This window comes from Amblyomma maculatum, chromosome 9, assembly GCF_055883805.1.
Source record: "Amblyomma maculatum isolate TAMU_Amacu chromosome 9, ASM5588380v1, whole genome shotgun sequence".
Lineage (NCBI taxonomy): Eukaryota > Metazoa > Arthropoda > Arachnida > Ixodida > Ixodidae > Amblyomma > Amblyomma maculatum.
In genome coordinates this window covers 83053105-83341462 of record NC_139352.1, presented here as the reverse complement: position 1 = coordinate 83341462, position 288358 = coordinate 83053105, and the positions used below count along the sequence as shown (strand labels likewise).

Below are 288358 nucleotides of genomic sequence, written 5' to 3'. Positions count from 1 at the left end.
TGTCTTTCCACGGCGAAGCTATTTATCAAGTTGACGCATATGAGGGCGGTTTGACAGTTGCCGCTGCTTATCTCTTCTCACTTCGCATAGGAGCTCATTGTGAACCGCGTTAAGTGCCCCGTACGCTTAAATGGTTCAGCGCTGGGGTTTATCATCTCAGCAGCGTGTTGTACTTGGTATAAGACATGCCTTCTGCGCTCATTTCTCATGACGCATTCATTTTGAAACACACCGTCATCCACTGGAAGCCCAGTTATATATACGAACAAAGGCGGTGTCATAGCTCATATTTTGTATGCGAAGGTCCTTATGATGAGTGACGGCGAGATGCGTCATAAAATTCATAATGGCAGTGCCGTAGAAAATGAGCGTCGTCCTTACATCCATTACTGCATTGTCCCCCCTCCCCCTTTCCTATAGAAGTAAATGAATCTCAATTGTAAAGGAACAAACGGTCGCTTCTTGCTAGCCCTCTCATGTAAATTGCTCGGCTTTTAGACGACTGCGCGGGGACGCTTCCTTCGATGTTCTTGTAGCCGAGATGAAACTTCTTGACTGAATATTTCAGCACGCGCTTTAGAATATTGCTTTGGTATTGCATGTACTCAGCACCCACTAGTCAGCGTATTTGCTTTTAACTAAATGAAGCGCCCGTTGTTTGAGGTTGTCAACTCGCATACTTTTCTTTGGACCCAATGAAGTACAATATTTCTTAGGTGCCTATATATAGTAGAATCTAAAACAGCAAAAAAGCTCCGCGAGTGTCCTGTGAAGAATGCGCTTCAACAAGTCACCGCAGGAGTGCGTAGTCTAGTTCCTAGCAGGGCTAGGAAGAAAGTCGAACGAGAGCGAGTGGGATGGATAGTGCTTCATTTTAGTCAGTGCCCTTAGTTCAGCAAAGATAAGTTTGGTAGTTACTTAGAATATGCTCAGTAAATTGTTGTGTAAAATCTACAAATGCGCTTGAACAAGGTGGTCTTGATGAGCGTAAAACCCGTATTCAAAGCTAATGCTCTGCAGCTTCGGAACCCCCCCCCCCCCCCCCCCTTTTTCTTTAACAATGCCTGTTGAACATAAGCAAACAGCAGGTACACTCTTAATTTTGGTTCCACATAAACGTCGCCGGTTCCACATAAGTTCCACATAAATACCTTTATCCAGATAATCTATCTGGAACCAGACGCTATCAGGTTGCTCTATGTGGAACGCTAAATTATGTAGCGTCTCTGGCCCTATTTTTAACTGGAACGAGCGCATTTTAACTGGAACGTACTCTATTTAAACGGAACAGTCGTTTTTCCAACTTCAGCGCGTTTCACTTAACTGCAACCTGTTCGAAAGAAACACTGTGGCGTTCCAGATAAACCCGGCAATGTCGAAAAAGAAACAGTTGATTCCACTGGAGAATTTTAACTTGTGTTTTTCCCTTAGAGCAGTTAGCACCATTTGGAATATGGACCATGCGCACTGATGCAACAAAGGGAGCAAACACAATTGGGAGTTTTTCATTTGAAACCAGATGTCGTTTTTTGACTGGGTGGTTACAGTACAGCACAAAATGTGTTCAGCATTGCACAGCGCACTGCATGCATTTGATTACAAGTTTGAGATTTTTTATTGATGGCTTGGCATTTAGCGCAAATACATTTGCGTAATATTTGGCATTGACGAGGGCTATAGCAAGGAAGATGAAAATATTAGGCTTAATTTGGATTCTTTCTTTTTATCTTGATTATTGGTACAATTCTAATTCCGTACACTGATTTATGTGTCTCGTATATTCTTGGGCTGCAGATTTATATTACATAAATTTTCTTTTTATTTTTTGCCGGCTGTTCGTAACCGGAAAAGGAACTCTGCTTTTGGAGAAGCCGCTTCGAGTGTTGAATTTAAAAAACAAAATCGTCTTCCAATATTACTGCCAGACGACCCGCAATGCTGTGATGATTCAATGTCGAAGAAGGCCAGGTAAATATTCATAATCCAAAGAGAATTGAGGGACAAAATATTTGTGCTCATAATTTCATGCACTGGAGAAATGGTGTTTGGCGGCTGGCCACCCACATTTGAAGGTCACCATTGAATGGCCAATATTAAATGTAGGTTGAACACTACTTTTGGTTAAATTCGGACGATGTCATATTTCAGGTGTTCATGCGGCCGAATTTTAGGGATGCGGACAAACTCTCCGATGACACGTTCTGCGGAAAGGTTCTGCATATAAGGTCTGTTATACTAACGAGTTAAAATAATGAAGGCCCTCAGCATTGCATAGGCGCCGCTCATTTCATCGCCTGGGTTCAGTATATATGCGCGCAGACACTGTAGAGCCATGTCATCTGCGGTCAGCTGCCGGAGCTAACCGCGGAGACAACGGCACAGCACATCGGCGACCTTTACGTTTCGCCTCTATATACAAACGCGGCTGGCACGATTGTGTTCGAACATCAATTGGCACTTCGGTTAAGGCACTCTGAGAGCTGTGTACGACGCCCTCAATATCACATTCGCCGCAGCGGCGATCTTTCTCAACATCGATGGAGGCTAAAGCAAGCCGCCGCGTGCGGGCGTGGAAATGAAACCCTCCATTTTACAGGCCAAGTTGCTTTATTGCTAACACTCATAAGCAAAACCAAATAAAATTATTTGGCGCGAAACGCCGGCGAGAAGATGGAATTTCTCTATTCCACAAGTTCCTGCTCAGCACGCTGCGCGAACGAACGCTTGGTAACAAGTTTTTGCAACCGTGTGATTCACGCAAGAAGCACGTGCGTGCCAGTCACCTTACCTATCGTACGCGAATGAGCCTCAGCTTCGAAAAAGCTCGTCACGACGCTTGCCACATAAAGTTCAATCTCCCTAAGCACACTAAACATTCAGCGTACCTGCCACTATCAGGTAAATATGACCGTGCGCTTTGTTCCGTGACGCCGAGCTCGAGCTTCGCCGAAGATTGCAAGATAGTGAACGAAACTCAACAATTCACACGCAGTATACGCATCAGCAGGAGGGCGACCCGCGTGTGACAACGAAAGCGGCGCGAAGCGCTTCATCACGATAAGCCATGGGCACGTTCCCGATGGCCAGCCACGAATCGGCCGTCTTATCAACCACGCGACTTGGTTTTGTTGCGCTCGTCAGTGCCCTTTCTTGTCGCACCTAAATCAGACGAAAGCTCACTGATTTCGAAGCTCCGTTAAAATGGACTATGGCGAACGCGACACCTAGCTTTTAGGGTTCAGAAGGCCGTGGATAATTGATGTCAGAAGTAAGTCAAGACCACGCAAGGATTGTCCCTCCATGACACCCTGCAGCCTGCCTAGTGCATAGGTAAGTGCTGACTGCTTGAAAACGTTGCGCTTTGTTTGAAATCGCGATGGTTCGTCACAAACTGATACTATCGTTTCCCTAACTCGCGCAAACCAAGACTTCCCGCACACATTCATGATATGCTGTGAGATGCAAGTCGGCCTTTGATTTTTGCTCGTTGTTACAAACTTTTCGCAAAAGCAGTCTTACAGAAAGGGCAGTCTTTGCTGTAAGCAATGAACTAAAGGCTGCTGGATGCAAGTACGCCGCTTCTATCCTGGTCGCGGCGGCCGCTTTTCGATGGAGGCAAAAATCGTGTCTCCCATGTACTGCGCGAGGTCAGTTAAAGAACCATAGTTTTTGCAGCGCGTAGCCGGACAAGGACAAGGACGGAGGAACATGTAAGACGCACAGGCGCTCATGGTACAAATTTACCGAGATGCCCACAAAGGCATCCCTCATAGCCTGGGTCGCGCTGCTGTGTTAATCCATATAAGACAAAAAGGAACACCGAATTGTGCAGACATATTACCTAGGCTGTTGGGCTCATTTTACTCTGATTAATTTACTATAGGGTCTTTAGGATTAAAGTTGTACCCCGTTGGGATCTTAGTCTATTTTCGAATTGATCATTTATATACTAAAGTATAGAAGATCAAATCAGTCGATATTGTCGACCATAAACCCTGACTGCTCATTGGAGGGTCAAATTCTAATGTTAAAGCTCAGCTACTTTGGTCATCTGATGAGAAGAGAGGAGTCGCTGGAGAAAGATTTGATGTTGGGAAAGGTGGGGGGTTGCCGGAGAAGGGGTAGGCAGCGAACGCGATGGTTAGATGGCATCCTCGAGGCGCTGCAGATGAAGTTATGTGATGTGAGGAAGATAGTGAGAGACCGGAAAGCGTGGCGTGAAATGGTCCATAGGGTCACGAAGAGTCGGACACGACTGAACGACTGAACTGAACTGAACTGAATATTACTTGCGTGCATGTGGTTGTGGTTATGTACATTTTCACAGCTGTTTTATATCTCGTTACAGTCCGTCATTCTAACACCATTCTTCAAAGAATGTATTAGCCAAGTTTGGCAGGAGATATAAGTGGGCAGCGAAGAGGCGGCTGCACTGAATGACACACATGCGTGTGGCTTCAAATGCACAGTGGAACTGATGACCGATGCAACATTGTCCTTAGGCTAGTGTGTTTTATGAAGACACTCGCCTGTGGCGCATGGAACTTTAACAGGCGAGGGAAGTAATTTTTGAGCGACAGCTTATACAACTTGTTCGGCCGAAAAGCCATCGGCGTTGTAGTTGTCGGGCTGCGTTGAAAAAGATATATATAGTAGTAATTTATCGTTGTGTTGAGTAATGGTTGATTGTTGTGTGACATGCAATGGCGATTTAATGAAATAGCTATAATGGAATAATTAAGGAAACTAAAAAGTTATCAAATGGAAAGGGGTTGTTCAATTTCTTTAATCAATCAATCATTTATTTCAATAAATATACAAATTGCAAAAAATGTTGGGCCAATAGCCGTAGCTACTTTAGGTCCGTACATACATATACACAGCAGTGGAGACACGCTAAATGACATGTAACAAATGTTTTCAGGCTTATACACACGCAAACGTAACAGTCAATGAGCACACAAAGTAAAGTAAAAAAAAAAAACAAAAACATAACAGCAAAGAAATGAAAAACAGGCATCGACACACACAAATTATTTTAGGCAACTTGCACAATTGAGAGATCACGGAATACAGTTCCCTATCTGAAGAAAATGAATACAATCAAGACATACAAATTTGGTAGCGTAAGAAATGTAAGCATTTCTTATCTATTTTATTTAGTGTTATAATAATATAATTCTGTCAAAATAAAATCTTTTGATGAAAATAAAAAGTTATTTGCCATTTAATTTCAAGTGGAATATTATTCCATATTTTTACACCGACATACTGTATTAGGCGCTGGCCGTAAAAGTTTCTTGTGATAGGAAGGTTAAAGTTTATCTTGCTTGCATTTCTGGTGTTTCTATTGGGTGTAACAAATAATGTAATTGGAAAAGGGTGAGCATTCAGGAGAATGGCATTTACTACACGGCAAACTTTCATTTCCGACGCAATATTAAAAGGGAGTATATTAAGCTCTGAGAACAATAAAGGTGTAGATGAGTGCCAGTGCGAGAAGGTCATTATGCGTACGGCTCTTTTTTGAAGACGAATGATGGGATCTAAGTATGTTTTAAATGTGAATGCCCAAGACTCGCTGCAATAGATAAAGCGAGAATGAAATATGGCAAAGTAAACCATTTTTAATATACGGGTACAGAAATATATTCGTGTTCGAAAAAGAATATAACAAGCTGAAGCAAGTTTCGAACACACATTTGTAATGTATTCTTTAAAGTTGAACTGGTTAGGAATTGTAATACCTAAATATTTTATTGATTCTGTCTCCTCCAAGGCTTCTCCATCAATTAAAATATTGAGGCTAGAAGAGTTAACTTATTTCTTGGACGAAATAAAACAAATTTTGTTTTTGATTTATTTACCGTGAGTTTATTGCGGTTAAACCATTCATTTATTCGACAAGCTTCGGAATTAATTACTGCTTGCAATTCTAAAAGTAACTTGCCTGAAAATATTACTGCTGTGTCATCAGCGTATAGAACAGCCTTAGATGAAGATAAAATCTGTGGGAAATAATATATAAAAAGAACAAAATGTGTCGAAATGCCCAAAAGGAAAAGGCGATGATTGATGATGCTAATCATGAATACTTGTACTGTGTGATTGATTAATAAAATAATTGAAAAAGAGGTATTCAAAGCTTTCAAGTTGTCAAAATGTTCATAATGAGAAGCCAATACTTAATGATGCTAAACGAAAAACTTTAGTGTGTTTATTTGATCAATAATTGTTATAGCTGAAGAAATGAAACCTTTAAAGAAGAGGGATCAAAGTTGTTCTATATGCTTACAATGAAAAGACAATGCTTCATTATGCTAATCAAGAACATTTAGTGTGTAATCGATGAATTAACCATTTTAATTATTCAAATTCGAAACATTGCTCATAATGTCAAATTGCACAGAATGAAAAGCTAATGGAATTCCTAATGCTAAGTATCGATTTACAGAATTTAATAATAAATAACAAGAAACAAAATTTACGAAGTACAAAAAAGAAAGGTACAAAATTATCAAATTTTGTTTGGTAAATGGAGACATGTTCTAAACATTGCCAATAGGTGAAACGGAACGGTATGAAACGGAACGGTATGAAACGGAACCCGTCACGCTGCCCACTGGAAGGCCCTTGCCGAGGTTAGAGACATATCTGTACTAAAAATGGGTTTAATTCTGACGGGATTTAGTCCGTAGGTACTGAATGCTAGACTGTAATCGCGGGGAAAGGTAAGATGTTAGAACTACTTGGGCTTTTCCGGGATATGGCTGGATTGACGACTGTGCAAAACTGCCGGGTATGACGGCGAAACATTCTCCCGCTGACTTGCCCTACACACCTGCCACAAAGGGCATGTGCTTTGGCAATCTTGGCTACATTGGATATTCCTCTGAGGTCTACATTCAGGTTTGACCCGTACCTACCTAATTAGAATCCTGATTTACTTGAAACACAGGATTTATACTGCTTACAAGTGTGTCATATCCTCCGCACTATGTCATTACAGCGTCACTTACATAGTACGACCATTCGACCTTTGACCCGGCGGCAACTTCACTCGGCGGTGACCCGAGGTGTGGCCTTTGTGTGAACTAGTTAGTTGTGGAGGCGAAACTACGCGCCTGCAGTTAAGCGAAAACCCGGAAACCACACGACATTGCCGCGTTGCGCGCGCTCAATCCCAGCCACATTAACGAGCGTGTTCTAAGCGCATAGGGCCAGTACTGCATACGCGTGACCACACGACGGAATTCGGACACACGACTCGTTCGTCGCACGAAATCATCCGTCCGTTTCGGTGGCTCAGAAGAAACGCACTGAGCCGGTGCCTCCTTACCCTCAGCAATGCAGCGCGATCAGGAAGCCCATTACCTTCCTTATTTACTTGTCTATGTGTGCGGGCAGTGACAGATGCACACGCGTACAGACACCCACCCACGGATACGCGCACACGCACGTACGCACATCCAAACTTGCGAACAACCATGGGATGACATCTGCCCTTTCCCACTTATAACTTCAATAATGGCCCTGCTTAAGGACCTGTCAGTGCTTGTTTTGATGCTGTTCGCTCCTAATTGCGAAAACATTGCCAGCAATGGGGAAAGCCGTCTCATGAGGTATGCTCGAAAAAAAAAAAAAAAAGGTTTGTAAGTTGGCACTAGCAGTTACTCTTCAAACGCGAGCACTACTGACGTCACTCCGCAAAACGTGAAACGTGGTGCGCAATAATTGCGGAAAAAAAGATGGTTTGCCTCTGACGAAATAATATAAATAAAGGAATTGGAAATGTGTAATCCGACGCAGAAAGTGAAGTGGAACTCAAGAGACTTCTGATGCGCGTACAAGAAGAGAGTGAGAAGTTTGGGCTTAAACTGAACATTAAAAAGACAAAGATCATGGCATCTTGCCCTATCAAGTCCTGGAGCATCAAGGGACAAGAAGTGGGAGCTGTGACAGATTTCCTCTTCTTAGGCTCCAAGGTTACTCCGGAAGGAGACTGCAGCCATGAATTTAGGAGAAGCCTGCTTCTGGGAAAGACAGCCATGGCTAGCCTTGACCGCCTAGTAAAGAGCAGAGACATTAGTCTGCCCACCAACATCCGTATAACTCGTGCTATGGTCTTTCCAGTTGTGATGTATGGATGCGAGAGTTGGACTGTGAAGGAGACTGACCGCTGAGGAATTGACGCGTTTGAATTGTGGTGCTGGCGGAGACTCTTGAGAGTTCCTTAGACGGCCAGAGTATCAAATCAGTCGATATTGTCGACCATAAAGCCTGAATGCTCATTGGAGGGTCAAATTCTAAAGTTAAAGCTCAGCTACTTTGGTCACCTGATGAGAAGAGAGGAGTCGCTGGAGAAAGATTTGATGTTGGGAAAGATTGAAGGTCACTGGAGACGGGGTAGGCAGCGAACTTGATGGTTAGATGGCATCCTCGAAGCGCTGCAGATTAAGTTATGTGATGTTAGGAAGATAGTGAGAGACCGGAAAGCGTGGCGTGATATGGTCCATAAGGTCACGAAGAGTCGGACACGACTGAACGACTGAACTGAACTGAATCCGACGGGCAGGCAAAAGGGGTTGCGTCAGAATAGCGGAGCGTCCACGCAAACCGTGGTTTCTCGTGAGAGGGCAGCTGGGTGTTTATGCATCAGCACTGAGCTCCACAGCGTGCCAACGGCAGTCGAGGAGAACAAATCGTATTCCATGCGTTAGTGTCCCTGCGCCGATTAACTGCACGATAGCAGCGATATCATTGCGTGTTATGTTTCTTTTCTCCCAATTGGTCCGCGTCGGCGGATTACATAATTAAGGAGTGATTGCGCTGGCTACCCACGCGCCTTCCGGAGATTAGTTCGAAGGTCAAGCGATTACTCACTTGCCCCAGGAAAAACGGGGCGACGTGTACGAAAAAACAGTCGACACAAAATTATGCGCGGATTCCGAGTTGACTGGCTACTAAGGTGCGAACAGAAATATAACGGTTCGAGAAAAATTAGCTGGGGCTTAGCTTTAGTTAAGCCCGGTAGGATGCGAAAGCAATAATAGCATGACTACGATATAGTTCAGCTCGGAGTGTAGCCAATTGTGGTGTACCATGTTGACCGTACGATTAACACAAGACACACATCCCTAGCCTGTTATGTTATGGTTGACGTAACGGGGTTTTATTGACATTCAGAGATGAATGCCCATGGTGCGGGAGGACCCCTACTCTGTACCACATAACGTGCGAATGCAGTGCACATCAACTGCAAACCGTTCCAAACCCAAATGAAAGGCAGTGGGAGACTTTGCTGGCCAGCTGTGACCCAGAGGTTCAGCTCTACCTGGTCACAAGAGCTCGCAAGGTGGTGAAAGCCAGTGGTGCCCTGGACTGGGGGCGCCAGCCGCTCGTCAGCCTCGGCTGAATAGGCGAAGCAAAAAATCCCCAAGCATTTAATAAAGTTTACTCACTCACACTGAAGGAAAAGGTCCTTCCAACTACGTGGTCGTGCTCGGTGGTGGTGCGTGACGCCGAGTTTCAGTTTCAAGTGACCTTGACAGATACTGCGCGTTTCCTTTCTTATAAACTAATTTACATCTGAAAGCTAAACGTTCATTGCTTTAGGTGGAGCCGCTATTCACGTGGCACTAAATTTGACATTCAAGACACCTTGAACTAATGAAGTGTGGGTTGGTTGGTTGCGACTGTAGGAAGAATTAAAAGAAAATGCACGGGCCTGCGGTAGGGTTCGATCTCGGGGCGTCCAGTAGAAAAAGCAGGGCATTCCCAAAGTAAATGAGATATGCCGCCGCAGGTTAGAGTCGTACAGTGGGGGCACGTAATCATTTTCTCTTTATACTGACGCCAGCGGGCCATAATACGTGGCGTGTAAGCCGCATGGGCGATGAGCTTATTCAAAAAGACTTCTTGACTTCGGGTGAGGTGGGTTCTTCTCGTAAAAGGTGGGTCTGGTGTGGCCACCTGCATGCGATGCTGACTGAGGCTACGAAGACTGGTCCGAGTATAGTGCATAAGGGCAAGAGAAGGGGTGAGTTGCCCGCCCAAGGTCGAATAAGGATGAAGCAAGGGGGGTGGGGAAGTAAATGTGGACATCCCACCTGCCAAGGCAGTTCCCTTCTAGAAACTGATGCAAACACACAGATGATATTTGCCAAGTATGGCTCGCTTAGTGGCCTGGTTAGAGCAATGTGATTCGAGTGACGACCTAAATAAACAATGAAGATTATGTCTACTCCCCTTTATCCCCATCCATGGCCATGAGCCTTCCCATTCAATAAAGGACATTCAATCAATCACGGGCCTGCTACTGGACTCTGTTGCTGTTGTTGTTGTTGTTGTGGCTGTAGGAAGAAGGAAAAGAAAATGCATGGGCCTGCTACTGGCCCTGTAGCTGAACCACCTCCGCTGCCTCGTGCAGACAGAAGAGATTGAGATTGATTTATAGGAAGGCAAAGGCGCGATAACTGTCTCACTTGTTTTCTGTGGACACCTCAACCGCGCCGTAAGAGAAGGGAGGAAGGGGGGATTGAAAGTGGAGAGGGAGAAAGAGGAGCCGTAGTGGAGGGCTACGGAGTAATTTCGACCACCTGGGGATCTTTAACGTGCGCTGACATCGCACAGCACACGGACGCCTCTTCATTTCGCCTCTATCGAAACGCAGCCGCCGAGGTTGGGTTCGAACCCGGGTAATCCGGAACAGTAGTCGGGCGTCTTACCACTGCACCACCCCGGCGGGGCCAGACAGAAGAGAAAATAGAGAACAAAGGAAAGGAAGAGGAGGGAAAATTGATTGATTGATTTATAGGAAGGGAAAGGCGCGGTAACTGTCTCACTTGTTTTCTGTGGACACCTCAACCGCGCCGTAAGGGAAGGTATGAAGGTGGGGGTGAAAGTGCATATAGTGAAAGAGGAGCCATAGTGGAGGGCTTCGGAGTAATTTCGACCACCTGGGGATCTTTACCGTACGCTGACATCACACAAAAAGGCGTGTACAATAGAGATTTATAGGCGTCTATATCTTGCCCAGCCTTGATGCTGCAATAACATTCAGATGATAATTCTTTTTATGCGAGCTAGAAATGCACTAACATTGAACTCTATACTTTGTGATAGCGTACTAGTTGCGTTAAGAAGGACCACTATTTAAATGCGTAGCAAATAAGGATTGTGTTCGGGCGCAGATTGAGATTATACGCGCGAAAAGGAAATATTCCACAGCGCTAACAAATACGAACTCACACATAAACGCAGACAAGACATCTCCTGCCCTGTCTTTGTCTATTTATGAGTTTGTATTCGTTAGCGCTGGAAAATCTTTCCTTTTCAGTGAAATTCACCAGCTATATTAGCTCAGCAAATGGTTATCCGCACGAAAATTAAAAAGCGCCGAGGTAGGGGGGCTCCACAACCCCGTTGCTTCCGAACTCTTGTAAGCCAACAACTCAGGTATGGAAGCCGTCGCGCCGCGCTTCAATTTTCTGCTGCAAAGGCTCCCAACGTTGTCCGCGAAGTCGGTGCCTGTGAGAAGGGAGGCTCGCCAAACTAGTCCCCCATTGTGGGCATGGCCATTGTCTGGGAGCATACGTATGCGCAACCTGCCACAAAAGCGTGTGCCAAAAGAAAGGTAAACTAGTGAAAAAAAGACGGACGACATTTCAACATTGCGCTAAGGTACACGCACGCTGATCTTGTTTGCGCCACGTGCTCGTTACTGCCGGACAATGAAGCTCACCTGGAAGAAAAAGAAACGTAGCATCATGGCAGTATCGCCTTGAGTACGCTTCGACAATTTTTAACTGTAGACATGATTAACTTTACTATAGAAGAAGCTCATTTTTGCTGACGGAAACTATTTTCGCAATGATAGATGCTTGAAGGACTTGCTACGGGTAAGCGTAAACAGGCCGTGTACGGTAAAGCAGTGGTAGTGTAACTAGCGGAGGTGGAGGCCATTTATCTTGGATACCCCCCCCCCCCCCCGACACACACACAGCTCTTTCTATTTCACTCATTTAGGAGACAGATAAGATTTGGTTTGGTTTGGTTTGTGGGATTTACGTCCCAAAGCAACTCAGGCTATGAGAGACGCCGTAGTGGAGGACTCCGGAAATTTCGACCACCTGGGGTTCTTTACCGTCCACTGCGGAGGCGGGCTTACCGTGGGTAATGGGTCATGAAGATGCACCTAGACTTACATAAGGATACAATGCACCTTGACAGTACCCTCAGGCCTCTTTTTCATTTCGCTCCCTTAATTTTACTTCGTGGCGTGGTTCTAGTGTCCACCCAATGTGCCATAACTGTCCTTGATGGCCATAAGTAAGAACGCCCGTGTACGCGTGAGTCAATACTTGCGCAAGTGGACACGAGCCATCAGAAAGAAGCGGCACACCGCGTGACATCTGGGAGCTCTCTTGGGCTAAGTGATCATGGAGAGAGAGAGAGCAGAACTTTTTATTGATTCCAGCGGATGAAGAGGCTCCGGCCCTCCGTCGCTTGGGATGGATGGCGGGTGCCCCGCCTCAGACGCAGGCCGGCAGACGTTGTTGGCCGGCGGCGTCCCAGGCCAGCTGGATGGCGGCTAGCTGGAGCTCAGGGTCCGAGCAGCGCAGCATGGTCTCCCAGAGTTGCGGCGTCAGATTTAGACCCCTCCCGGGAGAAAAGGGGCAGTCCCAGAGGATGTGTTCGAGGGTCCCTCTCGAGTCACAGTTTGCACACAATTCAGATCTTTCTCCTGGGAGCATATGGCTCACCAGGAGCGGGTGCGGAAATGTCCCAGTCTGAAGGCGACGCCAAGCGACGGCCTGCCTGAAATTTAGGGTAGGGGCTGGCGCAGCAGCCACCCGTCTACTGAGTCTATAATGCTGCAGAATTTCTGTGTAAGATTTGGCACACTCTATGGTCCCCGCTCCAAGTCCGCCCTCTCTGCCACCGGCTCGGTGGTAGAGCCCTCGAGCCATGGCATGGGCGGATTCGTTGCCGGGAACGCCAGTGTGCGATGGAGTCCAAATCAGCTGTATAGTTCTCGAGATTGGTGATTGCTGTAATATTCGAATTGCCTGGGGAGCAATAAACCCACGACTGTAATTTCGTATGGCAGTTTTGCTGTCGCAGATCACGAAACGCGCCTTTGTCTGGGCGCAGGCTAGAGCTACAGCCACTTCCTCAGCTGCCTCAGGAGATCTAGTTTTCAGGGTGACCGCGGTGATCGGTCTACCCGACCCATTCGATACCGCTGCAACCATAAAGGAGCTTGCCCCTCCGGCAGCATCTACAAAGACTACTTCCTCCGGCGGCAAGCGGCTAAATTTCCTACTGAGCATTTGAGCTCTTTTTTCCCGACGCTCCGTATGGTGTTCGGGATGCATATTTTTTGGCAGCGGAGGTATCCATAGCCTGTCCCGTACAGCCACGTCTATTTCAGATTTTATCTGAGCGCCTCCCCAAGTGTCGATGCCCAGTTTTTCTAGAATGGATCTGCCTGCGGCGGTTAGGCGGAGCCGTTCTACCTGTGAAGTGCGTACCGCTTCCGCGATTTCATCCCATGTGTTATGGATGCCCAGTTGCAGGAGGCTAGCGGTGGAAGTACAGCGCGGGAGTCCAAGGGCTCTTTTAATACTTGTGCGGATGAGGCTCTCTAATTTCTTTCGTTCTGCTGCCTTAAGGGGTAAGTATGGCGTAGAATAGCTGATTCGACTAATGATAAATGCCTGGATTACGCGCAGAAGATTTTTTTCCTTTAGTCCTCTGCCTTTACTCGAAACTCGGCGGATGAGGCTAACTGTTTGAGATACATGCCGCTCAAGCTTTTTAATAGTTTCTCCGTTGTAGCCGTTATCTTAAAGGAGACCTAATATACGGATCTGCGATACCTGGGGAACTTGATGTCCTTGTACCGAAATCTGTATATCCACTTTACGCTCTTTCCGCAGGCACCGTGGATTGTAAATTAAGAATTCTGATTTTTCCGGCGAGCATGCAAGTCCACGTTCTGCTAAAAACCGCACGATCGTGTCCACCGCCTCTTGTAGCGTGTGTTCAATTACGGCATCGCTACCCCGGCTGATCCATAGTGTAATGTCGTCAGCATAAATACTAAAATTTAAATGAGGGTAACGTCGTAGTTGTTCTGGTAATTTTGCCATTGCTATGTTGAAGAGAAGAGGCGAGAGTACCGAACCCTGAGGAGTACCCCTACTGCCCAGAGGGAAAAGTGACGATGTGCTATCGCGAAATTTAAAGCGGGCACTACGCCCACTCAAAAAGTTTTTGATGAGTTATACGTTTTTGTCCCTACATTCAATGCTGATAGGCCGTCCATGACTCCCTGGTGTGAGATATTATCAAATGCCTTCTTTAGATCGAGGCCAAGGATGGCCTTAGTATCTTTACTCTTGGACCGGATAATGTCATGTTCCAACTGGACCATGAGGTCCTGAGTCGAGAGATGAGAGCGGAAGCCTATCATTTCCCGCGGGAAAAGGTCGTGTCTATCAATATATTTGGTGAGCCTGGTTAGGATAACATGCTCTAGTAGCTTTCCCAAGCATGATGTTAGCGATATTGGCCGTAGATTGTCTATCCGAAGTGGCTTACCAGGCTTGGGTATGAGAATAATGTCAGCCGTTTTCCACTGCTGAGGTATTTCCCCTTTCTCTCAGCACTCCTGCATAAGCTGAGTTAGTGCGGCTACCGATTGGTCCCAGTATCCCACACAGTATCCCGACGCAGGGTGTCTTGCATTGAAATCACCCATAATCACTAACTGATGTTCCCCGCTGACTTGCTCTGCTTTCCGGAGCAAAGTCCTGAATCTGGCCTTGCGCTGCCTCGGTGAGCTGTAAATATTGAGGAGGAAGATACTGGCCCTAGGACTGGTTCCCAGGATAATCTCCACAAAAACACTTTCTATCTCTGGCGATGCGAGGTCGTGTTGTACTGCTGCCATATTTCTTTTAACTAAAGTTGTCACTGCCGCCCGCTCCCCCTTATCGCTGTGGAATGCTTGGTATCCCGAAAGTTTAGCCGGGCCCCCGGTTTCCTGAAGTGCTAATGCGAGAGGTGCATGTTCTATCGTTGCGAGGAACTGCTGCAGCACCGGCCGTTTCCTTCGGAATCCGCGATAGTTCCATTGCCATATCTCATACTTAGCCTTGCGAGCCATGTTTACTCGCAAGGGTCTGTTCGATGTTCAGCTGCCAGGCGTTGATGCCTAGCAGCTCGTTCCGGAGTACTTGAGACTCCTCAGCTTGTTTTTGCACTGCCCCCACAAGCGTCTGGAGTTGGGAGGTGATTTGATTTAGGGAGGCGGCCATCGAATCTAGCGCCCCCTCAATTCGGGTCGCCCTTTCTTCTACTGATTTTTCTTCGGAGGGATCCTCGCGTACCTTCCGTTTTACAGGTGGAGGGCTTGCCATGTCAGTGATCATGCTATCCTCTTTAGCGTTCTGCGTATTGGGCCTGATATTGAGATTAGCGGCTGTGCCAGATCTGGACTGCCCCTGCTGTTGCAGATTTTGAATTTGACCTCGAAGGGAATCTACTACCCCATTAAGATTTTGTAGCATGCTTCTAAGCTGTCTATTTTCATCTCTTAGTTTTGCCAATTCCTTCTGGGAGACCATATCTGCGAAACTCACCCCCTGCTGCTCCTGGCTGCCGCTCCGCCGCCAGGCGTCATGATCATGGAAGCCATTATCCGGTGGAGGTTATATCGGTAAGCTTATGCAGTGCAGTTTTTGTCCCGGCTCAACACCAGGGGAATGCATCACATTTTAGAACTTCCGGTGACGCGGGAATGTATAACTGGCAACTGGCGTGAATGCAAACTGGGCGCGAAGAAAATCAAGAAGAGATGGAACGAATTTTTGTTAACCTTTCAGTGATTCATTTAAGAAGTCACCTTACTCGATGTTAACTCACTAGGCTGCAGTTTAACAAATCGGCTTGGTCGGAGTGGCATTGCACGGACTGGCTGAAGGGGTCCTCTGGCTACCATGGTCAGGCTCTGGACTCTTTTGGTGCTTCGCTGCCCTGGATCCTGATGCAGCCCCAGTCTTCCGTGATAATGGTAGGTAGCATTGGAGGACAAAGACGAAAGATAAATGATGGGAGGACTGCTGTTCTTTCGTGCTTAGCCTATAGGCTCGGACAATGCCGTACACTAGCTAGAAACGCTTCCATATACGTTTCGTTTCGCGTGTCGCTCTCTTTTTAAAATCTGCACCTCTATGTCCTCCCCATCGCCCAATGATTGTAACTTTAGCTGCAGCTCGTTCGTCGCATTACTATACGCGCCTTCTCCCTACTTACCCATCTTTCTACCAGAAAATAACGTTGTGGAGACGGCACAGATCAGTTAAGACATCAAGTGCCTCCCCCAGTCTTATCTGACTGGCAAATGACTGGAATGTAAGTTAAGTTGCGTGCTCAATTGTCGCAAATGAAAAATTGACTTTTGCGATGATGCCTGCCGTCCTTACACGGGGGAGTAGCTAGGCGGCACCATTACGCACCTGACCAATCAACGAACAGAAATCTGGAGAGGAAGAGGCTGCCTTTCACCTCCCTGTCCCCGATCGCGCACAGGGGTGATGTATAGCACTCCTTCTCACCATGAAAGGCCAATGCAGGGTCGACGTCGGTGCGCGCACTGCAATCAGCGGCAATAAAGAAAACAGCCATTAACGGTACATTTAAACTGCTTTCGCCCACGACCGCTGAGCACTCCCGAAGCGGACGTAGAGAACCTCCTCCTCGCAATTAAAACGGCACGCGTACCTGTTGACCCATAACTCCACCGAATGGCGGTGCGGTATGAAATTACCGCCACCCCGATACGAGGGGTGCAACTCGGATATAATGGTCGGCGTGTCCACCCCTTACGTTTAGATCGGTTCGATGCACACCGTACCAAAGAAAGCGGATGACGTGCGAGCCTGTCGAACGAAAATGAAGACGTTGCCCCACTGAGGCCTTCCAGAGGTTTGTACAAGGTGTGCCGTGCTTCGGGGAGGGCGGGTCAGAGAGGAGCGCCTCCACTCGGAGTGCAGCGCACCGCTAAGTGCATTCGTACGCAAATGAGCCGCACGCGCTGGCCCTGTGTTTTCCGGCTAGTATGTGTGCGCGTCGGTGTTAACGAGTATGTGCTCCTGCCGGCGTGTGTTTTGCGCCTGAATGCCGGTAACGATGCTCTCAGTGAGTGTGCAAGACAATATTTCGTCGCTGAGCTACCGCCGCATCCACAGTTCAAGTGAAACAATACGAGAAACATGATGAATAATTTTGTTATCTGTTTATCTTTGCGAGTTATGAGAAGGGCTTGTCAGATGCTGCCAAGCAGCAGTGCATTTATGCGTACACGAGACTGGCGTTGAGTTTGCGGTGCTCACCTGACCTGACAACGTTCGCTGTGTCATTCTTTTGTCTCGGTTACGCTGTTCACCAAAAACGTAACGTAACAACAATCCCAGTCTGCTGTTCTGACCACCTATTAGGCTCGTCTCCATTCAGCGAAGTGACGGCTTAGTGGTTTGTACATCCTCGCCGTATACAGGTGGCGCAGGATTCGATCCTAAGGATTCCCATTACGCATTGACTTTCTAGTTGATACAAGGTTTTCCTTATAGAATAACTCGGTTTACCGAAGGCGAAACACTCGGAAAAGGGGTTTTCGACCAAATTTCGAGCTGGCGAAATATGAAAGCTATGCTACGTTTTGGCCAAGCTGAGCATTGTGCGACAATGCAATTGTGTCATTATCATCATTGGTCTCAGACTCCGGCTTATTTACACAGGTCATGAACCGCGTTCGGCTAATTACGCGTGACGGCCGAAGAGTTGGCACAATAAAGTTTGTCTTCCCGTGTATTGTCGGCGGCATCTTTGACGAAATGTCGAGTAAATGAAAGATGCTTATCGATTTCGCTCAGTCGGTTTACTAGAGTAGACATCACATCTTCCTTCTAAGAGCCTTTTGGTGATTTTTCAAGCAGACAGCATTTTACAATGTGGCAAACGGATGAGGACACGTCTTCCATCCAGTGCTCTGTATTGAGTCTGCGCTTCTCACGATTTGTTAGTTACTTACGGAACGACAGCTTCAAGCGCGAGGCGGAGAGTTTAGGACCTGCGTGTTTTTAATGCGTAAGCATTGTATGACTATGTTTGCGGTTTCGTGTCATCACCTTGTCCGCGCGATTACGTTGGAACGAATAATTTTATAATAAAAAGAATGGTTGCATCATATAGAGCATTAAAGATATCGCATGGACAATCAAAAGGTGCATCAGACTTAATTAATTCATTAATTACAGCCTATTCAGTCAATAAGACGTCAAAATAGCTAGCAGGGGTAATGCCGACGTCCAAAGGGGGTCACGTGGTACTCGACTTCTGGTGACATAGTGGCGAGACTGATGGTTTCCGAGGGCGGGACATTTGAAATGCTTGAGCATGAACAAGCGGAAAAGGGCTCGCACTGATGTGTGGGAATGGTTAAAAAGTGTCTAAAGAGAGGTAATCAACCAACTGCAGTCTGTAAAATTTTGAGAGCACCGCGGGATCTGCGGCGCAGGAATGCAGAAGCCTGGGCGCTGCTGCTACATACGCCATACATCGCGCGTCCCTCGTCGAACACAATAAGCGTTCTACTATAACTGGTTTAAAGGAAAGTAAAGGCGCCGTATCGGTCAAACCCGGAGTCCTGGGTCCGTATTCCGAGTTTGCGTCGTTATCGAAGTGTCGCTATCTCACGTGACCTCGAGGCATCTGATTGGTTGAAACGCTGGAACTGGGTGTTGCCACTAAGGAACAGGAAAAGGTGGCAACATCATGTTTCGGCGTTTCCACCAAACAGATGACTCGAGGTCACGTGAGACAGCGACACTTCGATAACGACACAAACTCCGAATACGGGCCCTGCTGACACATCTCGCAGACAACACAGCAACGCTTAGGCTTACGCGTTTCTCCAGGCAGGGATCTCGGGAAATTTTTGTCGTTTGGGCGTAAAAGGACCTCTGGCTTGTGGAAGGAGTTACCACGCGGTCGTTGAGCCGGCTCTGCTGTAAACAAGCTGTGAACCAAGGCACAGAGGTGCAGCTTTGTCCTGGTAAACATAGAGTGGAGTTGTGTGGGAGCGCCGCTTGGTTGTGCGAAGGGGAGTAGGCGAGTACAGCGGCAGGCATTGTTGGAAATGCAGTAAGCTCCTTGTTTGTACAGCTTCCGTGCAACGATTAGTTCTCCCAGTACAAAAATAGCTTTGGGATTTCGTCCAGGTGCAAGACCAGTCACAGCAGAAACCTGCTTGAAACTAGTAATTTGCAAAGTATGATATAAAATGCAGTCTATCTATAAAAATTCAAAGGCCACTTTGGCTCACTTAAGTGCTTCAAGGCGGAAGCCTTTCCTGGCACACTGTTATGCATTTCTGGCAACCCAAAACCCCAGTTCTGTAAGCGTAAACTTTCACTAATTACCTATAACCAATTGCCTAATTAGTACAATCACACTAATTAGCTAGTTAGTGTATTATACTTCAGTCAATTACCTGTACAAGGCACACTTATCCGTAAACCTTAGTTCTTGTTCAGCAAGCGCAAACGTGCACTAATTTCTTAATTAGCTCTACTATGGTAATTAAGTTAGTGTAATTGACTATCGCTTTGCTCAGTTGTAAGTACACGTTTGCTTCACTACGTCTATATTTAGGAAACTAATTAATGATTAATTAGTCCAAATAGCTAATTAACTAAACTCAGTCCCACTTACTTGGAGCATCACTATACCATCCCTTTAATTGGTTGCATGGTTACTAGCCGAAGTACAATTGGCCCCGTTTGAAATCCGCGCACTGTGACGTCACGACTATTTCGACCAATTGAAAAGCGTGACATTTCTCATTTTTGCCGGCAACAACTGCTTACAAAGATGGTGCATTAAATGCTTCCGCCTTAATAGCATGGTATGGCATAGTACGATTAGGTGTGATAAAGTGTACATTGTGTACTTCGCTCTAAAGTTGCACACGAATCAAGTAATGCATGGCTTCAGATTTAGTTTCCTACATCCGGGGTCCAATAACTTGCACAACGTGCTCTTCAGTATAAACACATTGAAGAGTGACAAAGAAGGGTGCGTATTAGTTGTGAAATAAAACGCGAGAGAATTGAGCACTTTGATGACCAATATGCCCAAGCTTTCAGCTTGTTTGATGTTATGTACAGCTGCACCAAATACGGAACACTACGTTGTCTACACATGATCGTTACCTTTTGTTCGTTTCCGGGTCCTGCACAGGCAGTACAGAAATGCGAGATTCCCGGTATTTTCCCACAACACGATTCACTGCTCCAAACAAACGTTCAGCGCGAACGACGGGAGCTTGTTTTCAGCTTCATTGCAGGATATCATGTGAGCTTTTGTGCTCCCACGTTGGTAAACCTGCCCCACGACAATATTGGAAAACAAAGCTGTGACTAAATTACAAGGTAAATGTTTAAACGCCTCCCTCAGAGTTCTCAAGCGCGGACACTCGGCCCTTTTTTCCTCTCTTTGAAATCAAATTCATCCTTGAGTGCGTCCATTACTAACCCTGCACGCTCCTCGTTCTCCCAGTGAGGATCGATAAAGCCCCGGCGGCTTTCTTGTCGTTCCTCAGAGGCGAATCAAGGCGAACATACCACCGGGACGACTCTGCGACTGCCTTTGAATAGGCCTTCTCGGTACCCTTTTGTTCGAGGAGCTTTTCGCCGTAGTCCCTGTGGCGGCCATGTCCGTGCGATCAGTGCGCCCTCTCACAGGGCACCTGCTCGTTCGTGCCCTGTCGTCACGCCGAAGAGTACTCCATCTGCGCTTACAGTCGTGTCGTGGAGCTCGGTGCCCTACTTTATTGGGCAGAAAACCGAAGCGCCTCTTTTCTTTGTGTTCGAAGATTCTCTACCATTGCTGAGGAGTATGCACGCACTCTATCTCCCGTCCTTCGCCTCCGAATGCCCTTTTGTGATCAGAATATGCGATGAGTGGCCCTCAGAATATGTTGCCGTGTGCAGCCGATTCCGAAGGACGAGCGGATGGCTTCTCGGTGGTCAGCGTCGCACAGCGGGGAATAACTGAGCCCAGTTTTTCAGTCAGGACGTTTCCACTTGGCTGCAGGAAATTATGTCTGTTGAACAACCTCATATCATCTGTTATTCCGGTACAGATGCGCGGAAGCCGTGTTCCTTACTGGCGATCACTCTTCGTCTAGACACAAGAGACTCCGATGCGAGAAATAACGAGTGTCTCTAGTGGAATCAATAAAAGAACGGAAAGAAACTAGAATAAATTTGAAGACTGCAGAAACATTGTCGCTCTTTTATAATGCCACGAGGGTATCATAAAGTCGATGGGACATGCTCAGTTATACCACAAGCAGCCGTATTCTGATATCACCAATGTATTTCATAATCCAGAAACGTCCAATCCGCTCAGCAACGTCCACCCTTCAGAGGCCTCTACCATGAAATGCCGACGGCGAAATGGGAGTCAAAAACGCAATTGTGTGTGTGTGTGGGGGTGGGGGGGGTCATTATGGAAAGCAATCTGGACAACCAATGCCGCTCACGCAGGTTACTTCATTACGTCTACGACTACCTGTGCATAAAAATATCAGCTGACGTTACGAGGTTGACCATGCGCACAAGATGAAAAATGACCCAGCGACAACGCATGGATGAAACGAAATTTCTCAAGTAGTATTCCAGTGTAAAGCCGTATTTCAACTCAAGGAGAGCGTACGGCCTGCGCAAGATGGGATGTCTGACTCAGAATCGAGGGGAATTTCGCCCTCCTGGAGATGTAACCTGGGGGACAATGGTGAAAACTATGATGACGGACAAAACAAAGAAGCAGAGATAATGACGGTTAGAAAAGAATGCGTTGACAAGAAAACAGCACGACACAGCCTGCAGCGCTATAGACGCTGTTTTGTTCTACTGCGACTGATCAAATGAAGTCCTTTCTTGCCTTGCCGCAAAAAAAAAAAAAAAGGCGCTTTTACACTGCCGCTGGCCCACCAAAGTGATTATAAAAGCAGCATTGGCCGTAGCATGTGTAACTGGAATCTGTCTTCTTCACGGGTTAAGTCGGCACTAATTAATGGTACTAATTCACCTTTAACGCTACTAGACATCGGATTCCTCAAAGTTGAATTCCTGGTACATTATTATTCCTCATTTATGTCAATGATTTATCAGCACATGCCTCTTCTTCAGTTTGTTTATTTACAGATGATCTCGTCATTCTCGTAAACCAGCTAACGACTCCGACACTGCATTCCTTCAAGCTGACCTAAATTGCACATCTAATAGGTGTAGTACATGGGCCATGCAACTGAACATAAATAAATGCAAGACTATGCGAATTTTGCACACACGAACACAGATTGTCCTAACTACTATCGCACTAACAGTGCTTTGAGATCCGTCACATCATAACGTGGGCTTGCTGTCATCACAACAAGAAATATGCCCTGGGAAGGGAAAGAAAAGTTTGAAAGTTTAGCGGCCTAAGCTGATACCGCACTGGGATATCTCAGGAGAGACGTCTCTTCCGCATCATCGTCATTAAAGCTGGTATATACAGCCTATTCTCGTTCACAGTTGGAATACGCATCATCAATTTGGGATCCATACCATACCATACCATACCGTACCGTACCATACCGCCCCATACCATACCATACCATAGCAAACCATATCACAGCATGCAATACCATGCAATACCATACCATAGCAAACCATACCATACCATACCATACCATACCATACCATACCATACCATATCGTACCGTACCATACCATACCGCCCCATACCATACCATAGCAAACCATACCAGACCATACCATACCAGACCATACCATACCATACCATACCATACCATACCGTACCATACCATACCATACCATACCATAACATGCCATGCCATGCCATGTCATGCCATGCCATGCCATGCCACACCACACTAATCTATTAGCTCGAAGCCATGAAAAATCTTAGTTTTCTTTGAATGCGACAAAAATTAAAACTCTTTTAGTATTATCGTTACTATAAATGTGAAGGTAGATATTTATTTGTGTTTATTTCATTAAATCTGTTTTCATAACCCAGCTGTTTACGCTATCTGAATTCAACCAGCTATGCATATTTCTCTTGTGATCACAATCATGAAGTTACCATACCACATCGACAAACATCAGCCCGATTGTACAGCTTTCCTATTCAGAGAAGTAAAGATTGGAATAACCTACTTGCAACCTGCGCAACCATAATAGACCACCGTGCATTGCTGTTGTATCCAAACTACATTGTTTTGAGTTTAAGTTGCTTCAACTTTCTCTCTCTTGTTATATTTTGTTTTATTGTATCATAAATATGTCGTTGCTTGCTGTTCTCATTGTTTGCTCTTATAGTTGACTTTTTCTCTTCCTCCCTTCTGAAATATGAATATATATGTACCCTGAAGATAAAATAAACAAAGTAATATATAAATAAACAAACAAACGGCAAAAGTATACATACGTAGCGATGCGGCCAGACCATTCACTCACGACCCGGAAGCGTTTGGGGTTGCCTTAATGCGGTTTTTCTGCCAGGACATAAAACTAGAGGCATAAAAAAATATATAAAAATGGCGGTCTTTTTTTTTTTTCTCAAAGCGACCGCCTACGTTCGCACACACCCAAAATGAACGACGTTGCAGCTGTCGGCGAGACGAGCTAAGTCGTGTCAGCGCGCAGTTCTCAAAGGGCCGAGAAGAAAGAATGGTTGCGTAGGTAGGCTGAGCAGGGGAAGGAAGAGCACGTTGAAATACAGAGGGCAGTGAATGGTAGGGCGAACCCATCCATCAAACGTTGATAAAAGGAGCCGCGGATGAGAGACCGCAGAAAAGTGCTACCTTCCTGGAGAACGCACATGTCTGCTCTGCCCACGTGTTGCTCAGTTAAAACAGGCGCGTTGACGTCACGACTTCATTTAGCAATTCAAATGACGCTCAATTCTTATCAAGAAAGAATAAAAAAGTCAGCCAAGATCTGTTGTTCGGAGACAGCGTTTCCGCAACTGCTATTATCTCAGGGAGCAAGACTTACTCCTTTAGTGCCTAATTTGAAAGTGACGGAAGCTGCAGCCTCACGAGCACTAATCATTCTTCACGACTGCTAACTGGTGCATTTAATCTCATTTTATCCAGTTTTGGTTTGGAGCGTTGCAGTTCGGTGCGCTCGTACTCAGTGCTGCTTTGCTCAATAGGAGGCCTCCAATCATAAGCCGATGACGTTTAATCCTTTATACTCTGCTGAGGCCATGAAAAGTAAAAACAAAAAAACAGTGGGTGCTTGATGCAACCTTTAGCATAACAGTTATGCGCTTTAATATTGGAGTTTATTGGACCTCGTCAATTATCCCGCTACATTAATTAGCCCAGAAATTTCTGACATGGCTAACGCTCTCACATTATAGCATATATGAGTTCCTGGCTCCTCTGCCGAAGAAACAAAGTTATATACACTTATCCAGTAACCAGAATTTAGCAATATAACTTATTGGCGATTGGGTTCAAAACAAATCTAGATCAACATAACATGATATGCTGGCAGGAAATCTTCATAGAATGTAAAAATTGTTCTGTAGCCTTTCAGCGCATTAGGGCCCCGGCTATAATTTTATTTTTCCTTTGATTTGTTGTCTTTCTAGCATATTTATTTCTTTTATCTTTTGTGTTCGCGCTGGATACTACGTCACAGCTATACTCAGCAAGTGTCGATACCAGCTTCTTTACTAGAACGAAAATAAACTTTAGAATAGGTTGTGAAGGTATATTAAATCTGTAGTGAGATTTAGTACTCCCTCTTGGAACTTAGCTGAGCAAGCAGCTGTGGTCGATCCACGAGAGACAGAAGAGCAAAGGGGAAAGCAATGCATAAAAGCACAGTACAAAAAAAAAAAAAGAGTTCGTTCATTATTTGGTGTTTTTGTGTTGGTCTCCATTTAAGGTCTGCGTCTGCTATAGATCCATCCTAAAGCTGCAAAAAACAGCTCTGACTGGTCGAACCAGTCCGAGGTAATTTGTATTGCGGACGACAGGGAATTGGCGGTGCGAACGGCCCTTGAACGACAGTGGGAGTGGCCCTACCGTCATCAGAGCACCGATCTCGCTCGTCCGCCCGGTAACGTTAGTGCGCGCTGCCCATCGAATGCGACTGCATCGCTGGATGTAGAGCCACTGAAGACCCTTGCAGTTAAACCGTCTGCCCTTTTCCATCCATTATGGCGATGACCCACTGAGGCCGCGACGACTGGGCGTCCACCAGGACAACGAAGTACCTTTCTTGTATGTGGCTCAGCCCGCTCAACCACTCCATATGCACGATGTGCTCTTGGCGGCGCACCTCAATGTCTAAGACTGCAAATGTCTCCGTGGCTGTTTTAGCAGAGTGTGAAAAGACGGACAGATCTGTGCATATATCTGTGTCATGGAAGGAGAGGATACATCTGTGACACTGACTGTCGTGAATTTAGTGCAAAAACTAAAAATAAAATTCAGTGCGTTAGGTATTGTGAGCCTGCCAAGTAGTAGTCAAGGACCCCAAAAGACTCGCTAAATGCCACTGAGGCGTTTCAGTGAATATTCTTGACCTTTAATGACACTTGAATAAAATATGCTAGGATAAACTGGTAGATGGGCGGTTAGACCTTCATTAGATCTGTGTAGAAGAAGAATGTTTAGGTAAACTACGTTGCAATGGGGAAAGGGTGTTTCCCAATGGTTTCGATTTAACGTTTTCGTCGAATAAATTAAGGCCGTTTCACATGATGCGATTATCGCCGCAGCAGAGTGCGATTTCAGCCGCACAGCGACAGAAGGGCACGCCGCTCCCGTCGCAGAGCGGCTGCGACAGGCTTCCAATGAATTGGTCGCACGCCGCACTGTCACAGCGATCGCTGCAAACGAGACGGCCGCCAGCCAATGGAATTCAGCCTGATGTGATTGTTGTACGCAGTTGCGCACAAAACGAAAAAGCTAAAAACGTCTATTTTGCATAAAGTGCTTTATATTCTGATAAAAGGGCATACATTAGATGCAACATTTAATCTTACGCGTGTTCTACCTTTATTGTCGGTAAAATATGATGTTGCCGCCGCTCGTGCCGCACCGACAGAAATCGCTGGCACCGCAAGCATGTGAAAGGGCTGTTGTGATTGGTGCCGCAACGACACTGCTACTGGACCAAAATTTTTCGTGCGCGTCGCATCATATGAAACAGCTTTTATTATTTCGGTGTCCTGCTGTATTCACCTTTTTGAAATTTTAATTTACAAATTATTGCGTGTTTAGAGTGCAGAGCGGCTCGAGGACGTTGATGCTCATATCGACTTGGGGTACATGAGAACCTCCCCCCCCCCCCCCCCCCGTCTTTTTTTTTCCTTGACAGGGCCCCCGTAAGTTTGTCTTTTGTTTAGTAGTTAAACATACGATGCTTTGGTGTTCTCATATACACTCGCTAAACATATATCACGTGCTGTCGATGTCATACTCAGAAGTCCTGGGCGCGCAATTAAAATCGTAATGGTGTTCTTTAGGGCCACCTTGCATGTCATAGATGGAATCAATAATCATACGGTTGAGTGTCTTTTGAGTTAGGATTTTGCAGTTTATGAACTATGGGCAAGTTCTTCCCCTTGTCTAGAATATCTGGAGCATGAGGCTAATATCATATGCGCTTTCCAGATAGCTTCGAAACCTTTACTATTCTGCTGATAATTTCTTTCTCATAGTTAAGAGCTATGGTCGTTACTTGTATTGCTTGCAAGTTACCGTATCTCAGTACCTGAAGCGTTGGTTGCTTCTGCCGTCGTGGTAAGTATTACTGTAGTCTCCTTCATAGCAATTTCTAAACCTATCATTGTACTTTCATTGGTGTGATGTTGAAACGTGCGCTGTAGTTCATCCCTGCGAGACATTAGTATCAGCTTATGCCAGAAGCTATTTAGCTGTTCGCCGTTAACGCTTGAGAGAATGCGTCTTCCGGCCTCACAAACTTTCATACGTATATTTTATCTCCCACGTGGGCCCTGATTTATCAAAAGGGTTGGCAACATTTTTCACGCCACGGACAAGCTGAATCGCTGTTTAGATAAGACCTACAAGAAGCGTTACCAGAGTTCTCGTGCTTCTGCTCGTCAGTTGAATAAATCCACTTTCCCGTAGATAAAATATCATCGAACAACTTTGTTCGAGATGAAATAGAGGCCATTGAATAGAAACCGGTGGCGCGTTTCACTGGCACTCAGCTTGGCAATACGCTGGGGATTAAGAATACATTTGAATGTGTACTATTAGAGTGATGACGTCAACCTTTATCTGCTATTGGCTGTTACACACACAGACATGCAACACTGGAAATTTGAATCTCGTCGGCTCCTCTAGTAAAAAGTTTGCACGACCGGCCACCCAGCACATTGCATAGCCACACACCACTCTGAAATCTGCAGGTGGTTGCACCAACGCGTCTCCTCTTAGTGTACGGTGATTGAATGTCGTGAAGGAGTATGTCGGGCGCGTTGGACGGACGACGGGCGGTGTTACGCCAAGGCGCTCACGCCGTGTACAATGAGGGGGTCAACGGCATACAAACTTGAGTGGCCTCCTGCACGACCGATGAAACGAGGGAGCGCCGACGTTACCCACACAGGGGACGGCGGTGCTCCAAGGCGAGGCAACCGGCTCCAACATCAGGTCGAAGTGGGGTGAGACCATTGTGGAGGCATGGTAAAGGAAGTCACCGAACGCACTTAACCAGGTGCGGTTTGTTAATGTAATCAGTGGTCGAACTGAAGGGCTAACCAACCAATGGAGAGAAAGGAGTGATTGATGAGATAATATATTCACGCACCTGTCAGGTTTTGTAACCGGTGCCACCAACAAAGTCTTAGCTATAGGTGGGTCCGCAGGTGAGCGAGTGAATGAGCCAGTGAGTGAGTGAATGAGTTAGCCAGTGAGTGGAAGTTCGTTAGTGAAGGGGCAGAGTGATGAACTGAAGAAATTTTGGTTTGGTTTGTGTGGCTTAACGTTCCAAAGTGACTCAGGCTATGAGAGACGCCGTAGTGGAGGACTCAGTAAATTTCGACCGCCTGGGGTTCTTTAACGTGTACTGACATCGCATAGCACATGGGCGCCTTGTTTTTCGCCTCCATCGAAAAGCGGTTGCCGAGGTCGGGATTCGATCCCGCATCCTTGGGAGCAGTAGTCGAGCGCCGTAACCACTGCGCCACACCGGAGGGGTGAACTGAAGAAAGTGAGTTGTATTGAGTTGCAGTGAGCACTAAAGCGAGTGATTAGCGTGACTGTGTGAGATGCGAGCATGGGTTTGGGAGAAAGTTTCACTTCTTGAGCGAGTAGGCAAAAGGCTGTCTATGCATTGCAGGGATTCTCAACTGTAGGTGATATGGTTTGCCTCTGATTAATTTAAAAGAGCTTAAAGCGGGCTAGCACAGTAAGATTTCTCGACTAGCACGTGGAGACATGGCATACTACTGCAGATCAGTCGCATTGCTGAAAATTCCTGCATCAATGCTCGCTTACACAAGAAAGTTGATTTGAGGGCGGAATGTCGACCAGAATGTCTGCTTTTGACGCTCAGCTATTGTTTCCCATGTTTTCAGACGGTCCTTATGGTCCTCTTGTTACTTAATAGTAAACTAGCAGGATGTCTTCCAGCGTCTTCTAAACTCTCATGCGAAGGAAAGCGATGCTATATAGTGATGAGCATTTTTCACTGAAGTCGGTCACTCGGTGTCACTCTATGTTCTTCGACTATTATTTCTGGGCGGTTTCCGAATGTAACATGTATTTAGCAGGTATCATGAGCACACATGTAACACAATTACACATCACTTCGCATTATTCACATCATCTTTAAAGAAACAGCGTACAAGAAGGGCAAAATAAAATCAAGAATGAAATGGAAGAAACCACCATTTTGTTCGCTTTTTCATTATCTATGATTTCCATGTGACCCAATGATCTGTCCTACTGAGTTATTCATGACATATTTTGTAATTTGAGAAATGTTGGGTGTATAACCTTGTTTACTTTCTTTTTTTTTTTCGCTTAAATGAAACATTAAGGTCTTGAGGAAGATAAGCTTTTAGTATTATGGCCCTAAAAAAACTAGCGCTTAGGCTTTTGCAGGCATGTGCAAAATTTCATATCAAGGTTCATAATGAAGAAGGCAGCATCAAAATGCCTCGAGTTATTATGCAAACGTCCGACGGATCCTAACAGTAATTGGTATTTCGGAGCTGAACATTACGCTCGAGGTTGCAAAAAAAAAAAAAGAAAAAAAAAGTGCTACTTATGGCAAAACATGATTGCACGAATATGGCGGAGGACGTGATCCCATTCACTGTTTCGCAAAATATTACTTACAGCGCCAGCTGTATGACATAATGAACCATCTTATTTGAGACAAGATAAGAAATTAAGCCCCGGAGTAAACAATAAGTTCACTGCCAAGCGCAATCCGATCCCGAGAAACAAAAACAAAACACTGAGAGTTAGTAGCCTTGTACACAGGTGTGGACGTATATTGTGTCACTAGGATAAATAACCTATATACAGCACCGAACTGTAAAAAGAAATCGATTGCGAGAAATAAAATCGTCTAGTCCAATTTTCGGACGTCAGTTTTTATAATCAGGATTTTTAAAGATACTGCTATGAAATTGCTGCAAATTGCTGCTTCAAAACGCAGCAAAATCTTGCTAATACATTTCGTCCATCGCTCGTGCAGAGTAGTTAAGACTGCGATAGAAAACCGTAGAAAATAAGTAGGCGAGGATGACTAGCGTTTCAAAAGGTGGTGTGCTGATATATTGATTGTTATAGTAGAACATTATGATATTAGAAAAAAAAACTGCCTTAATAAAGGAATTCCTGTTAAAACTTGTGTGTTTACACAATTTCTAAGACAAGCGCATCAGTGCGAAAAGACCAGCGCCAAAATCTCTCATAGAAGAGCCGACAGACAAAATGCAAGCGTTAGTTGCCGATTTCAAACAAGGCGTATGTTAAGTCACGGAGGCGAAGCAAACCGGAACAATTTATTTCTATAAGCTCCACAAGCCCGACTCTTGTACTCACCACAAGTGGCCTTTTCGAATGTCTATCGCTTCGTCGGCGGGAAACCTTCAGCGGCATTTTCATTACACCCACGTGAAGTGCGCGTGCAATAATAAGCACACTGATAGTGAGAGTCCACAAAAATCATCTAGATTTTCTGGTGATATGCAAACAGTGCAACCGCTCTAGTCTCGGACTACGCAAGCGCCGACCACGCAACCTAACCGAAAGCCGCATTGACCCACACCGAAGGCGCTTACGCATCTGTGCGTCCCAGATCGACGCACAGAAGCATAATCGAAGTGAGGCGACTCGGAGGAGCACAATGCCTAACCACTGCTCTCCGTTAATGACACGGCTCGGTGATCCGTAAGAGAAGACCATAACGATAACGGTGCCGAGAATGCGCGCTCGAAGAAGGGCGCCTGGTCCTAGAAGGGAAGGTGAAAGTAGCTCACGAGAAGGGACTGCCCCTCGGAGAGTATGGCGGAAGTGTCGGGAGACGAGAGAACGGGCAGACGAATAAGAAGAAGGCCTTCAGCTGTCGGTGTTTGCTGTTCGCAAACTCACTTAACACGCGACCCTCGGAGCTCACCGCTCACACTTTTACTTCCTTGCTTCCGGGTGCGCGTTACGGCCTCGTAAACGCGCTTGACTAGTACGTTTGCGCGAGACGTGAAAGGGGCGGTGGTGGCGCTTAAAGGCGGGGGATTTGTAAAAGGCCATTCGCTTCAGCCGGCGTCCTGTCCGAGGCGCCAGTGTGATTGTTTAAGAGTGGTCGCCATTCTTGCTGGACGGTTGTAAAAGGAGTGTCTGGATGTTCTAACCGGGGCTTCTGTGTCATACTAAATCTTCACTTTCTTAAAACGTCTCTTGATGATAATTCTTCTGATTATATTCTAGTTGCGCTTAGTTTTAAACTGCCACGTCATGACTAGGCTCTTCGAACACTGCAAGACGGGGTCAAAGAGTCTGACTTGCAAGAATTTCGAACTAGTGGGAAGCGGACACTAAGCAGGAGAAAGCCATAGTGCCCGTTAGAAAACCGGTGAGCACCCGGCGACGCTGGATATGGAATCCTGACCCTTCCACATGCTGTCTTAAATATGAGTGCTACGAAAGAAGGTGCAGAGAGGAAACGCAGAATGTGACAATGAAATGTGCTGAGGGGGCCAGGTCGGGTGTGTGGTGGGTAAGCTATGTATGTATGTACACAGTCTATCCGTTAGTGTGACTTAGAGTCAATCTGTGGCTATGCTGTGTCTCCCAAGGTTAAAAATTGCAGATAATGCTTAGACCTTTCTTGGAATGGGAAGGCGGAAGCATATTTGGATGTTTCGTTAACCGTCTTATAATATTTAGCTTATCGTGACTTCTTACTCTTTTATTTTTATCTTTTGGAGGCAAACATTTGGCAGAACTTGACCGGCGCGACTTTCACTTCGAATTGCCTTTCCCCTTTACTAGCACTCACTGTGCAATGGTGCGTATATGTCTGATGAAATAGTTCTTATTTGCAGAAACCAAATGTCCACATTTCGATGACTAGTGAGGAAAGCAGTCTATGCTACCTCATCTGAAGTCTCAAGCTTTTTGTAAAGTGCGAATAAACGCTGCATGAGGTCTCCGGGTAAATTTTGATTAAGCAGTGCGTAAATTTAAACCATAAACCAATATTTTTTTCCAAGGCTAGTACAAAATATTGGTTCCCCTTCGCATATATAAAGCTCCGAAGACATATTAAACAACGAACAGTGCTACTTTGAGAATGTGTCTCAGGCAGCTGTTCATATCTAATTGAAAATCTAAAGCAAAATTAGGCTTAACAACCAGTAGGTTCTTATATTCCACTGATTTGGTGTAGACGCAGCCTAACTACAAAATCTTAAAGAAATTTATATGTTACAAAGGCATAACTAGCAGACAACCTTTTTTAGGGCCGTGCCAGTCACCATAACGTCCGTGACATAGAGGCTTTGAAAGTTAGCGCGAAGCGTAGTGTATGCCGTAGTTCCTTCAACAACACTGTCGACACTATAACGAATAGGGTGGCTTTGATGCCGACTCGCTTCCGCGTACCTTTTTGAAAGACCTGGAAGTAGTAACGTGTTCTGCCAACCCTGTAAATGAGTGCATAAGAGGAAGTAAAAGCTCAGACCGGAAGGTGAAAAACAGAGGTCAAATGATGAAACAAAAGATGGCTTATACGGAAGGAAGTTCGCTAGCGTGTTGAACGGAAGGTCACGGCCTGCACTTCATTGAGAGGCATTGTTTGAAAAGAGACGGAAAGCGCGACGTCTAAAAAAAAACAAAAGAAGAAGAAACGAATAAAGAACGGCAAGCCGAAACCCACAGAGGCCGACAGCCGTGGGGCATTTTGAATGTTTTGGCACGGCGTGTCACTCCGCGTGCCTGTCTAATGACAGGCGTTCGTCACCAGTGTTTCTTCACTTTTCTTTTTCCTGGATGGCAGGACTGAGTAGTGTTTGTTCAAGCTCTGTTTATACCACATTTTTATATGGATGCCTCTGTCCCCATCAGCTGTCACGAATTGTCGCCTCGCTCAGAGTACTGTTTCTTTTCTATAATCTATTCCTCGAAGTCACCAGCCAGTGCTAAGGTACATTGGTTGCGATTTACGCGTACCTTTGCATCGTAGATTGGGCACGCTATATAGCTACGTTGTGCAACATCTGAACTGCAGAGTAGCCGTCCCTCTCTTGTCCCATGCCCTTTAGGCAACCTGCAATGGAGTTTGCTAAGACATGTGGCGCCACCTGGCGGCCGACGGGAGCTAATACTGAGGCGGCGCAGAAGCTGACGCCGTATATGTTGCGGCCGCTGTGTTCCTTCTGCGTTCGCGTTTTGTTATCCCAGTGAGTGTGATTTACTCATTTAGTGACTTCAGTGGTCTCGTGCGATGCTTCGACTACTACGGATGTGAACAAGAATAGAAATAAGCGCAAGGGCGGCGAGAAAGACTGCCACAATCACGAAGGAAACCTAAGCGTACCGCTTGCTGGGAGAACCTGGGGAGAATGATGAGAGAAGGAGATATTGGCTGCGAGAGAGTAATGTAACTGAAATTCGTTTTGTTATGGGGCCATTGGCGTACAGGCGCCAAGAAGCTAAAATAAGACGATTGCCCGTGAGCGGAGGAAACGGTATAAACTTCTGACTCGGGGAGTCGCACGCTGGTTGGGGCACTACGGTCTGTAAAATTTGGCGTGTACTGGTATATGCTGTGCGTGAAAGATCGAGTGGTATACGTCCAGAAAATCAACAAAGCCGCGCAGCCGCAGCATCGTATTCCAGCCGCATTTCAACGGAGGCGAAATAAAAAAAAAAATGGTCGTGGATCTGTGAACCGGATTTCTAATGCGATGTCTATTCGGAACCACAAAGCCAAAATATCTTCAAAACTTCCAATTACAGATTTCAATAAGCATATTTATCTGTAAATCAGTGCTTAAGGGGCTGAAAAAGTCGAAGTGGCGGAATGTAGAGGCCCGTGATACTGTGTACGCTGAGAAGGGAACTTCGTTCTATCGTTCCGCGCCTAATATTTCTTTCACCGACTGCTCAAGCTACTCAAAAGTCTCGTCTCCCAGACGCGATAGACTATTTCATCATTAGTAGCAACAGTAAAAAATTCTAACTCTTAACGACCTCCTTTACGAGAGCTGTGCCGTTGAGTGCCAGCATTACCCGCCGGCTTTCCCCAAGATTGAGGTACGGAGGTACAAATTCCATTCCAGTTGTTGTTGTTAAGAGCTTTATTTTTCCAACGGTGTAGGAGGCCCCCTACTTCCCGCCCCCGGCACGCACAGTTTTCGTTGATGACGCACGCTACAACCGCACAGTGCTTGCAATCGCCACGATATCCGTAGCGAGTACAGCACCATGCCTCCTGTAACTTCCGCGGCACTGTCCAAAGGTGCACCACGAACAAAGGTGTTCGTCATGGTATTAAACTTTAAAGCAAAACCGCGAGGAAATTATTATGCTGCTGTAATCAAACAGCAAGAAAAAAAAAGAAGAAACGGCGATTAATCTCTTCTCAGGTTCTCTCTGCACTTTCAATGTTTGGGTATGAGGTGAACGCAATAGGTAAATGAAAAGCTACGTTTACAACATTTTTCGATCATTTAATTATTTCTTAATTCATAATCACATATCCGACTAATGCCCTGAGAGAATAAATTTCGTTAAAAAAAAAATTCCGTCTACTCACACGAAATTCAAAGCTGTGTGCGCGGGTGTTCCGTCGCGAGCGGCGCGCGCTTCGCCGTGACTTAGACACCGTCCACGTTTTAAACATGAGCATTCTCGCACAGGCGGTGTCCTTTCGTCAGTATTGGTTTTCGGAAGTAGCTCTGAGCACATTCGATTGCCTTAAAACCACAGAAAATGAGAGGCGAGATGCTTCCAGCCGTACAACGCGAACGCAACCCGACCGCGCCGGCCTACTCAGATTACTCGGCGCCGCCGTTGGCGGCGCTGAACGCTGCGCTCCACTAGCGCCGCCTGGCCACTGCAGGTTGCCTTTAGCGCGGTTTCATTCTTTTCTTCAACTTCTGGACTAATAATTTCGTTTTTGAGAAGGAAGAGTTGACTTAATTTCTGCTTCAGCCATTTCTTCCAGACTGCGCTCGAGCACATAATCTATTGGATTCCTTGCTTCTACGATGCTGCTTATCCCTTTCATCAGTTGCCCTAGTGTCATACCATATCACGACAGAAAAATTCTTAACCACTCCGGGATTAATTCACAAAAGTGCGAACATTGGAAGCGGAGCAGCCCAGGAATTCTGACCAAACGCGCCTAGTTCTTCGCGTACCTATGACTATGGTGTCGCAACAAGTGCCATGGAATATGAACAGATATTTGCGCCGCGTGAAGCATGTCCACTAACTTGTCGTTCCTGCGGCGACACGTAGCCCTCTGCGTAAAACAAGATTATGATGGGCCGAGGAAACCTACAAAGCATCGCAGTCATCGATGAACAATTTTCATCCACAGCAATTTCGTGTAGCGGTAAATATTATTTCCAGGAACGTTTTCTGACAATTCTAAAAGGAAAGCTAAGGAGAGTTTTTCACAGGGCATATTTTGTGACATTAATAAAATGCGTTTCCAGGCTTCTTTAAGGTAAGTATAATTCGTATTGTTAAATGTATACCAGGGTAAAGAAGGATAAAGAAGGTCATGGTTCGTCTCATAGTATGAAGAGAGAGAAAACTCGCAATTGTTTTTCCAGAGCTTGATATGAAACTATTTTGAGGGGAGCTATTTTTTCAAACGAGAATTCTGTCATCGGATTAGGTGTAGCCTGTAGCCCTGTATTCCACACTGGAACCTACCGATCCAGTCATATAGCTCCTTAGTTGCTTGGTGATATCAATTATCGCCTGACTTCAGTCAAGTAAATTAAATAGAATTGAGTTGAAATTGCAGTGAATTAAAAGTAATTAACCTGCCAAGGTGAAAAAGAGGAGAGAGGGTGATATTCTTCATTTTAAAGAACAGCAGGGAGATGTCGTGAAGGTTGTCTTTCTACCGTAGACTAAGGAGGTGCTGACGCGGCCTGAGGAGGGTGATTGACATCCGGAGTGATGACATCCCGAGGGTGGCTGACATCCGGGTACAACCTGGTGGGCGGCTGCCGGGGAAGAGTGGCGTACTTTACGATTGTAGCGGGGAGGTACAGTAAAGATCGAATAAGCGCTCTATGTGACGCGATGCACTTTCACGATCGCAAAGCTATCGCATCGTCTAGTCTATAACGTAAAGGTGAAAGTCTATGAAAAACGTTGGTTGGTTGTTTCGTGATATTCAACCTCCCAAAACTACTCAGGCTGTGACAGACGCCGCATTGGAGCCTTGTGGAGTAATTTCAACCACCTGGGGTTCTTTAACGTGCACTGACATCGCAAGACACATGGAAGCTGCTAACTGGCAAAGCCGAACCTACATTGGTTTGCGCTGATCAGTGTGTGAGGCCAGCCACCTTAGCTCCACAAGTCTTTAGACGCATGACAGTACTTTATTCTTCACAGCTTGCAGTCTCGTGTTATTTTGTTATAGCTTCGTTCCAATTCTTTGCATTTATTCTTTCCGCGGATTATTTTGGTGCTATACTGATGACATCTGCTGGCCCTTTTAAAATTCCTGAGGCTGATGAAAAACATCCCCATTTTGGTAAATGCGCATTCCCAGTAGCGGCTTCTCCTTTTTTCTACCTTCACTTTTTCTCCCTCGCTTCCTCTATAAGCAGTCCGTTGGTGCTGCATTGAATATGAGATGTTATTTTTCTGGTCCTGCCTGAAAACTCTAGAAGACCTTCAATTTCTTCTGTTTTCCGCGATCTGTGCGCCTATCGTCGGAGGATTGAGCAAGTTATTTTCTGTACAGCTGTCAGCGAAAGTCCTTTCAGGAAAACCGCTGCTGGAATCGCTTCTTACATTTATGTAGGAAGTCTAAATCACACTCATCTAGCAATATAACGATTTTATCTATATGTTCCTCTCTTATGACAGAGAAGAAACATAACTCATGTGCACTGCTAACGCAGAACAAGTTATCTGCAAGAATTTGGCAACTTTTCTCAGTCGACCCGTTAGAAAGTCGGTGTAGAAACTACCTGGGGCATGGATTTTTCAACAAGCTCTTTGGACGGAAAAATAAGTTTTTGTTTGAAATCAATATTCATGTTCATAACAGGGTTTCACACAAGGCGAGCTGCCTCACTGCCTTGGATGTTACGTATCAACGATACTGATAGTGCAGGTGTATACTACATCTGGAAACGTAAGGTAGTTGGAGGTGTCGAAATGCACACGGGTCTTAGCGCAGAGGTAAAAACAAGAAATTCAGGGGGAAATTAAGCTCCGCCCTAAGGCTATGACGCGGTAGGTTTAATGGGTTCCTTCAACTCCCAGGTCTCCTCTGAATGTCACTCAGCAGACTTCGACGCTGTAATCTGTCTTTTATTTACCAAAAGAAGCACGAAGCCTCCCTTTAACCAACTTGAAAGAACGTGTGTCTATGGATGTAGGGTAGCATGCCTGACTCGACACCCAAGGATCCCGGATTCGATTCCCCTTAAACCCAATTTTATCGTCACCACAATATAGTTTGGAATTCTTACGGGTCATGTTATCGTTTGACGCATGTTGCGACCTTAAAAAGCAATTTATTTTGTGTTTTAAAGAAATTGTATTTCGTTTGACGTCACCACTCCCTGGACAAATCCTTGAATTTCTTGACATTTTGCCAACTATCAATGGTTGCCCGCTGAAGGAGAATTTAACGTTGTCGCGTGAAGGTCAGCTGGTTACACTGAGCCGAACGTAATAAATTCAGAGCGCGGGCAAAAAGCATAAAGCCCGCACCGTGGGCAAACAGGACAAATTCGCAAATGATTTATGGCGTGACAATGCATCGGCGAACATAGCCGGAAGCTATGATATGCGTCCACAGTTCTCAATAATGAATTGATTGATTGATTGATTGATTGATTGATTGATTGATTGATTGATTGATTTGACGAACATTTTGCTTTGCCGAGTAGCTTATCATCGTCGAAGCATTTCGAATCTGCTTGTTTGCACAAACGAAGATGCGCTAAAACGGAACACGTGTGTTGAGGTGTGAATCATCTCTGCCCAAGCGGTGAAGGAGAAAGTACGAGAACAAAGAGTTATACTCCTTCTTCTTACTTTCTGAGGCATTGAGAGCATCCCGCTACATTATTTCCACCTTCAGGATCCGACATTTCCTCGCGCCCGGGCGAGCCGAGTATTCCGCAAGCGCCACTTATACGCGAACCGATAAAGAAAGCACTCTGATGATCGATTAGTGCTGACTCTCGCACTCTAAACGACAAGGAAGTCACTCACTTATCCTCGCACCCGAAGCCGCACTGCAGCATCGTTGCAAGGGCAGTGCGCCGACGAGAACACTGCCTGCCACACGCGAACGCAGTGCAGTCGCTCTCGATTAAGTTGTGAAGCTTCCCTGTCGAACGGCCCCTCCGCGGCCGCGCCGGCGAGAAGTGGGCGTATCAACAGCGAGCGGCGAGCCGTTGTTTGTTCCCAGCGGGCCGGTTTATTATCGGCGGAGGAAGGCATGCAAGGCGACGCCGGGCAGCGCCAAGCGCACACCTCAAGCAGCAGGCACCTGCGACCCACATCTGGGACGCTGTGTGTTCGTTTTTGTTAGTCGCTGGTGAAGCGGGACGTTTCTATCTTTGCTCCTGCTGCTGCTCCTCCCTGCCGCAGTGTAACCCGGAGCAGCTCAACCCTGTCGCGAGAAGACACTTTCTGCGTGCGGGCGCTCTGCTCCCCTGCGTTGTCTTTTGTAGCGAAAAAGAGCGCAGCGGGTGGAGCGTCTGGATCACTGACTTTCGTCTAGAGTTCTTTTGCCCCTCTTAGAGCGAGTGCTGTGTGCGCCACAACTTCAGTCACAGAACATGTCAGGGAGGATGCTATACATTACTAGTACCAGAAGCGTACCCCCAGAAGAAATAATACCGTGAAAAGTCCGTATTCTTTGACGCAAGGTTTATATTTTGGTCAACTGCGATTGCTCAAACCTCACGCTCAAGGACGTACGAAAATTAAGGGAGAAATGATATGTGACTATTTTGCTGTAAGGCCGAAAATAAAATCTAGAATAAGCGCTTTGCTCACATTTTCTTTTAGATGGAGTCGACTCACGCGCGTTTATTTCTTGTGACAGAAAACTTGGCGCCTGAAGTGCCGCTCTCGAAGCGCTTTCGGGTAGCTTCTGTAGTCACTTGTTTTACAGAAGCCACGGCCATCAACCTGCGTCCACGAGGTAGGGACACGTACTCCTAATAAGCATATGACAGCATGAAGAAGTGTTTAAATGATCAAAGCAAAGCAAAGCGAAGAAAAGTAATGAAATATTTGATTTAATTAAGTACTATATTTTCTATAACTGGCTAAAACTTTATTAATCACCGTTTATCGACGTATATACCGAACACCGTCTACGTGGGTAATTCTTCAGCGCTAGATTCAAATCAGACAAGCTGCACACAAACATATCTGGCGTTCAGGTTAGGACAATGTAGCAATTGTTGGTTTGGTTGGCTTGTGGGGTTTAACGTCCCAAAGCGACTCCGGGTATGAAAGACGCCGTAGTGGAGGACTCCGGAAATTTCGACCACCTGGGGTTCTTTAACGTGCGCTGACATCGCACAGCACACGGGCGCCTTGTTTTTCGCCTCCACCGAAAAGCGGCCGCCGAGGCCGGGATTCGATCCCGCGCCCTTGGGAACAGTGGTCGAGCGCCGTAACCACTGCGCCACCCCGGCGGGTAATGTATACTGTGCCTCTCCGCCCTCCGTAGCAGTCTTAATAGCTGCTATTTTATGAACAATTGTAAGGGCGGACCATTATTAGTTAAAGATGAAAATGTGATAGAATTGAATGAATATAATTATTATGTTTGCTGAGCAGCATATGATGTTATCTAATGTCCCTGAATTACAAGCACTGAGGGCGTTGTCTGCGGCTAAGGAGCTATCGGAGTTCTTTCGTGCTTACAACCGGCCACCGCACTAGGCACCAGCTCGAGAAACCTCATAACTAGGCGCGAATACGTCTCATCATTCCCAGTACGTCCACGAACACATTACCATTGCAAAACGCTTCCAAAGTATAGCACTAATGTTCTCTGAGGACTGAATCTGTAAGTCAGCACCTTCACGCTGGTCTTCCCAAGCCCGAAGGTCTTGTGCTTCACGCACCATTTTCAGTTTTCCAGCAGCGGAGCACGACTGCTGTCTGATACATCTCGTGCCCTCATGTCTGACCTATGTCTTGTGCCACCGTCTTGGCCTCCTTTCGCCACATGGGATCCTTTCCGGAGCAAACCACAATGAAGGGGAAAACAACAGGTGCGGCTTGTAGTCGACGTCGCGGATCGGTGCTTTGTCTCGACTGCGGTGGTGGGGTGGCTGCTGCCTAATTGGACGCGTCTTCGCGGGCTATCTGGCCTAGGCTCGCGACCGCCGCTGCGGTTCGCGCACAAAAGCATGCCTGGAACAAGCGGCTGCACTTCACTCAGCACTGCAGAGAGAGGCATCGGCGGTGCGCTTGTCCGCGGACGTCTTCCTGCTTTTGTTCCGGGCACGCTGGCTTCTGCAGCGCTGCCGTGGCCCTGCTGCAACTCTCAATTCCGGTTCTTGCAGAAGCACCGCTTTCCGAACCAATGACGACCTGTCCCGTTTTATTTACTTCATACACCTTCCTCTTCAGTGCGATGCATTTCGAGGCCAAGAGCAACGTATTGGAAGGTGAAGTGAAGCGTGTATTGCTGATATGGCTAGGGTGATGGTTTGTCTCAGTTGAGTAGCTCTCATGTTTGTGGAACTTTTCAGGGTGACTTGGCAGTATACGTGATTACTTATGTGCACAAGGGTTAGTGAAGAGGTACCTTATGCATCCGAAAATGAATGTATGAAGCAGGTTTCCTGCACTTCCGCATAGCCATCTCGGCCCAATTAATTAACAAACTATTTTACTTGAGCTCATTGGTTAGCACGTTTCGAGGTGTCCTTTCTTTGTTATTGCAAATTGCATCCTGAAAGGACACTCTTGACTACTGGCTGTACCAGATTCTTATAAGGAAAAGGGTCACAGAGTTTGGCTGGCAGAATAAATCCAGGTCATTAGAGAATCTAAATGTATGCGAAGTTGTAGAACACGAACGTTCATTTGGGCTAGGTGGTGCGTACTGTTTGAGGGATAAAGTAATAGCGGCAAACTAAAACAAACACAAGTAAGACCGACGCAGGACACGAAGCTGATAATGATTGATTGATTTATAGGAAGGCAAAGGCGCGGTAACCGTTTCACTTGTTTTCTGTGGACACCTCAACCACGCCTTAAGGGAAGGGAGGAAAGTGGGAGTGAAAGTGGAAAGAGAGAAAGAGGAGCCGTAGTGGAGGGCTACGGAGTAATTTCGACCACCTGGGGATCTTTAACGTGCGCTGACATCGCACAGCACACGGACGCTTCTTCGTTTCGCCTCCACCGAAACGCAGCCGCCGATGTCGGGTTCGAACCCGGGTACTCCGACACAGCTAGTAATCGAGGGTCTTACCACTGCACCACCCCGGCGGGGTAAAGTTTATAATGCTGATAGCGGTTCTTGCGGGCACTGCACGGCTGGCTTATCGAGATGGAAAAATTGTGCTGCCTTGCGCATGCTAATTATTCAGAGGTAGCGGAAGGGTCGGCGCTGTACTATGCAGCTCGACTACGGTGGACGTTTCGGTTTCCTTGCCTCAGTTTGTGTAATGCATGCGCGCACAAAGCGAAGAAGGTATGGGTAGAGGACTAATATAAAGAGTACATTAACGCTGGGTCTCTCTGCTTTCAATTTGAACATCCGTGACACGTGAACGGGCGCTCCTCATTACCGCATGTAAACAAGTTCAGTTGCGCGCAGTTTCGTGAGTGCGGCTTCTAACAGGAAAAGAGAGCGCCTCCGCCATATTTCTATGCATCTAGCACTCTCCGAGTCATTAATTTCACATAGTAGGCCCTTATTTGCATTCACTGCATCCTCATGCTCTCGAACTGAGATAAACACTAAGGCACAGTGAATGTCGGTAGTGTTTATTTAAATTGTAAGGAATGTGTGCCAGTTAACGTTGGACACTAATGCTTTAAATAGGTAAAGGCGTTGGAGACTAACACTTCAACTTATAAGAAAAGTGTACCACGCGTTGCAGATTAATGCTTCAAATAAAACAAAAATGTGCGCCAAGCGTTGAGGGTTAAAGCGCTAACTTGTAACACAAATGTACCAAGTTTTCAGTAAAGAAAAAAAAAAAGATATTTTTTGGCTCGCATGGCAGTGAACGCATATGTTTTTCCTATCTTCAAATTGGACAACGTATGCCCTTATGAATGCTTGTTCTAGTTCGCAGAAAATGTTTGCAACACGTCAAGCAAACAAGGAAGAAACCCTTCGTTTTTTAAGTGTCCGCCCTGCGTCCGTTAAGCTTAGTGAGCTACACGTAAAAATCTCATTCAATTAGAGATCTTTCTTTCCTTTTTCTTTCTTTGCTCTCTACCCACGTGTAGGGTAATCTACTGGCCACCGCCTAGTTAACCTCCCCGCCTTACTATCCTGTTCTTCTCTCTCGTCTTCACTATAAAAAATAACGAAATACAGGCAGTTAATCAGGAGGCTACGGTATGAGCTGCCTCGCACTGGGCAAAGGAGAGAACCGGTGAACTTGTATAAGCAATCTTAGATATCATACTTTGAAAATTCACCGATTCCGCTTCCAGCCAATCCCTCAAAGGAGGGTTTGGGTTATAGGGTCTAAGGAGAAATAACGATCGTGTTACGTTGACACGAATGCCTTCTCTGTACGCTTTCAGATCTTTAAAACAAGACAATTAACTGGTTCACATTATCTTGCGCAACGCTGGCCCCATCACATCCTTCGGTGTATTTTATATTTGCCTCTTCAAAAGTGCTAATGACAGTCCTGTCCTCTCAAGAAAAAAGAACTTAGCCCAAAGATATGCCACGTGGTTTTTGCTAAAATACTGGACAGAATGAATTTCCTCGTATATCACAGGGACCGCTGGTTTACTGATGTTGCGTGGCGGTTCTTACCGTTTTCTTTGACACCGCCGTTTAACAGCACGCTCATTCAAAATCCGCTTAGCATGATAAACCAAGGCGAAAACTTTAATTCGAGCTCGTTATTCTTCGAAAGTTGTACGGACGGCTCAGGCACTTAAGGACATTAAAACAGTTTTTAACTATTACTAGCTTTTTGTACGCCCGTGATCGATATCAGAGCTGTGGGTAACAGTAGGGGGCTCAAGCTGAGCTCATTGCTAGTCGTCCACTTATAATTATTTTTTATTTCAACCATGCTAACACAAACGCGCCATTGTGCATGCACGAACCATATCTCGGGGGCGGAATGCATTTCCATAGTGTTGTATAGGAGCTCGTGTTCAGTGCACGCCTGCTTTGTCTCCTTTTTTCAATCAACGCACCCTGTTGTGGACCTCCGCTGTGTTCTCTTTGTGTTCTCACGGTGGAACCATTTATCAAAATGGCAGCTGAAAGTGCGGCTTCACAGTTGCCGTCTCTTATCGCTTTGCACGTTGCATGGCAGTTCATTATAAACCACGCGCAGTGTGCCTTGCATGCTTATGTGGTATAAAGGTATGAGGAGTTAATCATTTAGACGCCAGGCTTGTCCGTGGTGCAGATTTGGCGCAGTAGTTTGCATACAGGAACCAGCCTACACGAATTAAATCGGATAGAACCCTCGCCGGTGAATCTTGCTGAGCCTCTAATCAAGATAAGGCACGAACAAAGCACCTATTAAGGAAACGTCTGAGGAAAACTGATACAAAGTATCAGTCTACCTACCACCATTAGAGTCCAGCTATGTCTAAAGCTGACTCCAAGAAAGCTATCGCCAGGCCTCGTAAGCTAAAAGGAAACACTTCACAAACGTTCCAACTTTCCTTTCTATTTCCCCCTAGAACCATACGTTAGTCCGTTCATCCACCTCTCAGTCCCTAACTACGCCTGTCACTAAAATATAGGAAACATTGAGTCTGTAAACACTCGAATGAATCATTTTGTCTCTTATTTCAACTATATTCACGTAGATTGTAATGATGGAGGCTTTTCGGTAAATTTGAAATGGAAAGCGGTCCTGAAAGCATAACCTGTCATTATCAGTATCATAAGCCTATCGATATCCCCTACACGACAAAGACTTCTACCATACCTCTCAAATAAATCCTTTCCTGTCCCACCTGGGGCCCCATCTTCCTCGCAAACTCCCTAATTCCATCCGTTCATTTTACATTCGGCGATAGGCTTGATTCTGCAGAAGTTCATTGCGTTATATTAAGTGACCATTGGTTTTCATATTATGCATTTTCTGGTCATGGCCACTTCTTTCCTGGTTTCAACTAGAATATCATGACTAGCATTTGTTACTTGACCATTTCTGCCATATTCATCTCTCTAAATAACCCGCTGGGGTGTCGCAGTGGTTAGAGCACTCGACTACTGTTCCCAAGGGTGCGGGATCGGAATCCCGGCCACGGCGGCCGCTTTTCTTTGAAGGCAAAAAGCAAGGTGCCCGTGTGCTGTACGATGTCAGTGCACGTTAAAGAACCCTAGGTGGTCGAAATTTCCGGAGTCTTCCACTACAGCCTCCCCCATAGCCTGAGTCACTTTGGGACGTTAAACCCCACAAACCTAACCAATCCATCATCTCTCTAAATATTGCACCTATAATTTTCCTTTCCAAAGCTCACTGCGCTGAACTTAGTTTAAGGTCAACCATCTTCGCTCGCCTCTAAGTTTCCACCTCAAAGGTGAATGCTGGTACAGTGTGATCATGAGGATCCCGGTAAGGGACCATGCGTGATGGTACAGTACCTGCCAAGTGCAGCGTACCCTATTCTTATTTTCCTAAACATTGTGATCTCATGGTGCCTGTCTGCAGTTACTATTTGCCTTCAGCTGACGCATTTCCTGACAACTTTCAGTGCTTCCATGCCTGCCGTAATATACTCTTTCCTTCCGAGAGATTTCTTCGTTATTTTAAGAGATCTGCCTTTTTTCTTTGCCTTTCTGCGAGTCTTCTGTCATGTTTAGGAATTTACTTCCTGATTTACTTAATCAAGAATTTTGGTCAGGCATTAAAGTTGGCATTAAATACAGAAGAAGCTGCATTGTGCGTTTCTTGCCGCACTGTCGGCAAACCCCGTACACAGCGCGTATTCCGAACCACTTGGTATGTGGCGCACGCAGAAGCAGACCGCAAGGAGAACCACACTGTCTCCACCACCTTGTAACCTAGAAGCTCGGTACCGTAATGCGCTCAGTGATGCCTGTTTGTTTGGGCAAACGATTCCACGGCACACAAAGAAAAGTCGTGTGGGAGCTGCCAACGTTCTCCAAGATCTGTAAGGTATGCGTGCGCGTGCTCCTCAGATAGACCCAGGTACGTTCCTCAAATGTGATTGATCGCTTATGATTACATAATGCATCAGTGTTACAAGTAGCTGCCCGGAGAACATCAAATTAAACTGCTCTGCGTCATGTCGCGTCATAACCTGGTTAAATTGTGCCGTGCATAACAGATGGAACTTAACATTGAAATTTAAACCGGTGCTCATTTCTCGCTCTAACAATGCTTTTCATACGTAATGTGCCCACTAAGCAATCTTCGTTTAGGATCGGTAACCCCCCTAGTGTTCATATAAAGAAGAAAAGGGATGATCTTCATCTTGAAAAGGCCACAAGCACGGAGTGGCCACAGGTGAGGCTCTCAACTTACACGAAAAGACGAAAAACTGGAAGGGACTGCAACGTCGCGTCCTCACTGCGGAGGCGCAAGTGTACCGTAAAGAAGGAGGGCAATTACCAAGGCCGCCTCTGACTATCTTTAAAGGTCAACTCCGCTGGTTTTTCCATAATTTTTTGTTTTTCATTGAATAACATTCCTCGGCACGTCCTGACTCCAACACAAAAAACCGTTTTTCGAAATTCCAATTAGAAGTATTTAAAAAAAAAAAGAAAAAGAGCAAATCGAAACCGAAACTGCTTTCACGGCCAGAAAAGACGTCCCAGGTGACGAAATGGTGACGTCACACTCAGTATTAGAAAAACACTCGTACGTGCATTGGATGGTGAAAATAACGTATGGAAATCATGAAGCATTGCATAAAATGATTCAGGTAGTTCAATATAAGCCTCACAATTTCATAATCATGCGGGAAGTGGACAGTACTCCGGTATACTGTTTGTGACGTCAGAAACTCAGTGTTGCTGGCAGAAATAGTCTCAACTTAAGCCATGAAAACAGCATATTTTAAAGTCGTGTTGCGCGCGAGCGGATTGTCGTACGGCGCCCAAATTTTGTAGAATGCGTCAGGACGGAGAGGAGAATATACAGTAAAAGTTTTATTAGAATATTCGAATGTCAAAACACCTCCGGAGTTGCCCTTTAATCCCCGGCTCTTCACACTATCCTCCATGAGCCGACATGGTGCTCAGTCTCTCTCGTGTGCAGGCGTCGCTTCAAAAACCTCGTCTTCGTTCTTCTCGTCGTACTATTTGCAGATTCTTGCCTGAATCTGCAACATACCGGTCTGGCGGGGCGCAGTTCAAGAGTCCAGCAAAGGACAAATTTAATACAACAAACTAAGCTGGACAGAGTCCACTGTCGAAGAGCGCACAATCACGGCGCCCATGTCCACGCGGAGCGGCCACGGGATCGTGACGGCAGCGGAGGGAACACAGGACGGCGAAGTTGCATTCCACGGGCGGCCCTCTGTCAGCCACGAGGTTATCCCCCCCCCCCCTCCTTCTAAAGAGCAGCCAGGACAAACAGCGCGCCGGTCACTTCCGGCATGTCGTCGTCGTCGTCTCGCCACCGCCGCTCATTGTGCTGCCATGCGGCCATTCGGTGGAGACCGCATGTACTAAGTACAGTGCAAGAAGACGCAGCCAGCAAAGCACTTGAATGCAGAGCGACTCTCAAACCCGAACGCATAATACGCAGCGAATAACCCACTTTTTCATACTTGAAAATACTCTACAAGCTCCTTCGGCAACGGATACTGACGTCGTTGGACTGAGTGCGTTTCTCAATGCCTGGAAGGCGTTCACAATGGACGTCCCATCCGTGCTGTTTTGCAGTGTCTGCTTGATAAGAGCAGTCGCGATCGGCTTAGCATGGATGTCTTACTCCGAGACTTCTCAGTTCAGGATGTCGTCCTTGAGAAGGCATACTTATGGCCTGATGCGCAGTTTAATAAATGGCCATAATCTGCACATTTCTCGAGGCATCTTCCAGCGTGAGGCCCAAAAAGTGTCACGGCGGCCTGCCGTAAAGCGTGTTGAGCGCGTCTTTTGCAGATAAATTCTCCGAGCTTTGCCCAGAGCAGAGCGAAAATCTTACTGTCGTGGATGGATCCGTTTGGAGATTGCGAACTTTGAGATAAACTTTGCCCTCATCAACATTAGGATTGAACCTCTCATAGACTTTGAGACAAAAAGGGGTGTTTGGTAAAGCGGTGCTTCTCTGTTCTGTACCAGAAGAACGGAAAGTTTGCGACCTTCCTGAAGAGGAACAAAATGAATTCTTGAACGAAATTCTAAAGCGTAGACAAAGGCAGACAGAATCGCAAACTTACAACGCCTCTTCATTTTTCGTCGCATTGCTGTGTAGAAACTAAATTTGGAGTGGAATTCAGTTTTACGAGGAAACAGCAGATCTAGAAATGCCACAGGTGGGAGAGGATGAACTCTATTGATAGTCCTTCCCTCAAAGCATGGGGATTAAGTAAGGCGCTTATAGTTTCATACGGGGTTGCCTGATTCATGATTCATGCTTAGGAATGCTTCATTCTTCTCGAACCACAGGGTTTGCACTAATAGGCTAATAGGCAGAGGAAAACAGGGTCAGTTCTCCAAACGCTATTTCATTCAACGTCTTTAAACAAGGAACTGGGTCGACAGACTTCACGGAAGCACAGTCGATGATGCTAACGAAGACTAGGAGATCCAGCCTAATTTCCTTCGGTTGCTTTCTGTAACAGAAAAGGCGTTCGAACGAATACAATTAAAATCAGGAAACCAAATATAAGCAACAAGTACATATCGCATGTTTTGAAGCGCGTGAGTAGCGGCTACGACGTCAGCAGTGGCGTCACGAATGGCCGCAGCAATCAGGTTGCGCGGATCGACACAAGGCTGTCGCATCTGGTGAGTTCGGGGATGACGCTTGCTCCGCTATTATGCTCACGTGTCCGCCGACGACTCCGTGACAGCTGGAATGCCCATCGAGTCGTGCTGTCATCTGCACACTTCGTGAGAGAGGGGGTATATTCCCTTGTTCCCGTCGACATCGCTGGAGGATGAAAACTGGGTTTGTCGTGCTCTCGTCCAGAGCTGACCTGATAGGCTGGAGCGACCTTGAATGCTCCAGAAGAAAAGAACTATGGAAAAGTTGAGTCATCATCCCGCTTGTTTTATAAGGTATATAGGCCACTGCCTACGCTCGAGTCCAGGTTAGGCGGTCATTCGTTCGTGCGCGCGCGCTCTGCGGCGCAGTCCCCTCTTAGACATCATGCGTCACGTAACGGATCGTAAGAATCGAACAGAATACGGAGGAAAAGATCAGTGTGTTCTCTTGTTAAAAGAAAATGTGATTTTAATGGGACTGAGTTTCCTCTGAGGACTAGTAGTGTTCAACGCAGCGTTGCGTTCATATATGGATGCCGTTATGAATGTATCCTGGAAGTTTGCAGAACGGTTACATAAAACTTTATTATGGATCTATACCAGCAGCCTGGATGGCATTGCCACATTGGGGCATTCGTAGGCTACTACCTAACAAGATATTCACGGCGAATGCCCCGGAAGGGTTCCTCACATAGCTTGAGGACGTTAAGCCCCACATATCAAGGCGTACCTTACCATGCTATACCGTACATTGCCCGTGTCACTTCATTAAAAATCATACATTATCACATGATAACACCCAGCCGTATCGTGCCATACCACAGATATCATAGTACACCATTCTATACCATATCAGTACATTACCCAACTATACTATATTATACCCCCTCCGTACAATACATATACCACACCATGCTATTCATTTCGTGCCGATTACTTCCTGCTTTCCTATAAGGATATTATTTTATGCTCCTTTGGCGGTATATGTATGCTGCAGAGAGGCGGTGAGGTTGGTGGCTACCACATCTGCTACATATGAAGTCCTTGTACTCTTTTAGATGTCTTCCACTGGAAGAATCCATGACTGTGGCTAAAATGGACAGATGAGAATTTGACGCGTACGGAGTGGTGCGCAACTTCAGGGTGGTTACCATGGGAAAAAAGCTCGACAGGCGGATTTAGTAGAAGGAATGTTGTAGAAGGACTCGGAGGAATATTGGCTGGGAACAGGAGCGGAGATACCGGAGGGGGGTGTGCCCACCGTATGATGCTCTTCCGATAAGTTATTGTATGTGAGCTTCCCTTTTAAGGTTTAACGGCGCTGTGTTATGTTTGTGACTGGTCTTGTAGATGTATAGAACATTAAAACAGCGCCGTTCATAACGCCACGTCCCGTGACTAGCCCGACAAGCTGAACTGCACTGCATTCAAAGAGCGCGTCAGCGGCAGTCTTAAAATGCATCCTCTGGGGAGAAGAATGATGCAGGTGTAAAGCAGTGCAATGAAGACGGTGTGCTCAATAAAGATGGAAATAGAGAAATATGTGTGATGTTTCGCTCCTGTAAAGAGGAATGAGAGTCTAATTCTACACATTTCCGTTGGGCAGGTCAACTTATTGCCTGTCTTTATCAATTATTTCCTTTGTTAGTCTCTTTCTGTCTGCGACCCTTGCTTGCGACCCTTCAGTTCATTGCACTCCGCCGCCATTACGGCGCCCCTGACAGCGCCGCCACCGTCCAACCCCTTTCAAGGCAAGCTGCCCCTTCAGCGGTGACCTTAGAGTCAACTGGCCGGCTCTCATGTAAGAGCAATTCTCCGCCTATTACGTCTATGGCACTACCCAGCCTGTCTTTAGCTCGGGCCAGCTGGACACGCAAAGGATAACCGAGAACCCGGAAAGCATCTGACCTTACAGCACTCCGAGTGTCTTGTATACAATCTACGCCCAGTCATAATAGAGGACTGCACGGAAACGTGTTAAGCGTTTCGGGCCCATAGTGCACAAGTGCACAAGTGCGCCAGCCGAGTAAATTCTGAAGCTGGTCGGAGTGTACGATAAGGCGCTGATTCGTCACACGCAACGCCGTGACCCCGGCTCATTTTGGTCGGTCAGACGAAACGCACACACGGAACGACGGTTTTTCAGGTGTAGGAAATGGCGCGCACTTTGAGCAGAACTTGTGTTCTTTCGCTTGTTTTCGTAACCTCCCGCATCGTAGACATAAGACATACGCGACACGCGGCTCGTTACGTTCGCAGTAGTGTGAAAGCAAAAATTGGCTACGCCGAGCTACATGTCCCTTCTGTTTCTTTTCCTCGGCTTCGTGTTTCTACCCTTTTCATCAGAAACACGAACCAGAGAAAAAAAAGAAAGAAAGAGGGACATAGCTCAGCCCAGCCAATTTCTGCTTTCAGTCACACGTACTGTGAACGTGGCTAAATGCTGCAGAAGATATTTCAAGGAAAACAGCACGTGGTCTGTACCGGCGCCGCCGAGTACGAGGACAGACATGTTATGGTTGCGGTAGTAGCAGATAATCAAGAAAATCTAAGACTAAGCAGCTCGGTCAGGACTACCCCAGCAGACGCGGCTGAAGATGGAGCTATTGTCCTTGCGATAGCAGGGCCAATGGCTACTTCAGTTATAAGTTATTGAATGACAGCAATACGCTATTTTCTCAGCGGAAGGGTTCCTCCACAAACAAAGAGGATACTGTAGACATGTCAAGATGACAGAATAATCCGGCCAATATGGGCACCATCTCACTCCCAGCTTCAGGGAAATGAGGGAACTCATAAGCTTGGCCGCGGTCTCATCTCCCGAGTAGGCTCTGACCCTCAGTACACTGTGAGCAGGAACTGGCTAGTAATATATATATATATATAAAATACTGGGCACTGTGAGCTAAACAGAGTAAGATACACAGCGGCCAAGAGCCAAGAAAGTGTCTAGGGGCACTTAAAAATAACTTTTCCGAATACGTCTAACTTTTCCCAGCGGTATCTGGAACAATTATCAGATAGATGTAAACTATGTCGGGGCAGGGCGGATGTGGTACATATGGTATGAACGTGTCCAGAAATCGAAAATATAGATCAAGATACAATAAGATAAGAATTTTGGGAGGCTCTATGCTAAGCTCAAATCCTGAGATTTGGCTAGGTTTTATCCGACTGTCCGAATACGCCGCCCGGGGACAAGCACTCCACGTCGCCGTCTAAGGTACACTGTTAACCTGGTTCCACATAGGTTCCAGTTTTAAGTGAAACCTTTAAAACCTGCTTTTCGATGGAGGCGAAAAGCAAGGCGCCCGTGTGCTGTGCGATGTCAGTGCACGTTAAAGAACCCCAGGTGGTCGAAATTTCCGGAGTCCTCCACTACGGCGTCTCTCATAGCCTGAGTTGCTTTGGGACGTTAAACCCCACAAACCAAACCAAAAAAGTTCCGCTTATAAGTGGAACATTTTTCAAAGTTCCACTTATAACCGGAACATATGTGGAACCAGATTGAGAGTTTAGATACCCTGGATTCTGTTGGATAATTACGTTCTAGCACCATCACTCTGCTTCATGCATTTATTATTTTATTTACTTATTTATTTTATTTTCTTTCTTTCTTTCTTTCCTTCTTTCTTCCTTTCTTTCTTTCTTTCTTTCTTTCTTTCTTTCTTTCTTTCTTTCTTTCTTTCTTTCGAGTCTTCTCTACGTCCTTCCTTTCTTCGTCCTTTCATTTTTCTACCTCAGTTCTCTTTCTCATCTTTCACTTTCCGCCTTAACACTCATAATCAGCTCCCAGATAACGTCCAGTTACAAAAGCTTTTTTTTTAAAGAGTTCAGCTTTAACACTGTAATTTGTCTGTAACCACAATAAAAGTGTAGGCCTTGATGCTTTCGTTATTTTCATTTCCTTTTCGTCTTTCCACTCGCGTCGCACGAAGCTGGGCATCAATGCAAACGCATTCACGCGTGATGCATCTTTATCGCGCATGTTTAGCGGCGTAATGACGACAAAGCTGACGGGTGATTTGCACAACCCACGCGCCGCAATGCATAGCCGCGTTGCGCGGTAGTATACATCGGCATGGTGGCGCGAGAACAAAGATCGCCACACACTTCACGCGCGCAATAAAGAAACGTGGAAGAAAGGAGTGGATTGCGTCGGACAGAGGCACGTTCTCCGCATATTCTCTAGAGAAGGATAAGAAACAAAAAAGGAACATACTTGGCGTATAAAAGCTAAGCGAACGTTCCATCGTTTTATGGGCATTTCACGAAAAAGCAGTCATATGCTCCGAGGCGGGAGAGTAACCGTTTCCCTGGTTGCAAAATAGCGCGTGCGCTGCGGTCTCTTCGACCTCATTGAGCGAAAATATAAAAAAAAAATGATTAAGTCTCAGAGCTGATTAAGAGAATGATGGGTACGCTGTGTCCGCGTCATTTGCGCTTTGCATTATTTTTTATTCTTGCTTTCATTAAGCCTGTACGCAGTCTTGTGTAATTCGAACAGGTTTATGTTGGCCGAGCTAAGCGCCGGCGATTTGTTTGGAGGTTAACCGATTCCGATGTGGTCAAGGGAGTCATGGTCTCGTAGGCAACGAGTCTTCGGACGCGGGTTGTTCTGCGTAGACCGGTTAGCTTAGAGCAGATGCAGCGGAGAGCTGGTTTGTGCAGATAGTGAAGGCCGGGCGAAAACGTGATATGTAGGCATTGTCGTTAATCAAGACGTCCATCAATCGCCGCGTGTCGTGTGAGCCTGGCTGACATCTTGGAGAATAACCTTCTTGTTCTTTCTGCGCCTTGAGAGGAATAAAATAAATCTAAAAGCAAAAAAAGGTTCGTATTTGGCTCTTTAATTTTAGTGGAATTATGTTCGACGTGGTCATAAGATGAGCATTCAATTAAGCTTCAGTTTCAAAGGAAGTGAAATGCTTCCACTGAGACATCGCAAGTATAAACTGCAAGGCTGTGAAGATGAGCACTGTTGGTTCTTGGTCGACGCGATTTTCTCACGTGGCCACCTCACATTGGCATGTTAATCTTATCTCAGAGCCATGTTTTCAGCCAAGAAAATGCCTGGGTACATTAGTTTTTCAAATCACTATCATTCTTCGATTGCAAATCAGAAAGCAGGCCAAGAGGTACGGTGCCGCACTTCTTGATCTCTAAGAACTCTAGCCGCTTCAGACAGTTTCTAGGAACTCTAGGAGCTCTAGGCGCTTCGACAGTAAGACGGAATAGCTATCAACATTTTTCTAGTAGCAGTAGCAGTAGTAGTAGTAGTAGTAGTAGTAGCAGTAGTAGCAGTAGTAGTAGTAGTAGTAGTAGTAGTAGTAGTAGTAGCGGCGGCGGCAGCAGCAAGCAGCAGCAGCGGTAATGGTAGTGGTAGTGGTAGTAGTAGTAGTAGTAGTAGTAGTAGTAGTAGTAGTAGTAGTAGTAGTAGCGGCAGCAGCAAGCAGCAGCAGCGGTAGTGGTAGTGGTAGTAGTAGTAATGGTAGCAGTAGTAGTGGTAGTAGTAGTACTGGTAGAAGTAGTAGTAGTAGTAGTACTGGTGGTAGTGGTAGTGGTAGTAATGGCAGTGGCAGTAGTGGTAGTGGTAGTAATTGTAGTGGTTAGTGGTAGTGGTAGTAGCGGTAGTAGTAGTTGTAGTAGTAGTAGTAGTAGTAGTGGTAGTAGTGGCAGTAGTAGTAGTAGTAGTAGTGGTAGTAGTGGCAGTAGTAGTAGTAGTAGTAGTAGTAGTAGTAGTAGTAGTAGTAGTAGTAGTAGTAGTAGTAGTAGTAGTAGTAGTAGTAGTAGTAGTATAAGCATTTATTTAAGGAAAATGGTTTAGGAGTTAGGGGCGAGGTTAGTGGGGTCTTTAGTCCTGGACTCCTTTAGGTGAAGCCGTTGCTCGAGTTCTTGCAATCAAGAACCTCTGTGCCGCGAGGTCGGAGCTGGACAGGCCCGCCTCCCATTCCGCCCGTTTTGGGTTTTCTTTATAGAGTATGGCTTTATAGAGTATAAATATTATAGAGTATGGCATGGTTCTCTTGGGAATTAGCTCCACACCATATGGCAAAGGCGTGCATTCAGACCAAAAAAATGTCTACTCAGCTGTAAAAGAATCTACATTGAAGCAGTATAGAATGCTGTCCAAGATGGTAGTTGTTCATTGTGGGCGCAACAAAGCGGACTAGACGAGAGACCAAAGCAGGAAGATGACAGAGGCAAGCGCTAGTTGTGCTAACTGCATGCAGCTTAGCTGTGCTGTTAAAGACAGTGTTTGCAAACGCCTGAGGTAACACTCCTCTGATTTATCCAGTCCTTCCACTACTTACAACGGGCTTTGAAAATAGTTAAGAACCGAACTTGTTACATGTTCTTTCTAGAAGATTTGCTTCTTTAGAAAATCAAGAAGTGAGAAAACGTCGTCCGGGCCAGTTTAGGCCTCGTTTCTTTGATGGGCAACTCACGGAACTCGACGATGGTCTTCCCTCCCGCCACATCAATGTCACGATGTCTCCGCACTCTTGCCTCGACGGCCGCCGTGCATGCATTGAATGCCTCTAGAGGTGGCGTCACGAAACGTTACGCTAAAGAGACTTTACGTTACGCTAATGGCCTGGCTTTCTTCGTCCGTCGGGCAGCGGCGGCAAATGTCACCGCGTGATGTTGCGTTAACGTCTTCGGTAGTAAAGTGACGTAACGCTTGCACAAATGTCCTCTCCTTTCTGCACTACACGTAACGAATAGCGAATGACAAAGAGGGGTAGATAGCAACCGCAGTGCTCGGGCTAGTGTATGTGTGCAACGAAGTGCAACGGGCTGCAGCCTGCTTCTTAGCTGCCCGTCGCCATATTTTTGAGCATTGTTTCAAACGAATTGCGAAAACAGCGCCCTTGGGCTTCCCGGTATGCTCACGGAGTATGCTACATTCACCGCCTTTCGCGGTACGGTCGGATAGCGTCGAGGTCGGCGCATCGTTTAATGGAGTCATTGTTGAAAACGTAACACATGATGCACTGAATGTACAACAAAGAATATGGAGAGGGGCCAACCCGACAGTGGTCAGCATGTGGCTCGCTTCCTCTCGCTGGTCATCTGAGCCGTGATGAGGGATGCATACAAGAGAGAAGAAATACACGCTCAATGCTTCTTTCCTGACTATTACCACCGAAATGGAACCTAAATTGCATCCAATGAGTGCAGGCCTGATGGATTGCTATAAGGTTTTGTCGTCGTTCAGGCCTCTAGGAATATATCTCTGGCATTGCATAATAAACTAGCATTCACACAGAGCTCCGCTCTGATAAAACAAAAGGAGACAAGGTGGCCGGCACCTTCTGGCCTTGCTTTTGCCGAGTTTTGTCCATGCTATAGTGAGGCTCCATCCGTTGACGTAACTGAGTTCTCCAATCAAACTCATGTTGGTGGTGCTTGTGCTCAAACATATTTTCATAACATTGCCTGCCTAGTACTACTGCATGCAGTTCCATTCCTCGTGATGCCGTTTGCGCACTGACAGTGCCCAAAAAATAGCCATGTTCGTGTTCAAGCTCAAAGGAGCGTGATTTGAAGGCGCAGGCTCCATTTCCAAGCCGTCCCCATGGAAACACTAGAAAGAAAAAGCTTGTGCCCATGAAAAAACCGGTTGGTAACCGCTTGGAACAGGAAGTCGAACTCATTATCTCATTCCAGCCTAGTTTTGTGAGAGTACTATTTTTCGTTTTTCGTTTTTGTTCTCCAACATTAATAAGTTACTAAAGATTAACAAGTCGACCTTTGAAATAATCGCTTCTGGAAACCTCGTCAATTTTCAGGTTTTTTTTTTGTGTCAAGGCGGGCATATTCTCTCAGGGAATATTAGGCTTTAGCGATGTATTACAGATGGCTATGCAGCGTGACTATATTGTAAAAACTTATATCACTTTTTTTTTTCGTTGTTTTTCGCTTTTATTTGTGTACCTCCATGCTCCCCTGCTTGTACCTATAAAGGGCCTTCAGTGCGTATAATGATTTATTAATTACATTATTTATTTATTCATTTATTTATTTATTTATTTATTTGCTGTCCTTAGAGAAAGCTATCTTGTGATTAGCTACAGTCGCCATTCTCTTGCCAAATGCGCGCGCACGGCCTCCCACGGAGAAAGCGCTCCAGAGAAAAGTGGACTTTGCTCTGTGATACGTGTGTTTGGGCGCCCTCGCTGTGTCGCTATCTCTGGGAATCATTTTCATTTTGCTAGTTCTCTAAATATCTGTAAAGCAACAGATTTACGTACGCAGTACTATGTTGAAAACATTTCAGGGAACTCTTTATCTAGAAGGGCTACAACTTGTGAATTGACATATTACTGCTGAAAACCATAAACAAATAGCTAGCCAATTGGCTTGCACCAATTATTTAACTTCGGAGAAAGAAACAATATTGCATATTACTGCACGGGGATTTTAGCAGCTCTGAGTTGGTTTCGTTGGGGCTAGTGTACCCTCGTTTTTTATTTGAAAGTTTGGTTACCTTAACCTGCGAAACATAACCGGTATATGCCTGCATGCAATAGGAATACCTAACAATTTGATGAGTTCCCTTATTTCCTGCGGTTTTGATTTTTGCGCCTTGTTGTCGCGATTCCCAAGATTGCATTCGCGGTATAGTACATGATTGCTGTCGGCAACGTGTGAAAGATGACAGCCGTTCATTTGAGTTGCTTAGGAAATAGCTTAAATAGATGAACTGTAAGACCCGCAACAAGCGGTTTTATTTATCAATCATATTGCTACTTCCGCGCAGACAATATTGGCCTTCTGAGTCTTCTTTGAAGGCTTCGTACTTACCTAAAAGGATTCGATAAACGTTTTGGTGGCATATAGTTTTCAGCAGCCAGACACCGGGATATTAGAAGCAGGCATGTGCGATCAACCACAGACTGTTCCCTTTTGCTCCGTTAGCTCAACTCAGCCCAAATTTTGCTCCTCCTACCAACAAGCACACCGAATGTAGGTCATGGTGCCTCATCTTCGCCCCAGCCGGGGACCGAGCAAGCTGCTTCACGTACGACAGCTGACATGCGCACACACGCACACGCGCACGCACACACGCACGCACACACACACACACACACACACACACACACACACACACACACACACACACACACACACACACACACACACACACACACACACACACACACACACACACACGCGCACACACACGCACACACACACACACACGCACACGCACACGCACACGCACACGCACACACACACACACACACAAAACAGTAAAGGCAGCTGAAGACGCCTCGGTAAATAACATAAGTGAAAAACGCCCCCCCCCCCCCCCCTCGCACAGTGTATATATACGGTTTAAAATGCGCGCCATGCCTGGGACATGAGGTGGGGGGAGTTAATGAGTTCGTCCTTGAACGCTGGGCCGCTCGGTTATGTGCCTTTGCTGCGATAATGGGCGAGCACATTGCATGCCGTTGGTCGCAGCGGTTCGCATACCTCTCTGGCGGCTCCACTTTCGCTGGGGCTGCCTGGAGTGGGTACACAATAGCGATAATAGTCGCCCGTAGAGGTTCCACGGTCGCGTAGGCGGCTTGTGTTAAGGAGAGGACGAAAGAACTACGATGCGGGGGAAGGGGGGGGGGGGGATGATAGGGTACCACAGTTAGCTGGAACCGCTTTTAATAAAGACAACAACAACCATTGTGCTATGAATGATCGCCACATGCATTAGGTTGATTCTTGTGCAAATAGCGACGATTTCATTGTTTCACAAAGCAACTAAGTGAAACATTGCACCTGGGCAGACGGCAAACATGGAATGATATATATATATATATATATATATATATATATATATATATATATATATATATAAACAGATAGGCCAGCTGTGTGCTTTCGATGGAGTGCGACCCCTTATAAGCGCATGGGTTATGAAAATATGCGTGCATATCTGGGCGATTTATCCCAGGCCTGATTGTTGCTTCATAACACACACGTGCAAAGCTAAAACAAAAGAAATATATGTGACGAAAGAGCTTGCGCGGCGTTTCCAGTTTCGATCCCCACGGTTTCGCCCATTTAGATGAACAACACATGCGTGGTTTATTTCATTCTTGTGAGCAGAAGGCGTGTCGTGAAGCTGCAGATATTTTCCCGGAATGCTGCAAGAAGACTTGTTTAGTGTATTTTCTTTCCTGCTCACAACCGTGATCGATAATTAGAACCTGTTACAGATGCCAACGAACATCGATTGCGGTTGCCATGCATGAGAGAAGAGTATATATGAATTAACTAATAAAGTACAGTCGAAGAGAAGATGCTGCTCGAGTAAGAATACGGGAAGACTGTTAGGATTTCTAACGGATACCTGAGCCCTTGACTTGATTCCGCGCTTCAAGCGTTTTTTTTTTCCGCGTTGACTGCGAAGTATCCGGTCTGTAAGAGGAACCGGAGAGCAAACATTTAGTTGGTAAATGAACTTCAACATTCCGCGTCGTTGTACACGAAGTTGTGTCAATGTTTCCAAAGCACAGTGGAAAAACGCAAGACCATACAATAAACGTAAGCGGTTGCGCTAGGTAAAATTGTCAGATCTTAATGAAGGGAGCAGTGTTGTCAACAAGTCATGTCAAAATATGTGAGATGTTTGCAGCCTAAGGATAAAATGTTGGCCAAAGCTCGCTTGCAGTCTAGCTGAATAACTGGACAATTTTGATCAATATAATATGTACGTACCTCATATTGGCAGCACGATCTTAATGAGCGAACAGTATTTACCGGCATACATAAACGTATATCAGATGTTGGCAGTCATACCTAAATAAGCGAACAATATTTGCAAACGTGCACGAACGTATATCAAATATTCGCATTCCAATCTAAACGAGCAACCAATATTTGCTCACGCGCACGGGCGTGTATGAAATATTGGGAGACCGATCGATCTGATGGACGATGTTGCCGAGCTCACACCAGCATATGTGAAATATCGGCAAGACACATTTATAGCAGGACAATGTTTACCATTGGTTTCCAGACATATAGTGCCAATGTCAGCAAGCAATGACATACCTGGCCTGTTATAACCAGTATATAGAACGGCATGACCAATATCATAAACATACTGGCAACAATACGCTGCCCTTGGACCGTGGTTTGCCAGCACATTTCCAATATCGGACCGGCTAGCTGTGCTACCTGGGCATGTTTCAATCATAATTGCATCAGTGTTTGTGGACTATGATGACATGAATTAGAAATATGTCACAACAGCCTTAGCGTGCCGCTTTTTAACGCCACACCAGAAAGTTAGGTCGGCGCTGCTAGGGTTATGACAGACCACCATAGTGTACGCGTATATGCAATGCTATTATGATTTGAACATCACAGGATTACATCCGTACCTTGTTCGTTTACCTCCGTGGATCAGTGGAAGTTAACCTGTTCAGATCAAGCAAAACTATGGAGTGTCAAGGTAAACCATGCAAAACTCGAGCTAATCGTGCTATCTCACGATAATTCGTGATTAGCCACAAAGATCCATGACCCCGGGAAGTCATAGGGTTCAGGCAACATCTTAGTACGCAAGCTGCTATGCTCAGGATACACCATGATATAGTAAAATCAAGATTAAAAGATGGTAAAGTTATTTTATGATTGGACCTGAAGAAGGCATTTGACAGTGTAAAACACGATGCTATTCTACAGGGACTCGCGGAACTAAACGATGGGCAAATGATGCATGAATATGTAAGAACAAAACGTTGCGGGCTAGTTGGTTCATTGCTTTCTAACAGACATAAAAGCAAAAATAAGATACCACGGGATAAAATCTCAAATATTCAAACTGGGGAGCAGGGGCACACCACAAGGAGCGGTGCTATCGCCCACACTTTTCAACATAGCCATGTGTGGACTTTCAGAAAAGCTAAGGAAAATAGAAGACATAAAATTTAGCCTATATGCAAATGGCATAAACATTTGAACAAACACAGGCAGCGATGCTGAAACCGAGCACAAATGGGAAGAGGCGGCAAACAACACTGTATACATTATGCAAAAGAGAGCGGCATGAAATGTTATTCTGAAAAATCGGAGTGATTAGCCACAAGATAAATTGCCCATTCAATTTTTTTGCATAGTATGAAAGGAGATTTGTTTCGGAATGAAAAACATAAATAAAAAACTGAGCATTACGCTCCACGTGCAGGCTTCCTCGCCTCCGCAAGCGCACACAAACACGCGTCGTCCCGCTTTATTGGGGTCACGTTTCTCTTTGCTGCCGGAAAAGAAATGCAAGAATAACGCGCACGAGACGAGAGGAGATTCACGCACGAATATATAAGCGGCAACGCGCTCATGATCTCGGCTCTTCGGGTCGTGCGGCCTTGAGGTCAAGGGAGCGACTCCCTTCGGAGTCTTAGTTCACCGCCGGCACCGGCTGTCTTGCGGCCGGCCGAAGGTCACCGCCACACCGGGCATGCCGCCCGTATAGCCACGTTGTAAGCAGCGGATAACGAACACGGGGCCGGATCTGGTATACTTTATACGCGCATTTAATCGGGCAGAGATGCAAGATTACGTGTGGTCTCGTAAGCAGACGGCGAAGCCATACAAGATCTGTGAAGTATCGACACACACTAGTGCATCGGTATGCACGCAACATATCATTCACACAATATTGCATTGTACAATCAACGTCACATTGGATCTTCGCTTGTCTTGGTAGGTATTGAGTACGAATTTAGTCGTTGGCAAGCTTCTTTACGTGCATAGCGTGCACGGGATGGTATGCGAAGAAGGAAGATGACCTCAGTTTCTAAACGTGAAACTGAAACACTAGGTAGTTAGCAGAACAGGCAGGTTAGCGTGTAAGTCAGGAATCAGTCCACCATAGTGCTGCCTTTAAATTAATGTCAAGATGGTTTAAATTTTATATTTGGTTTGGTTTGGTTTCTAGAAATTAACGTCCAAAACCAAATCAGGCTTTGAAGGACGCCGTAGTGGTGTGCTCCGGAAAGTTCGACCATCTGGGGTTCTTTAACGAGCACTGACATCGCACAGCACACGGGCGCCTTGCTTTTTGCCTCCATCGAAAATCAGCCGCTGTGACCGGGATTCGATCCCGCATGGATACAGCAGTCGAGCCCCTGAGTTACCTTTTTTTTTTTCATTTATTTCCCCTTCCCCTCCCACACTCTGTCACCCTCATCCCTCAACCCTCATCAGGAGTAGCATGCTAGGCTTACCACCAGGCAGACATCTCTTGTTGCCATTAAAATATATATATCTCTCTCTCCCCTGAGTTACCGCAGAGGAGAACATTGAACGTTAGGAGTGATCATAACTTGCAATGAGAAAACGTTTAAGCGGCAAACTGTATAGCACCATTCCTGCCGCACTATTTCCATGCGTTCTCAGCTGGTTGAGCAAACATTAGTCGCCTTTGGTTAGTTTAGGTGCTTGATTCTGCTCAGAAGGAGAACGAAATTTTCCCGCCACGCAGAAAACAAGTTACGATATTTCATCTATATTTTCAAACAATTGATGAAGAGTTGTACTAGCACGATAAACATCACGTATGCAGAGGCTTACTTGAGCCTGCCCGTATACCCCCCTACCCTTTCTCTCTCTCTTGTCCGGTAAGCCTGTGAAGCCCGCGTGAGGGGAGTACTTGGCAGGTAAAGGCAGTAAACTGGCATCGCATACATTTCCCTTGTGGATCTTCGCGGCAGCACACTGAATAAAAGAAAACAAACAAACAGAAATAGATTCACTCAAACGAAACATGCCAAAAGGCAAGCGAGTATAGAGATGCTTACACTCTTTGGGACAGCGTTGCCGAGACACGTGCCTGCCCCATGGCAGACTTTCCCTGTCCAGGTGAACGCAGCGAGAAAGCGAGAAAACAGCCGCACACAAGGGTCTCTGAGTCACGACGTGCCTTTTAGAATAAACTAGCTTCCAGGGCAGCTGCCGACGCTACTAGAGCAAAGCAACATTATTTCGTGAGAGAACAGACCGGAAGATGAAAATAGGAGACCTGAGAGCACCTTAGCACTTTATTCTAGTCAAAGCGATGAGCTTAAGCTTATCATTTTCTCTTTTTTATTTTGTTTGCAATTTATTGAGAAGGAATTAGAAAGAAAGAAAAAACATCAGTGGAAGAACGCAGTGTAATGTGTGTGAACGTAGCAAAAGGAGGCAGGAAAGCGGACATGGAAAACTAGTTAGTAATATCGAGTGCACTAATTGTTTCGGGGCATGTTACAGACTCATACGCACAAGCACGTACCATTCACGAAAACGTTAGCTGGGGTTCAACTTTGATTAAACCGAATAAGACGTGCGAGAGCACTGTTTGACATGGTTTATACTTGGCGGTTCAAGGCTCAGAGAATTACACACACTTTGACAAAGTATTATTCTTGTAGCCACAGAGGCGGCGGCGAGTGGGATAACGTGTGCGAAGCTAGTTTATTGATGACGGTCGGACGATGTTGCACTTTGCGAATCATTGATAACAAGTTGATTAGGGAGCGTATACAAAAAAACAAAAACGGTTCACACACAACTCCTTACGCGAAAAATGCGCACACTATCAATTTAAAACAAGCAATGTTCATAAAATTTTTAGCATGCAAGCAAAGTGAGCAAAACACAGACTATACCACTATAATGACCGAATCAGGCCTGAAATTTAGAATATGGCCACACATAAAAACTCTCAAAACAGATCAAATACAACATCAACCACAATGTGCGATGATTAACTTAACTGGTACGTAATAGGTGGGAGCACTACCGTTCCCTTTTTTTTACTGCCGTGAACCGCGTCGTCCATGTTTAAAGAAATAATATTTTCCTAATAACAACACGTTCAAATAGCGACCGCCTTGAAGCACGGTGCTGATGCATCTAAAGAGCAAACATCTGCACTACCAACTGCCACATAGTACGCGCAACACACTCAAGAAGACACGGTGTTGGGTATCAGCAGCGTTGAAATTCGGCCATCGTGGCTTCGGCACAACGCCCCAGTTCGCAAGGCGGTCCCAAATTGGAAGGGCATTCGACATCCGCCATTCAAAATCCCTAACTTCACAGTATAACAGGGAAGAAATAAAAGATCGCCATCTTCCTGAAGATTCCTATTCTGGTCTATGTTAAGCTCCAGAACTGATACTACCTCTGCATTTCTTGCTACCGTCATTGCCCCAGGTGTCCTCATCTGGATACTGGCCAAAACGTTATGAAATTACGAAACGACCCTATAAAATATCCCCGGACGCTCTGCTTGTGACCCGTGTGTTGGTGTAGCAGGTAGAGTGCACTTGCAGTGCCAAGGCAATATAGCAAAATATTCCATCCTCGGAAGCCTAATCTGCCAGCAATTCTGTCACTGTTTTTACAGCAAAACACTTTGCGGGGACTTGCCATGGCGGCCGTCCTAAGCCTCCCCTCTCTGTGTCCAAGTTTAGTAATGGGCGAGAAACCAGAGCGATTTTCCATCCAACAAAAATCGACCTGCAAGGCGCTAAAAGCCTCCCAGAAAAGAGACGAGGCATGGAGGCAACTCGCTTGACGTAGAGAGAATACGCCACAGCACACGTTTTTTTATTAAAATGGCTTTCGCATGTAACGTCAGTTGGCCCGAACAAACTGACTCTGTGGAGGCTTGAGCGCGCTTAAGCGCCTTATCCGACGCTCTGGCCGAAACTCCTGACGATTCAAAGAGCCCTCAACGGAATCACAGAAAATTGATGCGCAGTTTCGGAAAGCTTATAAACTAGCACTAGGATTACCAAGTCGTGCATCCAATGAAGTTTTTATGGCAATGTGCATCTCGGCCACATACGAAGAACACAAACAAGCAATCCTGGTCTGCCAAGAACGCAGACTAGAACGAGTCGGGCTGGTAGACACCTACTGAACATCATTGGACGACCCATCGATGAGAAAACTAACCCCCCGAGAGAAACACTCACTCCCGAAAGCAGAGCTGAATACCAGGTCCTTCCAATCCCCCAAAACATGGACCCCCTACACAACAACGAAAGAGGACCAGCGAGAAGTCGCCACATACAAACAACGTCGTCAGAAACAATAACGACATACTCTATGTAGACGCTAGTCCATATCTGGGAAGAAAAGCGGCGGTAGTCACCACAGTTGACCACACTGGAAGAGAGGTGACTAGCTCATAGATCAAGACCAATAACTACGTAGAAGATGCAGATGAAATTACAATCGTCCTTGCAGTTACACACTGCAACAGCCAAGGTAGAAACACATAATAGTCGGCGATTCCCAAAGGCCTGTTGTGCCTTCCTCCTGGGACACGTATGCAAACAGGCACACCGAATAATGGAGCAGGAAAAAAAGACGGGCAACATGAAGCACGTAATCCTGTCGATACCGGCACACGAGGGAATAGACGGCAACGAGGCTGCCGACAGGATAGCTCGAGGGCATACTTCCCGGGCACCTGCGCCAGCTGCCCCAGAGCCTTCAACCCCTCTCACATATGGGGAACTAATACAAGACTTCAAATTAGAAAGAAAACGATACGCAAAACTACACAAAGACCTCAGCAGACAGGAGGCAGTAGCCTGGAAGGACATACAGGCTAGGACATTTTCAAACCTAGAAAAGTACCACAAAATCTGGCCCGAAAAATTCAAAAATAACACATGCACTGCATGCGGTGAAGTCTCGAACATCCTTCACATGATATGGAACTGCAAAGAGCAATTAGAGAGATCTAAAGCTCGAGCACTCAGCCAAGCGGAGTGGGAGGCAGAGCTGGCCCACACGAGTCTCTCTGAGCAGCGCAGCCTGCTCACCTGGGCCCGGCCGGAAGCAGCCCAAGCCAATGGTATCCTGGACTGAGGGAACCACCCCCAAATTCCGTTAACCAATTAAAGTTTACTCTCTCTCTCTCTCCTCACACAAGTACGGCCGATACCAAACGTGGCCCTTCGGTACAAATAATTAGCAAATCAATGAAATGACAAAACACAACATTTTGGAGATTCAGTGAGCTCTCACTATTAATCGAACATGGCCGAAAAACATTAAACACTCGACATTTCGTAGGAAAAATGAGATATGATCTGCATAAGCAGAAATACGTACAGTGTCCTGTTCCATGAGCGGGAAGCCCCGGGTTTTGCTACTGCTCCCAGCCGGCCTCAAAAGGGGGTCAAGAGACATAACGAATAGCACAGGCTACATGGGACAACCCTGCCGCGTAGCATGTGTCACTGGGAACTGTCGTTGACTCAAAGATGGTTGAATAGGCCTACATAAAGAACCCGCAGAACTCACAAGCTTCGTCCTGTGTAAGTCTTCTACTTGTGAACGCGTCCTTTCCGCTGATTTATTCCCCGTACCATTCACCAACTGACCCAACGAGCTACGCTTCTTAAATTATATATGCACGAAATTTACTGGCAAACCCAAGCACCTCAGTACAGGGAAAATATAAACATGCTCTACGCTGTCAAACACCTGCGACGGGCACACAGAAAAAAGAAGAAAAGCGCCACTAATCGCCTCGGATGTCCTATGGAGTTCAAGTCAGTGATGTAAAAATGGTTCGACCAGGAACATAGGAGCTTTAAAATGGGCTTACCATCCCCCCCCCCCTCTCCTTCCAGGCACAAACAACGGCATGGACAACAGACACTTCTGTGACAGGGTGCATTCCCCCTTTGGCGCTTCATTTGCTCGTTAGATGTCACTAATTACGCGCCTCCATGTGACACCACATTTGACCTCTCTTATAAATATTGCGACGCAACTGCCGTAACTTTCCGGATGGTGTCATAGTATTTCGCTGCCTAACCGGCATGTACCTGTCAGTCTAGATAGCGGTAGTGATTCGAGCCAACATAACGTCACCTACCACAGCGAGTGTTGTCAAAGGGAGAGGAGGAATGGAGAGGGGGCGCTGTTAGTCAGGAATACAGAAAGGGAAACGCGGACATCAAACTGTCGGTAATTTTGTCCAGAGTGTTTCCGACTTTTTCCGAAGCCCCTCACTATGGCCTTCCTCATAACCTGAACCGTGCCTCAGAAAAGACGAAGTTCCTTCGCAGTGCGAGGCGAGCACTATACCACTTCGCCACAGAACCGCATTGCTTCTCTCCGAACAAAGGTGGACATAATGTATGCATTGCCAGCTAATATTTAGGTGCGTCATTAGAAAGAAACTAATTACCGAAATTAGTAGTTAGGCAAGTAGTAATTAATTAATTAATTGGCTCATAGGAAAGAAAAGCCGCTGTATCTGTCACACTTGTTTCTATGGGCACCTGAACCACTTCTTAAGAGAAGGGAGGAAGGTGGGAGTTAAAGTGGAAAGAGAGAAAGAGGATCCGTAGTGAAGGGCTACGGAGTAATTTCGACCACCTGGGAATATTTAACGTGAACTGACGTCGCACAGCACACGGAGGCCTCTTCGTTTCGCCTCCGTCAAAGCGCAGCCGCCGGGGTCGGGTTCGAACCCGGGTACTCCGGCACAATAGCAGGCGTCTTACCACTGCACCACCCCGGCGGGGCCAAGTAGCAAAGAACAGAGCACATGTAGGTCTCCCCTGATGGGGCTGGTACAGGTGGGTCACGGCCGCTTGCGGCGGGGGCTAGCCTGGCACCGAATTTTTATCTGTTCTAGGCCGTCATTGCACACGCCACCGCTGGTGGTGGACGACGGCTGTTGTTGCGGCGCGTGTCTTTCTTTTCCTCTTCCTTTTCTTTCTTATCTATATTCTCTTCTATCTGCACGAGGCAGCGGAGGTGGCTCAGCTACAGAGCCAGTAGCAGGCCCGTGCATTTTCTTTTCTTTCTTCCTACAGCCACAACAACAACAGCAAAGAACAGAAGGAGGGGAGGAGGTGAAGTGTGGTAGTTCCTGGCCTGACGGGGCTGGGACGGTAGGTGATCGCCGCTTGCGGCGGGGGCTAGCCAGCCACCGAATTTTATCTGCTGTAGGCCGTCATTGCACCCGCCACTGCATCGCTGGTGGACGACGGCTGTTGCTGCGGCGCGCGCCTTTCTCTCGCTCTTCTTTTTCCTTTCTGGTCTGTTTTCTCTTCTGTCCGCACGGGATGGGAGAAGAGTGAGAGTGTTTCGAGGGCTCTTGTCCGCTTACCAACAAAAATGGGCGGTTTCAGTATCTCAGACTGAAACAATTTGCCGCGTATTGGCCCTAAAACCACTCAGGACATCATCGCGGATGTAGAATACCGTGGCAAAGCACTTATTGAATATCTGATAGGGACCTCTCTCCCTCTCTCTCTCTCTCAAACACACACACACACACACACACACACACACACACACACACACACACACACACACACACACACACACACACACACACACACACACACACACACACACACACACACACACACACACACACACACACACGCGCGCGCGTTTACTATACGTGGAAACATTTTTCTAGTACACAAACGAGTGGTTGAAGGCTTCTCTTTCATAAATAATTATTTTCGTTGTAGAATAATATTCCCATTTGTGACATACACGTTGATTCCGCTTTCCTGTCCAAGCTTCACTGGACCGTTGTATAGCCTTGGCCTTTATACGTCGCAATCATCGTCCGCATGACAATAGTAGAAAGAACTGCACGCATCGTTTAATTTACCATAGCGTCATGCAATGCACTGCTGAACTGCCTACGAACCGACGGCGTCGGCGTTGACAGTAAAAAGTGGTTCCCGTTTTGATGTTTTTATGGTCAATGGGTATACTACGCCCTGCAGATATGGCGTAAAAATACATGGTTATAGTGATAGTAAATGTCAGTGAAGTCCTAGGTAGTGACGCCTGGATTCGAGTGAATTGTGGTGGTTAAAAACGGAATGCTTGTGTTCGGGAGGACTATCAAGGGTTTAAGTAGATTAAATGCTGGACGCAGCTTGGAAATGCGCTTAACGACGAGGTCGTCGATTCTATATGCATGCATTTCTCTCACCACAAAGCACAAGTTGTAACCCATTTTACTAATACAAATTTGTGCCGTATTGCAAGCACTGCATTGTTTCGTGAGCCAGCTAGAACTGCTCTCTCACCATACCCTTCGGGTAAGCGACTGTACTTTTGTTTTCTTTTGGTTTTCATTTTTTCTCCTCAGCATCACATGGAAAAAAGTTATGCTCTTACACCCTTGAAATATACGTATATACCGAGAGACAATATTTCGCAAGACGTGCTTGTAAAGCACCACCACGATACCAAGCTCCGAGCACACTGAAGGATCTATACATAGCATCCACTTGCTGTCTTGTGAAGCCACTTCCCCATTTGCATGTTTGCCGCCTTTGGCCCACCCCTTTTCCTCTCGACAAACGATGCGCTGCTCAACTCGAGCCCTCCTTCCATGAGGCAGCTCCCTCTGGAACAAAGGCGTTCTTGTCAACCGGGCGCAGATTTCAGGGCGTTCGCGTATTTCGCTGCCTCGCTATATGCCCCGTCCACCTCTTACGTCTCGGAAAGAATAACTCGCCGCTCCCAGGTCGTAGAGGCTGCGAGGGTGCGAACGATCGCGGCATTTGTAAGAGGCCGCGCTCAACCCCTGTTGTCCGCAAGAGGAAGCCGGACGGCGATACAAGGAAAGCTTCTCGATGACCGCGAAGCAAAAATGGAAGACGCCACACAAAAGGCTTCGAAACCAAAGAAGGGTCCGCCCGATGTGGTAAACTGCGCTGCACATTGAAACGACGCTGAAACAATGGAGCTTTTCTCGGGCAGAGCGACGTGACTGCCGTCCGATTGCGATCATGCAACCCTCTTTATGTGCGGTGCATCTTCGGCCTAAATGGCCCTACGTCATCAAGGACGCCAAGAGCAGCCAGTGAATATACCAATTGAAGCATCGTTTCATTGTTTCCTTTCTTTTGCCGGTCTGAAGGGGTGCATATATCACATTTGACCTCTGGTGGAGATTCTGGTCTATAGCAACGCTTTGTTCGCTCCATCTTCCGTAATTATTACCGGGAAGCGCTGTGGTCGCGGTTGTCGGATTGTGTTAGAACTGATATCGTGAACTACACTTTTTATAGTTAGATCTTTAGTATTTTCAGCGCCTTCAGTTGTGCCGTCGGCGTGCTAATTTCGCTGAATGTATGCTAATTAGACTAAATGCTGTTGTTAGGAGTATAGGAGAGAAAGCGTACTGTCAATCATCAAGACTATGTGTCACTTAGATGACTCAGTAGACGTGCAAAGTCATTCTACCACACACACACACACACACACACACACACACACACACACACACACACACACACACACACACACACACACACACACACACACACACACACACACACACACACACACACACACACACACACACACACACACACACACACACACACACACACACACACACACACACACACACACACACACACACACACACACACACACACACACACACACACACACACACACACACACACACACACACACACACACACACACACACACACACACACACACACACACAAAACTAATAGCAGACGTTTGCAGCGCCAGCTACACTTTCATGCATCCACTTGCGTGCCTTGAAACGTAAGAAGGGTGGATTCTAAGCACGCTAGTACTGAGCTTCGTAGCACGATGCTAGCTTATTCTGATCTGCTAAGATGAGCGAAAATAAAACTATCTTTAAAAGCCAGCTTCTAAAATTCGTGCAACCATTGCTTTCTCTGTCTCCAATAAGAAAAGAATAAGTCGAACAATGGAGATGTGTTGGAACGAATACTAAGCTTGAACTGAGCTTGATTGGAAGGATGTATTTCTAAAGCACGTGTTAAGAAACCTGCCCACCACAACTTCATAAAGCTGAACCCTTGCCAAAATAGCTACAGAATCCGCTTTGGTTACTGTATTTGCGCGGCTATATCCCCAGGGCCACTGCGTGCTGTTCGCGTTTCAAAGGGCGCACGCTTTTGCCTTGGTCTAGTGCTCGCTTTTCCGGGGTGAGATTCTTGGAAAATGAATATATGAAACTACCTCATGCAGCTCAAAATATATTGTATCTCGGCGCACTTTTGCCAGAGCTGGCTTTGCTCTATAGATACTCATCTTACTTAACGTAATAATGAAAAGTCAGCGCAAACCATCGGCTAAACACTGACGACAGGAAGTGCCGCTTCCGAGTACACAGATCTACTCTATAGGCTATTCAATGCCACAAAAAGCAATAACAAATTTTTATCTCCGATCTGCAGTCTCACTGTAAGGTCACGTGCTATTGGCCCCACTCACGGAAGGTCCAGAACAACCTCTTTCTAAGGTAGGCTACAGCCAACAAAAATAACAGAAGAATGATTAATGTTTTATATGATATTCATCCAACCAACCTCCCACGCGCTCTCAGTAAGGAGGCCGTAGCGTAACCTCTCCGTCACAATTAAAACGGCACGCGCAGCTGTTCGGCCATAAGTCGTTCCTCCAACGAGCTCGCTGGGTAATGCCGCAGATGCGAGATTAAATTACCGACTTGCCGTGATGCACAGTGCCAGATGAGCATAATTGATGACACGCCTCTTTCCTGTACACCTCTGCGTACACACTCGGCACTGAAGGAAGCGGATGTTCTCCGAGACCTCCACGTAGGATATGAAGACTTCACTCAGCTCTGCAAGCCTTCGCGACAGAGTATAGCGCGTGCGTCAGTCGTGCTGTGCGGCAAAGGCGTGTCGTGGGGGCCATCTTGGCGGCGCACGCGGCGCACGTTAAGTGCATTCGCACGCAAATGAGCTTCTCGCGCTCGTACTGTGTCTGCTAGCAAGCGCGCGTGCGGCTGAGCTCCAGTGCGTTTGTTGAGTATGTGCGTGCGCACTTGTTTGTCATTGCGTGGGCGCTGGTTGTGTTTGTGAAAAAAAAGAAGCGCGCGTGCGCATTTTCTGAATTGCCGCGCTCCCTACTTGCGACCCCTAAACGACGCCACGTATATGCAAATTTGAGTATTCTGTGCTGGAGTTTATTTTATTTTCGTGCACAGCTGTCGGTGTAGTGTCAAGGTGCTTGTCAAGGTGTGGAGTGTTTACACCGTCGACGTTTGTGTGTCACTGGCGACATGGTGGTGTAATGGGTCTGTGTCCTGCTCTCGTTGATTCCGGTCACGACGAAGCGAGCAGTGCGGTAGGCCAAGGTCGCGTCACACGTGCTAGCGGAATAGTTAGAAGGCTCCGCCTTGCACCCTCCGGGCTTTGCAGCGACGACAGGTTCAGCAACTGGCTGCTTAGAAGTGTCATCGCAATCACAAATATAGGTATTCTGAACATTATTTTCTTCCTGCAAACGATTGTCTCGTCTTGCGACACCACCATTAAATGTACTTTGCCATAACAAGACACCTCGTTTCAATATTGACGATGCTTTCTACTAGCTATCATTGGCATTCATAGATGGCGCTGTTACCTTGAGTAGACTTGAGCTCCCTCTATAGAGATAAATTGTTCAACTGATAATTACATGCCGAGACATTATCTTAACACCCGCTCGAGTACTTTGATGCCTTCGGCAGAAGAAAGCAAATGTGTGTTGAACCACTAAATGAGACGTGAGTAGGTACAAGCAGAAGTCTGTATCCGTGTTTTTTTTTCGCAACAGTTAAATAACAGCTTTGTTCGAGCGCTCCTTCAAGCATGTATTCAGGATGCTTCGTCAATATGTCACGACTATGTAAACCAGATGAGCAAGCGATTAGTGGAGCCAAAAGCTGGCTGCACAATTCTCATGCGTACTTCTTCGTATTCATTACGTCGAATCTCGCCGAAGAATTTATCTAAGTTATCCCTCACACCTAGAAGTGGCTACACCATAGTGTCACTTCAAGGACCCGGTCTGCATGAAATGTTCTCTCTCAGCGACCACTACACGAAGCATTCTTCCGGATGGTGCTTACAAAATCACAAGGAGCAACAACGACCGTAGTCTACTCGACCGTACAACCCTGAAAACGGCCAGTGAGAGATGGCACCGCTGCCCAGCTGAGCTACCATCTCCCTCCTCCATCTCCCCTTCTTTCGAAACCCGGTCCACAGAGTGGAGAAGGGTGGCGTCCTCCATTGGCCACTTGCAGCTCTCTCTCTTTCTCCCTCTCCCAACGGGAATGCAGAAGCGGCGGTTCACCCCGGCTCTGACGGATGATATGGCTTCAGCTGAGCCGCGCTGGTCGTACCCAGTGGCCGCGTAGCCACAGCACGCTCGCCGCTGCCGTTGCCGCAACAGCCCGGATAACTACTCTCCGAGCACCGGTGAGAGGACTCGCTCCGTACACACACACTCTCTCGCGTTCCGCCGCCAAAGGCAAGGACTTCACCGGTGGGACAGTGCGGTCTTCTTTACCGGCTCGGCAGGCCGGGTGTGGAGGTGGCGTTGGTGGCTTGCTCGCTTCACTCTCCATCCCACAAGGGGAACTACTCCCCGCGCTTCTTTTCGCGACTGTCGCCCACTGTGGTTCTTTAGTGTGTGCGCGTTCCATTGCCGAAGCCTTTCAGACGGTCCCGGGAAGATCTGTGCGATCGGTGGCCACCTGTGCTGTGGATTATATTCCCTCGAGTCGCCGCGTGCCCTTCACCACTTGAACTTCTCTTCCGTCTTCGGAGGTGCCGCGTGATCCGAATGTGTGATTAGTGAACATCGGAGAAGATTTGCGGGCGAAGGACGAGTAGCCACTGGTCATCGCCGGTGCGCCGCAGGGGAGCTCATCGCCTACTTCGTTTGCCGGTGTTGTTATTGTTGGTTTCGTCAGCGCTTCCTTGGACCTCGTCGTCATCGTGGGAGATAGCGTCGACTTCTAGAGAACCCCCCACCTCGTCGGTAAGATATGCGTGCTACGCGCGGTCGCGGCAGAGTAATATGGGTGTCTTGCATTCGTTTACTCGCCTCTCGATGTTTGCGCGTTCTCGGTCTTCGTCATCTCCGCTTGACAGCGGAGGTTACAGGAGTTCGAAAGAAGCATTTGTTTGTAACACAGGAGCGTTGGCTTTTCCCGCATTCATCGTTCATCTCAATGCCTTTCTCCTCTACAGTAAATTTTGCATCGAAGCTTTGATACTGATTTCAGATTAATATCGCGTTGGCTGGAGTTGTCTCTACTAGGAAGACTAGGGACTTTGTGAAAATAAATAGTTTGCAAATGATTTAAATATACCTTTTAGCAGGTTTTTAATGTTGGACTGAACTTTACGTTTTGTAAACTTTTAACCAATTTCTCATCCATAGTGCGCAGCTCGGATGGAGGAGTATACTCAGGTCCGAGCATACCCGGATAGCACTGTAAACCGCTGACCTCTTTATAAGCGTAAAGTTATGTCATCGCGTATGCGGCACACTAACGAAATGAACGCGTAGTCTCGGAATTCTTACCTTGGTGGAGCTCGGGAGAAGCGGATGACGAAGATAGCCAGAGCAGGGAAAACGTGAAGGTAGCCTTTAAGCAATGTGTGAAGAGGATTGAGTGAGCAATAAATATTGACGAATATCTACAGCAAATGCTGCGACAATTCTGCGCGCGTACTTAAAATTCTTTTTTTTTTTTTTTTGCGAGATGTGTGTAACATGAGGGAACCTAACCATATGTTCGCCGGTGTCGTAGAAAGACACATAAAAACCTGCAGTCGCGGAGAATGTTCTTTCTTTAGGCACTTTAGCGGAAAAAAGGCAGAAAATTTTGTCAGGAAATGGAGCAAACCTTGAACCTGCGCTTTTTGCACTTATGAAGTTAATCAAGAAAGTACGCAAAGTTACGAAATATGAACGACATATCATTATATCGTCATTTGTCTGTACTTCAGTGTCCCCACATAATTTTCATGTGGAAAGTCTTGTATCATTTCACTGCTTTATTGTTCTGGGAATGACTTTCGTCACTAGACCAGCGGATTAACTTGATATCAGTTCAGTTCAGGCGTTCAGTCGTGTCCGACTCTTCGTGACCCTATCGACCATGTCACGCCACGCTTTCCGGTCTCTCACCATCTTCTTAACATCACATAGCTTCATCTGCAATGCCTCGAGAATACCATCTAACCATCGCGTTCGCTGCCTACCCCTTCTCCGCCGACCCTCAACCTTTCCCAACATCAAATCTTTCTCCAGCGACTCCTCTCTTCTCATCAGATGACCAAAGTAGCTGAGCTTTAACTTTAGAATTTCACCCTCCAATGAGCAGTCAGGGTTTATGGTCGACAATATCGACTGATTTGATCTTCTGGCAGTCCAAGGAACTCTTAAGAGTCTTCGCCAGCACCACAATTCAAACGCGTCAATTCTTCGGCGGTCAGCCTTTTTCACAGTCCAACTCTCGCATCCATACATCACAACTGGAAAGACCATAGCACGGGTTATACGGATCTTGGTTGGCAGACTAATGTCTCTGCTCTTTACTAGGCGGTCAAGGCTAACCATTGCTCTCTTTCCCAGAAGCAGGCGTCTCCTAATTTCATGGCTGCAGTCTCCTTCCGAGGTAATCTTGGCGCCCAAGAACAGAAAATCTGTCACAGCTTCCACTTCTTGTCCATTGATGCTCCAGGACTTGATAGGGCAAGACGCCATGATCTTCGTCTTTTTAATGTTCAGTTTAAGCCCAAACACACTCCGCTAAATTTGTTACGCACGTAGCACTGACGTCAGCGCTTTGGGTTTCGAGCATGCATTTTGTCCGCTTTGCCTTCTGATCCCCTTTTGTGAGCAATAAAATAGCACAGAGAGTGCTCTTTGGTCCTCATTCCGGAGCTAAGTCATTAGCAGTCACCACTGTTCTCAGAATCGCTTTTAATGGCAAAGCGTATGGGACTGCCTTGTAAGCGAAAACTACGTCCGTGTATGTCTGAACCCTCGGTAAGCGATCATGTGTACAAGATGAACAGGAGAGGCGGATTTGGTGAACGACGTGACAGTAGGTGACTGGTGGTAGATAAGCATGTCACTAGTAATTAAAGCCAACCATGACTCAGTTTATTCATGACCAAGTATAAATCACCAAATAGAAAAAAAAAGAATAAATGAATAAAGAAATGAATGAGAGTTAAGTGGTGAGGAAAGCCGACAATAACTCATAATAATATGACAAAGTATAATAAGAATAAGTTAAAGACGACTAAAAATGACTAAGTGAAATTACAGCCGACCAGCACGAGTCACCAAAATTGTCTAATGTACGAATCATTTGGCGCATTGGATCAAAATAATGACCGAAGTTGGCGCCATGTGTAGACGATGAGGCGGATGGCAACAGCGGAGAGCTAATTTGCCAAAAGTGTCTTTTATTACTGGTCTCCTCATCAAAGCATACGCAGTCAGATAAGTGCATGCTTTCGCATTTGCCCGGCCTCAGTACGAATGGACACCTCCAATTTGTTTTAAATTGAGACAAAAGCTGAATATATTTAATGCGGATGACAAAAATTAGCGCCATGTAATTGTTATTATTATTATTATTATTATTATTATTATTATTATTATTATTATTATTATTATTATTATTATTATTATTATTATTATTATTATTATTATTATTATTATTATTATTATCTCGACAGCTAAACGCGAAATTTGGCGAGAGATGATGTACTACTGCGCTCAGTATTATCTACCCAGCTCGAGCACTCGGCGAAGCGCTATCGCGGTGTAGCTCATACTGAGCGCGATAGTACATCCAGAACACCACGCAATCGCCTAAAAACAGTTACGGGTAATCGATGTCCTGTCAAGTGCCTTCATGATTATTTCGTTTCTGGCATGCCTCCGACGCCTCTTTTCTCTCCGGCACTGCCAGATTTCGACGTCGGTTAGAGCAAAAGCCCTCATCCAGCCTTCCTACCCCGAGTAAGATAATTGTCAGCAATCTTGTATCGGTGGGCGCTAAACACGTTATCAAGAACAAGGCGAACTTAAACTTTCGCAAAGCTGAAAAGGCGAAGAGCTATCTGACTTTTAAGCACACAATTCAAACACGTAGTCAGAGCGACGTGCCAAAGCATAAGTGGGACGCCCTTGTGTGTGGGACGCCTTTTCTGCACATTATGAAATGAATGCTTCCAGCTAGTGGGCACGCCGAGATCGAGTGTCATTTCAGTACGGAAGAAAAAGTAAGCAACCTCAAACTCAATGGCAAACATTGTGCGATAGCTCACCCTGAGGTACTCCATAAACTGTGTATACCAAGTGTGGGATGCAGCTTAGAGCCTTTGTCAGTGGGATCACAGTAATATTGAAAAGGAATAGCGATAACACTGCCCCTTGCGGGTTTAAAATGTTACCAAGTGTGAAGGAGGGCGTCTGTATATCATCTATGTGCAGGGAGGCGGTGAGCCCGTTTAGGAAGGCCCTATATAGTTATAGGTCCTGCGGCTCCAACTGTAGCCATTGGATACCTTGCAGGATGGCATCGGGGGCAACCTTATCGAACGTTTTGGCGATGTAAGCTGCCAGAATCACCTGATGTGGTGTAATATGTCATTTAGGATGCCACGTGAAATCTTTAGCAGGGCGTCCTGTGCCAATAGTTGTGCCCGAAATCCTACCCTGCTATGAGTATGCAGTCCATAGACTCGATTTGCTGCATAAGACGAGCGAGGATGGTATGCTCAGTTTGTCCAGACATGAAGTCAGACAGATGGGACGAATATTTTGGACATTAGGGGCTAACTGCGTTTAATGATTGAATATTATCTTACCATGCTTCCATTAGCAGGTAGCTTCCCACTTCCCATCACTCGTTAAAGTATTCAGTGAGCGGATAAATAGAACGGTCACCTAGGTTTCTGAGCATAGCAGTGATTTCGTCATCTCCAGGTGTTGAGTTGTGGAGCCTAAAGAGGACTGCCATAAATTTAACCTGCATATGGGGGCATCTATGGAGGTTTGATCGGGGCCCATGTAGTCGGGATATGATATTGCTTAGCCAACAGTGGTATCTAAAGTCGATTGCAGTTGGCTTAAAAGCAATTTCGTCGATGTTGATGGGAAAGCCTTTTGAGGATAGACCGGGTTCCCTTTAGTAGGTCTGTCATATATCGAGAAGAGGCCAGGTCCTGGAGAAGGAAAGATTACTTCGTAGTCCATAGCATATTCGGGGCAAGTTAGATTTACTGAGGGCGGCGCAATGCTCTTCTATTTGCTTTTAAAATTCCAACAGTTTTAGTTCCAGCTTTCGATTATACTTCTGTTTTTCCAACGGGTAAGGGTGCTGTTTTGAGCTTAGAGAATGTGCATTAACCTACTATCTGCGATTGATTTGAGGAATCTTCACAGCTAGACAGCAAATCCAGAAGTCTAATTTTAGTCAGATCATGTATATATATGCTTGGTACACTCTATGCCAACCCAAGGTTGCCCGGGGGTACGTTGTCCACCAGAGTGGAAGTGACCACTGATAGTTGACTTCATCTTCGACCTTCTACTCACATAGTTTCGCACAATTTCGCACGAATTCGCCGGTTTTACCAGACTTAAACCACAACGAATTTTTAGGTCTCGCATTCGCTAAAAGAAGTTCCGTTTGTTTACAGGCTCGTCGCATCTTTCTCACCTTCGAGTAATTCGCAACTCTCGTTTAACAAAAAGGTAATGATATCAATGAAGATTTATTGTGCTGGGGGAATGTTTTCTGAGCCTTGTGTGAAATATGACGCATGCAAAACCCTTTTCCCCACAGGTGTGCATATTCATGAAACTAATTCACCGAACGGAGTCGGTTTCCGTACCGAGGCGAAGACGGAAGCTACTAAAAGTAGCGAGCTTAAAACTTTGCCAATTATAGGCTTGCACCAGTGCTCATGGCCGGGTAGCTCTTTCTTGCAACATTGACTCAGTTGTTAAAGCCCCCGGCGGCGGATTTCGAGGATGCGGGTTTGATCCTGGCCCCGGCGGCCGTGTTATCATGGAGGAGAAACTCAAGGCGGTCGGTGTGCTGTGCGATGCCACTGCACGGCCTCAGGTGTTCCAAATTATTCTGAGCTCACTGCTACGGCATCTCGAATAGATCCAGTCGCGTTTGGACGTTAAACCCCTAAGCCAAACTACACCATCCTCATCTCACCCCTCGGTACAAGCGCTTCACCCACGCTCCCATGGGACGTCACATACTCGATAGTCTGGGTATACGCTTCGAAGTGACTGTCGCCGACACGGCCCAGATTCCGTCGCTTATCAATCGTAACCTCATCGTTAACCCCCCACCCCTAAACACAGCACCCAGGGTATCATGTCGCTTGGCGCAAGGACAGGGCTGAGTACGTCCCTGCAAGAGTATTCCACAGATCTGACAAAGGTCGACATCGACGCAGCCGATTATGCCGATCCCGGTGCTTTTTGGTTTGGTTGGTTTGGTTTGTGGAGTTTAACGTCCCAAAGAGACTCAGGCTATGAGAGACGCCGTAGTGGAGGGCTGCGAAAATTTCGACCGCCTGGGGTTCTTTAACGTGCCCTGACAGCGCACAGCACACGGGCGCCTTGCTTTTAGCCTCCATTGAAAAGCGGCCGCTGAGGCCGGGATTCGAACCCGCGTCCTTAGGGCCAGTTAGTAGTCGAGCGCCGTAACCACTGCGCCACCCCGACGGTGTTTGCGTTTCGCCTCCATCAAAACGCGGCCGCAGCGGTAATGTTCGAACTCTGGTACTCCGTGTCAGTACTCAAGCGTCTTAAACACTGAGCTACCACGGCGAGGCCTTAAGTACCCTCCGTAAGCTTCTTCGACAAAAAGCTGCAACAAATAAGGGGCATCTCCTTTGCATCAGTTTCGAGCCACCAAGTATGAATTCGCTCTAAATTTCGAACAGCTTAGTTCATGTATGACATATTACTGATTGTATTAAGCCTGCCTCCTGAGCCACATCATTATGTGATATGCATTAAAGGGTCGAACCATAGCAGTCTGTAACTTGGGGAAAGAAACTGTTGAATTTTTCACTTCGTGTGTATATGCACTTGTGTGAACTAGTGCGTTTCTTTTTCTTCGAAATTGTTCATGGTAAATTTGCTTTGCGATGTCTACCAACACAAGCAACTGCTTCTGCATCTACAACCTACGTACTGGCGAACTACTGCATGATAACTGGACAATGCAACCATTGCAACCATTCCTGGTCGCATTCGCCTATCCAGAGTAAACGTACGTGAATACTTCTGGAGAGCGAGTTTGGCGTACAGCAAGATATTCATTTCGCGGCCTCGATGGGTGTTTATTCGAGGGGTACACACAAAAAAAAAAAGGCAGTTGCTTTTCTCTTTCACTCATTTCTTGCTTTTGCATTGACCAACGATTGCCCACAAGCACTGTGATGACCATATGCTGCGCGAACGAAAACAAGCATATTTGTTTTTCGTTTTTTGCGTACGTAATTATCATTCTTTTGAAACGCCTGGCACGCGAATAAGACATCACCTGTCCGCAGCTTTCACGAGCTCATATAAGCCACGCTCCTCAATTTGCAGGTCCACTTAGCACGTCCCGTAGTTATGCATTACAGACAGTGTAATGATCACCCCCCCAGCGGTGCTCTTGTAAGCACTACAACACCGTTTACCCTTTTGAACAAGCTCGCTCGCATTTCCATAATCTTCCGAAGACAACTACTTCGGAACCGATAATCTGACCTCGATTATCTGGCACTATATTGCGCCGCGGAGTATCTGCAGGTTACACGGCGTTCCAACGAAGTAAGCAATGCCAGTTCTCATCTTTTTTATCTCGTATCAGCGGGTCGGTAAAACAGTTCCGTCCGCTCCTCCTCGCTCGTAACGGTGTCAGCGGCGCGCGATTGCTCCATACCGCTCTTTCTTCCAGGAACCAGAAATGAGATGCGGGCGTCCCGTTCCCAAGTGGTCGGCTATTCCCATCCCTCTTATTCCTCTTTTCGTGTTCTTTTTCGTTGCTAATGCTCCCTGGCGTACGAACGCGCTGTACGTTCTCGTGCGCAGCTGCGTCTTGGGCGACAGAAGCGCCTTTACCGGTGCTTCCTTCGTCACGACCTTGCTTGTTATGCTGCTCGCGCCTCTTCGCGACTCCCCGTCAAGGTCTGCTTCGTAGCGCCAATAAAAGAACCATGGCGCATGCCGACTGGCTAAGTATGCACCGTCGCCTGTTCGAGCCAGCTGGGATGGATGAAGAAGAAGTGAGGAGGTCAGGTGACGCCACCGCGTAACGTTTTGAGATGTAGTTGCAAAATGGTCAAGCCCGCACTGGCCAGTGAGCGCGCAGAAAGTGGAGAACTATCGAACGGAAGATTACTTCTTACTTGCATTATAAATGGAGTGTGATCTATCACGGGAATCGAAGTCAGAAGCCTCTTTGCTGTTTTGTTTTGTTTAATTTAATTTCGATGACTCTGTTCTGCATATGCACATCTTAGGTGTCTTATTATCCCTGGCCACCTGAATCGCACCTTAAAAAAGGACGGTAATTGCAAAAGTAGTGTCGGCGAAGAAGCATCTCGCTAAAGAGCGCTGAATTAATTCGGACCACTTTCAGGAGTCGCACTTTCATCTCCTGCCGAACTCGGATGTTCGTCCATTTAGAATACGGCATAAACGTGGTAGTCTTGGCATAATTAGAACTCAGGACCTCGTTCTCAGCAGTGAGACGCCACAGCTACGTAGTCACCACTTCGCATGGAAGGCAGAGTTGCGCAATGCAAAAAAAAAAAAAAAAAGGCAAATGACAGAGCTGACAATCACCGAATGGGATAATCGTGCTGTCTGTTGTAAGTGTGCTGTCAGGAATTATGTCCACCTCTTTCGTAGGGACAGGCGAATATTTATTTGCATTAAAAGACCTTTAGCGTCGTAATTGAAGTTAACAGGCGGCAGAGCTTAGCCGGTATGTTACGTGTGGAAGCAAGCATTGCTAGGTCTTATGGTACCTTCTTTTTTTTTTTTTTTTTTTTTTTTTACTCGTACTAGAGACCACCTATATGGTAATAATCAAACAGCGCCGCTTACATCCATATTACTGTACTCCATTACTGATGGAAGTATCAGCCTCCAGCGTTGCACTGAAGAACAGACATTACCGCAGACCAAGCCGAGAAAATGGCACCATTCGTAAACGGCAGGTGCCCATCGTCTTACGACTCCGGCAAGTGCATGATAGGGCAAGTGCATGCTTCAACGACTGATACCCTTAACAACCTCTGAGAGAGTAATTTAACGCACCAACATGTAGGGCCAGAAGCAGTAAAAAAATCGCCTATATGGCGGTATTACCGCCGAGTTGAGCGCCGGATTGACCTCCGGCTGATAGACCACACGCAGAGATGGAATATATATATATATATATATATATATATATATATATATATATATATATATATATATATATATATATATATATATATATATATACTGTAACGAGTTTTCTTAGCCTGGGGATCTGAGAGAGATCTCCCTGAAGCGTCGGTCCGAGGCTTCTTCAACAGCAGGATCTCGCGCCGTGCGCTCGCGGTGCGCATGCCTCCGAAACTCATCTTCCTCTTTACAACATACATACATACATACATACATACATACATACATACATACATACATACATACATACATACATACATACATACATACATACATACATACATACATACATACATACATACATACATACATACATACATACATACATACATACATACATACATACATACATACATACATACATACATACATACATACATACATACATACATACATACATACATACATACATACATACATACATACATACATACATACATACATACATACATACATACATGAAAGAAAGATCGAAGTTAGCAGTCGGCGAGGCCAAGGAAAGCGCAGGGATTTCTTTCAATTTTTACTTTTGCAATTCGCTTGAATTAGTACGTTAATCAGTTTGGTGTGAAAGATAATTAAATACGAAGTAGAAGGAAAAACTACGCGCGCCGATAGTGGGAACCGAACCCAGGACCTCCGAATATCGAATAGGGTGCTCTTACGAACTGAGGTACATCGAGGGCTGCCCACACTTCCGATTGTTTGCGTATTAATTTGCCTGTAAACAACCTCCTTGAGAGAGTTCACCACACACACACACACACACACACACACACACACACACACACACACACACACACACACACACACACACACACACACACACACACACACACACACACACACACACACACACACACACACACACACACACACACACACACACACACACACACACACACACACACACACACACACACACACACACACACACACACACATGCACACGCACACACATACGCACGCATAGAGAGAGAAGAGCATTTGGTCATCCCTTTTCCTTCAACTGCTTTCTTTGCCTTCGTGTCTGCGGTTATCTGCGTGGTTCCACAGTCAACGTAAACTCATTACGTAGGTCCGCGTAAAGAAAAGAAAAATGCCTGCTTGTTCCGCGCCAAAGTAACAAAGCTTTCGCTCTTTGTCCTTTTCTCCATTGTTTCCCGTGGCGGTTCGAACGACCGCGTTTCTCTCTTTTCTTAAATGTTTCCGCTTTTGTGCATTGCATGCGGCAAGCTTGAATACCAATGCGGGGACCGTGAAGCATCCCGTCACTATAGTGTGTTCTGTGTGCTTTAAATCATGCATGTCGAAGTGCTAGCTCGTGCATGGAAATGTGGCTTTTCAGAGAATATCTAGCGCTCAAAGTCAACCCGTTATAGAGCTAGCAGTCACGAAATAGCACGGAACATTAAAAACAAAAATGTCCCGAACAGAAGTGTGCGCCGTCAGATGCGACGCTATGATTGTAGCTTGTAGTGCCGAGCTCTCCGTTCTGTTCTGGCGATTTTTTTCATTAGATGTAAGTAAGACGGTCTTTACGCCCTGCGAATAATAACTCCAATGGTAGAGAGAGGAATGCGCTTTCTAAAAAGACTTGACTCGACGCCTAATTGAGTGAAGGAAGGAAGGGCAGGGCTAGTGTGACCAACCATGGATGCCTTGCATGCGCAGCTCTGGAGTGATTTTTTCGCTATTTTTCGTGGCAGTTTGCCTCCAAATCGAGGTCTCTGCCACTCTTTTGGGACGTTAAGCCCTTAAGAGTTCCAACGCACGTGCACACCGCAATCTTTACTGTTAGGTTTGGTTATGTGGCTATAAAGTTATTGGATACCCTTAGAGTATATATATAAGCTCTAAAAGGGTCACGGCAGTATCATCAGGAGGGGGTAACGCGCAACTTGCACATAAATTGCGACCGCAGATAACACTCAACCGGATCGGGTTACTGCACACAAACAGTGAACTTCTTACATTTGAGATGCCGTGCATCTTATAGAAAAAATATCAAATCGAATATGAGAGTGAATTTTAACAATGTTAGAGCTAGCATATACAGGAGTCATTTAGGCTTTTCGTAAATATGCATTCGTCATCACAGGAAGACTTACACACCTTGCAAGAATACTTGACCCGATGCTCTTTAATGAGCGCTTTCCCGTACTAGCCACGGACCCACTATCAGGTCAAATATCCTATTCTTAGCTCCGCGCAGGACGCCGCACTACGGGCGAATACGTTCCTCTCGTTTTGGACTCCGCCTTATTACTCTAATTCTGACTGCTGTATCATCATCCTCCGCGTTTATTAACCCCTAAGGTGCCGTCAGGGATGTGACATAACTAGTGAGGGAGGCAGGGTGTTCAGCGATCATATATATAATGAAAGAGCAAATATCAAAAGGAAAATATCAACGAGAGTACAAAAGACGCACACTCAAATAATAAAAATGACGGCCGACTTAGCGTTTTTTATCAGCCCAAATGAATTAGGTGCACTAGTGCTTGCCTTCTCACTTCGATTCCGAGTCAGACATGCTCATCAGCATACTATTGTAATATTTCGCGTTTTGCGAGAGACCACGTGGTACATAGATGCGAGACCCCGCTTTAATCAAAGCCGTACGAAAACGTGCCCGCATTGGCCTATAGGAGTAAAATGTTTGATTCGGAATACAAGCGTTCCGCTGGGTTACGTTTTCATCACAAAAGTGATGTCAAATTTCGCAGCTCTTGCCAGTCGGTCTTTTGGCGTCACAAAAAAAAAACTGCATTTGGTTCGTGACGTCACAATACTTGAGTGTTGTATTGCGACGTCACAAAACGCGTGTCGCAAGATCTTCGCTGTTGCGCGATCAGCGATTCGTTGATCAGGCATCGTACAGCGGCTAAGTTACTCAAAAGAAGCTCTACGTCTACGACACGAAAAGTAAAATTAAAATACGGTAAAATACACGTCAATACTCGCTAAGGAAAAGTAATGAACTTGGACAAGGTCGGATTCCTCGGCAGGTCGCTTAGCTGCACTTTGCAAGTTCTGCTCAAAAAAACAATTTCATTTATTCATCATCACTACGGCTAAGGTGACGTTAACTCAGTTGATATCCTCTGAACGCAACTCAATTTATTTCCACTTAAGTTACTCCTTTTAATTAGGTTTTGTTCAAGCTTGTCTTCATCGTCTTATCTCAAGTTTTTAGTTGGAATCGAACTTTCGGCCTCACATGCGAGTGGTGGCTCGCAGAATAAAGGAGAACTATACGAGATTATTACTTTATTAAGGAGTATACTGCGTCCTTCTAACTGTTTAGAGCGCTTCAGGAAATTGATACGTCAAACAAATAGCTTAATTGGTTTCTTTTTCATCCGGGCTCCCTCTGAATAGGCTGGCGTATACATTTGAAGCATGGCGCACTTTCCGAGACAGTCTTTTCATCGGAGTCGTGAGTTACGCTTAAGGGAGCAGGAGAGACTCCTTCCCTTCCTTTGCCACTGCTCAAGTGTTGAAGCAAGCGGGGCGGCAAGAGGTCGACGCCGGCTATCGGCCTCAGACTCTTAAATCAAAACGTGACCGGCGATCGGAGGTCGTGAGCCGCTCGACATAACACCCCTGTTGAAACCCCGTGGGCGCTTCAGTGCATGTGCGCAGCACGCTTCCATCATCAAAGGTGTGAACTAGGGCATTCCGAGCAACGTTGCGGGCAGACTGCGAAACGAACGTCTCGATTAATTCCTTCCTGACACGTATGCGGGAAGCCATTTGCCCAAGAGCCGAAGCCAAACGAGCAAGAGTAACTTTCGCGTTATTTTCATTCCCGCACTGGATAGATGCGTGAGCGACTTTCAGAGTGGTAAGCGGCTTATCGCTTCGTCCCCAAGTATTTATTCCTGCCAATTAGGAACTTTTTATAGCCTAACTCGGGCAATGGCTACTTCGCAGTCATCCGAGAAAGATTGTTGCATAGAGGCTCACTTACCTTTTGCATAATTGCGGTGGTGAGCTCCACCTTGCCTGGAATAGTTACTAGTTCATCTTTCTTAATTTAAAGCTTATGCAATAGTTCTAACGAAGATAGTCTTCTTTTTGCTCTCAATTTTTTTTTTTTTCACCGACATTGCAGTCTTTTCTTTTTACTTATTTTCAGTGCTGCCGAGTTTCGTTCTATGTTTCTCTAAAGCACCATGGTTGCAGGAAGCTAGGCCTTCCCATCCTTGAGGATGTGAAGGTGGCGAATTACTCGTGGCTTTTTCAATTTTCGCCAAATAACGCCTTGTCCTTCAGTGCACAGTTTGGTTTATAAGCTTCTATTCTCAAACGAGCTGATCGACCTGCGCGTAGAAACGCACTGTCTTGTATATTACTGTAGAACTTTTCTCTTCTTGACTTGTTTGCCAAGCGGTATAAAGTTCTTGATAAGTGGCTTGATAAGCAACTCGGGGGATTAACTGCAAATAATGATTGATGACCTAGACAGGAAAAGTAGAAAGGTAGGCTTGAAAATCAATATGCAGAAGACTAAGATAATGTTCAACAGCCTCGGGAAGGAACAGCAGTTTACATTAGGTAGCGAAGTACTGGAAGTAGTAGGCGAATATGACTACTTAGGACAGGTAGTATCCGCAGATCCGGACCATGAAAAGGAAATAACAAGAAGAACAAGATTGGGATGGAGCGCATTTGGCAAGCACTCGCAGATTATGACTAGCAGCTTACCGGTATCGCTCAAGAGGAAAGTATACAACAGTTGCATCTTGCCTGTATTCACCTATGGGGCTGAAACGTGGAGGCTAACCAAGAGAGTTCTACTTAAGTTGAGGACAACCCAGAGAGCTATGGAACGAAAAATGGTAGGGGTAACATTAAGAGATAGAAAGCGTGCAGAGTGCGTCAGAGAAATAACTCAAGTTATCGACATTCTAGTGGAAATTAAGAAGAAGAAATGGACATGGGCAGGACATGTAGTGCGAAGAGAGGATAACCGATGGTCGCTGAGGGTAACAAACTGGATTCCAAGGGAAGGAAAGCGTAGCAGGGGGCGGCAGAAAGTTAGGTGGGCGGATGTGGTTAAGAAGTTCGCAGGGGTCAAGTGGATGCAGCTAGCACAGAACCGGGTTAAGTGGAGAAATATGGGAGAGGCCTTCGCTCTGCAGTGGGTACAGTCAGCCTGATGATAATGATGATGATAATGTTCCAGCGACTGCTGGCGATGTTTGCAGTTAAAGATGTCATGCTGTGAGCTAGAAAGTCGTATGCTCGTGAGGCGCTCTGCTTTAATTACACTATCTGTAGGCGTGTTTTGACCAGTGCTCGGCAAGTCGTCTATACACCTGGTATGACATGCTGCAGATTAACCTCGGTTCTTTGTTCAATGAGTGTGCCTTCTTTTGATATGCGGCTATTGTATTTGCGTAGCGGGGTCAATTAGTGCGTGTCGTCTAGTGGTCCAGCTAACCTGAGAGCAAGTTAATGCGCTGTATCAAATCTGCCCTATAAAAAAGGAAACGAAGTATCTGGGGCGCTTCTAATTTTTAATAGTCTGCGTTGCCTTCACGGCAGGGATACAGATCCTTGACTCACACACTTTTTCTCATAATTAGTATGTTGCTTCCAAGGCCTGGCAAGTCGGCAGACTTACTTCCTTAAGTATATACACGCAACGCTATTAATTCAGTTCAGTTCAGTTCAGTTTATTACCTTAAGGACCCCCGTGGGGGTATTACATAAGGGGTGGATTATACAAAAAAAAATAAGTACAATGGTTGCCATGTGGGTTCAACATACAATATGATCTGTTAGTGCTTTGGAAAAGTTGGATGGGCAGGTGATAGCGGCGATTCTGTGGGAAAGGCCGTTCCAATCTAATGCTGCTCGGGGGAAGAAGGAGGCAGCGAACGTGGTCGTATGGGTCCGAGGCCGGGCAACTTGAAGAATGTGACCAGTGCGATGCGATATGCGAGCTGGTGATGTGATATAGCCTGCGTAACCGTGGGTGCTGTAAAAGAACTTATGAAACAGGTTTAGGCTCAAACAAACCTGCAAGATCAGAACGCCGCTGAGCGGCATAGCCAACCAGCCTAATTCTACGACCCGTCCAACCTCATCCTCTATGACCAAGTGCCAGACTGGCTCCCGCTTACCGCATCTTGCCTCCAGGTCAAGTGCATTACACACATGGTCACCTTGCGAGCTGGCTGGCAGACTAACCGAAGAAGGTAGCTCAGTGCTGTTTAGGTCCTCTGTATAGATTTCCCCCTCCCCTTATCCCCCATTAAACGATGGTCCGGGCGGCCTTGACGTTCTTGCTGGCCCATACGCACCAACGTCCTGTGACATCCGGCGACGCTCAGGGGCGAAGAGACGGCGGCCAGAAAAGTGGAACACTACGCAGAGGAATAGAGAAGGGCCAGAGAACATAGCAGACTTGGGGGCAAGAGGGAGAGGGAGGACCACGAAGACGGGGAACGACCTCGGCCACAACCAAGTGACGGCAACGTGCACGCAAGGTGGGGCCCCAAGGCACGCGTGCGACTGCGACGTGTGTGTACGCAGCCGCGGGGTCTTCTTCGAGACGGGGTACGCGATGAGCCGACACTGTACGTATAGTAGGCCCCACGACCGGCGCACGCCATGTCGTGCTGTAGCGTACAGTACACGTCGTGCGTGACGCGAATTTAGGGGGTGCGTGTTCGTGTCACGCACGCGCTTCTGTCGACCTTGTTTTTCTCTGCAGACGCATATTTGTATATAGAATAATGCGCTCCAGACTCACCCAGGCTAGGTTTATGTCCACGGTGAACGTCAACGCGAGTGATGTCAGCCTTTCTGTTTCTTTTCGTGCGGTAAACGTGGGATCTCGGGGGCTATGACTGTGACAAGAAGTTTACTGAAACGCGCTGAGTATATGTGGTAAATTTGCATTTGTTTTTCTCTCTGCGGGGCGCAGCAGCCCTCGGTTTATTAATTAAAGCGATTTTCAGTCGAAACACCTTAGGTTCAGGTATTGTTATTTTTAAAATGGATTTTGTTTCATGAGCTTGTGGAAACTGATGTCATGATGACCGCTACACATATTGTATTTGCTTGTTTTGTATAAATGTGTCAAATGCAATTTGCTTCCCCCAGGGAGGAAGGCCCACGTCAGGCGTCGTGCCTTTTGGCCTCCTTCCTGAAGTGTAAAAATGAAATGCACTTCAAGTAAATAAATAAATTAATTAAGGAACTTCATATATTTCAGAACGCTAGACGCATTTCTACTATAAAAGAGACCCTAAGGACAATGCTATCCGATTATTGCTTCTAGTAACAATTAATTCATTGGCTTTTTCTAACTAGTTGACTTTTGTACGGCAGTAAAGGGATATTACGAAACCCAATTTCCTTACCTCTGAGTATTCTCAGAGGTGAGCAAATTGGGTTTCGTAATATCCCTGTCATTCAAATAAAATTCATGGTGTTCTTACCGAAAGGTCTGCTTAACGATTTAATGACATGAACTGCGTACACTAGCGCAACCATAGTGTTACACAGCTGAAATTCGGAGGCGACGCGCTCATCCATATCGCCATTTTTGGTCTCCTCTTATCAAGTAAAGCCTCCGTTTTCGAGGAGAGCACTCCACTTGTAGTCAGAACGCGCGTATCCGTCGATACAGGTCACCTTGTTTTCCTCCACTTGGTTCATTTTAATTTGTGCGTTCGATCTTTTAAGCATGTGTTTTTAACGTTTCGCCAGAACACATAGAAAAAAAGAACGGGACGAGGAAAAAGGACAACACAGCCAAGCATACAAACCTGTTACATCGACTTCGTAAGCACTCTGTGAATCGTTTGGTTGCTCTAGGTTTCCGGGCAGATATGCAATGTCATCTGGGAGAGGTAGTGAGAAGGGAGAGAGTCGACATTATTATTCATCCCAGACAAACTCGAATAACTCTCCTGGTTTTAGGGCGGAAGTGCCTGATTAGTTGAACTGCATTAATGTAATGTTTGTTCACTGATGCGTATTCATTCCAGTTTCGAAGATACCAGCATGAAAGGGTGCTTCTTGATCCAGTTTAAGGATCGTCGCACTGAATGTAGCACACTCAGTGCATAATTCCCCGCTTCATTTGCTAAGCAGTCCAGCGTCCAGAAACAACGGTGCGCCAGCGTTTCATTAAAAACGGCTTCTCTGCTGTACCGTAGGCTGACCCTCAGGGCGTAGTTAGAACATGCATGTGTTATAGTACGGGGCTTTGAGTACAAAGCAGTCTACGCTTCCCGTCCTAATTTTAACCACACGTGTCCTATGCATATTCAGAGATCGTGAGCGGCTGACTAGTATGCACGTATCAATCATCGACGAGCATCAAGCCCTTTTCCTGCTTCCTGCAATATCAAGTTTATACTTGGCTTGGCCATCAGCCGCCAAGCCTGTAGCCGCCAGGCTATCAGCCGCCAGGCCATCGTTCGGCGTACAACTTCATCAACGTCGCCGTCAGCGCATAATCTCATTCATAAGTTGCCGACGAATGCTCAAGGTATAACCCTAATGGTTTCTGCATGTGATTTAACGCTTCGATGCGCTCACTGTTGCTTGAATGCAGCTGAACGAGCTCGTTTCGCGCTCATTGATTGGAGGATGATCGGTGAGTGTTTGGACCACTTTGATGGTTTATTGGTTTATGAAGTTTACCATCCAGAAGCAATTCAGGCCACGAGGAACGCCACAATGGGGAGCTACGGAAAATTTGGACCACGTGGGGATCTTTAACTTGCACCGACATCTCACAGCACACGGGCGCCTTGCGTGTCGCCTCCCATTGAAAAGCGGCTCCGCATCCCTCGGAACTGCAGTCGAGCGCTCTAAGCACTCAGCTACCGCGATGAGGATCACCACCTTGAGACAAATGTTAATTACAGGACGCCCTTTTTTAGGCGCAGGATAGTAGACTCAATTTTATATTGCGCCTCTCCTGCAGATGGAAAGATGAGTGGGTGTTTCATTGAAGTTGATTAAGAGTGCACTAAAATATAAGCATATATGTACAGGAGATCTTCGCCAATTATTTATTGACGTACTGACGAAGTTCGCCGTGTCCCTTTAACCACTTCACAAAAACAATTTTCAGAGCGACAACCCTAAGAATAATATTTTATTACGGCGGCAGTGGCGGTGTAGTTCTTCATGATAGAAAACACCTGGGTTCACTCGCGTTTTATTGCTTCTCCGGACAGCGGTCAACAGCATGTCATCGAGAAAAGATTGCATCTAGATAAAAGTAATGTTTTCCAGGCAAGTCTCAACCAACCTAAAATGTGTACGGTGTGTGACGATTTTATCTACACGTGATGCATCCACAACGAGAGGCCTTCTTAAAAGAAAAACGTATAAGCTTATATGCATAGACCTCTTCCGAACTGGCGCCGAAACTCCTTTATCAGGCTGCAGAACGGAAGAAAGTCCAGAAACGACTTCACGGTTTAGTCTATTTTCCCCTCTCGCGTCAATCATCCCCAATTGGTTGTAAAACTGAGGGCCGGTATGGATACAACGGTTGACATCGACTTATTAGGTGCTGAATCTGCCGATCGTTTCGCAATTTCAAAGATGAATTATTTAACGGCACTTGTGCAGTGGTCGATTACAATTCATATTGCGAATTTACTCTTGCAAAAAAACGCTGTGAGTCACAACAACCTCATACAGATTTCTCATACTAACCTCGTATAAATCTTATATAATATCATACAAATATCATTCAATGTATGAGAAATATATGAGATCGTATGAATATGTATGAGTTTAGTATGAGTTTAGTATGAGAAATCTGTATGAGATTATTGTGACTCGTACAGTTTTTTCGCTAGGGATAGCCCTCTACAAAAAGATACAAGCATTAGCTGATCACGTCCCGTCATAGGCAGACACAAAAAGCGAGGCCAAAACATAGTATCTAAAGACCTAGCTTTATTGGCAAAATCAACACACGTTTCAATAACGCGAAAAATCTGGTACTAAGCGAAAACATTTGGCTCTTTACTCACGTTCGTAACAAGACGAGAATGAAAAGAAAACAGTAAAACAGTGGTTGCCGTAGGTAGCCGCGAAGCGAGAGGCCAGGTCAAGCGAATGAATATGAAAGAGCGAGTCTGGGCATCCGGATAAAGTAAAAATATATATATAAGCAAATAAGAAGAGCGCGAAACAAAAATACGCGGGAAGCCGCGTGCCACGTCCGGGACGAGCACGCATGGACTCGGTTTGCCGGGGTCAAGCACGTTTCCCGTTGATAATGAGCCCGATCGGCATCGTTAGAGGTCAGCCGTTGCATCAGTTCCGTGCGAGGGGTGCTTGCCACTCAAAGCCGGCGCCGGGAAAAGGGATGGCACGCGCGTCATTGCGCCGGATTATTCGTTCAATAATATGGGCCGTATTGGAGCTAGGGGTCCCGTCTACCACGAATAGGCCGACATATTGCAGGCGCGCTGTATGGATGCATGCACTGTACCCAACGTCCCGAGAGTGAGCCTGGCAGGCGGTTAATGTCTATGTGCAATCGTGCAGTGCCTATGTGTGACTGCACATCAAAGGACGCCGACGCTAATTTGCGCGGAAGACATTAGTGTGAGCGAACATTGGTTCTCAACACGGCGGGTACTGAAGGTGGGACGTCAGAGGTGGCGAGCGTTGCTGAAGCTGTGGAATACATTGCAACTGCACATACTTGGAAGACCGATCACGTTCATGTAATTAGCCTGGTAGTATCATCGCACATGCGATTTGCTTGTATCTTGGAGCCGACCTTGCTGGTATAGGATAGTGAGGTGTTGAAAAGTTTTTAATGACAGCTGCTTTTTGGATGCAAAACAGCCTGTTTCCTTCATCTGAACTTCCATGCCAGAAATATTGGGCATTTTCTCGGAGAGAGCACAGGACAAATCTTTAGGTGCGTAATTTTGATACGCAATCGGTAGCTAAGAGCATTGGTATCAGTTTGTCCATAAAAGTATCCTCCATTGTTTCACAATTGTCTGACAATTATTTAGAAACGAACCTCATGGCTTTCCTATGGAAAGTCTTATTATTTATTGTGAACGCCGTCCAAACTCTATAGAGTCCGACTTGTGGCACGCCCTTAAAGCTTAGCCAGTTGCTATCAGTACGTTCCCAAAAAATACCTCGCAGTGTTCCACAGTTACCTCACAATTATTTTCAAAAACTCAGCCTAATATTCTTCATGACTGTTTTAACTGCTCGCAATGATTCTATAGATAGAAAGTACTGCAAGGCCAAATATTTGCCACACGTCGGAAGCTTAGGCCATTCCCATAAGTTTGTACTTAAGAGTATCTTATAATATTCCTATGTTGCATCACAATTCAAAAGTGTCCCAGAATCCTCCTGGCCCTGTTTGCGCTAGCTGCTTATATACATGAAATGAAGCTGTTCGAAACGAAGGCGACGCATTTAAAAGCCATTTGGTCCAATTCATTTATTTCTTCATTGCATTCCATTAATTCACTTTAAGCCCCTACTTGCACGTGAAATTTGTGCCTGTCTTCGAGTCCAGAGTTGTGGAAATTGCAGTCAAGGGCGCTGACAGGTGTGATTCTCTGCCTTAAAAACGAAATAAGAGGAAGGATGTTGAAGGCCAGAATATAATATAGCTGGGTACTCTCCATTCTATCTTCTCTTTGGAAGAGACCCCTTACTGCCCTTCGACACTTTGCTTCCCGCCGCTGGCCCCGTCACAACCTATGCCCGCGATACCATCGCCCGAGCCGACGCTGCTCGCCAGATTGCTCGTCACAATCTCACCATCTCTCAAGAAGCTCAAAACCGCCGCTACGACGCTCACCACCGCGATGTGCACTATCCTCCCGGATCTCTGGTGTTGCTCTGACTTCCGTGCCGTCGTGTGGGGTTGTGTCAAAAACTTCTGCCCCACTACACAGGTCCTTACCGTGTACTGCGCCCAGTGACCGACGTGACCTATGAGATTGCACCGCTCCACCCAAAGTCACCGACTGCTACACCCACTTCCGAAATCGTTCATGTCGCCCGCCTCAAGCCATATTACTGCCCCTCCACACCGCACGCCTAATACGCACCGGGCCGTTGCCTTTTGCCGAGGCTGGTAGTGTTACCGGGAAACGCGGGACCAAAGTGATGTGCTCACTGACAAAGACGACGACCGAGGAACGCGGGCACGACGAAGCGTTGAAAAAGAGGACGACGCTGAGAGAGTGGATACTGCACGGCTACTGAAGTCTTAGCGTCGAGTTCAGCCCATCGCAATGCCGTTACATTAAGTACATCCCCGTAACAATATTTACAATTATTTTGTCGTGACGTATTTAGTTAGTTTTCAGAGAGTAAACGTCAGTAAAACGAGACGCAACATTAAGGTTACTTATTAATTTGCGTATATAGTTGGTTGCGTATATAGTTGGTTGCGTATATAGTTGGTTACAAGTCTAGAAAGCAGCAGCGAAAAAGGAAGCCTTTCGACCAATGTCGTCGACAGAGCGGAACCTTCTAGCAACCAAGATACAAAAGGATTCAATCTTGTAGTCGCAGTTTCTGAAAAGGGACATTGTGTTAACTACTCGCATTCACTCCCCAGAAAGAATGAAAGAAACTGATCAGCCTATGGAGGCATGGACAAATGCTGATGTCCCTTTCCTTGGAGGATGTCCAGCGTTGAAGACTGGCGCTTTTGGCTGGAAAGCCTCCTTTGAGGGGTATTTGTCGCCGCATTCTTGAGGGCACGCGTTACATCCATGTCATGCGCCCAAATTATTTCATTTCATAAATCTTACGGTTAGATTTTATCACATATATTAACACATGCCATTCATAGACGACGAAGATTTGAACGGGCGATTCGGAGAAGACGACGAAGCGAAACGGTGCTCCGCTTTTGTGGTGCCCTGACTGACTGTTGGTGTTCTTCGGTGCCATAGTGCCAGAGCGCCTTCTGTGTAACGTTACGTTACAAATCTGGTGGAGGAATTGCCGGGTATCGATCCAGACCTGCATAATCAACCTGCCAATACGGAGCTTACCCCCGTACATCAACGCCTCGGCCGCAGCCTACGTGGAGAGCCTCCTGAATTCGGACCGCTTCCGGCCGCTACCAGGACGACGCACCCTCAGACGGCCGTAGAACCTGCTGCAATGACATCTGAGAGCAGGCTGCCCACCCACATCCTGTGTCATCAGCCGCGAACACCCCCCTCCTTTCATGGCGACGTGTTCGAGGACGCCGAGGACTGGCTTGAGAACTACGAGCGAGTTTCTCGTTACAACGGGTGGACTGATGAGCATAAACTCCACAACGTGTACTCCCATCCTGGGCAGCCTTCTGTCGTGATTTGAAAGCCACTTTTCCTAGCGCCGACCGCCGGGAGCGAGCAGAAGCTGGGCTACACGCGTGCAATTAGCGCCAGAACGAGAGCGTGCGTATGTTCTTTGAGGACATGACACGCCTTTTCAAGCGTGCAGACCCACAAATGCCTGAAGATAAGAAACTGCGTCACCTGATGTGCGGCGTTAAACAAGAACTTTTCGCGGGACTGGTGCGCAGTCCACCGCGCACTGTGGCGGAGTTTCTCAGCGAGGCAGCGACCATGGAGACAACGCTGCAACACCGAGCCCGTCAGTACAACCGTAACGTGAACGTCATTGGGTCCGACGCACCCCCTGTGCATGTCGGCAGCGACATGGACACACTACGAAATCTCATCCGTTCTGTCGTGCGGGAGGAACTGCAAGCGCTCCGGATGCCTTGCAACACAACAGCTTTTCCTTCACTGGCTGAAGTCGTCCGGGACGAGGTGCGTATGGCAGCTCAGCAAGTTGCTGACGTTCCCCACCTACGCGTTCCCCACCAGACGTTCGACGCGAGGCCCACCTACGCGTCCGTCTTACGTAGGGCTCCCCCGCCGGACCATAGTATCAACGCCGCAGCTCCAGCAATGGAGCCGCAGGGTCCTCGCATAGAGGTACTCGCATGAAGCCGCATGGAGCCTCACTACTCCCCTCCGCCAATCTACCAGCGACCCCGTAAAAGTCAAGTATGACGGCCCCGGGACCGTCGGCCCCTGTGCTATCATTGCGGGGAAGCCAGTCACCTTTACCGGGCGTGCCCGTACCGCCGCGTCAACATGAGGGGTTTCGCCTCGGAGGAACTCTACCCTCGGAATGACGAAAGGCCTGCTGATATTGCGAGCGACCTTGCAGCGCGACAGTATCCCGTCACGTCCGGTTACCAAGAGCGTCGGTCTACGTCCCCGACGAGCTACCGTTCGACGAGTCCCCACTCTTCCCGACGCCGCTCCTCTCCCAGCCCTAGCCGGGAAAACTAATACCAGCGGCCTTCGGAGGCAGGGTCGCTGATGTCGGGAAATGTGAAGATCCTCCGTCATCGTCAGGCCGACCCGACGAGATTTCGCTTGTGTCAGGTAGCGACAGCATCCGGCATACTACCTCCGATTTATGTGTAACGATTGACGGAGTGGATTTCACCGCGTTACTCGACACTCGTGCCAATTATTCAGTAATGAGCCGTGGTCTCGCCCGAGAACTGAAGAAAGTTTTGACACATTGGTCCGGCCCGAACATTCGCACGGCGGGAGGTCACTTGATCGAACCTGCAGGCAAGTGCACAGCGCGGGTCGGCATCCGTGGTTTTGTATATGTCGGAGAATTTATTGTGCTTCCTGAATGTTCGAAAGACTTGATCCTTGGTCTAGACTTCCTGCAGACCAACGGCGCTGTCGTTGACCTGAAAGAAGCGCGTGTTTCCTTTTCGACCAAACGAGCCGTGGCGCGCACAGGAAACGAAGATCCGGGTCTGAACGTTTTGCGTATAGTCGACGATGACGTGAGGGTTCCGGCACGTTCTGGTGTGTTGGTTCTTGTAACGCATGACTTATTCCACGATTACGAGGGCATCGCGGATGGGCACCTTCCGCTACTACTCGAGAAGGAACTAGCAGTTGCTCGAGGACTCGTACAACTCCAGAACAGCTGTGCTACTGTCCTCCTGACAAATTTTGCTAAGGAGATGCGGCATCTCGCCAAGGACACGGCTGTTACCGTCCTTCACGATGGTACTGCCTTGCCTCATTTATGCACCGCCGGAGCGAACCCTAAAGAAGAGGCCGCACCTTGTCATGCTCTGCAAACCGTTAAAATTAACCCCGACTTGAGGCCCGATCAGAGGAATCTTCTCTCGGCCCTTCTGAGCGATTTCGCAGACTGCTTCGCCACAGGCTCTAAGGTCGGTCGTACTCCTGTCGCCAAGCACCGCATCATCACCGATGAGACCACGTTACCGGTATGCCAGCGCCCGTACCGGGTTTCTCCTAAGGAACGTGACGCCATTAAAGCGCAAGTGGATGAAATGCTTGCGGACGACGTGATCCAGCCTTCGACGAGCCCATGGGCGTCGCCAGTGGTCCTTGTCAAAAAGAAAGATGGCACCTTGAGATTCTGTGTCGATTACCGAAAGTTAAATAACGTGACTATAAAGGACGTCTATCTGCTGCCCAGGATTGATGATGCCCTCGACCGACTACGCGACGCCAGGTACTTCTCCTCATTAGACCTCAAAAGCGGATACTGGCAAATCGAGGTGGAGCAGAGAGACCGAGAGAAGACTGCATTTGTGACGACCGACGGCCTATACGAGTTTAAGGTGCTTCCGTTTGGTCTTTGCTCTGCATCGGCCACGTTCCAACGTATGATGGACACGGTTTTATCAGGTCTGAAGTGGCAGTCGTGCTTGGTGTACTTAGTTGATGTCGTTATTTTCTCGCCTACTTTCGAGCAACACTTGGGCCGGTTGCGCATCGTGCTTCAAGCACTCAAAGGCGCGCAACTAACGATCAAGCCTGAGAAATGCCACTTTGCTTTCAAGGAACTACGCTTTCTCGTCCATGTTGTCAGTGCACAGGGCGTTCTCCCTGATCCCGAGACGACTACCGCAGTGTCAAAATTTCCACGCCCCACCGACAAAAAGGCACTTCGACGATTTCTAGGTCTTTGTTCATACTACCAACGCTTCGTCCAAGATTTTTCTAAGATAGCTGAACCACTGACAGCACTAACCAGAGAAGGCATATCCTTCCTGTTGGGAGACGATCAAGAACAAGCCTTCCAGGAGCTTAGAAGCCGCCTACACAGACCCCCAATACTCGCCCATTTCGATGAAGACGCCGCAACCGACGTACATACTGATGCCAGCAACGTTGGCCTCGGCGCGGTACTCATTCAGTGGCAAGGCGGAGTAGAACGGGTTATCGCCTACGCGAGCCGAACACTCTCATGATCGGAGGCGAACTATTCGACAACGGAGGAGTGCCTTGCGGTAATCTGGGCCATCAGCAAGTTTCGACCATATTTGTATGGACGACCCTTCCGTATTGTCAGCGACCATCATTCCTTGTGCTGGCTGGCAAGCCTTAAAGACCCGTCTGGACGCTGAGCTCGTTGGAGCCTTCGTCTTCAAGAGTATGACGTCACTGTTGTCTATAAGTCGGGACATAAACACCAAGATGCGGATTGCTTGTCGCGCGCGCCATTGGACTCCACTACAGTGGAAAACGCCGACAATTTTCCTTTTATTGGGGCCATTACCCAATCCTATATGGCTGACCTTCAACGCAAGGACCCGGAGCTGGCGCCGCTGATCGATTATCTGGAAGGACGCGGTGGTAGAGTACCGCTTGTTTTTCGTCGTGGCTTGCAGTCATACGCTTTACTAAGTGGAGTACTCTACAAGCGCAATTTTGAAAGATCAAAAGAGACATTTCTGCTCGTAGTGCCTACGCACCTACGGCCCGACATTTTAAGCGCTTGTCACGACGAACCGTCCTCCAGCCACTTGGGAGTTAGTCGTACGCTTGCAAGAATTCGGGAGAAATACTATTGGTCGAAATTATTACCTTCAGTGCGATCTTACGTTAAAACCTGCCGTGATTGTCAACGCCGAAAGACTCCACCCGTGAAACCAGCTGGATTTCTTCAGCCGATCGCTCCATCGAAAACTCCTTTCCAACAAGCGGGGATGGATCTTCTTGGTCCTTTCCCGAAGTCAAGTAATTGAAAGCGTTGGAATGTTGTCGCGACAGACTACTTGACCCGATATGCCGAGACCGCGTCGCTCACAAATGGAACTGCCACCGAAGTCGCAGAGTTTTTTGTCCACGACATCGTATTGCGTCATGGCGCTCCGGCTGTTATTATTACCGATCGCGGGGCAGCTTTTACGGCCCGCCTGACTAAGGCTGTACTGAACCTTACACACACTAGCCATAGACGGGCCACGGCATACCATCCGCAAACTAATGGCTTGGTGGAACGACTAAACAGAACTCTGGCCGACATGCTGTCTGTGTACCTGGATATAGAGCATAAGACCTGGGATCAAATCCTCCCATATGCCACGTTCGCATATAATACGGCACTTCAGGAGACGACGCGGCTCACACCCTTCGAGCTTGTCTTCGGCCGTCGAGTGACCACTCCACTGGATACAATGCTGCCCGTATACACCGACGACGAAGATGAGCTTGACCTGGACATCGCTAGTTTTACCCAGCGTGCGGAAGAAGCGCGGCAGCTGGCAAGGCAGCGCATATACCTACAACAGCAACTAGATGCTGACCGTTACAACAGGGGACGGTGCTTCGCTGCCTACGAGCCTGGAGACTATGCTGGATTTGGACGCCCGTTCGTCATCGTGGGCTCTCTGAAAAATTGCTGCGCCGGTACTTCGGCCCATATCGTGTCCTCCGCCGCCTCAGCGACGTTACTTACGAAGTTGAATCCGCGACCCAAGATCCCTCAAGCCGCAGACGACGCAAGTTCACTGATGTTGTACACGTCGTCCGGATGAAACCCTATAACGATCGCCCCGCTGACTATTCTTGAGACTGATGGTGCCTCGTTTTGCGTTGTGGTATCCCACACCAACCTAGCATAATATCTGTCAGCTCATCGCATCAAGCAGCATTTGCAGCATCGAGGCGATGCTGCCAAGAAGGGGGCAATAACACATGCCATTCATAGACGACGAAGATTTGAACGGGCGATTCGGAGAAGACAACGAAGCGAAACGGTGCTCCGCTTTTGTGCTGCCCTGACTGACTGTTGGTGTTCTTCGGTGCCAGAGTGCCAGAGCGCCTTCTGTATAACGTTACGTTTCAATATATACTATGAAAGCAGGAGCAAGGCATTCAGAAATGATGGATTGTACGTGGGCCAATTCTAGTACGCTGAGCTACGTGCAGGTGGAAAGCTGCTGACAAGTGAAAGAAGACACAAAGGGAACGGCTCTTTCAACGTCACCGCTTATCTCAGGACGTAACAGTTTCAACAAGCAGATCATGACGCCGTCATACGGAGCAAGCACTCATGCGGCACAGAGTCACCATACCTCTCGGTGAGGAGCCGGTAGTACGGAGATCAACAGACGAGGAAGTGACCCGGTGGTCTTTCCAATGGAAAAAATAAATACGATAACAACAACACACAATCAAGAATAAGCCCGCCCATTCATCGCCCATTGTCTCGGAAATTGGTCCGGGAGCGACTGCCTATACCTCAACCCTTTCGAGACGGCAATCCACCTGGTCTCGCTCGAACCGAATGCTCGAACACGTCACGGCCGATGCAAACTACGACATTGCAAGCGAAAAACCTTCACGACGAGCGGCACTTTAGGTCAGCAGCAGCAGCGCAACATGAAACCCCCCATCCTCGTGGCTGTCGGACCGAAACGGCTAAACATCTTACCAACAACAGCATCAACAAAGGGCAGTCAATAAGACAAGCGATCAGTCTGGTCGATCGTGAACCGGACGCTCCTCCGTTGAGATGGCCGCGTCTGATTGGCGTAATGGTGTCGGAACTCTGCCCCTACCCCCCAGAGCGCTCCATGCGCTGATCTACTCGCGCACGCCAGAAAACGTGACAGACCGCTACTCTCTTGGAGCCTTAAGAGCTCTGCCTCTACACCATCTACACTTCCCAAGGGTCTGCTGGGAGAACAGGAGCGCCATGCGTCCGACGCGCCGCACTGTGGCCTGAGGCGGCATTGTGTTGCGCGTTGGTCGCTTTGGTGCTGGGAAAGGTGAGCCCCTGTGTACGTGGGTACACAGACTGGCGCCTGGCTCCCTTATTCCGGCAACAAACAACTGTGTACGTGTACAGGCTCCGCGGAGTGTTTACCTCGTTACGCGGGCGGGCCGGGCTTGTTATGGACCGCATATTTGGTAGGAAGCGTGCACGACTGTCCCTGTAATTTTAAAAGAACGTCAATTCGAGCTATATGGTGCATACTGTTCGAGACTGAAAATAATACCGCTAAAAAGTGACAAGCACAAGAGAGAACGACGCAGTACCGGTAATTGAACGGACCTGCACACGCATAGTTCGTGTGTGCGTGTGAGGTTCGATATACTGTATTTGTGCAAACGACTAGCTGTTTCTGTGGCGAGCCCTAAAGTGAATATCCTGGTTTTCGAAAATATATGGACGTTGGATACTTGGTTATATTAAAGAGTGTCACATCGTAACCGTAACCGCATGGTCAGAATGGCAGAAGCAGAGAGTGATCCTGGTTTTTGAGGGCGCGGAGTCTAGGTTGCGTTTTCTCGCATTCCGACGCTCTGATGCTCGCAGAGGTTGAGTTATAAGACAGGATCAAGCGCTCACCGGTTTTGACGGTTCTTACTATAAGGGATTCCGCTAGTTGTTAATCGCCTGTCATAATCCCGATGTAAGCGCAATCCTGGCGCTTTAGATACATGGATCTCTAATGAACCACCCGTATATCACAGGTTAAAATTCTACTACAATTCAGTACTCTTTGTTGGGGGCTCAGGTCTCATGGTAAGCACGAAAAAGTACCGCCCTTACCACTAAGGTTGCTGACCCTGCAACATCATTTCTAGGCTGTTCGATGCAATGTCACCGTTCCATTATTGATTTATTGATTCGTTGCTTCATTCATGAATTGCTTAATTCATCGTTCATTTTATCTCTTTTCAGCTTTGGTTGCTCATGCTTCATAAAAGAATTTCTTCACTGAAGCAGCGCCCCGAGTGGCATATAAAATCAATACTTCCGTGCTTTCTATATGTCGGCCGAGGAAACATTTAAGGTATATAATTGAGGTATATTAAGGTATATATATATTAACTCAGACGAATCCCTCTGTGCGTGTTCGTGAGTCGTGCGAGGCTGACACGGCTTCAAACGGGCATCATGACATAGTTCGGTTATGGCAGACCGGCGACCCGATGCTGTCAGGCGGGCTATTGCATAAGTTAAATCATTAATGCGTTTGACAACCACATATGGGCCGTCATAGTGGGCCAAGAGTTTTTGATGTAGACCACGGCGCCGAATTGGACGCCATAGCCAGACTAAATCACCTACACAGTACGTGAACCGCCGGTGACTGGCATCGTATCGCACTTTAGAACGTTCTTGTGAAGCACCAGACCGTAATCGGGCGATTCTCCGAGCTTCTTCGGCGGGACAGAGGGTCTCAGCCAGGCAGGGGTCTTCACGGCTTGTGAAGGGCAGGATAGTATCCAGGGAGTAGCATGGCGGTCTGGCATAGAGCAGGAAAAATGGACTGTACCCAGTCGTCTCATGCGTGGCGGTATTAAACGCATACGTGATGAAGGGTAGTATGGTGTGCCAGTTCTTATGCCCTGCGTCCACATATATGGCTAGCATGTTGATAAGCGTTCTGTTGACGCGCTCAGTCAAGCAAGCCATTTGTCTGGGGATGGTATGGCGTCGAATGTCGGAAAGTTAGAGCGCCCGTCTCGGCTGCGGGAGGTGGTTAGTTCGAAACCCACCGCCGGACACCCACCGGTAAAAATGGGTACAAGCGTCCCCCGGCCTGGCGCTCGGCTCTTCCAGGGGTGTGCGTTTGGGAGAAGCTCCGTAAACCCCGCTGCGCGCCCCTCCTCCGCAGTGGGCCCAAACCCAGTTTCGAACCTCGCAGCCTGCGAAGGTGGTTCTGTTTGTCTTGCAAAGGTACTTCCTTTGACCCTCACCTGAAGTGCTCCCTTAGAGCCTCAGCTGCAGCAGTCGGCCCCGGTCAGTGATGACAATTAGTGGCGGCCCGTGTCGTAAGATGACTGAGTGCAGCAAGAAAAGCGACACCTGATGCGCCGTAGCAGATGGAAGAGCGGCGGTTTCACAGTAACGTGTGAGATAGTCCACACAGATTACAATCCAGCGATTTCCATCCACGGACTTCGGAAACGGCCCTACGAAGTCAATTCCTACTTGATCAAACGGAGCTGTCGGGGTCTTCACAGGGTGCAGCAAGCCAGATGGAGTTGCAGTTGGACGTTTGTGGCGTTGACATTGCTCGCAACTGGCAACGTATTGTTCAATCGTCGAGTGCATTCTGGGCCAGTAAAATCTTTCTTGGGCACGGTGGAGTGTTCGAACCGATCCCAAATGCCCAGAAGTTGGATCATCATGCATGACACGCAATACGTCCGTGCACAACGTCTTGGGAACTACGAGTAGGTATCGCTGGCTGACAGGCGAATAACTCTTTTTCCATAGGAGGCCATCACGCACACAAAACCGGCTTGTAGGTACGCTGGCTTGGGCAAAGAGAGGCTGCAGACTGCTATTATTTTGCTCTTCCGTTTTGAAAACATTAGTGTCGGGGAACGCTGGCACGAGGGTCGATATTTAATTGTAGAAGTCGTCGCTTTCGATATATATATTGTCGCAAAGCGTGACAATTATATATATATATATATATATATATATATATATATATATATATATATATATATATATATATATATATATCCGGCGTTGTGAGCAACAAGTCACGAGCATTTGTCACGTCACAAGTCTAAATGACAAGACAAGCGCTGCTAACTCGGGTTTCTCATTGAATATGGGAGGTTGGGATGGAATCCGACTTTCTAGGGCGAGCAGTAACTTGTGCTACTCTTATAGGCCACGCTGGGGCGTCCGTGCGGCTTTGTTTACGAGGGACTTTATCTACATAGGATCTACATCGGGTAGCCTCTCACGTAATTTGTAGCTCATTAATTGCACGTTCATGAATTAAATGCGCGAGATAATAGAGGAACTAATTAAAGGTTAGGGATTAACCAAATAGCAATGTCATTTACAGTCGGGAGGGAAAAAATTAGCACCACAGGCGCATTTCCGCAGTGACAGATAACATAGCTCGCCGTTGCGATTACGGACACGCCGATAACAAAGCTCCAAGCGTGTTCGCAAAGAACGGCACTGCGCCAGCCGTGGAGTTCGATTTTCGACGAGCCGATTACGTCATCATGCTAATATTTCTCTTTTTTACTCGCCACTGGAGGCAAGCGAGGAACCGTAACAGGATCCACAGAGGGAAATTGTTAACGCTAACGCATCGTGCCGTTAAAAAAACATTAGGAATCTCCACCATTATTATTTTCTTGGCTTGTTTTTTTTTTTTTTTTGTTGTTGTTGTTGTTGTCGTCTTAGATAAGAAACACGTTGTCAGTTCTGCACAATACTTTCGTTTCTCATTTCCGTTCTTTTTTTTTTTATTCCACCTCGGACAACGTGAGATTGCACTTGGTCATTTATCCGTGCTGCTTGCTAGCCCTAACCGCTGCATATGTCAGGTTAATTTCTTTCATTTGCAGCGTTGCACGCATAAGCAAGGAAAACGTTACCTCTACCTTACCAGTTCTATCAAGTCCTGAGTTAACTGAAGCCTGCTGAAGCAACAGATTGTTCTCGTTCGATCTTTACCGCAGTCTGAGACACGCACTTACCACAATACTGTGTGCGAAAGCAGTGAAGTGGCAATCGACAACAAAGCTACCTGGACGACTGCGGAGACGATGAAGCGACTGCCCTATAAACTGTTTCCTCTTTCCAGCCGACGTGCCATTGTACTCCGCAAACCGTCGGCGTTGTCTTTGTCCCGAGCGTCCCGTTCGAGACGCGAATCGTCTCAGATTGATTCATGTCGGATGCTGCGCAGCGTCGATCTCGATTTTCCCTAACAATAGACCAGGTCTATTGGCTGCTCAGCTACTTTGGTCATCTGATGAGAAGAGAGGAGTCGCTGGAGAAAGATTTGATGTTGGGAAAGGTTGAGGGTCGCCGGAGAAGGGGTAGGCAGCGAACGCGATGGTTAGATGGCATTCTCGAGGCATTGCAGATGAAGCTATGTGATGTTAAGAAGATAGTGAGAGACCGGAAAGCGTGGCGTGACATGGTCCATAGGGTCACGAAGAGTCGGACACGACTGAACGCCTGAACTGAACTGAACTGATTGGCTGCGATGTCTCAATCAAAACAGGCAGCGTTTCCAACGAGTGGGTAGCCGTCACGACTTGAAAGAAGGACGCGAAATCTATCAAGTGGACCAAAAATGCATAAAAGTACGCAGGGACTCCGTACAGCGAAGTCGGAGCCAGAGGCTGCAGTGCCGTGAGTAATGTTTGCTTCGATCACTCGAGCATATGTATGGAAGACTCGTATTCTTCAGGGAAAAGCAATCAGTGGAAAGTGAAGAATAATGGTTGCGACCCGTGCGGCGCACCGCAGCTCAAACGACACGGCGCAGTGATGCAACTCGTAAGTAATATGGGCAATGATTCCGAGAAAGTATGGAGTGCACAGTTCTGCTATCTGCTGTGTGATTCGCAGCGCTTGAGTTTTGTACATACGTCTAGCGCCGGCTGTACGTTTGTCATTCGTGACGTTATAAAACAAGTTGCAAAAACAGCGCGGCAAACTCCGCACTTTCGACGCCTTTCCGTGGGCCATCAAGGCTTGGCAGTCCCAGCTGAAAATCGCGTTGTTATAGCGTCGCATAGAACAAATATGAGTTGACCTCAAACGTTAAGGAACCGAATTCTGACCACGAAGAGAACAACGCCATTACAAGCGAAACTTTTTCATACGATAGAAGAGACAAAATAAGCGAACTACAGGCGTCACCATCATCAGTCCGTTCCTCTGCTCTACATTGCCATTTAAAAAAAACTATAAACCTGCCTATAGCACCAAAGACGCCATTAGTTTGAATGAGCCGGTGAGAGTCCTTTTATTTCCTACTTCTAGGTCACAAGTCTCTCGTTTAGGGCCAAACAAAAGTCACCACATAGGTGACAACTGTAATAAACGGGAACCTCGGCCCTATTCTGAGAGAATGCAGAGTAAACAAGCCTGATGTTGGAGCCATACAACTGTGTTTTTATTTTTTTCATGTAATGAGCCGATCAAAAGAAAGCGTCTCATATAGCGTATATGCATTTGCAGTCAATTGCAGGCATACCCACTATGTAGACGGCAAGACTATGACGAACGGTGTCCGGTAACTTATAAGAGAAATGTAGCTGTCGGGTCATGTCGAAATCATCACACAAGAGTGAGAGGCGGGCGGGTATCTGCTGCTAGTGGGGCCTTTTGAGGCCACTAATTTGGATGTGTGATTATACTTCAGGAAATGCGTCCCTAAAAGGGAGGAACCGGAAATGAGAGAATTGGCAGAGGACGTTTACAGCCACTCCGCATAGCTCAGCGGCTTTTCGATTAAGGAAGTCGTTTTGGCCCAGAGGACGATCCAAGAGATTCTCAAAAAGGCGCAATCATAGTGCTATAGTTTCTGAGAGGGAAACCGACCATGTTGCCACAGATTGGTATGAATAACTCATCCTCCGATGAATTATTGCGGAGGAGGAGGGGATGGGGTAGGGCGTGGTTATGGTGTGTGAAAAGCTTTAAAGCGGAGAACTTACAGCAATGTCCCAGAATTTAGAATTCGCGTCATCCTAATTTTATGCTCCTAGTAATTATCTGTTTCTCATGGTCCGAGACCGTAGTAACTTATTCGCCGATATATATATATATATATATATATATATATATATATATATATATATATATATATATATATATATATATATATATATATATATATATATATGCATCACGCCCACATCCTCGATCTATACTTATACTTCGCGGGCTATCAAACTGCTGCTTCAATGCTGCAAGTCATCGTGGCGCAAATTAGCACGCGAGCGAGCGCTGGAAATCATCCTCTGAATTGTTGAGCAAGGCCACATAATCAGGAAGTCAAGGTCACTGAGAATTTCTACATTTTTTTGTTTTCCGTAGTACTCCCGATTCCAACCACATGAAGATAGCTGGGGAAAACGTAGTGAATAAGATCAGAGAGATCATGTCACCTTGCAAGAGAGCTTCGCGATAGGCATTTTATCGCTTTTTCAAACGATTATGCCGATGTGGCGTAATTGATAAAATATTATATCATGTGTGCCTTCGCCAAGCCGCAATTACGCATCTCCAACAATATCCCTGATATTTCAGAGGAATTTTGCACTGATTCGTAAACAGTTGTGCTTGGTCATTTATAGTCTAATGTTTTTCCGACCCTGTTACTAATTACCCTAGCGAACGCCTTGTTAGCAACAGGGAGAAATTTATCTGGCCTGTAGTGTTCAAGCCTTCTATTTCACCGATTTCGAGGGATAATGACCTTATTGTTTCATTCTTCTGACGTAGTCGAGGTGACAAGGTATCATGTGCACCATATTGCAAGCTTTTCTAACTCGGTATCAAGGACGCGTCCTTGAATGGATCTGGAGTTTCTTGATTCTTAACTACCTCTGTACACCTCTTTGGTGGTGTACAAACTTTCACATTAGATTAGAGAAATCTCGAATTGGCTGATTATCTTAGGGGAAGAGGGGACCATCGGGTACCAGGGCGCATGAGCAGAACTAACGCTGTAATAGCGAAGAGTGTGGTTAAATGCGGTTAATGTATTTGGAAGCACACCGACCCTATTCCAAAACTGCTTTAACTAATTCTTAGTATTAAAGCTACCACACATTTTATGTTTGTTATGCCATGCTCTTAATTCTTGTTCCGATGCAGACTAACTTTGTTATGCGGCTGTCACTACTTTTTTCTTCCGTATGTTGTATTCTGCATGCACGTTTTGCTCTTGAGTTAACCCCCCCCCCCCCCCCCCCCCCCCATTTCAAACCACGCATTCCCCTTTACCTGCACGTAACTGTATGACGCCAAATGCACACTGTCCGATTAACTCGAGTTTTTCACACGTGCTAGTTCTGTGGAGCTGGAACGAAAACAGTGCATGTGTATAAAGCGAGTAGGATTTGTTCCCGCTCAATTTCAAAAGTTGTGGACATTTAAGCTCCGCTTTTAAGAGTACGACGCGATAACGTAGGTTACCGGCCCACATATAAACCTCCCTTTAACCAAGTTGTATATGAGCGTGACTGCGTGGCCTATAGGGCTAACGTGAATTCTAGGGTTCTGGCAGGCTGACCCAGATATCTCCCTCCCATATTAAAGGAGAGGCCCGGGTTGGCAGCTCCTGCCAAGCGTAACGTTAGTGCTCGGTGATGTCAGCTGCCAGCTACCGCCTGCTCGTGCCATGCTCGTGATCATTGCACGCATGGTGGTACCAGACTTCGCGTAGCAGGGTGAAGTCATCGCTTCAAAATCTACGGCAATGGCCTCACCTTTCTTCCCACTCAGTCGAAAAAACTACAGAACTGTGTCAAAAATACGACAAAATATCCTGTAGTTCTATCGTAACCATCAGATTTTTCGGTAGTTCTGTAGTACTTTTCTGTAGTTCTGTAGTTTTTCTGCAGTATATTTCTGTTTTCTGTAGTTCTGTAGCACTTTTCTGTTGTAACTAAAGAAACTTGCGACGTTACGACAGAATGTTCTGTTGTCACGGCAGGTTTCCCGTCAAAAACCGCACAGAAATTCTGTCGTAACATCAGAAAATTTTCTGTAGTTTTTTTCCGACTGGGATATATATAATTTTTCCTCTCTTCCCACTATCTCCGACTGGCAACACCTGAACGACGCAAAGCGGACTCTATAGACGACGCGGCACAGGCCTCCTTGATGCGCGCCGCTTCCGCGTGCAGAACGAAATTCAGCGCGCGCTGGGACTTGTTCCGTGTGCGAGTCACATCCACGGATAGCTTTCACTGGCGGCGTGTGTCGCATCCCTCCACACGCTCTGTCGCTGAATGTCTTTGCCATTCAGCGCCTATCACCGGCGATTGCGGAAGAAGAAAAGGAATTATGTCTAAGGCCTCCGCATTCCTAGCCATGCAAGTGATGCGATCGGAGGCGAGAGCGTCGGTATTGTTTGTGGTATCCGTGACGGGTGCACGGGCATGGCGTACGTACGGTCTTTTATTGCCGTGAAGAATATCAAAGAAAAAACAGAACAAAACGCGGAATATTACAAAAGCAAGCACCAGGCGATAGAGTTCCGCCCTTGCGAAGGGAAGGCTAGCGTTGTTCCTCGTTTGGGAATTCTAAAGCATAATGGCTGCTGGTCGAGTAGAGTGTGATGTAGACCAAAATAGGCATTGGTAGCAACAAGTCACTGCTAGAAATGCGGCTTTTGTGAGATTGGGCTGTCGACCTATAAACAATTCGCGAGTCTATTTTCGCACACTGTGCTGCGGTGTATCGTTTGTGGGAACAAAACAATTGTTTTATTGTAGAGTTGTTTTTTTTCGTTGTTGTTGCCGTCTTCCCTGCCTAGCCAAAGGCACGCGAGACATATAACAAAAGTAAATAGATCTACTAAGGTAAGAGATTTTCAAATTATTCTAATGCTCGCTTAAAAGCTTAAGTTGGGATCCGTTGGGTTCCGAGATTGTGACTAGAGTAGGAATCGATCACTTGCCTTCCTCATCCGAATCGATCACTTGGCTTCTTCATCCAGCCGGTTAAGCCAATTCCAATGAATCACGTCAAAATAAACAATTTGGGAATATTTCCTCACGATTACTCATTTATGTCTAACGCCACAAGCTTCAAGCGCCGTTTAATATATCAGACCACCGAATGCGAGCCTGACCTTTATGCACAAGCTATATTAAGGTCCACTTTCGCGAACCTTTTCTTCGCCCGACATGCTGTATGCAAACAGATTTGGATCGTCATTTCAAGATTAACGTCGTGATTGCCTGCACCAATAAGTTTAAATATTCACCGTTCTTTCTTGCTATTTCAGGTTAGAACAGATTGCCCAATAGTCTAGCTACGGTAGGTGACGGCTCGTGCTTTAACACCAATTGAAACATTGCCACAATAACAACAGTTCATTATTTCATTTTCAGTGACCTTTAACGTGTAGGCCGTTGACCGTGGATATCAGTGGTGTGCGCTTGTGACACCATATTCATTATCAAAGCTTTTATTCTCTCCTCTCTGTCTCCCTCTCTTTTTTTATATATACGCTCATTGTTGCCTGAGGTGAAGTGTGTCAGAGTGTGCGGTACAAGATGGAAGCTCCTTTCCCCCTTAAGTAAAGCCTATGAGAGCCTTTAGTGTATTCGAAAAAAATAAAAGTAAACGTATACATTTCGAGCACTGGAGGAGGTAAAGAAAACGGCGTGGCTTCTCAAGCCGGCACTTTCTTTCCACAGCTAGCTCTGGCAGGCTTCATCCAAAAAAACGTCATTGCACTAAGACGAACACTGAAGTCGACAAAAAAACTTTTCCTTGGGTAGCTATTAGCTTGTGGCCATACCACCATGGTCTGACCTACCATAACAGAAAAGGGAGGCGCTTATTCTGACTGACATGCCTCTCAGCCAATCATATGAGTGGGCCTATTGCGAAGGAACCGGCCTATTGTGGTAATATGAGGAGGACGGTCTTCCGCCCCGCTCCTGACTCCGCAGGTGCGGCGTCCTCGCTGGCGACCCGCGGAGGGGAACAAAGGGGACAAAGGACGGGCACGACACATAGTTAATACTCGAATCCTATTTATTGCACTTGCAAATAATACAGAGCATGCCGGCTAGCTATACATCAACAAGGTTTTCCTTGGAAGGGCAAGGCTACGTAAGAAGGACTTTTGACTCACCGGCTGGGGAATGGGGGTGCGATTTCGGCGGCGGACATTTGAACGCGCCGTGAATATGGCGGCCGGGATCTCCCCTGCGCGCCGCATTCTTCGGACGAAGCCGTACCACGGCGTTTGCCGCGGGAGGCGGCGAGAGCGTGCGGTATTTACCGGTCGCTTCGCCGTTGGGAACCAGAAGATGGGCGGTCGTGCACGACGGGTCCTCCCGTGTGCGCAGCGTACTCCGTGCCCGCTATCCCCCGGCATTTGCCGGGAGAGGCGGCGGGAGACGACCGCTCTCGCTGCCGGCTGGATCCAGAAGCTCCCTCTCGTCTTCTAGCGGGAACCCGCGTAGACGTCTTGGCGGCGCACCCATCACTGGTCTCCTTCCCCCAAGGGGAGGTATTTACCTCCTCTCCCAACCGGCGCTGCCATGAAGCAGGGGGTGTTGATGAAGCTCGTTGGGGTGGTGGTGGTCGGTCGCGGCGAAGAGGAAGGAAACTGGTTTTCCACACTATCGTAAAACACTCTTAGGAAGCTCCATTAAAGAGCGAGACCAGAGAATAAACAAGGGTTATGTGGTGGAACCTCAGTCTCGGAAAATCAATCCCGTCTTCCTGCTGTCTCTCTGTGGACGAGCGTTAAGTGGTCGGTAAAACTGGACGAATGGTCGCTAATGTAAATGCATTGCGTTCACCCAGGCGTTCCTCTGGCTACCGAGCGGATCATACCGGCCCGGCGATGCGAAGCCGGTTACTCCTCGCGGCCCTCACAACCCTCTGGGTGGCGTGTCTTCTCAGCCTTCAGTCGGCCAGAGCGGGGCACGTCTTCTCTTCTGTTGCCCACATGAACGACCTGGTGTCCCTTGAGAGAAGGCTGATATTCAAGGTCGGAGACTTCCTACATCGCATGGAGACCAAGCTCGGCTACCTGCGCGGGTGGGGCTCCATGCTATTCGTCTTTCTCTCATAATTGGTCTACAGACCTTATACACTTCTTATAGACTCTATTCCATCCTCTAGACATATTGGTTATGTTAATAAATAAGCTCAAATTATCCGTAGATTAAAGTTTATAGTTATTTCGTCTATAGGCAAGTTATATACTATCGATAGGCTATAGTTAGTAGCAGCTAGACGATTTATAGACTGCTCATAAAGTCTATAACAGCCTTTAAATTCTTTTAATCTGCAGACAACCCGTAGGCTGTACACAATCTTAACTATGTCTATAGAGAGTCTATAGACAAACGTCGAAGGAAAATTCGCAGTCGTAAAGGTATATTATACCTTATTGACAGGTCTGTAAACAGTCTATGGACTGTCTAACGAAATTCCTGTGAGGACTGGAAGCCAGCACCCCCCTTCATCCTTTGGTTTTCTTCAGAGTGGGGCTGGACGAGAGCGTGGACGCAATGGGCACGCAGTGGACACACAAAAAAGAAGACTCGCGCCATAGTTGTGATCCTGGGGGTCTACTGTGTCCTTAATGGCACCCGACGCATTCGGCCTGTTTAACTATTAATCATTTTGCCCCAAAACGAAGTGTTGGTTTTCGCATCTCCGTCCGTGGTGTGTCTATGACTGTGTGTGTGTCGCCGCGCTGGATGCAGTTTCCTGAACGAGTACTACCAGACGACGGCTTCTCAGGACCTACAGCTGACGCACTCCACCGACGTCGAGTACGAGAGTCGAACGGCAAGCCCCATCGACGCATACACCACCATCAAGCGGCTGTCTGTTGACTGGAACGAGATTGTGCACCAGTTCAGGGAGCCCGACTGGATAGGTGAGGAGAAGGCTCCGTCTTATTCCACCTACACATATTAGGGCTACCGAGAAAGAGAAAATGGTATCGATATCGTGTGTTATGTGGTCTTTTTCATCATCGGTGTCTGTTTTTTCTTCTTTTTTCGTTGTGTGCGCGTGCAACAGAATTCCAATTAGCGTACGCAGTTTTCAATTTTTTTTTAATAAAGTTGTTTATTGCCTCAAGTAAAGGAGTTAAGAAACGAAAAATGGAATTGGTTAAATAAATAAGAGAAGATCAGCCGATCGAATGAAGTTTAAGTGGGAGCGGTGATGAGGCCCGTGCGTCCAGTCAATACATGAGGATGGTTTGTTTGACGAGAGACGCGCTGCTGCCATGTGGCGAATTCTTGTTGGCTTTAGTGCCGGTAAAACCCACAAGTGGTGAATATCTGCCTCCGTCTTTTCTGAGTGGCAGACAGGACACCCTGGGCGGGGATAGTAGTGCCGAAATCGAGGCCATGTTCTAGTGAAGGCAGGAGTGAAGGCAAACTCGACACGGATCCTCCGAAGCGCAACCTCCTGTACGCGAGTAAGACCGCGGACGAGGGTTACCGCACACGGAGGGACAAGAGCACTTCTTGTTAGAAGGAGAGTGTTATTATCCATGCTATGGAACTGAGGCATTGATGGGGGTAGGGTCTCGAGGCCGGTTGTAGAATCTGCAGAGCTTTGTGAACTGAGCAGGTCACGTGAGACCCGCTCAATTCGAATAGGCTACTGGATGAGAGCGCCTAGACGATGGATGTTGTGGCATATTTTTGGGCTGCGACTTCAGGAACATACGGTAGAGTAGTGTACTCGGTAGTGGACCGAACATTTTCTGAAATTAAGCGCAGCTCAACTTCTGGTACACCTTTCTCCTGTTGTTGTTTTTTGCGCTTCTTTAGTTGTTGTTTTTTTCTGCGTATTGCATATTTTTCTGTCTTCTTTTTGATTGCGACTGCTCCACCTGCTGATTTATTTCGCTTTCACCTCGTTCTCGAACTAAAGAAAAAAAACAAAACAAGAAGACTCAAGGAACAAGAGGTGCCTTTGATAGATTTTATGTTGTCGACATCGACGCCTGCAAGTTTGGATAAACCAGAAGTTTATATATTGAAACGAACTACAGCTAACGCTGGGCTCATCTTGATAATAAAAATAGTTCTAGAGAAAGAAACGTTATCACTATTTCGTATGACTTTCATTGATCCCGTAACAGTTGTACTGAACAACTTTTAGCGCGATGTTAATGCGCATGATCACAGAGACGGGGAACCCTAAAATCACCCAGTCCTTGAGCTAATGATGATGATGATAACGATGATAATGCTAACTACTATTGCCATCTCCTGGCCAACTTGTGAATGCGAGTGCTTTTGGTTATGGCGTTGCCCGCGGACGCATTTACTCCTGGAAAACTATCTTGCGCAGCTATAGTTGTAAAAAATATAAGGAAAACACAATAGTTTAAACCTGCGGCCTGTTAGATGCCTTGCAGAGACGGATGTTGTACGCATTTAGTATACATGCTTTTTATTTGGAGCTAGCCATAGGGGGTCTCGTCATCTTTCCCTCTTAAGTACATGTGAAATTTAATTTATTGTGCGCTGTCAAGACATGTCAGCGCTGCCGCATCGCGCTAATGGCTAAACTAACTCAGAGAGAATAGGAAAGCTTTTTTTTGATATCCAGCAAATAGCTGTGTCTGCGATAAATTTACTACGGAAGCAGTTTCAGTAAACTTCTGGCAATATAACATTTCCAAAATTTTAGTTTAAAGTTCCGTTTCATTGCGTTCCGATTCTTGACGTACTTCATATTTCGCGCTCATATGTTTCGACGGTCTCTGTGCAGACATTTTGCTTTGGGACCATCGTGTGTATATATTACATGATGCATTGATTTGCAACCAATAAATCCTGAACTTTAAATAAAAACAAGCTGTGCAGAGCAATCGGGCAGACCATGAATCAAATAGAAAGTGCAAATTTTGGCAGCATCTTCTCATCTTCCTGATATCCGAGGGCTTCAATATGAGCATCCCCTAACCGGTCTCTGCCACAGTACCCAAACTCATCAGTTTCCTACTACACACCTATCTGGTGACAAATAAGCATGAATATAGTGAGTGAAGGCAACGCGATTTGACGCAGAGAGTCAAATCACCAAATCATGAGTTTCCAAGCTTTATCCCCTTTTTCGCTACTCGCTGTTTAATTTCTGTGAAGAGACGACACCTGCCGAAGCTGTTCTAGACAAGTAAGCCGTATTCCCGCGGCAAGCGATGTGAAAGGGCCTTGAACACATACATGCCGGTACGCACGAAGCAAACTGCAGAAAAACAGACAACGCCACCCATTTCCGTGAAGAAACACGCGTACGTGTCACGGCACGGGCCACGGCCTTAGAAGTGGTGTCTGTGAATCGATAAAGTGGGCGTCTCGACTCTCGTCTCTACGACCTCCTAACGGTGCGAGGCAGGCCTCAGGTTCTTGTTCTGTCTTCATTACCAAAGCCGTTTGTAGGTGGGCTTCGAACATCATCGAGTCAATCAAGTGGACTTGAGCGGCAACTGATGCTCGCAAAACATCCGTCTAAAGCGAGACTTCGATGCACTGAATATCGCTGGCTGCCTAATAGCAGATATCGGCGTATGTTTTTGCTCTACGTAATGGCTATTTGAGTGTGTGTGCTCTAAGGTCGAAATAAGCTTTAGTTCTTAGATGGCTGCCTCTCAAGCCCCGCATCACTGACCCTTTAATGTACTTAGCGTGGCTTCTGGCGTGCACTCTATGTGATTCTTGGATTGATATCAGCTACTGAATTATGTGGATCTCATTCCAAATGAAGTTCACGTGACATTCGGGACATATCATTGGAAATGCCTGATGGCGACCGTAGCGTTTGAGGACGAACTGAACTCTAGAGACCTTAACTTCCTCTCGAGCCGACCGTGAATTGATAGATGAGCTGTTGTTGAGCTCATTTAGAGGTAAAATGAATTTGGCAGGGAGAGCTAAACTGCTGTTAGCTCTTCCCCTGTGCATCAGCTATGACGTCTGATTGTTTGTTTCCTTTTACTGTGACCCAAATTGTTTCTGAACGCAATTTATTTGTCAAAGTGCATAAGCCTTCACGCTTTAGTGTTCGATCGAGAAGTATTTACTGACAGGAATTTTGACGGCTGTCCTCATCGGCCTACTTCCTGCCGGCAATCATCATCGTGAATAAATGCGCATGTGTGATGAAACATAAGCAAAGACACCTTCTTAAAGGTTCGCTTGAACAAGAGAACGAGATGTGTGTGGAAAATTATTTTGCATGGTTGCTTCTCAGTCAAAAGGCACGCCTGACTTCTGTGATATATTCAAGCCATTTTTACTTCAGTCAACCACCTTTGATTCACAGTTTCCGGATTGTGATGTGCTTGCGGCTTCATTTTATGGCGTATCTGTAAGAAGGGTATGAACACGTACTACATGCTTAACGTCACTTGTGCTCCTACATGCTCGCACCTCGCAGAGATCGAGCGCCTAATGCTGGAGTCGAACGACACATTCCCTCGCCAGAGTGACCTGCTGGACGCCGGAGAAGCGCTGATTCGTATTCAGAAGACGTACCGGCTAAACCTCACCGACATGGTCCGTGGAGTCATCATGGGCCACAAGTCCACGGCACACCTTACTGGTACCCCCATTTCCTAATCTGACCTGACTTGGACAAGACATCGCACATGTCGTGTTCTTTCTGCTTTCTGTCTGTGCCTTTCGACTTTTTCCATTGTTTTCAAAGGATCAAGCCTAAACTGATATGCTGTGAAATAATGTAAACATGAAGCCAAAATTTCTCACGGCATACTCTATGTGCGGTAACTAATACGGTGCAACATGATATGCTCGGTTTGAGCGTAAAACATCATTTTCAGTGTCGCCATCAGCTCAAGGCGACTTGGATCCCTATGTACCCAATGCGAGAACACGATGTTCCGCGCTTGTGTATATATTACAACAGCGCTTTAGGTAAAAATTGTAGTCTCAAAAATGGAACTTGTATTTCCTTTTCTATCCTCACGATATCGAATGACACAGTGTGATATTTTTAACATAAAAAAGTAAAACTGACGGCTATCTTCACCCTAAAGCGTTCAGTTAAAAGCGGTTACATTTTTCTTCATATACAAAGTAAATATACGCCTAATTATTTTAATCAAAGCACTGCATAAAACTACTATAAAAAAGAATGTACCGTATTGAGACCCTTCATTGGGACCTCGCCTATAAAGTAAGTTAACTAAACAGTACGTGCGCGTACAATTTCAGGCTGTGTAGCAGAGGTGCTTGCAAAACAGGTTTCCTCTCTCGTTCTCATGCACAGCTCGAGACTGCCTCTACTTCGGTCAGCTGCTGTACAGCAAGTCTGACTTTGAGCACGCCACCAAGTGGTTCGAGGAGGCGCTCACGAGGCTCAGCCTCGAAAAGCACCCTTCCATCACGCCCAGGACGGTGCACGCTTATCTCGCCAGTAGCTTGGAACAGGTACGTCCGCTTCGCAACAACACGCAGGGCTCAGAACTAGCCTCAGGCAAGAGGCAATGAAAAAACTTAAGCACCGAAGCCGCTGTAAGGAAAAGGTCTAATGCGGGCAAATGTCATGGTTTTTCGCCTTTATGCTCTCCTTTAGTATATAAACTGTCTTGCTTAATTATTAAGGGTTTCATCCATTTCATTGTATATGTCCTGTTTAATTGATGTACTATCTAGAAGCTCCTCAACTCTACTATAAAGCTTTCGACAAGAGACTATAATTGCGCATTCCAATCGGCGATCCGGAGCAAGATTTTATAGTGTGCGTGTTTCAATGGGCGATTTGGATTCACATCCTGAACTCTAATTGGACCGCGATGAGTATCTTAATTTGCTACTGAACGGATTTGGAGAACTACCCCAGATCGCTGACTGTAATATGCCGTAAATCAATTGTTTACTTCACTTAACTTGCGAATAGAGTCACTCGCGCTAACAAATAAAAATATAGCAGCGGATACTACACTGTCCTTATAAGAACATCAGCACACAATACATTAAGAGTATCCAGGGTAAAACTAGAGGAAGAAGATGGCTATGCGGTATGAACGAGAACAGAGCAAGAGTGTAGGGAGAGCCTCAGTTCTCAAGCCAAGCTTAGGTTCCTAGATTATAAGTACAAAAATAATGCAATCATTGTAAGTTGTGCGACTTTGCCATCATGTGTACCTCAGACTGATTCAGCTGAATATGAAAAGGCTTACTAGCAAGCCTTTTCATAGGCTTGTCGAGTTATTTTTGTCACACTGAAAATTAATTTGTTTTTTCAGCGTATCGTGAAATATGATGGCTACCTTGTGTAAAGATTTATTTGCACGAAACCTCAAATAACCACAACAATTCTTTTTTTTTTTTTTTTACTTTTCAGACGCTTTGCTTTCTTAAATGCTGCGTTCTTTGCAATAATCGGTTTCTTGTGTTCAAGTGAATAGCGAAATATGCGCGTGTACTAATGAAAAATTCTGATCAAATAATTGCCATTCTGCATTGAGTCGAAAAAATCATACATTATTCAGATCTACCCTTAAGTACTTCATTTCACTGAGCACTTCGCTGAGAAGTACTCTTCATCTAGGTGTATTGAATCATAATATGCACAAAGCTTTAGCGCTTTTACTAACTAATATATTGCACGTTTAAGAGAGCACGCACTCATTAATCCCAACCTCGAGTCTGATATGTACAGTCTTGCCTAGCTGGAGGAGCAGCAGCGACTCCAAGAAGAACAGCGCTACAGCACGGGTGAGTGGTCTCGTACTATTCTTTCCCGACTGGAGATTTACCTCAGTTCTTTGTTCCTCTCCCTGACCTAATGCCATGCTTTTCACTTGCCTTTGCCTACATACGATCGTTCACCGAAGAAGGTTACAGGGAAGTCAGCCAGAGGGAAGTGCCCAGCGCCAGTGTTCCTTACGCTGAAGGATACCTAGAGACATACAACGACCTCTGCCGTGGAGACAAAGTCCGGGTAAGAAGCTTGCTGTCTGAGGAGCTAAGCTCTTCCCCATATTTTCGCCTGCCTCCCTGTTGCTGCTAATAACGCTATTCTGTCTGTAAACATTAGGAGGACGTTTATGCTTCGCCTTCAGAGAAGCCGTGATATAGTGACTTTAACACCGCCTTGTTTGTTTGAAGTTCTGGCTTGTTTCGGTTTGAACATCCGGCTTGTTTGAAGTTTCTGTGGAAATTCATGACCATGTCGATCAATCAGGATTTTTGCTGCTTGGCGCGATGCCAAGTCACAGAGAACCTCTTTCGACGGAAAGAGTTGTATAGAATAGCTGTGCAGAATGCGTGATACTGAGCATACGTTCATCACACCTTTCACGTAAAAAATTGCCAAATGACAACAAAAGCGGCAATTTTTAAGGGCCGCTTGTTTAAGCACATGAGCCGCAGAAAAGCAAGGAAGTAAGAATACATCCCTCATGTTTGGTTAAAGGTCAACAGTCGCTATACTGCGATTCCATGTAACCGAGCCGGTGCCGGCGATCACAACGCTTCTTTTATGTTGCAGTGATCGTGAAGTATACGCTTGCAAGTACAAATTCGAAGCTTTGTAATTCGAACCCAAAAGGAAAACAATTTCTTAGAAATATGCTGAGCTCTAAATAAGCTGATGCAGACAGGAGTGTCTTTAAAGAGTCGCGTAGAGGAGGAGCTGCAGTTCGAATAGCCCGGAAATTCGATCAAAGTAAGCTGGAATTTTGCCCTGCTGCACTGGGCATTCTAAATTTTTATACCTTTAACATATAGTCTCAGCTTTGAAAAAAAGAAATGTGCAATCAGCTGTAATGCGCTGCATCATATTGACGGATAAATGTCGCGCTGTTTCTTTAGCGGCGCTCTATGGTTATTTGTTCATTTCGCTTCGCTTATGTCACTCGCGTCTTGACCTCAGAATGCGACCGAAGAGAAGGACCTCCGCTGCTACCTGAGCGTGCCGCACCCTTACTTCCGGATCGGCCCTGTCAAGATGGAAGTGATGAGCCGTGACCCGTACATCGTCCAGTTCTACGACGTCATCTGGCCCAAGGAGATCCGGGCCCTCCGCAGCATCGGAGATCCCATTGTGAGTCTACGGACACCAACTTCGTTTGACCTATCCTATGAAATAACTCATATCAGTGGTATCGTACTCTTGCTAAGGAACTTTTCACATCAAAATCGCAACCAAGAGGCATATCTGCTATTGTTCATCACAGCTTATAAGAAGTTGATATGGTGGAATTTCCTGCACCAGACAACTCGGAAATGAGTTATTTATTGGTTCATGTCAAAGAGTCCAGTTTTAATTCCGTGCATCTGTGTATTTTTTCTTCTACATAAAATTACCCCACCAGCAAGTATAGAAAACTATGTTCAGGCATCAACGTTTCTTCGGTTTGACTGTGCTGCAAGTAGGCCCTTTTCAACGTTTCCTTCATTTTTATGCTAACAAAAAACATATGCTCCCTAGCAGGGCAGTCACAGTGACTGGAAAGTTCCTAAACACTGAGGTAGCCTAATTGGTGTGTTTTATTTTTCATCAACATCGCCCCACTTGAAAAGCATGTGCCTTTACCTAATACATATGCAAAAGGTCGAAAACACACTGGACCCTATTCAGTGACCGTCTCTGAACAGGCATACATGCTGCCTCCTCATGTATACACAGCGAAAAAGCAAATTGTGGAATCCGGCCCTTGACGACGCTATCGCCTCGTGTTCTTGCGCGCCCATTGTACCAGGTTAAATTGAAATATGAAGTAGGTGAGGTTAATGGAAGCCAACCTTTGTGTTTGGCCAAGAACGCGCCTGCGTGGCAGGCTTCAATTATATAAGCCGCCGCTCGAGTCACGGCGGTGTGTTCGCGCGCGGCCGCGCAACTGCAAATCATCGCAGCCTCCCGGCGTCGCGTTTAGTGAAGGTCGCTAGAACGTGTTTCAACGCGTCCTCTTCGACGGCGATGGAGCATCGATAATGATCGGACAACGCTTTCTTCCGCAGTAAACGCTCTGGCAAATTGGCGTCGCGCCATCTTTCGCAAGTGCCCGCGCAGTCCCCGTTCGATGTCCGTTCGCGAAGAAATATGGTCGTGCGATCCGTACATTACATCCGTTGCGTCGAGCCTTAAATGGAGCGGTCCGCTCTCGTACAAGGGATCGTTCACTGCGGTAACTGTTGACAAATGGACGGAAACGAGCTTTCAGTTTGTATAGCTGTGCAAGAACGACGGGAAAGATGTAGTGTAACAGTTCTTTTCACTTTCTGGCTTCGCCTTTCGTTTGTAGGCATTTTCCCACATCTCCTGCAAACAGCCAAATTGAACACAACGCACGTCAATATTTTAGTTCAAATTATCTCCCTGAAGGATCTATTAGATACAGAGTAAGTCACGTCCGCAAATACTGGTTTATACAAAGTTTAAATATTTATCGCGAAAAGCAATTAACCGGTTTGCAAACGTTTCAGGGAGCGTGGTTATGAGGTTTCGTGAGGAACGCCATTTCACACAGTTTAGCGCGAAGAAAGAATGAAAGCTTTGAAATTGTTTTCCCTGTCCACATTCATTTAGTTTTCTTCCTGGCTATAAATTACAGCTCGCTAAAGATGACTGCAAATGCTTTACGTTTTGACTGTGACATCAAGACTGAACGACACTCGCTAATAATTCGATCATCTGATTGATTGGTTTACCAAGTATTTGAATTAAAAATTTACTGTGTAGCAGCAAAGAGATCGAAATAAGAAAAATCCCCAATTCTCATGCTCCACTCGTATGTTTTTCAATATAATAGAGCGTCAAGATCCGCTGGAATGCTAACTGTAGTTACATGCGACATGTAACTTACCACATCGTGATTCCACACAGCGCATTATTTCTCCATATACCGTGTCCGGACTATAGTCCACTTTCTGAAGCAAGTAGACGCTTTTCAGTTTTAGGTGATAGCTGTCAGCATGGCTTTTTTTTTTCCCCCGATATGACCCAATATTACCAAGCGAATACTACAAACATTAACACATTCAACTCAGGGCCCTTTCCTATATTAAAAGCTGACCGATTCTTTGTGACTGCTGCAGTAAGCTACCCGCGTTGCCTTCCGCAGCTTGGTCGGGCCACGGTGCGGGAGACGGGTCAGAACATGGTGTCTCATGGCCGCATCAGCCAGGTGGCCTGGATCAGCCCCGACTCGGACCCGCTGCTGGCCAGGGTCAACGAACGCGTTGCTATGCTCACGGGACTCTCCACGGACTACGATCGAGGCGACTCGGAGATCTTCCAGGTATGAGGCCGCGAATGTGACGTCAGTACGTGCTCTACCAAAAGGAGCACGTATAGTCATTTTGCATTTGACAACACTGCCGCATTACTTAGTTCTTCTCGCACTTTGCTTACTCTGAGACACGGGCGCAATGACAGGCGGAAACTAAGCAATAGTTCCAGTTCAATGGCTGCCTGCCATCTGAGTACCAAGCCTGTTTATTTATTTATTTATTTATTTATTTATTTATTTATTTATTTATTTATTTATTTATTTATTTATTTATTTATTTATTTATTTATTTATTTATTTATTTATTTATTTATTTATTTATTTATTTATTTATTTATTTATTTATTTATTTATTTATTTATTTATTTATTTATTTATTTATTTATTTATTTATTTATTTATTTATTTATTTATTTATTTATTTATTTATTTATTTATTTATTTATTACAGGTTCCTGCAGCGCCAGAAGGCATTATTGCAGGGGGGGGGGGGGGGGGGGAGATGACAAGTAATCTTGCTGGGAACGCCAGTGATAAAACCATAAAAAATGAAGAAAATAACACGACACAAGTGATAATGCAGAATGAGAAACATGCATCTAAAGGGGGCAACTGCGTGACGAACAAAGTGATGAAGGAAACACACGCAAGAGAACTGGGCGCCACGTCACACATCCGATAAAAAAGCCCGAAATAAATTTTCAGTGCAACACTCAGTGATGCCAGCTGGCAGCCGGTTCCACTCATTGATCGACAGTGGAAAAAACGAGGTTTTAAACACATCTGTCCGGCATTTTATTTCGCGGATCTTCCACTGATGATCAAGTCGTCTAGACAAAAAGTGAGGTTGAAGCAGGTTTGACCGGAACAGCGCGCACTAAGACACAGACAAGAAGAGAGACACGACACACACGAAGACACAGACAAGAAGAGAGACACGACACACACGAGCGCTGCGTGTGTGTCGTGTCTCTCTTCTTGTCTGTGTCTTAGTGCGCGCTGTTCCGGTCAAAATGAGTTACCAACTTGCCCAAGCATCTGTTTTAATGAAGCAGGTTGTCATGGCAATACTGAGTAATGAACATGGTGGCAACGTGTTGTTCACGGTGGCTCTGTTTGCGCAGTTTGGGCGGCTGAGCCATATACTTTGGACAAGTTATTTACTCGACTGTTAAGTTCTCAGTTATGGGTATATTCAGAGACATATTCCTCATGACTCTTCAGTTCGCTGTGTAATTGCTGACAGTCTTAGTATATAACGAGAGAGAGCGAGTGAAAAGTAAGACTCCAATGCATTAGAATGTGGAGTGGAACCGCAAGTGCGAGCGTCCTTAATGTAGTATCAGTGGAGAGCACGACACGCTTGGCGGTCCTTGAAGCCTTTAAAGACGAGCTTTCTTCAGAGCAGCGGAGAAAATACGGGTTCTAAGAAAAAAAGCTTTAACGGCAGCAAGAGCACTGTCGATGTCTTCGTCCCAGAACCCTACTCCCTACTGCAGTTTGTTCCTAAATAACGTTTGCTTAATAATTACACACCTGCCCTTAGTACGAGGCAGCGGTACGCTTTTATGAGCACTGCAAGAACGGCAGCGAGTAGTTCAAACGCTTCCTCCCAATACCCGAACACCTGCTGTCGACAATGCGCTAAACTCTGCTAAACTCTGTGCGAAGCTCTGCACGACAGGCCGTGACCAAAATAGACTTCTCTTTCCCTTTTAATCCCTATTCTTCTTAATGGGCATTCATCCCTTTTCCCCCAAACGCAGGGTAGCAAACCGGCTTCTTTTGCCGGTTAACCTCCCCACCTCTCCTCCTCCTCCTTATCCTCGTACTCTTCCTTGTGCGCCGACATAGATAAGTTTGTGGAGAATCTCGAAATTCTCATTGGACAGTTATTGGCCGGCAAAGAAAACGATGCTCCGGTTAGAAAGAGCCGTGAAATACGCTTTTCCTGGTCCGGCTATGCAGCCTGAAGGTAGGAAGAAATTTGCATGCACCAGGCAGTTTAGACATCGCAGCTAAACACGTAGTGTTATGTTTTACTTTTCCGTTTTGTTGCTGAGTAATCTCGGGCAGATTTCATCAGGTGCGCTTCGCTTCAAACGCTCACAGTTCTTCTCTGAAGAGCTATGGACATTTGGATGTGACGTGAGCGAACATTCGAAATTGGGATCAAGCAAAGCGCACTATAACAGGCTGCTCGAATTGCTATGGGATAAGCAGATAACGCTGCCTGATTCAGGCGAGGAGTAACGGTCAAGGAAGTACGAAGACTGTGCTCGAGATCCGAGAGCGATTTCTACCGGTGCGACTAGGCAATGAGGAAAGGTAGAGCACTCAGTTCCGGGCTCTTAACTCCGAGAACGGTGCACTGTAATGTGCAAGAAAAGGAAAGCTGCGCTGCAGAGACGAGTAACACTTTCGATAAAACATGCACGCGTGGCTTGTGCAGTGGCCTATTGGTATGTCCTTGTTCCTTGCCTGCAGCTCTTTTAATTTTTCCCCTCTTAAACAACCAAATAATTTCTTGTGACTAGTTTGCAGGTCTCAGGGTTGCGTCTCCAGCTCGTATAGCTTTCCGTGTCTTGCCACCGCACCACTTGTGTTCTTATTGTGGTGTTTCAGGATCCTCCAACCCAGATACGTCCCTTTGCATCCTTATTGATCCAAGTGATCGCTAATCTAAGGTCATCTGCATACTTAAGACACATTCGCTCTGTCTTGTTCTTATTTTTCATCGTTTCTTTTCCTACTAAAAGTAATCTAAAAAGGCCAGGTGCGACGCGCAAAGAACACAGCGCGCTTCTTTGTACTCTCCTTCTCCTAGCTCAAAATACCTCAGTGAGCAATACGTTGAAGTCCAGGAAGCGCTTCGGACAGCCAGCTGCACAATGATGTGCAGCAAGCAATATGGCGGCGTTGAGGTTGCAAAGGTTCGTTCAGGCAGCTGGTTACCTGCTCCTAGACCTAGCTTTAAACGGAAATCTTGGTTTTCACTACGAACAAAGTAAATAGACTTCACTAAGCGACGCGTTGCGTGAAAGGGGGAATTCGACAAAGACGATAATCATGATGGTGATGATGAAACGGTGAGCAATAAACAAGGGAGAATGTCCCGTCTCACAGCGTAGCAGTAAGGCAGTGGGAAGGGGGAGCATTCATGCTTCTTCTGTGGCTTAATTTTCTTGTGTTCTTATCTTAAACGCCTGATAAATAACGGTGCTATAGTCGGCATTGGTCAGAATGGAAGATGTGGTTGCTGCCGGAAAGGTTTGGAGGAGGCGTATGCTGCTTGCTAGGTGCGCGTCCTGACGCAATGCTGGTGACCTGGCAAACTTATTCACTGATTGCGTTGCACGTCTTTACCGGAAGCGCGCAAAACGCGAATGATTAACTCGTCCAATCGAGTAAAGATGTGACCTGTCTCCAAAACCTGGGGTTCCTCGTCAAACAGTGTGCTCCCCATGTGACACCGTTATACGTATAGCACGACGTCTCGTGGGAGTGATGCGGATCAACGTTCAAGCTCTATTGCGAACAAGGATACATAATGTTTTGGGCAGGGAGATTTCACTTCCCAAACCAAAACCCATGATCGATCATCAGGCAGTGGCCTGCAAAATGCGCTCAGAATTTATTTGTAATGAAAACAGTTTCCGCAACTGAACGCAGTCTTTTCATTGACCCTTTGATCGCTTAGGCCAGTTGATTTCGCATTAAGGTATGTTGGCACGTGTTCGATATTACATTTTACACGTAGGCAAACGTGACATGACGCAACATAAACTACAGCTCATGTCTCTTAACTTTATTTGTCCACGCACAAGCCAGTGCATACGGATCAACTGGTTGAACTTTATTTATTTATTTATTTATTTATTTATTTATTTATTTATTTATTTATTTATTTATTTATTTATTTATTTATTTATTTATTTATTTATTTATTTATTTATTTATTTATTGATACTGCAATCCCAGTGTTGGGATTTTAGCAGGGTGGGAATACAAACTATGTAGTTTAACAAAACAGGCAAAAATAAACAATAATTACAGTCCAAGTTGAAGCTCTTCTGAACAATTAATAATAAAACCAAAAATATACAACACAGCAGGGAAATAACAAAAGCAATAAAAAGAAACTAGGTTATATGTTGCGAGAACAACGTCAGTGATGGCTGCAGCACTTCATTGTTAGTGAGGTTATTCCAATCGGAAATAGTTATTGGATGTATTCTAAGCTTTTAAGGTGCAAAATCAAAACCACTTGAAAACAAAAGTATCCATGCAAATCAGTAGGCGTGATAAACCGTTCTAGTTTTTCCTCCGTTAATAGCAAGTAAATCAAACATCTAGCTCCGTCTGAGGGAAGCAACATTCTGCTTCAAGCGGGTGGTTTAACTTTGCATTCTAAATGGGTTTTCGACAAGTGTTTCCTTCTCGACGCTTGTTCGCTGCTACAACGACTCATGTGAAACCACGGCGCCGTATTGAAACTCCCTTCCCACAAGCATTATATCCCAAGAATAAAACCTGGTCTACACCCATGGGGAAACATGCAGTTGTGATTACCTTTGATAAACGTGCCCCGCGGCTCCAGCCAGGGCATGAGAAAAGGAAATGGCTCCTGTGTCCTAACACGACCTCAAGTAGCTTTCATTACTTGGGGCAAGGCACATACCTGTTTGTGGTCTGCGTGCTGCTCACTCCAATAACCTTCCTTTCTTTACTTTCTTTCATAACTGCATGGGTCTGCCCGGGAAACAGTACAACTCCTACGGTCCCGGCGGCCACTACGAACCCCACCACGACTACCTGTTCGAAGGGCTCACCGAACAGCAGGTAAGCTGAAATAGCATGGTTATTCGGCGTGTGTGCTCTGCATTAATTCCACATCTTTTACATCTTCCTCCATGGTAGCGGTTTAGAATTTCTGCGTTCAATGATACAGACGTGTCAGATGTCAGCGATATTGGAGGCATAAAAGCAGGTAATGTTGTTGTTGTTGTTGTCCAAATAACTTATGGCACATACCCACAGAGGGGGATCGGCCAAGAATTGGGTAGCAAAGAATTTTTTTTTTTTTTTAATATACTTGCATAAAAAGAAATATATATATATATATATATATATATATATATATATATATATATATATATATATTAATAATAATTTGAGGGGTAGAGGAAACGAAACAAAATGGGAAATAAGTGAAATATAATATGAAAAGTGGTAACACTCACGGGAGATTGACACTATATTTGTAGGACAAGTGATGTTTTAATATTTAGCAAGGAAAACGATTTGAGTGCAGTAAAAAATTTTGCATGGCGGTAAAAATAGACCTGTGACTGTGCCCAAGGATGGTGGCGCCAAATGATAACAATGTCGGGCTGCTTAAACTAAGGCCAAGCTGTTGCAATGGCCTTTCCATCAACTGTTTGCTCAGCGTAGTAAAGCGGCGGCAAAACAATAAAAAGTGATCTAATGTTTCTTGTTCACCGCAAAATGCGCAGACGGGAGACATTGCCAAACCAGACCTGTGAAGATAGAAATTTAAAGGTGGGATGCGGCATCGCAGCCTTGTTAGTGAAATCTCAAGTTGCCGTGAATGACATAATTTTCTATTCCAAGAATAATTTAGATGCAGGTAGTCCTCAGATCTTAAAAGATGTCCGTTTTTCATATTTAATAGAACGTTTCTTCGAAACCTCGCTGCGGTGATGTACGCGGTCGCCGGAAGGATAGATAATACGGGGCCATTAAGGGACTCTTTTGCTAAATTGTCAGCATATTCATTTAAATCCACATTGCTGTGGCCTGGTACCCATACCATATGTACAATTTTCAAATGTTTTGGGATCAGGGAGACAAAGGTTTTTACTATTGCAGAATCCACCGACGAAGAGAGAGATGAACACAATGATAGAGAGTCGGAAATTACTGCCACTTTAGAAAAAGAGGAGTCTAATTTACGTAGAGCGAGTACCACCGCCAGAAACTCCGCCTCAAAAATTGGGGTGAAGTCCGGAAGCCGGACAGAAAAAGACCAGTCTAAATGTGGACAATATATACCCACTCCCGCCTTTTCATTACTTTGAGATGCGTCAGTAGCTACAACTAAACTAGCAGAAAGACTTCTTAAATGATCTTCTAATAATCCGTTTAGAATAACGGATGATAAGTTTTTAGCATTATTCGGGAATATGTCGTCAAAGACAATTTTAATAGATGAACCGATGGTTTGTATGGGTAGAATACTAGGAAGGGAAACATTTAAGGGGTCCAGCAAATTTTTGACCATAACAACCTGCGGGGTGTGAAATTTAGACCAATGGACACCGAAAAAGGAGGTCGGTTGACAGCAAAAAATAGACATAGATCGGTGAAACTCTGATTCATATATCCTTAAGTACGTCTGAACGGTTAGAATTTGTAATCTACATATCAAGGGTGGAATCCGGGCTTCAAGGTAGAGCACATTGTTGGCAACAAATTTTGGAAGTCCCATACACAAACGAAGCGCTTCTCGCTCCAAAAGAACAAGCGGTCGAATTTTATAAGCTGCTGATCCAGAAAACAAGACTGAACCGAACTCTAAAATTGGACGCACATACATAACATAAATCATTAAAAGGACATCTCTCCGCATTCCAGACCTGGGACGACTAATTCGGCGCAACATGCCCACGGCCCGAGCCCCTTTCGTAGCAATATGGTTAATGTGGGGCTGCCATGAAAGATTATCATCATAAGTGACCCCTAAATACTTTAATGATTTAACCTGTGGTATTATTTGTTGCTGATACATTACAGACAGACTTACAGAATCCTTTATATTAAATACGAGGACTGCGCTTTTGTTGACATTTAATGTGAGATGCAAGCCACACAACCAATTCTCAATAGAGTTTAGGTACGTTTGCAAGTGGAGATAAAGGGATTGAATATCCGATGCAGTTGCAAAAAACGCAATATCATCAGCATATACGTAAGTGCGAACGTCATGATTAACAGGTATTGAGCTGAGTAGTATATTGAAAAGGACTGGTGAAAGGACTGCTCCTTGCGGCACTCCCCTGGCTTGCTTATATCTGCCAGAATGGACGCCATTTAATGCACAGTAAAACTCTCGGTTTTGGAGGAATTCGGATATCCAGGCTACTAAATAATGTGGAAACTGAAGAGACTTTAATTTTTGCAATAGAATGCTATGCTCAACGCTATCATAGGCCTTGGCTATATCTAGCGTTATCAAGGCAGCGTGCATTTTTTGGCGCCGCGCTAGAAGAACTCGACTCTCGAGATCAGCATGCGCATTCCAGATGGAACACTTTTGACGGAAACCAATTTGGCAAGGACTGAGGATATTTTCTTTATTCATGAATTCCGAAACACGTATAAGTATGACTCTTTCAATTAATTTTACAATGTTTGATGTTAATGCAATTGGTCTTATATTATCAATAGACAAGGCACCGCCTTTATTCTTAAGTAAAGGAATTATTTTGGCAAGTTTCCATTCTGGGTGTATCCAAGCATGTTTAATGGAATAATTTACTAGCTCTAATAACGTCTGAGGTGACTCGTCAAAAAGAATTTTTAACATTTTTGAAGTTACTTTATCAGGACCGGGAGCAGCGGCTGGTAATCTCATAACTATTGGAGTAAGCTCAGAAACGGAAATTTGAGGATCATAATTAACAGGTTCCATTGGCATTACAGATATCGAGCCCGAAGGTAGCGCAGACGAGAAACGTTTCTCCAGTCCTTTGGCAATTTTTTCAATTGTGTCTATTGCTTCATGTGGAGTCAAAATAAAGGAATGTAGATTTTGTGCTTGCGGAATCTTTTTCCGCGAGCGTAAAAAACCGAAAAGTGCAGTTCGATTGCCTGATTTAGAGAGGAAATCAAAATGCTTTGCATCATACTCGTCCTTCGCTTTTGCAACTGTACGTTTAAATGTAGCTGCAATGAACTTGTAATCCTGCCAGTTTTTCGGGCACTGGTTGTGGAGAAGCTTTTTCCATGCCGCCTTTCTACGTCTGTAATCTCGGGAACAATCAGCATTCCACCAAACAGCTGAAGTATTCACCTTTGAGCTCCGTACCAAGATCTCAGACTTCTTACGGCAATCCTCAATCACCGAGCATAAGCGTTTTGATTTTTGTTCTTTATCCGTGTTAGTCAATGATTCAAGATTAGAGCGTAACGTTGACTGAAAGTTATTATAGTTGATAAATGACCTCAACTGAGAAGTCGCTGGAGTTACAGGGTGATTAACCTCAAACGCAATCGGTATGTGGTCACTAGAGGTGCCACAATCAAGTGTTGACCAATTATTAACGAAGAGACTGGGAGAGGTAAAAGTTAAATCTAACACAGATTGACTGTGTTTTCTTATAAAAGTGGCCGAACCCGAATTTCTACAGGAAAAGTTATTATTTGTTACCCAATCCCAAAGACGCTTGCCACAACTGTCTGTCTTGTAGCCCCATGACACATGATGCGAATTAAAATCACCAGCCAGAAGAACTGAGTTTCGACAATTAACTAATAGCAGATCTAGAGGTTTTGTATCTTGTACACCGCTAGGGAAATAAGCATTCACTAATGAAAACGGACAGTGCCCTGGAATTTCAAAGTCTAGGGCCAATAACTCACAATCTGTAGAAGATAACTGGAAAGAAATCCTAGCCCTGTGACAGAATTTTGTACAGACAAATATAATTAAACCTCCTCCTTTTGATTGGCGATCTTGTCTGAATGAATTATAATTTTGTAAATAGAAATGCTTTTCAGCTGTTAGCCAAGTTTCTTGCAAAATAATTATATGTGGATTATATTGAGAAGAAATGTAAACTAAATCTGTTGAAGCTGTTAGAATTGAACGACAGTTCCACTGGATAACTCTTAGTGCCCCTATGATTGTGGAATCTTGGCAGCCGTAACTGCCTGCCCCAAAATATTATCCTTTGGCTTTAATGTATGCTGATGTTTCTTTGATTTTGGTTGGGACCGCGGATTGGACATGGGAGACCCACACCGTTTTAAAATTCTTACATCTGATTCTACCATCTCTGCGTCATTAATGTTTTTATCGTCATCTGGAGGAGCAGCCCTGTTAGGCGAAGCAACAGCAGTGCTTTCAATCGGTTGAGAGCTTTCAGAGGGCATATTTGCTATGAAAGGGGCTGTTCCTGATTGCAGGGCTTGCGTTAGCTGAACTGCCAGAACGTTAGAAAAACACTCTGTGACAGTAGAAACTATTCGGTCGACCATTTTAGTCATTGATGATTCCACTGCAGTCATTATCGCCTTTGAGATTGATGCATCCAGAGGCACACCTGATCGGGCTGATACACCTGCATAACCGTGTAATCGTTCCTTAACCTCTGTTAAAGCGTCACGACGCGAACAGCGTTTTCTATCTATTACCTCTAGAATTTGCAGCTCCTGTTTTCGAGATGGACACTCCAAGGAGTTTGCAGCGTGGGCTCCACCGCAAAGGCAGCATTTATCGTTTTGTTGTGAACAAGATGACGAATGATGACCATCGCCACATTTGGAACACCGCACGGAGGACTTACAACCACGAGCACTGTGACCATATCGCCAGCAATTAGTGCACTGCAGTGGCTTAGATTTAAGAGGATCCACACGGAAGATCAATGGCCATGCTTTTATCTCTGACGGGCATGAAGTTCCCGCAAATGTGGCAATCACCGACTCTGTTGGTACCCGCGTATTATTAACCTCCCGGCTGCAACGATACACCGCTACCACACCAGCCGCCGAAAGAAGGTCGAGGGTCTCAGCTGGAGTTAAAGAAGAGTCTACTCCTCGGACTAATCCCTTTGTGCATGCAAGATGAGTAGGGATAAAGCTGCTCACCTGAAGCGATCCAAATGAATTGCATTTAAGCAGATCCTTCACGCAATTGAGATCTGGAGATCGGCACAGTATCCCGCCGCGCCCAAACTGCCTCACTTCTGTGATTGAGTCATACAGGGTAGAGGCTGCCTGGAGAGCAGCTCGAACAGTCCCAGGGTTATTCATTTTAATAAATCCGCCATCCTTGGGCACTAGCGCCACAGGAATGTTTGGAACGCCAGATCGTTGGAACGCTTCCAGAGGTAGATCTTGAGGAGTAATGAAAGCCGACCAGGGGGAGCGCCCCTGGCCGGGAGACTGCGTAGACATCACTTTACAGTTACAATCTCTCTGCGAGCGTTATCAACACGGTGAAAAGCGCAAATGCGCAGGGGAAAACAGAAAAAGAGGACTAGCCGCCCAATACTTAGCCGAATCACGCCTTCTGCTCGTAGCGGTGCCCTAACGTGCTAACAAGCTCGATGTTAGCAGAAGCGCTTCGCATCAATGTGGGTCTCTTTCTAAGGTAATGAAACTGGCACCACTCCATTACGTTGTCTTTGTCGTCCTCATCCTGCCGTTTTCTTTTTGCGCCTTTGAATATTCATGAATGTATAAAAGAAAAACAGGCTGTTCTTACCCCTGAAGAGTGACATGGTACTCGCTAATTTAATCACTGTTTGCAGAAAGTAACTCACTATGACACTGAAGCGAAAGCTGTAATTGTAGGGCGAGGAGTTGAGATAAGCCGAATTTTGCTGACATCAATCACAGCGGTTCAAAGCACGTGCATTATACGGCTGCACTGCGAAAAGGCACAAGCCAGTTGGGTCTGAACTTTATACAGTGAACAACCAGCAATGTTACCTTTCTCAATCCAGGCAGGGAGGCATTTTTGCCCCGCAGACAATCACTTCGTTGGTCGATAAAATGCCGTAAATCGGGAAAGAGCCCGTATGCAGCGAATTCATCAACCCTGTTGCAGGGCATGCCTCGTAAAAAACGCTGGCCAGGAAGCTATGCACATGCGCGGGCGATAGACACATGTATTAGTGTTTGTGCATAGATCACTAGCGTGGCGTTTTGGTCTTGTTCGTAATGCATAACATGAAAAACTTTGCGCACACCGAGACGAAGACGGAAGAAGAATAGTGGACACAGCGCTCGTGTGTCCACTCTTCTTCCTTGCTCGTGTAGGTGTACGCTAAGTTTTTTCATGTTGTGCTTAAATATTATGCACAAACAGTAATGCAAGTATCTTTCTGTATAATGCGGGCCACACAGGATGTGTGTCTTAGTATTATATAGCTCTGCGTGCAAATTACTTTCTTCTCCGGCCACTCCCAGTCGAAAAATAACTACAGAACTGTGCCAAAAATACGACAAAATATCCTGTAGTTCTGTCATAAACATCAGATTTTTCTGTAGTTCTGTAGTACTTTCCTGTAGTTCTGTAGTTTTTCTGTAGTATATTTCTGTTGTCTGTAGTTCTGTAGCGCTTTTCTGTTGTAACTATAGAAATTTCTGATGTTACTACAGAATGTTCTGCTGTCACAACAGGTTTCCCGTCAAAAACCGCACAGAAATTTTGTCGTAACATGAGAAAATTTTCTGTAGTTTTTTTCCGACTGGGCTCCCCTTTGTGATGTACTACCCTGAGGGTACAAACAGATAAAATAATTGATAAACCAGCTTGAAAAATATATACGACCCGAAATATAAGAATGCAGCCGCAAGCGGCAAATGGAAACACACGATCATTATTCGTGCCGTCACAAAAAGAAGAAACGTCATAAAGGCGGGGGCAAAGAAGATCAAACATTTTGCCTCCGCACTATACGACCTATCAAACGGCAGATTATCGGTGAAAACGGTGCCACGTCCGTCAGGAAATGGGCCACCATGGTTATAGCTTAGCGTTGCGTAAAACACGAACAGCCGTGCAAGAAACGTTCCGCAGCAACTGCGTAACCACGCAGATTTTATGGCCACTAACGACTGCGCTGAATTGCCCAGTCACGCCGAATTGTTATGAGCGCACAAAAAAAAAAAAAGAAGAAACGCCATGTCTTCTTTAAAAATAAGGCTCCATCGGCCAGTCTATGATCTGCAGTGAGCGGAATTGTAATACGAAAAAAAAAAATTATTCTGGCAGAAAATCAGGTGCGACGGCAGCCTTTCCTTTATTTATTCTATCCAATTAAAATTGTTTTTTTATTTCTGTATCTTCAAATCATAACTGCTTAGCGCTCTCTTTGCGTTTGATAGCCGATTAAGCTCCGACGAATTCGATACATTACCATTCTTTCTCTCTATATATTTTGTTCTTTAACGGTTTCCCACATTTCACTGTTCTTCACAGCTGCGTGTCCCCTTTTCACCTTTAGTGAAGTTCTTTGTGATTGTACGCGAGCCTTTCAGCTGCTCTTTTAACTCTGCTTCTTTCCTCAAAAGCGTCGACAACGTCCCTTCGAGAATTGCGAGAGAGAAATCCTCAGGGCTCCTTTCCCTCGGTTCTGCGTTTTTCTTTGCGCGCTCTTTTGCGCGCAAGAGCCAAAGGAGAAAAGCCCAGCGGGAAATAACCAGAGGATGAAGAGAAGATGGCGTTCGTCATTGACCCCAAACGTGAACGCACGGCTTTCGCGAACGCCGCCGGCTGCTTACTTTTCCGTGTGATGCGCGCCGGCCCGTGTCAGCGTTCACGGAAAGTGCGCGTTCCATTGCTTTTCTTCTTACTCTTTCTCTTCGCCACTTTCTTTTCGTGCAGAAAGAAGAAATGGACGAGACGGATAAGGAATCTGGTGACCGCATCGCCACCTTCATGTTCTACGTGAGTTGGCTGTTTGGATAGGCTAAGAGATTAAAGTGCGCCCCTTAGTCTACTGTCACCTTTGTGGTGAAATTTGCTTCCAGTTAAGAAAAAAAGAACGTTATTCTACAAAACAAGAGTACATGTCGGGATTAAGCCCAACGTCATTGAATGCCTGCATGCGGTTGCTAGCATCAATCAGAATCTCATTTCGTGTGCTGGTGCACCAGGAGCCCTATCGCCCTCTTTCGCTGCGAAATTGCAGGAATCAAAACAGCTCTATAAGTAACTTGAAGAAATTCGGATAAAGTGGTTCTGCTTCTCTGTTGTTGTTTCTTTTTTTCAAAAAAGAAAGAATTGCGGAAATTTTTTGCTGGCGCACAATTGCATCCACTTCGTTATTTTGATAACGCAGTTTTATAGGCAATGGTGTGTCCAGCGGCAGTTTGTGCTAATCACCCATCTCTAATTTAATATCATGAACTCCCTTCCCCTTCTACACTTACCTCTACTGGCACCTGTAAATGTTAAATAAATAACCAATTAATTAATATCTGTAAATAAAATGAGGTTCGTTGCAGAAAGGTTAGACAGCGATAGTGAAGGTACTCACAGAATTTAACTGCACAAGGACCAACTTCATACCGTTTAGCAAAAGCCGACATTGTTCACTGTTTGGAATAGGAAACACTCCTGCTTGGCAAGTGGGCTGACTTTCCGTGACTACACCGAGAAAGCATATACTGCCAAATGTATAAGCGAATAAATTGACTAGCAACACAAAGTTCCTGCACATCCCAGAACTTAGGCCTTTCTGCCTAATAGCATTTTTTTCTTGTTGCATTTTTTTTTTTACTTTGCTACTCCTTCCCTACAGCTGTCGGACGTGAGCCTGGGAGGGTCGACTGTGTTCCCCTACGCAAAAGCAGGAGTGTCGCCCAAGAAGGTAAGCATTTGATGATGGTGCTTGGTGCTGTTGTCTTCATTTGCTTAGTCACTAGAACGTAATCCGACTGATTATCATGGTGATGATTGTAGTGGTCGCCAACTATCAGAACATAAGGTGGAGCCCTATTACTTCCAAACTAAGCAGACAGCTCTGTTCTAGAACGGTGTGGTTGGTATTGCTTCAGCAGCTGCCTGTCGTGCCCTCCCAATAGACCCACTCTGAAAGTCTACGCAACAAGAATGATGATTGGGGTATTCTGACTGTTATGATCACTTTCGCTAAGCGCATTAAGTTTTGCCATTACTTTGGTTTATTTCACCGGGCCCGCTGCAGTGGCGCAGTGGTTAAGATGCCAGACTACTGTGCCGGAGTACCCGGGTTCGAACCCGACCGCCGGCGGTTGCGTTTCGATGGAGGCGATACGAAGAGACGTCCGTGTGCTGTGCGATGTTAGTATACGTTAAAGATCCCCAGGTGGTCGAAATTACTCCGGAACCCTCCACTACAGCACCCCTTTCTTTACTCCGCTTCTCACTAAGCGTTGTGTGGCCACACCATGGTTCAGCGTTTCAGGAAACATCACAGGGGGTTCGGTCGAATGGAAGCGTGATGCTTATTTTTTTTCGGCTTCCCTATTCGGTAATTCATCTGTGTATTTGACTGTTTGTGGAATGAAACAATTGCGCTTTTAGTTTTTTCTTTTGCGTAGAGAATCCCAAACATCGCAGTCGCTGCAGCAAATTACGAGAAAGAGTGCAACCGTTTCATTAGTACTGCTGGTCGTACGAACACAAGAGTTGAGGGTGGAGTGCCACTTCACCGTAGCCGAGAGGCTACAAACGCTACAACTATGAAGCCCGACCTTAGTGTTCCTCTCAATCTGTCCTACTTAACCTTTTCTGCTGTGGGTATACCGGAAAGAAAAGAAATCATGCAGTACAAAATAATTACCTCTATGCCTGACATTGTCTCTAAAGCTTTCGCGGTGATCATATAAGTAACTATACCCGTTTTTCGTGGCAGAGAATATAAGGCACACACTGCGGCATTCTGCATAGCTGCGAGTGACTTTTAATAGGACACTAACGATAATATCTGCCACACATAGTCTTCTATGTCGAGTCTTTCAAATGGTTGTGATAAGAGGCAAAACTTGCGATGTGCTATAACCTGTGACGTTAACCCACATATCTATTGTCTCAGACAGCTTTTTACATGCACGTAGCTCTGAAAATAACGACCACGTGATAACGATGTCAAAACCGCGGAAAGTGGCCACTTAACCGTGATGCAAAGCGATATACTTTTCGGGGTGTCACTTTCGCTAAAGTATTGCTATTTTGTAAGATCCATTTCTAGAGAGCACTTTAAGGTACCACGATATTCTCAACTGCCGCAAAATAGATCATTTGCTTACTACGAGCTTATCTGGTTGTAAGTCATGCGTAACTGGTCATGACGATCACGTGTGTTCGGCGCCTGTTGCAGGGATCGGCCGCCTTCTGGTACAACATGCACGAAGACGGCAGCTACGACGTGCGGACACTACACGGCGCCTGCTCCGTGCTGCATGGAACAAAGCATGGTACGCACGACGACCTTTTCTTCCTTCTTTCTCTTCAAATCTACGCGCTTTAAACAGGAATAACACCCTACTTGAGAGTGAAAAAGAGGCAACATGCCCTCTAGTGCACTCCATTGTAGGGGCACAATGCCAAGCCTCCAAACCTTGCAGCACATTTTCATCGTTAGAAATAAAGAATGCCTATGGCTGGCAACGGAAGCTGATGTTCACTTCAATACCAGTGAAGATCCGGCAGTTACCAAGATTTTTGCCGAGATTTAATGTATCCAAACTTCTAATCTCTAAACGCCTGGTGTAACCGATTAAAGATTCCTGTCATTGCTAATTTCATCAAATAAACATTATTTCGGGGGGAATATGCCTTTGTCGCGTAGGCAGTATAGCATTCCGTACATCACTGGTAAAACTTCTACCATATGACTTGGATAAAATACCGTCCCCCTAAAGGGAGTACGCTAAAGAACGTGTTACACATTTTTTTTTAACTCCTTTTCAAAGTAATGTGTGTTTAGAGTGCAGAAGGGAGTGGAAAGTCAAAATGGTACGCCAATGTGCATGTAAACGCAGATAAATACTTATGTTCACTGCGCGGCACATTAGCGACAAAGAAAAGCTGTTTGGTAGGCTTAAAAACCACATTTTTTTATCTAGCTTGGTGGCATAGAAAGGGCGGTTCCGCGCCCGTGCGTCGTGAACTTGCAGCTTTGCTGTCATGTCACTTAGGAACATGATTTTTCTCCGGTTTGATATTGCTGTCTTTGGGCTTTTCGTCGTTTTCAAACTAATGGATACAGTAGTTGATGGGCTGTGTTATAATGGTGGTTAGATCCATAGATGACAATGAACTATCTTGAAAAAAGCGCTACCTAACAAAAAAAAACTGTTCTGAATTGATTAGTTTGGTTTGGTTTACGGATTTTAACATCCCAAAGCGACTTAGGCTGCGGGAGACGCGGTAGTAGAATCAAATTTCGACAACCTGCAGTTATTTTACGTGCACTTTCATTGGACAGCATAGGGGTGTCTAAATTGCTTTTCGCCTCCATCGAAAAGTAGCGGCCACGGCCAGGATTCGATCCTGTATCCTTGGACACAGAAGTCGAGCGCCCCAACAACTGTACCATCACGGCGGGGCGGTTTCTGAATGGTATCAGCGCAAAATACAACAGAAAGGCCTGGACGCGGTACCTCAGTGGTTGAGGCTCTCAATTGGTTATCCGGAGGACGCGGGTTCGGTCCTCTAGGTGGCCGTGGTTTGATGGAGAGGAAACGCAAGTCACCCGAGTACTGTGTGATGCCTGTGCACGTTAAAAGAGCAAGGCACCCGTGTGCTGTGCGATGTCAGTGCACGTTAAAGAACCCCAGGTGGTCGAAATTTCCGGAGTTCTCCACTACGGCGTCTCTCATAGCCTGAGTCGCTTTGGGACGTTAAACCCCACAAACCCACCAACCAACCTGTACACGTTAAATATCCCCAGGGGGTAAAATGTATTCAGGACCCTCCACTACGGCATCCTCATAGCCGATATTGCTTTGGGACGTTAAGCCCTATAAGCAAAAACAACAAAACTTTAACAGGGCAAGTCACGTGACAAGTATGTCCCATCATAAATCCATTTATTGCATGAGGCTTATGAACAGACTTTCCGTGCGTACTGTAACTATTCCCGATGGGGGTCAGTTTGGTGTGACGAAGTTTAATCATCTACAAAGAAGTAGGTGAATTTCGGTACAAAACTTGTTGTCTATCAATAAGATTCCTGAAAATGTCGCAGCATTCAGCGCTGGCTGGAGAATAGAGCAAAAATGCTTTCGAATCACTCTGAAATGATGAATCTTACAACTAACACTTGTGCAGCTTTAAACCAAATAATTTTTCTAAAAATGGGGGGGGGGGGGGGGGGGGGGTAATTTCGCCTTCTTTCAACGGGTGAAATGGTGTCCTAGAAACATAACGATCCGACATTGGCTTCACGTCTGCTCCATCTGTGTTTGCAGTGGCCAACCTGTGGATTCGAACCAATGGACAAATCTTCACCAGACCCTGCCCAGCGATGCAACGGAGACGGAGGCTAGATTCCGAACGGCTGTGATAGTTAATTGTTGTCTGTGTTACTTAATTTCCTGTTCTTGTCCCTACTCGTTCTTTCTATTTTTGTCTTTCTCTTTGTGTTTTTTTTTTTTCAATCACTATTTTTTACTCTGGGAACGACAGGTCGTCCCTATCAGTCTCAATTGTTTTTTTTTTTTAATAAAATGAGAAAAAAGTCGGAGGATGGCTCGTACGAAGAAGCACTGACCACAGCACGCCTTGGGAAAGTGTGCGACGGGCGAGCGTAGGAATTTGCAAGCCTTCTATTGTGATGCGATAAAAGCGTGTTTGCAAATACACTAATCAGAACGCTCGACTCAAAGTCTGCTACGGCCGTCAAACTTATTCGCAAGAAAAGTGGAAGCAAACCTTCATCGCGCCGACCCTGAGCTTGAAGGAGTGCTGTCGTCTACAATAGGAGAGATTTAAAAGCACGCCGTATGCGCCTAGAGCCACCGCCTACCACAGCTGCCTATCGCCAACGCTTGTGTGCAGATGGCGCTGATGGGCCAGCTGCTGACCAACCCGGCACCTAGAGGCCATGTGCACATGCGCACTGGCGATTGGCGGTCAGAAGAAGTGGTGACAGTAGACGTTACACGTTGTGCCAAAGACTGTCAGAAAAAAACATCTCTGTGGCACTTCACGCGTGAGTGAAGAATAACTTACAAATGCGTGGAAATCTTGTTTCTGCTCTCAGAAAAGAGGATGAGAGATGGAGAGAGAGAAGGTGAGAGAGAAGGTGAAGGTGTAGGCCGCACCCTTTGCTCTTGAGCTGATTAGTGGAGTGCCAGGGCAAACAGACGGTTCCGTAGGTGCTCCCCTGCACGGTTGATAAAAGGTAAAGCTCGTGTCCTAGATAATTTCTACCAAAGTTTAACCAATGTTGTATATACATGCTTAATGAACAAGTACAGAGAATTATAAGAACAAAAATCTATTACACAGCATGTTTTCGCTTTACTTCGCCCTTTTTCTACGAAAGCTATCTGACGCATGAGCGCACTACGGCACGTCACTATCACCATCAGCGCGTTCCGATATCACACCTAATATAGACCAAAGCACGTTTTCATTTTAACACACCATGACAGTCATGCATTATGGCGACGGGAATAAACACCCAAGCTCGGTGCCCGTGAAGGAATAGCGTGTGGCCTGTGTTACGCTGTGCGCTTCACTACTGCACGCTCCACAGACAGTAATTACCAGTCTTCCCATGTAGATATTCATAAGCCGCTGTTATCGCATAGATCAGCACATCGCATACGTAATGCAAATAACTGATAATCGACGTTCCATTGTCAGTTAGTTACACGGCGGACATTAAAAAAGGAGAAATGTATCTGTGGTAAGTAAAGATTCAGGGCAGAGATCCGACTAGAGAATTGTTGATGCAGGGCGGCTGTGGCTGGATCAAGGATAAAGCTAATATAGGCAGGTAGGGGTGTAATTTGTTCCAAAGTACCCATACCGAAACTGGAGGCTTCATTACAATCTCCTTCCTCTATTACGTCCCAAATATGTGTCTGGAAATAAGACCGCAACTGTCTCGCTGATGGGAAGTAGATATGGAAGCGAAATTAAGGCTCTTTTGAGAACGACAGAAATATAAGTAACAGGAACTGCTTCAGCGATGTTTTGGAACGTGAGCGCGCGCCAGATTTTCACCTCGAAGGCTATGATGAGAAGAACTGGTGGCTATAAGCTAGTCCCGGAACAGTGCACAAATGTTACACATTTGATGCTCTGCAAACACTTATTAGACTTTGTGGGCAGGCTAAAGGTGCAGTTTAATTACAATCGCGGTTTATTACCAGGGTTGGCTGCTGCCACAAATGAATGAGTGGCTGTTTGCCTCCCCTGAACTTCCTCGCAGCAGTCGTTTAAAATTGGTGACATACCAACAGCGCGTCTGTAAGTCGGGTCTGAAGCCTCATACGCCGTTTGGTTATGGGTGCTGAACATCATGATTTTCACGTACTCATCTAGACACACACTAAATTACCATTGCGCAATGCTAAACACCATTGCAGAGAGGGGGCGGGAGGTTCAATACTTTCGCTCACGAAGGAATACGCGCATCTTTGCTAGCATAGACTAGCACCAGATGATACAAAGCCGCTGATTCAGGCGAACTGTACAACTAGACTCTAAATGAGCACCATGTGCAACGCGCATTCAACTGTTAGATGATGCTACTCGAAAACGCTTGAAATGATCGGTTTGTTTCGTGCTTTTTTTTTTTTTTGCACTTGCGGCCTGTTTTCGATTCTTCAGAAGTATAAAAAGTCATTGTTGTCACGTTTTTTGTTTTGTTATGAAGTCTTGATCACTGTTCTCTAATTGAGCACCTAGCAGTTCTAGGCCCATTCTTGTTTTGTTTCGGGCGTGAGTGAATTCACACCAGTCATGTACACGACGTCCTTACAGAGGTCAGGAGCACAGCAAAAAAAGATGATGGTACAGATTGACGGAGTCTATAGAAATGCTTCTAACGATTAATGTTCAGTTCAGTTCAGTCGTTCAGTCGTGTCCGACTCTTCGTGACCCTATGGACCATGTCACGCCACGCTTTCCGGTCTCTCACTATCTTCCTAACATCACATAACTTCATCTGCAGTGTCTCGAGGATGCCATCTAACCATCGCGTTCGCTGCCTACCCCTTCTCCGGCGACCCTCAACCTTTCCCAACATCAAATCTTTCTCCAGCGACTCCTAACGATTAATGTGTGTACCCCTACATATGAATGCAAAGTTGGCAGTGGGAGTGGCGACTTTAATAAGAATAGATTCAACAAAGTACATCAGAGATGACAGACAAAATAAAACGAAGAATTATATCGGTAAAACGGCAAGCAAATACTTAACAAAATTTTTGATAACTACCACTTCGGCAGCATCCAAAAAGAGAAACAATTATTACTTAGCAAACAAAAATCAAAACATATGACAGCAGGCAACAGTCGGCGAATAGAAAGCAACAATGGCAGACAACAATAACCTAAAGGAAAGTATGGCTGTGCCATTTAGTGAAGCCAGCATATTGAATGTGCTTGTCACGAGAAACAAGGGCAACCTCCCTGTACTACCGCGAACAATTTAGCCTGGGACAACTAAGTCTCATGAACGGACAAGCTTGAAACGCCCATCGAATCATCCTGCGCAAAAACAGATATGCATCTCCTGCGGGCACAAAGAGAAGGTTTTCATCATATCCTCTGTATTTGCTTTGAACTCCAACCTTCTTTCTAATGGCAACTAACCGACACAGAGCGATAGGAGATTGCGGTGTCCAGAGAGAGAGAAAACTTTATTTCAAAAATAAAAAGAAAAGAAAAAGAAAAAAAGAGGGGGAGGGGGGCAGTGAGTGGAGTCTTCATTTCAAGACCCCAGTGGCCTGGGCTGCCGCCCTTGCCTGAGTTATCAGCCTACGCTGGGTCTACGCGGTGTCCAGACCCGGCTGCACAAAAGGAGCTGGTGGGCTGGGCTCTGAAGTCACAGAGAGCCGCAAGCTCCCGGCTATCGATATCGAGCCGACCTATTGGTATAGGCTATATAAGGCTCAAGAATCAATAAACCTTTTCACCACCACCAAAACAGACGAGCAAAGAGACTAGAAGACCGACGAGCACAGCAATGTATCTGCCGTCAAAGGTCAAGTATTGGTACACTATAGGTGGCACCATGGTTAAGCTACATAGTGTGACCTCTAGCTCGTTGAAGGTCAAGCGACCGGTCAGGTTGACCTTGGCTGATGCATGGAGTAGTGAAGCTTTCGCCTCTAAGCTGTACTATGCTGAAGACAAGGAAAATGAATAAAAAAACGCAGATATATAAACAAATTGCATTAAATACATATCATGTCCGGCTGGGATCGATAGCGTTATCAGACATTTTTCTTACCTTTCTGATTTTTATAAACAAACAATAATTGGTTTACAGGAAAGGAAAGGTGCAGTATCTGTCACACGTTTTTCGTGGACACCTGTACCGCGCAATAAGGTAAAGAAGGAAGGTGGAAGTGACATTCTCAAGCTCTATTTTACGGTCAAATGCAGTGATCTTTTGAGCGTACTCCATTCCCGAAACGCAGCAGTAAAATCCCACTGCAGTGTCCCACATGTCATGCCGCCTCAATGCATTTAGTTTAGCTGCTTCTCCGGAGGTCACGGATCCGATCCCGATTGCTGTGAATGTACTTTGATGGAGGCAAAATGTAATGACGCCCAAGCCCATGTGTGATGTATTCGAACGTTAAACAACCCCTGACAGTCTATAGTAATCTGGAACCCATCAGTACAGCGTTCGTGATGGCCCCTACTTCGCTTCGAGACCGTTTGGCCTACATACCAATACCTATCACTGTAACGTTCATATAAAGCAGGCACATGACGCTTCCGCTGCGCTATCATGACATGCAGTTACACCGTGGACCGTATTTCGAGTTTCCGTCGTTTTCGAATGGTTGTTTCCGCCGGTTTTGCTCTCTTATGATTGGTGCAAACACCGGAACGGGAAGTGGTGGCAGCCGAACTGCCAGCCAGTTCCGGCGTTTCCACCAATCAGGAAACTCGAGGGCGAGGCAAAAATGACAGGTCTGGAAATGACGCAAACTCGGAAAATGGGTCTAGTTGTTTCATGTTATTCTATACAGATTTTATTTTGAAAAAAAAAAAAAACATTTACAAACACGCGGGAGTGCGTTCTGTTGGTAAAATACAGTAAAATGACGAATAATTAAGAGAAATTAACTAATCAACTTCTAATTTTTGAATTTAGGGCACAACAATATATTGCGAAATTAAAGGCTGTCAAAATGAAATGCAAGCCTAATTTCTCAAATTTTAGAATCGGCATCATGGCTCGCGGTATCGAACGTTGAAAAGTGGCTTATGGAAGCTCTTGAAGTTGCCTTTACCACGCTACACGTTTATGAAATGACGCCACTTGAATAAAACAGAGACGCAGTCCACGCAAATTATGACACAGAAGACTTTTACATGATTCACGTGACGACTTTACACACAGAGATGCCATTCCAGGTGTGTGCACAGCGGCAAAGCCAGCGCGATATCAAAAAGCGTGTCTTTCACGTTGGATAATATGAATCGCAATGCCTATTCGGAAATATTATAAACTGGACTCGTCTTCATGTCTTCAATTTCTCAATAAATTGTTGTGCCTGGAAACCAAAAACAAAAAGTTATTTTAAATTATTTGTTTAATTATGGCACTTTAACCGCGCAAATAATATACGCCTCGCAGTACAATCCACTTGCAGAGACAAACCAATGTATCTTTATTGGCTCTTAAAATGAAAAATCCGTATTGAATAATTTGAAACAGCCTGTATATTGCTGCAAACCGCCGCATAATTTACTTTTTGGTGGCGTGTGATTGTGCCTTTGAACCTCTCGGACGTTTTCACGAAGACGTAGAGAACTACAACGCTGCTCTAAAGAAAATGCGTTTTGTGTTTCAGCGTATTCAGAGAAACATGCAGGTGACATTAGGAATACTAACGCCTTACAAACCAAGAACCTACAGAAGTAAAGCGCAAGTGACTCTGATATTTTTACATTCTCGCGTAAGTACGCGTAGCACATCATGTATGTATACCAACGCAACACAGCAAGACGCACGACGAAAAACGAGGACACACAAGCGCTATGTATTACCATAGCCAAAGGAGGCTATGGTATTACACAAGAGCATTTTGTATTATTATACATACATGATAGACCACCAGCTAGCCCGCACTCTTACCCTACTGCATAGCAGAGATGTAAAAAAATCCTGCCTAAACCTATAGTTATCCGAACGCAAGCTTTGTTAAGCATCACTATCATACTGGCGTTTCTTTTCTAGGCGAACTTCTTGCTATTTGCCAGTCTCTGCCTCGAGCCGGTCACGCTTTCCCTTCGCTGCTGTTTATCGACGAGCTATATCGGCTGGATGATAGATCCAGCCTGCGCAGAAGCGTTGACGCCCATACACCGGCACGCACCTCCATGGCGAGATTGAGTAAAGCGCCGGCGAAGCAGTTGTTAAGCCACCCTCCCAGTCACGCGGTATCACTGCGGACAACCACCGTGTCCAGGATCGGATCGGATTGATTGATTGATTGATTGATTGATTGATTGATTGATTGATTGATTGATTGATTGATTGATTGATTGATTGATTGATTGATTGATTGAAACATTTTTATGCACAGAGCCTTGTGAGATCACATGAGTGGGCTCGGCGGCTCAGGGTATAACGTGAAACTGGGAGTTTGGAGTTGTAACCTTGGTAGTTGCAGTGAGAACAGTAGAACTGCGCTCTAAAATATATCACCATGAATATATATGAGCACATTTTGAAGAAAACAACAAAATGTCCTTGATGAGAAGGCATAAACATTCGCGTGCTAAGACCTGAACACGCGTATACCTGTTTAGGGTCAAACTGCACGTTGTTTTCACCTGCAACACCTTAAAAAATATATTGAGCTGTGAATACCATGACTTCGCGAGGCAAGCACGGCTTCATGAGCATTATTCGAAATTCGTCAAATCAAAACCCAGGAAAGGTTCTGAGTTCAGATGCACCGCTATACCCCACGTGGGGAGTTTTCTGTAAAGTGAATAATTAACAAGCCGCTCAATGAAGGCTTTGTTTAATGAGTCGCTTAAACTTGTAATTAACTCCATCGACATTTAAAATACCCGCTTACTTCCAACGACGAGCTAAAATATTAATATAGAACAGCGACTCAGACTGCCAAAGATTCAAAATTGATCTCTCTACGCGCTGTATGTGCCAGATACTAAGAAATGCTCTAAATAAAACTGACTCGATCGCTGCTTTGAAATCCTGTCCGGTGCGTGTGCACTGATCGACCGCGCATGGCATCGGAGTGTGCGAGTACAATCCACGAACAGGCAACACTGGTAGCTTTCGCTTTACGCCCACAGAGAGTATAGAGCTCGGCCTGGCAGGCTGCCTATAAGACTATAGCCTCATGCTCTTTTTACTGTATTCTAGTGGGAGTTAAGTGGCTATCTTTACTGGCCTACAGGCATGGCCCTTTGAAGGAAGCGCGGTAAACCTAAACACAAGACAGTTTTGGATCGGTTCCACTCATAGTTCTCAGAAGGCAGTCATTTACACATACGCGAGTGTGATTTGCTACCACGGAAACTTACACGAGGTGTTATTATAGAGGAATCGATCACTCGCGCAGAGGTGGTCAGACTTCTTGATATTGCGTTTGGCGTTCTAATCCTGGCCCTGCATTCGAAAAATTTTTTTTAAGGAATAAGCCCGTCTCCACAGGTGTTGTAGGGAGCCCCGCTGATTACTTCTTCGATGGAGGGCAGCCTGGAGCCCTTGAGAAATGTTATCTGGCCACGTTACCTTGTCTTAATAGTCGTCGATGTCCTAGCAGCCTACCAGGCCGTTCTTCTGGCGATCGATGTCTTCTTCATGCACGCCTATATCAAGCTTTCCTTCGCCAACCTCCAACTTTTCATGAGTCTTTTCGCGAGTGTTCTGAGCGGTCACATCTTCATGTCCTCAGTGAGCAAGGTCGAGTATGCTCGATCGGCATGTAACGCTGATCACAAATCCACCAGGAAGAACCGCTTTCGGGCACCCAGTACCAAGACACTATTGATATGCTCATTCGTACTGTTCGCCGCCCTCGACTTTCTCGCCCAGTCCTTCAAGCCCTTCAAGGTACCCCGCAAGTTGTCGACAAGACCGTCCGCCTTCAGTAACAACACCTTAATGCGTGCCTATCTGCTTATGGCAGGGAGATCCATGTCATCAGGTGGCCTGCTGTCTCTCTCGCTACAGCAATTGAGCGACATCAGCTGCTTCTATGTAACTGCGCTCTTGAAGCTAGCTGTAATGCTTAGCTACGTCCAGATCGCCGAAGACGTGCAGATGGCTATACGAAGCTTGGCCATCACCTCACACCGAGCCGGAACAGTCATCACCGGAGAAATTCGCGGGTTTGGAGCTGCTCTGCACGACGTCTTAAGAATGGTTCATTCGTTGGAGGCGGCCTTCTCTCCACTGGTTCTGATCTGGTACGCAGAACTGATGCTTGCTGTCGTGGCATCAGTTCATATGCTACTCAGGTAAGCGGTGTTCGGTACTTGAGAGGAGGCATGGTTTGGTTAGGTTTATAGAGTTTAACGTCCTATTGCGGCTCATGCTTTGAGAGACGCCGTATAGTGGACCACTCTGGAAATTTCGACCAACTGGGGCTCTTTAACGTGCACTGACATTACACAGCACAAGGGCACCTTGCTTTTCGCCTCCGTTGAAAAGCGGCGGCCATGGCCGGGATTCGATCCCACGTTCTTGTGTTCAGTAGCCGATAGCCCTAACCATTGAGCCTCCGCATCGGAGCAGAGAAGAAATAAGGAATTCAGTGCGCCGTTGGAGGCCTTCGTAACAGTTCACCACTGTAATGTGAAGGCCTCCTGCAACATTGTTTTGGAGCTCGTCATATGATATAGACACTGGAGCGTCGTCTTCCTTTTCTTGCTAAAGAAGCAACAAAACTCGCTTGAACGCATTAAAATGTATTTTAAGCAATTGCCTGCGCATTAATATTTTGTTGTGTAAACTACTCCGATTCCAAACTTATCCCTTAGGGAATACTGCTTTCGATAGCGTCCGAAGATTGGAAACTTGCATGTTCAGCACAATTACACGAATTAATAACCCCTTTTTGTATCTATAAATCTTGTTCTCCGCAGTGATGACTCAGTGGTTAGAGCGCTCGACTGCAGAACCGAAGGACGCGGGATCGAATCCCTTCCACTGCGGCATGTTTTCTTAAGGCCGAAAAACAAACCGCCCGTATACTGTGTAATGTACAATGCCAGTGTCCGTTAAAGAACCCCAGGTGGTCGAAATTTCTGGGGCCCTCCACTACAGCATCCCTCATAGTCTGAGCATAGCTTTGGGCCTTTGAGTTCTATAAAACAGGCCAACCTATAAAACTTGTCAGTTATAAGTAGTATGAGGAGAGTCCTGTGCTAAAGTAGTATTTGACTGCACTACCCTGTTGTAACGGCTTAGCGTGGCGTGAAAATAGGTGCAGCTTTGACTTTCGTAGGAGCCAGAGCGCCTCCTCCATATGGCCGTGCTCTTTTTAAAGACTATAAAATTTCTAGTTCGCCCTCCAACAACGATGTGCACACAACCGAAAATTATAAAAGTTGTCACGCTTCGTCGTGAACTTTTCAGTGTAATAATCGCGTGAGGGGTAACTTGCCTCACACTGTAGAGTGATGGCTGGTGCCGCGTACAGCCACAAAAAATCATGAAGGTTTAGCACTTCTAAAACGATACAGAACGAGAGCCATGTTTGGCTTGGTTAGGCTTGTTGCTAAGCTTTCATGTCAAAGGTCAAAAATAAAAGGGCTTTGAGGTGATCGGTGAATGAAATTCAAGGTCAAAGAACAAGGGTCAAAAGTAAAAATTATTGAGATAATTGACCAACGCAACGTTAAGTGGCCTATTTAACTGTAGCCCAAACTGAATGTCCATGGCCTCGATGTGAAATTGTTCCACCCGATGACACTGACGAAACCGGGTGTAAGTGAACTCTCTTTCTGAAAAACGAGATACCTCCACGTTTTCTAGCCGTCGTCAAAACTTTCTTAGCAACCCATTGTGATATGCGCAGTTTCGTGGAGGACAGCCGCTCGCTCTGGTCGAACGGCTCCCGGCTGCCTCGCAACCTGCACCTGCTGGTGGTGTACGCGCTTCTCTCGCATCGGCTTTGCTCAGTGTACGCCGAGGGCCGCAAGATGGCGGCCACTCTAGGCCCTGGACTGAGCGCCCGCTGTGACCCACGCCGCGGCCCCGCCTGCGCAGCAGTCAAGATTTTGCGGCGATGCGCCGCTACCAGAGAGGCCCTCACGCTCACTGCGCTGGACGCGTTCGACCTGAACGACCGTTTCTACGTGAACACGCTCAAGTCGGTCATCATGTACGGTGTCATCCTGCAGCAGCTTACCAGCACCGTTGGTTAGCAAAATGACAAACAAGTCACCTCGGGCCTCCTTTCATTCGCGCCGTATTCCATCACAGAATTACATGAATCCAAGCGGGACCCTGCATTAAGCCGAATGCCTTTAATGGTTCATGTTGTCCTGGACAAAATGTGTCCCCTTTTGCGGCGTTCTGATTGGCCGAGGCGGGATCACGTCATAGGTTTCGACCAATCAGAGCACCACCATAGTATGCGCGAATGAATGCTTTATATGGCCATATGTCAATCAATGATCAATTACTAATTAATCAAATAATTATCAATTGATGAATAATTTAGCCATAATTAACTAATTATTAATCAATTGTCTGGCAAACTACTGTATTATTAATTACCAATTAGTTAACTATTCGCTTTCTAATTAGTGCCAGTTGCGTACCAGAATGCGGCACTCAGGCTTTCGCCCTTCACTATTTTAGTCGCTAAAATCCCTCGTAATTTTTTAAGGCTACGCTGTATATTTGGTAATGGTATACGGCTTGTCACAACTGTCGAGGCAGCTCGGCTTTAAACCACGGGGAGAGCATGTGGGAACTTCATATCCTCTTCAGATATTGAGGTGAATTTTTAGCCCCAATTTGCGTTTCTAGAATAACTTTTCTGCCTCTCTCAGGCGTACGCTGATCCTCGCTTGGTGTCTAAAGTGTTAGTAGTAGCTTAGAGCATTTAACATAAAATAGAATTTTTATTTTTCGCCACACCGCCCAAACTTGTGAAGCCACGACCGAAAAAGAGTCCGTGACCTCTCCTCATTACTAGGGAGTGGATGGTATAGTGTAGCACTGCTTCAAAGATCCGCACTGAAATTTGGTTTCTACGCTAGCGAAGGTTTCTTGTGAAAAGGGGCCCGGTGGTAGCAATACTTGATTTTCTTTTGTATCTGTTAATTCATATTTCCAGACAAAATAATGCTTTGTAATGTGTAACCTAACCTAACCTAACCTGGCCTAACCATTTCCCCTCAGCATCCCTTTAACTCTCATACATAAAGAGAAGATGTTGGATGTGTTTTATAGTGAGAGAGCTAGATTTTACACGGAGCCCAACCCTGCAGCCACCGGTTTTCGTACGCACCGGCTCCTCCGTTCCTGATAATCTCCATGTATTATTCCCACGATGCGTACGTAAGAATAAAGCTCGTTCTTGTATTCGTCTTTATCCGTCCTTGTTCTTTCAAGCGCTTTCGATATGTCTATCATGCACCAACTCCACCCTTCTAACCGGACACATGGTAGGAGAAGAATCATCACCAACCTCTATGTGGAACCATCATACATCACAAGAAAGCATTTGAATCAGTCAATATCAGTTATGCGAACATTACGGAATCAGGTTGTGGAAGTGCCGTACAAAAAGATTCCGAGAGCACTGTGGAGCTTCAACATTAAAGAAGAGCAAAAGTTACTGCAGCACACGGTGTATCACGTTTTCTTTCATTGTCATTAACAACTTAACGCACCGTCATTAATATCGCTGCTGTCATCATTATCATAATCACTAATTTCAGCGTTATTGTCATTTCTACCATCGTCTTACGAGAGACAAGGAGAATTTTGAAGTGTGTTTCACAATCCCGGGCGTGGCGCAGTTTAAAGCACTCAGCTGATGATCCGAGAGATGAAGGGTCGATTTCCGGTTTATTTTTATGATGACGTCATTACGATGATTTACAAGTGACACATAAGCGCACAGATCTGACGCATAGATCTCGCGCACAACTCTAACACGCGGGATTTCGTTCCATGAGCCTAGAAAAGCTTTCGCCTTAAACACTAAAAGACCTTTGCAGCGAATGCACGTACACTGCAGTCCTCCAGAAAGACAGTTATAAAATCTCAATACGGAGGTGCGTTAGGAAGGCAAAGTGCTATTTATCGCATGTTTTCGGGAACTGTTTAGAGACTTGGATTGGGAACAGCTAGGGATAAGCGTTTATTGGGAATATCGCGGTCATCGGCAATTCGCAAATGACCAAGCCTTCCTAAGGAAGTAACGGGATGAACAGCAAAGAATGGTTGAAAAGCTAAAGGCAATCGTTCAGCGTAGGAAAAGAATAGAAATTTACGACAGGTGACGGGACGTTCATTGTGGTAAGGAAACACACCTACTCAGGCCTGGTAGTGACCGCAGATCTGAACCACAAGAGAGAGAAGCCATTTGGCAGGTAATCACAGATCATGAATGACAATCAACCAGTATCCCTAAAAGAAAAATGCATAACTGCTGTATCTTACCAGTACTCGCCTATCAGGAAGAGACCTGGGCCCGTATTCCGAGTTTACGTCGTTATCGAAAGTGTCGCTATCTCCCGTGACCTCGAGCTATCTGATTGGTGGAAACGCCGGAACATGATGTTGCCATCTCTTCCCGTTCTGTGGTGGCAACACTCGGTTCCGGCGTTTCAACCAATCAGATGACTCGAGGTCACGTGAGATGGCGACACTTCGATAACGTCGCAAACTCGGAATACGGGCCCTGGAGGCTAGTGGCGATGGTTTAACTTCAATTATAACATAGAAATAAAAATTAAATGTACTATCCCGCCCAATATGACTTGCAATACCAAGCAATGTGGCGGCATGCGACGGGCTTTAAAACGAAAGAGAACGGATTTTGCTATTCCAGCACACAGCACACCTGTGCCGTCTAGTCTCGGCAGTGACACAGCGTTATCGCATTGCTGACTATTGAATGCAGAATGCTAGGCCTATGTCGTACTTGATTTTTCTTCGCTAATTTTTGTTACCCGTTAATAATTATCATTTATTAATGATGCGCCACTAATGCTGCGCACACTCCCAGACATCCTGAGGGTGTGTGGGGCAGCTACTTCGGTCTCAAAAGAGATGCCCTCGACTTCTGTGGCAAGCTCAGCCGGAATTCAGCTACCTGTAGAAACAGAAGGGGGTGGCCGTTTGGTTCCCAGCCTTATCCGATTCATGCAAGACTAAAGGGTCGGTGTCAGAATTAGCAAACTTCATACACAGCAAGAGACGATATAGAGAGGAATTCACACTAATAAAAATAAACAGGCAAGAGCTAGGTTCACAGAGAGGCAATGCAACGCATGCAACTAAAGAGGTATTCAACAAACACAGAAGCTTTTCAACTATGAACAATACACGAGACAGACATAACAAATAAATGCCAAATTGTTCACCGCGTATTGTAGCAGACCGACGTCTGGAGGGTCACGATGTGGCCGCCCTATAGAAGTACGCCGCTCCCTCGCTGCTCAGTGGGCTTGCCGAACAGAGGGTTGACCCCAGGAGCCGAGCAGTCGCACTTGATTCACTGCAACACTCTCTGCCACACTGCCTATGGCACTGGCTTGTTAGTCGAGGCGACGCGACCTCAATAAATAGGGCATGCCGCGTCTGCCTGTTACAACGCGTCAAGACAGGCCAGCACATACACGTAACTTCCACTGTGCAAACACCCTCTCTCTCCGCCGGGATGCGCGTTGTTATTGGTCAACTTCGGCCGAACCTTCAAGAGAAATCCAGTTGTTTCTCCGGCCGGCTGAGTCACCGTCGCCGCTGAGTGATGAGGAGGGGGTGATGCCGATGCGCGCAAGGCTACGCCCTCTCATCGCGCGGAAAAGGAGACATTTCTCTAATGAGTGATAACAACATTTTGACATTAGAAACGAGAAGAATGATTTCCAGATTGCGGTTTCTGTATCGGCTTCGAAATCACCAACTTGATATCAATGCACAATTGTTCATTCATCCACGCGTGGGTCGTCCAACCCGACACTCCCATCATCACAACCTGGAACCAATCTTTGCCCGTACTAACAGATTCAAGAACTCTTTTTTTCCGCGCACTGTCTCCCAGTGGAATGCACTTCCAAAAGGTGTTTTCTCCGCTAATAATGTAACAGTTTTTGAAGAAGGTTTACGAAAAGCCCTGCTTTGAATTTTTGCTTCCCTATTTGCTGATTCAATTTTTTTTCCCATCATATGTTTGCACTGTACCCTGTTCGTTTTAAATTTTTGCTTGCCGATGGTGGCGCTGAAATGCATTTTCTTTTGTCCTGTATTGCCCTCCTGCTTGGTTTATATTGACTGCAGTATGTTCTAAATTAAAAAAAAATAAAATTTCTTTAATGCTTTGTAACGTTCTACGCAGACGCCGCACGCGCGCTGTGCTGACTTGAAGAAAACGTGGTGGTGGTGGCGGTGGTGTAAACTTTATTGGCCATAAAAAATGCAGGTTGGGGGCAGAGCCCCCCTCAAGGTATATGGGGGCCCGCGCAACGGGTCCTCCCTTACAAATGATGTACCAGCCTCTGGAGAGCCAGCCTCTTAGTTGCACTGGTGATCGTAAGTCGCTGACCTTGTAGCGATGAGCTCGACATGAGTTGTTCCCAGTAAGCGAGTGCCACCTCTGTGGAGGGAGGATGGGGGAACATGTGCCAATTTCTTAACACTGTATATTGCCCCACAACATTCTCAACACACGAACATCATGCGCACATGCATGCGCTCACAAACCACAAGGAGCAAAGGCGCACGTCACGCATCAATTGTACGAGTTTCACGAACTCCGGTGACGAACGTCAAAATTTGCACATCAATACCATGAAGTTCCCATACATAAAATATCGCTATTGTGATTACAAGCTTCAAATAAAAAAAAAACACACGTGTCACAACAGCCCTCGTACGTCACTAAATCGGCGGCAAGTGCAATGACGCATGCACAACAGATATCAAAACACCGGTGGCAAAGGAGTCTCCGCCGTAAAGAACGAATTCCCCTATGTTCCCAGAACCCTACCGAACATTAGAGAGCAGAGGGGAGCAGAGAGAGAGACAGAGCGTACACTGCAGCGCGCACGATGCGGTGCTCCCCTCCCTCGACCGCTATTAAGTACTGGAATGTTGGGAGCTTACGGTTAGCGCCTGCACCTCTCACGAAAACACTGAGTGTCGGCGCGCCAGATGGTTCATTGGATAAGACGCTAGGCTAGTGGTGCGGAATTCCCCCAAACCAATCGCGGCTGTCGCATTTCGATGGAGGCCAAACGAAAAGGCGTCCGTGTGCTGTGCGATGTCAGTGCACATTAAAGACCCCCAGATGGTCGAAATTGTTCCGAATCTCTCCACTACATCTCTTTTTCTGTTCTCTACTGCTCTTCCCCTAGATACAGCGCCTTTCCTTTCGGTTTCATCTGCGCCATTTTCGACGACGGGCGTGCCGAAAATGTTGAAAATGAATTGCCGTGGCCTTACAAGGAGCTTTACATCTACATTGGAGGGCACTTACGATCGCTTGCTTGATAACGTTGTAGCGTAGGACTGTGTGCTATTAGGAATACCTTAGACATAATTATAAGAATTAAACTGATTGATTATTAGCAAAACTACGTGTTCGCAAGCGAGGAATCGCAAGGTGAGCCGCCGACAGAAGCAAAAGCTGAATTCCCGTCATACCTTCGAAGGCGCAGCATAAGTGTTCCTCACATATTTATAGCGTTACCCCTACGAAATTTTTTTGCGAGTTTCATGTTATTCCTGGACTCTGTACCTCATGCGTTCCACGGATGGCGCCACTTACTCGTGTGCCGCATGTTTCATCTCGCGCTGTGTAACAAACGTCGTTTCCACTGTGCAACAAGCATTGCCGTCTTCATCGTCACCGTCACTCAGGGACGGGATCACTAAGCTATCGCCACAGCCGATCACGCCTCGTGTACAACTGCAATCGCTGTACAGTAAATGCCATCTTCATGACGAGTTCTATCTGCACCGATCCGTGACCTACCGTGACCTAACCTTGGTAAATAGTCCTATATGCGCCATCTCGCAAAACAAGGCGTCCGTGTGCTGCGCGATGTCAGTGCACGTTAAAGAACCCCAGGTGGTCGAAATTTCCGGAGTCCTCCACTACGGCGTCTCTCATAGCCTGAGTTGCTTTGGGACGTTAAACCCCACAAACCAACCAACCAACCAACCAGCCATCTCGCAAAAGACAGAGAGACCTCAGCCGTACCAGACAGGCTGCCGATACCATAAAACAACGAGAAGCCAGACTAGTCCGTTGCCGAGATTACCACGCGCGAAAGCGAGCCAAGATCGAAGTGGCAGCAGCGACTGCGGCGGCGGTTGCTAACTCTCATGAAACTGGTTCAAAGGTAATTAAACCTTTACAGTCGTTTTCCTCCGATGGCCACTCTCAATGTTTCACGAGCTAGAATATTCTTGGTCTGAAGCACCACGCTACATAGTGCTCTCGCATTAAACTTTTCATGCAAGAACAATCTCAGGGCTGGCGCAGAAGCCACCGTAGCAGTTGCGACGATTACCTGTACTTTTTTTTTTATTCGACTTAAGTAGGAACCCTGCCCCGCGGCGATGCAAACACAGCTGGTGATAAGTCAGTCGTTGCCACTGTTTTCCATAGCCTTGTTCATCTCCACCTTCTGGTTCAAGTCCTTCAGTCTCTGCAGGAGCGCCTCGTACTGGTACACACCTCTAACGCCGCTGCGATCCCGCAGCTGCTTGCCGGTCAGATGGAGACGACCGTTGACGATTTCTTCATATTTGCTGTAGAGCTCGGCAAAGGACTTGAAGACCTGCTCCCTCAGAAGAGACGGCAGGCGGGAGGTTCCGGAGAGGCAGGCGTCGACTGTGTCGCACACAGCCACCCTGATCGTCTCGTGCTGAATGTAGTCGTTGTAGCCGTTTGCGTAACCCAGAAATTTTACGACCTTCATTGCAAGCGATGGCAGAGGCTCGTTGTCAAAAGGTTGCTCACTGAGCAGTGACTGGACGGACAACAGCACTGTTTCCAAGGTTTGTGCAGGGCTCCAGGGTGGCCCTTCCCATGTGCCAAGGATGCTGAGGCACACCTTGCCGGAGGCGTAGAGGTTCGGGTTGAATTCGACCCGCCCGGCGTCAGTCGTCATCATGCGGACCCGAGGTGGGCTCATTGGATAGTCTGACGGAAACCTAATAAAGAAATAGAACAAACCGCCTTCGTATGGCGTCCCAGAGGGGCCAACAATGAGGGCGTGGATCCTGGTCAAGTCGGTTTCATCAAGGCTGATGAAAATGCCTGAGGGAGGGTTGGCGAGGAATTCGGCGATGTCCTTTTTCACTCGCAGCAGGCACTGCGGACTGGGCTCCGAGCGGTCATCCAGTAGTGGGTCCCAGAAGTTCTTTGCGGCCATGGCGTTCAAAGGCGAGCCTTTAAATGGGTCGATGACGTGCAGCGTCCGTTGCACGTTCTAGCCCAGTGAGGTTGCCTTTTCTTCTGGCTAGCGTCTCGTGTCCTTTTGGATCTGGATACGTCCAGTGCACATGCTCAATGACGATGACGCTCGAGGCCGCACTTGAAACGGGTCAGCATTATGTACGCGCTAAAGGGCATACATGTTTGCTTGGCTTGTGCGTGACATTTTGATGCCAGAAATTCTTAGCTATTCGTATTAGCTATAAATTATGCTTCTAGTACTCCTACAACTAAACAAAAGCAGTGCCAGCGAAAAATATAAATATTATCAAGCACCCCGTGACATACGTCGCCATTTTTGTCAGCCTATATGATGCGAAACAAATCACTGCGAAATGTTTAACTTCCTTGTTCTGATTTTTCGCCGTTGAGACGTTATGCGATACCACCATCAACAATACGTTATTCCAGGGCTTATCTATATACTATTCGCTCATTTCTGTGACCTAAGTGTACAACGAGGTTGTAAGGCAAAGTTTTCTTTTTAAATATCAGTAGTTGGTTCTGTCCCTTCTATTCGTTGTCTTTATTTACGTGTTCCGGATTTCTTTTATAGTTACCCAGTCAAGTAGAAAATAAACACTTAGAGATTTGTTGTTATTCTGTGCATGGTCATCAGTGACTCAAAAAAAGCCATGTCGAATCATAGCAAGGGTTCCTTGAGTACGGCAGCCGCCAACGTCCTGCAAAGTTGCGATAGAAAGTAGCATTGCCGATATTATGCAATGTTCCAAAAAAAATGAAGAGCTCGACCGCAGGAGGTGCACGATAAAGAGCACGATAATTGCTAGGGAATAGAGAAGGAAATGTAAATATGAAAAACCAAAAATAAAAAAGGGTAATTATACTAACGCACGCAGTTGGGGATGTCGCCAAAATGTATGATTAACACACTTCCTCAGTTTCTTCGCTGCTTCTGAGTTACGGCTTCTTGGCGGGAACTCTTCGCTTCTCGATCCACTCACAAAGCGTTCTCGTGAACAATCCGTTGCTCAGGATCGTCAGAAGCCGCTCGGCGTTGGCGGTTCTTTTCATCAATTTAGAGTGCGCTAGGTATCGGTATAAACCATCATAGCTCGGCGCCATTTCTTGGGGCTTCGTGGCCACGTGAGCGAGACCGATAACGAAGAAGAAGGAATGATTCGGCCTCCGACCTGCCGTTAGTTCGCACGCAGCTTTATTTCTGGACACTATCGAGGATGCCGGACCTCAGGTTTCTCCACTTCATTCTGTTAGTTTGCATCGTAAGTACGCACATAAATTTCCATATGGAGTTTTCATGCGGCTCCACTCGTTAAAACGTATGTTGTCGGAAATTTATTACTGACCTCCGCCACTGACGTAATCGTGAAGGCTGTTCATTTTGTTCCGCCTGCCGACACATCGCGAAGGCTTGTATGTCTGTTTCTTGTGGCACTAGCAAAATGCAATGCAGTCCTAACGTCGACGGATGATGTGTCATGATGAATTGTACCTTCCCCACACCCACTCCTATAGCCCATCTGACCATCACTGAAGGGAGTACCACTAACGACTTCGGGTCGAACCTTGCGGTAAAAGGGCGCTACGCAGAAATCAGGCCTCGAATTCTGCAGGCTTATTGGCTTTGTCACTTCTGCTCTTCCCCTCTTTTCTGTATGTCATTTAGCGCAGATATCACTGTACTTTACAAAATGCCAAATGGAGAGAGGAGAGTGGGATGCTGACACTTGTCAGGCTTGTCTACGCCTTTTTTTTTTTTTCAGCCTCTTTGGGAACTGTTCTTTGATTAAGCATATTAAGTCGATTTAATATGAAGGCCACCTTTCATCGCCGCAGAGTCTAATCGAATCTTCTATTCTTACTAATAAGACATGGCCCTACCCACATTCTAAGTTCCAGGAAATTAAATCGTGAATATCGGCTGGTCTTTACTTCAGCTGGCCAATCAGGTGATTGATTATGAAAAAAATAATTAAATCAATCAATCACTAAAATATTTTATGAACAATGCTGATTTCCTCCTTTCTTTTCAGGCTAGCAATATTTTCGTGACTTTAACATCCGTCATGATTGGGAGCAGAAGTTTGAAAAGTGAGTGTAATTCTTGCAAGTATCTGTAAATTAGAAGCTTAAGGTCTTCTAATTGAGTGTTCTTCAGCTAGGAGGCTCGTTATTGCATTTTTAATCTACGCAGTCTTCCTTCTCTTTTTTTTTTTTTAATGGTTTGGTGGCATTCACGCGGTGATGAATAATGAAATGACTAAAAGCCTGTATGAGTTTTGTTGCGCCAGTTACTTCAGGCATGGCAGAAGCGCTATTTGTCCTGCAATTGCCTTTCGAAGTACTCATTTAGCATTCAATTTTCTACGCACAGGTCATGGTCTTATCTTCGACATCGTCTACAGCATCCTGTGTTCGCTCAACCTGGTCAGCGACGTTATTATGTTTAATGCACTAAAGAAACCGGTAAGCATGCGGCATTATCATCCATACACTGTATCTCATAGTATGCAAATGGCTTTTATTGCGATAGCCATAGTGCGCCAGATTTCGGCCCGTCGCTAGTCCAGTGAAGGGCCACGTTTGACATTGAACAGCCGGGAAGAAGACGAAGACGAAGAAAATGAAGACGACAAAGAAGATGAAAACGATGAAGAAGGCGAAGACGAAGAAGACGAAGAACGCTCGGTCACCTGCAGCTAATGCTTTCGCACCACATTCGGTTCAGCAGCATTGAACCCTTCTCATTTATAAGTGGGCAGGTAGCTTACGCTCTCACGTCATACACTTAAAGGATGAACTTAAGTGTCCCCAATAATGTAGCACCTTACACTGATTTGGCGTGATAGGAGAATAATGTAGCAGGCAAAAGAATCTTCCGTCATTTCTATCGAAATTCTACTAGGGTTAACCAGAGTTAAACCACAACTAATTTTTTTTTCTCTTTTTACATTTCGCCTCAAACCCAATACGGCCACCGAAGGCGGAGCTCTATTCCATCATAGTATCTGATAACCGCTGTCACTAAGGCAGCGTGGTGGGTCCCAACACAGTTATAAAGCGGAGAGCTAATAAAAGGTGGATTATATCGGTGAATTACGTCTTAATTAAAACCGAACTACATTCGGTGTTAAGCCGAACATTTGTGAGCCATAAAAGATCTCCCAAGGAAAAGATAATGGAATCTCTCAGCAATCATTACGTCTTCGGCTATCGAACGAATGCCAGTTGAGAGTGGGAAAAAAATATTAACCGGCAATCAGTACGACTAACACAGAAGGAAATGCGTTTGAATTCAGTCTCCGATTTCATAAGTACTTTGGTTCGGTTTATAAGGTTTAACGCCCCATCGACACTTGCCGTAGTGGAGAGCTCTGGAAAGTTAAAACACTTGGAGGATATTCAGCGTGCATTGCCATAACGCAGTGCACTGGCGGCTTGCTTTTCGCCTCCGTCGGAAGGGGGCCATGAGGGCCGACAGCGGATATATCAAGTAACCTAACTACCTAGGCACCACGGCGATGGCGTTTTGCGCTGACGAACGGAGCTCAATCGGACCAACGGCAATTAACCTTCTTTGTTGTATTTCTGCAGTGCATCACATCACCACTCGCAGCATATCGCTCAGCTAAAGGGGAGAACAAAAAAAAAAAAAAATAAAGACGAGCATGGGTGATCCAGTGCTCTTAAACTTAGCGCTAAACGGATTTTTTTTTTTTTTCAGGGTATCCTCATCCAGCTAACTTCTTCGTATTATCATTCTAGTTCGTTCAAAACAACTCTAACCTGCCAGACGAAGCAGGAACTGCTCAGTTATGACCAAACATTGTCGCCTGTCTATTCAGCTTGCCTGTTGTCTTTTCCGCCCTTGCAGAAAGAGCAGGAGACTAAGGTGAAGCTTCGACTGTTCCTCATTTGGAATACCGCGACCACCTGCATCGGTTACATCACAGATATATTCCTGGGCGATTTCAACAGCAAGTATGTAAGTAGCGTCAGTGGTGCATTCACCAACTTCTTCTCGCAAAAGCACAGCCGACGACCACATCTGTTCATTTCTCACACATGAAAGTTAATCCGCTTCAGACCAGCTACAATTTTTCACATACTGCGTGAGATATATTCCAAACATTTACGTAAGGAAACAGGCATGAATTATTAGGTGTGTGCGACACTAATGATTAAAGTGGTAGAAGATTTACCACGAGTAGATAAGAAATCCAAAATTCAAAGACAAAAGGAGTTATAGTTGACAGTAATTGCCTGCTATTAGGTCCGTAAACCGTTTGAAGCTTAAAATTAGTCCTGCTATGAAGCTTCAAAAAAGCTGTTTTGCCTCGGTGTCCAACGGAATTAAGCAAAGTTTCCGCAAACTGCTCCTGCAGAACTCACACTGATACTGTGCTGATTTCCCGGAGGTAGCACTGCCCGAGAGCCACCGAATCGCTAAAATGCTGTGCCGAACAGAAGAAAAATGGTTCTTGAATGGCACAGCCAATACTCGCTTCATAAAGAACCAAAGTGCATATGCTGACCACGGCACGCGTACGTGTTCTGCAATGAAGTCACAACATGGCAAGCCGGCCGGTGTGGTTATAGGCACGGAGTTTCAAAGCACCTTCTCTCATTGAACAAAATTTACTCGCAAGAAATCTTCTTGATTAAAATCTATAAGAAGTTGCGGTGTGTAATGATTCATCTCTAGTACTTTTATATAGAAGGTCTTGGTTCCCAACTCGGGCCTGAATCTAAGAAAAAAACTCACTTTTCCCGAAGTTTACAACGTATTCTTTAAAACGTGGTTTAGTTTAGAAAGGGCTAAATTATTTTCACATAAACCACTGCAACACGTAAAAGCCTCTAAAAACCTTATGTACAGGTGACCGAGGTCATACTAAAAATCCGAAAACTCCACACCTTTTGCAATTTCACTCGCCCCCGAAAAGACAAAAAATTCTTATATTGTTTCATTTACCGCGATAGATGAAACACTACGCAAGTAAAATATTTTGAAATATTTGTCATTTCGTCTTGTTTCACACTTGATTTAGTTATTTTCATCTTCACCGCTTTTGCTTCTTCGCGGAAACTAAAGAGTACTTACTTTAGCACAAAAAAAAAAGTTTTCTCGAGAAAAAAATAAATAAATAATTGGTTCACAGGAAGGCAAAGGCAAAGTATCTGTCACACTAGTTTCTGTGGACACCTGAACCGCGCCGTAAGGGAAGGAGGAAGGTTGGAGTGAAAGTGGAAAGAGAGAAAGAGGAGCCGTAGTGGAGGGCTGCGGAGTAATTTCGAAAACCTGGGGATCTTTAACGACCGCTGACATTGCACAACACTCGGACGCCTCTTCGTTTCGCCTCCATCAAAACACAGCCGCCGCGGTCGGGATCGAACCCGTGGAATGGCCAGTGTACCCTTTATTTGTAATCTAGCTTTATTATTTTCCTAACAATTTAATTATATTACAGTTTAAAAGTGCTTTTTTCCGCCATAGTCGCGTTGATAAGCTGTCTAACCTGTACAAAATAGTAGTGGCAGTCTCCATGAAGTGTATGTTGCTAGAATAGCACTTTTGGTTTGGTTTGGTTTGGTTTAGTTTATGGGATTTAACACCCCAAAGTGACTCAGGATATGAGAGACCGCCGTAGTGGAGGGCTGCGGAAGTTTCAACAACCTTGGGTTCTATAACACGTGTGCTGACATCGAGCAGAGCACAACGCCTCCACCGAAAACCGGCCGCCGCGGCCGGGATCCGATCTCGCATACTTGAGCACGGCAGTCGAGGTAAACCTCAAGTCCAGCTGAAGATGAAACGGAGTACTGCTTACTCTTGTTTGCTCTAAACCCTAGACATTATAGGATATAGGTCAACTTCTATGTGTGAGGCCACTCTGCGATATTATACGACACTGTTATGCACGGTCCGAGCGTCCAGTGCGTGGCAACAATTTGCATTCGAAGTTGTCCGGCGCTCGCTGCGAATAGTCAAGGTTCCATAAAAAAACAATGGACTGCGTTTCTGAAAATAATTTACGCAACTGTGTAGCAATGTAGAGTGTGTTTTTATGAACATATTGGTGAAAATTGTCTAATATTGCAATGCGAGTGTATCAAAAATTTAGCTTCTGAAGTTTATATTGCGATCCCAACAAATAAATAAGACCACCGTAGAAAACCAAAGGGGTGCGTTTTCAAAATTATTATGATAAACTAGAAGCCTTCCGAGGAAAGATATGCGTTACATATACTGATTGTTATGACTAGCAGCTTACCGGTATCGCTCAAGAGCAAAGTATACAACAGTTGCATCTTACCTGTACTTACCAATGGGGCTGAAACGTGGAAGCTAACAAAGAGGGTCCTACTTAAGTTGAGGACAACGCAGAGGCCTATGGAAAGAAAAATGGTAGGGGTAACATTAAGAGATAGGAAACCTGGAGAGTGGATCAGAGCAATAACTCGTCACTAACATTCTAATGGTATAATCAAGAAGAAGAAATAGGCATGGGCAGGCCATGTAGCGCGAAGAGAGGATAACCGATGGTCGCTTAGGGCAACAAACTGGATTCCAAGGGAAAGAAGGCGTAGCAGGGGACGGTAGAAAGTTAGGTGGGCGGATGAGGTTAAGAAGCTCGCAGGGGTCAAGTGGATACAACTAGCACAGAACCGGGTTAATTGGAGGAATATGGGAGAGGCCTTCGCCCTGCAGTGGGTATAGTCAGGCTGAAGAAGATGATGATTGTGATGTTAAACGATATGTGAAAACAAATTACGTTCAATAACTCCTTCGGCACAAAATATCAAAAATTCTTGATATCAATGCTTACAAGGACATTAAGGCCCTCGCTATGGAAGTGGTGTGACTTGCAAGCCAGAACAGAGTTCCACAACGAACTACAGATATAAGTTCACTCCGTTCAAGTCGCTTGCTTTGACTTCAAGGCAGATAGCCGCACAGCCGTCGGCGGTGAATAGTAATTCGTATATTTCGCTGCTCTTCATTATTGCAGAATGTGAAGTGAACGGCGTGCTTTCCCTCTCTCTCTTTTTTTTTCTTACTCCCCCGTTTAGGTGGAAATTAAGAAGGAGAATTTGAAAGGCAGCGACGAAGAATCGTTCCGGGTAAGTACCCAAAGCACTTGGTGTGCCGCCAACAGCTGAATTGCTGTGAAAAGGAAATAAAAAGCCTAGGGACGATTGCTATACTCCCTAATGCGGGATTTGAGCGCAGCTACTTAAGCGTTTTTGCGCTATGTATAGGCAAATAACTTGAGAGGTGCTTGTGTCTATATATGTGCAGTTACAATTTACTCCATTTTCCTCACGAGCCAATGAGAATTTCTAAGAAGCACATAAAAGCGAGACACGTGTGAGCGGGGCAGAGCTCGTGTCTCTTCCTTCTATTCTTCTGAGAAATTCTCTTTAAATCATGCCTCTCCCTTGGCTTGTGACTCTTTCTCGCTCGGTTTCATAGGCAGCGGCACCGACGACGACACCGGTCAATCGCCAAACGGGCATTCTAACAATTATACGAGCGGCCATTTAATACGATAGAATAAGATGCATACCACCATTTTCCTGCGCGGAACTCCTAAATACAAAGCATGTAAAGCAAAACTACGTAGATCGCACAATTACTAATTCAACCCGAGCCACCTCATGAACCACGTTTTCCAGACGTTGCTAAAGCGTCATGTGAAATTTGGAGCCATCTTCTCCTGTTCTTCTTCCTTGGTAGAAATCAGTTCTGTGTCCAGTTATGGGTGTGCCAACGTTTTTTGAGGAATAAACAAAATTAATTTCCTTCTAAAAAAAAAAAGCATTTAGAATATCTCCAACCACTAGTCTCGAACTCGTGACACCTGCCTCGAAAAAGCCTCTGTGATCACCTTGTAGCGTATAATCCCTGAGATTCACGTCAGGAATTCTATGCGTCGCAGTTCGGCCTGTTGTTGCAGATACACTTGTTTCATTTCCTAACTTTTCCAACCTTCGTTTCATTGAAAGCTGCGCATTTGCCTTTAGAACGCGGCAATCTATAGATGCAGGTCAGCTAAATTTCTCCTCCCCACTGTCCCTTTAAACCAGGGAAGTAAAGTACCTTATAAGTAAGGAGAAAACTGCCTACCCTGCCGTTTTTACCAGTCAATTTAGTTCCACTCGTTCTGTCTTGTACAAACCAGAAAATTCACACCCTAATTAGTTTCTATTTCGATCATGACCAACCTGGCAGCGCTATGAATGAGTGATTTTAACCAAGTACTGTCCTCGATTCCTTTTTTCAGACCAAGCTGTTTTACTTTTCCGTGCTGTTCAGTACGGTGGTATTTGCTGTGAAGGTAAGGCGAATGAAATCATTCGAATTTATGCGTTTAAAATTTGAGAATTTTTTACACCTATACAACTCTTTAACTAGCTCGTCAAGAGAATTAGCGTTGGATTGATGTTGCAGATTAATTCGAAAGCATTTCTTGACATTTCTATACTATCGCCACAGCCGATCAGCTCGCGTGCAGGAATGCAACCTACTCTCGCGCCGTGTAGTGAATCAGTTTACATCGTCGTCTTCATAACGTTCCTTCATTTAACCTAGATAAATACACTATACAAATGTCTTATGACGTTTGCCTAGCCGAGTGCGACTGAGGTCCGCTAGCGTAGTGCCGGTCGAAAGTGCCAGGTGGCGTGACAGAATTCGCAATGCTTTCTCATCACTGCACCTAAGCAGAGTTAAGTGCACCCTTGGAATTTTTCCTGCAATCTTCGCCGCTTCAGCTGTGACTTCATTTGCTTATATCTCTATTTAGTTATTGACAATCTATTGACTATTAAGAGCTACATGTAACGGCACAGTTGATGCATCTGATAGTTCAAACTGCACGAGAATGAGTTTGCTTGTCATCCGATTACTCCACTGCGGAAGTGAAGAATACTAATACTCCGACCTGCTGGGGGTCTGAAATATTTCTCGCTTTTTAAATGTTTTAGATGCATGAGTGTGAGTGTGTATGAGTGTGTGACTAATATGTCGCCCGACTCCTAAACCATTGATTAACGTTTGAGTTGTGCGAAGGAGGCATGATCTTGTTGGCAGTGCGGTAACTGGTCGGCACATGACTCTTTAGCGAATTCTAAAATGCGTTAGTAGTTAGTCCCTCTCATATTTTAGCGTCTATTAATCTACTGTGCAATTACCAGAGTGCATTTTTTCTTTGGGCAGGCAGCGTTTTTCGAGATACGCAGTGATTCTAGCATAATATGTGCGTGAAATATCTGCGAAGGTAAACTTCCACGCATACTGAGACGTCATTATTACCACCTGTTTTTATTGTTTTAAATAGGATGCGCACGATTGCGGTGACTGTCGTCTGTCGGACGTATCCAAGTGGATAACGCAGACGAAGGAACCAGGAGCAACGTGACGGGAGGGAGAGGGAAGACAGGAGAAGGAATTAAGGAGGAATAATAGAATTGCAGTGTGAAATAGTTATTTGATGCAGAGCTTCCGAACTGATTTCATGCAAAAATTACCTATATTTTAAATGCCGTGTGTCCCAACTGAATGTAACAAATGGTTTAAAAATGGCGGTATCTCCTACACTAATGAAAACGGGTGAGGGCTGTTGAGAGTCACGTGGTTTAGTTAATCGACAGTACTTTTTTCAAGTTCTGCAAAAATTGATTAACTTTTAAATTAACTTTTAATTTAACTTTTAACTTTTAATTGTTTTAAAGAGTGACTAACTTTTAAATCGTCGCCTTTTGTAAAAAAATAATGTTAATACAAAAGCTGTTAATCATCTTGCAAAACTTCTGACTGACAGGTTTGCGTCCAGCTACCATTCATGTAAAGGTACATTTTTTTTTTTCTTGTGGCCATAACCAATATATCGCCTAACAAGAAAAAGTTTGCGCGTTACAGGAATGCCACTTCTGCGTCTCGAAATGCGCCTCAGAGAACAAAATCCGCTTTTCTGTAAAATTGCCTCCCACACAATGCAATGGATGTGAGTGATAGCATCATGTGACAGCTTTCTTCGAAGGACATTAAGTAATGCAGCCTAATTATACCATGATAGAAACATTGTGGCTGGACGTTTTTCGAGCTGATGTATACAGCTTGTGCATTTAAACTGTCTCTAAAACCAATCATTAAATATTTAGGTAATCATTCTTTACTATTTAATTATATTTTACGACAGACAACAGCATTTTATTTTTTCTTTGATTTCATATATTTGTATTTTCTTGATACACGCTATTGCTTCCAAGTGCCATTTTCATTTTATTTTTTCTTTGTTTTATATGTTTGTATTTTCTTGATACACTTTTATTTGTTTACCCACTCCTGCCATAGCCTCACCGAGGCTGCAGTATGTACAAATAAAATAAATTATAAACCAGGCCAGGCGCGACTATCAAGAGCTCTCGGTTTGTTTCGTCGGGCTTGGGTGTTTAAACGATACAGAGTTAAAAGCCCGTTTAAAAGAAAGAGAGAGAGAGATCCGGCGTTGTCGTTGTTGGCATTGTGAACGAAAATTTACTACACCTCTGACATGTGGTAGTTGGCAGGTGGCATGGCCTAGCACTGATTGGTCGATGGGTTTTATGACGTAACGATACCACGTGATATCACAAAGTGTGGAGGAGTTGCCAGCTCGGGTTGCTCATTGGAGGTGGGAGAGTGGGATAGGAGTGCATCTAATGTCTATGTCGGGTGGTCGCTTACGACCCGTAGCTAGATAGCTTGGTAACTTAAGACTGTATGCTAATAAGAATGTGTGAGATATTAAAGGCACAAGATAAGGGAATGACAATTAAATATCAAGCAGAAACATGTGCGCGAACGAGGAATCTCAATGGGAGCTGCGATCGGAGCCATTAACACTATGACGTTTAAGCGTCCCTCGCAATTCTTTTTAAGCTTTGTTACATTTATCCAGATGCGGCGCAAGAACAATAAACTTTACACTTCGGCCAAAAGCCGGTCCTTTTTTCTTTTTTTCACACAAAGGCCGCTTCCCGGCCGGAACGTCATATTCTTTTTTATCCGCCTCTTACTTTTTTTATTATTCACAATTCGCCGCTATTACCATTTTTTTCCTTGACCAAAGAGTGTGCTTTGTGTGCCCCCAAATATCACACAAGTGCGAGACCGCTTGAGTTCAAATCTGCGTGCGATATAGCGCCCGTACGATATACACTGTGAACAAAAGCACGTCCTTTTTCATGTTTATAACCCACAACTTCAAGAAAGGGTGCATTTAGATACTGATGTACTCGTTTAATAGATGGAGTGCTGCTTACTGCACTTACTAAAAGGGTGCATCAGTACCTCAATGCACCCTTTCTGGAGGAGTTGCAGACACGGAAATGAACCATAGGAGTTCGACTTAGTTTACAGTGCAGTCGCAACTTGCATCAACTATCAGATGAAACCGTCAAATAATACACCCGTGGGTGTATGTGAGAGAGAAAGGGAGGAGGGCAACCTTGCTGGTTGCAACGAGTCATGTTCACGCGTATTATACCATCGAATCAACCTATCGATCCCCAGCGATATTTTTCACATGACTACAGGAAATTTAATTCATAAGCTTACACATGGCCCTCTAAAATGCCCATTTTCAGGGTTGCATCTATACACGTTGTTGAATTATTGCCAGGACAGCCAAATGAAGTAGGGCTAGAATTAGCTTCATTCGACTTGGCACAACAGTAAAGGTGTACTATATCGGTAGAAGCGGTCATCATCTTCTGAGTGCATTTATGCTCTCCTGTTAGAAAATTTAAACGCTACGTGTACTGCCGATATGAGTATGTTTCATAGGCCTGCCCTTTGGCATTCTTGTTCTCGTCCTCTCTCTTTCAGGGTGGTATCCTGTACGCGATCTACCAAATCTACACCAACTACGACCAGCTGGTGTCCGACGACCACCTTGGAGCTCAAGGAGTCAGAGGGCCTCTGTTCGGCACCGCACAGCCAACCGCGTTTATGTTCCAACAGGGAAGCCAGCTAGGAGTCCCTGTGAGCGAGGCACAGGGCCCGGCAGTCAGGATGATTCCTCCGCCAGCGGTCCCGTATGCCGCCGCTCCCGGCTGGTCCCCCGTAGCACCCGCCTACTATGGGCAGCCCCAAGACCCAAGACAGCCATACTACGTGGCCTTTCAGCAACCACGTTTTCCGATTCAACAACCTCAGCTCGAACAGCCACTGTTACACCCCGGTACAGAACCCTATAGGGTAGTTTACATACCTTACCGCTCGGATGCTGTCTCGTCCCAACCAATGCTGGAACTGCCTATAACGGTAATCGAAGAAAGCATGGCCGCCAATAGGACAGCCGAAGACAGTACCGCTCAACCTGCAGTCGGCGAGCCTACAGCCGCTGTAGCAGTGGACCCCCAAGTGGCACCACACCTTGGTGTTCAGCCTCAGTCAAAGCGTTCTCAGAATGCACAAGTTCCAGCTGGGGCAGCACAGGCAACGACGACTCCGGATACGCCTGTCCAGGCAACGGCTGAACAAGCAATGTTTTCTCAGAAAACGCAGGGTGTGGCCACTACTGCTGGGGGTGCAGCATCAAAGACTTCGTCGGCTCCAGTTCCAACGGCTTCATCGACAGAGAGTCGGTCCGAGTCTATTGAGAGTGCCACGTACCAAGCAGCATCAGCTCAAGGACCACTTGGTTCGCTTAAGCGCCCTACCAACGCAGCTGATCGCGATGCGCAGGCTGAATCAGCGGCGGCTGTGGACTGCTTCAGCCAGGATCGGCAAAATGTACTCGACCAGCCGAGTGACAAGGCAGAGGAAGAGGAGCGCGTGAATTCTGCTGCGAAAAAGAAGGAATGAACGTCGAAGAGTGAGGCGTACTTTGGGGATCCTGCTGTTCGAAGCTAGGTTGTCCAATGATTCGTGCGCCGCGTTTAATGACGTCTGTATTCGGCAGCGTCATGTGTTCTTTTACAGATGCCCTCTAGAGTATTTTGCGCCTTTCGGGACCATCGAGCCCCGTCCTCCACTCGCTGTCAGAATAGTTTGCAGTACACTACTGAACAATGGTCATGGTTAGGAGCCGCTGCATCATTTATTAAAAAACTTCGAAAATTCTGATGTTGATGTATCGCACTGAATATGGGTTTTCCAAAAGGCGTAGTCCCGGATCTGCAGTTTCTGGTGTTAATGTACCCCACGTTTGAGCAGGACACATGAAGTGGGTAATAACGAGGACTCGTCAATATATTCGGTTCGTTGAGTCATATAGTACAGAGTACTGGTGCAACACTGCACAATAAAATGGCGGCTACTGCATCCGCTTCAAGTTTTTATTACTCTCTTGATTGGAACCACTCTGCATACACTCGCTTTGAACATAGAAATCGGATTGATGGTTGTATGGTGCGTAGCGTATGTATGTAGCGTGCTATGTATCTGGTGGAGAGACCCATTTTGTTTTCGCCCTAGTTTGAACCGATAACAGATGAAACTAGTAGGAAAAGAACCTGTGAACTAGCTAGCAATGAGAGGGAAAGAGAAATTCAGGGTTAAATCGCCTTCCGATGAAATTCGGGACGATAATTTCAGTGTTCAGGATAATATCACTGTGCGCGATGTGCAATACAGACAGTGTTTAGAATACACAGCCAGTCAACAGTCCCTTCTCTCGCCCATTTCGTTTTGATTTCGGCTAAAATATAATTAGCGAGTGTTTTGTCCCTAGCACAGTCTGCTCGCTTCCTCTCTCTTAACGTTACATTTATCATTTTAATTTTTTTCGTTATTCCTTTTCGTTGGCCCCATAAGGACGGATAGTAAAGTAGATGCAGTTATGCATTTTTCTTTCGCTTTCCTTTTGTGAGATGTTGAACTGCCATCCATGAACTTCAATGTCGTCAACTACGCACCGGCAGTTATTTCTCCAGGAATTAAAACTCAGGACCGTCAAAGTTTTTAACAAAAGAATGGTGGGCGGGGAGGGGGGGGGGGGTTGATCGTAGAGGTAAAGCGGTAATCACTTTTTGGTGGTCATCTGTTTAAGAATAAATTCGACGCTAATTAACGGGGTGTCGTCGTCATAGCTGGATTTAGGCGCATAGGTTCGAATTTCTTGTGCGCTTCTATCTCCGCGTAGTTGCCATAGCACACTGGAGTAGCAGTCCAAGGTCACCTTACCGCCGATCGAGCTCTCTATCTTTCTTTTCATGAAAGTGTTTGATAATTTCAATCATAATTACCTGATAATGTTCGAATTTTAGAGCCCAGCTCTAGCTCTTAGGCGCCCGTTCCGGGCTTGAGAGGCTACGCTGTAACCGGCGAATCCTTACTAACACACACACACACACACACACACACACACACACACACACACACACACACACACACACACACACACACACACACACACACACACACACACACACACACACACACACACACACACACACACACACACACACACACACACACACACACACACACACACACACACACACACACACACACACACACACACACACACACACACACACACACACACACACACACACACACACACACACACACACACACACACACACACACACACATACATACATACATACATACATACATACATACATACATACATACATACATACATACATACATACATACATACATACATACATACATACATACATACATACAGCTTGAGATGCGTTGCCGTAAACGGCGGGCATATAAATATATAGAGCCGTCCATGCGCAATCCTCTTACATTTGACATGGGCAAAACTGGCCCGTGTATCCACGCACGCATTGCAAGCATTGCATGCTATGACAAGCGTTGCGAACGGTACTGCTGTGGCACCTGGAGAGTCTGGGATGGGGACACCGCGCGGAAGGAGAAGATGGAAGTTGGAAAGAGGACGAGGGTGAGCGCCACCGCAGTGGAACGGTGGACGTTGTGAGAAAAATTCCCGCGCATGCATCTGGCATGGAGGTGGCACAGACTGCTCCCCGACTGTCCAACTGCAAACTCGCGGCAGCTCCGACGGAAAGGTGACATGGAGACCGAAACCAGGACGGGTAACAGAGGCACTCCGCAGGGGGCTGTGCTCTCACCTTTCCTTTTTAACATCGTAATGAGGAAGCTCCCCAGTAAGCTTGGACATCTCGATGACTTAAAACTAAGCATCTACGCGGACGATGTGACCGTCTGGATGTGCGAAGGGAACGACTCGTACATCACATCCAGGCTCCAAGAGGCAGCAAATATAATCAGCTATCACGCAGAGGACGTAGGTCTATGCTGTTCGCCAGAAAAATCGGAGCTCCTGGTAATGACCAGCAATAGTGGGAAGATAACTCCAGATATCAAAATTAAAGTCAACGGAAACGAAGTCCGGAAAGTAGATGAAATTAGAATATTAGGTATGATTATCAACCGCAGGGGTAGTAACAAAAGCCTGATGAAGAAATTAAAAGATCAGGCGGAGCTCGTAGTCAGAGTATTTAAGAAGACGTCCAACAGAAGGAGTGGTCTCACGGAGGCTAGTAGACTCAGACTCGTACAAGCTTTTGTCACGAGCAGAATGTGCTACGCGACTCCATTCCTAAATATCAACAAGACCGAAGAACACAAATTAAACACCATAATTAGGAGATGCACGAAGTGCGCTCTAGGACTCCCCATAACTACTTCTAACGACATTCTAGAGAAAATGGGGTTGCATAATGAGTGGAAAGAGCTGGCTGCGGCGGTCAGGCTGTCCCAGAGAGAGCGACTCGCAGGAACTGCGGCGGGTAGGCAAATCCTCGATTGGGTAAACCTACTAGCGCCCGGGGAAGGCGAAAGTGTCAGAGAAAGCATAGATCGAGAAATCAGAAAGCATCTATACGTCTCGCCCATACCGAAGAACATGCACCCCGTACACGACGAGGGGAGGAGAAAAAGCAGAGCTAAGCACCTCGCTAACAAATTGGACAAACTCCCGCCGGGATCGGTCGCCTACACCATGCAGCGATCGGGAAAGAAGGCGACGTAACCTCGGTCGCCCTATTGGACACTGGGATCGCCATAGGAATAGAAAGAAATCGAGATCTACCGCCGGTAGAGGCGGAGGAGATTGCAATAGCCATTGCCATTGCACGACCAGGCGTGAAACACGTCATCAGCGATAGCAAAGCGGCGGTTAGAAATTTTAGCAAGGGTAGAGTCAGCAATCGTGCTGCAAAACTTCTGAACGAGTCGTCTCTCGCCGAAAGCGTGACCATAATCTGGACCCCAGCACACGCCGGTCTCGCCGGCAACGAGGCTGCCCACATGCTCGCCCGCTCCTCGCTACCTCGGGGTGCTGCGGACGCCTCCACAACATCTAAAACCAAAGAATGTATAGGTACCTTTAGGGATGTAACCGACAACTTGAAGAAAGACCGGAGGATATATCCGCCACCGGTTAGATCCCTGAGTAAAAAGGAATCGTACGACTGGAGAAGACTCCAAGCTCGAAATTTCTTTTCGCCCCTGTGGAGGAGTTGGACGGGTGCCAGAGGGCGGAAGAGGGACGGTGCAGAAACCGAAATTTGTAAATTTTGCGGCCACGTGGCAACATTAGATCATATAATATGGAGATGCGTTCGTGCCCCAGGGCGCAACGCGATTAAAACTAGCGATGAATGGGAGACCACGCTAAGAAGCTCCGACGAAAAAACACAGCGATTCGCCGTCCGCCTGGCGGCCGAGGCTGAAGACCTCTTCTCCTAGACGAGGCCGGGTGTCCTCTGGCCGCGGTGTGACAGACTGCCTCCCCGGACGCCTGCGTGCGGACTCGTAGGTGGCTGCTGCACCATATTCGGCGGAAATAAATGTTCTTCCTCCTCCTCCTTAATTAGATCTCGGCTTCAGGATTGGGCGTTCAGAATATTTGGTTAAAGCGGTGCTTCATGTCTGATAAGCCGTTAACGCGGTCTTATCATTAAGGAAGCTTAAGGAATGCGCAAATTATCCGTAGTGAAATTGTTTGCGTAGATGAGAAACGCGCTGACGTCGTCCACGCGCCGCTCGAGGCGAAGCCGTCGAAACATATGGCGGCGGCGCCGGTAGGTGTCACGAAAGCGCCTCCTTCAAAGCAAACAAGACCTACTGATCATGATTGCGTGCCATTGGAATGATGATTATCGGGGACAATACTGAGTCGGCTCAAACTGCACGTGTACAGAAACGTCTCCCCAATTATTTTTACCACAGCAAGTTGCAGAACTAAAATACCTGAAAAACTGCGCTCAAATTTCGAATTACGGAGTGTCATAATCGTCGGCCGTTTTTTCTTTGTCGACCCTATTTCGCTCGAAACTCAAACGTCGAAAAATTATGTGCCCACTCCTGCTTCGATTGTTTCAAAGTACTTTGGCAGTATGCCTGCAAATAAATAAATAGAGCGCCTGCCACCCTATCGTTAATGCAATAGAATTATATGCTAGCAGCTATGCACTTATAATCAGTAGATATATAAATGATCTCTCCTCTGTCCGCAATGTGCACCTGCCATAGAGCACTGTTATGTATCATCTGTCTTTCTGGCATCACTAAGACATGACATTTAATACCTGCTAGTTCCTCGGGCCCTTCAACTACATTTGTTTTATTGTCGCAACCAATTAGGGCGACTTCATCGCGCATTCTAAGCTACCGCTGAGCCACCGCGGATGCTGCTTTCGCAAAGCAAACCAAACCAGGTTTAGGTTTTGTTTGCTCCCGAAGCGACTCAGGCTGTGAGAGACGCCGCAGTGGAGCGCTCCAGAAATTTCTATCACCAAGGGTTCTTTAACGTGCACTGACGTCGCGCAGCACACGGGCGCCTTGATTTTCACATCCATCGAAGAGTGGCTGGAATTCGATCCAGCATATCCTTGGGCACAGCAGTCGAGCGCGCTAACCACTGAGCTGTAGTGCTCTAGAATATTCTTCTAGAGCACTATAACTGAGCCATCATGGGTTACTTTGGCTTAAATAATAATAGATTGTCTATCTAGTTGCATGAGAGCACGAAGAGAGAACACGTGCGACACAAAGGCACACTATACCAAACACAAACTTTGTGCAAGATTGTTCATGTGCTCGGATGTGAATGAAGAAGTTTGGCTCCTTATGTTCGCGTTACAGTTAGTAGCGTGAGTTTGTGTTGCGCTCTCTTGTGCTGGAATCGTCGCACCGTTGTAACTAATTAAATATCCGCCATTTGATATGACGGCTCCCAGACGGCGCCACGTGTAGTTGAAACTGCAGTGCACTAGTCACATATAGTGACAAAACGTTTTTATCAGGTAAGTATCGTGCAAAAACTAGCAATTACACCGAGTTAAAACAAGACAAAAAAAAAGCTTATGCTTGCACAATATATATAACCAATTTAACATTTCCTGCCATTTTATCTCTCATCTTCGGCGTTAGCGAAACTAGCTTAAGAATAGGATTCTGGTCACTCGAGCTCATTTTCTAGACTTGGTAAACACCTTTAACTGTCCCTTTAAAACATGCAAAACGTTGTGGCCTTCGAGCCTTCAAAATAGCTTACATATTTGACCTTTGATTCACGAAAATGGAGTCGACAACACAGATAAGCAAAATTGCTATCCCGAAATAATTGTTCCTTCACCAGGAACACTTCGAGATATCGGTACTTGCATCCGAAACTAGACTGTAGTTAATTTTCGCCCTTCAATATTTAAATGTTCGTTTGGTGCAAAAAGTTGAGAAAACGGGATTGGATGAAACATTTATTTCATTGCCATTTCATTCAACTTCTGACGTTAAGACCAGAAAGAGTACTCTGATCAATGTTATGTTAGTGATACAGAACAGCCTTCGAGGACTCCTGCTAAAAAAAGCAACCATGCCTTGTCCCGCCGCAGTTTACTCGTCAAAGCAGCTGGAAGTGACATCTGCATTTCATTTTCTGAACATTTCTAACAATCCTTTGGCTTAATTCAATAAATGTTGCCTCTTTGCCACTAGGACTAAGTAATCTACTGATAAATACTAATATCAACTTGTCCTCACTGTCGCCGCCATTACGTCATGGGCCACTCAAGAATGAGTTATCTAGTGGTGCATACAAGAAGGAGACGACTACAACTGCCCTGCCATTATATCATTACTACTGCCCAGTATTGCGAGCAGTTGTCTCAGATTTTGTTTGCATGACTGTGGAAACTGGCAATCTGAGCCAATCAGAGTGAGGTGCAATGCATAAATGTCTTCCTCTGCCCCAGTCGTTCCACAACTGGTGGCTTCATCACCGAGAAGAGAAACAATTTGCAGCTGCCGCATGCAAAAGGCTCTCAGAATGGACATCCTGCTTGTGAACTGCACAGTATTTCTATGCAGCAGGCCTTCTTAGTGCTGTGTTTGTGCAGGCTTTCTCTAATTTAACCAGTGAACAAGAAGTGCTGCACTTTTCAAAGAATATATGAGCTATCTTTCCCATTACTGCAATATTTATTTGAACTTGTCAACTGCCTAAATATTTGAGGGGCTATTTGCTGTGATCCTACGGCCTTAACTGGACATCAATGAGAGCGGCAAGTTTCATGGCACTTCTAGCTACACCTCCTAATGTTTGCTTAGCACCTTCTACTCTGTGCTGTAGGGCTCTGAAGTACAAACGCTGTTACCACACCGATTATTTTGGGGAAGGAATCATTACCAGCTCTCGCTGCAAAATTTAACTGCTTTCATCGCAGAGCACATACATACAACTACTTCCTAACAATAACTACAGATTTTAATCTACATGAAAATGATTTCTAAGAGCTGTTCTATAACGAAAACCAAAGTCATTAGTATGCAGCGCTTGTAAGTCAAATGAAATGTTTTTTGCTAAAGAAAGAGCTGCAGGTTATAAGTTCTGTGTGAACTCTTATACCCAGCTAAGCCAGCCTGCATATTGTTTACCTCCCATATATCGCAGACATATTGTTATGGGGCAGCAAGCCTGTTGAAAATGCGACATTATCAATGGCGATGAGATAATTTTTAATAATGCGAGCAGACCTAGCGTGAGCGTTCTTGCCCACGTCAGTTTCCGCCCATTTGTCTTCCTGGTCCATAGCAATATGTTCCAAGGAAGCATGCTAAACAAAGTGCGAAGCTCGTCGTCTGCTTGTACATAGAGAAAACAACACATCCGTCTTATAGAACTGACATGGCTGCTTTATTTCAGCTATGAAGGACATTCCCTAATGAGAGACATGCACACACAAGCATTCGTCATTGGAAAGTAATCACAGGTTCAGACATCAACATAACACATTAAGGAAAGATGGCCCAAGTATAAAAGCTGTAAAAGTATGCTTCACACACACAAAATGAGAAAAGAAAAACCTCTGAGCATGTCAATCAGTCGAGACACGTCTGATGAGCTGGGAATGTCATAAAATATTGCAGGTAAAAACAAGAGTTCAAAAAGCAAACTCTCAGGAATATTGTCGCACAAAACAGTGTCAAAATATCACAATAAGTAACGTGCAGGGCTTGTACAGGTGAGAAAAGGCAGTCTCTTTTCCTTTCTTTTTTTTTTTTTTTTTCGTGCCACCAGCACGAATTTCCTATGACAAGGAAATACCAACTGCATCACATCACTGCATGATTATTATGTGGCAAAAATGTGCCCCCACATACTCGGCTACGACAAAAATGGGAGCTTCATTCAAAAGTAAATCAGAGAAATGAAACGGCATCACAGTTGCGGAGATTCGTTTCTTTGCATCTCATACATGCAGTGAGCTAAGTAACGTTGCACTTGAGACAATGAAAACTGGCCATACAAAACAAAAACAACCAACGAAAGGTGACTGATTATAATGTCCCACTCCAGATAAAATACAAAAAAAAAAAGAGCAGTAAACACAGATCAATTTCGCCTCCTAAAAATACATTCCAAGAAACTCCTAGACAAATGCATAAAAGCCATTGCTCGTTTTCGGGTCAATTATGAGTTATCCTAGAGAAATAAAAACATTGCTTTTTCTACACAGCACTCTTGATTGACAGATTTCTTTACCTACAGCAGAACTGCGGTAATACGACTACAGCCGATATGAATTTGGGCAGAATATGAATTCTAATTTGCAATATTCTCTTACCTAAGTGCACTGTATGCAAAAAGGAACCACGTTCACAGTTGCGGGCAGCTGCAAATACAGTATATAACCTCGTTCATACGTTTTTGTTTTTAATGCGGCAAAAACCGTATTATCCGGGGAAACTGCCACACAAAAAACTGAAAAATTTAACTACTGAACGAGGTACAAAGTATGCACTGTTCTTTTTTTGGCTCTCGCAGAATTCAGAACTCAGGATTGTGTTGCTCTCAACGGGGAGGAGGTTTAGCAACAAATGCGGTTCGTAGAAGGTAATGACGAGCCGGGATCGCTTCCTTGGGAGTTTCTAGATGCTTCGCCCCATTTCACTACTGACATGTGGGGAAGCCATCACAATGTCTTACGGTCACAGCGTTCTTGCTATGCATGCGTACCCCAGACCCTTGTATACAAGCGAAAAGTTATCGAATGTCTCACCCCTATGCCCATAAGGCACCGCAAAGAAACCACCACGTTTCTCCCCATGAAATCATATTTCCGCGGGAACAGGCGTTTCTATGTTGGCTCGTTGTCCTTCTTTGGTGCTTCGCCCTTTCGTTGCGGATGAGCGCCGCTGATTAGTTTTTCATGTCGCGAGTGCCCGTCAGCATATGTCCAGTTGATCGCAAATCGTATTATGCGACCACAATTTGTAGAAATTTTGAATGTAATAGCCAGGAAATCGTGTTATCCGGGAAAGCATTAGCGGGGAGAAAAATACTAACTCTATAGGAGATGCTTTACAGCCCGCGATTTCGAACGTATGAAATGGAAAATCGTATAAACTGGGAACGCATCAACGAGTTTATACTGTAATTATCGTCAGTTGTACATAAATCTGAATAAGTGCATTTCCCATGCTTCAACTGAACTGAAAAATTCCGTTTTTTTTTTGTTTTTTTTTTTAATTCCGAAATTCTACTGTATGGTAATTAATAGCATCATTCTGCCAATTAGTGCATATAATAACACCACAACATTTACAATGTTTTGTGACATAGGGATTCCTCATTTACACTGATATAAAACTATCGCACAATATGGTCAACACAGCCATAGGCATCTATATTCTTCTAATGCATCTCGCATTTTAGAAATGCTGAGGAAAATACCGAATGAACCTTTTGATTCCATCCTTTTTAGCAATGTGATCAATCCAGCATTAATAAACCACATTTGCAAATGCACTGCAGTGAATATCTTTGGAGGCCACACTGACAGCCACTAGAACCGCTCTTCAAAACGTTTTCACGCAAAAAACTTGAGCACTTCAGAGAACCTTACCTAACATACTGCGAACAGCAATGCTTGAAGTAGAATAAATGACAAAATTTTGATGCCTCCCCTAATTCACAAGTGATGTACAGGTTCACTGTTGGAAGGAACAAGTCTACAACCGTACAATGCATATGTGAAGCATAAAAGAAACGACAAAGACCAATGCAGCATTCGCACAAGCATTTTCGGGAAGTGACCTCAGTCTTGGACGAGACAGCACTTCTGACAGAGTGCGGAGTGCTAACGTAAACAGTGCGACCCTAAAGGGAACTAACAACACCCTGGCCTGAGCAATGTAAACATGCTATGTGTAAACAGACTGTGTGTGAATGTCATTATGAAATGAGACACCATAAACCCGGCGTCTCTGTCTTCTCCTCTCGGCATCAATCCAAATAATGTCAGTGATTCCCCCCTCTAATCCACACCGTCGTACACAGCGGCATTTTTCCTTTCAAAATTAGTATAGATTTGAGCTGTGCTATAGAGAGCTGATTATAATGTCACAGTAAACACATTTTGAGTTGGCGAGTGCATAACTTGTAAACAATTACGTGCAAACTCATGTCAATCTGCAGTTACTCTCTGGGGTGAACAATTCCTTCAGCACCTCTCTACATAAACACTAAATGGCTAGATTAGCAGGGCAGGCATGGGAAAAAAGAATTTGAAAGCGAGCTCGAACACTGCACACGGACTTGACGTCATCCACTCAAAGAGCTGGCTCACAAATAAAGATGAAAGGAACATTACTGACAGGATAAAAAGGCAGACTGGTCACTTTTGCACAGGTAACAAGTACTATACATATTAGAATGTAATGCTAGTTTTTTCCCTGTATATTTTTTACTGCTAAATTCTAACCTCGCATTAAAATCGAATATGGTGACTGACTGGCATAAAGCAGTGCCAGAGTGCAGAAGTTTTAAAGTAACTGCAACTTGGTTTCGGTTTTTATATTTTGCAGCGTTATGTTGGCAACATGAGTACCATAGAAGCCATATCCCTATCCATTCGAAGCTCAAAGCACTCTTCTTTCTGTTCTTTGCAAATCTGTACTCTTCGCATTGTGATGTTATGTTCGTTATGTGCGGCATCATTTGTGCTGTAGTTGTTTCAATTGTTACCACATTCAGCATGAAGGCAACATGTCATACTCAGTATGATGCTCGCTTTAAGAGAGAAAGCAATCCATACTGAGCTTAGAAACGTGGGTGAACATGTTTAAAAAAGATTGTTTGGTTTGGCTTGCAGGGTTTAACGAGAGATGCCTCAGTAGAGGACTCCGGAAATTTCGATCACCTGAGGTTCTTTAATGTGCGCTGACATCACACAGTACACGCGAACTTTGCTTTTTGCCTCCATCGAAAAACGACCGCTGTAGCTGGGATTCAATCCAACATATTTGGGCACAGCATTCGAGCTCCCTAGCCACTCAGCCACTGCAACAGGGCTGTTTGGAAAAGAGGGAGTGTGTTGACCACAATGGTTCATTAGAGGTATTTTTTTCGTCCAATGGTCACATGTTACATCCACTGTTTTATCACTTCCCATTGGACACTAATATGGTGCCTCGTGCTATATCCACGATTGCATTACATCTTAATAAATGCAGCACCTGCATATGCTATTAATTAACTTGAAATGTATTATAACTGCTAACTCAGTTCATTCACCAAACCAAATGAGTTTTCAGATAGCACTTTCAGTGCTAGAACCATAATCAAGTTTTGTACAGTCAATGATGCCAAGGACGCTACCCTCAGCAAAATGCCTCAGAAGGGACAACATACACATATCAGCAACTGTTTCGCTGCTGGAAAAAGAAAACACACACACACATCAGAGTGCAGCCCTGTCTTATTGCATTTTTGTTTAAACAGTGCTTATATAATTTAACTCAAATGAGCATTTCAAGGTAAACTGCCAAGAAAGGCATGAACATTTTCAAACTTCTCACAGCTCGTATAGTTACACTTCCGAAGGCCAAGGAAATGAAATAACACTGTGACAAGACAAACATGGCAACAAATATTTTGTGGAAGTTCAAAGAAAACCTACCGACGTCCCTGACTGACCCCATTACGGCGAATGTCATCCTGGTCAGCAATGGTAGACACTCGGTCAAAATATCGTAGCCGAGATACCACACTCAGCATCGAATGGATCAAAAAAATTCCTGACACAAAAAATACCACACAAACATACAATAGCTTACATCACAACCACAATAACTGTACCACTTCCTAAAGCATATACCTACACAGGTTCTTGTTCTTTCGTCTTTCTGAAGGAGAAAATTTCTTGCCCTGAATCACGATAAACATAAAAACGTCAGTACAACTGCATATTGCAAGCCCATCCTGAATATATCACTGTTCAATAAACATGTGCAACTCTATACAGGAGAAGTTTCAATTGAAAGACTCCTTAAAACACAAAACCATATCCCCAAAACATTTTTCTTTACTAGCACGACATTAGACTAAACTGGCATAATTTTAACACTTGGTGCTTGCACTTATTGCTTTATTTTTTCTCGAAAGAATCCAGGATTTCTTGAACGGCTATAGTCCGAAATGCCTATGCACTCACCCAACATCATCAGCCGAGGGCACAGCACAGCATGACGAAGATGCCTCTTTTTCATCATCCAACCGAAAAGAACACTTGGAAACTTTACGGGGAAAATGACACGCAATACAAAACAATGTACTTAACCTAGAACTCTGGAATCAGCTTTCAAAGCCAACGTTTTCCACTGCAACAAAATACCCAAGCGACAATCTTGGCCTGTCTGGCACACTCAAACCTTATTGCTGGCTACTACTTTAATTATAACAGCTTCAGGTCAACATTACAAGCTTGGCTTTAAAGGTCATCGCTTTTAGATCTGCTGTCAGGAGTGCACACCTCGCTGAACAAACAGATTGATTACTATCCAAACCGCATTTCATGATCACGTTGCACATAGGAATCGCAAACACCTAAATATTGTAACTGCATATGGAAGAGTTCTGTAACTGCTATATTGCTTTTATGAGACAACTGTACCTTAAAGTTAGACCACCTGTACTTCTAACATTGTCAGGATGAAAGTAAATGTACATAATTAAATGGTAAATGTGCATGACCTTATTAGCAAAGCCTGGACTACATTGCTGTCTATCATAAAACACAGGAGTGCAAAGCTGCCTTTGTGACTATCATAAAACGCAGCAGTGCAAGGCAGACTTGGACAACAAAGCGAGAACACAAGTGATGACTTTCAGCATCACATTCTCGCAGTCAGCATTACGAAAGAAATGTTTACTATATAAAGCATTTTCAGGGGAGCTCTCTCATAATGACCCTACAAAGAACATTAGTCTGGTACAAATCAAGGCAGTTCAATACCCAACATGCACATTGGGACTCCAGGGTTGAGCCTGACGTGATGTAAATCTACAGAGATGGGAGTTAGCTAAGTGAACAAGCAGACGCTACAACCTGTGTATAGGGACGCATGCTATGTCTGTCCCCGCCTTTTACTGTGGACTTGAACAACAATCCCGACCTCACTCCTTGCTTTTACTTCCCAAAATGAAGAACAAGAAAGCATGTGTTGTGTACATCCATATCAAACAATATCCATGGTACACAATTCTATCTGCCCTTTTCCCAATAATCTACTGGATACTGCAGTGACTCTGTCCAGAACCCAGTTCTTTTTACGGTGTCCGATTAGCCAACTGTTGTCATGTCCAGGATGACGCTAGACTTTCAAAGTGGCCCGGCCTGCCCTTCTTGTTTATGTCATGGGGTGCTTATTCAGTTAAAGTCAAAAGGTGCTCGCAAACATTTCTACAGGTCTTGCTTGAGGTGGCCTTATCTGTTCTTTCAGCCTCTCATGAGCAGGAAGACGTGACCACATATCTGAGGACTGAAACACTCGCTCCGTGTTTACTACCTTCTTTCGACTTCTTTTTAGGTCATGAGTAGCGTGGAATCAGCCTGTTCACAAAGCGTGTCATCACTAAGAATTAAACAACCATCCAAACAGATAGTCTTCCTGCAACACTCTCTCTTTCGTGTTGTGCAGTAAACATTGTTCCCTTCATGAAGTTCCATCTGCGCCGATCCTTTATCTGGCCACAGCGGCCGCTTTTCAATGGAGGCGAAAAGAAATGCTCCTGTGTACCGTGCAATGTCGGTGCACATTAAAAGAAGCCCAGGTCGTCTATATTTCCGAAGTCCCCCACTACAGCATCTCGCATAGCCTGAGTTGCTTTTGGACGTTAAGCCCCATGAACCAAACCAACATACGCTATCTGGCCAATTGGCCAATGCGGCCAATGTCCACTACCGTGGTGTCAGGCAAACTCACCAGGTGGCGTGACAGAACTCAGAATTAATTGGACCCCTGAAATTTTTTACGTACACAGTTGTCTAAGAAGAAAAGAATGAAGAAAACACAAGAAAAGGTAAAAAGTAAACTGCAAGTCACCTCTTGCATATTGCTCTTTCTTGTCCGTCTGCTTTTTCACTGTTTCGTTTCTTTTTTTTAACCTTACTGGGACTAACAGTTTACAAATCAGTTCCAACAGCGTCAGAGGGCACTTTTTAAGATACCGTTTTTTGAAATGGAGGCAAGCATGGTTTCATAGTGAGACACCATTAAAGAAGTTCCCTCGGGCATCCCTTTTGGCCAAATGATACCATTTCACACAGTGAATACTTTTAACGAGTGGAACCGTGGGATACTGTCAGCTTCTCTTGACCAATCTTGATATGCTTGCCCCATTCTAGGCAGCCACGAAACATCCCTGCACGTGTTAATCAGGACTTCTTGAGTCAATACACCATGGAAGCCAACAGTGATTGAAACCACATTTTTTAAGTGCAAAAAAGAGCACTGTGCAGTTTTTGAAGGAACACAATAACATAGGCAACCACCTGACGTATAAAGCCCCTGTTTAACAAACTGAGCATGAACAAGCCTCTGCAGCTTAGGTGTACCGTGCCTGACTCAGAATCCAAGAGCACTTTCCCTCTGAGTCTTATTCCTCCTCCTCACTTCATACAAAGTTGGCCGGTTCTCTGAATTTTCTCATATTGTACCGTGTGGCCCCAGTAACTCACACAAACCATCAAAGTATTCGTGCCCGGCCGTGCCAGCTGTCAGCTAAAACCTGCCAGCGCCGACTGCGATTTTGCACTCCCAACACCGATACTAACACCGGATTTTCTGAATAACGGACCCTTTATCACATTAAAACCCATTTCAGACTTCAAAGGCATTACTGAGAATTTAGTGGATTTCTTTGGTTGATTTCGGCAGAGAAAAGAGCACACTCAGCTTTCCACGTACACTACCAGCATGGAAGTGCCAGAAACAACAGAAAAACTAGTCAGTTGACAACAGCTTTTCTAATGCTATCAAACACTGCTCTTTTTGCTGTCTGGTTTCTAGACTCTAGACTAACTGAGCGAAAGACAACTATGTAGTCAGTAGGGGGACCAGTTCTTCCCCTCCTGCATGCTGGGCACTCTGCGCCACCACGAGCCAGAAGCTGCTGGTAGCACTTGATCACCCGGCAAAGGCAACTCAACCCTTAAAACAAAGGTCATGGTTTTGCATTTCTTTAGTGCAGGTTCTGCAGCGCTCCCCAATTTACCGCTGCAATCTGGAACTCCATACACAGTTGGTATGAGCCTGGTGCGCTGCAGTTTCAGCCATGCATGTTGTGCCATCTCGGAGCTGCGGCGCAAAAAAGTGGATGTTTGGATCCGATGCCACCGATATCGCCAATGCTGTGTTCCGATCACATTGCGGCTATCATCAGGAACAAACAGAGAACTGTTTGTTTGAATGTATGGAGCTAAATTTACTGCTGAATCTCAAGCTATCATAACAGCCACAGAAATAGAGCTGGAAATCAAGGTTTTTCAGTTCCTGTGTGTGGAACTCATACAGGAGCGAAACTATAGACAGTACTGGCCCAGAGCATCCAGTACGGCGTGCAAGAACGAGACATTTCATGTATAAGGTTTGATTACTCCTTCTTCTCCTTCTGCTTAAGGGGGACACAGGTGTTAGAAACTGAAAAATCGATTTTTCGAAAACATAATTTTCAAAGTCTGCCGCCAATTTAGACCTCTGTGCAAAATTTCACAGTTCTAAGTTCAGTATTTTGCCCACAAGAACAGACCGAATGTCAACCAAAATCGATGCCAAAACGGCAAATTTCCTGCAATGCAGCTACTGTTCCATGTATGCTACTGAAGCCATCTTGGTCTTGATTGAAAGAGCAGCTCTGCCTCTTCAAATTCCCGCCATCGCCATTCACCGCAGTTTATTGGCCAGAGAAAAGAATGTGGCAAAAGAAGTCCCAATGCTGAATCCTATTCGTTACTCAGGACACGTGACGTGAAGACACCATCCGATTGGCTGAATGGGCCTCCGTCGTCTGCACGACGCACTCAGTCGCAGCCCAGTAAGAGAGGCAGCGCCATTTTGTTTCTCTGTTGTGATTGAAGCAGTATCTGACAGAGCTCTTCAATACTACCAGTTGCAAAGGGCCCATGTATCAAGAAACGGCGGTTTTGATTGGTCAAAATTAGGTGCATATACAAATAGTGGTGGTGCCTGCAGTCATTAAAGGAAACTGCGTCTTAAATTGCAAACTTGCGGACTGCAAAATGTGCTCTGGTGCTCTGAAACTAATTGGAGATAAGCAGGAATACGGAACTGCATTTCGTGCGCGAAGGCTGCGGTGAGACGTCATCAGTTGACCACGCGTTAAGGGCACTCAAAATCAACCCTTTCATCGTGAACGTTTTCGCGACCCTTGCAATGAAAGCTACCGGCAACTGCCAAACGGCTTTGAATTATCTATTTTCGGAAATGAATGTTAGCAACCGCGAAAATGGCAGGCTTATGTGAAAAACAAACTGACACCTACTGCCAGTTGTGCAACCGAAATACGTGAAGTGCACACAGTCGGTTCACAAGCTGTTTGCCAAACTTAATGTACGCAATTCAGGAAACATTGCAGTTTTCTATGAGAGAAAGACCTTGCCTAGGGCTTGTTAAGCTTTTTTAAATGTAACTGTGTAAATATTTCTTGCTTTCAATCATTAAAATTGCTTTGGTGCGTTTTTTGGCTTTTTCTCAAAACTGTGTTTTATGTTGAGCTACAAGTTTGCCCAAAGGATATCTCAGCCATTAGAGTAGCTGGAAGCATAATTCCTTTTGTATTGTGAAGCTGAAGGTATAATGCACGCAATTTTAGGAGCACATTTTTTATTTTCACATTTATATATATTTTTTATTTTATCTTGAAATCCTTATATGGTTGCCATGGCTGTGAGTGCAAAGTTCAACGAGCAGCTAAGTCTCTAATATTAGCTCAGTTTGAAAACTGCTTCCAACTTTGCATTCCTTACACTTTATAGTATCCACCTGTATATTACAATTTGATTTCTGATGACCATTTTTTCCCCTGTTGTTTGGGCAGACAACAGTAATTTTCTAATACATTTCTAGTGCCCAGGGGTAAAAGCAGGCTTAAGCATTTTGGAGCAGGTCAGGGAGCAGTAATAAAGCCTATTTGGAGCAGCCTGGAGAATTTCGAGCATTCTAATTATGTTTGGGAGCATGTTTCTAAGGTCAAATGCTTTAATAATTGCAAGCTTTTGTTCCTAACATACAAAAATACCCGGTTTGATTCCTTCTTATTCAACATTCAATATTTTGGTGACTAAACCTACATCTCTGACAAAACAAACAGCCAAAACAAGTGAAGTTATTTAAAATAACACAACTGACCTAAGAAAAAATTTGGAAAGGACTAGCAGCAAACCGAATATTTGATTCTTTGCTCCATGTTTGAATGACAGATTCAAATGTGGAGTCCACCACTTTGATGCGCTCAAGCACCACCACTAGTTTAGAGTTGACTTCAGCAAAAACCACATTTCTGCTCTCTGTCTTGTGCATATCCGTTCTGAACATAAACCTGTGCTGAAAAATTCCAGGGCACTGGTCAGTAGTACCTTCAGGAAGGACAGACGGCACTCAAGGGTGCATTTTCTACCTCCAGACTCTTTTGCTCCATAGCCTTTTGCCAGTGGCTCATCATTTATTTATTTATTTATTTATTTACTTATTTATTTATTTATTTATTTATTTATTTATTTATTTATTTATTTATTTATTTATTTATTTATTTATTTATTTATTTATTTATTTATTTATTTATTTATTTATTTATTTATTTATTTATTTATTTATTTATTTATTTATTTATTTATTTATTTATTTATTTATTTATTTATTTATTTATTTATTTATTTATTTATTTATTTATTTATTTATTTATTTATTTATTTATTTATTTATTTATTTATTTATTTATTTATTTATTTATTTATTTATTTATTTATTTATTTATTTATTTATTTATTTATTTATTTATTTATTTATTTATTTATTTATTTATTTATTTATTTATTTATTTATTTATTTATTTATTTATTTATTTATTTATTTATTTATTTATTTATTTATTTATTTATTTATTTATTTATTTATTTATTTATTTATTTATTTATTTATTTATTTATTTATTTATTTATTTATTTATTTATTTATTTATTTATTTATTTATTGGGAATACAAACTATGTAGTTTAACAAAACAGGCTGTTTTCACCTGTTTTCATCATGTTTTCACCTGAGCAAATCTGCCGCTTCCTTATTTCAAATGCTCTGGTGATAGTCCCGTATGGCTTTCGAACACCCTCGGGAATATGTCTAGTTAACGGCACCTTTGTGACGCGCTCCTTTATGCTTTAGGTACGCTTTTATCTGATGTAGGCTTGACATGCTTGTTACTAACAAAGAGGCACGATGGTGAATTACCTGCTTGTTTTCACAGCTGAACCCTTAGAACAACTCGAATCATACTGTGTTGTCGGACAACTTTCCTAATGGCTCGAGATACCTGTCATGACTGCTTTGCCCACTTCTTTTACCACTGATGATTTAAAGGCTTGCAGAAGGTAACTCTGCCATCACTGTGCTGCCTTAGTTTCGACTAAAGCAAGCCCCTAGAGCGTGTACACAAAACTCACAGCATGCCACTGTCCCGGTGTGCTTCTCACTGTCACTTAATCGAATTGCATCAAATCACATTTTTTGGAGGAAATATCATAAATAACCTCCTGTGCAGCCAAAATCCGTGTTCTCTTAAATTTGATGGCAGAACATCGAGGCAGCTGGTTTGGAGCAGTTTTGGAGCACTATTGTGTTTTGGAGCAGGATGGAGCAGGATGGAGCAAATGGAGCAGCACTTTCACCCCTGAATACCTTTCAAACTAATTGTCCCAGAAGGAAAGTTTTTGCATATTTGAAATTGGCATTAAAAAACTGAACATTCCTGTGAAGTTTCACCAAATTTGGTTGGTAAATAACAAAATTAGTTTTAAGACCCATATGCCCCCTTAAATCTGTGTTCCTAAGGCATGAAAGCGGCGCAAAGGGCAGGGACAGAAAGAAAAACAACACATGCGGTGACTAGCTCATATCGCTCCTCTGCGCCATTTGTCCCATATTCACATCTCACGACCTGCTTCAGTCCTGACAGGCAAGGAAACGTGGAATGCACATACACAAAGCCGGAAACCCAATTAATCACACTGTGAACAAACGAGCCGCAAACGAATGAAACTAACCTCCAACCTGATGTACACAACGCTTTTCACTTGGATTGTGAATTTCCCATGGATATCTGAGGGTGTTGCTGCACCGAACTTATTCGCACCCACTGCACACGTGCTTGGCGTGCAATTTGAGACTGCGTAACAAATTTGTCGTTTTTAAAATGCGCGTAGGTAACCATTTTCGATGATCAGAAAGTCAACTAAATGCACGCACCAAAGAGTTCGCCCAGCAGAGGTCTGACGACCAAGGTGAATAGCGGTCCCTAAGCCGGACTGAGGGACTGAGGAAAAGGAAGACCGAGGCGGGGGGGAGTCTCTCACAGTCAACAACGAGTAGTGGCTTTCTTCGGTTTCTTTTCAACATTTTTTTTGCTACATGCACATGAAGTGTGCGTGCGGTGAAAGACACAAAAGCTGTCGTAGAAAGGTTCGTTCTAACGCACTCACGCAGTTGGGAAGCAGGCCTTTTTCAGCTTTTTCCATTGCCTCACACAAGAAGCGAACATCCTCTTCTCACACGCGCCATGCGTGCGGTGGCACCACTTATTCTGGAGCAGTGGCGCCTCCGTACCAGCGCACCAGGCCCATAAGAAATCCCCGATCCTTCAGTCAACCTTCAATGGCTCCCACGAAAATGAAGCTGTTTAAAGTTTAGTTCAAAGGAACCGGTTTAAGCAACAGTAATAGTATTTTATGAGACAGCAGAGGGATGAGATGTAGGCAGCTGGTTTGCTACTTTTCCTACACTGCTTATACTGCTTGCATTGCCAGACCCAAGGCCCTTGATCTCATGGTCATGTGAAAAATAGTTAGACTTTCAAACTGCATCGAGACTGCTGACTTCCATGGTGTGGTAAGGAGGAGAAAAAGGAGAGGAGGGGAGGCTTCGGTGTACTGAATGCGTACTGAGGGGGAAACAATAATCCATCATAAATACTACACAACTTGCATCTGAACCAGCACACAAATCATCTTGGGAACACAACATTCCCTGGAAGGCATTCTATTACATTAATGGCTTTTCTTGGACTTCACTACAGCATTCACAGAAGCCCCCTGAACGACTAATTATTCCGCAAGAAGGTAATAATAAGAAGTACAACTTCTAGGAAAATCTGCAGTGCGCCCTTTCCGGCAACAAGGGTAAACAAAAACTTGTGACAAAGTCAAATTTTGTACTGCTGACATGGAAGATTCTGCACTAGAGCCCGACTATCACGGCGATACATTCCACCAGCTGTCAATATTTAACCACAACAATAACAAACCCTTTTTGGCATCACACTAAAGCTACTATTGCAACATAAACAATCGTCACAAACATCTCCAAAGTGCATTAGAAAAAAAGTGCTTGTGGGAGACTCATCATGAGGCAAAAAAAAAAAATCTACACAACTGGCCAAACACCCACTCACACTATTATTGCCACAGTTACTTTGTAGTATGCATGACACGGCAAGAAAAAAGAGAGAGAGAGAGAAGACGGTATAGTTCCTCTCTCCCACCTCGCCTACTTCCTGTGATTGGGGTCGACGTTGTGTCGTAAATGCATGATCAGGTCCATGATCTTGACTTTCGCCGTATCGCGGCCAACGGCGTCGAACGTGCGAAGCGCGGCGGCCACGTACATGCCGAAGTAGTGCTCCTCGTCGAGCGTGCTGCTGCGCGTTGGTGCCGTCAGCGCTGCCACAGGCTGCTCCTCCTGTTTTCTCCGCTTGTGCGGAGGCGTCGGGGCACGGTGTTCCGAGACACTGGAACTGTCCTGCTCGGCCTCCAGCACCTCTGCAGACTCATCCTAGAAGGTGTTGAGAGCATCACCGTCACCACTCGCTGAACCATAGCCGCTAACTACACAAGGAGCTCACCCATATCCCTCTAGTTAACCCTCTTCTCTGGTGAATTAAAAATTAGCTGTGGTTTAGCTCTGGTTAAATCCAGATGGAAGCGGAAGCTTCTTTTTCCTGACTAAACCTGTGGCCGAACTTGTAATTAAACACACAGTTATGCAATGGTTTAATTTGTGGTTTCATCTTTATTGGGGACACATTATTTGGGACACTTAAGCTACCAGCCAACATATAAAGCCCTAGGGGTAACATGAATGCAAGGGTCCTGGCAGGTTAATTCTGATATCACCCTCCCATTTGAAAGGAGAAGGCCAAGTCTGCAGCTCCTGACAAACGTAATGTCGGGCAACCCTGTGACCGGTCAGTGCTCGGCCATGTGAGCTGCCAGCTTCCGCCAGCCCGTGCCATGCTCTAAAACTTGACCTTCAAGTTGCTCAAGGGCAAACCAACCCCAACGCTGAAGACTCGAGCTGGCTGGCATAGTGAAGCTTCCCGCTTCAGAATATATGTCAATTCAAATGCATGACAAACATTTTCGTCAAGCCTTGGTGTTTCCCTACCTGCACATACCTTGCTTTGTATTCTTTTTTGTAATGACATCGTTTATTGCCTCGAAGCATAAAGAGAGTTAAAGAAAAAAGGGCGGGATTGTTAAATTAATGAGAAAAGGTCAGTCGATCGAATGAAGTCGAGGAGGAAGCAGTGATGAGGCCCATGCATCCAGGCAGTATATGAGGACGGGTTGTTTGGCGGGAGACCCGCTGTTGCCAGGTGCCAAATTGTGGGCTTTAGTACCAGGCAAACCATAACCTGTTTCGCTTCTAGTTTTCCTTACTGCGGGCTATGAATGTGCCATGAATGGTGTTTGGTGCATATCTGAAGTGCTTTGTAACAAGTTGCTTAGAAACAATGAAACAAACAGGAGAAATGAATGCAGAGAGTGCAGAGAGTCGTTTCCAAATGGACACTTGCGACAAGTGCATCTCATTTCATTTTTAGAAAATCACTGTCTGGCTCCTTTCGGCTATATCAATGCATGGCTGCAAGAAACGCATCTGCTGAAAAGAAAACTGCTTTTCGAAACGGTGCACTTCTTTGTCCACCACTCAATTCTAAGCCACGGTGTCAAGACCACAAAAAGAGAACTGGGTGTTCACTGCTCGGATGTGAGAATCGCAGAGCAGCCCGACTTTGGAAATCTGAGTTAGCCTTACAGCGGACTCGGACAAGCCAGGCTCTCATCACAGGCCAACGCGTCCAGCTTACGCTGTATTTTTCGGCACTCTGCGTCTTGTTTGCAGTGAGTAGGGCCCGTCTAATACAATTTTTAGTTGAGCCAACAGGCGCTGATATAGGCACCAGAAAGAAAAAAAATGTTTCAGCTGAAATTTAGTGAACAAAAATGCCTGTTAGGAGGTTCAAACTGCCATCTGTGGTAATTCTTGTCGTTCACATTTTGGTTGGTCTTTCCTAGATGTATAAAGTTCTGGTTACAGTGAAATTAGAGTATAAACTGGTTTAAAGGAAAGGAAAGGTGCAGTATCTGTCAATTCTCAGCGGACACGTGAACTGTGCTGTGAGGGAAGGAAGGCAGGAGTGAAAGAAGAGGTGCCTTAGTGGAGGGCTACGGCATAATTTGAAACACCTGAGGATCTTTAACGTGCACTGCCATAACAAAGTACATAGACGCCTTTCGAAGTGCAGCTGGTGCAGTGAAATTCAAACACAGCTACTCCGGTTCAGTAGTCGATTTTGTTAACCATTCAGCCAGAGGCACATGAAAGCAGTCTTCTTTGTTTTTCGTCAGATGTTAATCTATCCACACACGTCAACATAAAATAGTCCACAGTATCTTGCTGGGCAGCCATCTCTATGTTATATATTAGCTTCTATATGACTCGTGCATGTGAGTGCGTTAGTATTCAAAATCATGTTTTAGAAAGAAGCATAAGCACATTAAGAAACTTAAAATAGGCTGATCCGTTTACAAAAGAACTTCTTAAGACGGGAATGAGTCCCAAGACTTTGAAAGCGATGTTGAGGTCACAATGCAGACATGTGAAGACCCAACAGAATCCCAACCCAATGCAGACATGTGAAGACCGAACAGACCCAACATTAATCATCTTCGAGGGTAGAAATTTTTCACTTGTGATCCCAGTATGTTCCATTCAAAAATCCCAACCTACAATAGACAACAGCGGAAAAAGCTAGATAAACATTATGCAGCTGAATCACCATGAAACTAAGGAAGTGGCTGAAATCCAATAACATTGAAAGAATCAGGTCAACAGAATAATGCTAGTCGGAACTACATCCAAGAACAATTCTTGCAACTGCTCAAGATGCACCGACAAGAAAGGGGGAAAAAAGACAATCAGATTCAAATAGAGAAAAACATGTGAAAAAAATTTCGCAAGGCAAATTCCACACTCACAATAAGACAGTCCGGCTCAAGAATGCTGTTCACCTCCCAGTTGGACTCCGTGCTTGGCACGTCCGTGGTAGGCTCGTGATTGTTCTCACTTGCAGCGACCATTTCCAAGGTGCGTGGCAGGTAGCACACATTGAGGAACTTCATGTCTTCATAGAAGTCCCACTTGGAAGTGTACGTCTCCTCACCGTTACCGTTGCACGTCCCGTTGTGCTTGAGGACCTTGTTGTACTCGCGGAAGAAGTATGTCCGCAAATTGTGAAACTTGTTCTTGCATTCAAGCACTGCATTCGAGATGCAGAAGAGACAGTGAATATTGGCCATCTTTGTTTGACATTTGTGGTATTGTGCTGGTGACTATCAGGAGTGGATCTACGAGGCATTCTTGGAGGTGGTATAGTTAGTAGGAGAGAGTAGAGGGGGAGAGCAATCTTAACACAATGCATTTAAAAAACTTTGTTGTCGGTAAAAGGTGGAGACCAATGATGTTTCGCTACACTTTCTCGCTCGGGTCAAAGGCAGCATTGGTGGAACTGACAATAGCCTTCTCGTAGATAGCTATTATAGAAGGAACTGTCATTTGCAGCAACAATTTGAGGTATTGCCCGAAAATAAAAAAAAAAAAAGGAACTGCATTTGGTAGCAACGTCACAGCTCTCGTATAGAAAAAATTGTTTTATAATAACAAACATATTTGTGACAGAACTTGGGCGTTTCGAGCAGCAACTTTCAGACATACACTATGGTCGTAGTTGCACACAAAAAGTGTAAATTCGAATGGCATTGTTACAGCTGTTATGAAATTTCATAAGAGGCTTTAGCGGCGTCCATCAATACTTCTGGTCGTGACACTTCGCCGAAAGTTTCATATAAAGACAGGGGCAGCAACTAAGGGCACCTTTGCCCTCTGGGGATATTGGAGTGGTGCCACTGTCCATGCTCCAGGCGCACATTAGAGGAGAAAAATATGTTCAAATACACCCACGAATGTTGACAGTATATCTTACGAATAATATTAATTGGAAGGAAAGTAAGGAAAAGAATAATCAAAGGTAATTTTGCAAGAATTTCGATGGCAACAAGTGCATGGTGTCCCTGATCCTGAAGCATCTAATGCAGAGATCTGCGGAAGATGCAGTGTTCCTTCAGGGACTTTGTGAGACCTTGAAGCATCACATAATTGGAGTCATTGCAACTCACAACTGTGGATGTTGCATCTTTCATATCTCTAGTGTGTATATAAGGAGTGTTTTTAAATAGCTCATATTCATCGGACCAACAGTCGGTTTCAGTGAATAAATGCTGTGAATTCAGCAAGTAATAAATAACCATGCCAAAGATATACATGAAATGGCTTTTCTATGGTTTCTCTGTTTCACTTCTGTGCTTAATGTTTCTTGCTGCAAATAAGCTTCGTTTGTTTCTACATTTATTTGTAGTTTTCACACTCTTTAGTGTTTTCATCCCGTACATGTGGCTTGCACTACATTATTTTTTTTTTCTTTTCGACATTATTACCCACTACGGTAGATGCATTTGGGTCTTAACAAAGTGCTGACCCCATCTGATATGAGCGAGTCTTATCAATGCCTATTTCACAAGCAGGTTTTATCGCTTCGTCAAATTCAAGCCCTAGGAGAGTGCAGCGCAAGTAACGCGCCTAAGCTAAAGCAGTGGCCTGCAGTCGCAAGGAAAAAATTTCAGTTTGGTTCAGAATGTTCCTGCTAATAAATGTGTACATAGCATAATAACGTGTATAGATTACATATTACATGTCATTCTCTTGGATGACTGAGGCTAAATGCAAATACAAAAAGTAAAGGTAGACCATGTTCAACTATCAGAGTTAAGAGATGGTGTTGGAGTGATTTGAAAATATTCATGAAAGTTCCACCAATCCTTCGAAATGAGTACATTACACTGATATGCCTTTTCTAAGGATCAGATGTAGCTGGAGCAAGTCATAATTGGAAACTTCATCATGGGCATGCAATGAATAAGTATGCAACAAGACACCCTATATGTGGCATATATGGCTGTTGATGTTCCTTGAGAAAAAAAAAATAAATTGAGAACATCTGATTTAGACAATGAATATGGTGGCATGAACAAGCACTGCTGCCTTTACTGATGGTCTCTTGATGTTTAAAAACATCACATGCTATGGACACTGTGATAAAAGGGGTAATGTGGAGCTATATCAAATTCATGGACTGCCAAAAATATTTTACCACTGATCCTTTCGTTAATTCAGTGACTGGCTGCTGCTTCACTACAATGCTTCAAATTGTAGTTTCTGTTATCTGTTTAGAATCTGGTAGCATGACCAGATTGAAGATGTATGTTTATTAGCGACGTTTTAGTGGCACATCAGTGGGCAGTCCATTTGCTTCAACACATATATGCTGCAATTTTTAAAATGAGTATGCAGATATTTAACTACTTTAGTATGTTGATCAATTAAACCCCTGCAGCGCTACGGTTATGCATAAGAACGATCCACAGAGGAGCGTAGTTGTTAAAGCAAAGAGGTCTTCAATGCCCAGTTTATAGAGTTTTTTGATTACCACTTACTTGAACACCCAAGGGTATTACACAGCTCGAGAATTTTTTTGTCTCGAAGTCTCCTCTTCTTGTAGTCTGGGTGAATTGGGTTATAAAGAAACTCGTTCTCCTTGAAAAAGTCAATAAGTATTTTCTGCCGGTCATTGCTCCATAGAAACTGCAGGGGAAAAAAAGAGAGAGAGAGAGAGATTAAGCACGCCTGGCATTGCGCTGAAACTATAACCGGGCATTCCAGTGTACAAAAAAGAAAAAAAAATGCTTCCCAATAAAAGAACATCGTATAGCGAAAAACACACTAGTGTCTTCAATGAACATTTATCTATAAGGCAATTCCCAGGCAATTTTCAAGCTTTGTCACTATCCCAGCTATGAAAGTGGACATGAAAGATGCGGCGGGAATAACCACCTTCACTGGAGGCAAGCATACAAGGCCATGCAACGCATCAAGTACCAGCAGTAAGATTAAATTTAACCAAGCGGTTTATCAACCTACAGCGAGCGCCTAAACCAATCGGCACGTTTTCATGGCGAGAACACAACAAATGTCATTAGAAGGGCCGTCAAACCCTTTCCTGCTATCAGGTTTATGGCGACACAACACAAAACAATAACGGCCATTTAAAGTCACTCACCGGTTTGTGCTCCATATTTCACGTACACTATATAGTTTTACAATGTATAAACACGCGATCAGAGACAGCAAAGAGGTTTGGAGGGCAGTTTTGACGGCATTTTGCCTTGCGCTCAGCAGCGGCCAATGCCCATTGGAAACCAAAAAAGAAACTAACGTTAAAACGCTGCGCTGACGATGGGAACGAACTCATTCAGAAGAGTATCGTCTTTCGTTGGCGCCGATGTTTGTTACAAGGCCTACAGTGCGCCTTTAATACAATTGCCTTGCTGCCAATAGTAACTTTTTTTTAAATTTGCAGTTAAAATCACATCGGAGGCAGCAGTGCTTCGTTTCACAGCTTAGTTTACGATGTTACCATAACGATGTTCACTCTCGCAATCTTGCTTATCTTGCTTTACTTGCAGTCGCTCACACCGGTGCGTCAAGGGGCGCTGCCTTCAGTTTGTTGTTGTGTTTGTTAGAGAAATGTAAGCCTAACTGGGGGAAGGATGTTACTTTTGCCATCGTACGAAGGTTTGTTTTTATAAACACGGGGCCGGAACTCTTCAGGTTGCAAGGTGAGACATCCCCCTTCCTGGAAAGCACTTCTCTACCATTTCTTTCATCGCATGTGTCTTGCCCGCAATTCACAAAACTCGCTGGTATTCGTAGCGGTTAGCGATTCGCGCTCGTTTACGCCGAATTTTCGCTGCTAGTACCGCACATAAGGTGTTTAGAGTACGAAGGGCGCGTAGAAGCAGCACTCAGGGTTGGTCCTGACGTCGAGAAAAACCTTTGCGCTCGTGCGGAAAACTGCTAGTAATGCGCGTCACTGCTGCGTGCAGTGACAGATGTTTGTCTTGGAGATCATCCAATCTTAGGTACCTGTACTTATCTGACAAAGACTTGTTGATACTCAGCGGTTTATATTTAGAAACACCGAAACTGCTGCTGCACTCAAAGTTTTTTTTTGAGATTGGGCGTCTGAATACAAAATTGTCAGCGCGTGTCGACCAGTATCTAGTTATCGTAAGGTGAGCAATAACTTACCTTCGCGCTGTACCCTCTGATATCTAGTTTAAAGCTGACCAGTCGCTAACTGCGACGAGGTACGGTCTTTTGTTAATATTGGGGCATTGCAAAATACCCGCTTGCGCAAGTTCCGATTTCTCTGACGACGAGAGACGCCTTGGCACGAGCTCAAGTTTATTCGCGTTTCAGGTTATTTTTATTCTGATTCCTCCTGAAACTTGTTTCAAGCTCCGTGCCGTGCTTCCTAAACCGTGACGAAGTCGAATGTATGTACGCTGCCGACCGGACGCCGCAACTGCTCCACCCATTAGCCACAGTAGCGGTGTCTTGCGCGTACTATCGGAAAAGTTAATGTTTCCATAAACCTGAACCATTACTCTTCGCGTTTTAAACGTAGGCCTGGTTCGATTAAGTGTCAGTTACATCGAGTCAACGTTGCTGGTATTGTTAGTAAAAAAAGAAAACGAAATCTGCATTGTCTCCGGGTATCTAGGTGTTGCAAGTGCAGCTGGAGCTCCTGTTCTGAGTTCTCTAATTAAATTTTTTATGCCTCAGTGAATCAGAGATGGCAGCTGTGTACCAGGTGTCGCGAAAAACTTTTTAAATGTACTTTACCTGGCTTGGAGGCCTCATGTACTTGACGCAGAATTTTGCGAAACTTGTTGTCACATGTATGTAATTCACTGTAATTTATGTAATGTAAGCATTATTCATGATAGCTTTTAGTGGCAAGAATGTGTGCTGTGTTTTGGCTACGCGAAGTGCCTTGGCACATTATTTACTATATTGTAGTTGTATTGCAGCTTGCTTAGTGCATTTTGTCATGTGGATATACATTTAATTGTAAGTGCTTTTAATTCTGACAAGCACGCAGCTTGTGTGCCATGCTGTTTTGCAACGTGGGATAAAAGCAGCTCATAAGATGTCTAGCTTTAACAGGTAGAAAAAAAAAAAGGCAAACTGCAATTTCTTGTCTGTAGAAGAGACGGTCACTAAGGGTGGGATACTCGCTACCACTGCTGCTTTCTTCAAGTTACCTTTGCAGATGATTTCGTTTCTGCTAAGAATGAAATATGGTAACCAGCCATGGTGACTCAGTGGTTGGGAACTCAACTGCTGAAACCGAGGACACGGGATGAAATCCTGGCTACGATGACCGCTTTTTGATGGAGGCAAAAAGCCATGTTTCCTTGTCCTGTGTGAATCCAGTGCACATTAAAAAAGCTGTGTAGGAAAAGTGCTGTTCTTTATTAGCTAGCTAGGTGACATGCTGTCAGCAATCTCTTTTTTCTCAAATTTTTTCTTTCTCTGTTATCTGCAGTAAGAAATTTTGTTAAAGCTGAGTATGCACTTTCTATGGCAAGGAATTGAAGGAGGTTTCATAAAACAAAATGCTCGTGAGAGATATTGCAGGCTTGTTAGTGCTCCGGTGCTTTTTGTTGTACTGCATTGTCACAATGCTTTGGCGTGAACCATCTCAACAGACAGCTGATATGACATGCTGCTAAAATTCCAGCCAGTGGCATCCGTGTATTCCAAAATTCCTTTTTCTGTTAATGAGCTTTTCTTTATGTTTGTTTAGGATGTTTTTAACCCTTTGACTGTTTTTGCCGTTCGGGTACTGTGCCGAGCACTGGCGTGTCAAAAAATTCAACACTGGGGGTGAATTTTTTTAGGAATATTCGACAGACAAATGGGTAAGATTTATATTACACACTGAGTGTTACGTTTCTATAAAGTAAAGCACAGTTAACAGTGGTCATTTATAAACTCCCGTCGTTCTGGATGTTCTCTGCTTGCTAATAGTTGGATCCCCTTTGGGATTCTGCTTCTTTCTCACCAGATGTCGGACGCAGGCTCTGACGCTGAAGTGAGCTCAGATTCGGACATTGGCTATGAGGACTATTACAATTGCCCGGAGGATGGTGAGATTGACCAACAGGACCAAAAGAAGCTGGACCCCGAGTACTTTGAATTCGAGTGCCTAACCATTGAAGATGTTGAGCGGCTACTAAACGAATCTGTCGAGTCTATCTGTGCCAGCCTCAGCGTGAGTGAAGTGCCTTCTTTGCTGTGTCTTGTTTGCGTTTGGTTATGATACATTCTGTCGGGCTTTCTGTTTTGCATGACGACGCATCGGAATGCAGTGATGGTTCTAGAACGTTGGCTCTTGTACGACTATAATCACATATGAGAACTCCTCTGAGATAAGCAGGCATAGTAAGTTGTCAGTGAAAAGGTTCCTGGAATTTGCCTGTTGGAAAATGAGATTGCTATGTAGGTTGACTTGGCCTGTGACTGCCTTGTGGGATGGGGAGTGAGCACAGTTAGGGACACTGCACACAAATTGAAGTTTGTTGATTTATTGATACATTTTAATGAAAAAAAAGCTGCCTTCATAGAAATCATACAGCTAAAAGAGAAAAATGAAATATATTTCTTTTAGTGTGATATATTACTAGAAGCCCGCATTCGCTGATTTCACAGATGTCTTTTGGTCTATCTGAAGCCATTGTCAACTTAGCCTTTGCTTTTGAGATGGAAGTCAAGCCCTTGGAACTCAAATCAGAAATGCTGCTTCTAGACCATGCAGATACATTTGTACAGTTCCGTCAAAACTGACCTTTATTTCTGCATCAGGCAGCCTGTCACATGAGGTGTAGATTTTGACTGTGTTATATGTATGTGCGATCCGGGACTCAGGTGGTGACACTCCTAATTCACATTTGGCATAGCTATGCTAAATCGGCTATCATTTTTGTTACTGTTGCCAGAGAGATACCAACAAAGCCGTGCAAAAGGCAAGGCATTGGAATTATTGTAGAAACAAATACTGCATGGAAGAGTGGAGAGTTGGGCTAGCTGATTTCGTCGTCTCAGCACTGTTTCCACCGTGAATACTGTGTATTGGTATTTCTAGTGTTTCTGCTCACCAGACATGAACGAAGAACTAGGGCTGGCCCTGTGTTAAACATTCATTCCTGCTGTAATCCTAAGTAAGAAAAAAGGCATTCTTTCTGTTGAGTTTTGTGGCACATGCTATCATGCATTGAAAACAGGGATATTTACATTATCCTTACCGGGAAGTAGTGGACTGGTGTTTTTAAAAGCTGACTCATTTACAAGCTGTGACTCTTTTAAGACCATAAGAATGCATTAATTTTTAACAATTTGATTTTCTCCTAGGAGTAAGTGAGGGTGGCATGGAATTTGCTTAGAATTATACAATTTTTCTTTTTTGCTTTTCTAGCCTCTTGCATGGAATTAAAAGGTGGTTTGTCAGGGTGCGCACAGGTGCTTGAAAACCTTAAATACCATTGAATTACGGAAGTCTGTTTTCAAGGCCCTTAAAAACCTTGAATTTATGACTGGTCCTTGAAGATTCTTGAATTCCTTGAATACTAAATTTGAACTGGTGTTTTTCGTCATGAAAACGTTTTTGTTGCTAAACTTTTATTCCTGACTGAATTCTGAATGAACTGCGGGGAAGGAAACGTATCGATTTTTAGCCTATTTAGCGCATTCTCGTTAGGCGGCTGGCAACACTTCAGTGGGCGCACGGCTGCGTCGTCCCATCGCTATCGCATCGCCATCACTCACCGAGCCCAACGTTTTTAGATAGGTTTACCGAGCCGTACGGCCGTGTCTACGCTGGCGTTGCCCTAGTACTTGCATTTTTGGAATTAGCGGGGCTTCTGCCTGTCAGCGCACGTGATATTTTCATATGTGACACAATGCCCGGAAAGAGCAAGTTTCAGGCTACGTGGCTCCACCATGACGAATACAAGCAGTGGATTGCACCTGATACAACGAGTCCGCATCAGGCTAAGTGCAAGCTTTGCGGTAAAACTGTGGATGTGACTGCCATGGGTGAATCCGCTTTAAAAAGTCACATGAAAAGCGGCAAGCATATTGGTGCCATGAAGGTAGCGCAAGGGAGCGCGTTGAAAAGGTACCTGACGCCGGTCGCGGTAGAGCAGTCTACTAGCGCGTGTTCCTCGCAGTCGCCAAGCCTAAACGATGCTTGCAAAGCGCACGAGCTTGTCACTGACGCTGAAATTCTTTGGACTCTGAAAGTTGTGGCATCCCACTTTTCGTACCGGTCGTCATCCCAAGCAGGGGAGCTCTCATGGGATCTGCAAATGCCTATGCTGATAAAGCAGAGGCAGAAAACAATGTGACACACATTGTGAAGTCCAGTAGCCTCAGAAAGACAGCCAAAGACAAGAGTGAGGAGCTACACGCCATCAAGCTCCAAATTCAACCAAAGCTGCTGGAGCTCCCCTGAAGTAGCCCTGAGGAGCTGCTTCCTAAGGATTTTTTTGTTTTGTGCAGTTGAAGCAGTGGACAATATTTTGTGAGGGTATAGGAAATAACCAACAATTTTATAAAACTAATTTTTTACTTTTCTGCGGGATATGACCAAACTTTCACTGTGATATTTTATAAAGCTATATTTAATTTTTTTCTGTGCAATAGAAGCAAATCTGCGTAGTGATGTTTTTTTTCTTTGTGGAATAAATATTTCAAACGTTTTAAGAGCACTGTTTGAAGATCTTTGACATGGAAGAGGGCCTTGAAAATCCTCCTATGGGGGCTTGAAATTCCTTGAATATCCTTGAATTTTTTTCTTTGCCACCTGTACGAACCCTGTTTGTGGTGATAATTTCTCCTCATAGTTTGCGTGTTCACTTATTTTGATTAGTAAGGATAAAGCTTTGTGTGCACGCACATATCCAGTGCAAATGCAAATACAGACACCTGAACTGAGCCAAGGAAAAGGAGGAAGGTGGGAGTAAAAGAAGCGAAGGGTGTCATAGGGGAGAGCTACAGACTACTCCACTATAAAGGCTTTCACCTCAATGCACTTTAGTGGTCCAAAGTGCCCCCTAATAATAATTCGTTCACAGGAAAGGAAAGCCGCAGTATCTTTCGCACTTGTTCTGTGGACACCTGAACCGCACATAGGGAAGAGAGGAAGGGAGGAATGAAAGTGGAGATTGAGTGTAGCTTATTCATCAGCCAGTTTATTCTGCCATTCACTATTTCTTTTACAAGGTACAAACTTCATTTAGTATTTGTAGGGTACAGTTGTTTTCTTCAATTCGTGCTTGTGCAGGAAAAGCTTGTGCAGTGCATATGGTCGCTCTCGTTTGCTACTAATTTTAGTGTGCATTGGGGACCCAGTAGAATTTAGCGTTGCATCCTTGTGTTATGGCGCTTGTTGTGGAGTTTATCCCGGTTTATCTGCTCTTTTGTATTGCTCTAGTATATTGCTGGTAAAAGGCGGTTTCATGATCAGATTTTTGATAAGGTGCATGCCACATGCAGCGTGCTGAGGACAATGCAGAGAGCTATGGAGGGGAGAACGGTAGGTGTCACGTTAAGAGGTAGGAAGCGTGCAGAATAGGTCAGAGAAATAATTCGAGTTAATGACATTTTAGTGGAAATCAAGAATTGGGCATGGGCAGGGCATGTAGTGCGAAGAGAGGATAACCGATGGTTGCTTAGGCTAACAAAATTGCATCCCAAAGGAGGGAAAACATAGCAGGGGGCGGCAGAAAGTTAGATGGGTGCATGGGTCGCAGGGGTCAGGTGGATGCATCTAGCACAGGATCGGGTTAGTTGGAGTAATATGAGAAGAGACCTTCGCCGTGCAGTGGGTATAGTCTGCCTGGTGATGATAATGCCACATGCGAAAAGTGTCAAGTCCTGTTCTAATGAAAATAGTTTGCTTTCTGCCCCTTCCTGCCCTTGTCATTGTGATATCAGTGAAATTAATTAAAATGAACTGAGAAAAAAATTTTTCCTCGACACCTTTTGCAGTGTTCGTTTGCATCAATGAACTTGAACTTCAGGTAGTGTAAATTAAACTCAAAGCTCTGCGCTGAGTTGTCCCCAGTGGCCTTTGTTCATCGCTTTGGGATGATAAGTTGCACAGTTTACGATTTGCAGTTTAATGATGTGGTGGCTCATTAAAAGCATTGACACAATATGAAAAGAGGACGTATATTAAAGAAGTTTGAAACTGTTAGGCACTATTTGGCTCGTTTTGTTCGAGTCAAGGTAACCAATGAGACGAGTATGCTTGAGCGGTTTGTTGAAGCTGAGGAGGCGCGATGCTCATCAAAGTGACTCGTGGGAAAAGCTATAGTTGATTTATTGTTCTTCCTTCTGCCCAGGTGATGCCCTCGCTCGCCAAAGTTCTGCTGCACACCCACAACTGGAATGCACAGGAAATAATTCAAAAGTACAAGCAAAATGCAGCGCAGGCATTGGCAGATGCTCGGATCAAGCCGCTGCGATCGGCCGCTGTTGAAATGCAGGTGGGAAGAACACTGCTTCGTGGCCTGCCTCGTAGTCACACGCACCCTTGCCTGGCTGCTTGCAGTAGTTAAAATTTTGCTTCAAAGTCCAGGTTTTAAGATACCATGATAAAGTGGTCAAAGTGTACTTTTAATTATTGTGATGCAATTACAATGATCAGTGACTTTGTTTTATAGCCTCTGCTAATTTGCTAGTAAGCAAAGGCTTATTTGCTAGTCTGCACGACAACAGACTTTGGATTCTCGCTCTTTTTCACCCTCTGGGAAACTCCATTGGCTTTCGAAAGAAGCTGAAGCACCTATTATGATTTAGCTTTTGATTCATTCTCTGCCGAATATGCATGTAAAAAAGGAGCACACAGATGCGTGGCTTCTACTTGGCAATATAAGGTGCTTTGTGTCAAGAAAGGTAAAAACAGCACTGAATCTTACGCATACCACACAGAAAGACGAACATGACAGGCGCTGTCCTGTTAGTCTTTCGCCAGTTATGTTCGTCTTTCTGTGTGGTATGTGTAAAATTTAACGCTGTTTTTACTTTTGTTAACACAATGTCACACCAACTAGCCCAGCAAGAGGTATTGTTGAATATAAAGTGCATTGAAGAAATATAAGAGCTGGGGCATGCATGGAATTGTGTGTGTGGGTACCCACGAAAAGGGGTACTCCAAAGATGCCGAGGGTTCTCGGAACCAGTTTTACAACTTTGGGATAGGGTTGCTGCAATGCGATGGCGCTAAGGATGCCGCAAAATGTGAAAACTTGTCAGTAGTCCCTGACTAGTTCTCGCGTTCCACACCTGCCATGATAGTAGGTGAAAGCAAAACCTGTCTGGCATCAGTGACAGCTGTGTGAAACCTCAGTCTGAAAGTGGTCTAAATGTGCATAGAAAAGCGGTGGTTTTGAATGGAAGTGGACAAAGAATAGAATTAGAATTGGATTAAGAAACGGAACAGAATCAGAATTTGAATAGATTGCAGAGTGTGAAAGAAAAATGCTTTCACATTTCCTCCGCATCAATCTAATAGACAGCCCTTAAATTTTTCTAGAATTATCCGGATCGTTTACATCTCCGCCTTTTGTGTACATTATAACGAAAAGCAGGAGCATTGATAAGGAAAGGTTAAGTTAAGGTGCGTCAGTTTTGCTTCTCACTGTCAGAGCTGTCCGCATAGTTCATGCTGACTGCGGCACATTGTTGTGGCTAGAAGTCCATGTTTCCAGTTGTTGCTTTTGCAATTAGTGGCTGACTTTTTTTTATCTGTAAAAGGATGATTCTGAATTCTAAAGTAAAACTACCGCTTTCGCAGAGAAAGATTTAATTTTAAACTCTTCAAGTCGGGTCAAATTTTAACGGTGCCCAGTGGTGGTGGGTCAGAGAAGCAACTCAAGTTACCGACATTCTAGCGGAAATTAAGAAGAAGAAATGGACATGGGCAGGACATGTAGTGCGAAGAGAGGATAACCGATGGTCGCATAGGGTAACAAACTGGATTCCAAGGGAAGGAAAGCGTAGCAGGGGGCGGCAGAAAGTTAGGTGGGCGGATGAGGTTAAGAAGTTCGCAGGGGTCAAGTGGATGCAGCTAGCACAGAACCGGGTTAAGTGGAGAAATATGGGAGAGGCCTTCGCCCTGCAGTGGGTATAGTCAGGCTGACGATGATGATGATGATTGGTGTGTTCTGGCAAATCGTAGCCCCGTTTTATCAGTCGGCTGATATCAGGTACATAAAGCTGAGTGGATGTATGTCCTCTTACTTCCCAGGCTATTCGGAACAACCCTTCGATGCAGTGTCCCATCTGCCTGCAGAACTTTCCCGGGGAACGGTTCAGGGGCCTCGCCTGTGGACACTACTTCTGCCCAGACTGCTGGGCGATGCACTTTGAGATACAGATCCTGCAGGGCATTTCGACATGTAGGTACAGTTGGCTGCGGCATTTTAGAGAGCCACATTGTCAGAAAAGTCTCTTTGTATTGCTACTTCTGTGATGTCCCCATCCGACATTGTGCCTAGATGCACTGAATGCATTTCGTAGGAGCTGAGGTGGCGTTCTTTTAAGTGCACTTTCACTGTCGACCGCAGCATGGACATGCTGCGGACATGGACATGGACCCAAGCAACACAAATCGTTGGCTCAATACAGTCAAACCCGAATATAACGAACTCGGATAGAGCGAATTATGTTTTATATCGAACACTCGAATTTCCGCTAGCATTATGCATATAAAATGTATTTTTTATAACGAACTACACATCGGATATAGCGAACTCAGCGCGCGCGATCGGTCGCCAAATGCCCGCCAACGGGCGGGCCTTTGTGCCGGCTCCGAGTTCTCTCCGGGCAGCCCACGCTGCCGGGCCGCAATACTTCTAGCGCATGCCGTTGTCAGATGGGAGGGGGATTGGCGACGGCTCCGTTCCCCAAGGTCTCACACAGCGCATACGTCATCACGCGCCCGCTAGGGTGCTTCTGCTGCTTCTGCGCCGATGCCACGCTTCCGTAAAATGCAGGAGGGGCCCTCTACAGCAGCTTCCACGAGGGAACCTCCTGTACGCATGCGCGGCCGTCGCCCGGAGTAGCGTGAGTAGCCTTTAAAATCCGCGCCATCGGCCAGCCTCTCTTTGCAGCGCTCCTATTCGACAGCTGCCTACCATGTGATCAAAGACGTTCGAGCAGCTCCGGACCTATTGCGCTTCGAGAAAGAAGCAACACCGGCCAGAACTGGTTTCAAGTTTGGGCGAAGGGAAGGCAGCCTCCGAACAACGAACGCGTCAGTGGCGAACTTTCCCGCATCCTCGGAGCTTTCTTTGTTCGCGTTTGCAAGTCGTGCTGCTGCTATCCTCACGATTCCGGACGTGCCTACGTTGCTGCTGGCTTGCATTCCGGCGCTACATCCTGCAAGATGATGACGAAGCAGCGGCGTGCCCTACCGCTTTCCGACAAGCTGGAGATAATTCGCCGCGTTGGCCGCGGCGAAAAAAGTCTGACGTTGCCGCGCATTTCAAGATTCCGCGGAGCACGTTAAGCACCATTTTGAAAAACCAGTCGGCCATCAGAGGCAATGCACAGGAACGACCAAATGGCGACGGCTTTCGCCACCTCAAGCCGGCTTACGACCAAGTAGAGAAAGCGCTGTACCAATGGTTCTTGGACGTTCGCGCGCGAAATCTGCCGGTCTCTGGCCCCATGCTACAACAGAAGGCAAAAGATTTTGCCTTCGTCCTGGACGTCGAGGGGTTTACAGCGGGCAGTGGTTGGCTCCAACGATTTAAAGACCGCTACTCCATCCCGGGAAGGTGGTTGCAGGTGAAAGCCAAGCAGTGGACGCTGAGAGTGCTGAAAAGTGGGTGCAAGACGTGTGGCGTGCTGTCACGGAGAGATACGAACCGTGCAATATTTTTAACACCGACGAGACCGCCTTGTTTTGGCAACTGCTGCCGAGCAGAACCTTGGCGCTAAAGAATGAGAAGTGCCATGGCGGCAAATTGAATAAGGCCCGAGTCAACGTTCTTCTCACGACAAACATGGACGGTTCATCAAAGCTGCGGCCGCTTGTCATAGGCAAGTTCAAGTCTCCTATGTGCCTGCGAGGATGCACTTCACTCCCAGTCACATACAGTGCAATCCACTTATAACGATATTGAGAAAACGGGAAAATCCGATCGTTATAACCGATTATCGTTATATCTGGACCGGCAAAAAAAAAAGTAAAGAAAAAAAAAAAAAAAGCAAGAGAGCGCACATACCCGTGCATTCAGACTTACCTACTTGCCAGCGACGATTCAATCGGATAAAACAAAGCTAGTCACTAAAGAACACTCAACACTTTATTGCTGTACTATATATAAAGGGAATAAATAACTTAATCTCGCTTAAAGAAGTCTGAAATGCGCGCTTGCTTGAGCGGCAGCTGACGCTTGATAATTTCAGTCTGCATAGTCTCCAGTTGTTGCGCGTACGTGTGCGGAAGTCCTGTAGCATGGATGAAGCCTATCAGCGACTGGATGGACTGTACGGCACTTCGTGACGACAATGGAGCTGGCGTGGTGGTGTCACTGCCATCGTTGTCCATGGTGCCGTCATCGTCGTCACTATTTTCACCATCGCTCGATGCCGCTTTTTGTCGCTGCTCCTCGGCAATGGCCTCATCGGTAAATTCCTCACACGAAGCAGCAGCGCTGTCAGCGTTTAAAAAGTCGTCCAAGAGCGCTCCGCCGGCATTGTCGGAAGATGCAACATGATCCCATAGTGCACACACATCGGCAGTTTCGGGAAGCAAGTCATCTGTATCTGTCCCTTCTGAGACCGCACAGTCGTGGCGCACGAAGCCTGCTTTTCTAAAGCAGTTCTGGATTGTGGACTGCTTCACTTCGTACCACGCACCATACACAAACCGCACCGCTTCGATCAAGCTCACCTTCAGGTGAGCAGGCCCGGAAGCATCCTCTGGCGATCCCAAACGGTCTATTTTTAAGATCAGCCATTCGAGCATACGACGCCTATAGAGGGCCTTGAAATTGGCAATTACGCCTGCGTCCATGGGCTGCAGACCTGCCGTGGTGTTCGGGGGCAGGAAGAGCAACTCGACAGACGTCAGCTTCACGCTGACGCTGTGTGCTGTGCAATTGTCGAGGACTAGAACCACTTTCCTCTTCTTTTGCTCCATTAGGCCGTCAAATTCAAGCAGCCATTCCTGAAACAGGTCGCGAGTCATCCACGCTTTCTTGTTATTCCGATAGCGGACCGGAATGTGTTGGTTCCTGAAGCAGTGGGGCCTCTTCGATTTCCCAATCACAAAAGGCTTCAGACGCTCGCTACCGTCCATGCTGGCGCACAAAAACACAGTCACTCGGACCTTGCTGTGCTTCCCACCGCTGCACGGATCTCCTTTGAGAGCGTGCGTCCTTGAAGGCAGCATTTCGTAGAAAAGCGCTGTCTCGTCCCCATTGAAAATGTCCTTCTGTTCATAGCGCTCCAACAGCTCGGGCAGTTTCGTCGCCAGCCACTCGTCTTTCGCCGACACGTCCAGCGAGGCAGCCTCCCCGACCACGTTTTTATAAACAATGCCGTGGCGATCTTTGAATCTTTGGATCCATCCTCCGCCGGGCTCGAAGTTTTCTCGTCCCAGAAGAAAAGCGAATTTCTTCGCCTTTGCACAAAGAATCGGTCCTGTGATGGGAACATTCTGGTTGCGAGCGTTCAGAAACCACTGGTAGAGAGACTCTTCCACATCACTGTACAAAGGGTCTCTAACCCTCTTTCGCTGGTCGTCGTGGCCGCTGGAGCCGGCTTTCTCGAGGACATCTGCAGCCTTGATTATGGTTGAAACCGTCGACTGCGAAAGCCCATACTTTTTAGTGAGGCTTCCCACCTTGAAGCCCCGCCGAAAATCCTGGTGAATTTGGTGCTTCACCTCGAGAGAGATTGCCTTCCGCTTAGTCGGCGCCATCTTCCACGTACAACGGCCAAGGACGCGCTCCCCTTCTCCCCACCTTCTCTCTTCAGCGATTGCGATGATGATGGCGCTCGCTTCCAAAGGCCGTACGCATCGCCTCCTTGCGGATTTCTCCACAACGGTCTATTTGCGGCACTTTTCGCGTCATTCTAATCAAATCATTTTATTTTTCGCAAATATTTATACGAAATTTGCTAGTAAATATTTTCCAGGCGGTCAAAATTCTATCGTTGTATCCGATATATCGCCGATAATCGTATCGTTATATGTGGTTTATTTTTACATAGGGGCAATGGGAAAATTGATAAATCTAAATTATTTGATCGTTATAACCGATATATCGTTATATATGGTATCGTTATAAGTGGATTACACTGTACAACTCAAATTCTAAGGCCTGGATGACCAGAACGTTGTTCGAAGCGTGGCTGCGTGGCTGGGACGAGGAACTTGCAACGAGCGGGCGAAAGATTTGCCTCCTCCTCGATAACTGTTCTGCGCACCACTGCGGCGTCACGCTCAAGAACATCGAGCTTTGTTTCCTGCCACCGAACGCAACAGCGGTTTTGCAGCCCCTCGATCAGGGGATCATCCGCGCTTTCAAGCTGGGTTACAGGAAACGCGTCGTTGAGCGGCTGTTGATGAAATTGCGGGTTAACAACGAGCTCAAGATTAATTTGCTGGCCGCAATAGAAATGATTAACCGTGCCTGGCAAGACGTGACGCAATCCACAATCCGCAACTGCTTCCACCATGCTGGACTATGTCGAGAGGATGCAGAAGCTGCTAGTGAAGCGCGCACTGTGCAAGATGACAGCGATGTTGCCACGCTGTGGGAAGAACTCGCTGATGATCCGGACGCTGTGCCCGAAGAAGTTGCCCTGGAGGATTTTCTCACTGTTGACGACAACATAGCCGTGACAGCGAGCCCGTTAGACTCGGAAATTGTTGCCGACATGCTGGCATCTGGTGCGAACGAGGAGACCGAGGAGCCGCCGCCGTAGGACGATCGCCCTCGCCCGACGTTGCACGAAGCCCTCGCTGCTACCGATCTGCTGCGCCGATACTGCTCCGGAATACAGGGAAGCGGACTGGAGTTTGTGGAAATGATGTCGCGTGTGGAAAGTGCGATTCTCGCTGATGGAGTTAAATGCAGTGTTCAGGCGAAGATCACTGCCTACTGCAAATAAGTGAGCATTTATCTGCAATAAATTTCTTTTGTAGATTCATGGTGAGCGGCACGGTTTTTCTTTAGTTAGTGCGTTTTCGCTGCGCTGTCTGGACATCGTGTATAACGAATTTGGTACTGAAGTTCGTTATAAACGGGTTTGGTTATAGCGAAATACTTTATATAGCGAACAAATTGCGTTGAATTACGCAGTTCGTTATAACCGGGTTTGACTGTATTGGTATTACGTTCTCAGGTTTTTAGCGCAGGCTTCGCGCAGCGAAGGCATTCCTCCAGAGCAGAGCGTGCGAAACTGTAACCGAAACCAGCTACCGCCTACCGCTTGCCATGTCACGTGACGGCTAATTTCCCATCATGCTTTCCATTATATTTTTTACTAGGCTTCACTCATGCCCGTGACGCTCCTTCCTAGTTTTTTTTTTCTTCCTCCATGCGTGAATAGCACGAACGACCAACCAGCGAACGACATGCAGCACATGAAGAAAAAGGGCAGGTGGCTAGGCCTGCTAGCTTTGTGGTAGTGCTAGGAGCTAGAACTAGATATGCTGATGATGATAGCTACAGCCCACGGACCATACACAGAAACGGCGGTTTCTGTTTCACGAGTTGCGAGCTGCGGCACTGTTGATTTTAGCCGAATTCATAATACTGATGTTCTTTGATAATAGAAGAAAAAATAAAATACGTACATTATTCTGAAATATACGCTATTTCGAAATTTGTAATTCTGAAATAGTTTTACATTGAAAACAGGAAATCTGCTGGGGATTCTTAAAATGTTCGTTAATGTGGTGTTCGTAGTATGTAACGAGATTTTACTGTAAATGCTCAAACCAGTCTGCAGTGGGCTCATGGCATATCAACTTAAACTTGCATAGTTTGTACCTCCGGTTTGTTTAAATTGATGCTTTGATCTTGCCAACACCAAATATATTAAGAGGGTTATTGTTAAATTGAGCTATGCATAATTCAAGCAGGTTTTTGCAAATTTTGTGCCGGCTTTGACTGGTGGCAGTGGCGGCCGGCACCCAGAGAAAAACGGCAGCAGCGCCGCACCGATTACCATATTTACTCTAATGTAACGCGAGTTTTTTTTTTTGTGTGATTTTTAGCTCTCAAAGACTACCCTTGCATTATAATCGAATACTGCTATTCGGTTGGCCTAAAGGAGAGCCGGGGTGCAGCTATATTGAATCCACCACCACTCTGTTTCAGTTTCCGCGGTTTTACGATGTTACAGTAGCCACATGGGTACCAGGAAAGCCAAATCAGCCAAATTCTAATCCATCCAAACTCAAAACGTTGCACTTTTTGCTTGTTGGCTCAGAGTCACATTGTCCCCTTGATCTCGCACTTGTTGAGTCTTTCGCTGTGAATTAGCGCAGTTACTTCTGTTATTTCATTTTGCACTATTGCAACACACCGTTCACGGTACAACGCTCACCTCAAAAATGTTACTCTGATGGCAGAAGAAATCGGCACTTCTGCAGCAGCTCGACAGCTAGACATTACTAATCTACTTTATGTAGGTGGTGTATGCAGCGGGAGATGATTTTTAAAAGCCCGACCGCAAACGCTTCTGAATCGTCCGGGAAGACGAGAGTGAAAAGGAAGGCTGTTTCCGAGAACTTGGCCTCCGATGACGACGAAGAATGAGCATTTTTTATTAGGCTGCAATGTCTATGTCTATTGAAAGTAATTTTTCAAGCGCTTATCTCACGTTACATTCGTAGTTTTATTTTTTCTCATTGGGTAATATGCAAAGTCGCCTCTCGCGTTACATTCGGTGTCGCGGTACATTCGAGTGAATACGGTAGTTTGTGTCGGTTGCGGAGACATGGTGCGAACACTTGGCAGCGGCGTGCAAACGTCTGGCGCACACCTCTGGTTGCATTTCATGCTTGCTGTTGCTGCTTGTGTGTATGCTTAAGATGTTTAAATTAAAGACTCGTTGGACACAGCCCCCCTCCCTCCTTCCTTTCCCCAGAACATTAAAACTTTGAATGTGGCCTCCTTGCACTGTTGCAAATAAAAATCTTAAATTTTTTGATCTCGTCCGGTTTGCAAGGATGTAAATAAGAGTGGACTGTGTATAGTGTGGGGTACCTCTAATCGCAACTCTGCTTTTTTTTTTGTTCTTTTGCCTGTACCCTCTCGTCCCTTTTTTTTCTAACTATCCTCTAGCCATTGAATGCATGGCACAGTTTTGCAATATTCTGGTCCCTGAGGACTTTGTCCTCAGTCTGCTGAGCAAGTCCGTGCTGCGAGAAAAGTACCAGCAGTTCATGTTCTCTGACTATGTGCGGGTGAGTGACCTGACTGGAACCATAACCGCGCTACTTCATTTCAGGGCTGTCTAGAGCTCACATTCTGATCTCAGTGAGCAGGAAGCTTGACATCCTGAATGTGTCAGTATTATTCAGGAACATGAAAGAAACGCTGTCAAGTGGTCATTTGGCAGGAGCATTTTGATTTGTGACATGAGCTTCACTAGTGAAATTCTTAATGTGTTCCTGCGACAAGGTTGGTGTTCTGAATGACAAGTTAAGTTTCCTGAATTGCTCACCTGTCAAACCAGCTCTTTTAAATGAAGTATGTATGTACCTGCCTGCTCACTGCCAGACTCATTGCACCACGGAAGCTCTCATTTGTAATGGATTTCCTCACTTTAGATTCCCGCGCGAAAAAGAAAAAAAAAAGAAAAAAGAAACATCTAATGCTTTTAAGTGCTAAAGTCTCTTCTTTGTATTTTCCTCGAATTTCTTGTTCTTGTCTGGCGTATTGTTTGTTGCCTGGTATTAAGGCCATTGGGCAGAGCAACGCAAGTCTTTTCACTCTGGCCACCATATTAAGTGATCGGCTTGCATGACTGCATCGAAATACAGACTTTCAGTGATAGTACAAATCTTAAAGGGCCGCGAAAAGGGTTTGTATCACTTAGAAGTGAATTCCTGTGTAGGCTTTGTAATGGGTGAGGAAGTTGTTTTCAGCCGTCAACATGCAATTGAGATTGTGTTATGCGACGTCTTTTTTCTGCATATTCGTATCCCATATGCTAGTGCTTTCGACTGCACGTGTTGCTTCTTCGCTCATCTGTTCTTTCCTGCTGGCAGAGCCATCCAGAGCTACGTTTCTGCCCTGGCCCCAACTGCAACATGATCATCCGAGCCAAAGAAAACAAAAGCAAGCGGGTCATCTGCAAGCATTGCAAGACGACTTTCTGGTGAGTCCCCCGCCGTTGAACCTCATTGAATTCCTGTTGAACCTCGGCCGCATGTGGCCCCGCAAGATTGCCTGGGGAACAGTTTATTGAAAGTGAGGGGCATTTGATGGTTTCACTCGAAATCTCTGGAGAGGCAAATTTTATGGAAACTGGAACAATGCTTTTTCTGAAAACTTGAAGCACGCTATCCCTTGACCAGTTTGTGCATGGAGGGAATGATTTTTGTCAGGTGATCAGTTGTTGCAATAGCCAGTAAAGAAGAAATCAACAGTGACACAACTCATAAATCATGGAAGCTCCTCGGAGGAATATAAGGGAGTAGTTTCTCTGAGATATATTCGTGTCAGGAATCGTCGCCCAGAAAACAAAATCCATATGCAGACGCATGGGAAATGCACACGCTCGGATTGTTATTGGCTGGTAGAATTTATTTACGGCTGCAGAGAACCGCTCACTTTGAGAGCCTTAGCATAGTCGGGACAGATGTACTGCTTATACAGTGCAGTCCACTTATAACGATATTGAGAAAACCGAAAAATTCGATCGCTGTAACCGATTATCGTTGTATCTTGACTGGCAAAAAAAAAAAAAAAAAAAAAGAAAGCACATTCACATTTTTTTCCGATGCATGTAGGCTTGCCTACTTATCAGCGACGAGAGAATCTAATCGAAAAACGCGAATCATCGTAAAGAGCAATTAACACTTTATTACAGGGTATAAAATAGGCATACTTAAGCATGCCTAAAAGGTGTAAATCTGCTCTCTCTTTAGCAGTAGCTGAAGCTTGACAATCGCTGCGAGCACTGCTTCCAGCAGCATGTATGCTGGCAGTAGTCTTTTTAAAAAGCATGCACGAAACCGATGAGCAACTGGACAAACTGCAGGACAGTCCCAGCCTTGATGATCGTCAAAATCGTAGAGTGTGAATGCCCGTATGTTTTCACGGTGCTTCCAATCTTGAAACCCTGCCGGAAATCCTGATAAATGTGCTGTTTCACCTCGAGAGCTGTTGCTGTCTTCCTGGTCGGCGCCATATTCCAGGGGCGCACAATCCGGCGTTGGTAATATGGCCGCGGCACGGGCTTCAATCGCGATGATAACAGCACTAATTTCCTAACTTATGCTGTTTTTGTCATTCTCTTTTTAGTATTTTAATATTTATCAAAAATTCAGATGAACTGTTGTGGTAAACATCATCTGGGTGGCCAGATGATGTTTGGGTGGTATTATTGTATCTGATATTCCGCAGATAATTAATCGTTATGTATAGTTTATTTTTACATGTTCCAATTCTTGGACTCCGTGCACTCTGACCGGGGAGTTCTACAAATTCTACACAACTTGCTTTACCTGCGACCACATTCATCGTCATCATCGACTTATTAACCCTTAATGTCCCGTTAGGGACACTATGTAAGAAAAGGGGGGGGGGGGGGGATACAGAGGTGTTCAGGAGTTGTACATGAATATAAATGTAGAAGGGTGAAATGATCAGAAACAGAAAACCTGAAGAAAAAATAAAAGGCTCGGGAAGCAAGGAGGAAAAAAAGAGGAACGAGAACAAATTAAAATAGTCAAGTGATGGCATAATGTAACATAAATACGCAACAAAACATATTACTGATATTTTTAAGTAGAAAATGCTGGTCAGTTTGCGGGGCTTAGAAACTGATACTGGGTGTAGTTTCCACTGCGATGATCTATTAGGAGCTGTCTGAATCTGTAAGGACTAGCCTCAATGACATTGTGTCTGGGGAAGTTATTCCAGCCTTCTGTCGCACTGGGAAGAAAATACTTATTGAAAGGATTGGTGTCAAGGGTCTACTTAAGTGGTAAGCTGCCTCTCAAAGCACCTCGTCACAGCAAACTTCATCACAGGATGAAAAAGGGCATACTTGGTTCAAATTTTCACTTTTTGCTCACTCTCACTGTTGCGGTCGGAAAGCAACTGGCATCTGTGGTGGCATGCCTTCACCATTTGTTGTTTGTTTGTTTGTTTCCTTTCTCCTGAAAGCTTTCGGTGTGGATCTGACTACCACGCACCAGCAGACTGTGATACAATAAAGAAGTGGATCACGAAGTGTGCTGATGACTCTGAGACTGCCAACTATATTTCTGCTCACACTAAGGATGTAAGTTGTGCGAGATTTTTATTTTGTCTGTCTGAAATTCTCACTGGGGAGACCTACTTGCTGCGGCTACCTTTCATTTCTTAAAGAAAAAATGTTTGTACGTTCCTCTGTGGCCATGTTGATGCTTGTTTGGTAGCGAAGGAGTTGTTTCTTTTGAGGAAAATGGGACTCAAGGAGAGATGAGGATCTTGAAAGTTTGTTTCCTTTCAGCGCTGTGTCCCCCCCCCCCCCCCCCTTGTATGTGTGCCTTGGTTATATTGAGGTGCAGAATAGAATGCCAATTTCAAATGTGCATTTATATTTTAAATATCTCATCAGGAAGAAATAATTTGGCAAAATAACATGTCCAATTCTTACAATCCATTGTGGTAATTTGTCATTATGAAAGACCTTTTTTAGGTGCATGTACACATCTCAAAAGGTCTGCTGCTCATACTAAAGGTAAGGAAATTTATTAAATGTCATTTTCTTCATCATAAATAAATACCACAGCAGTAATTAGCACAAATTAAGTCTAATTGCTAGCTTAACACAATTAAGAAAACAAAGGGAAACTTTAGGATGTGTGGTGCGCGCCTTTTTGAAGTGACAGCATGTTCCTAAAAAAAGCCCTTTTTTTTTAACGAAGAAATTACCATAATGTCCCTTAAGAAATGACAATCAGGACAGTTATTATATAATATCTTCTCAAGAGGAGATATTTGAAACCTAAATGCATATTTTAAATCAGCATTCTATTCTGCACTTGCATGCTAAGTTTCAGCAAGATATGTCGAAAAATGAAAAGAGCTTTCAAACCCTCACACTGCCTTAAAACATTTGCTTGTTTTTGTTTTGATTTTGTTTTTTTTTTTGTTTTTTTTTTTTTTTTCGTTGTTGTTTTCCTTCTTTTCTTTTTTCTTACTGTTATTCAAACACATATGAAGAGTACAGGAAGCACATGGTGACTTCTGTTTTGGAGTGAATGGTGGTTTTGCCTAACAGCGTTGATCCGCAACCCAAGAAAATAATTCTTCTCGTTGCAGCTTTGCTAGTGGAAGCAAAAATGGTGTTGGTGATGCCAGCATTTCATTTCTTAGCTTATGCAGTGCTTACAAAAGTTCTCAGTAAATGTACCCCCACACACACACGTGCGCACGTACGCACTTTTTCCCCCCATTAAAACGTGGCAACTTGTTGATGCAGGCCAACTTCAGTTTGTCTTATCGGCCTCTTAATGTTAGTTACCACCATTGTTTCATTATATATACACTAACAGCATCTGCTGTACTTGGATCATGTGATTGTACTCTAGAGCTTACCTGTAGGGTGTTTGAAGAGACAGACACACAAAGAAAAAGCCTAGGCTGGCTCACAATTTTTGTGCTTTTTTTATTACTGGTAGATCGGTGACATAAATGCCATTTCACTCTTAAAGAGTGCAAGCCTATTCGTGAACAGACTTATGCAGCCATAGTTACTATAAAGACCTCCATATAATACGAGGTGTAATTTCGGGGTAGCAGAAGCGGGGAAAAAAAAGTTTTCGTCTGCATTTAATGCGAGCGAGGAAAGATCAACAAACGAATTTATTTGCACTACATTTAATGGTTGTCCCGCGAATCGTGCGTGCTTTCGCGTCCAACGCAACCATGCACCAGTAATTGAATATTGCCACGAACCTTCATGTGCTGATGGCGGTTCGCTCCCGTTCTCGCGCCGCCATGCTTGATCGGAGAATTTCACGCCCAGTGGGGAGAAGAGCAACTCATTCGCCTGGCAATCGCAGAAGCCACAAGGTCCTTCTGCTGTTCTAAAACCAGTAGGCCACTTCCAGCTCCGACACGGGACGACAGTGAATGAGCCATTGGCCATCTCATGCCTACTTGCGTCTATCACAGTGTACAGATGCTCTGCGTGTGCGCCCAGGAAGTGCTCTCAGATTCAGTGGTTTCGTGATCGTTGTCATCCGCACGTCTGCCGAGAGTTTCTTGCTGGAGACACCTTTCCATATAAAATCTTTTATGGTACCTCTAAACGCATTCGGTACTCAGCATTTCTCGAAACCACGACTGACACGCTCGTTTGGAGTACTGGTCAAGCATCTACGATTCGGTTATAGGGCATGGCCAGCATAACTAGAGAGGCCCATGAGACACTCGTGCAAGGTGTGAGGGATTGTGCAAAGTGTGCTCGGCATGCTTCCTTCACGTGTGCGTTGCGGGCACTGTGGCAGCAATGACGATCCCGGCTCAGCGTGGCGAAACCGAAACCATAAATCGACAGTCAGCTGACGCCAGCACTAGATAGTGCCTCCTCTCGCTGGAAGCCTGATGCTGATAGCACTGATTAATGACGAGGCCAGAATGGTGAATTTAGGCCGAAATTTATCCAGATCCACATAATGCAAGGTGAAAATTTGGCACTATAAAAAGCGGAAAAGAAACCTCTTATTATATGCGGGTTTTTACGGCAAGTGGTAGCTTTTGTACGATAGACTGCTGCACACAGATAACGTGCCTCTCTGTTTAAAAATCAGTTCAGTACTCCGTCATTATCTCTAGGAGTATTGGCCGGCCAAGCATGCGCAGCTTTTAAGCTTGGAACTGAAATACTTCAAAAGCAACTCCGGTGGCTTTTTCAACACTGAGTTTTAAATTGCATTAAATTCTTTGGGTTGTCCTTACTCCAACAGAAAAAGACGCTCTTCAAAATTCCAAGTAGAACTATCTTTAAAAAGAAAAAAAAATAGAGAATTGAAACTGAAACCGCTTTCGTGGCAAGAAATGACGTCACATACAGTATTGGAAAAGCACTAGCACGCGCGTTGGATGGTGCAAATAAAGTATGGAAATCATCACGCAGTACATAAAATGCCTTAGATAACCTGATATAGTCCTCAAAATTTCATGATCACTCAGAGATTTGGCAGTAATGCGGATATAATGTTTGTGATGTCACAAATGCAGTGTCCCCCGCAGAAATCGCCTCGGCTGAAGCTACGAAATCTTCACATTTTAAAATAAGTTTTAAAGGGCACCCGCCGGAGTTACCCTTCTAGCATTCAGTGCCGCTTCGTTTATAATCTTCTTTCTTTGTAACCCGGTAAAGCAAGTGATTGGTTAAATATTGCCAGCATATAGGCTGTTTGTATTTCAGTTTATTTTGGGCAAACCAGACTTGCACCATTGCCAAATGCGAGAGTTTTAATCTGTAGCAGTCTTCTTGCCTCTTTGGGTTTGTGAGGCTACTATTGCATAACCGAGCTGGATATTGGAAGTGCTCTAACATTTTTTTTTCTTTCTTTTCATTTCAGTGTCCACGGTGCCACATATGTATAGAAAAAAATGGAGGTTGTAATCATATGGTGAGCCATCGAATCTTTTCTGTCCTTTGTGCTCTTTGCTTTCTTCATTCTCTGGTTGGGTAGTTTCAGCCTGTGTGAGCAAACATGCTAGATGAACCTCTTCTCTTTTTCTTAGTGTCGGCTTCTGCCAGAATCCGAGTAAACAAGCTTCTGACACTGTGGGAACTTGATAGGACTCTGGCAGGTCTCCTAGTTATCCAAGTTTCCAAATTATTGAGGGTTAAATTAACGAGGTATTACTGTGGTTTCCTCTTGCCAAAATTTGTTATATATCAATCAAATTCTCAAGCAAGCCGTGCAGTTTAGTTGATGCAGGCGCACAACTCGGATCATTATTGCTAAAAGCCCTAATACCAACCTAACCGAACCCTGGTTAGGTTGGTGTCTTTGCATACCACCACCGGCCAGCAATGTCTCCTCTTCCGTGCAGTAGCATTTTTATCATTGGTAACAAGTCAATCTGTCAATGCTGGCCAACTTCGATTTGTAGTGAGTATTTCTTTAATATGTTTTGCTCAATTAAGTAAAGAGCCACTGATAACGAATGTGCAGTATAATCTGGATGCCTTGCTTTTCTTACTGACTTGTTCCCTTTCTCTTCTTTGCAGCAATGTTACAGTTGTAAATATGACTTTTGTTGGATGTGTCTTGGAGGTATGTATGCTTCTGACTTTTGAACATGTTTGTGAAATAACCTTGCTTTAAAACTTGTCAACAAGCCTTGAGGGGGGGCCTTTATTCTGCATTTTGTAAGCTCTATCTATGCCAAAAGTGTGTGGTGTGGTGTGCCAAAAGTGGAGGTGTTGTTCTATTTATTGTGCGCTGGTAGTAGCGGACCTCTATCATATGCAGCGGCTAGATCTGGGCGCCTCTCTGCTTCAGTTTTGGTGCAAGCGGCTAGGCTTAACGACACACTGCAAGTGCTGTACTGTCGGTACGCTGGTAGACACGTCACTGCAAGAAGTGTGTCATTAGTGTGTGTGTGCATTGTATTTTCGCTTCTGTAGTTTAGCAGATGAGCTTATCTACGGAGTTTCCTTATACTATACCAAACTTCACGTTCCCCTCAGAGTGTGATATATCCAGGATCAACTGTATCTACCTGCTTGAGCTCAGCAACAACATGGTATTTTTACATCTCGTGAATAGAAAGCCGGCATGGCTACCTTGTGTTGTATTTGACAAAACTGATTTCAAATACTGCCGTTTCTTAGTTGAATGAACTGCGTGCAGGTGAGCCAGCTGTATTCACTAGGGAAGGACTTAATTTCTGTCCGATTTTTTTGCATATTTGCATATTTCCCTTTTTCTTTTTCTTTTTTTGCATATTTTCCCTTTCAATTATCTGCAGAATAGCTTGCGAGGGTCTCAGTTTGGCAGTCTGGAGCTCGAAAAAAGGTAGCGTAGGTGGGTTCTCGCACAGCTGCCGCCCTCCCCAATGATCACGTGCTACGTGACGCTCGCGGTTTGCAGGATGTGCCATATCCGCCGCTAGGGACAAGGGTGGCGCTGGTGAACGCTCACAGGTTTCGGTTAGTCAACATAAATACCCAAGCAAGCGAAAGGTTGGGCAGTCGTCGATGTAGCTCAGTTGGAAGAGCACTGGATGCAATATTCGGAGGTCTAGGGTTAGACTCCCACCATCGGCACGTTTTTCCTTCCGCTTTTCATTTAATATTCTTTCTCCCGATAAGACTAATTCTTGTCAAATACCAACAACCAAACATTAAAAAAAATCCCCAATGTTTGCCTTGGGCTCGTAGACTGTCAGCTCCTTTAAGGGGAGACGCGGGTCGAAAAACGGCGATTTTCAGTAAAAAAGTCATTTTTGTGATTTTGACCGTTTCAGCAACACTGATCCTTCCTCTTTAATATATAAAAAAATCAGAGCCGAAAACAGTCGCGAAATCATTTAAAAAGTCTGTTAAAGCACGCAAGGTGGCTAAAGAAGGGGCAGATACGACCCATGTTCAAGCGCGTGACGCGTCAGATCGCGGCGTCGCACGCCACTGAAATTTTGCAAGGCGGCAGGCCTACGCTTTTTCTCCCTAAAGCTGGCTTTGCCGCTTCACAAACCCCCAGCAAGTAATAAAAAAAAAAAAGTTTCGCCGCCCAAACCTAGCATTTTCACTGGCCATTTAAATCACGTGGTGCGATTTCGACCACGCCATTGGCTGTCAGTGTGGGAAGCGGCCATAGCTCGTCTGCTCTTCATGCGACGCGTAGCTCGCTGTCACGCTTGCCCGCTAGTTTTCTCTCGGCGTGTTTTCAAAATTTCACGCATCTTCGTGCTCGTCGCTGCGATAGAATCCGAGAAGAAACGTGACTTTCGGTGTCGAAAGTACCGATCAAACCACGCGTTCAAGGGAAGTCACCGGCAAAGTGAAACGGCGTGCAGTGGAGACGTCCGCGGAAGCTAGGCCTAACCTCGGCGGATGCGACACTTTTGACAGCTCGAAGCCGGCTGGGCACTGAAGTTTCAGTGACAGCTTAGACGATTTCGTCAGTGCATTGGATAAGAAGATAAGGATCTTCGAGCGTTGAGGAGACCTAGTACGGCGAGTGCCTTTATCGGCGAGATCGGTGCCGCGAACGCACTGGCGAGCGAGCAGCATGTCGGGAGCGCAGACGGTGCTAACTTTCCGTTCGCGAGTTGGCCAAGAAGTGAAAAGGACTCTCGTCGTTTCTAGAGCTGCGTTGCAGCAGTGTAGCGTGTGCCACGTCCGTTGTGTCGTAGTCGTGCGCGGTGTGCAGCTCCGGTAGACGACGCCCTTCAGCCAGCCCGAGGGAGATTTTTGCCGTGAACGTCAATGCAGGGGTTGCGGCGCTCGTTATTGGTGCTGGATACAATCAACTTTCCCGATTTTGTGTGGTTCTTGGTTTGCCGAAACAAGTGCACCATAAGGAGTTTAATGCCATAACAAAAAATGTGCACCTTGTGGTTACAAAGCAGTGGCTGACAGAAGCAAGGTCTCAGCATCACTAAATAGCCAAGAAAGCACGCCTTGAGAATGCTGCTCACAATGTCACTGTGGGAGCAACATATGATGCTGGTGAATTCTAAAACTGTGCACTGTATCATAATACCCTGGCCTGCATTGTGTGCAATTTTCATGCAGATAGTGCTGCTACAACAGCAATAAACAGCTTTTGTATCCTTAAATCGCATTTTTCTCGAATTCGTATTTTGGGCCGAATATGAGTTTTGTGCACAATATTTTATGTCGTTATTTTAGTTCAATCAACACCAAATTTGGCATGCATAATCTTTAGGATGTGTAGAATGCAAGTATCTAGGTTTAAATGCAATCAGCAGTATTTTTGGGCATGCAAATTTAAAAAATTATCTGGTGCTAGCCACTAAAAACAAGGCACCAGATATAAAATTGTCTCAAAACATGGCATGCCAAGGGAATGTTGCTATGTTGCTTATTTGCACTCAGTGGAGTGTTGGGGACAAGAAGAACTAGTTGGCTCTGCCCTACCATGCTTGCTGCTGTGTACAGCAGCTGCACAAACATGCATTGTTTTTCACTTATGCATGGCATTTAGAATATAAAAACATTAAGCTATTTTAAAACTAAAAGCATATTTAGAAAGAGGAGATCAATCTCTATAAGTGGTGCAATTTTCATTCACCTAGCATCAATATTAAGAAAAAAATGTTTTCGAGTAGCATCTCCCCTTAAACTCTAATAACGAGCTTGTCATTTCCCTTTCAATTATCTGAATAATAGCTTGTGAGGGTCTCGGTTTGGCAGTCTGGAGGTCAAAAAAAAAAGGTAATGTAAGTGGGTTCTCGCACAGCTGCCGCCCTCCCCAATGATCACAGGCTATGTGACGCTCACGGTATAACAGGATGTGCCACATTCGCTGCTAGGGACAAGGGTGGCGCTGGTGAACGCTCGCAGGTTTTCAGTTAGTCAACATAAATACCCAAGCAAGCGGAAGGTTGGACAGCCGTCGATGTGGCTCAGTTGGAAGAGCACTGGACGCGATATTCGGAGGTCGCGAGTTCGACTCCCGCCATCAGCGCATTGTTTTTCCTTCCACTTTTCATTTAATATTCTTTATCCCGATAATCACCATAAGACTAATTCTTATCAAATACTAACAACCAAACATAAAAAAAAAAAAACTCGTAGGCTGTCAGCTCCTTTAAACTATAGATTTCGCACAGTTACATGGCAGCAGTTCCTTCTTGATCTCAGTCTTTACATGCGTGAACTTTGCTTTCTCAACTGCAAAAAAAAGCGTGCTGATCACCAAACAACAGGACATGAAGACAGAACAATCGAAGAATGGGCATAGCCCGAATACCAACTTTTTCTGTTGTTCCTTTCCTTGATTTCGTTGTCTCGTTGTCAATGCAACAGTTTTGCCATTTGTAAATTACCAACTGCCCTACCCCTGTCCCCATCTACCACCCAGAAACCACGTTGTCAGCTATTTTTTTATTTTTTTGTTTCCAGACTGGAGGACGCACGGGAGCGAATACTACGAATGCAGCCGGTATAAGGAGAACCCCAACATAGCCAACGAATCCGCCCACGCGCAGGCGAGGGAAGCCCTCAAGAAGTATCTTTTCTACTTTGAGAGGGTTTGTTTCCTTTCTTTTGTCACTCAAAGGCAGGGGAAATTTTCAAAACTGTGGACGCTCACAATGTTCCTCAGTCCATCTCTCTAAAGTCAAATGCAATGAAATTTTACTCTGCCTGCAATACCTTATAGTATGCTCAGTATGCCGTAAAACTAATCATAACCAAGTTTCGTGCTTCCTGGATATGGTGGAGGAATCGGCATGCGAGCGCCACACGGCCGAGTCCCTTGTGAGTGAATGGACCAGGGAGGGCATGCGGGGAAAGGCCGCAGGCTGAAGTTTGGCTTGGCAGTCTTAGGTTTGATACAGTGGTTACCGTAAAAACCCGCGTATAATACGAGTTTTTTTTCCAACTTTCAGCGTTCCAAATTTCCGCCTCGTATTATTTGCGGATCCCAACCAAAATGTCAAAGTTTTGCGAGAAGTTTTGGTTTCGTTGTTGCCGCGTGGCTACGGCTTGGCTTTGTTATCGATGTGCGGCTACGGCTTGGCTTCGTTGCCCTAACGTGGCCGCCGCACCCCGCAGTGGCCACGACGTCGAGGTGTCGTCTCTTCGTTGTTGGGTCGTCGAGTGCGCACAGCATCAGCGCATGTGCTCTCGTGCAAACCACGGTTCGCGAAAAAGTGCGCGCTTTTTTCTTTAAGTGAACGAGCAAGATGCCAGGGTCTCGGAAACAGTACTCGGCTGCTTTTAAGAGAAAGGTGATTTTAGTTGCTGAAAACATCGGCAACAGTGCGGCCGGGAGGCAGTTTGGCGTCACCGAGGGAAGCATTCGCGGATGGCGACGACAGAAAGAAGCCCTTGTCGCGTGCAAGGGAATGCGAAGAAGCTTTCGCGGGCCAAAGAATGGCGCATTCCCGGAAATTGAACTCGCTCTGACGGAGTTCGTACGAGAACAGCGAGCATCGCATCTAGCTGTGAGCGTAGAGCTTATGCAGGCAAAAGCTAGGGAGCTTGCAAGGGAAAAGGGAATTCCGAGCTCCGCCTTCAAAGCAAGCAAGCACTGGATACATCGCTATATGTGCCGTGCTGGATTCTCGCTAGGCCGGCGAACCTCGATTTCACAAAAGCTGCCCGAATCCTTCGAAGAGCTGCTGGTGGCTTTTCAGCGCCACGTGATTTCTTTGCGAAAGACCAAAAACTTTCAGCTGGGGCAAATAGGCAATGCTGACCAGACGCCGGTTTACCTGGACATGCCATCGCCCCTCACCGTCCATGAGAAGGGCTCTAAACAAGTTTGTATCCGGTCTACTGGAAACGAGAAGACGCGGGTTACAGTCATGCTATCGTGCACGGCAGACGGCCGCAAGCTCCCGCCCTATGTCATCTTCAAGCGCAAGACAATGCCGAAAGGTGAGGAGCTGCCGAAGAATGTCATCGTGAGATGCCATGAAAAAGGTTGGATGAACGAGGATCTTGTCCTCGACTGGGTGAAGTCAGTGTGGTGCAAACGGCCCGGTGCACTGTTGTCCTTTCCATCCATCCTCGTGCTGGACGCGTTTCGTTGCCATTTGGCCGACTCGGTGAAGAGGCTGCTAAGCGACTGCCGCACAGAACTTGTGATTCCGGGTGGGATGACCTCACAACTTCAGCCTCTCGACGTTTGTGTCAACAAACCCTTCAAGGACGCAGTCAAGCGATGCTACGCGGAATGGATGCGGTCAGGTGAGCCTGCAGTGACGCCGGCCGGGCGGCTGAAGCGAGCATCGCCAGCCACGCTGTGCAAATGGATTGTGGACGCGTGGGCAAGCATCCCAGAGGAGCTTGTGCGCCGTTCGTTTAAGAAGTGCGGCATCTCAAACGCCCTCGATGGCACAGAAGATGAGTACCTGTGGGATGATTTGTCCGACAAAGAAATTTCCGAGGAAAGCGCTGCTGAAGATGAAAGTGATTGAAGTGTGAGGTCCGATTTCAATAAATGTCTTGTTTTTTCTCTCTCGTATTATATGCGGTAAAAACTTTTTTTTCCATTTCGCGTCTCCAGAATTTCACCTCGTATTATTTTCGGGTTCGTATTATACGCGGGTTTTTACGGTAAGTACAGTCGAACCGGGATATATCGAACTCGAAGGGGATCGCGAAATAGTTCGATATATCGATAATTCGATATACAGAAATCGGCTTGTGACGGCACTTACGATGCGAAAAAACGATACCGTATTTGTCGCCTAATCAACCCACTCGCATAATGAACTCACCCTTCACTTTTGCACCCGAGAATTTGAAAAAAAAAAAAAAAAATGTGTTAAGACTAGCTCACTCGCATGCAAGCGACGAGCGGCAGCGACAGAGCGAAAATTTTCAAACTTGTTGGAACTGCGTCCCTATCGCCGCTCGATCCACCGCGGCAGCTCAAAACAAGGTTTCTGTGTTGCATGTCTATGGCGCGCATCAGTCCGTTTTGGTCGTCTCATCCACAGCTCACTGGCAGCGTGCCAAGATGCTGCGCAGCAATAACGTCAGGGCGCGTTTATCTTTTTATAGCTCTTGCGGTGGAGGGGAATGAACTTGGCAGAGTGCCCGTGATGGCTTGATTGCACAAGCCTGGTTCGATTTATCACGCCGCGCTTGGGGCGGGCGTCATGATCGCAGCAGCTGACCGCGTGCTTTCGCTGCTTCATACATGCAAGGATAAACGATAAAAAATAAATAAAATAAACAATCCGCAAAAAAAAATAAAAATCCTTGCCACTTTTTAACGTCCGCAGCCGCCATATCTTACGCTACGCCGCGCGTACAGCCCAACGATAGGAAAGGATGACTCTCGCAAAAAAAAAAGAAAGAAAGAAACGGAGAGCAGGCGCCTCTTAACATCCGCAGGCGCCATAGCCACGTCCGCAGCCGCGCCGCCGCACGTAGAGGGTTCAGAGGGTTCGCAACACACGCTGGAGAAAGCGTCCGACGGCTGTCTGAAAACGGGCTGAGCTGGCTTGGCGCATGCATTGCGTGCTGAAGGAGAGAGATAGCTTAGCAAAAGAATGGGCACACCCACGCACATGGCTTGCAAACGTCATGTGTTGGCGCGCGGGAAACGATAACTGCAGATGCGCGCGCCTTTGGGGAATGGGCGCGGCGCTGCCCAGACCAGCCGTCGCCGAACTGTCCCCTCTCATTCCTTCCGCGCGTGGCTTGAAAACATCACGCGGCAAACGGCCAAGGGTAATGCGACCGTCTTTGGGGAAGGCACGCTTTCCAGTGCGTGGTGTGGAGTTCGATATATCGAACGACTGGTGAAATTGAGTTCGATATATGACGCGGCTTTCCTATACTTTTACATGGGATTTTCAAGGGGATATTTCGTGAGTTCGATATAACCAAAATTCGATATATCCGGGTTCGATATAACCGGGTTCGACTGTATTATAATTTCTGGCTTTATGAAATCTCGTCAATCTCATCAATTTCTGGCGTAATTAAAGTGGTATTCACACGGGTGATTCCAGTGAGGATGGATGTAGAAAGGAAATGCGCGACATGACAGGCCGAGCAAGCTCGGCCCGGCTCCCGAACTCACACATTCACATGGGCGATGGAGGGTTGTCGAGAGAGACGTCGACTGTTTAAAGCCGCACGCAGCAGGACAAGAACAGAGAAGAACACGACAGCAGTTTATGACCCACTAACGTTTCCTTGCCAGTCGGGGAAACAATGAGGACAGCAAATACAGTAGAAAAAAAAGCATTCAAAATAAAATAAAAAAACTCATCGAAAAGGGAAGGGGCCTGCAGAAGAAGGGTTGAGTACAAAACAGCGGGTGGGGTAGATCGTATCGCCTTGGACCCTGAAGGCATGACATGAGCAGAGTCGCCCTCACTTAGAGAGGGATTCCAACGTCCGTGTGAATACCGCTTAAACCTTGTTAACCTAGCCTAAACCTTAATCGAAAATGGGGTAATCAGTCCCCTGAATGTAACCATGCTTCACCTTGGCAGACCTGCTATGGTGATTGGGGCTCTTTTGCTCTCTTCGTTTGCCCGCTGCAAGCTCATTCTGCTACCCGGACTTATTATATTGTTTACTTTTCATTTTCATGTCATGATGACATGGTTAAGCTTGGTTAAGATTGCCTGGCAGTGCACATCTGAAGAAAGCCAACAGCCACTAAAACTGAGGAAAGCATTAAGGATGTGTTATTTTTAATTGGTGGCATTGACCATTGATAAAGTATTAGTTTAAGCACTTTTTTCACTGAAAGGTAACTGTTTAGATTGGGCATCTTTGGCAGTACCGATGTCCCGCTGCTTTCACTGGGCCAAACAGTGGTCTTTTTTTAGTCTGGTGTGCGCATTCTCGACAAGATACTTCTGTAGTTAAGTGTAAAGTTGTTTGTACATTTGCCTGTTGTGTGTTAAAACCAGCCAAAGTGGGTTGTTGCAACCTTTCCTGTTTCAAGAAGTTTTATCAAACAGTTTTACAGTTATGTAAAGGATACTTGTAAATTTTTTTTTTTTGACGTCTTTCCCAGTTCCCTTGCAGAGCCGGATAACTGAGGAGTTAACTCACAAATTATAAAGCACCTTCCATTTTAATGACCGAAATGTAAATTTTCACTAATGCAACAGAACTAATTCAACATGTATTTTAGCAAATTTTCTGGCGACGTGAAGTTATGTTTCGCCTGAAGTGGTAATTTATTGTGATGCGAGACTGAATGCAGTTGTTTTCAGAGACTGCCATTTACAGTACTGTCAGTGATTGCGAGATTGCTCAGCTAAACTGTCTGCATAGCACGGCCTCATGACGCATGGCTGTTCATTGACTGCATTTTTCGAACCTGCATTTTTCGAACCCCTAAACATATGAAACTGCTGCTGGCGTTACCTGCTCGCATCTAGTCTTGGAAGTGGTCCCTCTGTGTTAATCTTTCTTTTCCCCCGTCAGTGGGAGAACCATGCCAAGAGCCTCCGGCTGGAGGAGATGACGCTGAGCGCCATCAAGAGTCGCATCAATGCCAAGGTTATGGCAAATGAGGGCACCTGGATCGACTGGCAGTACCTGCTTGATGCGGTCGCCCTCTTGGCCAAGGTGAGGTGGCACTGGAAGATGGCTGGTTTGACCAAACAGAGGCTGGGCAAAGCCGGGGCATTACGGAAGAACTCAATAACGTGTGTCGGGACAAAAAGTAGCAAATACCGTTTTCTCTTTTTTGGGGGGGGGGGGGGGGGCTGAAATAATTTCGATGCAGATCCAAAGAACATAGCTCACTGTGTCTTCAAACTCGTTTATTTTTGTTAGACCCATGCGAATGGTAGTTTTTTTCTGGTTCAGAACGAATTCGAAGCAGGTAGTAACTTTTTTCAAACAACTTTGAAGCAGATATTTTGAATGCACTCTGTGCGAAACAATACCTATCAGCGCAATAAGCATTTTCAGGAATGCTTTTTTTTTCCCCCAACACATAGGACCATTACACGAAAAAATGCTTTGAAGGTTTGTTTGTTTTGTTTTTTTCACACTGGTTGCAAAGAGGTCATTCGTCGAAACTGAGGAAGTCAACCTACATGCCAGGCCAACAATATTTGTGGGGTGTCATCTACCTGATGTAATCACGCAAGGGACCACACATCTTAAAGCGTTGGCTCTACCGTGCACATTATGCCACAATCGACCCATTGCAACAGGTGTTTGTCTCAGTGTTGTGACAGTGTATACCTACCGCATGACCACAACGTCATAAAAAAATAAACACAAAAATGAAATTAAGAATAATAAGAGGCAAAAATTAAAAAATTCAGGTCACTAAATTTGTTTGTGCGTGGTGGTGTTTCATGAGATAACACTCAATATCCATGTTTGGCAGCATCGGAATGGCTTGAAACTTTTTTTTACTATGATTTTGATGGAGTGCGGGTCTTACGTGGAACTGGCATTTTTCTCTTAAAATTCCCCGACTACAGTGGCGCTCCAATTACACGTCCAGTCTATATGCAGCGACACACATTTTTATGACAAAATAGCGCAGACACGGTAAATCTTTTATTATTATTATTACTTATTTTATTGTACCGTCAGGGCAAAACATTACAGAGGGGAGTGGGTAATATACATAAAATACTTAAAATACAAAGCAAGAAGAGAATAAGCTACCAAAACATGCATAACAATTAGAAAATTAGAATAAGTGATCAAATATATAACAGACACTAAAAATATATTAGACAATAGAAACTGTAACAAAAGGCCGAAACAATGCAGGTTTAGAAATTGTGAATATATACTGCATTGATAATATCATATGGCATGTGTGCGACCTATGTGGTAATTGATTACCACCCACAGTAGAACAGGTTGCTCAGATACGCCAGATACACTGCTGTGATGGTGATAACTGAGCATGATTTCTGTGTGCCTTGCAGTGCCGTTACACCCTGCAGTATACATACCCTTATGCCTACTACATGGAGCCCGGTCCCAGGAAAGAACTGGTAAGCTGTTAGGTTCTTATTGTGAAGTATTTATATATACATTATAATTGTTGTGGCTTTTGATGTTTTGCATCTTTGCCTCGAGATTTTAATTTGCAAAAGCATAGCACGTGGTTGCACATTTCTCGTCGAAGTTGAAATAAATGTGTTCTTAGCTTCTGAGGTGTGGATTGACGTGGTCAGGTTTTTCTTTCGCCTTTCTGCAAGACTGAGGAACGAATGCGTATTTATCTTGATCTGGCATAGACTACCACGTGCGAAAAACTTGCGACTAAGTAACTGGCATTTATCTCTTGGTGTGACCGCAGTTTGAATACCAGCAAGCAACCCTGGAAGCAGAGATAGAGAATCTCTCATGGAAAGTGGAACGTGCCGAGACAACGGACAGAGGGGTGCGTTCTTTGTTTGGTTTACTGCCACAGTTGCATGCAGTGAGGCCAGTAGTGTGCAGTTCATTCGCAGCCTACCTTGCTAGTGAGTATTGAGTGAATACCTGTCTTACAGCGAGGCTATCGCTACAGAAAGTGGAGCTTGTATGAGCTGGAAAAGGTGAAAGACATGACTGATGGGCGTCTCCTCCCCCCACCCTGTGCAAGTTGCTTAGTTGCTCTTACTGTCATGAGTCTAAAGTAGTTAGCAATCATAGAGCCCATAATTTGTCATCATCACTGTCATAAATATCAAGCACACTTCAGGAAAAATATTTTGTTCCGAACTCTGCGTTTCTCAGCAGTGGATGTGTAGAGCTTCGCGGAGCCACAAAAGGCTGAAAAATCGAATTTCGACGAGTACCAAATTTGGATGCAGCCGTTACGGGCACCTCTTTTTCTTTGACCGTGGTAGAGCGCGTCGTGCTGTTATGCATAATGACTAACTAATGCTGCTGTGGCGTGCTCTGGTTGCTGTTTCAGGAGCTTGAAAACCAGATGGATGTCGCTGAGAAGAGGCGTTCGATCCTTCTTAAGGACTTCCTGGTCTAGTGGGACCAGAAAAAAGGCTCTCTAGTCACTTGTGCACTCGAACGCGTGGCTGCTGCTCAAGCGTGCAGGCACACCTAAAAGTGAAGCCGAGCAGTGACCTTTTTTTGCACTAGGACTTTTCACTAACGAAGTAGCGCCCAACTTGCTGTGAGCAGATGGGCCGTACCTCATCGTCACCATCATTGTGTCTTTCATGCTCGCCATCATTTTAATAAGCTTCAGGTGCGAAGCTGGCTGAGACTTGGTTACCTCCTGCTTGCCAGATTTATTTTGTGGTGGCATCGATGTTTGTCACTGGCTCATTTATGCGCTGCAGTGCCTGCCAAAGCGTGCGGACTTAGGTGAGGGTAGCATCGATCATCCATGGTAATACAAAATCTCATATTTACTCACATACCGAACCCTCTTTCCACTTTTTTCGTTGCAAATTTTAATTTTTACAGGACAAAAGAGTTGCCATTTTTTAGTGCACCCTTAAATTTCACGTTATCGTAGTCTGGTACCATGGTGCACACCTTGGCAGTGTGCCAAGATGCTCCGCGGAGATAATGTCGCGGCATATACATTTTTTAGGAGAGCTCTTACGAACTTGGCGAGGTGCCAAAATGCTGCACACCCTCAATAGGAGTGCCAGCAGAAGCGAACATTGCTAAAAAAAACCACTAACTTGATCTCGGCTCATGTGCGTGCTTTTTCTGGTGAATAGAAGAATGTGTGATATGAAGTTCCGACTCCCATAAAAAAATCTTAAACTTTTTGTTTTCCCTGCTTAATGAACCGTCTTCTCCAACTGATGTCAACAGTGAGGTTCAAAAAAGTGCGTACCTGTATCGAATTTCTGGTTGTGAAGCAAATGCGAATAGTGAAAAAATTAGGCATGTGCAATAGGGAATTTTCAGCTCAAAGTAAATACAGTCGAACCTGGATATATTGAACTCGAAGGGGATCGCGAAATAGTTCAATATATCGATAATTCGATATACAGAAATCGGCTTGTGACGCACTTATGATGCAAAAAAACGATACCGTATCTGTCACGTAATCAACCCACTCGCATTATGAACCCACCTTCCACTTTTGCGCCGAGAATTTGAAAAAAAAAAAATGCGTTAAGGCCAGCTCACTCGCATGCAAGCGATTGAGCGATTTCTGCGACGAGCGGCAGCGACAGAGCGAAAAATTTCAAACTTGTTGGAAATGCGTCCTTCTCGCTGCTCGAGCCACCCCGGCAGCTCAAAACAAAGTTTCTGTGTCGCCACAGCAGAAATAGCAAGCATTTTCGCTTGCATGTCGATGGCGTGCGTCACTCCGTTTCGGTCGTCTCATCCACCGCTCATTTCTTGGCAGCGTGCCAAGTTGCTGCGCAGCGATAATGTCGGGGCGCGTTTATCTTTTGATAGCTCCTGCGGTGGCGGGGAGCAAATTTGGCAGAGTGCCCGTGATGGCTTGATTGCACAAACCTGGTTCGATTTATCACGCCGCGCTTGGGACGGACGTCAAGATCGCAGCAGCTGACCTCGTGCTTTCGTTGATTCATACATGCAAGGAGAAACGACTCCCGCAAAAATAAAAAAAAAAAACCTGCCGTTTCTTAGCGTCCGAACAGCACAACGATAAGAAAGGATAACTCGCAAAAAAAAAAGAAAGAAAGAAACAGAACTGCCGCTTTTTAACGACCGCAGGCACCATAGTTACGTCAGCCGCCGCGCGAGGGTTCGCAACACACGTTGGAGAAAGCGTCCGACGCCTGTCTGAAAACGGGCTGAGCTGGCTTGGCGCATGCGTAGCGCGTGCTGAAGGAGAGAGATAGCTCGGCAAAAGGATGGGCACACCCATGCACATGGCTTGCAAACGTCATGTGTTGGCGCGCAGGAAATGATAACTGCAGATGCGAGCGCCTTTAGGGAATGGGCGCGACGCTGCCCAGACCAGCCGTCGCCGAACTGTCCCCTCTCATTCCTTCCGCGCGTGGCTTGAAAACGTCACGCGGCAAACGGCCAAGGGTGATGCGATTGTCTTTGGGGAAGGCACATTTTCCAGTGCGGAGTTCGATATATCGAACGACCGGTGAAATTAAGTTCGATATATGACACGGCTTTCCTATACTTTAACATGGGATTTTCAAGGGGATATTCCGCGAGTTCAGTATAACCAAAATTCGATATATCCGGGTTCGATATAACCGGGTTCGACTGTACGAAATGAATAGTTAATTTGATAGAAAAGTATTGAAGTGAAGAAAATAACTTGCGATAGGAAATGTGGGAGTTCAAAGAAAAAAAGAAGAGTTTGATTGTAGCAGTTCCAGAAATGTGTTCACAGAATTCATTGAGAAAATTGAAATTAAAGCGAATAAATATATTTCAAAACTTGCATTAGGTAATGTTCAAACAGCAGTAAACCAAAGTGACCTAAGCATCAGAATCACAAATCCTTACTGCGAGATTGTTTACATGCTACTGATTTTGAATGAAGCATTATCTTAATTCATAAAAAAGGGGACGCTAAGGACTTAAAAAAAAATGCAGACCAATCAGCTTGCTATCTTTTGCGCATAAGCTGTTTACTAAGATAATCACTAATAGAATTGGAACAACCTTACACTTCAATCAAGCTAAAGGTCAGGCAGGTTTTCGGAAACTGTACTCTACTATCGATCATAACTACACCATCAACTAGGCGATAGAAAAATGCTCGGAATATAACCAGCCCTTATCAATAGCATTCATTGATTACGAAAAAGCATTTGACTCAGTAGAAACCTCGACAGTCATAAAGGCATCGAGAAATCGGGGTGTAGGCAAGCCACACGTGAAAGTGCTGGAAGATATATATAGCGGCTGCACAGCAACCATAGTTCTGCATAAAGAAACAAAATTCCTGTAAAGGTGTTGGGCAAGGAGACAATCTTCCCAGTACTATTCACGGCTTGCTTAGAGGAAGTATACAGAGACAAGCTCCATAACCACTGCGCCACCCCGCCGGGATGGTGCAGTGGTTACGGCGCTCGACTACTGTTCCCAAGAATGCGGGATCGAATCCCGGCCTCAGCGGCGGCGTTTCGATGGAGCCGAAAAGCAAGGCGCTCGTGTGCTGTGCTATGTCAGTGCACGTTAAAGAACCCCAGGTGGTCGAAATTTCTAGAGTCCTCCACTACGGTGTCTCTCATAGCCTGAGTCGATTTGGGACGTTAAACCCCACAAACCAATATCAAACCAGAAAGCTCGGTGGGCGGATGAGGTTAAGTCAAGTGGGTGCAGCTAGCACAGGACCGGGTTAAGTGGAGGAGTACGGGAAAGGCCTTTGCCCTGCAGTGGGTATAGTTTGGCTGATGATGATAATGATTTAGAATATAGGTGCAGACATACCGTATTTACTCGATTCTAAGCTTCTAATATTCACGCCCCATGGAGTTGCACATCCCACATATTGCAGTGTAGGAGTGTGACTGAAATTTCGACTGCGTCACATTTCACACTGCACTTGCTTCCTCTGATTTGATTTGCATCGCATATGGTCACGTGACCCACTGCTGCATGATCACGTTTTTGAAGTGCTGCAGGGGAGAGACCGGCTTAAATTCAGTTATGCGAAGCTTAAAGGACGTCAACAAGAGCACCATGCCCAGCTCCGACACGGGGGCAAACCACAGTGCTCATCATTCTACCAAATATTAATCGGAGAGCGCTGTACTCTCGATTTCTGGCATGGTGCTTATGTAGACTACCCCTTGGCCAACAAAGGCGTCGGCGACGCGTTTTCTTCCAAAGCGGGCCAGCAGTGCCGCCATGCTGCCAAGGCATCTCGCTGCATGCGTATGCGAATGCCCCTAACACGCGCTTACCCGCAGATTTGCCGTGTACATCCAAATGCAGTGTCTAGAGTACTAGAATACTTTTGCGTAGCACTACTCCAGACAGAAATGCGCTGTTAGCATGGGCCAGCACGAGATGCGAGCACACCCTCGCACTGTCAGCCATGCTGCTTTATGAAGGCATAAATGCACATATCTTTGGACAGCTGGCTTAAATTTCCTTCTTCTGAGGCGAGTATTTGAATTTAACCAGGCGAAAAAGTAGCAAAGAAGCACCGGGGAGACGTGCCCCTAAACCAAGACTGCGAGCGCAAGAAAATGGCTGCCCTCTTTGCAGAGAAGACTGCGCTACCGCATCAGAACACTGCACTGCTGCCTTTCTGATCATGGTACCTAAGTGGGATGAAACTGGCTTGTTCTATCGTCATCTTCTTTTTTTAGGGCCTTCCGTGCAGCAGACGCAGCACAGTTCCCGTCGCGGCTTGCTCTCTTTCGTATCTTGGCCTTGCCCTATATCAGGTGCTCGTAGCCGTTGAAGACAGAGTTTTGGATGCGGTTGTTGCGCCATGTGCGTGATGAGCGCCAACATTCAGAGCGGTGTGATCGTGCAGCAGTGTTGGAGCGTGCATAAGACTGCAAGTGGCTTTCCCCAAAGGTTAATTTCCTTGACTCTATAAAATTTCGAAACACTTCGAAAATAGTCAAAGGTATTGAATACTGTTATTCACCTTGTTGCCCAAATCGAATACCACATTATTCGAGTCCATATTCAAAACTTTTGAATGTTGAATATTGTGTGCTGCCCAAACAAGTTCTTACTTCATTGCGTTCTGGTGTTGGAGCACAATGCTGAAAGGCGCAAAACTGTCATGTCACAGTGGACACCTCAAACACTCCATGAGAGGAGACAGTGCCATAGCAGAAATGGAACACCCTGTCACTGTATACCATTAAGCCAGCACTGATATCTCTGCCGCACTCACTGCATCGGCATCGCGCATCCGCCTCCACAGTCAGAATGAATGCGCAATCGGGCCAGCAGGGCTGTACGAATGACTAGTCTGCAACATCATTTTCAAGTTTCGGTCTGCCGTGATTGGGGACAATGAGCTTGCATTCATAACTGTCCATGGCATACCAATAATCTGTCATTCATTTTGGGTGCACCTCTCAATGGCTGTCAACGCATTTGTTTTGGCCGGTCTTATCAGGCTTCCAAGTACAGGCAGACCAGAAATACAATTTTTTGTGTTTGAGGGCCACAGTTAATTGTTATTGCCGGTAACAACCTTTTAACTAGGGATGTACAGTTGCATGCAGATTACATGCACCTTTTCCACACGGTGACAGTAGGCTCAAAGAGCGACATGACACTTCACTCCCATGACAAGTGTGTGATTGTACATGTTTACCTAGTGAGCGCTTTTGATTTACAGTCTGCATGCTAAACAGCGGTGAAAGCTGAGGCAACTCTCTTTTAACCCTGTTTAAATCTTCGACTTATATTTCGGTTGATGCATCACAAAATTGGGTGTGCTTAAATTGTTGCGATGTTTTGATATTACCGCAAGCATCAAATACATTCATGTGAAATGAATGAACTAGCGCTGCATTAGATTGGCAGAGATTGCTGACAACCTTTGTTGTCTGCTGCCATTTTGTGATGATGTCGACAAAGATTTGGTAGCGCCCTTATCAAATAGATGGCCCCGGTTTAACATCGGTGCACCTCTGGAAGACTACACTAACGAGTGCTTTGGCAGGCACTGAAGAGTGTATAAATGAAGCTGTGCATAGGAGCATTCTGCAAAGCAAGCGAGAACAGAGTTTGCATTGACTGAGTGGATTGCGCCCCCTGCATTCCTGATGGGGGCGCTGACGGCCCCTTTCCCGTCTTTCCTTTATTACCTTGCTCTCTCCATTTATTTTGTCACGAAATGAAGCGTACTGTCTATTTGTTTAAATTTTGGGGGGGGGGGTCAGTGCAGCGAGATATGGAACCACAGCGTGCCATGTCTCCCTCTGCGTCTTCTTATAAGACAAGGGTACCGAAACGAGAGAGCATGTTTCACAGACAAATTATGTTTCTGGTGATGGCTGTTTCAGTGTACCTAATTGGGTGCGGTGAGAATTTTGGACTATCAAGGCTTGGGTGCTCAATCGCTTTTGATTGCACGTAAGGGCTACCCGTTTGAAAGGCTGCATCATCATGAATTTGCTGGTGTTTCTACTGCAGGGGTGGAAGTGTTGCTCCAATTACTCCATTCTGTTTCAAACTGCTTTTCCTGCTCCATACTACTCCAAAATGAAATATTGCTCCAAAACTGCTCCGAACCGGCTTCCTCGATGTTTTGCCGTCAAATTTAGTGCAACACAGTTTGCCACAAGTGGACCTGCTAAAAATGCGATCTGATGCAGTTTGATTAAACATCTGTGAGAAGCACAGAAGCACATATTATGACTTGCATGTACACAAATTGGGGCCCATTATAGTCAAAACGATGGCAGTACACCAGTGGCAGAGGTATATAACTTATATCTCTCGCTGAGGCCTAATCATATAAAATTTTCATAAACTATAAAAGCATGCAGCATGATGAATGTTTGCTCACAGGTAAATTTAAGATGAGATACAAGTGATTGGGGGATTAATTGCAGAGAAGTGTCCTGTGTACATGTTATATCGCTTTCTCCAGCCTTTTGAATTGTCAGCAGTTAGGGAACTGAGACCAGCGAGCAAAGTAGACACTGCAAACTACCTCGAGCCATTAAAAAACTTGTCCTGTTACAAAGAACTACATGAGTCCTAATGGTTCGTCTGAAACGAAGCAGGTACACCACCAAGGCTGTCACGCCTACACCAGAAAAAAAATAAAGCATACTTTGAACTGTTATGGGGTGACGTCACTTATGTCAAATTTTCTCAAAAGTGTTGGAACGCCATACACGGTGAATAGCCACTGGCCATGAAGTAAAGAATGTGGAGAAGGAAAAGGCTACCCTTCTTGCTGTCTATCTTCCCTGAAGACACTACTGACCACTGCCCAGAAATTAAGCGTATCAATGTGGTAGACTCCCTCTTTGAATCTGTCAAATCAAAATAGTGAAAAGCCTCTAGTTAAATGTAGAAGCAAGCATTCCGTTTGCTGCTAGTCTGTTGCAAATTGTTGCTCAGGTCGGTTTTGCTATTTCAAGGATCCGTGCGTGTTTTGGTTGTTTGTCGTGTCTTGTCAGATACGTACGTATTTAGCAAAGCATTGGACATGGAATAAAAAGTAATAAGGCTGGGTCTTTATGTGTCGGGATGCAAAAATTGCCACCAGCAGAATTGTTTGAGATTAGAAACGTGCTCCAAATCTCTGGTTTTACTGCTCCAAAGCTGCTCCAAAATGGCTTTGTTACTGCTCCCTAAGCTGCTCCATAAATGCTCGAGCCTGCTTCCACCCCTGTTTTAGGAATGTTTCAACAATGTGTGTTTCCAGAACCAAGGCCAAGCATTGTTTACAGCAGTGTGGAATGCCTGAAGAACTATGCTAATGCCGACTCTAGAAGGGAAACCATTGCTGCAAACTAGGGGTGTGTGAATATTGCACTTTTAAAATACGAATGAAATTGAATATCCGGTCAGCAAAAAAAAAAAGACAAAAGCAAATTGCCAAGCATTATTCACCGTGTTTATTTCAGAATTCACGTGCTATTTGCAGATAAAATTAAACAAATTGCACTAGAGTATATACTGTATTGAAAAATCCAGTATAAATTTTACGCAAAATTCCATATACTGGTTTCTGTACAGAAAGGGCCTGCATGAAACGGCTATCATATTGCTGCTGAATACAGTAAACTGTGGCCGATTTAGGCTTCAAAGGACCAGGAAAGTCGTCTGGATTAACTGAAAGCTTGAATCTTTGAATGGGCATCGGAAAACTATGGAAAACCGTTTGCATCACAGTAATATCATGAACTGCACGGTGGTTGTCTATATTGCGGTGAAGCCCACATAGCAGTGAAATTGCGGTAATGTTGAAAATTATCGGTGTATTCGCTAGTTTTCAAATATCAGTTTTTCGGATACGAATCAGGTAATAAAAAAAACATTCGATTTGTATTCAAATTTCAAACATGCGCTCAACCTTACTGCAAACATACTTATGCCCAGCAACAAATTGAAAATCTTATTGGTTACCCGATAAACTTTTTTGCAACCACTGGTGTCGAAAAGCTTCTGATTTACTTTGATAGTAGTTGATCTGTTTCATTGTTGCAAGGCTGAGCTGTCTTAATTGTTTAGCAGAATAAACTACCCAGTACGTTGGAACAGTTTGGAAGATGCTATTTGATATATTCGTGCAGAGTCTTGGCCTTGGTTCGAGCCAAAGACTAGGCAAAAATTTCTGGAATACTAAAAAAAAACTGCATAGAAGGTTAGAGCTTCATCTCCCAACTTGGGCATCTCTTGCATTTGCCTAAATCCGTACATACCTGAGCCACTAGATTCCCTCTATCCACTTTAGTTGGGGGTTAACCGTATAGTCATTGCATTATACCAAACGAAATGTAAGGTTTGTCGAGATTGCATTTTCACACTGGGCCAAAAACAGTGAGCATTAGGTGTAAGCAGGAGTAAAGCAATACCCAGAGGCATTATGGGAAACGAGACTCTTATCTCGGTGTAGTGACTATGCTGCTTTATCCTTTAGACTTGTGGTTTTGCAGCATAGTTCTTTTTTTTTTTTACTCTAATGCAACCTCCGTAAGAAATACTGACAGACGGAGAAGCCGTGCCAATACGAACGACTGCCGGGACTGTTTTGTAGGTGTTTCTGCGAGTGTGTGTGTTTTGATGGCCAAGCCCAAATCGCGATGTCAAGCATTGTTTGGATGAGGAGGATAATTGTTTGAATACTGTTGAGAAAGGCAGGACGCTACACTTGTTGCACAGTGAAGAGCTGGCATTGCGATTTTTTTTTCTTTTGTCTAGTGATCTCGTTGCACGTTTTCTTTGTACAGTTGTATACATATATATGTATATACGTATAGGTGGTACTATATACATAATTGCGAATTAAACAAAGTTGCTTCTTGTACAAAAGTGCGTGTGTTTCCTTGCTGACTGCAACACAGAGTGCTCTAGATATAAAAAAAATTGATGTGTTAAAACTGCTAACATATGGATTTCAACATTGGCAATTGGAAGACTCAGTTGTGTTGACCTGGGATCAGTGAAGGGTTTAAAGCTGTCATGCTTGGTTAACGAATGCTTTTGGTACTGCTGTTTTTGAAGCTGCAGTGTACCAACGATCACCGTGACCAATGTAAAAAACACCGAAAGAAGAAAGATGAATCAAAAGCGGTAAATACTGTTATGCACCTACTGGCTTAATTAAGCGCCTTTTCATGTTTCAGTGGTAGCGTTGCAACCCGATGGCTGCACCCATGGAATTGAGGGTGAAGAGAACTGGCACATGTGTAAAGCGCCCCCAATTGCAAGACCCATGGTTACAGATATACTCGTACCAGTTTACCAGCGTGCTCTCACATTCAAAACTGCTTTATGGCAGTCAAAAAACAAACATGCATTTCTACAAATATGAATGAAGTTAGTTTTTCCCAGTATAGTCTGCACATCATACATACACTGCTTTCAATTCCAGCTTAAAATAAGGTTTCGCTTACATAATCCATGCCCTATGTAGTCTGCAGAAACAAATTTTGTCTGAAAAGTTTTTTTAGCTGCCGGTAAGCAGTAGTGTACAATCGGTCAGCAAGTATTTTCTCAAGTGAACTGCCTTTATATACGAGTGACAGATACTGCGACTTTCCTTTCCTTTAAACCAATTATAGCACGCCAGTTAACCTTGATGCGTTGAATGGAACGCTGGTTGTGTTCGACAAGGGTGCGCGATGTACTGCGTGCAGCAGCAATACTCAGGCTTTCACATTTCTCCACTGCAGACTATGCATGCAGTGCTCTCAGAATTTTTCCAAGCTGACTGCACATGGGAGCCGATTTCACCAAGTTATCTAGCATTCATTACCATACGAGTATCACGTAAAATTTCAGCTTTTAAAATGTATGTAATGGTCGGTGAACATTATAATTCAGACATAATTGTTTTCGTTTGGTTCGTAGAATTTAAGCTCCCAAAGCAACTCTGGTTATGAGGTATGCTGTAGTGGAGGGCTCTGGAAATTTAGACCAACTAGGTTTCTTGACCGGGATTGGACATGCGTCCTCGAAGTGCAGTCATTACAATGCAAACTCCAGGAATGTAACAAAATTGCCTTAGAAGGTGAAGCTCCTTCAAACCAGCTCAGTATAGAGCTTTGCACAGAGAAAAATATAGCCAAGGTGTAATTTCTATGTTAAAAATGAAGACTGGAAATTGGACAATTGGATATCAGATCCTCATTACTGGCCCTTGCTAGATTTACCTTGGGAATCTGGCCTGTAGTACATTTATTTGCAAATACAATTGTGCTTCAAGGCATGCTGCCAGGAAAAAAGTTGAAAAGAAAAAAACTGCACAAGACATTTAATATTACAAAACTTATTGACAGCGCCTATAATAGCTATGTTCTCTTTCCATGCCCGACTACTGTCCAGCCGTCTTCATCAGGCTCTTGTCTTCGTGACTGTTGATGGCTTGGGCCAGGTCCATTCAGCTGAAGGTCTCCTAGCTGTGATGACACCTCTGTATTGATGTGATTCTAAAAGTACAAAATGCAACAACATGAGCTAGAGAGAGGAGAAAAAAAGATGCCTTTGAACACGAGTGCTTTTGACTAATTTTGAGCCTTCCTCAAGCCAAACTTGCAATAATCTGCAGCCCTTCAAAACAAAGGCAATGTGATCTGTAGATGAACTAGAGGTCTGCTGCAACACCCGCAAAATTTACGGCCAATTATACTACTATATCGTAATAAAGGGCTTGCTTAGTATAGCTCGTACACAAGAACAACTTGCCTGCATCTCGGCTTCATCGTCACTGTCGTACTCATCAGCAAAAGGTACGCGAAGTGTCTTCGTAGGCGGCAGTCTTTGGGAAAGCGATTGTAAGACTTCGTTTTCCCTGCCTTCTTTGCACATCTGGTAATGCTTGCACAACAACGCTGAAATCTGCCGAGAACAAAAATAGATATCAACACTTCAGCATGCACAGTGCTTTTGGATTTGACTTTTCCAGAAACCGCAGCAAGCAAACCATAAGCACGAACGTGCAACCTGAACCTGCAAACCCTGACTGCTCATTGGAGGGTCAAATTCTAAAGTTAAAGCTCAGCTACTTTGGTCATCTGATGAGAAGAGAGGAGTCGCTGGAGAAAGATTTGATGTTGGGAAAGGTTGAGGGTCGCCGGAGAAGGGGTAGGCAGCGAACGCGATGGTTAGATGGCATTCTCGAGGCATTGCAGATGAAGCTATGTGATGTTAAGAAGATAGTGAGAGACCGGAAAGCGTGGCGTGACATGGTCCATAGGGTCACGAAGAGTCGGACACGACTGAACGCCTGAACTGAACTGAACTGAAAAATATCGTGCAAGGTAAACAGCACCACAGGCACGAGTGCCTTGCTAATACAGGCAGGGTTAAGTGGGCTACGCATTTTTACCTGGCCCAAGCTGCCGTCTTCGATGATGGTGTCGAATTCGTTGTCGATTATCTCTGCTATCAAGTCTGCCACTTCATCGGGGTGCAGATTACCTGAGAGAAAAAAAAACGAGAAAAGCACGATGACCAGTTTAAATTGTTTCTCTCGCTTCCCGTACAAGGCACAGAAGCAGGTACTACCACTTACTGTTTTCGGCAAAGTATTGTTCCAGGACACCGACTAGCCATTGTTCTTTCTCTCGCGCTTGAGGGCCGCCCATGCCATTTTCAATCGCAACCTGATAAACGCAGACGAAATATTACAAACAGCGGGAAGCTATAACATCACGGCATCGGGAATACGGAAGAGCACAGATCCTTTCGGCTGTTGAGTATTTTGTAGTCACAAATGTACACTTCTTTAAGAACACGCTTGTTCCTTATACTCAGCAATTGTATATTTATTACAGCGGAGAAAAAAATTGATTCAGGCATACCTGTAGACCATGCCAATCGCCGATTAGAGTTTTGACGGACACGTGAAATGCACTTTCGGACGCCATGCCATAGCCTGCCATGCACTCATGCATGCACTCGTACGCTCGTACAGCCACCATACTCGTACTGTATTGACGCTTGTGCTGCCACCTCATTACACAAGTAAGAAAGTTTCAGTTTCGGTATTTGATAGCACTTAAATTAGTTTCATAGCACTCTAATATGTACCAGACACCTTTTCTTTGTTGAACATGAATAGAGAATATTTTTAGCATATTTTTTAGCCCTACAAGTGGACATCAACTTGACAGCCAGACCAGCCAGACGTCACATGTTTCGGCGACATCCAGCAGATCCTAAAGGCCTAAAGTTTGAGGGGCTTGAGCAGTTCCCAGCTTTCTGTACTATTTATGTTTTCCTTGGCGCCAGGGGCATGGTAGACCTTGCCAGGGGAATCAAGGGGCATTACCCATGAAGAGAACAAAAAAAAAAAAAAAAAGAACTAGTGATTGCGCGTTCGGGATCGGCGCGGTAACAACCGAAGCAAACGCGCACGGGAAACAAGCGCACACGGTCCGGCGCCGCATCATGATGAGTTGCGTGCCCGGGTGCAGAAGCCGCTCAGAACACGTTTCATCGGAAGTTTCTTTCTGTCTATATAGGTGAGTGAATTTTTTTCATCTTCAAGTTTCATCTTTCGATCCTTATATATGAGCTGAATGGTGTTCTTGTTTTTAATAATGCGTGATAGGTTTCCAAAAGATCCGCGGGGTCGGAAAACGGTGGGTTGACGCATTGCAACGTTCGGACACTTGGTCACCGACAAAATGGAGCGTTGTTTGCGCCCTGCGCCCTGCAATTGGAATCGATTGGTTTCTCTCAATCAATCGTAACCAATTGGAATGAAGATTTTTCCTACATATGGTTCCAATTGATAGCATTTGATTCTCATCGGTAATGCCAATTGGAGTCAATTGTTTTTTGACTGGGTTGCAGAGAAGCTGCACTTACAGAGCTCTGCAAGTGTTCCATTCCTTGCACCTACAATAAGGAAAATCTTCGCCTCCAGTGTATTGTCAACCTTGCAACGTCATGCCCACACGCTCAAGTTAGACTTACCAGAAATTGGGTTGGGAATATTTTCAATCCTGGGTAAAAATAAATCAAATGCGTTTCTCCACCGCTGAACCGTTTCAGAAAAAAAAAAAAAAGCAAAAAAACAACATTGGGTATAAATATATGACGCGTCTGTGCGAGGACAGATAGTTAGTTTGCCACAATCACAGGTAAACACATTTAGCCTGAGAGGTGCATGTAAACAACTGGCATCCACCAGCATTTCGCACCGCGCCCTTTGGTAGCAGACGACACAGAGCAGGCGATCTTTCATCACCGCCGAACTTCTCAGAAAGGCAAGGTAAGAAAAAAACTGCTTAGCAGCAAGTTGAAGCCAACGCAACGCAGGATTCTTTACGTAAGGTGTATAAGTGTACCACAATGGGCAAATACACAGAGAAACATATGCCTATAGTGTCTAAAGCAGCAGCAATGCCGCCGCTAGAAAAAGTTGCAGTGGCTCTATCTCGTGGCTTCTACGCCAAAGAGCACGCCCGCGTGCTCGCGCGCCTCCCCGTTCGCGCCGCGCGGCAACGAAGGAACAGGAGGATGCAGGCATGGCTGCAGGTTCGCTGGTGTTGCGGCCGCGCGTGTGCAACGCTACCAACGCCGCTAGCATTCACTAGTTTGTTGGTAAAGTTGGTGCGTTGGGCTCTTGTGGATAAAACTATGCGCATAACTGTGCATGGGCATGCTGTGTGTATAAATCTGAGGTGATACGAGTGGCTGTATCACAATCGTTTGGTATGGGTGACAAAAAGGAGAGTCGAGCCGCTGCTCAGCGGCGGTATCGACAGGAGAAGATCAACTCCTCGGATCCAGAAGTCGTTGCCTGGCACTTGGCCGCAATGCAGAGACGGAATGAACGGCAGAAGGCTAAACGAGCAGCAGAGACGCCCGAACAAAGGGAAGAACGTCGTGCCAAGCGGAGGCGCCAAGATGCTGAACGCAAAAATCGGCTCATAGCAGCTCGGATAGGCCCCTCGCAAGAAGATCAAGGTGAACCAATGCCAACAACAGAAGAAGAGGACGTAAAGGCCCGTTGTATAACTGTCCACATGATTCGGTTATCGGAAAGAGTATCTGCGACGCGGACATTTGAGACGGACTTCGTGAACAATCCAAGTGTGTGTGAAAGACTGTGGCACCAGAAGGATCTGACACCGGTGAGTAGTTCAGAGTGTGAGTCTGCGTTTGGCATTCCCAGACTGACGGGATGAGGCTGTGGCGAGAGTGTTTGTGGAACGTGCAAGGGCTTTCTGCTTAAACAGAAAATCCCACTATATAGTGTCAGTCACGGGTATCAATACCCGCCTTGGTTTGCCGATGCTGAACTACGTGGCTGAACGTTTGATCGCCCCACGCATTCCCTTCGTTCAAATGAATTGAACAGGCAGTTTGGCATAAAAGGGCCGGTAGTTACCGCTCCGATTGACACAGACGAAATGTTGAAGCAGTTACTCTGAAGTGTCAAAAGGATAAGTCGATTATGGTTAACATTAAGAGGTGGATGTTTGCCAAGACAATCCACTTGTCTAATGTTATGCGAGAAATGCTTGCTTCATGAGTGGAAGCCCCTATGCAAGCACCGTGGCATTTGTATAGATGAGGCTAGACTGCAACGGTTCGACGTTGAAGCTGTCCTTCGTGACATGGAGACAAATGTAGAACACTGCCTGGATCGAGAAGATTTGTCTGATCTGTTGAATATTGCGACTGCCTTGACGCTAAACCAACATCCTGGTTGATGGCGAAGCCGTCCTGGCAATTGCTCCCAGTGAGGGAAAGAGAGCACTAAGCATACTGTATGATAGTAATGCTGAAGGATTTTCATTTCCTCAGATTTATCTCGGCCACGCTCATATCGCTCCCGAGGCCAAACTGACACCCTTCACTATGGGAAATGAAATACTTCGTAGAGAGAGATGAGGTGCTTTGCCGGTGTATGTTCTTTATATGGCAATGAAAGTTGCACTATCTGTTTTCCTCTAAGACAATGATGATCTATTGTAACAATGACGCGACCCGTAGCTTGACTAGACAAGATGGGGAGAACCCAGACAAGGTTAGTCAGATGATTGAACAAGACTGGACTAGGGGCTTCATGGAGGGAGTGCCAAATACCATTCAGTACTGGCTCATGAGGAAGAGTGAGCTCTTCCCTATGATTGGGCAGTTTGGGAAACTAACCATCTTTATTACACTTTCTGTGCCCGAAGTGCACTGACCTAGACTTCCGGATCTTCTGAAGCTGCAGGTTAGACCGCAAGAGTTCGAAATTGACGAGGCGGAAATGAATCATCATTTCGCCATAACGTTAGTCAATGACAACCTTGCTACATGTGCCACATACTTTGAGCACGGGATTAGAGTAATCGTGAAAATCCTACAAAATTCTCAGACAAGCCCATTTAAGTCTTACCATGTCGTCAAGAGTTTAAAAAAAAATGGAGTTTCAGCACAGGGATAGCCCGCTTGCTCACTTGCTTCAGTGGTTAAACCAAGCTCCCGATGAAGAGGTTGAGAATTACTGTACTGAATACTGTCATTATGGCCGAGCATCACGATAATGACTCTTTGGAACGTCCGAGATTCCAAATGCATCAACACACCCACACATTTTACAAGGGTAGACGGACCAAGTGTAGGTTCCATACTTCATTCTGGCCAATGCCAAAAACAAAGGTCCTCACGCGTTACTACCGCCTGCAAACGAGGACCAAAATGCGCTAAAGCGGTTCCGCTATCTTAAGAAGAAACATCAGGTGTTGCATGAAGCTCGGGAGACTACAGAATATGCCATTTAGGGAAATGTGGGACCATCATAGTATGCATAATTATAAGGAAGAGTACGAAGAGGTGGTTCGTAGTGGGTTGGCTAGACGTACTTTGTTTCTGAAGAGACCGCTTGACCGGACTAAAATGAATCCGTTTAACCCTTGGATTGCCTCGATCTTAAACTCTGGTATGGAAGCAAAGCAGCAATGGGGGCTTCAAGTCATTCTCGATGTCTATGCATGTGCTTCTTATGTCGTTGTGTATGTAAATAAGGCTAGTTGGGGTGTGTCTGACTTGGGTCGGGGGATCAAGGCTCTCATAGAGGCGAGTCCAGAGGCAGAAGTGTCATTCGAAGATGCAGCAACTGGGTGTAAAGAGGCTGAATTCCATTGAAATGTCAGCCCAAGAAGCACCGTGGTTTCTCCCCAGGTTTGATATGCACACGAGCCAGGATGTCATGTACGTAAATACACACTAGCCCAAGGAATGGCAGAAAAGCCGCAAAACCAAGGTTGAGATGGATGAAGGAGAGTTTTCTGAATCTTGTCTCGACATTTGGTATAGAACTCTCCTGGATCGGTATGAAGAACATCCACAAAGCATGGAAGACATCACTTATGCTGAATTCGTGGTGGAATACAATTTCAAGACTTAGAAGAAACGACAGAAGCCAGCAATTCTGAGAAGTAGTGTAGATGACGAAATGAACTCTATAACCAAACTGTATGCTGTACTTGTCATTTCAAAAGGAGTCTGACATCCTCGACAGCAATGCATTTGAAAGGGTGTTTGATGAAAACAAGGAATCTATCGTAGGAGTGAAACAAAGCTACTCCGCTGGTGTCATCATTGATGAATTGATGACAGCCATGGAGTCTGTCAATCGTGCTGCACAACAACAACAACAATTTCAAGCCCCTGAATCTTCTACTTCTGCCTCTGGTGTTGTAGTCAGCCTTGTGGAGATGAATGACAGTAGTGACTTGCTTCCAGAGAATGTGACCACGAAAGTTGTGTCGGCCATGTGCCCTGGCATACGGCGAAGAGATGACTTAATCCCACTCGAAGATTTCTTTAATAGAATGAGAATGGTTAACTATAGGAAAGGAGTGCTTATCCGAGAAGTGATGCATCATGTGACTGACAAATGAGCGAAACCATTGCAAATTTTCTTTACTGGCCATGCTGGTTGTGACAAGACATTTACGCTTAGGCTGATCATGGATGCTTATAATCGTTACTGCCAAAACCGCACTATAACTTATGGAGACAGCCAGGAAGACAGTGGGATGACCGATTATGTGGCTTGTGCAACCACCGGTACTACATAAACACGCGCGGAGCAGAGCACAACATGCGTGTGAATGCAGTGCGGAGTGGAACAGACGACGTGGCCGCACTGCATGGAGGTTTTGCCAAGGTCTCCACGGAGGGCGCTGGCGGGTGGATAAATGGATGTTAAGAGCGTCCCCTTTTGAAACGGGGTGGTTATAGTAATCACCATGCTCAACATTTCTTATTTATGCTTTTAAACTAAGATAACCCTTCAACTTTAACAACTTTACTTTTAGACACTGGTTATCTTTAAATACCCGTGTTTAATTTCGATTTAGCTTACATGAATCCCCTCCCTGCTATTTATCTACCAATCTTCCAAACGTCTCTTGCTAGCCTCTACCGCCGAGTCGTTCACACTTCCTTTGTTACCTCTAAAACAAGGGCCTCGTCTAGGGTGACTATGTCCGCGTCGAGATCTGGATAGATACTACCATACTCCAGTATAAGATGGTCAATTGTTTCTGGGCATCTACCGAACATAGAACAAGTTTCATCTTCTTGATTAAACTTTCGTTTTGTATCTTTGGGTTCTAAGACATCCTAATCTAGCTTCAAAGGGAAGGCCGCTGCCTCTTTAGTTGTCATAGAAGGTTTCCTTCTTAATCCGAGTTTTCCCATTTTCTATATATATCTAGGGTCGGCTTCTTTTCCATTGAGTCATTCCAGTTTTTATCCTCTGTGTTCTTTACCTGTCATTTTAATGTTTTTATTGCGAAAGCAATAGTACTCCCATTTTCAGCCCTTTGCGTAGCCATGGTCGGTAGGCACGTTTGACCTTTAATGACCCCAGATGGCTGTGATGTCATACCAGCTGCGAGAGATGGGCTACCAAGTCGAGTCGTCTGGTGGCGGCAGTCGGTAAGCATGGCATGCTGCAGCTGGAGCCATGCTGCTACCGAGTGGAGGCGCTGCTGTCACCTGTTCTCTTGCAGTTGAGAGGAGGAGGAGGAGGAGGAAAACGATGGGTATATAAATGCTCGCGCTTGCTCAGCTGAGGCACTCATTATGCATCCTTATAAACAGAAAGAAAAGTCACGCCATCTTGATGAAGCCAAGAAATGACAGCGGGCTACAGAGACAGATGAAGAACGGGAACAGCGTCTCGCTCGACGGCGCTCTCAAGATGCAGCTAGATGAGCGCGTCACGCTTCTCTTGAATTGTCCTCAACCGGTGAAGACTCTGAATGGAATGTAATGCCCTGGCGGCATTTTAATGTTCTTTTTAATGTATGCCTAACTGTTCTTCGTTTATCCATACCCTGAGATATTTATATTCTGCCAGTCTTGGTATCTCACTCCCTTGTCCTGTAAGCTTTTTATCAGTGAAATCATTGAATACTATCAGACCTGACCCTAATTACGCTGAAGGTAAAGCCAACTGCATCTCCCTTGTATATACATATATTAACCAGTGTTTGTAAATCTTCCTGGCTATTGGCTAACAGAACAATGTCGTTTGCGTACATTAATCCTGGAAGCGTTTGTTTTACGTCCGTTCCACCTAGCTTATACTAGAGATAAAAACCAAGGTGGCTTTCTTTCAGACTCTTCTTCATATTCTTCATATAAATCATGGACAACAGCGGTGATAGCAGACATTCTTGCCTTAGTCCTTCGCATACCTCGACAGTAGACATACTTCTTAACCCCTCCAATGCAATCTCAACTTTGTTATCCCTTTATACTTCCTTTAGTAATCCAGTAATCCAATTACTTCTTTACCGTTGCCTTCAGATGCGAGTATATTCCACAGAAGTCCCCTATTTACGCTGTCGTATGCACCACTTCTGTCCAAAAAGGCTAAATGCAGCGGTCTGTTTTCCGCCGTGGCTGTTTCTATGCATTGGGTTAATGCAAAAAGGCTGTCATCTAGGCGCCTACCACTCCTGAACCCATTCTGCAGTTTACCTAGTACAATTATAATTTCCTATCCTTTATTGTATATTTAGTTTCACTTCCTGCATTGCCAGCCTGTACGTAACTGACATTATCGTGATCGGTCTAAATGATTTAATTTATTCATATCTCCTTTTCCTTTATAGATTAAATTCATCCTGCTCACTTGCCTGCTGTGCAGAATTTCTTTCTTTGTTATTATTGTTTCTAATACCTTTAAAAGCGTGTCCTTGCTTCTTGGGCCAAGCTCATTATTTAGCTTGATTGGAATTTCGTCCATACCTATGGTTTTATGCACAGGAATGTTTGTTTTTGCCTTCTTTCAATCAAGATTTGTCAATTGTAAGCCTTTTTCCTTCATGCTATCTGATACTGTTCCTTCATTCGGGGTCATTACCCCATCATCGCGCTTAAATGATTCGGCAATAACTGATGTAATATATCCAATGGCGTCATCTCCCTCTAGACATTTTTCCTCGTCATCCTGAATCTGTTCCTGCTTCCTATGATTTCTATTATCCTGGCATCTTATATGGCTGCAGAATTTTTTTTGCCACCTCATTAGCCGAGTCGCGCACTTCGGTCATCCAGTGATCGGTGTGCGGTTTTCTTTTACTCTGCACAAGTGTCCGCACTTTCAGTTTCTTTTGCCAATAGGATTCCCATTTTCTGTCTATTTTCCTCTTGATATAGCTGTGCTTTTTCAGCTTCTCTGTGTTCTCTGGAGGCTACCCGTCTTCGTTCAATTGTTTAATTTCACTATTCTACCAGCTTCGAGGAGTCCTCTTACCTTTCAACCAATTTGACTCTTTTACCTCTCGAATTTTCATACAGATGAGTTGTGCTAACTTATTATAATCCCACTCCTCCATGAGCTATTCTCTATTGTTTTCTCAATGCATGATGCTATTAGTTCTAGTTGTTTGTCGGTTAAATTGATGTTTGCTCTTTGTGTTTCCTGGTTTTTCCTTTTGACCAGGTGTCCCATCTGCAGGCTACCTAATACGTTTATGATCACTTCCCAGGCTGTACGCGCCTTCCTCATCTATTTCCATCCTCGTGAGCTATCATTGATCGTTTGCATATTCCAGAATTCCAGCGTGACCTGGTCTTCACATTTACTTTCTCTGTTCACTATGACTGGGTTAAACTGCTCACAGATTTCTAGCATTAACTTCCCGTTGCTGTCAGTGTATCCATCCAGATTCTTTGTGTTCATTCATATCGCCCAATAATTGACTATCTCAGCCCCATTTCCAAACTGTTTGATATCTTGGCTGAAAGATTTCACTAGATCCCAGTTTTTCTGTTTGAGTTTGCTCCTGTCCGTAAATAGGCTATCCATGGTGCTCTTGAATATGGGTATTGGGTTCAAGGAGCAGCTGCAGGTGAGGCATCTCGTGTCGACTCGAGATGGCGTCACCAGAGAATGGGCTTTATGAAATGCAGCGCGTCGCACTTGACTGCATGCTCTACGTAGAATCTTTGGAGAAATAAACAAGTTGCTGATTGGCAAAACTAAGTGACTATTACGATTCTTCATGAAACAAATGCAGGGCAAAATCAAAGGCTCGTTATCACACGCATTATGATGATATTTTTTGTTTCATGTAAGACAGAACAAATTCATTTGATTGATGTTCCACTTATGGAAGACTGCTATAATGGCAGATTTCAGAGAGAGAAGTTAGTGCTGTTCTTGTTTCAAATTTTACATGCTGCTCCCTCTTAGATTCATCTAAACCCATACCAGATTTAAAGGGCTTTAGGAAACAAATTTAAATACATTAGACAAATGCATACTTGTTTTATAATTTTTCCTAGGGGCATACAAACCAGCATTCTACTCAAATGGCAGCATTGTCTATTTCATTCTAAATTAATCCATGCCTTACATATTCAAATATTGTCCGGTTTCGCACAGACAATTTCTGCTGAAATACTCTGCTAAATTTTTGTAGTCTAAGCTATAATAGGATACAATTTAAAAGAAAAACAGTTGCTAGCTACAAGCCATAGAATGTGGCATTGTGTATTATTCTGCTGAGCAGTAAATAATATCTGCTTTTCAAAAATTGGAGCATACCAAAGAAGCCAGAGGCATGAATTCTTGAGATGCAGCTACGATTGTGTTCTTTTTATTCACTTCCCATCTGTTGGCACAGCAGCTCTCTGGTTGATGATTCTTTTTGTGGCGCAGGTTATTGAGAAGCACTTGCAAGAGTCGATGAACCAAAAAATGAAAGAAGCAACATCGTCTACTGTTCCTACCAAGGACTTTGTGCTGCGGTCAGCAAGAAGTTCCTGCCTTAACAAGGAAAGAGATTGCGGACAAGTAGCATACGTGAGAGCAATGAAAGAATGGAGAAAAGAAAACGGTGGCATTCGGTCACCTTTGTGCCCACAACATGTTTCAAGAGGTATGTTCTGAGCGTCGAACAGATACCGCTGCCAAAATTTGTGGTTTTTCAGTCATGTATACATAGTCGTGTAGCCTGGTCTTTCGCACACGTTTGGCATAACACTTGTCACTTTTATGTTTTTCTGTGGACACGGTTCGTACCTGCTATTTCTCAGTGAGTGTGCTTTAGCAACTTGTGTAGAAATTTGTGCTCTGAATCTGCATGCCATAAATTAGACATGCTTTCATGCTGCAGGAGCAGGGAGTTGCACACCACGCCGAGAAACAAGAGTGAATGCGGCAGTTCAAACATTAAGGAATCGTTGGAGCCATGGTATGTATTCACTTGGTCCCTTCTGCATTTCATAAAATGGTTTAGCTCACGCCGGCTCTCAACATCACCAGTTGCTTTCTATACCAGGCTGTTTGAAGTGAAAGTAATCTGAACCGAGATGTGATAGGAAAAAGACATGTAACGTTTAATCACAGAAATGTATGTGCATAGCAGTTGGAGCATGAATTAATTTTTGTATCTCGCTTACGAATAGCTGACCTCAGAGGTGTTCTTGTTGATTAGCAGCATGACTTCCAGCCTTGGGCTGTGTTCCCATGTAATGTATGTTCTTCGCATTGCATCTGTAGTAGCTTGTTTAAAACTTAATTCGTTTCCTGTAATTTCACTGAAATTCATGCTGTGTGCTTAACACAGTTGATCAAGCTATGTCAAGTTCAACCTTATTAAAAGGAACTGAAGGGCTAGTTCTTTGTGTGGTTGGCATTTGGTATCATTGTGTTTACTTTTTGTGTTTAATTCTTTTCAGCTGTGCAGACTGCTGTGATTACACGGTCATGTGGTGTTCAAACATACTGAGGGCAACAGTTGTATCCTGTTTTTGTTCATCCTGTCATCTGATGAAGAAGGCAACTGAAGCCAGGGTAATAATCCGTAGCACACTCTCTGAAGTGACAGCAACCTGAGACATATTCACAGAGATGATTCCGTACAGCATTGGCACTGCTTCTTGCTCAAAAAATGACCGTAATAAAAAGCCCCTGTCTCTCCATTAGGAATGCTTGCTTTTTGAATATTCTCAAGATAAGCTTCTTAAAATTCCCTCTGTGTGTAAAAAATGCTTACATGCTGACAAAGTCATAAGTGGCATATTTAAGTCGAATGCATTTAGCGGGGCTGGGCAAGTCGACTCAGTCCAAACTTTTGTAGACCCCGCCGGGGTGGCGCAGTGGTTAGGGCACTCGACTACTGTGCCCAAGGACGCAGGATCGAGTCCCGGGCTCGGCGGCCGCTTTTCGATGGAGGGGAAAAGCTAGGCGCCTGTGTGCTGTGCGATGTCAGTGCACATTAAAGAACCCCAGGTGGTCGAAATTTCCGGAGTCCTCCTCTACGGCGTCTCTCATAGCCTGAGTCATTTTGGGACGTTAAACCCCAAAACCAAAACCAAACCAAGGTTCTACCAAGTGCGATCATAGTACCATTATTCTCTATGCCCAATCATGCTATTTTTTGTTATTCATGCATGATTGCAGGGGAAAACCTTATACATATTGCCGCAAACCATTCAAATTTGGTAATATTTGGATTTGGTGATGTTTGTGTTTTTGATTAAACCCCTGTAATATCCTGCTCGGAGTATAAAAATAGGAATTATTTCAACTTCTTTTTGGAGAACTATGTGATTTGCTAACACACCTGAAAAAACTTTTTTTTTTTTAATATGTCAAGCTTCAGCTGCCAGGCACTTAGGAGGCCTGCTGAAAGATTAATTCATTAAAATATTTTTTTCTTGTGGCACAACGCCCTATACTCTCTTTAGTTGTAACGTTACATGGAGAGGTGATGGCACAGTTTTGAATCTGGCTCTTGAGCTCTTGACTCCTCTCTGCGGTGGCTTAGTCACTAATTACCAGCCATGGCGTCAGCGTTTGTGTACCTGTCGACTGTGCAATGTCTGTCCATTCCAAGTGCTCAAAATTATATGTAGCCTTCCACACTGGTGTCTGTCATAGCCTAGAGTTTCTTCTGGATGTTATGTGCATCAAACCAAACCAGTGTTGCCTTTGACTTTTTGTATGCAGCTGTATGTGTCTGCCAGATTTCGTCGTCCTTAGATATTTAAAGATCTGAGAAGAGGCTTTTCACCACTCACTTGAAATTTACTGCCCTATGCCATGCTCAGCAACACTTTTTCCCTCCAGTGAAAGGAAAGCCATAGAGGCAGAGAATTTTTTCATAGAGTTTTCACTTTTTTTAGATTTCTTCACTGAGGGGATCATTTTCGATGAGTTCATAGAAGTTTTTAACTTGTTCTGAACATCATCATTGCCTGAATACAAAAGGATTAATTAAATAGCCAGTTGGCTACTCTCTAATGTAATGAGAATAGCACATGAAAACAAGAAGTTACTCAAGGTGGTTGTTAAAAGATTACCGGCCAAGTATCCAAAGGCAAGAATTACAGCTACTGTGCTGAACTAATGATAGCATTTTACATATGGTACACCGTACATCGTCATATACCATGCACGCACTTACAAGCATTACATTTAGTAATTAACTCGTCCATTCTTATACAGGCTACATGATGATGAGCCATTGGAAAATGTTCAGCTTTGTGGAAACCAAGCCTTACAAGGGAGCAGTGAAGCAAGCCATGCAGTGTGACAGCTGCATAACCTTCTGGGTGACATGTTTGAGTGGATGCTGTTGTGTGCTATCACAGATCAGGCATTTCAACCATTCCAACATATTGACAATTTTCACGAAATATGCTCCACAGTGTGGCTGCCCAACTAACTAGTCTAGCAGCCTTGACAGCAGACGTAACCGTATGTTTGCTGTTCTGGCAATGCTTCTTGGATGCAGATTTTCTGTAGTTTCTGCATATTTTTCTTCATGCATATAATTATTTTTTTACCCCCAATAAATTTTGCTCCATTTTTAGCAAATCTTTCTGTTCATTCACTCATTGCAGCTTTTTTAAGAGCGCTATTAGAATAATTTGAAACTTGAGTTTATAATGTTTGTTGTTAAAATTAAATTTTTACTACGTCATTTTGTGTGTGTGTGTGTGTGTGTGTGCGTGCGTGCGTGTGTGCGGTGCAGTAGGCAATATTTTTCAACTAAACACAATTTTTTTTTCGTTACAAGAAGTTGGAACGAGTGCTACGAAGTGCCACCATTACTGCTACGAAAGCTGAAATTATGCAACAAATCACAATTTCTTCTGCCACAAAAGCTACAACGTGAAGCTCAGTTCTGCCATTACCGGCAAATAAAAGCTGGAAGAAATGCTTGCATTGTCTTATTCTTTGTAATCACTTAATCAATCAATCCTTACATTTTATTCTTCACCATACAAACAAATACATGGCTAGAATAGGGTGGAAATGGGGGGGGGGGGGGGAGGGAAGCTGCACAGTAACAGCTTAACAGGGCTCCAACAACCATCCCAGCAACGGTGACAAGACCTCATGGGTTTAAACCTTGCATTCTAAATTACAATGCAGTAACGTATAGACCGTTTTCGCGGCGAGGAGGAAATAGCCTCGAACCGGAACGCGCTGCGCGGCTCCTCCTGTCTGGTATGTGGGGACGCGCGGATAGCAGCGGGGGCGGCAGGGCATTCTACGGAGAATGGGCACACGTTGCAGTCTTTTGCACACAGATGTGTCTTGAATAGCCGCAAAGTATCTAAGCCGATTAGCTGATGTGAGCGATGTGCTTTCTTTCCCTGTTCTTTCTTCTTTCGCCCCTTTCTTTCCTTCATTTCTCTGATCGTTTCATTTCCGCCGGCCGCAGTTTAGCTGCTGAGAGGTGCCGCGGTTAACGAAATCATTTTTTTTACTCAGTTTGCATTAACAAAAAAAAAATAACCAAAAGGAAATGATTAACAGACGATAAAAAATCAACGGCGGTGGTATGCGCGTGTGTTGCTCTACACTGTTTCACTTGCAACTCACTCAATTGGGGGAAGACGAGCAGCTTCTGAATTTCAAGCCCCAACCGAAAATGTTTCGCTTTGGAGCATTTCGTGCGAGTTCCGAACAATGTGTTTGTGAAGTAGGGACCGGAAAAACTGAATACCCGTGCATCAACGGCAGACTTTGGGCAACAAGCGGATGATATATTCCTTGTGTCAAATATTTACGAGATGCCGCCAGGTAAAGAAGAACTATTTTGATTCAGTCACCTGAGGTTAATGCAAGTATGAAAGAACCCGTCTCACTTGAAGACAACAATATACTAATAAATTGGTTGTCAACTTATTAAATGAAACAGCGCTAAAATATATTTTTTTTTAAAAAAACGCATCTCGTAAGATTTTGCTGCCGATAATAAATGGGAATATGATCATAGGAATAGCAGCGATTGCTTGCAGTAAGCAAACCTTGCGACGAAAATTGGACCATATAATTGTTGACAAAAGCAATTCTTTCGATGAGGTCATTATGGGACATAATTTAGGGTCCCTGTTCCATAGGTATCATTTGTCCATTTTATCTTGTATTTTAATGTCAGCATGACGGCAGCGTCAGACAAACGCAACTAACGCCCAGTCAGAGAAATTGCAGAAGAGCAGCTTCCGCTGTTGACAATTCATCGCCACTCCCCGCACATACCGGCAAACAGGTGGTTGAGTCATGTAGGCAATGCTGAAATCCGATTGCCTGGTAGTGGACGCTTGAACACCCTGCCTGATTGTCACCCAACAAAAGTAGCCAGGGTAAATGGATCCGAAATGGATAATGGATACTTAAGAATAGAACCCCAGTGGAGGTGTGGGAACTTCCGCAGTAGCCGCTCAAGCAGTAGAGTATATGAATGATCGGTTGACCCAACAAATCTAGCGCGATTAGCATTGCTCCTGAACGTGACATGAAACGGCTACATTCGCTTTCTTTCTTTCCTCAAATTGTTACGGTAAGCCGTCTATAGAAATCATTTAAGAATAAAAAGTAGATCGAAAGCTGCCATCACTGCCAGTGGTGCGCCGCCGCCTCTGTGCCACATAAACGTTACACACTAATTGTAATCAGGCTTGTAGCCTTCAGCCGGCCTGATCAGGAGCATAATTTTTTGTCATTCCTGACCAAATGGTTTCGCTGCTACTGAAAACTTTTTTTTCTTTCAGCGAGGTACTTTCAGAAAGCAAAAATTTGCACGCGAAAGCTCCAAAATGCCGATTTCCGCTACTTGTCGCCTGTTCCGCGGATGGGGCCCCACATACCAGCATGGCGGTTGTTCACAACTCGGCCGCTAGATGGCGCCACATACACAAAATGGCAGCGCCCATGATAAAATGGTCTATAAACAAATGGGCAATGAAAATTGAAAACTTAGCAGGCTGAACGTTTAACTACGGCTCTATGGACAACTCCAGAAGGTCACTCTTTCTCAGTGACGTCACGTCAATGTATTTTGCTGCGAAATCGTTTAATATGTTGGGAAGCATCTAAGCATTGCGGTGGCAGCCATAATTTCTACGTGTGTAAGGAATTTTTCATGGTCAGGCAATGAGGGTGAATGTACTCTTGTTCGCGAAGATTAGTTTAATGGTAGAAAAGAATCTAACTTCCCCCTTACTGCCTTTGTATAACATATTATTTGACTGTACTTGTAGATATTAGTACCTTTTATTATTTTGTTTTTCTTGAAAAGATTTTTGGTGTGTTCAATAACTGAGACATTTTCTATTGCCCAAACTGCTTGCTTCTGTAGCAATGTCAGTTTGATTGTTTTGTGAACTAGTGCTTGCCCATACCAGTGTAAGCAGAGCATTGAACCACGGCCGCTCGATGGAAGCGCAGGTGCGGCCTGCTGCGTCGCGCCGCCGTCAATGGGCGAGCGCGTCCTTGGGGAGTTTACAGTTGCGCCCGCTGTTTCTGCTGAGGGCGCCACTGTTCAGGGACACGTCACCGTCGGGATTGCGGGCTCGGGGCGCGCAGTTTTGTTCGTCTCTGGACGCGTTCGCCTCAGGTCGGCGTAATCAACTCAAGTTTTATTGTGTGCGCGTGTGTGAGCTCGTTTAAGTCTAGACGAGACGCGTTTCCGTTGTGTGCTGGGCTCGCTTCGTGCTTTTTGCTGTGCGCACGTGCGGTGGTCCGTCTCAGGCGTGCGGCGCAATGCCGCGCGAAACTGCTGTGTGCCGCTCTGCGACACAAACGCGAGAAAAGACCCTACCGTGAGGTATCATGAGTTCCCATGTGACCTCCAGCGTAGGGAAGCGTGGCTCAAGAATATCTCCCGCCAAGGACAAGCGGGAAAAAGTAGCAAGTGGGCGCCTAGCAGCATGTCTCTGGTATGTTCCTTACATTTCATAGAGAATGACTACAAAAAGAATACCAAGGTGAGGCTCCTGCTTCCCACTGCAGTCCCGACTGTGTTTCATAGATATTCCCAGTACATGCAAAAGGACAATGTCCAGTCTAGAAAACGCCGTCGAATAAGCTCTACTGACGGCATAGTAGTTGGGATAGACGATGATGAGCGTGGAGGCTCAGGAGAAAACCTTCACGATAGTGAAATTCATCTGCACTCTCCCAGCCACGCTGCAGAAGCCCTTTCTTCACAGGATGCCGTAGAGACATACGCGGAATGTAGTTTTCCGGTTGATCAAGCCTGCCAAACTACACTGGATATTTTGCATGTGTTGGAAGAGGCGAAGAAAACGGAAAACAGACTGAAAAAAAAGTTGCACGCCAAGGAAAAGAGCTCCAAAAATTACAAACGGATCGTGATGAATTTAAAGAACGTCTCCAAATCTGCGAAGACAACAAAGATTTGCAGGCATTTGAAAAGGTATTGGAAGCAGCGGAAAAGGGTGACAAAGCGGCTCTTTTTATCAGCAACCAAGTGCAAAGTTTCAGCAAGAAAAAACCAGCCTACAGTGAAGGCATCCTGCGGGAATGCATTTTGTGGAAGGCCTGCTCAAACAAAGGATATGAGCATGTTCGAAGCAGGGGCCTTTTAAAGCTTCCATGTCGTGCTACGCTTCAGAACTACGTAGGACAATCAGCCGGGGAAGTTGGTGTGACTTCACTGATAAAGGAGCGGCTCCGGGGATGTGGAACACGCAGGATTAAGTGTGGAGCAGGAGGTGTACTGTTCTCTTATCATCGATTAGATGGCTATTGCCCAGAAAGCTATATACGACCGTCAGGTGGATAAGATATTTGGTCTTGTTGGTATGGGCCCCGAGGAAGAGTCAAGCACAGTGCCCAGAGTTGCCAACCGCTTGTGCTTCGTTTTGCGAGGACTATCAACAGCCTATGTTATACCTGTTGGTTATTTCTTCACGCGGTGCCTCAAGAACGACAAGCTTTCTATAATGGCTTGGAAGTGATGAAAGCAGTCGAAGATGTGGGCTTTCGTGTAGTAAGGATCGTCACCGACAACCACCAGACAAATGTTGCTTTCTTCAAAGGTTTTTCAGAAAATGGCACGCTTATTCATGCAGTGCCTCACCCTCTGCGAAAAGACCACCCACTGTTCTTGTCATTCGACCCGAATCACCTCATAAAGAACCCTCGCACTAACTTTCTTGAGCGGGAGATGATGGACGGCGAAGCACTCATCCAAGGTGGTCTCTACTTGAAGAAGCTCTTCGAAATTCAGTAACAGCTACTGGTTAAGCCAGTCAGGTTCCTTACTCGTGCGACTTTTAAGGCTATGCCATAAACCTCTATCCAGGAAGGTTCTCCGTTTGTGAACGTCTTCTTCCTCTTTTTGTGTAACTGTGCAATAAATGTATCTAGTCTTGCTGAAGCAGTTTGTGGTTTCCTCGGCTCCAGTTGCGCTTAGAAAAATTCACAACTTCACTATACTAAATGTATTTGTTTTTCAAAATTACAACAGTTTACAACCTTGATGTTCCACGGAAATGTGCTGAATATTAGCGAAGCATTAAGCAATTTTTCTGATCGCGGGTAAGTTAGTTTCAAACTGGAAGGCTTCATGCGCAATCTTGAGACTAGAAACTGTTGAACGCTAGCTGTAAGTTGCACAGTAGAGTACAGTCGTCCAGTCACAGTAGGATCACATTTTGTTATTGGATTGCGCTGGCAGCATAGAACATGTTGACATCAATCTTTTGTATACGCGTTTTATGCAAGAATGAGTAAACGGTGTGAAAATGACACGCAAGGAATTCGCGACATTGTGATGTAAAGGATAATGCATTGTGCTACCTTGGTCGCTGAACAGCTTCCAATTGCTGACAGACGAGTGAAATTTTCATCTGACAACCAATTTGACCCGAATGCACATCACGGTAAAGCGCGAACTATCGAGCGGCTTTGAACTACCGTCACAATAAGTTTTTGGTGTACACGCCAGTATATACATCTTTGCGAAGAAAACGCGGTAGTGCTGACATGTTCACACTAGACATGACAGTATATAGGAATTCATGTTTCAAAATTGTGTGAAACGGAGCTCTTAAATCCTTAAAACAGTAAGCTCCGACCGTACCGACGCCTCGCTCAAAGCGCAGCCAGGCGCAGCTCTCCGCGCGCGGCTGTCCCCGAGCGGTGGCGACTGGAAGTAGGCGCCTCCCGCGGGTTTCGGGCGATGTAGCAAGCCGCACCTAGTGCGCGCTTCCATCGAGCGGCCGTGATTGAACAAAGAAATATATAGAAGCTTTCTAACACTAGCAAGTAGAAAGTAGCGATTTCTATTTAGCATGCATGTTACTTTTCGGGCTTTTGAGCAGTGGTGATTGACATGGTCATTCGCATATATTTAGAGAAAGACTCCAAGTGTTTTGACAGATTTTTTAATAAGGACCGATGGTGCATGCTGCCACCAAAGAGAATTCAAAACCAGGGCTATGGCTTGAACATCTGTATATTTCAAGTGAGGGATGATACAAGTACGATTTATATTGGCTCCTCCATCGTTTTGATTCACTGCAACGCTAGAGTCGGTGCTCTGTATTGAGCAGAATTCACTACGACGCAAGACGCTGCGATTGTATTGAAATTCCCTTCATGCCTGACATCACCTATACTGAACTTTGACGTCATGGCTATCACTCGGCTGCGAAAACCGAAATCGAAGCAAGTGAAAGAAAAAAATTGCAATAGTAAAATTCCGAGCAAGCCCCCGTAACTCCAATGCTAATTTCACATGCTTGCGCCGTTCCCTGCCGGGAACACGAGACCACCCACTCCCCCTCCTCAGCGCCTCTCACCCAGGCGACACTAATCAGCCCTACCAGTCAAGAATATCCAATCATGTCTGAAAAAAAATCAAAACAAAAACAACACCATAAGACATTGATTTGCCCGAATGCGCACATGCCTGAAGGCATGTGCCTTCTAGAGAGAGAGTAACTAGAGAATCATGAATTGAAAAGCGCTTGGAAACGTCCCTTGCCACCATATTTAGCTCACCCCCGTTGGGTAGTTTCCATCCTTACTTCTACCATCCACGCGAAAGTGCGAGAAGTGTGCGATGCTAACACAAAAGGCACGGACTCATTCCCGGCCTGCGCACGGCGCAGTGATGGGCATAGATCAGAGTTCCAGATTAGAGAAATACCAAATACTAGCCTCAGTAACATATTCGCCATACGAGTGAACTGCATGCTTCTATCATCAAAGAAATTCGTTCCTATGGTTTTTACAAAGTGCAGAAAACAAAAGGAACAAATGTAACTGTAGCGGCGAGTGCACACTGTCGTCGACGACGTTCCTGATGAAACGTGTAATTTATTCGAAAAAAGGCCTCCAAATGAAATCTGTTTAACACGCTTGATTCGTTTATTTGAACAATTTTTGTGTGCACAATTTAAAAGATTATTTAGCGAGTATCAAAGTTTATCATCATCATCAGCAGCAGCCTGATTATACCCACTGCAGGGCAAAGGCCTCTCCCATATTTCTCCACTTAACCCGGTTCTGTGCTAGCTGCATCCACTTGACCCCTGCGAACTTCTTAATCTCATCCGCCCACCTAACTTTCTGCCGCCCCCTGCTACGCTTTTCTTCCCTTGGAATCCAGTTTGTTACCCTCAGCGACCATCGGTTATCCTCTCTTCGCACTACATGTCCTGCCCATGTCCATTTCTTCTTAATTTCTACTAGAATGTCAGTAACTTGAGTTATTTCTCTGACCCACTCTGCACGCTTTCTATCTCTTAATGTTACCCCTACCATTTTTGGTTCCGTAGCCCTCTGGGTTGTCCTCAACTTAAGTAGAACTCTCTTGGTTAGCCTCCACGTTTCAGCCCCATAGGTGAGTACAGGAAAGATGCAACTGTTGTATACTTTCCTCTTGAGCGATACCGGTAAGCTGCTAGTCATAATCTGCGAGTGCTTGCCAAATGCGCTCCATCCCAATCTTATTCTTCTTGTTATTTCCTTTTCATGGTCCGGATCTGTGGTTACTACCTGTCCTAAGTAGACATATTCGCCTACTACTTCCAGTATTTCGCTACCTAATGTAAACTGCTGTTCCTTCCTGAGGCTGTTGAACATTACCTTAGTCTTCTGCATATTGATTTTCAAGCCTACCTTTCTACTTTTACTGTCTAGGTCATTAATCATTATTTGCAGTTCATCCCCCGAGTTGCTTAGCAAGGCAATGTCACCCCGCCGGGGTGGCGCAGTGGTTACGGCGCTCGACTACTGCGCCCAAGGGCGCGGGATCGAATCCCGGCCTCGGCGGCCGCTTTTCGGTGGAGGCGAAAAGCAAGGCGTCCGTGTGCTGTGCGATGTCAGTGCACGTTAAAGAACCCCAGGTGGTCGAAATTTCCGGAGTCCTCCACTACGGCGTCTCTCATAGTCTGAGTCGCTTTGGGACGTTAAACCCCACGAACCAACCAGCAAGGCAATGTCATCAGCAAATCGCAGATTACTGAGGTATTCTCCATCTACCCTTATTCCTAACTGCTCCCATTCCAAGTCTCTGAATACTTCCTCTAAACAAGCTGTGAATAGTACTGGGGAGATTGTGTCTCCATGCCTAACACCTTTCTTTATGGGAATTTTGTTACTTTCTTTATGCAGAACTATGGTTGCTGTGCAGCCACTATATATATCTTCCAGCACTTTCACGTACGGCTCGTCTACCCCTTGATTTCGCAATGCCTGCATCACCGCCGAGGTTTCAACTGAGTCAAATGCCTTTTCGTAATCAATGAATGCTATGTATAAGGACTGGTTATATTCCGGGCATTTTTCTATCACCTGATTGATGGTATGGATATGATCGATAGTAGAGTACCATTTCCGAAACCCTGCTTGATCCTTTGCTTGATTGCAGTCTAAGGTTGTCCTGATTCTATTAGCGATTACCTTAGTAAATACCTTGTACGTAACAGACAGATTGGTCTGTAACTTTTAAGGTCCTTAGAGTCTCCTTTCTTGTGAATGAGGATAATGTTTGCATTCTTCCATGGTTCCGGTACCGTCGATGACACCAGGCACTGCGTATACAGGGTGGCCAGTTTTTCTAGCACGATATCCCCCCCGTCCTTCAGCAAATCTGTAGTTATCTGATCCTCTCCAGCTGATTTCCCCCTTTTCATAGTTTCTAGTGCTTTCTTGACCTCGTTCTTCGTCACTGGTGGAACGTCGGACTGTTTTTCCCTACCGCCAATCTCATTACGGTCCTGACTTCTTTGGCTACTGTAGAGATCTGCATAGAACTCCTCGGCTACTTTGACTATCACCCCGCCGGGGTGGCGCAGTGGTTACGACGCTCGACTACTGTTCCCAAGGACGCGGGATCGAATCCCGGCCTCGGCGGCAGCTTTTCGGTGGAGGCGAAAAGCAAGGCGTCCGTGTGCTGTGCGATGTCAGTGCACGTTAAAGAACCCCAGGTGGTCGAAATTTCCGGAGTCCTCCACTACGGCGTCTCTCATAGCCTGAGTTGCTTTGGGACGTTAAACCCCACAAACCAACCAAACCAACCAACTTTGACTATCCTGTCCATATTAGTGATGACGTTGCCCGCCTTGTCCCTTATCGCATACATCTGGTTTTTGCCTATGCCCAATTTCTTCTTTACCGCTTTAAGGCTACCCCCGTTCTTTACAGCATGCTCAATTTTCTCCATGTTATACTTCCTTATATCTGCCACCTTGCGCTTATTGATTAGCTTTGATATCTCGGCCAATTCGATCTGGTCTGTTGGATTGGAAGCTTTCATAGTCTGGCGTTTCTTAATCAAATCTTTCGTCTTCTTAGACAACTTACCGGTATCCTCTTTAACTATCCTACCGCCTACTTTACCGTGAACTCAGTAATGATATCTCTGAAATTACTGTTCCTTGCCTCTAGGGTAATGTCGCCATCCTCAGAGCTGAATACCTATTCTGTAGCGAGATCCTGAACTCTTCTGCCCTCCCCCTCACCGTTAATTCGTTGATGGGTTTCTTTCTTACTAATCTGTTGCGTTCCTTCTTCAGATTTAGGCTGATTCGGGACCTCACCATCCTGTGGTCACTGCATCGCAATTTCCCGATTACCTCTACATCCTGCACACTGGCGGGGGTTGAACACATTATGAAGTCGATTTGATTTTTAGTCTCTCCGTTAGGACTTTTCCATGTCCATTTCCGGTTCTTCCATTTGCTGAAGGTATTCATGATTCGTAAGTTATTGCGCTCTGCAAACTCAACTAGTAACTCCCCCCTGTTATTCCTAGAACCAATGCCATAGTCGCCTACTGCCTTGTCTCCTGCCTGTTTTTTCCTTACCTTGACATTGAAGTCGCCCATTAGTACAGTATACTGCGTCTTTACTTTTCGCATTGCCGATTCTACATCTTCATAGAAGCTTTCAACTGCCTGGTCATCATAACTACATGTAGGTGCATAGGCCTGTACAACCTTCAGTTTATACCGCTTATTAAGCCTAATTACGATGCCTGCAACCCTCTCATTAATACTATAGAATTCATCTATATTACCCGCTATACACTTATTGACAAGGAAACCTACTCCTAGTTGTCGCCTCTCTGGTAAACCTCGATAACACAGTACATGCCCATCCTTCAGTACAGTATATGCATCATTCGGCCTAACCTCACTAAGCCCTATGACATCCCATTTCATGCCCTCTAGTTCCTCTAACAGGACTGCTGAACTAGCTTCACTAGCTAGGGTTCTAGCATTAAACGTTGCCAGGGTCAGTTTCCAATGGCGGCCTGTCCAGCGGAGCCAGGCTTTCTTAGCACCCCCTGCTGCGTCACAGGTCTGACCGCCGCCGTGGTCAGTTGTTCCGCAGCCGCTGGTGACTGAGGGCCGGGGTGTTATGGAACTTATCATAGGAGGTTGTGGCCAATTACTGCACCAGGGTGGCCAACTGCTGTTCTGGTGAGGGAGTGCGTTGCCGGAGGTGTTCACCGGAATCAGGTCGCGCGCCCCAAACCTGTGTATGCAATTCCATCGACACGCGGATGTTTTTTTTTTTTCATCCGGTGGAGAACTGCGCGTCACCGGGATTTGAACCCTGGTCCTTTTGCATGCGAGGCGGGTGTTCTACCGCTACGCCACCGCTGCGCGCTAAAGTTTATATACTACGCCAATGAAGATAACCAAATGCAGTCTCAGACCGGAGCCAATGCGTTGTACCTCCACCCCCGCAGGAGTTTCCGGGGTTTTCCGTTCGAGCCTGTGCCGCCTCTTTTTTTTATCTTTGTTTTGGTGGCAGACGTGCTGTGCTTTATTTGTTCAGGATTATGTCCGTTCTTTGGGAGGCTCATGGGGACCACGACGCTCGACGCGAACGCGGGAGTACCTTCCCATAACAGCTAGCGCTTTTTATGGATATGTAGAGCTCATTGGTAATATCTTCATCTAATTAAGAAAGAGAAAAAAAAAACGAGGAGCTAGGTGATTTGACAAGGCTTTATTGGGTGTATAAAAGGGGATGGGGAGCAAAAAACGGAGAAATAGCTTTGATCTTTGAGTAAATGGAACATATATGTTCATGGGCATTAATTATTACATTCTGCTGATACAGAGAACGACCACAGTTGCCGTTAGTTTTTGAGATACCGACGCTTAATTAGTGTTCACTCGTGGCAAGCACTATCGCGAGCATGGAAACGATACCATTTGTTCGCGTGGCGTTAGAATAGTCCGCGGTCTCCTCATGTGGCGCACTGCCACCCCTAAATATTTAGACAGCAGTAGGGGGACCAGCCAGGAATTATCAATTAAGAAAAAGGTTAAGGAAACAAAGTGGGGTCTGTGGAAAACAGGGATGGTCACTAAATCAGCATTAGAAATGTACCGAACTTTCAAGCAGGAAATAGCCAAAGGAAACATTTACGATAATTCTAGGGGCAGCCCATTGTTGTTCGAGGCTAGGACAGGAGTATTGCGGACTAAGACGTACCGAGTCAAGTACCAAGAGATAGACACGCTGTGCAGGGTGTGTGGGGAGGATGAGGAAACGCCTGAACTCTTAATAATTTCCTGTAAAGGGCTCCGCCCTATAGTTCAAGGCAATGGGCCAGATTTAGCCAAAGCATTGGGGTTTAAGGATAATGAAGGGAAAATAGACTTTAAAAGGGTAGAAATAACCAAACGAAGCTTAGCTGATTGGTGGCTGAAAGGAAGGCAAGAATAGGTCCACACTATATATTACTATTTACGGCTAGGCCGCCTGTGGCGCCGCCGCCCTATTCAAAGGGTTCAGCCCTATCCATCCATCCATCTATGGTCACTTCGATGGAGGGCGTCCGTGCATATCCCTTCTGGTTTCGTGCTTGTACCCTGACGCGGTACGGTTTCGACGAGGACGCAACGCGTACAACGTGTTCGTTTGTCGTCCAGTCCTCGATGGTATGCGAGTTCCAAGTTGCACTTTGAAGATCCTCGCGTTTCCAGAGCACCTCGTAGAAGAATCCGGGTGAATTATGCTCGATGGGAAGCATCGGCGCCCACGTGATGACTAGGCTTCCAGATCGGTCCCTGCTGACCTCGACCCGGTCTGGGTTTCTGTACGGCACGTCCTCGGGCGTTGTGCATGTCAGCGATGGACCAGAGGGCGGTGAAGGGCCACCCTTGTTATGCGCCACTACCCGGAACGTATAGTTGACCCAGGGACTCAGTGGCACTTTGATCTCAGTGTCGGTAGAAGGAATATTCACAATGGCGTTCTCCCAGTGGTCTGGGCTGAAAGAGGTGCTGTACTGGAGAGTGTAGGATAGGACGGTAGTCGGACTTTCTTCTGCCGCGGATTTCCACTGCAGGAGAGCGTCGAGGCCGTCGCACCGTGTGCGCATGATCTGTGGTTCACCAGGGGCATCTGCACAGGACAGTAATGCACAGCACAAGATTACCAGAAACAGCCATCACTGGACCGTGTGAAATGCCTTGCTTGAACAATGCGCCAGGACGCTCCATTCCTTTATGCGCCATGTATGCCACACTACCGCGCATTGCTTGCATAGAAAACAAAATAATAGCCAATTTTCATAGTTACTCAAAGGCGAAGCAGCTGCGCTAGCACTGCTTACCCCTGCTATAATTTTCTCCGCATAAACACATCAAGAGCAGTGAAAGAAGGTGGGGCGAAGAAAGGTAATTGAAGAGCACAATTTGCTTCACGATGCGGTGAGCTCCGCGGAGCTGAGGTCTACCAAGTTTGAGGGGCTTTAATGCGACTGCTCCTTTTTTGTGAAGTCGAGGTTTTCCGAGCTAATCGGGCGTCGAAGCAGAAGTTCATATGTGAAGCACGTCCGCTCCGTCTGGTCCTCTAGCCCCTAGCGGCGTACCATCTCAATTCGATGTGACACGTACGCGCTTGTACGCCACTCCCCGGTGATGGCCACAACTGTGATACGCGCAAGTTTATCATATAGCTGCAAATGTGTGGCCTGTCTGCCTCGCCATTGGCTAAGCCGCGTGAATCTCGCGTCGCCACATTCCCTTTCGGATTTTATGTTCACAGAGGGAGAGAGAGAGAGAGCGGCTTCGGAGAAACATCGGCGAAATCCGTGATTGCGGCAAATATACTGCTGTGAACTAAAAATGCAGCGTCGATAAGTTCGCGAGATTGAGAGCCCTAACCATGAAACAGCGTGTTGGCTTATTTTACTTATATTATGATGTGAATTTGGGCTACGAGAGTTCACGTTTTGGACTCGTGACCGAACCCAAATCAACTTAATAAAAGAGGCGAATAAATCTTAGATCTGAGATTTGTAGCGAGAATCTGCGACATTGCCGCCTGTTTGAGATTAGCCAGAAAACAACACATTGGGTTTCACTCGTGGTTTTGCAGAAACAATGAGGAATGGGCCAACAGCAGTTTTTTGGCCAAACATTTTCAAATCTCTCGAATCACTAACCAGTGGCTTTTAGCAACTAAAGATATCGCTCTGGTACCGGAAGGCCGGGGGCTCCGCTCTTGTTCATTCATGCCTTTAGGCACTCAATTGTCTGGCGTTGAAGGATCGGGTTTCCATAAAGTTTGTTGTGTGAGATTTCATGGTCGTTCAAATTCTGAAGGCACTTCGCCTCCTAGCACGGATATTCAACAGGAGCCTTTCTCTCGCTGCACAAGTTGAGAATATAAAATTTATCCATTTTGTCAGATCGGAAGTTTAAAGCTTCTTGGCTCCAGTCGCTTGTAGGATGTCCTTGGTAGAATTTGGTATTGGGCGCATTGCACTCCTCCCTGTAGTATGGATAGTCGGTTTAATTTGTCACTCTGACATTGGGCAGAATTTTGCGGCATGCCCGCCGTGGAAACGACTTAACTGTTCAAGTTTTGATGGCAACGATTCTCCGCTATCGCTCATCTAGCAGGATCAATCATTCGGCTGCGTATTGAAGACCAATGAAGCCGCTTGAAACACCAAATTTTTTTCTAGCTTGCTTTTTTCTTCTTTAAATGATGCGTTAGATTTTAGCATAGATGACTTGGCCATCGAATGTCATATTCGCCTAGAGCAATATATAATTCATTTTCTTCCTTAATTGTGCTCTTTCGGGTTCATCGGTCGAACGATGACTGCGACTTGTAGTTGATGTCTGTAGGTCATGTGAAGCGTGAGAAAAAAACTGCAGTTTAACTGTTTACACGTTGTTCATACTCATTCCAGCAGTTGAAGTAGGCTGCCTAAAATGTTGCGTCGAATTAAAAGTTGCGATTATATTACAGCTTTACCCGTGTCTCACATGACTTTAGCATCAATTACACGACTCAGCCATTGTTCAATTGACACGTACGGACCATCGAGGAAGAAATTCGATTAAAAATCATTAGCCGCCGTAGGCGAACACCACACAATGATCCATGCACTCATGTAACTATGTATCCATGCATCGCGCCGTTTGTAAGAAGAAAACACGAAAATTTGGTGCCTTTAACAGCCTGCCATGGGTAATGAGGCCTACCTCCATGTACGGTAAAGATGCGTGCTTGGCAGCATACTTTTAGAGCGCCGCTCTTGGCGCCCGTTCCTGCTTTTCGCATTGTTGTCGGCGTCGCCGTCGTCCCTCGTAACCAGCTCAACAGCCGGGAAGCGCGTGCTCCTGCCGCCACCGTTCACCGCTGCGTGTACCCTCCCCCCTCGTGTTCTGCGGTTGCTGCGCACGCTCCTGCTGCTACCGTTCGCTACTGCGTTCGCCTCATGACAAAGCCATCCTTAATTCAAGAATCATGTTCAGAAACTATTAGCGGCTTCGCGGAAACATCCGGTACAGAGTGCGGGAAGTATTTATGCGCACATTTACTGTATACGGCAGCAAATTGTTCAAAGCCTGCCGCTGATAGTGGCATTCGTTGCTGTTACAGAGATTACGCCTGCTGATGCGCCTGCTCTGTGGCAACGCGATTTCTGTAGAAATACTGAAACTTCCTATTGCAACGCCAGGTGTAGGTTTCTTAATCAGGCGCTGAGGGTAACGATATATCTAATTATTGTTTTCGGTAAAAAACGATTGGATTTTTCAGGATACATTGCCGTTAGTCCTGTAACAAAAAGACGGGTGTATTGAGTTTAAAAGTCTTCCTATCAGTCAGATCGAACTCCTGAGCTCAGAGAAAAAGGACGGGTTATCGCAGTTTCCGAATAAATTATGGGGGTATAAACTGGTTTCAGCGCATTCATCTTAGTACTTGCGAAATTTTTTCATGTTTTCAGATATACGAAAGCCTGCATGCTGTCTGTGATAATGGTCTCTCTGTGATTATAATCAGTACATTATGGAAATAGGTCAATTTATATTTGTCCTTAATTGCCAGTTAAATATAGTATCCACGCAGTAAGGTTCACTAACCGACGCCTCCTGTCTGGACCTCCTCGACGTGCGAAGCGCGCTCGTGTATACCATCGGTAGAGACGACCCGCAAATCGTACAGGGTACCCGCTTCCAAGCCTGTGATAAGGATGTCGTCTTCCCTCGCCTCCACTGGAGTAGAATGCCACTCGTCGTCACCCTGGTTCCGGTACTGGACGTAGAAGGCGCTGCCCGGATGACCACTCATTGACGGCACCCATGTCACCTGCAAGTCCACGCGCTCGCATCAAATCGCCTTGTACTGTTCACTTCCAACATAACCAGGCATCACTTTACAAGCGCATTCATTGCTCGACAAAGGGACGATATACAAGCGGAAAAACACTACACAGAAGACAAGGCGATGGAGACGATGGACATCCGTGTTTTTATTTTGCCTCTGTCGAGTGTACTTATGCCGTTTCGCTCCTCCCGTCTTGCGTCTGTCTTGGGTATTTCTTCCAATCGTATTTCTTCACGTTACCTATATATACGACGCGCGCCGTAACAATATAAAGCATCACCGCTATATAGTAGGGAAGATAACCGACCAGCTTAGTTGGAAGCAAACATTGCTGAACATAACTCTGCAATTTGTATAGATTGAGATATGATTATGTGCCGATCACGCGATCAGCTTCTTTTACTAAATAAACGTAAGATACCAAATCATCATGAAACAAATTTATGTCCTGCAATCTCCGTTCTTATGTAAAAAAAAAGTTAAAATAGCTTTCTTTCAAGCATGAACTGGTTACAACAATGCGAAAACAATAGGTGGAAGGGTTCCCCGAAGCTGCAGCTGCTATAAATTGCAGAAAATCAATATCAGTGACTTCAGTTTTTGACCTTACGATGTTTAAAACATGACCTTATCACCAAACTGATTGTGCGCTGTTTGAGTGCCGTCGCTGATAGTGCAAAACTAAACTCCTCGCGTGAACGGGGTCTTACCTTGATACTTGCGTTGCCACCACTGTCAGGAATGTGAGCCCACTTGAAGTTCGGCACGTCCGGCACGCGTTCCGAGTGCTCAGCCGTGCGCAGCTCGACGAAGTAGCGCTCACCTTGGCCCCGCACCGTGGCCGCCCGGATTGTGATGCGGTATAAGGTGTTTGGCATGAGGCCCGTTAGTCTGGCTGTCGTTTGGTGAGGGTCGCGCAACACAGGCAGCCGCTCCGTCTCTGGTCCCAGTTCAGTGCCTGTCACTTCCTGGTAGTAGATGTGGTACCCCGTCAGGACGCCGTTAGTATGCGGTGGCCGCTTCCATGTCAAATAGGCACCCGTCGAGCCCATCGGAATCCCTTCAAAAGCAGCGACAGGCCCAGGAGTTCCTTCGGGTGTCGTGAACTCGACGGTATGCGAAGGTGGGCCATTGTATTTGTCGTTGAACGCAAGGATGCGGGCAAGATTACGGGCGAAAGGTCTGAAGAGGCTCAGCTCTGCAGTGGTGTAGTTGGCCGGCACCGTCACCTCTCGCAGCATATCATCACCTTCCTCTGGCGTCCATGTTTGGACTTTGTATCCACGGAAGTGACCCCGCACAGACTCGGCGCTAACGGGACTCCACGAGAAGGTCGCTGACCGTGGACCTAGCACTTGAATCAGCGTGAAATTCTTGGGCTCCTGGAGGGGAACGTCCTCTCCGGAGTAGCCGATTACTTCGGTGGCAAGCGTCTGTGCCTGTCCCTTGCGGTTGAACGCTTCGACCCTGATCCTGTACGGAGTGAATGTAGGCAAACCGTGGACGACGTGCCTGTTCTGCGTCCAATCCTCTGCGACGTACGAGTGCCACGTGTCGCCAGGCGGGTCGTGGCGTTTCCAGAGTACCCTGTAGTACAAGCCTGGTGCGTTGTGGTCAATCAAAGGCATGGGCTTCCACTTGATGATTAGGTTGTCTGGGCGGTCTCCGCAACCTACAACGCCCTCCGGATTTTTGTACGGCTCATCCTCTGGCGTTGAGCACATCGTAGGTAATAGCTGAGATGGTGCGGAGGCACCGACCTTGTTGAAGGCCACTACCCTGAACGTGTAATTAGTCCAGGGGCTCAGGGACAAATTCACTTCTGTGTCAGTAGGTGGAATGCTCCTGATGGCATTCTCCCATTTGTTGGGAGCGAAGGAGGTGTTGTACTGGACAGTATAGGAGAGGATGGGTGCCCGATTGTCACCTCCGGGCCTCCATTTTAAAAGTGCAGTGTGTGCCTCACACGCCACGCTTAGAACCTCCGGGGCATTGGGAACATCTGGAAGAGAACACAGAAAATCCAGTGAAGGAATAATCATCAAGACGATCAAAACGATTTTCATTTGATGGAAAGAAAGCGAACAATACTAGAAAGAAATTTGGGTATGGTGGTGGCGGGGGAGGGGGAAATTGAGGGCAGTGTTTTGAGTTGTATTAAAACGACGTCTGCCACAATGAACTGGAGACTTCTGGAACTTGAAGGCATAGAATACACCAAGACACTGTACAGGAAAACTTCGACTAGCAATTGTCTTGGTATAGTAGCACTTGTCCTGCCCAGCTTTATCATCGCGTTTCGTCTACTACTCCTGTGATTTGACTTTCCTGCTCGATGAACCAACTGGCCCAGCATTCAACTTTGTTAGACCAAGAGGGCTAGTTTTTGTCACATTGTATCTTGTTGACATTGAAGAAATCCCGCAACAACACAGAAATATTTCGAAATGAATTGCCTTTGTTGTGGACAGTCTTTTATCCCTGTCTTGAACGCCCCTTTCGCCAAGACCACGACGGCAGCACCAAGATAGTGTAATGACCGTCTGTCCGTTTTATTCACTTTATTGAAATTTGTGTTGTTGACTCATTCAACGAACGCTACACTACTGCTACCCCGAGAATGTGGTTTTAACGTGCTCTCAGAGGTGAGCGATTTGGGCAAAAGTGGTATACAACATGCAGCCAGTGGCGGAGCTAAACAAAACTGCATCGAAATTGAATTTAGTGACAGCGACAGGGACAGCGATAGCGACACCTGCATGTCTGTGCAATGGAGCACCATCACCGTTTTCTTGATCCCAGATAGCTGTTGATGGCGTTGAAATGCATGCTATCCCGAGATCCGCCAAAAACTGATGGCGAATTCGAGTGGGAGAGCAGGTGCACTCGAGAGCACTTTGAAAGTACTCTCATACAAGAGGGAGTCCTCCAATGGGAAAGCAATAATAGAATCACTGGCTTCCAATGGTTGAGGAGGAGGGCTTTTTTCCGATGAGAGCAGCCGAGTGCACTCCCGGCTGCTCTCTCGTCTAAAGCAAGTGTAGAGGAAGCCACATGGCATAAAGCGTCGTAGCCGCGCAATCCTTTTTTTTCTCTCTCTCTCTCTCTCTTGAGACGGCGACGCTCAAAACAGTGGCTGAAAGCGTCAGCGCTCGGCGAGCACTTCGGAATCAAGCGAATTTGCGTCAAGAGCGGAAAGCATTGCTCAGGTGCTGTATGCATGTTCGAGGGTCGTTGCTGGCGCCAAAATGGCCAAAGGAGGCAAAACACCGCGCTGTGAGAAAAAAAGGAGTTGCAACCCGAGGAGCGTTGACCTCTCTTCGGGTTGCAACTGCCGCCACTGCGGGCAAGCGGAGAATGCTGGGAGAAGTGCGGTCACGTGGTCGTGGCGTGCTGCTCTAGACTCGCAGAGAGCGTTCACGTGGGAGGACAGTTACAGCCTCGCTCGGCGTGCTCCTGTACTGCTCTGCAATGCTCGGCGCCTCTGCTCTCGTCCCCCGAACCGAATGCGCTGAGTGTTATATACCGCTTTTGCTCACGACTGTAGATGTGCTCCTCATGCGTAAAAAAAGCACCCCCCCCCCCCCCCACAAACACCCTTGAAAAAATATTAACTCCCATCTTAGCAAAGTTCAATTAGGGAATTCCTCGTGGGAAGCGAGTACGGCCGGAACCTCGTGACTATCGCCGCAGCCTATAAACTGCCACTTTATCGAGCGGTGCATTGCTTTTCATCTTCATCATCCTCCATCTGTGTGCAATAGATACAAACACATTGCTATCGCTCTTTTAACGTGCGTTGAGCGCCCGTCGCAAATTTTGTCGTGCGCTACCGCTGAGGTCTGCGGCCACCGGTTTCGCCGATAAGCCTGTCCTTGAAACCCTAGCCTTGACCCGGAAACGAAAGGAAACGCGGCCTGCATGCTAGCACACATGCTTCACCTTAATTTGGCCAATTTGGCTAAACCTGTTGACATTTTGTGGCCTGGCGGGGAATTGGAATAATTGGAATAAAACTGGAGGAAGCGGATTAATGGTCGCGTTGTAGAACTCAATTTTTACCACTCTGCATGATTAATAAGTGAAGCACTGTATTTAGTCGCATTTGACTCGTTTCTTAATGGATAGCAGAAATGCAAATTGATCTCTGGTTTTATCGTTTATTCAATGTCATATTTTGATAAAAACCTTTTTCTGAAGTACGCTGGCAAAAGCGGCCGTCGCGTTACAGTCGGGATCATGCTATGTTCGCGTGTAACACACCTTTTAGGGGTTCAAATTTGGCGTGAGCATTGATTCTCTTGACCACCCGTACTCCTCACATGCAGGGTGGGCTAAAATGCCGGATGCTTTTCAGAAGGTCGAAAATTTTATACAACGCTAACTGGCTCTAGATTTTAGTCCTGGGGCTATATTCAGAGCTACGGCGGATTCCAGGTAGCAAACCGCTTCAATTAGTTCACTGTTTGACTAATTGAATTAATTACCTTTTTATTTTAGAGCTTATATTGTATTTGCAGAATTCTAGCTCGTCCTCCTAAACTCGCCGGGATGGCGCAGTGGTTACGGCGCTCGGCTACTGTTCCCAAGGGCGCGGGATCGAATCCCGGCCTCGGCGGCCGCCTTTCGATGGAGGCGCAAAGCAAGGCGCCCATGTGCTGTGCGATGTCAGTGCACGTTAAAGAACCCTAGGTGGTTGAAATTTCCGGAGTCCTTCACTACGGCGTCTCTCATAGCCTGAGTCGCTTTGGGACGTTGAACCCCATAAAACCAACCAAAACCAAATAGTATAGCCGCAAAAGCAATTCTTTTTATTAATATAGTGCGCTTTACAAGGCCTGCAAAAGTCACCATGACGGCAGTTTCATACACTAGCACAACGCCTGTGATTTCGATCACTCCACCCAGAGAGTTAGTTACTCTGCTAAATCACCCGAGAGCCAGCCGGGCGCAAAGCGGTTCATGGTCAATTTCATTTAGACCGCGGCCTCGCCCCTGTACGCAATGCGTGCAGTAAATGCGCTTGCAGTCCTCAAAGCGTTCATTGGTCGAGACTACGCCGGACGCGTCGCTGGAGCTGTGTTATTGGGTGAAGCCACTTATCAGGGTAACGTTTGTAGTCTTGAAGCGCCCGCCACAATTTCTTTTTAGGGAAAGTCTTCTTTCGCGGCTATACTATTTCGAGGACGAGCTCCGATTCTGCAAATCCAACACAGCCCTCAAAATTAATATTTAGAAAGGTAAATCACGTGTTTAATTAATTGGCAAAGGAATAAATCAATATATAATTGAAGCCTTCTGTATCTTACCTGCTGTCCGCTCCAGCCTCCAATTAGACCGATGGCTAAATCTAATTTACCGGCTTTCTTTTTTTTTTCAATTTTGGACCTTCTAGAAAAAAAAACGGTATGTTGTTGTTGTGGCTGTAGGAAGAAGGAAAAGAAAATGCACGGGCCTGCTACTGGCTTGTAGCTGAGCCACCTCCGCTGCCCCGTGCGTACAGGAGAGAAAGTAGAGAGGAAAGAAAGAGAAGGAGGCGGAAAAGATGCGCGCCGCAACAGCCGTCATCCACCACCGAAGCGGTGGCGGGTGCAATGACGGCCTACAACAGATAGAAATTCTGTCCTAGCCCCATCAGGACCAGGATCAGCCACCCTCTTCCCCGATCCCCAAACCGGTATAAGGACTACAAAGTTCTCATATCTTCACCCGAAGACAATGATAACACTGGGAGTACAGACTCGGCCTATTCATTATAAGATTTAGCGGGCGGCGCGGGTGGCAACCTTGTATTGTGACCAGTGTTTTTCGCATGACTCAGACTGGAGTTATTCTGAGCAGCTGGCATGAAAATAACCACGGCGATTGGTTGCTGTTATATGTATACTAGTGTAGTTGCTACGGAAGCCTTTGCACCATGTGGACGGCTCCGGATGGTTTGCAGCCTAACAAACAACGCCTTTTGATGAGTTTTACCCTTCGTAGGTGATACTCTGTATAGCAAACTCCGTTCGGAGATTTTGGCGTTTCTTTTTCCTTCCAGCTATAAGAAAAAAAAATGATAACCATTTTTTCTTCTATTTTTTCACTTTTTTCTATAACGTCCTACGTCTCTATGCAATAGATCATCCATCACTGGAGGCGGAAGACGCCGTCGCCACTGATATTATTTCGTCGAATGTGCCCCTGCAGCTGTCGTATAGTGAAAGAGATATAATACACCAAGCCGTGTAATTCGTGGGAAAGATAATCTATGAACCTTATGAGCAACATATAGGTTTCAAGAAAAGGCAAGCGTAGCAGGGGGCGACAGAAAGTTATGTGGGCCGGTGAGATTGCGTATTTTGCGGGGATAAAATGGACGTAGCTGACAGAGGACCGGGTTAACTGGAGAAATACGAGCGAGGTCTTTGTCAACCGCCTATACCTAGGCTGCGAAGATGATATAATTACGACGGAATTAAGCTGGGTAAACACCTTGAACGATGAGGCTGGCCTGCGCGCGGTCACTGTCCACCTCGGTGTTCGCCACGCACGTGTAGACGCCGGAGTCGAGCTCCGTGACGCGGGTTATGACGAGCGAGTTGTCGTTCAGAAGCACCAGGCGGGGCTGTGCTTCGAAGTCTATGGGCTCGCTGTTGAAGAGCCATGCGAAGCCCAGTTCTAGGGTTGGGTCGGCCACGGCACTGCAGCGGAACTTCGCAGCCCCGCCAGCAGCAGCCTGCGCAATATGCCAGCCATTCCACGCAACAATTTAGCAGAGTTTTACGAAGCATACTTACTGGGACTGCTGGTGTAGTATGCGCCAATATATCTTGTTCATGTGCTCCCTTTAGTCACAAAGCGAGGTGAAAGTATTCACATATTCGGATTTTTCTGAGGAATGTGGATATATTAATTGGTCACAAAATTGACCCCACCCTAGCGATTATTCGTGCCAGTGCTGTCAGATCCCATTACAGGGGCGAAAACGCTCGTACGTTCACTATCAACGACCAAGAACCTTGTCCGATCTTGTTTGTGCCGTCGCTCAGCTTTAGAAGCTGCTTTGTGAGGTTACAACCGCGTGGCCGTAAGCAGATAATTCAAACTAAGTTTGGTGCTAACGAATTCGACACAAGAACATGGTGGTCGACCGCGTGGAGGCGGTTGCCGAATTTCTCGCCAAAAGGAGCGCTGTGGTTTAGTCTGTATAGGGAGCCAGCACTTCGCATCCGCGAGTACTGCGGCTGTGGGAACATATGAGACAGCTTTTTGATCGAAAAGAATAGCGATAATTTCCTGGTGTTGCATATGTTTGCCCATGAAAGAGAAGCAATGCATGAAAAAAAAAAAAAAGAAAAACAAAATCAAGATGCTTTCAGTCACCTCGTAGTCCTCAGGCGGCTGGGTGATTCGGGTCTTGCGTTTGACCTCGAGATAGCCGTCAGCTATCGCATTCCCCAGCTTGTTGCGGGCGTGACAGGTGTACCTGCCCCGGTCACTGAGTAGTAGATTTTCTATAAGTAGGTCTCCGGAATCCAGGATGTGGTAGCGCCGTCCTCCAGTAAGCTCACTGCCGTCTTTTATCCATCTCACCAGAGGGCGCGGCGACCCGACGATACGGCAGCGTAGCGTAGCGTTCGACGCCTCTGCGTACTGCGTCAACTGCGGGGGCGCCTCCACGATGTGCGGCGGATATGCTGCATACATATGCAAGGTTGTCCACGAAATAAGTACCTTAATATTGGCAGAGTCCCTCAATACGTTTTTGATATTGGTCATATTTACGAAATAGTCGGAGCACACGTCGTTAAGTGGCTTAATTAATCCATCGCAACAACACAGGTGAAGCAGGCTTCGCCACTATAAGCAACAAAGGCATTAAGACTTTTTAAGAGGGAATGTGCGTTATTAAGAGATAATGAGCGTTGCGACATTCCTCAGCAAACTGCCAACACCTAAGGGTAGTTGAGGTAGAACCCCGATTTTTTCGGTGGTACCGCAGGGCCGTTTATGAATTTGGTTCATGTTTGTACTGTTCTGCGATTGATCCTTCTTGATCACGTGGTCACCGTGACGCCACCCCTGTCTGGAGTCATTAGGAAATGGCCACTTTTTATTATAACTGGATATTGGTAGTTTTGTAATAGGTCCTTGGGTGCCAGGGAACTTTTTCACATCATCAGTGTCTGCACCAATGTGGTTATTTCGTCTCTCACGGCGGCGAGGCTTTGTTGTGACAAACTTTGATGCTGCCACGTTAATAAATTCTAGAATATTATTAACGGGACAACATTCTATATGATCTTTATGAGCGGCGCGTGGCACGCATCTGTGCGGACGTGTTGTCCTGTGCTGTCAAGTCGCCCGAGTGATTGTTGATTTGGTGTCGCTGCTTCAGAGACACCTTGCCCAGCAGTCACGAATGGCCTCCTAATCCGTTAGCTGTTCTGAGTCTATGGTCAGGCCAGCTAAGGTGGGAGAGAGGTGTTCGCCGCTAGCGAAATGTTGTCAAATTCAGGCTCAGGCAAGAATCTTCGGATAATTTCGACCGTCTGGGGTTCCTCAACTTGGACTGTCGGCGCAGTACACTGGAGCCTTGCGTTGTGTGTAAACGCGGACAGGACAAGTGCAAGGCGGAGTTCAGTGCACGTTAAAGAACCCCAGGTGGTCACTATTATCTGGAGCCGTCCACGACGGCGTCCCTCATAATTTGAATCGCATCGAGACTTTAACACTCCATAAACCAACCATACAAACTTAACCGTGTATACTAACCACTTCGCCCAGCGTTTTGTTTTAACAAAAGTAAGTTAGCTTTTCGTCGTCGTTTCGCGAGCGTCATAAATGACTTAGTTGACGGCTGGCTCATTGCACATATGTTACTTAAAAGAATAAGTGTGTCGCTGCCTTGGGATCAAGTGTGAAACGACTGGGATTGGAATCTCGGAGTTTGCCAAATAATATAACGCGCGGCGCATTCATATTCCTCATTGCGGCAAATAGGGTTTAGCTGTCTGCAGCTGCATGACAGCTGACAGCGTCGTCCGCAGTCACCAATGATGTTGGGGGGGGGGGGGGGGGGGAAATAGGCCGGTCAACCTCAACCTCAAGCATCTGGTCATGTGGCTTCCAGGCCGAGCGTTCCTTCCCAGGGTTCTACTCAATCCTCGTTTTAACCGACCACTAGACCAATCTCAATAATCTTTCATTCGAAGATTAAGAAGCATTTAATACTCTGCAGGACGGCACTGCCGGTATCCGCCAAGGGTATTGACAGATCCGAGGATCGAGTAGACCAGGCATTCATGCGCAGTATATGCTGCATGACCTATACCACATGTTGTGGGTCTGCCAGTATAATGCAAATGCAAAAACGCAAAAGGGTGCACGTAGAGAAAGCGTTAAGGCCCGTATAACTTACTAACGTGTTTTTGGGATGTGTACCGATATTACAGTAATAATACTTCTAGAAGTTTGTGTAATTTAAACCGGAAATTTTAAAACGGGTGGAATGGAAAGGCGGCGTTAAAGGTGCTATTGTATCTGTAAATGTCCTCCTCATTTTATTATTACAGTCCGCAATTAGGGCGCTTACTTAAATTATTATGCCTAAAATGCAACCTTACTTAATGCAATAAATAAAAGTTAAGCCGCCCACTTACCAGTCACATGAAGGTAGAAGTCCCGATAGGCATACCCGTGCGTGTTGGAAGCGTTGCACTGGTAGACAGCCGTGTCGGTCTTATCGAGTGCTTGGATAGTGAGCACGGGCCCTTCTATCCTTCGTCTTGGGTTAGGCTCCACCTTTTCAATGGGCATACCGTTGACGAACCAGCGTAGCTCGGGCTCGGGTACACCTGCGGCGGCGCACTCAAACCGGATGCTTTCATCTTCGGCAGCGACAGTGTTGTCTGGAGCGCGAATCCAATATGGTGCTGCTTCCACATTCACATGCACGGAATGCGTCTCGGCCGTTCCCTCACCGTTCCTTGCTTGGCACTCGTACGTGCCTTCGTCCTCAAAGCTCACTGGCGTGATCTTGAGCGTCTTGTTGGCGCTGGTAAATGTAATCCGCGTCGTTGGTGTCCCGATGCCTTGCTTGGTCCAGGTGATCTGCGGCAGTGGCCTACCGCCGTAGACACAGTATACCTTGAGCTCATGGTCTCGAAGCACCGTTATGTTCGGGGACAAGTACTGTGGCACTGGGGCAAGTTTCACATTGCCTCGCGCTGGCTCTACTTCCAGCTGGACTTTGCTGACAATTTTGTATTCATGCCGGAAAACCGATGTAGCTGCACAAGCATACACGGCGTCCGAGAGCTGGTGATCCATCTCCACGCTCGAGAAATGGAGTCTACCGTTCGGATCTACAGTGAGATTCGAAGAATTGATGCTCCGCAGCGCTCCATTCAAGTGCATAATTATCCAGAAAATTGCAGGGGGCGGGTATCCTTCCACGTGTGTCTCGCAGTCTAGGGACAGCGGGTTGCCCTCCACGGCGCGGACCACTTTAGGTGGACCGCTGGTGACCTCACCCATCTCTGCTTTACGTAACCATACGGCATTGGACACAGACGTTCCGTACAGGTTTGTCGCGTAGCATTGGTACAGTCCTTCGTCCTCGTCATGCGGCTTGAAGAAGGCGAGAGAGCCACGTTGTGGCTGCTTAGTGATGCGGTCGTCGAGGCTGGTTAGGTGAAACTCGTGGCCGTCCTTTGTCCACTTGTAGATGGGCTTGGGGTTTCCTTCTGCCTCACACTCGAGCATGAAGGGCTTATCCCAATCGTCATGTGAGCGAGACACCATGTAAAGCATCTCATGTGGTGGTTGCTTCACCATGGTGGGCGGTGAGGGCAACTGAGGGCCGGCCAATGTTGCGGCGGCTAGCAGCAGGAACAGTAGCGGCTGCACTGGTGCTAGAGTCATTCCTGCGTGCCAGAACATGTCTTGTTTCCAGTTTACATCAATAAAGAGACCAGGGACTAGTCGATAAGGTTCCGCAATGGTTTAGGCTGATTACGGATTGGGGCTTCGACTACCTGCCGCAACCACCGCATATCCACTGAGGCAAAATTCTTGGACTCCCGTGCACCAAGATTTTGAGGCGCTTACTTCAAAGAGCTGTGTACGTGATCGATAGTAAACCAAAGTCTTTCACTGTCCTGGTATTTAATATATTTATATAAGAACACTGACATCTATTAGTGAATTTTGCACGGAGCCTCCGCTACATCAGTATATCTGTAGGAATTCTTCACTATATGTATGAGGATGAAGTAGTCATCCACTTTACAAGTATATAGTTATAGATATTCCCGTCATTATACACGTATATCTATTACCTCTGTCACACGAGCAGATTTAATGTCATTCGAATCGAATGTCATTCGATGCATCGAATGTCATTCGGTTTCTTTCGGTGCTACACGGTAAAATATAATGTCATTCGCAAATGGTAGCAATTACGATCAGCTACAAAAAAATGCTGCACTTAAGGAACATCAGTGCGCCATAAAAGGCGTTTGAAATCACTGTGTAACATTTTAAAGCTGATCAAAACATTTCTGTACGATAATTCAAGAGAAAAACATTACTTTTGGCTGTGCTGTAGCATTTTAGCCATAAAAATCTAAGCCAAGTATCGAGTCACCCAGCAATCCGAAATATGTAAACAAACAATATGGCCGAACACAGCGGAGCGCGGATACACAGTGCGGAGACGCACGGAGACACGTAGAGCATGCAATTGGCGTCCAAACTGTGAAGCGCTCAGTCAAAACTTTAACTTAGTTCCGAGATAAACATACGGGGAGATGCGGTTACCAAGGAACACAGAGCCCAAAATGATCGTGAGTCGCTGCCATGACTGGACCACTGCTGTGACCGAGAGTAATGCCGTTCCGCGAGAGCCTGCAGTGCTAATAATTTTACACCTAAAGTAACAGGTTTTTATAACAAAACTTTAGAAATATAATATTTAAATTTCAATGTGCGCAGAATATGTTGTTGCGTTACTTGTTTCTGCTGCGTGTCTGGCGTCAAGAGTACACATTCGGTTCGCGATCGAATACGAATGAGTTCCCCAAACTCATTCGATGAAGAATGTCATTCGAACCTAATGACATTAAATTTTCTCGTTAGCATGGGAATAATGACATTAGATGCTAATGCCATTCGATACGAATGACATTAAATTTGCTCGTGTGACAGGGGTATATGAAGGGGACATTGTACGAAATACCTTATACGCGTGGCTTACTTCGGCTGCCGTAGTCCCCAGCTGGCCATGGTCATTCGATCGCAGTGGTTACGGCGCTCGACTACTGTTCCCAATGAGGCGGGATCGAATCCCGGCCTCGGCGGCCGCTTTTCGATGGAGGCGAAAAGCAAGGCGCTTGTGTGCTGTGCGATGTCAGTGCACGTTAAAGAACCCCAGGTGGTCGAAATTTCCGGAGTCCTCCACTACGGCGTCTCTCATAGCCTGAGTTGCTTTGGGACGTTAAACCCCACAAACCAACCAGCTGCTGAACAACTTGCTTGGGGTAGAATCAATGCGGTCAGCGCAGATTTGTCACATCCCATCGTGCGGTGGCCCATGCATTTTGATTCTAATCATTGATACTATAAAAATTAAAGAGCACTGCAGAATCTGCATTGGAGTAACGCGAAAGCACGGATGCTGCTGTTGGTTTCTTCTAGTTGCTTAATTCACTTCTTGTTTACCCATTTTAGTCTTTGGTACTTTCAAATTGCCCGCCAATCCCTTCTTATTTCCTTTTTCAGCTCAACTTCCGGTTGCATGACGTCACATCCTCTACGTCACATTAATTCTCTTCTTGTTTACCCATTTTAGTATTCGGTACTTTTAAATTGCGCGCCGATCCCTTCCTATGCCCTTTTTCGGCTCGACTTCAGGTTGCGTGACGTCACATCCTTGACATATCACCTTAATTGACTGATTTAATTGACCATTTTACGTGCATTCAAATATGGCTCCAAGCCATTGGCTAATGAGAACTTTTTCGCCTTTACTTTTACATTTTTGCCTCTGATTAACTTATTGGCCTAATTATTTTTTCGGACACAACATTACGTCACCCTCTATCTATTGACACCACTCATTAACCTCTACCACTTCTCAATTACAACTGCTGCGGACGTTGACATTTTTTGCCTGTAATTATTTACGTAATTAACTTATTGGCCTAATTAGGTTTTTGGCAGCAACATTACGTTACCCTCTATCGATTAACACCACTCATTAACCTCTACCGCTTCTAAATTACAACTGTTGCGGACACGATTTTGCTGACGCGGTCTGCGGACGTGGCCTGCGGACAGAAATCTGTGAACATAGCAAAGTAATGCTTTCGCATTAAAATAGCTTATATTGCATGCATCTGAGCTACCACACCTCCACATTCTTACTTTTCAAGCCGTTCCCTCGAAGACAGATGGAGCGGGGACGTCTCTGGCTGGTCTCACGTCTTCGGCCACGAACTACTCTACGCATCCCGTTCCTTTTGTGAAGACGAAAAACAAACCGCTTTTTGGCGAGGCTGTGGGGAGAGCTGACCGGCTCGTAACCCAACACTTTAAAACGCTCCTCCTCATGCGGAGATCACAGAAGCGTAACCCAACGCTTTAAAACGCTCCTCCTCATGCGGAGATTACAGAAGCGGCGGTGCCTGCTAGCTTTTGCGGAAGGAGAAAAAACAAGAAGGATGACCTTGCGGGCTCGATTGAGAAGAGGCAGCGATGTATAAGCGATAACACCATTCCAGTGTTATCTTTGAAGAAAAAAGTAGCTAGTATGCATTTGCGGAGTACAGACACGTGTGCATCCACGCTGTACTATGCAAGCGAGTTGTTGTTTAGAGTGGGTGCGTGCGCAAAACTCAATTTGTGATTCTTGCGATCGGTAGGCAGCGCCGTGTGTGTGTCAGAATTTTTTATGTAATAATAGCCACTTATAGTATAGCATGCCCGATTACACAATTGCGTGAATTTGCATTAATAACGCCCCAAGATGGGAAAAAACTGGAAAGTTCAACTTTTTTAAGGCGAAAGTCTTTAATGGTTCATGCTGTCGTGGACAAAGTGTGTCCCGCTTTTGCGGCCTTCTGATTGGCCGAGGCGGGACGAGTCCCTGCCATCTGTAATGTCACAGTGCTGTTCCTGGCCCTACGGGGCTGGGACGGTAGGTCAACGCCGCTTGCGGCGGGGGCTAGCCAGCCACCGAATTTTTATCTGTTGTAGGCCGTCATTGCACCCGCTACCGTTTCGGTGGTGGACGAGGGCTGTTATTGCGGCGCGCGTCTTTCTCTCCCTCTTTTTTTTCTTCTCTATTTTCTCTTCTGTCTGCACGAGGCAGCGGAGGTGTTTTTGTTGTTGTTGTTGTTCAAATAACTTATGGCACATACCCACACAGGGGGATCGGCCAAGAATTGGGTAGCAAAGAATGTTTTTTTTATTATTATTATTTTTATCATTTTTTTTAAAGCGGAGGTGGCTCAGCTACAGAGCCAGTAGCAGGCCCGTGCATTTTCTTTTCCTTCTTCCTACAGCCACAACAACAACAACAACAAATGCCACACTTGAAAGCGCGCCAAGGAACGCCACGCGACAGAGAGATGCTGTAGCGTCCTAAGTCACACTTGCCGGAGAAAGTGCGATAGATACTATGCCTTTCCTTTCCTGTAAACCAATTATATGTAGCACTGCAACGAACGCCGACAAGAGGCTAACGATGGGAGGCAAATTATAGGATAGGAAGGATAGGCTTTCGCATTTTTCCTCTTAAGAGACAATTACGAGACCCTTTAATTTTTTTTTTTTACCCGCTGTGAAACTGCGACATAATGAGCGGAGCCGGCAAAGGGTAACATTTCTCGCCGCTTCCCAACAGTACGAATTCACATCTCGTGTCTCAGAGTTGCCGATCTGATCCTGATTGGCTGACGTGGGTATTACCTCAGAGCCATATGTGCAGCTCTTGTAGGAGCTTCAGACACCCGACAACGGTTACGTGAAAGATAATAGAGAGTTTTAGTACTACGTACGTGAGCATACGCAAGATCCTTGCGTACGCAGGTGGCATGCGTGCTCCTAACTGCGCATGCGTCATACGCAGCGTGATTCTTGCGTATTGCGTATTCGTGGCAGACGTACGCAGGAGTCCCGACTTCTGCGTGCGTACATCAAATCGTCTGTGTGTTACTCTCGAATGGTCGCCGCGCGAGCTGCAAACGCTAATTTCAGACGATTTAGCTTCGCTTCGAGAGGTGAAGATTTGCAACCCTTTTTGTGATCTGTCGCAGTGGGTTGAAGTCATGAATCATATGTGCAGTATGCAACCCGAAAGCTCTTTTCCACTCGCTCATTGAGCGAACGTTGCGACCTGTTGCTAGCGTACTTCGTCGCCCAGCATCGCGCTAACCTCAGGAGGTAAGTAACAAGTTTCTGATATCATCAGGAATGGTGTCGATGTTCAGGGTGCCGTTTCTTGATGCATACACCCTGCTTCGCGGTTCACGTCGACGGGGCGCCTCAATATCTGTCCAGTCTAAATAGAGCAAAGAGTACGGGTCCCAGAGAATACTAGAGCAAACCATGACGAAATAGTCAACATCCATACAACACTTTAGACACATATCGCACTCAACAACGAAGGTAGGTCGCATGGGCACATTTTCCTGAACACAGCAGCAGACGATGTTCACTTTAAACGCTCAAGAGTGGCGGTAGGACGCCGGATATACTTTTTTCAAGCTGAACGCAGCAGCAGACGATCCCATTCATTCACAATCGGCAGCACTATGATAGGAAAAGAAACACTATAACAGGAATACTGCGATGTTGCAGACGATGCGATAGAGCGAAAGTGAGCTAGCAACAAAACCAGAACCGTCTCGGTGTTGGATAGCCTTTGATCTGACCTGAAATCGTACGCACTTGAAAGAAGTAAAAAGGAAGGTTTTTGATTATGCACATAGATGGCGTTGCATTACTTTTCGAAGTCTCGCGCACGCTTGGGCTTCCGCACAACTAAAACTCTCTCTGCGGCACATAAGCAACGCAAGCCTTTGCGTTCCGCAGGGAATGCAGGTTATGCATACGTAACGCGCACTACGCAGTCCTAAAACTCTCTAATGTTACGCGCGGAATGACAGGGATTAAAACATATGATGAAAAATGAAGATCGTCTTATTGTGAAATTATTTCTCACTATAAAGTAATAATAATAATTGGTTCACAGGAAGGGAAAGGGGCAGTATCTGTCACACTTGCTTTGTGAACACCTGAACCGCGCCGTAAGGGAAGGGAGGAAGGTGGGAGTGAAGTGGAAATAGAGAAAGGGGAGCCATAGTGGAGGGCTACGGAGTAATTTCGAGCCCCTGGGGATCTTTAACGTGCGTTGATATTGCACAGCACACGGACGCCACTTCGTTTCGCCACCATCGAAACGCAGCCGCCGTGGACACTATAAAGTATAATTGACCTTTTTTTGTGGCAAACTATGTCTTTTGCGGGCAACAATTGCTACGACAGTTCGTTCGCGAGCAAAGCATCGACTGCGCTCGTGCAGCTTGGTCTGCGTATTTCATGTAGCACAGTACAGTATACAGCAAAGCAAAATGCTGTACTATACTGTATGCTAATCAGTATCTGTGCAAACAGAGAGGAGCACAAGCCGCTATTGCGTCAAGGTGAAGCTGAAGCGTCCCCTCAATTTTTTACGTCTATTTCCGCTCTAGTTTCCTCATATGCTCCTTCAGCTTCTGAAAGAATGAGACATTATTTTCTGGCTTAGTTTGTTCCGGTTAATGCGAGAAACGAGGAGAATTTGTTGGCAATCAATCATACCTATTCATGAAAGTGTAGCCGAGCCGCATGCTGAAGCAACCTTTTTCTTTTTTTTTGCGGAATTTGTTATACTGATCCGCTCTTTGACGAAGCCATTATTTCTGTGTGTGGGCTAATATAATAGTAGTAATCTTGGTGACTGACAGAGAGCACAGTTGTACGAGAACCTGCTAAAATAACGATCGCCTATATAAAGAGTAAAGTGTGTTGATAAATACACGACTACCTGACAAGTAAAATCTGTTGAAGAGTATCAAAAATTATTAGAAGCAACATCTGCTGTAGACATAATTAAGAGAGGAAAGAAAAAAAAAAGCTATTTTCAAAAGGCATTAAGGCAGCAGGAGAAAGCATTTATTCGCCACTTCTAGATGGCGCCACAATTCAAGAGCACGCAAAAATGCGCGCTAAAACATAGTCGCTTTTTAAAGCGAAAATTTCGAATTTGTGTCGAAATTACTCCATAGCCCTCCACTACGGCTCCTCTTTCTCTCTTTCCACTTTCACTCCCACCTTCCTCCCTTTCCTTACGGCGCGGTTCAGGTGTCCACAGAAACAAGTGGGACAGATACTGCGCCTTTCCCTTCCTGTGAACCAACTATTATTATTATTATTATTGTTATGATTACATCATACCAGTTAGCTAGAAAAAAGAAGACCAAAAGAAAGTCATCCGGCCGGCCCTGAACACTGCTGAATCACAAGGGATTCCAACATGATGAAAGTGGAGGAAGGTGATGGTGGTCTCAAGTCTTCATCGCCCTATGATTCCTTGACGGGCGCAAATTTAGTTATTCCATCTATTCAACTAATATGATAAAAAAGTTCTGATTCGCTACAAGGATGACGCCATATGACTGCAATTTCAACAGGAAAAGAGGTGTTGGCCTGCTCTGCCACCCCCAGGTGGTCCGTCCGTGAGGCGGGCGAGTGCCAGAGCCTGCCGAAGAGCCACTGCCACCGCTTCCGGTGTTAAGCAGCTGATCTATACACAGGGCATACCTGTATAGGCACGAAAACAGCGCGCTGGTCACCTAGCAGAGTCGCGCCTTGAGCTCTTGTCTCACGATGTACCCCCACTGAAAACGAAGGAAACGACTGCATATCTCGCTAGACGTTCATATCTCAGGACAGATCCCTCTACTTCGAGGTACCATAATCCGTATAGTACTCTTATCTTGAAACGCTGAGAATGTGTTATCTTGTGGGGATAGTGCGCGATGCCGTAACGCTAGCTACTTTCAATGCCAACTAAAACATGAACGCGATATCCGAAGCGTGAAAACAGAAATTAAACGAAAGGTAGACGCCGGGAAGAAGCACGCGGCGACATCT

The 288358-nt window shown here is 45.5% G+C and overlaps 7 protein-coding genes and 1 pseudogene across 10 annotated transcripts; 4 read left to right on the top strand and 4 right to left on the bottom strand.

Moving 5' to 3' along the window:
• Positions 1-3164: 3164 nt before the first annotated feature.
• LOC146179629 (prolyl 4-hydroxylase subunit alpha-2-like) lies at positions 3165-138872 on the top strand. 2 transcript variants are annotated; one of them, XM_084579902.1, is made up of 14 exons: positions 3165-3330; positions 110931-111167; positions 111842-112017; positions 115545-115709; positions 116397-116557; positions 117802-117847; positions 117970-118073; positions 119007-119177; positions 121198-121374; positions 126133-126207; positions 134006-134068; positions 134925-134993; positions 136485-136581; positions 138580-138872. In XM_084579902.1, exons 2-14 carry the CDS (start codon positions 110971-110973, stop codon positions 138672-138674), a joined length of 1596 nt encoding a protein of 531 aa, XP_084436028.1. In that variant the 5' UTR covers positions 3165-3330; positions 110931-110970; the 3' UTR covers positions 138675-138872. The 2 variants fall into 2 exon arrangements, with proteins under 2 accessions (XP_084436028.1, XP_084436027.1); XM_084579901.1 differs by having other exon boundaries at positions 117967-118073.
• Positions 138873-155122: 16250 nt separating this feature from the next.
• Positions 155123-155917, bottom strand: LOC146179628 (ubiquitin-conjugating enzyme E2 Z pseudogene; annotated as a pseudogene).
• Positions 155918-158205: 2288 nt separating this feature from the next.
• LOC146179627 (uncharacterized) lies at positions 158206-168817 on the top strand. The gene is made up of 5 exons (XM_084580226.1): positions 158206-158427; positions 159836-159946; positions 163036-163086; positions 164250-164303; positions 167837-168817. The coding sequence occupies exons 1-5, from the start codon at positions 158206-158208 to the stop codon at positions 168815-168817; spliced, it is 1419 nt and encodes a 472-aa protein (XP_084436352.1).
• An 18175-nt stretch (positions 168818-186992) lies between these two features.
• Positions 186993-195791, bottom strand: LOC146179626 (uncharacterized). Of its 2 annotated transcripts, none has more exons than XM_084579285.1 (4): positions 195545-195791; positions 194922-195069; positions 192384-192631; positions 186993-189861 (listed from the first exon to the last, which is right to left on the bottom strand). In XM_084579285.1, exons 1-4 carry the CDS (start codon positions 195557-195559, stop codon positions 189577-189579), a joined length of 696 nt encoding a protein of 231 aa, XP_084435411.1. In that variant the 5' UTR covers positions 195560-195791; the 3' UTR covers positions 186993-189576. The 2 variants fall into 2 exon arrangements, with proteins under 2 accessions (XP_084435411.1, XP_084435410.1); XM_084579284.1 differs by having other exon boundaries at positions 192351-192631; positions 195545-195785.
• Positions 195792-195939: 148 nt separating this feature from the next.
• Positions 195940-235292, top strand: ari-2 (E3 ubiquitin-protein ligase ari-2). The gene is made up of 14 exons (XM_084579283.1): positions 195940-196103; positions 198401-198607; positions 202740-202883; positions 204647-204797; positions 211713-211834; positions 212642-212751; positions 214767-214884; positions 218180-218230; positions 218839-218884; positions 222703-222830; positions 227713-227856; positions 229188-229256; positions 229565-229648; positions 230168-235292. Exons 2-14 carry the CDS (start codon positions 198401-198403, stop codon positions 230234-230236), a joined length of 1443 nt encoding a protein of 480 aa, XP_084435409.1. The 5' UTR covers positions 195940-196103; the 3' UTR covers positions 230237-235292.
• A 5277-nt stretch (positions 235293-240569) lies between these two features.
• On the bottom strand, positions 240570-242247 carry LOC146179624 (pre-rRNA-processing protein TSR2 homolog). Its single transcript, XM_084579286.1, has 5 exons — positions 242136-242247; positions 241847-241937; positions 241661-241752; positions 241018-241170; positions 240570-240761 (listed from the first exon to the last, which is right to left on the bottom strand). Exons 1-5 carry the CDS (start codon positions 242226-242228, stop codon positions 240624-240626), a joined length of 567 nt encoding a protein of 188 aa, XP_084435412.1. The 5' UTR covers positions 242229-242247; the 3' UTR covers positions 240570-240623.
• A 1519-nt stretch (positions 242248-243766) lies between these two features.
• Positions 243767-254973, top strand: LOC146179623 (uncharacterized). Of its 2 annotated transcripts, XR_014700739.1 has the most exons (5): positions 243767-244418; positions 251465-251684; positions 251922-251999; positions 252487-252601; positions 254258-254973. XR_014700739.1 is itself a non-coding variant. In XM_084579282.1 (4 exons), the coding sequence occupies exons 1-4, from the start codon at positions 243999-244001 to the stop codon at positions 252534-252536; spliced, it is 768 nt and encodes a 255-aa protein (XP_084435408.1). In that variant the 5' UTR covers positions 243767-243998; the 3' UTR covers positions 252537-252797. The 2 variants fall into 2 exon arrangements, 1 of the variants encoding a protein (XP_084435408.1); XM_084579282.1 differs by lacking the exon at positions 254258-254973 and having other exon boundaries at positions 252487-252797.
• A 10548-nt stretch (positions 254974-265521) lies between these two features.
• LOC146179622 (neuroglian-like) lies at positions 265522-283682 on the bottom strand. The gene is made up of 7 exons (XM_084579281.1): positions 283586-283682; positions 279820-281085; positions 277541-277854; positions 276650-276893; positions 270883-272174; positions 269929-270154; positions 265522-266947 (listed from the first exon to the last, which is right to left on the bottom strand). The coding sequence occupies exons 1-7, from the start codon at positions 283668-283670 to the stop codon at positions 266319-266321; spliced, it is 4056 nt and encodes a 1351-aa protein (XP_084435407.1). The 5' UTR covers positions 283671-283682; the 3' UTR covers positions 265522-266318.
• Positions 283683-288358: the final 4676 nt, after the last annotated feature.

What these genes read in the sequence shown, in the direction of transcription:
- LOC146179622 (XM_084579281.1), bottom strand. Translation starts at nt 283,670, where the DNA reads ATGCGTAGAGTAGTTCGTGGCCGAAGACGTGAGACCAGCCAGAGACGT. An exon ending in AGCCGCCTGAGGACTACGAG is followed by an intron (nt 276,894 to 277,540) that starts GTGACTGAAAGC and finishes CATATTGCGCAG; the next exon opens with GCTGCTGCTGGCGGGGCTGC. An exon ending in GTGGCAACGCAAGTATCAAG is followed by an intron (nt 270,155 to 270,882) that starts GTAAGACCCCGT and finishes GTGGACTTGCAG; the next exon opens with GTGACATGGGTGCCGTCAAT.
- LOC146179623 (XM_084579282.1), top strand. Translation starts at nt 243,999, where the DNA reads ATGGGTGACAAAAAGGAGAGTCGAGCCGCTGCTCAGCGGCGGTATCGA. An exon ending in CCCACAACATGTTTCAAGAG is followed by an intron (nt 251,685 to 251,921) that starts GTATGTTCTGAG and finishes TTCATGCTGCAG; the next exon opens with GAGCAGGGAGTTGCACACCA. An exon ending in AAGGAATCGTTGGAGCCATG is followed by an intron (nt 252,000 to 252,486) that starts GTATGTATTCAC and finishes AATTCTTTTCAG; the next exon opens with CTGTGCAGACTGCTGTGATT.
- ari-2 (XM_084579283.1), top strand. Translation starts at nt 198,401, where the DNA reads ATGTCGGACGCAGGCTCTGACGCTGAAGTGAGCTCAGATTCGGACATT. An exon ending in CCTGCAGGGCATTTCGACAT is followed by an intron (nt 204,798 to 211,712) that starts GTAGGTACAGTT and finishes ACTATCCTCTAG; the next exon opens with CCATTGAATGCATGGCACAG. An exon ending in CGGTCGCCCTCTTGGCCAAG is followed by an intron (nt 227,857 to 229,187) that starts GTGAGGTGGCAC and finishes TGTGCCTTGCAG; the next exon opens with TGCCGTTACACCCTGCAGTA.
- LOC146179624 (XM_084579286.1), bottom strand. Translation starts at nt 242,228, where the DNA reads ATGCATGAGTGCATGGCAGGCTATGGCATGGCGTCCGAAAGTGCATTT. An exon ending in ACAATACTTTGCCGAAAACA is followed by an intron (nt 241,753 to 241,846) that starts GTAAGTGGTAGT and finishes TTTTTCTCTCAG; the next exon opens with GTAATCTGCACCCCGATGAA. An exon ending in ACGATGAAGCCGAGATGCAG is followed by an intron (nt 240,762 to 241,017) that starts GCAAGTTGTTCT and finishes TTGTACTTTTAG; the next exon opens with AATCACATCAATACAGAGGT.
- LOC146179626 (XM_084579284.1), bottom strand. An exon ending in TAATACCCTTGGGTGTTCAA is followed by an intron (nt 192,632 to 194,921) that starts GTAAGTGGTAAT and finishes TCTCGAATGCAG; the next exon opens with TGCTTGAATGCAAGAACAAG. An exon ending in TTGAGCCGGACTGTCTTATT is followed by an intron (nt 189,862 to 192,350) that starts GTGAGTGTGGAA and finishes AACACCTTCTAG; the next exon opens with GATGAGTCTGCAGAGGTGCT.
- LOC146179629 (XM_084579901.1), top strand. Translation starts at nt 110,971, where the DNA reads ATGCGAAGCCGGTTACTCCTCGCGGCCCTCACAACCCTCTGGGTGGCG. An exon ending in AAGGGCTCACCGAACAGCAG is followed by an intron (nt 126,208 to 134,005) that starts GTAAGCTGAAAT and finishes CTTTTCGTGCAG; the next exon opens with AAAGAAGAAATGGACGAGAC. An exon ending in GCTGCATGGAACAAAGCATG is followed by an intron (nt 136,582 to 138,579) that starts GTACGCACGACG and finishes CTGTGTTTGCAG; the next exon opens with TGGCCAACCTGTGGATTCGA.
- LOC146179627 (XM_084580226.1), top strand. Translation starts at nt 158,206, where the DNA reads ATGAATAATGAAATGACTAAAAGCCTGTATGAGTTTTGTTGCGCCAGT. An exon ending in GCGATTTCAACAGCAAGTAT is followed by an intron (nt 159,947 to 163,035) that starts GTAAGTAGCGTC and finishes TCCCCCGTTTAG; the next exon opens with GTGGAAATTAAGAAGGAGAA. An exon ending in GCGACGAAGAATCGTTCCGG is followed by an intron (nt 163,087 to 164,249) that starts GTAAGTACCCAA and finishes TCCTTTTTTCAG; the next exon opens with ACCAAGCTGTTTTACTTTTC.